General features: G+C 45.1%; 1 protein-coding gene across 1 annotated transcript; it reads right to left on the bottom strand.

Annotated features, from left to right (window-relative positions):
• Positions 1-68,610: 68,610 nt before the first annotated feature.
• Positions 68,611-274,031, bottom strand: ADGRB1 (adhesion G protein-coupled receptor B1; the record flags this gene model as incomplete). Its single annotated transcript, XM_080610861.1, has 32 exons — positions 68,611-68,808; positions 79,509-79,562; positions 81,038-81,142; positions 82,639-82,674; positions 83,618-84,300; positions 88,480-88,534; positions 91,161-91,256; positions 92,381-92,552; positions 100,148-100,246; positions 105,995-106,080; positions 111,342-111,408; positions 119,465-119,534; positions 123,587-123,737; positions 127,920-128,022; positions 135,648-135,751; positions 155,452-155,587; positions 186,971-187,014; positions 188,206-188,308; positions 192,621-192,696; positions 195,521-195,664; positions 196,537-196,645; positions 200,800-200,868; positions 201,849-202,043; positions 202,846-202,952; positions 204,427-204,528; positions 208,548-208,712; positions 210,941-211,105; positions 214,660-214,824; positions 216,623-216,787; positions 222,649-222,756; positions 230,568-230,726; positions 273,284-274,031. The coding sequence occupies 32 exons, from the start codon at positions 274,029-274,031 to the stop codon at positions 68,611-68,613; spliced, it is 4,839 nt and encodes a 1,612-aa protein (XP_080466987.1).
• Between the last annotated feature and the right edge of the window lie 14,327 nt (positions 274,032-288,358).

Genomic DNA, 288,358 nt, shown 5'->3' with positions numbered 1-288,358 from the left:
CCATAAAAAGCCTGCAGGATCTCAGTATAGGGTGCCTTAAAACTTTCATGGCTTTTCCTCCATCCTCAGTATGAAAATAGAAAAAAGTTGCTCCATTTCAATTATAGTTTTATTTGAAGAATGATCAGCAGGTTGCATGAAAAGCAGAGAGATTAAAAAGTGTGAATAAGATTCTCAGTTTATTTTACTGTGTCCCATAAACTTGGAAACTGGTTGAGAGTCCCTTTTCGTGCATTGTATGCCAGCTTAGCCTTTCTAATTAAACCCATACTTTAGGAAAATGCATTTTAACATTCTAGAGGTGCTCTTGTCTGTTGCCAGTGTACAGGCTTCGTGAATTAAAGCAATAATTCAGATGGTCATTGTCATCCTAAACCATTTATTTTCATATGCCTGTGCTTAGGAAAGGCTGATGTTGTGAATGGCTCCTCCAGTGTTAGAGAGTATCGATGGATTTGTATTTCGGAGGGTATCAGGAGTAAACAAGGTATAGATTCAGCTAATTGCCTTGTCAGGGAATCTCTATAGGAAGTGTCAAGGAAAACCTGAAAAGATTCCCCAGTTCTCCTGCTGATAACAAAACTGCTGTTTCTCCAACTTGAGAGAATAGCTAAAGAGGACTGCAGAAATGCCTTTCCCTTTTTGCTATCATCTGCTACATACTGAAGAGGATTCAACAAGACCTCATATGAATCCATCAACCGAGACAGACTGTGGAGTCTAATTAACAAACATGGAAATCTTATATGCACATATTGGTCATACTCCCTCCACTCCCACCCACTCTACATGGATTTAGGACACAGCCATGAGTTAAATAAAGGTTGATGATGGGAAAGTCCCCCTTGTGTTGTTCTAACATCAGGTCATGCCTAACAAGCTATGACACGAACAAAAAGGACCAAGTGTGTCCTGGTCCCTGTGACATTCATCCTCATCAGATCTCTGTATTACTGATAGATCTGCTTCAATGTGGCAGGTAACTGCCAGCTGGCCCAGGGCAGCAGCATCTTGCATTTGCAATTTAATGTCTCTAACAGTTGCAGTGCCTTTGTTCGCTAACACAGAACTAATTAACATGCCAGTTAAAGGGACCTGGGCTTTGACATGGGAGCAAGCAGAAGGTGCAGAAATTAAACCACCACAATTAATTATGTTTGCCTCTTCGAGTAAGGCACCAGTGTCCTGGGATTCCCTGTCTGTCTTCGTTCCCTTTGTTCATCTTCCTTCCTGGTAATAAAGCAACACTTGTAGAAATTAACTTGGTGGAAATTGATTAAAGGTGGACATTGTTTGCCCATGATAGTAATCGTCTACAATGCCTGGTGATGGGAAAATGTACACATACATATGTAGGAACATGCACGTTAATCTTCTCTCAAGCTGGAAGTGTTAGGAGGTGAGTCAAGGAGGTGAGCTCAGTCAGAAAGCATGGAAAGGAAGAGAAATAAAATGAAGGTTACATGGAAGGAAAGTGAGTTCAGCAGCAGCATCCAGTGAGACAGAGTATTCCACAAGTATTACACCCAACTGAGCTAACACAGTAAAAAAACCCTTATAGTGCATTACAGATTAAGGTCTGATGGCTGCGCTTTGAGGTTTCTTAGCATGAATTTTGACTTCAGCCTTCTTTCCTCCTCCAGTTTATGCAGGTAAAACAGTACTGCCCAAGGATTAGATCAAGCACATCCAGTTGAGATTCATCCTGTTATAACCTGGATGGGAACAGATCTTTATTTTTCCTTCTGATCTTACACTACTAGAAGATGAACATGAGGTGAAACTTTCTGGCCAGGTGGTTTCCCTGTTCCCTGATGATTCCCTGTCCCATCCTTGGTATACACCCTATAGGGGAAGGAGAGCTTCATCCTCCTCCATCCATCTTTCATCCAGTGAAAACGGAAGTAGGAGATGAGGGAGTCCAAGATTGCAGATGAAAGCAGGGATTATCCTTTGCAATTTGGCATCACACCCATGAGCTGTTGCTAATGGTTTTAGTCTGATAGCCAGTTGTTATCAGAGGCTGTTACAGATGACTACTCAAGAAAACAGGTAAGTAAGGAAAGCTGATTGTGGAAAAACACAGAGGGCAAAAAGCATGCAAAACCTAAGGCCTGAAATTAGTCAGGGAGTAAGCAGGCCCTGTTCTGATAGCTAAGATCCCTGTTGTCTAATAAAACTTCATAATTCTTTCCATTATTAGTAGAGTCTGAGGTCTTAAATGAGAAAGAAAGAGCAAAAAGCAGAAATAATTTCAGAATGCTGCAGCTCCATAAGGAATTTGAAAAAATGGTTTTATCTCTCTCTAAAGTCATTGTATCTCTCTATTCCTTTAATTTCGGTTCTATTCATCACCAACACAAACTAATCTGAAGTATTTTTAACACTTTTTCAGTGTATTTTTTAACACATTATTATGCATCTCTTTACATAATAATTTCCCCCAAGTCCTTATAAGGATTGTAATAATCCCTTCATGTTAACTTTTATTATTTGATTTCCAACTTCCTTATCTCCAAAGCAAGGGCATGGGGGAATATGTGTATTAACAAACAGAGCTGGCAGCAATTGCTACTGAAAATGATCATCAAAAAAGGATAAGTTTGAACTATCTCACCAGGGCAACAGTATTCATACAGGTATGTTTCTATCAGCCTGGGTTGCAGCCATGAGATCATAAGGGCAGAGGAATTGGTTGAGACCAAGCACAAGTAACCTGTCTCTGCCATCAGTCAAATCAGGATGTCAAGGAAAGAGTAAGAAAAGAGCAAGTAGAGGTGATACAAACCCAATTTTCTTCCATCTTCCAACCATTGGCAGTTCACACCTGAGCCTGTTGTAGCTTGTCTGTTTATTAATCTGCATCAGGAATCTTTTCTGAGTGTTCTTGCAGTTCAAAGGATGGCCTGAACCCAAACTGCAATTCTGCAAGAAAATAATCCCTTGAAGAAGCTCTTCAGATCTATTACTGCATTGATTTTGGCAGGATAGAGTTAATTTTCTTCATAGTAGCCAGGATGGGGCTGTGCTCTGGATTTGTGCTGGAAACAGTGTTGATAACACAGCGATGTTTCAGCTATTGCTGAGCAGTGCAAGGCAGTTAAGGCCTTTTCTGCTCTTCACCCCACCATCAAGTAGGTTGAGGGTGAACAAGGAGCTGGGAGGGACGCAACCAGGACAGTTGACCCTACCTGACCCAAGGGATGTTCCAGACCATATGATGTCATAATCAAACATATAAAGCTTGGGGAAGCAGATGGAGACACAGGGTGTAAAAGGTGATGGTGTTTGTCTTCCCAAGTCACCGTTACGTGTGATGGAGCCCTGCTGTCCTGAAGAAGGCTGAACCCCTGCCTGACCATGGGAAGTGGTGAATGAATTTCTTGGCTTACTTTGCTTGTGTGAGCGGCTTTTGCTTTAGCTATTAACCTGCCTTTATCTCAACACACAGGTTTTCATGCTTTTAGGCTTCTGATTCTCTTCTTCATCCCACTGACAGGGAGTGAGCAAGCGGCTATGTGGGGCTCAGCTGCATCTCATCTCTTATGGAAAAGACTAGAAAGATAAGATGTATGCAGCTGAAAAGTATAGACAAAGGTTGTCATATGTAATACTCAGAATGGTTCAGGCGGGCTGTACCATACATGTATCATGCAATGCCCTGTCTGAATGAGGACATTTGGAGTTACTACGGCATTCAAGGGGATGCATAGCAGAGTTAAGTCTTCTGTTCTTATTCTCTGTTTTGCATACCTTTCAAAAGAAAAACCCTCAATCACTTTCCAATGATTTCTTCCTCCTGTACAAAGGAAGAAAATCCTAAATATATGTCAGAGCTGTCCTGAGACCTCAAAATTTACCCACGGGTCACTATTACATCATTTGCCTCTGTCATACATGAAATAAAGAATGTGCCCAGTGTGCAACCTTGTTGGGTACCAAACACCCTGTGATACAGGTGTTTCCACACTTCAATAGCAGCACCTTTGAAGTTCACTTTCTAATATTGGTTAAAAGATTACATGAAGACTTTGCCTTTCAGATTCCTTTTCCTGTATATTATAAATTCGCCTGCTCTGCAGAAGAGCAGTACAAGGACTTTGTTCTTTTATTCTAACAGTGAGACAATGTCAATAGATAAGTCTGTGTTGAAACTTCAAGATCATATTATTTAGACTTAATTCAATTAAACTTTTTTGTGCTTTTGTTGGCAGTTTTCTATTAAGGTCATTCAGCCTAACTCATACTTAAAAAAGAAATAGCTGTGGAGTCTTGCCGCTTAATATATAGGAGTGCTTCAATTGCCAAAGTCCAAGGTGAACCCACGGAAATGACTGCTCAGGTAGATAGGAGGACATGCCAGCAAACAACCAATCTCAGCCAAGTCACTGCTGCCAACCCCAAAGAAAGATTCTTTTGTCAGTTGATTGTTTTATCTTCATCTTCTCTTCAGAGGTGCTCTAGCCCGTTGCAAAGAGTGAAACTACACTGAGGTCAAGATACCTCAGCAGTGTAACAAGGTCCCAAGAGCACTAAGAATTTTTCCAGGGATAAAATTAAGATAAAATTAAATTAATAAAAATTAAGATAAAAATTAAGATAAATTAAAATAAAAATTAGGATAAAATTTATCTTAAGTTTCAAGAACAGCAAGTATGTTATTGATTCAATGTAAAAACCTTCATAATACATGATGGGAGTGTCCCACACATGTCCCGAGACATACTAGTATAGGATCATAGAAAGAACCTTTAAAGGTCATCTAGTCCAAACCCCTGTAAGTAGCAGGGATGTCGTCAACTAGATCAGGTTGCTCAGAGCCCTGTCAAACCTGAATGTTTCCAGGGATGGGGCACGTACCACCTTTCTGGGCAACCTGTGACAGTGTTTCAACTATTCCCACCATAAAAAATTCTTCTTTATATAGCTATTCTACATCCACCCTCTTTTAGTTCAAAAACATTGCCCCTTACTGCAGGCCCTGCTAAAATGTTTGTCCTCATCTTTCTTATAAGCCTCGTTTAAGTACTGAAAGGCTTGTACTACTCTCAGAGCCTGCCTTCACATCAGATCTGAACAAGGCTAATGAGCTTTGTATTCTGAATGTGATCCAGCACCTTAAAGATACCACCTGGTCATGAGAAACAAGCAAAATGAGGGGATCAGGTGTGTCTGAGGCTTAAACAGATTCTGAAATGGATTGCAATTACCCAAGGCTCCAGCCTTAGTTTTCTGGACAGAAGAAAATAAACAAGCAGAAGCTGTTTGTGCAGCTCTGTTCAAGAACAAAGCTTGCTAACAGGGAATGCCAGCATCTTCTGATAGCTGTGTGGGCACTCTTCTCCATCCGAACCTACGCAGGCATTGTGGAAGCTGATACTGTCAATGAGAAGCCTCCCAGACCTATTGGCAGAATTTCTGCCACATTAAAATGAACTAGAACTTTCATGCTATTCACAAATCCAGAGAAGGCCATGGCGTAGAGGTGAACCTTTAAATTTAGATGGTGACGCAAAGGAGCATCTGTACATTATTATAGATGGTGGGTCATGCACTGGGGCTTAGAAAATCACTGAGGCATGGAATACATCGACTACAGCATGGAAAAGGTTCCAATGCAATATCAGCAAACCCAGAAATCCTTGGCTGTTAGCCCAAGTATATTAACACTATTGCCAAGTGCAGACCTGTCTGTAACAAAGACCTCTTGAGTCTGCCGCAAAATGTGGTTAATTGGATGGAATGATCTCCATTGATTTCAGTAGGATCTGCATCAGGAGTTTCAGTGTGAGGTACGACACGTGTTTGAAGTGACCTATCATGCCAAAGCAATGTCATACTCAAGCTTTGCTTTCGTTTGCTTCAGGTCTGAAACTGGAGCCAGCAAAAAATAACCTCAAGTATTAGTGAAAGTCTTCACCTAAGTGAATTTGGGATATTTCTGTCAATACACATTTGCAGTGGCTTGGCTGATGTCTCTGCAGAAGTATTTTCTGTTCACCTGTCTGCATTTCTGTTCCTGAAAAGATTATCTATAGTGATGTGGAAACAGTGATGTCTAAAAGCATGCCAAAGACCAAAGTTTACAGACTTTAAAGTGCAGACACTGAGGTGTTTCAGCCATCTTTTAGGCTCAATATGCTACTTCTTTTTTCTGGTTCTTGTTGAAAATAAGACATTCTGTGATCTACGTAGAAAGCAGAAACAATATTACTTAACCAGTAGGAGCTACGTACAGGCAAAGCTCATGATCAAGCACACAGTCTGGGCTGCATTTGCTGGCAATGGATGTGATGCAGGTAACACTGAGATCTCAGTATGTCAAAGCACTTTCAGCACATGTTCAACATGGCATTGCTGTCCCTTTGAGCTCCATGTGAGTCTTGCTTAATCTCAATGAGCTTAAAAATTATCAGAGAAGATGTTAGAATTGATGAAGATTTGATTCTATAAAGAGATATTTCAATATGAGTAAGAATAGACAAATACTAATGTGCAATGAGTGCCAGTTCTGATATGCACAAGATAGACTCTGAGAAATCTACTTGTCAACAAAAGCAGTATGCTTGTTCTCAAAACATGTGCTTCCTTGGAGGATGAATAGCACTAAACAGAGGATTGCCATTCAATCTCCTTATTTAAAGGAAAGTAAAGGGGGAAAAAAAAGAATGTAATGCAGAGTGTAAGAATCTTCCAAGAAAACTGTGATGGAAACATGGGCTTATACAGAAGCAGCTCAGGTAAATATCAAGGAACATATGCAAGGCTATAAACTCCATCATAAAGTTGGGCTAAAGAAATAGACTGGCTGGGAAAAGTAAGAGAGGCAGCTTTATGTTGCTCCTGGGTTTGGAATGCATGAAGTAGAAGTTTTTGTCTCTCCCACAGAGTAGGTTAACTCCATTTTGTAAATCTCTTTAATTTGATCATTTCCCTGTAAAGTGATTTATTGACACTCTTTTGCCCCTATGGGCAGACTAGTAAAATGTTAGACTGTAGTGATAGGACAAGGGGTGATGGGTTCAAGCTGAAACAGGGGAAGTTCGGGTTGCATATAAGGAAGAAGTTCTTTACTGTGAGGGTGCTGAGGCACTGGCACAGGGTGCTCAGAGAAGTGGTGAATGCTCCATGCCTGACAGTGTTCAAGGCCAGGTTGGACAGAGCCTTGGGTGCCATGGTTTAGTGTGAGGTGTCCCTGCCTGTGACAGTGGGTTGGAACTGGATGATCTTAAGGTCCTTTCCAACCCAAACCATCTATGATTCTATGATTCTATATTTGTGATGGTCCAGCACTACACTGCTGAAGACACTAGATCCCGGAGCTTACATGGATCAGAGTAGACTACAGATACCATGAGCCTAATTTTTGTGTATGAGATTGAACGATGTGAGAAAAGAGTAAAACTCTGTGTTTTATGAGCAAGATCTCTATTAGGTGTGCTTGCCAGTTCAATATCTTGAATGTCCCTAAAAGAATAATTGTGTACAGGTTTACATTTCCAAGTTCATCTGTGATATGCTATTAAACACAGAATGAAGTATAAGATGCAATTACTGTGGAACCAGGGAAAAATAATAGAATGGCTGTACCTGACCTGACTTTAAAGTGTTGCTAAAAGCAGTTAGGAACTAGAAGAAATAGGTTCCCTGATGCTCATTTCAGGGGTAAAAATTGAATCAGAGAGTATAACAGCAGAATATTCTCTTATTAGCAGAAATTATGCGAGGATTTAATGGAGATATTCAACAGGGATGTGAACTGCAATATCAAGTGATAAATCCAGGGCACCACAGTTTAAAATCCCGTTGTGAGCTCTTGAAATGCTGGTTTTTGCTTACATGCACTGAGCACTTCTGAAATTTAAGGATGGCAAAAGCACTCACTGCTATTATAAAGGAGTCCTCAATAACTGATTGATTGACTACGCTCACCTTTTTCCAAAGTCAACCTGCACTCTTCTTTCAGTCTCTGCTGCTCAAATCTAGTCACAGAAATGGAAAAGTGTGCTGCTTAAAACCATTTGCAATGGAAAAAACGCCTTATTTTATCACCTCTTTCTTTGATAAGCTCCAGTTTAGGCTCAATGGGATTCTTTTCAGGCATTTTACTAGATGGCCCTACCTTTGTGTAGACTTGGCTTTTCATTTCCAAATTTCAAAGAGCAGAAACAACCTGGATGCAGGAATCAGGTATTCTTGTAATTCAGTGTATTGGCAAAGTCTTTATTCTTGTAGTGGATCTTCCATCACTTTCATACCCATTGACCACATCGTGAACACTGGGCCTCTAATGACGAAACTTTGGTAATATTCCATCATACACTAACTTAGTGAGTGCATCCAGCTCTCCTCCATGGGGAAAACAAAACCAGAAAATATAATCAAGGGGCTTGGAACTGGATGATCTTCAGGTCCTTTCCAACCCAAACTATGCTATTCTATTCTCAAACCAAGGTAAGTTTTGCCATACTGAATCAGACCTGTGTTTTTCATCTCCCTGGATTAGAATAATTACCTTAGAGAAGGATTTAGCATGAATTCTTGTAGAGAAGCTCAGAAAGCAATCTCTTTATACACTGTCCTACCTTCATTTTTGCCACATGAGGAAGATGATGTGACTTGCCGAAGAGTCATGCATAACAGAGACCTAGAGGGAAATCCTACATCCCAGTGTAGATGATGGAGGCACTAGAACACACCTTTGGGTACCTTTGTTTTTTTCCCAGGAATCTTGAGCAAATAGTTCCCTTGCTGAGGAAGCCCAGCCATAGAAAAGAGTGTGTCTACCTCTGAAGTCCATACTAGAGGTAGCAGGTGTTGGAATAAGGACACATCATTTGTTTGAGGAAGAGTAACTCTGTCTGGAGAGCTTCCACATACAGTACAAGTAATGTTAAGGCAGCAGCCACAGCATCTAAAGAGCTACCTGCAGCTACCTTCATACTCAACAGAAGCTTCTGCTTTGCAGAAAAGGAAGTTCAGGCCATCAACAGACCCATCAAATCTATATAATTATGCATTTCTCGCCCTTTCCTGTGTTTTTTCCATCTCATCTCTAATTTATGAAAGAAAAATTGTCTGGCATGTCACTCAGGGAAGGTTGTTGACCTCTGTATAAGACCATGCTGCTTTGTACATGCTGTACACACCAGGAACATCTTTCCAACCCTAACTATTCTATGATTCTATGATTCTATGAATGGCAGCTAGCTGAGGGAAGCATATTACTGTTTGCATTGAGGGATGCACATATAATACAGAAATAGAATCCAAGACAATACAGGCTGAGGCTTCCCAGTATTGTCTTGTGGGTTTGCAAATCTTTGATAGGGAAAATGAAAAAATCTGAGAGGTTTAATTCAATATTTTCTCAATAGAAGCAAGCTGAGCTCTTGCCGCTTGGTTGGCAGAGCAAGGACTCAGTGATAGAACAAACAAAATCACTGAGGTGAGACTCACTTCCACTGCTCTTGCGAGTCAAGTCATGTATATAAATTGTCGCGCTGTGTTATTGTGTTTAAAGCCAGTGCTGTAGATCACACTTCTTATAATTGCTCTGCAATAAAGCAAGAGCAAAAGACTATTTGTCAGGTTTTTTCCTTTTTTAGTTGAAATATTTCCAACATCTCCCACTTCCCTCCATTTCTTCCAAGCAATCATGTGAATTTAAAGGATTTGATTGCAACTTGGAGACCATTTTATAACAGCAGAAGCCATAAAGCAAACCTTATCAGCCCTGGTGGATATGCTACAATCCTTACTACATGGTTTTGTGCCTTCATGAGTAGGTAGGCAAAATGATTTGGTTTGGAAGAAGTGAAAGAAAGAGAGACACAGAAAGCCAGGAAGGGCACTGTCAGTTACAGAATCAGTAGAGATTGATTAATCATCTTTCAGGAAAAGATCCTGAAGATCATCAAGTCCAATTATTGCACCCTGTAAAGATCCACAGACCATAGGAAGCTGCTCATCATGCAAATAACTTGCTCTATTTAATCTGAAGGGAGGGCAAAAAACCACCATATTACACACAATCAGTACAAAACAGGGACTCTTCATCAGGGACTGTAGTAATAGGGCAAGGGGTGATGGGTTCAAACTGAAACAGGGGAAGTTCAGGTTAGATATAAGGAAGAAATTCGTTACTGTGAGAGTGCTGAGGCGCTGGATCAGGCTACCCAAAAAAGTGGTAAATGCTCTATCCCTGGCAGTGTTCAAGAACAGGCTGGACAGAGTTTTGGGTGCCATGGTCTCATGTGAGGTGTCCCTGCCCATGGCACAGGGTTGGAATTGGATGATCTTAAGGTCCTTTCCAACCCAAATCATTCTATGATTCTATGATTTTTATATCAACCATCATGTGAGGAAGAGATATGCTGATGGCGAAAAGGGAAAGAGATGTTAGTTGAAAAAGGCAAGGGAAAGTAGTGTTAGTCCTATTGCTATAGAAAGGGAAACAGCAACTCTTTTTCTTACTATATGATGTTGAACATACCCAAGAGACACCCTACAGTCATGACAGTCAAAAGCTAAATTTCTCAGAAAAGATATGTCAAAACATATTCATCATGTGCATGTTTGCTTTCAAACATGAATATACTTCCTGCGGAAAAGGCGACTTTGAAGATATCTGTCTGAAAGGCCACTTTCTTAAGCAAACGGGAAAGGATCAGAAGAGGCCATTCTAGGATGGCAAGGCAGACAAAAGTGATATTACCCACATTCTGGCTGGGAATTAGTCTCTGAATTTCATTCCTTCCATCCTTTCTTGAGGTAGGAAAATCATTCAGAGGGGCAGCCACAAAACCTAGCAACAATGCAAGTATCTTTGCAGGTATTGCTGATATATCTACCCACAGGATCTTTTCACTGTTAGGGAATATAAATAGTACTATCACTTCCATGTATTCAGATCAAATTATGAGAGTTACAAATCTCTATTCTTCACAAACAATTCCTTTCATCTTTTGGGAATTGGAGTGCAACTTTATGGCAGACTGGAATATCTGGGAGTCAGAATAAGACCTGTCAAGGAATTACTCAATTACAGTGCAACCATTTACCTGTTCCTGCTCTGGAATATTAAAAGAAAATAAAGATGAAGGAAGGTGATGAATGAGAAGAGAAGAAATAAAAGACCTCAGTCGTATGAAAGAAAGCAAACAACTGCCCACAAAATATAATATAGAGGTTTGTTTTAATTTTGGGGGGATCAGGGAGTTTTGGTGAGGGACCATTGCTATTGAGATTGCATTTACCTAGAATGGACCACTCTTGATCAATAGTACCTTCATCTCAAAAAGACTAACAGTCAGCATATAAATCAAGGGGAATTTCGTACCTTATTTCTTCATGGGTTTCTTAAGTCTTTCCTTACTGGGTGATGAGTTCAGTTGCTGCACCATTATATTGTTTGGCTGCAGGACATTAAGCATGAAGCATCATGGTGGAGGGAACCATACATTTTGGTTGCATCTGAAGTTCTTAGACTCTCCCACAAGCATCTGATTTTAGTCTTACGAGCTACCAATATCCCATCCAACTGAGAACAGAGGGTTGTGGACGTCTTCTTCATAACAAGGACAGATTCTTTCCCCAGACCATGGGTGGATTGGTTTAGGTTACCCTCCCTGGCTGGGTTCTTCAAGGCAGCTTCACATTCAGTCCTTTGTTTTAGTAGAATTCACATGGTAAGTCCAGAGCTACATTCTGTTTTGTCTCTCTCAGAAAGAGGCATTAGGTATTACAGCAGGCCTGCTCCTTTATTTCCTTCATAGAAACAAGGTAGAACTATTTTGGACAGCCTAAGCAGAGCAGACAGGTTCATAAACTCAGTCATGATTGACTTGGCACTGAACAAGCTTGTCAGGAGATATAGTTTACTGTAATCAATACTTCCAGGTAGACTGCTGAGCTCTTCTCAAAATGATTGAAACTCCTTGTCCTGGGTTCAGCAGTCCCAGTCATTTTTCTCCTTCTTAGTAGCTGGTGCAGTGCTGTGGTTTTGACTTTCAGCCTGGGAACAGTGTTGATAACACCGACGTTTTCAGTTGTTGCTCAAATGTTTAGTCTGACCAGGGACTTTGTGAGTCTCATGCTCTGCCAGGGAGGAGGGGAAGCCAGGAGGAAGCAGAGACAGGACACCTGACTTAAACTAGCCAAAGAGGTATTCCATACCACAGCACATCATGCCCAGGATGAAAAACTGAGAGTTACCCAGAAGGATGAGTTCACTGCTCGGTTGGTCTGGGTATCAGTTGATGGGTGGTGAGGTATTGTATTCTCTTCCCTTGTTATTTTCTTTATCATTATTATTATTGGTGGTAGCAGTAGTGATTTGTGTTATACCTTAGTTACTAAACTGTTCTTATCTCAACCTGTGGGAGTTGCATTCTTTCAGTTCTCCTCCTCATCTCTCTGGGAGTGGTGAAAGGAAATGGGGGGGGAGTGAGAGAGTGACTGTGTGATTTACAGCTGAGCTTAAACTACGACACTCCTCTAATATCACTCATTTTGTGGTCTGGATGAGATAAGCAGAGTCTTTTGTGTATTCCCTTATTAAAACCACTCACCAAGTGAGCATACTGACCTCTGGGATTTTTCCCAACCATGTTTCAAACAGGGCATCACCTCCTTGCAGGTTTCCATAGGCAAAAAATGCAGTCTCTTGCATTGGTTTGTGGTTACAACCAAACAGATCATCATCTTCAAACAAGAAGATTAATTTTAAGGACAGAATTGTTAGTTCATGTGGGCAGTCAAGCCTTCCACATGAATGTATCAAACAGCTGCCAATCACATCCTAGTATCACAGGGTGCATTAACCCTCAGTTGTGTTCTTACAATACTAATGGAGATGGTCAGGTGCATCTTCATACCCTACTCCTTACAGATCCTTTGAGAACAGAACAGAACAGGACAGGACAGGACAGGCTAGGCTAGGCTAGGCTAGTGTAAGGTAGGATAGGATAGGATGGGATAGGATAGGATAGGATAGGATAGGATAGGATAGGATAGGATAGGATAGGATAGGATAGGATAGGATAAGATAGGATAGGATAGGATAGGATAGGTTAGAACAGGATAGGTTAGGACAGGATGGAAGAGGAGAGGAGAGAAGAGGAGAGGAGAGGAGAGGAGAGGAGAGGAGAGGAGAGGAGAGGAGAGGAGAGGAGAGGAGAGGAGAGAACCTCCCTCTCCACTTCTCCTTGTCAGGAAGCCGAGGTCACCCCTCGGCCTCCTTTTTTCCAAACTAGACAAACCCAGAGCCCTTAGCCATTCCTCACAGGACGTGCTGCTCACCATTTTCACCAGCTTTGTTGCCCTTTTCTGGGTGTATTCAAGTATCTTAACATCCTTCTTAAGTTATGGGGCCCAGATCTGCACACAATACTCAAGGTGAGGCCACACCAGTGCTGAATACGGGATAGTCACCTCTTTGGACCAGCTGGTTATGCTGGTTTTGATGCACCCCTCTTGCCTTCTTGGATGCCAGGGCACACTGCTGACTTCTATTTACTCTGCTGCCAGACATCACCTCCAGATCCCTTTCTGCAGCCACTCTCCAGCCACTCCTCTCCCAAAGTGTCTCCTGAGGTTATCTCCCCAAAGGCTATCAGGTTATCCCTGAGTGATATTTAATTGCATCCAGACTTTGAGAGCAAGACACAGAACCCTCTTATAGTTGAGCTGGGTATGGCATGGTACTTGACTAGACTGGAGTGTCCTATGGTGAAAGCATGAAGGAGATAAACTTGAGCATTTTCTTCATAGTCCTGCAGGCAGTAGGTTTGGAAAGGGAATTTGATGTAGGGGGAGGTATTCTCCTCCTGTTTGGATTTTATCCTAATCTTTACTTGGCTTCACGTAGAGGGTAGTGCAGAAAGGCACACTGACAAAACCCTACAACTTCAAAGCCATGCCCTGCTTCAGTTCTACCATGATTTTCTCAGGCTGTGTTTGAATTTACAGTCACATATTTGGCTTTTATCGCTATATATAACAGCACAAAGAAATTGTTCTAGAACTAATTTTCTACCATCTGATAGGTTCTAAGTATATCTTTGGAAAGCCCCAGAGAAGGTGTATGTCTAGTATGTCTATGTAGAGGCTTTAAATAATGCTGTATATATTGATAACATTTTATGAGCCTTCTTGGTATAAATTGCAGACATATTTGGGTGATTGGCCTGTCCATTCAGAGGTATGCACAGAGACAGAAACTGGCAGAGCATCTGTTTTCCCAGGACCTCAGTACACAGGCATTTTTTTGTGTAAGGAACTGACAGCAGTCAGGAAACATTGCCACAATAGCTGATTTCCTAAAATTTAGTTCGGAATCTCACAGATTTTAAGGCTAAATGAAGTAACAAACCTATCTCTTTAGACCTCAATTGAGAGCCATAAAGAAACGGAGTCCTAGAAATCAGTAGGCATCGAAATTACTGGTAATTATAAAGGATGATAAGGATGATCAGGGGCTGGAGTACCTCGCGTATGGAGGCAGGATGAGAACATTAGGGCTGTTCAGTCTGGAGAAGAGAAGCTGCATGGAGACCTCAGAGCATCTTCAGTGTCTGAAGGGGGCTACAAGGATGCTGGAGAGGGACTCTTCACCAGGGACTGGAGTGATAGGACAAGGGGTGATGGGTTCAAACTGAAACAGGGGAAGTTCAGGTTAGATATAAGGAAGAAGTTCTTTACTGTGAGGGTTCTGAGGTGCTGGCACAGGGTGCCCAGGGAAGTGGCGAATGCTCCATCCCTGGCAGTGTTCAAGGCCAGGTTGGACAGAGCCTTGGGAAACATGGTCTAGTGTGAGGTGTCCCTGCCCATGGCAGGGGTTTGGAACTGGATGATCCTAAGGTCCTTTCCAACCCAAACCATTCTATGACTCTGTGATTAAATTTTTATCCAGGGACCTCTGTCTTGACCAAGGAACTGCTTGGAGGATGTCTATACTGAACCCAGCTCCACAGGTTTTGGAGCTATAGAAGCAGACCATCCACAGGGCTGTGCAATTTCTCAGTCACTGTCAGTCAACTTCCTATTAGAATTCACTGCACGTTCCTAATATACAAAATGTTCTTGTTGGGAATTAACAACATTGGGCCCAATCCATCACAAGGCAAACACTGGGAGTGTGAAAAATCCAAAGCATCTGACATGTTTCAGCAGGTTACTGGGCTGCCCAGGCTCTTTGTCCTTAGTTCATTAGAAGAATATAAATAACTGGGTAAAAACAGAACATAGGGAAGGGCAAGGAAAGGCAGGGAAAAGAAAGGGAAAGGAAGGGGAAGGGGATGGGGAAGGAAGGGGAGGGAAGGGAAAGGAAGGGGAGGGAAGGGAAGGGAAGGGAAGGGAAAGGAAGGGAATGGAAGGGAAGGGAAGGGAAGGGAAGGGAAGGAAAGGGAAGGGAAGGGAAGGGAAAGGAAGGGAAGGGAAGGGAAGGGAAGGGAAGGGAAGGGAAGGGAAGGGAAGGGAAGGGAAGGGAAGGGAAGGGAAGGGAAGGGAAGGGAAGGGAAGGGAAGGAAAGGAAAGGAAAGGAAAGGAAAGGAAAGGAAAGGAAAGGAAAGGAAAGGAAAGGAAAGGAAAGGAAAGGAAAGGAAAGGAAAGGAAAGGAAAGGAAAGGAAAGGAAAGGAAAGGAAAGGAAAGGAAAGGAAAGGAAAGGAGGAATGCTGGAAATTCACTAGCCAATTGCCAGTTTTTATTTCAGTTCACTTCTGGAGGAGTTGCCTCAGGGTCATACATCAAACTATACAAAGACTCAAGAAAACATTTCAGTTCCCAAAATGTATCAGCGAGTAGCCAGAAGAGTGGTCCCTTGGAGCCAGCTCCAGGCTTCTTGGAAGCAGAATGAACCTCAGTATTTCTTCTCAAGAAGACGAGTTGACCTCAGAGCAGGTTTGCTCCCATCATGGGAAAAGGAGGTTCAGAAAGAAGGATTATCTGGAATAGCAAACACCCACATGAGCTCTACAAAGCTGGGAGCGTTTCCCCTCCTGCTTTCAAGGTAATCAGAGGGCTGGAGGAGAGGATCCAGCTAGGGAATTGCACTTCCCAGCAGTAGGCAGAGCTTCACAGATCTCTGCTCCTCTCTCAATAGCTGGCCAAGTGGTTTTCCATAGCTCTGCCCTAGGCAAAACTGCTGCACATCTTTGGCTGTTTTGATTCTTCTGGGATTTAGCCTTTGCTTGTGCTTCATTCCATTTGCAGCCTGTGCCACCTTCCCTCCTCTGCCCAGTCCCTCAAAGATCCCTTATTTGCTCTATGATGAAGGGGGGAATAGTTATTTCCATGTGTTCCAAACCTTGATGTATCTGCTGGGGTTTTTTATACTTGTTTGTCTGGAAGGAACCACACTGTGTTGGGTATGAGGAGCTCATAGAATTATAGAATGGTTTGGGTTGAAAAGGACCTTAAGATCATCCAGTTCCAACACCCTGCCATGGGCAGGGACACCTCGCAGTAGACCGCGCTGTCCAAGGCTCTGTCCCATCTGGCCTTGAACACTGCCAGGGATGGAGCATTCACCACTTCCCTGGGCAACCCATTCCAGTGCCTCACCACCCTCTCAGTAAAGAACTTCTTCCTTATGTCTAACCTGAACTTCCCCTTTTTGGGGAAGCTCTTGAAGGATCAGTTAACCTTGAGAAACAAGCAAGCAATTAACCTGCCAATATCCAGTTTTCTTCATTCCTCATTCATTAGATACCTTCCAACAATGCTGCGATCCCAGATCTCATCTTTCATTTTATGTCTAATTTCCTTCCTTCCTCAACCTCCTGTGTTCAAAACCAAGCAAGCCTAAATGAGATAGAACAATGCAATGGGAACTTACAAATCTTGCATCCACTACATGGGAATGTAATACAAATTATTTTTGTAATACATGAATATATTGCTATGGCTAAAAGAGCTGTCATGGTGTCAAGAGGATTGCTGGTCACTCTTATTCTTTATCTGCTAATTATAATGTAAGTCTTGGTTTTTGTTGCAGAACAAAACCTTACACAGTCTAACACATCTGGAGAACATAACCAGGTTTTGGTGAATGTGTGCTGCTTTTTCAGTCCACACAGGATATTAATTCTCTTTCCTGAGGATCTATAGCCCTTCAGCTCAAGTTATAACTTTTCACTCTATTTCTGTTACAGGTATTTCATTCAATCATGGCCTCTTGGCCCCGAAGACATCCATTACACAAAGGTAAAGAAATGGCTGGAGAAGGAATGAAATGCTTCAGTTTCTGAGCTTGGTTTTCAGGTTGTCACTTCTGAGTATAACAAAGTCCCTGGCACTGTCATTGTTTGACCATGTTGAAAAATTATTGTGTGTGTTTGTTGGATGTTTTCCCATTCGTTGAGTTTATTGGTTTTCTTCACCTGCTTTCTACCTGCTTCCAAAGAGATAAATGAGTCTAAAGGGCTGTATTTTAAAAAGAAGGAATAAAAGAAGAGAGAAGTAGAGTAGCCATCACTGACCTGCAAGCAACCCTGAGGCTCCTTCGCATGATGGAAGGACTGAAACAGAAACCAGAAGGATCCAGAATAGAAAAACAGAACTTTTTCTATTTTCAACTTGGCTGAAATGACAAAAATAAGTTAAAAAACTTAAAAAAAATGTCATTTCTGAAACTTTTTTTTTTAATTATTACTAAAAATGGGTCATTTACTAAGAATATAGAGTACTTCTATGTTTGGTATTTCCTACATACAGAGCACAACGCAGCCAAAGTGCACATGTTGGAGGAGACAGGCAGAGAAGAAAAAAGGCACCAGTGCTCGTGTTGTCTACCATAGAAGTGGCAACATAGAATCATAGAATCATGGAGTAGTTAGGGCTGGAAAGCACCTTAAGATCACCAAGTTCCAACCACCCTGCCATGGGCAGGGGCACCACATATGTCCATTGAATACCATCAAAAAGGGAAGGACAAGGGACTAACAAGCTCCACTAGATTCTCTTTTAAACTTACCTTCACTGATTTTGTAAAAATAATAGGGTCATAGAATAATCTTTGCAAAAGAAATTACTTTGGTTTTGTTTCTTAACTAAAAGAGAGAAAGAAATGAATTAAGCTACCTGCTCTGTTCAAGATCTGCTTCACCCATTGGAAATGGTTGCCCATTCCAGAGTCTGTCTCTAATAATTTCTCCCACCCTAAGGCTCGATCTCTTCTAAATGAACACCTGCACTCCAGGTTGGGTTTGTCCTGCACTCTTTCAGTGCAGTGTAGTTGACAGCAAGCCAAATACTATGTGCTAATAATGAACTATGACGCAGCAGGGTCCAGCTGCCCAGAAGCCCACATGTAATCATAGAATCAGAATGGTTTGGATTGGAAAGGACCTTAAGATCATCCAGTTCCAACCACTTGCCATGGGCAGGGACACCCCACACGAGACCATGTCACCCAAGTCTCTCTCCAGCCTGGCCTTGAGCACTGTCAAGGATGGAGCATTTACCACTTTTTTGGGCAGTCTATGCCAGTGCCTCAGCACCCTCACAGTAAAGAACTTCTTCCTTATATCTAACCTGAACTTCCCCTGTTTCAGTTTGAACCCATCATCCCTTGTCCTATCACTGCAGTCCCCGATAAAGAGGTCTGTCTTTTAGCATCACTCTCTCCTACTGCTGCCAATCTCCTGCTGTGTGCATTTCAGCCAGCTAACTACCTTGTCATGCACAAAGGATTCATGAAGAATTCGATCACCAGCAGAGCCACATGTTCATTTGATACTCTGCACCTTTAATGCCATTTTCAAGCATTTCTTGGTGTGCTTGTCCTTAACACAATCCCACAGATGCCTCACATAAGCTTTTGTTAGTCTTCGAAGGGCTCTGCAAATCATGCCTATTAGACCATTATCTTCTGCTTACCAGTCACGCTTTTGAGTCCCTCATTACTAGTTGCAGTGCTGCTATAATTGGACTTCACAATTTTCAGACCTTCAGAGCAGTGTTTGAGTTTACAAATCGAAGAGTTCCTTCATGACAAAACGTTTTCTTTCCTTATCAATTTCTCTCCTTTGTAGTTTTCATTTGTGCAGCGAACCAAAATATCAATTATTTGTAGAGCTCTAATTTGGGGAAGAAATTAAGAAATACGTTTGTAACACGTGCTATTAACTATTTAATCTGCTTAACTAATGCTGTGATGGATTCTCCATCCCTGTAACTCTTAAGTCAACAAGAACTTTGCCTTTTTTTCCTTGTTGTAGCAGAATTTTGCTTATTTAAAAGTTAAGCTTTAATAATGGCATGACTATTAGACTTGAAGCACAAATTAGCTCTGAAAATTCCTATTTCCTGTCTCAGCAGGCAATAAGCCAGGGCAGGTAATCACAGCACTCCGTAGAAAATAATCTGAAAGGTAGTTTATGATGGTTTTACATCTTGACCAAGTGTTCCCATGTGCTCCAGGTACCATCTGTGTATGACCACTGGTACTCAACACTCAGGTAATCCCTTCAGCTGCCCCTGGCACAAGCTGCCTTATGGGCAGGATAGGCAGAAATCAGCAGCATTTCAAGTGGAACAGGAGACTTGCATTGCTAAAGGCAGATCTCTTCTGCTGTGAGTTTCTATGAAGATCCTTTACTCTTGCTTTGTACACCTTTCTCCTAAATGAAGAACTCTAAGAAACCTTAATGCAGCTGCGAATCATCTGCTACAAATGATTTTTCAGATCTGCATCCCTTTTCAATCATGGCACCAGGACTGGTGGGGCTGCCAAATCATAAATCTTTGAATCATAGAATAATAGAATTGTTTGGGTTGGAAAGGACCTTAAGAACATCCAGTTCCAACCCGTTGCCATGGGCAGGGCCATCTCACACTAGTCCATGTCATAGAATCATAGAATCATAGAATATTTAGGGTTAGAAAGGACCTTAAGATCATCTAGTTCCAAACCCCCCTGCCATGGGCAGGGACACCCCACACTAAACCATGTCACCCAAGGCCTCATCCAACCTGGCCTTGAACACCGCCAAGGATGGAGCATTCACAACTTCCCTGGGCAACCCATTCCAGTACCTCACCACCCTCACAGTAAAGAACTTCTTCCTTAAATCCAATCTAAACTTCCCCTGTTTCAGTTTGAACCCATCACCCCTTGTCCTGTCACTACAGTCCCTCATGAAGAGTCCATCCCCAGCATCCTTGTAGGCCCCCTTCAGATACTGGAAGGCTGCTATGAGGTCTCCAGGCAGCCTTCTCTTCTCCAGGCTGAACAGCCCCAACTTTCTCAGCCTGTCTCCATACAGGAGGTGCTCCAGCCCCTGATCATCCTCGTGGCCTCCTCTGGACTTGTTCCAACAGTTCCATGTCCTTTTTATGTTGAGGACACCAGAACTGCACACAATGCTCCAAGTGAGGTCTCACGAGAGCAGAGTAGAAGGATGGACAGTGGGATTGACTGCGCCCTCAGCAAGTTTGCCGATGACACCAAGCTGTGTGGTTCAGTTGATACGCCGGAGGGAAGGGATGCCATCCAGAGGGACCTCGACACGCTTGTGAGGTGGGCTGATGCCAACCTGATGAAGTTTAACCATGCCGAGTGCAAGGTCCTACACCTGGGTCGGAGCAATCCCAGGCACAGCTACAGGTTGGGCAGAGAAGAGATTCAGAGCAGCCCTGCGGAGAAGGACTTGGGGGTGTTGGTCGATGAAAAAACGAACATGAGCCGCCCAAGGCTCTGTCAAACCTGGCCTTGAACACTACCACTTCTTTGGACAACCTGTTTCATTGCCTCATCACTCTCACAATAAAGAACTTCTTCCTTATATCCAACCTGAACCTCCCACATTTCAGTCTGAACCCATCACCCGTTGTCCTATCACTGCAATCCCTAATGAAGAGAACTGGAGGGAGATGTCTACTGTTACCCTTGACTGCTGGTTCTGACGCCTGGAGACTTGTTCTGTTCTAAACCATACCACAATTTTCAGATGGGATCAGAATCATGTCATGAACATAATCCCAGAAGCTGAAGGTTTCTGTCCTAAAGTCCTCACTTGTGAGTACAGTTCATCAAGCATTTTTCACAAATGTAGCTGCTAAGAGCTTCACATCTGATAGGAAACAAACCTTTCCTTCAGTCATCCTAAATCTGGGTTTGATCAGGCTCAGTTCCAAGTCAAATTCTGTGTTTGCAGCAGTGAAACACTCAAATAGGAGATTCCTGCTCTCACAGACTTCCAGCCACGTGGTATCTTGCTTACCTTCTATAAGGGACAGGTAGGAATTAACTACTAGATAGACATGGTCAAACTCATGTCCACCATCAATCCAAGCATCATAAGCAATGAAAAATGGAGCTTATCCAATGACTATGACTATGATTTACGGCTTGCAGCACAGCACACCTCAGTTGCATCACAAAGATGGACACTAAAAGCCCAAGTTTAAGAGAGTCAGCCCTTTAAAATTCCCACTTTTTCTTTTTCATTGAAGGAATATGGGACAAGGAGCAACTAAGATTTGATGAAAATAGTATTTCTTTCTGTTGACACTTTCTTCTTTGCTGAAAGTGTAATGGGACAGAGGAACCCTGAAGAAAAACTGTGATATATGTACAGTGCGGAGATGAAGGTGGCTTTGACCAAGACTCATGCACTAGGACACTGCTATCATGTGTTTAATGAATGTTACTAATATCGTATCCTTAAAAGCCAGAGAGAGTTGTCCCTTCATTTTAGCCTGAATATAGCTTAAATTGTCATCCTGAAGTAGTCAAAACTTGATCCAATTTTCATTGTAGGACTCAGAGCTCACTCTGAAGTTTCCATTTAGCAAGAGCTGAGTTCTAGGTGGGTAAGAAAACCTTTCAAATTGCATTAAGAAAATTTCCGATGTCTCCTCCTTCGCTATAACCTCACTTGCCTCTGAAATACTGGAATTCACTCATTGCCTGAGGCAAGATACAGGAACAAATGGACCACGGTCTAATTGAGTCTAATAAATCCTGTGTTCTTCAATAAAATATCATGCTTTTAGTTCCCCATTGTTTCTCTGAAACCATGCTGTTCTTTTAAGAGTGGAGAGCTTATCAGAAACTAGAAGTCCGAAGGGTTTGAATGCACAACAGAAATATCGTGTTTGCTGAAATACAACTTGGTGCTTTTCACTTACAAGCCTCAATGATCGACCTTATGTTCAATATTGAGCATAAAGTTATTACAAGGAATTCCAGTATATCGCACGATATAAGAATGACATTGTTTTCACTATGATTCAGAGCAATTCTTTTGTTGTGTTTTCTGTCTTAGCAGTGGGTTATGTGAAGAAGGTTGAATGTTATTCTCTCCAGGGGATTGGTTTTAATTATGTGCTTCCTCCACAGCAGCTTTGTAACAGCAAGTTTCACAGTGCTTCACAATCTTTTGATGTGTAGAACCTGCATGAGCCCAAGGTTTGGGATCTGCATCCACCTGCCTTGTTATCAGGATGACTTATGGTAAGACAATGGTAGCAACACAATTCATGGTAATTTGTCCACTGGGAAATTCACTCTATAAGGCTGCTGGTGAGAGAACCAGCTCAGACACTGGCTCTCACTAAGACCCAGAGAGGTTGAGTAAAACATTGGTGGTGACACTGAATTATGAGCATTCAGGTCTTTCCCAATCACTGCAAGGTCACTCTGGCATGAGAGTATTCATCACGTTTATGACTTAAGTTTGTTGGAGCAGCAACAAGGCATGTCTTGGGTGGATGTTAACAGCATTTTTACCTCTGCCAGAACAGACATTAGCAATAGTGATGGAGAAGAGGGAGCTAGATCAGCCTGAGGACTTGTTGCCCTGCATTTGTTTCCAGCACCCCTGCTGCCTTGCAATGAAAGAGCATCCCCACTCATTGCAGAGCAAAGCCAGCCAGCGCTCTAAAGCCCCTCTAGTCCTGACAGACTGCTGATAGAGGTCATACGAGTGGATGAAACATCTCACCAAGAGCACAAACATCTAGCAGTGGATTTTCTTCTCTCAGAGAAGCTGGCATTTATATTGTACTTCTCTGTTCTCCTCCACTGGAATGAAGCTCAAGAACAAGCACCCTTCCTTGCTGCTAGAAAAATGCCACAGGGTCTTTGTTCCTGATTGTAACCCGTCTACACGACAGCAGTGGAGCAGACTCTTTTGTTACATTCATTACAAAGGCAGGTAAAAAAAACATACGGCCTTGTATATGGGAATGGGAGACTAAATATGAACCAAGACATTAATGAGAAATGGAGATAGAGAGGCAAACAGCAGGAAACAGTACTGTTAATTCAGCCTCCAGGCTGTCTCTCTACCTTAGCTATCTTCAGAGGAGAAGCTGGATGCTGCACAGCAGTATACATCATCAGTATTCACTTGCTGTGAATCCCCCTAGGCTGGATTTCCAAGGTATACTTATCCATAAACGTCCCACAAATGTTATGCATTGTTATGTGTCTCCTGAATCACAACCAGGACATTTCTTTCAGCGCATCCAAGGAAGAAATCAGGGTTGCTGAAGTTATGGGAGTGGCTCACCTGATGAACCTCTATCCATCATCTCTGTCAACAATCACTGTGGGTTGCACTTAGTGCAATCTATACTAAAAACTTGCACAGGAGATGCTTTATTCTCTAGATGTCTCAAATTAGAATAATCATAGAATAATTAGGGTTGGAAAGGACCTTAAGGTCATCCAGTTCCAACACCCCTGCCGTAGGCAGGGGTGCCTCACACTAAACCATGCCACCTAAGGCTCTGTCCTACCTGGCCTTGAACACTGCCAAGGATGGAGCATTCACAACTTCCCTGGGCAACCCATTCCAGTGCCTCACCACCCTCACAGTAAAGAATTTCTTCCTTAGATCCAATCTAAACTTCCCCTGTTTCAGTTTGAACCCGTTACCCCTTGTCCTGTCACTACAGTCCCTGATGAAGAGTCCCTCCCCACCATCCTTATAGGCCCCCTTCAGATACTGGAAGGCTGCTATGAGGTCTCCATGCAGCCTTCTCTTCTCCAGGCTGAACAGCCCCAACTTTCTCAGCCTGTCTCCATACAGGAGGTGCTCCAATCCCCTGATCATCCTCGTGGCCTCCTCTGGACTTGTTCCAACAGTTCCATGTCCTTTTTATGTTGAGGACACCAGAACTGCACACAATGCTCCAAGTGAGGTCTCCCGAGAGCAGAGTAGAGGGGCAGGATCACCTCCTTGGACCTGCTGGTCACGCTCCTCTTGATGCAGCCCAGGATACGGTTGCTTTCTGGGCTGCGAGCGCACACTGCAGCCGGCTCATGTTCATTTTCTCATTGACCAACACCCCCAAGTCCTTCTCTGCTGAGAGACTGAGGGCTGCTCTGAATCTCTTCTCTAAATTCTAAATTCTCGAAATTCTAAATTTGTCTTCTCTAAACTCTAAATTCTTCAAGTCCTTGTAAAATGAAATGATATTTTCAAGCTTTGACAAATTACAGTGAAATCCAGGCTATCCATGTTAATTTTAAAAGTTAAGGAACAACTTAGGTGACAGGCACAGACCTTTTATCCATTGCAAAACCAACTCCGGTTCACTGTATCTTTTGTTGGAGATTCAACACAGAATCAGTGAGGCCAGGCCTCTCCTATACCCAGCTTTTAGCCAGAATGTGCATCTGTGGTGGTGGAAGGTCTTATACAATCACAGACAATTGCATAAACATGCAGAACTACTGTAGAACACACCATCAGGGCAAAAGGAGCTGCTTATGATGCCCAGTGCGGAGACATCCCACATAGCTCAGCAGAATCAGCTTGTGCTGGCCACCTTCATCAGTTTCTGTTCAGCTCCAGCCATTTCTTATCCAAACTCCAATTCTATCAAGCATGCTTTGCAAAAATGGTTCCCATTTATACTTATTAAATTTGACTGCACCCCTTAAAAGTCTTTACTTTTTCCTGTCATTGAAGGAAACTTCTGTGTTTGCTTTATAATGATGTGCCAAGAGATATAACTTTCCCAATGTCAGATTTTGCAGAAAGTAAGAAGAAAAACCTCTTTCTCCTGCACCACCTACTTTATAATTTCAGGAAGACTTTAAATACTAATAATGAGATTTTTGGAATCGGAGCTGCCAAAAACAGTGTGTTTATACACTGACAAGAGACAAGACGAAGTTAATGAACCCAAAGTGAAGTTTTGATCCATTACACTAATAACAACAGCATCATTCTTTACATTTGTCAAATGCCTCCATTACTGTAACATCTCGCAGTCATTAATGAGTTCAGCTCAGCTGCCTTAGGAAAAATATCCTGCATTTCATCTATTAATATTTGACAGACAAAGAAGTTAAAGAACTTGTCAAAAGCCACCCAGGGTTTTTGTGCTGTAGCTGGGAGCTAACTCCAGAAATCCCAGTTCTCAGGTTAGTACTTTAAGCATGTGGCAAAACCCTGTTAACATACAAAAAGAGCAATACGAACATATCAAGATACTGTGGTGGTCTTCTTTCTACCATATAGCTTGGGTACTAAGAAGACGAAGCTGGAAATACTTGTCTGTGGAAGCATGCCTGTGCTTGAGTATCCAAGAAGAGCTGAGGGACAGGAACAGAGGTGTTGCTTGACTGTTTTTCTATAACCTTTTGAAGGCTACAGAGGAAGAAATACTGATGGTACCATGTTCAGTGGGATTCAGTTCTAGGAGAGGCCGTGCTTATTTAGGCTTCTGTATGTTGCTATCAACATAGAGTCATAGAATCTTAGAATAGTCTGGGTTGGAAAGGACCTTAAGGTCATCCGGTTCCAACACCCTGCTATGGCCAGGGACACAGGGACACCTCACACTAGACCATGTCTCCCAAGGCTCTCTCCAACCTGGCCTTGAACACTGCCAGGGATGGAGCAGCATTTCTGGGCAGCCATGGAGCCACTTCTTGGGCACCCTGTGCCAGCTCCTTACCACCCTCACAGTAAAGAACTTCTTCCTTATATCTAACCTGAACTTCCCTTGTTTCAGTCTGAACCCATCACCCCTTGTCCTATCACTACAGTCCCTGATGAAGAGTCCCTCTCCAACATCCTTGTAGCCCCCTTCAGACACTGGAAGCTGCTCTGAGGTCTCCACGCAGCTTCTCTTCTCCAGGCTCAACAGCCCCAATGTTCTCAGCCTGTCTCCATACAGGAGGTGCTCCATACCCCGATCATCCTCGTGGCCTCCTCTGGACTTGCTTCAACAGCTCCATGTCCTTTTTATGTTGAGGACCTACATCGGAACATGCGTGTCAGGTATCCAAGCTCCGGTCGATACAGACCTGATCGACGTTGTCAAAGGATCCAGGACTGTAGTTCACTTCATCTTGTAACAGGCATCACAGATAAGATGCAGTTGCCTAAACATAGGTATCTGGTGGCATTTGTGACATCCTCAGATGTCTCTGATATACAAATCAAGCCTGCTGACTGCATTGATCAGCTCTTCACTCTATTGTGAGCTCAGATACCAATGCATATGTAGAAAGCTAACCATTACACCTGCATTTATGTATTTCTGCCTTGACCAGACCAACATTTTTTGGTGCACTTCACAGTACTTCAGAGACGAGTGCTACTTAGAAATAAGTTGTCAAGTAAGTGATCGTATTTCCCTCTTCTCAAAGAATTCTATTATGTTCCCTTGTCAGAAATATGTTGGCAATGTGGTTCATGGGGCTGCTCTGCCTCTTTACTATGACTTAAGCAAATACTTGCACAGGCAACAGCAAACAGCCCAAGAGTCCATCTGATGCCCAGATGGCTTCTTGCATTTACAGTGTGAAGGTGACCTATTTCAGCTCAATTTGCAATAGCAAATATATGGCCATTTTTTAATTTCCCATGTAGAGGTGATTATCTAATGGTCACCTTCAGAGCAAATTTGCAATGAAGCCTGAATTCATGCAGCTGGATCAACAGTAAGAGACATAAGTTAATGCTGTCATGAAGGCAGATGAATTGTATGTGTATTGTCCTTCACACTTCCAAGATGTGTCAGAAAATGGTAAGCATAACTTCTGACCCTAACTCATGGAATGGAATCAAAATAATGGCCCAAAGTTAGGTTTTTTTGGTTGAATTTTCAGTGGTATGTTAACAGGGTTCCCAATTATCTGTTGATGCATGCATTGAGTGACACAAGACCCAGTTGGGGTACTGTGTACAGTTCTGGTGCCTTCAGCGTAAGAAGGACATGGAGCTGTTGGAGCAAGTCCAGAGGAGGCCACAAGGATGATCTGGGGACTGGAGCACCTCCTGTATGGAGACAGGCTGGGAACATTGGTGCTGTTCAGCCTGGAGAAGAGAAGGCTGCGTTGAGACCTCAGAGCAGCTTCCAGTGTCTGAAGGGGGCTACAAGGATGCTGGAGAGGGACTCTTCATCAGGGACTGTAGCGACAAGACAAGAGGTAAAGGGTTTAAACTGAAACAGGGGAAGTTCAGGTTAGATATAAGGAAAACGTTCTTTACTGTGAGTGTGCTGAGGCACTGGCACAGGTTGTCCAGAGAAGCTGTAAATGCTCCATCCCTGGCAGTGTTCAAGGTCAGTTTGGAAGAGCCTTGGTTGACATGGTGTAGTGTGAGGCGTCCCTGCCCATGTCGGGGGGATAGCACTGAGTGATCTTCAGGTCTTTTCCAACCCAAACCATTCTATGATTCTGTGATAACTTACTTGCACAGCCTGGCCACCATAATCCTTTTGTAGCACTTTGCAACTGCTGTTCTCTTTACCTTCATCTTCCCCTGTCTTTTCCACTGGCTGCTGTCACTGAAGATGTAGAAAAGACTGAATGTGGGGTGGGTACCTGGAAACCTTTAAAAGACAGGTTTTCAAAAATATCTTTTCAGGAGAGCAGATTCATTTTTATGTGCTCTTTTTCTTCTGCCACTCAGAACTGTTGGCAGCTGCTTGAACTCCACTCATGAGGGCTAAATTTCTTGCTTATTCTCACTGCAAAACATGTTTTAATATCGCTCAAATCTAACTTCAAGGAAAAGACACTTCTTCCTTTCTCCATCCTGACAGGGTAAACTTAAAGGAGTAAAACTGAAGCGAAAGAGATCTATCCCCTCCCTTCAACATAATTTGGAACAATAACTGATAATGAGAGATATTTGCTGCTTGCCTTTCAGCCTTCTGATTGCAAAATAAGGGTGAGTACTTGGTCTCTGTCACTCAAGTTTTGTATCCAGCTGTTCACACGAGTGTTTGCTTCAAAAGGCCATTGCTGAAGAATGAGTACAAAGCCATTTCCCACTTAGACACTTTGAGTGCAAGCAAGAGATGTAGGCATGGAAATCATGAGCTTATCATTAGCTTCACTCCACATTTGATGTGTGAGTGCATGGGTAGAGAGGAAGAGGGAAAACAGATCACTGAGGCCTAAGAGACTTCGTACTTTATACATAACTTCTTCACGCCAGAGGATTTTGCTGGAGGTACCATGTAGAGTGGAGAAGTAGAGACCTCAGAGCAGCTTCCAGTATCTGAAGGGGGCTACAAGGATGCTGGAGAGGGATTCTTCATCAGGGACTGGAGCGACAGGACAAGAGGTACAGGGTTTAAACTGAAACAGGGGAAGTTCAGGTTAGATATAAGGAAGAAGTTCTTCCCTGTAAGGCTGGTAAGGCACTGGAACAGGCTGTCCAAAGAAGTAGTAAATGCTTCATCCCTGGTAGTGTTCAAAGCCAGGGTGGACAGAGCCTTGGATCTACTGTGAGGCGTCCCTGCCCATGGCAGGCAGTTAGAACTGGATGATCTTAAGGTGCTTTCCAACTCAAACCATTCTGTGATTCTATGATTCTGGTCAGTGCAGTATGGTCATAGAACTGCTTGGAAAGTAGATTTCCTGTTTATATATAGTTTTTTAATATTTCTTCCTTGCAAAACAACAACAATATTTCCTCTCTATTGCTTCTTCCAAACCATTCTGCCTCAAGCAGCACACAGGCATAGATGACAAACCTCTCAGCATTGCATTTCCTGAGGGCTCCTAGTAAGGTTAAATAGTATGTTCAATAATTATAGCTACAACTGATGAATCTAAGATACGTAGAAATGAACCCAGTGCCAATGTACTTCTGTAAGCTCACAGTATTGAATATAGGTGTCCTGGCTCTGCTTTTGGGAACACCAGAGTTTTCAGCTATGCAACTAAGACATCAGGGCAAGCTGAACACTCGTAGATAGGACAATATAGGACTTCTCAAATGCACTGCCACAGAGCTTAGTGCATCCAAGTCCTACCAGCAGAAGTCTTTCCTAAACAGGAGATCTTGTACAGACAAATGGATTAAGCTCTGCTGATATTGTCCAAGAACAAAAACCAACAGCCAAAGCATACTGAGCCAGGGACTAAGCAGAGTCAGCCAATTATATCTAAATATCAGCTCAATAGCTGCCCTTTCCAGATAAAGGATTATTTGCAAGGGCACATGTGTTTGCTGATTTCCTGGTTATTTGGCACCTAAGCTTATCAATCTGCATTATAAGATTGTTCTATTAGCTAGGGGGAGGTAGTCATCCTCCTTCATTTGCTGAGCTAGAACTGATTTCCTTACAGAAATAGGTAGGAATTGCTGGCATCTCCCTGTCTCAGTGGGATTCCCATAGCACCTAGGTGATCCAAGTGGCTTGTGCAGCAAAAAGGCACTGGATTGCATCCCAGAGGTGCTTGGCAGAACAAGTAGCAAAATGTCCTTAGCCTGACATAAGAGGGGGATTCTAAATAGAGATAAAACACATACTGATAGAAATAACAGCAGCTTCTAGCCAGTCCATAGCTCCTGGCTGTGTATGGGAGATCCCAGCTAAACTGGGCCTGAGGGATGATTTAACCTCCTAATGTAGTTGTGCAAGCAGGAGATGAAGTGTGAAATGTACAGCGCTTGAAATTTTTCAGTGTTAGACGAAACCCAACACTTCCATAGGATATAAAGCAATGATGCAATGGCCATTGGTTTTGCATTTCACAATGATGGGCTACATTAGGGCTGTGTTTTGGATAACAGAAGCGGTTATCTGTCTATGTCACTCTAGTTTCCTGCTGGGTCAGATACTGTCTGTCTTCCCAAAGCCAGCCTAAAGCCATAATCTCCATGCTACCATGTGTTGATCCAGATTGGATGTGTCCTGGAATGTGATACAAGAAGACATCAATCAAGAATTAACAATCACAGCTTGATACACCACTACCGAGTCCAATTCTGCTGTGAGCATCTTTAAACACAATGCTGGAAAAAACCTGATGTGTGCAGAGTATGTACAGAAAGAGCTACAGAAATTATTTAAGGGCTGGAAAATGCTGTTTAGGGAAGGGAGGGACATCATCTTGGGTGATATAGTCTAGTGTGAGACGTCCCTGCCCATGATAGGGGAGTTGGAACTGAATGATATTAAGGTCCTTTCCAACCCAATCCATTCTATGATTCTATGATTCTATGAATCACAGAATGGTTGAGGTTGGAAAGGTCCACTGGAGGTCATCTGGTCCAATCTCCCTGCTCAATCAGGGTCACCTAGGGAACACCACTCAGGGTGGTGAGGCCCTGGAATGAGTTGTCCAAGGAAGTTGTGAACACTTCATCCCTAGCAGTGTTCAAGGCCTGATTGGGCAGAGCCTTGGGTGACATGGTCTAGTGTGAGGTGTCTCTGCCCATGGCAGGGGGGTTGGAACTGGATGATCTTAAGGTCCTTTCCAACCCCAAATATTCTATAATTCTATGATTCTATGATTGTGTCCATACGTCACTTAAGTATCTCCAGGGAATAAGTCTTCACAACCCATCTGGGCAACCTATTTGATGACTTCTGTCTTCAGGACATTTGCAGGTCAGTTGTAGGACTAGGAAGAGCCCTTTTGATAACCACAAGGAGCATAAGAAAGGTGGCCATTGTGATGGTCTGCATCTTGGCACTTTCAGTGATCTGTTTTCATAGTTAAACCACGGTACATATCTATTTTTCACTCACTAATTACTCTGTGCCTTTCCAATTCCCCTGTCTCTAGCAGAACAAATGAAATTGGAAAAGACACAGAAAAAGGTGAAGGGGATTATCACAGAAGTGGAACAATCTCCTTGCAAAGAATGACTACATAAATTATGTTTCAGCATCCCAGAAAATGAGCCTGTTGGGAACTGACAGAGGTCGGCAAAGTCTTGAGTGGTCTCAGAAAGGAAGCAACTGTTTATTCATCATCTTATTCTTAAAAACCAGAAGAGAACAATTGTTAGTCTGAGTTTTGAAATGGAAATAGCAGGTAGCAGGCTAAAAATGAGCAAAAGAAGATACTTCACACAGCACAAAATGAAGCTACAGGACTTCTCAGCATAGGGCATAGTTGCTCAATATTGACACATCTTCAGAAATGGATTAGATAAATTAATGGAACAAAAGTCAATCAGCTGCAGACTTCTAAACACAATAGCATCACCTCCAACTCCAGAGATCTTTATAGGGTAGAGTGGCATGTTGCAGTGTACCTTTCTCTGTCTGTAAACTGTCCCCTTGGCAAAGAATCATAGAATAGAATCACAGAATGGTTTGGGATGGAAAGGACCTTAAGATCACCCACTTCCAACCCCCTGCCATGGGCAGGGACACCTCGCACTAAACCATGTCACCCAAGGCTCTGTCTAGCCTGGCCTTGAGCACTGACTGCCAGGGATGAGCATTCGCCACTTCCTTGGGCAACCCATTCCAGTGCCTCAGCACCCTCACAGTAAAGAATTTCTTCCTTATTTCTAACCTGAATTTCCCCTGTTTCAGTTTGAACCCATCACCCCTTGTCCTATCACTACAGTCCCTAATGAATAGTCCCTCCCCAGCACCCTCGTAGGCCCCTTCAGATGTCTTCCAGGACAGGCGCCTGAGTACATGGAGGACAACTGGTCTTTCTACTAAAGATGGAGGCAAAGAAGGCATTAAACACTTCAGCCTTTTCTCATCCTTTGTCACTCTGTTTCTCCTGCATCCAATAAAGGATGGAGATTCTCCTTAACCCTCCTTTTGCTGCTAATGTATTTACAGAAGCATAGTGCTTTTATGTACGAAGTTACTGCCAAAAAAATGAATTCAGAGATGGTTGATCACAGGAAACCTACATGTTTAGCTGCTTCTTACCCAAGACAATGGTGTCATTTTGCATTAATGTGAACACATTACAAAATTAACACCACCCAGGTTTGCTAATGCAATTCTGTCTAGAAACAGCTATAAAAGATGTTTGGACTCCGTGGTGACACCCACCACAGCAATACCTAGCAATTAATGAATGATCAAACTTGTCAGAAAATGGGAGACAATCTTCCTAGAGAAAGGCACCTGAGTTGCTTTATGTCTAAATATAAGGCATTATAAAAGATATTTATCTCCCTGTCTACTAGGAAAAAGAACCATAAAACTTACTCCATAAGTAAATGAAAGATATAAAGAAGTGAAAGGAAGGATAAAAAGTAAGCATCCATTTATAAAATATAGGCATATTCTCATCAACAGAAGTATAAAACCTTTTCAGTCAAAAGCTTAAATATCACAAGGCATCACCCCCCTCTAATTATAATCACATCCTTTTGTCTTCTTAACCAACAATTTGATCTATCTATTAAGTTTAGATTACAGGCTGCCCCACATGGCTAAGGAGTGGCAAGCTGTATAACAGTTTGAAAATGAGCGTATAAATCAAGGTTCTCATTATTTTTAGAAACAAAAGGGTATATTACAACATTGTAATCCTGTGGTTTTGCATTAAACTGAACCACAGCTGACAGCTCTTAGAAATGAATGTATTTATAAGGATGCACTCCACAAAGATCTGCTACATATACTACTACCCTCAAATAATTGTAAATCACAACTCTTTCTTTCCAGCTAATGTATCTTGCTTCCCATTATCAATGACTTATTAAAGAGTTGTTTGTGTCATTTATATTCTCACAGAGTGTATTATGGATGGTTTATTAAACAGTTATAGAAGTCATCAATGTCAGGTTATGGTTATGCATTATTTTCTTTGCTCAGTTCATTAGAACTAAGCAGCTTCCCTTAAGGAAGATATTTATAATGTAAAAGTGAAGCCCGCATCTGAAATGTGCATCAATTAATGATCCTCAGAAGCTACTTAATATATAGTGGTTGCAAACCCTCCATAATCTATTATTCCAGTAATCCTCACCTAAAAGCAAGAAGAACCTCTGGGATAAGGCAGAATGATACTTCCACATCTTTAACACCTGCCTAAGGTGGATATGGGGTGTGTTACACTGTACAGCAGACATGTATCATGACAGGAAAAGAGGATGACATGCTCATGTCTCTACTGGTGTCTGGAGAAGTTTTTCTTCAGCATGTTTTCCTAGCCCTTGAAAGCATAAAACACCTCCTGGAAATGCCCTGGTGCATAATGCTGTAGAATTAATCCAGGCTAGATATTAATAGAAGAAGATTAAAGCAACTGGATGTCTACCCATTTTACCTCTGTAAAACGCCTTCTGAATGTGAAGTTAGAGTTAAGTTCTTCTCCCTGAGGACATCCGTATGAGATGCTGACAGGTCTGGGTCTCTGGTGGCTGTCAGAAGATGACTCCGGGATTCCTCTGAGGGGTTGTTTTAGCAGAAAAGATCCATTTGTGAGACTCCCAGCTTCTTACAAGTCTCGGCTGATCCATTAAGAATTGTCTGCTATAAATCCTGTCTCCAGGCACTCACTCAGCAAAGTGCTCGCAGCCAGAGGGGTACCTCTAAAAGTCCAGTGTCTGAGTCATTACTGAGGTGGTGATGGTCACGTAGGGATGCTCTTTTCTGCAAAGTATCTATGTGACACCAGCCTTTCATGCAGAGAAAAGCCATGAAGTATTGCCCTTGTGGGCAATGACAAATTACCTCACCTGTAAAGAACATGATTTTTTTCCCTGCAAATTGCTGGTTAGCACTTGCTATATAGTTAGAAACCTGCCGAGTTATTTCCATTCCAAATAGTGAGTTTTAATTAACCTCATTCACTTCCAACATTGCATTAGAGGATCCTGAAGGCTCTTTGCACCCTGCTGTAATGCGTATTCAAATTACTAGCCAGAAAGCTGTATTATGAATAGCAGCGATGCACCTTAATGATTTGGTTTGTCAGAGCACATCTACAAACACAAAATGCCCTTGGTTTCTGCTGGGACCCCTGTACCCTGTCTTCCTTTCCAACTGCCCAGTAGCAGATTTCTGCTGATTCTTTAAAGCCAGAGAGGAAGCTGTGGCAAGAACTATCTTCAATAATGAGACCTGCAGGAAGAGGGGGGTTTTGTGCTGTTTAAATACAGGTTGCTCATAACATACTAAACATCAAATTAAGTGGCATGTGTGTTGGGAGTCAGCGGAAAACCAAAACCCCAGTTTTGCACCTTCTGTCCACAGCTTTTATGTTATACTCACAGAGGCACAAAGTTCCCTCCTCTCACTGGGAGAAAAGAGGAAGAAAAGCCATAAATTGACCCACGTTCTCACTTTGGTCTGCCAGGTATGGAGTAAATATACAGAGAGGCAAGGGAAAACGTATGCACACAGCACCTAGAGGGCTGACTCTGCATTTCCTGAAGTCTTGGGTTAAAATATGTTTCTCTGCTGGGCTGTTGATTCTCTTATTGCCATCCAAACTGCAGCTCAGGAGCACTAGGTGGAAAGGGACGACCTAGATTGTGATCTCTGGTCTCCTGGGACACCAGATACCACGTCATATGAGCTCAGGTTTTTAAACTCATCGCATTTTGCCTTCCAAGCATTAGATTTTAGTTCTGCTGGAAGTATATTCCAGCATTTATCTCCTCTGATAGCCAGGAATCATCCTTCAGTTTAGAGATAAAGTTTATTTCTGGCCTATGTGAGCCTTTTTCTTCTGTCTGTATTGACTCTTCTATCAAGCAGCTCTTCTCCCTCTATCTTCAATGCTCCTGCTGTTCTCCTATGTGATCACCATAGACCCCATTTTAGTGATCTAAGCAGGGTTATATCTCCTTTTTTTCTTCAAGAATTGAGCTTTTCATCCCGTGAAAGACCTTGAATCCCATTTTGCTTGTCCTCAAGTTTATATTATTTGTTTCTTGCTCTTGGGTACTGAGATGTGCACATAGCATTTCTTGTATATATTTACCAGGAACAAGGCTGTGTACTACAAATGTATCATCATAGAGAATGATTTCCACTAAAAAAACACTCTTAATACATCCTCACCCCCAATGGACCACTGTAACTAGGACCCTGCATGCTTTGAATCACTGCCACTGTTATAGCTTGAATATAAATTGCAATGGATAGGACTGGACTAGGGTCTTCCTGGAAACAACACTTAGGAGCAGCTAAAGCAGCATTCAGAAACTGCCCTGTCTCTAGTTTTTAGCCATCTAATCAAAGACAACTTTCTCCTTGCCTGCTACATGTAAAAGCACAGCCACAGATAATGGACCAAAGCTTTAGAAATCAAAGAGGGTCCAGAACCACAGGAGTATTTTAATTCCTGCTGAATCAAGTGGGAGTTGGGCATTTAAATGACTAAACAGATTGAATCATAGAATCGTTCATAGAGCATTCACAACTTCCTTGGGCAACCCATTCCAGTGCCTCGCCACCCTCACATTAAAGAACTTCTTCCTTATATCTAACCTGAACTTCTCCTATTTGAGTTTGAACCCATCATCCCTTGTCCTATTGCTACAGTCCCTGATGAAGCGTCCCTCCCCAGCATCCTTGTAGGCCTCCTTCAGATACTGGAAGGCTGCTCTTTACACTTTGAAAGATTACTTTCAAAGACATTTGTTCACATTAGAATCATAGAATTACAGAACGGTTTGTGTTGGAAAGGATCTGAAGATCATTCAGTTCCAGCCCCCTACCATGGGCAGGGGCACATCACACTAGACCATGTCACCCAAGGCTCTGTCCAGCCTGGTCTTGAACACTACCAGGGATGGAACATTTACCACTTCATTGGGCACCCTGTGCCAGTGCCTCACCACCCATTTTTGAAAGCTGTGTTGAAAGTCTACCAATCTGAGCACTCCCACAGGAAACATCCTCCAAATCACTAGCTTTTATTTGGAATTATCAGTCCTCTCTAGGATGGCCATGCTGACATTACTCACTGGGTATCTTTGCTGTGAGAAAGAAATCAAAATCGAATATAACTAATTTAGTTAATGGTAGGTGTTTAAAAAGTTTCAAAGAAGGAAAAGTTACCTAAAAGAGTGCATCAGTTTAATGTAAAAATATAACAGCAGTGTCTGGAGCCCTTGAATCCCACTAAGAACCTAATAATCTTGAGATTCCTTAGAATTTGGAGACAGGATGTTAAACATTCAAAGTCCTGCTTTGAAATTCTGCAGGAGATTTGATGGCACTGCCTCAGTCTTTTTCATAGTCAATAAGCAATAATCAATGCCACCATTCTCAGTGATGAAGTTCTGCCTGCTCTCTCCCTACTTGACATCCATAGATAGACTCTTTCCTCCACGCTTTATTGTTTGACATAGTTACAAAAAAATTAGGCTCCATCTGCAGCTTGTGAGGCTGTGAAAGGCAAACAATTCCCCCCAGATTGAGAGCAATAATAGGTTGTTCTCCATGCAAATTGGGCAAAGCAAATGCTGGGTAATTGGCTAAAAATGAGACTCTGATAATCTCTGTTCCAAACTGTCATTTAAGACAAACAAATGTATTTGCATAGAAGGAATACTGCCAGTGTACAGCTGGAGGAGTCTTAATAGTTGGGCTATCATGTATTGATTCAGGCTAGACTCCACCATGCAGATGTAGGGTGACTGGTGTGTTTGTGATCAAATTGAATTTGCTCCTTATTTGTAGGGGAATTGGGGAAGGGGAATTTGGGAATAATGGGACAGCACAGTCCCCAGGCAGCCCTTGAGAACCAGAAAGCTTTTGTGCTTATGGATTCCTTCAGCAGAAAAACAATATCTGTCCCGGATAAGACTAAAAGTATGTCTAGTGATATAACCTGTCTGCTTTCAGTACCTAAAGGGGGCCGACAAGAAAGCTATTACAAGGGCAGGTATGGATAGGACAAGGGGGAATGGCTTTAAACTGACAGAGTGGTGATTTAGATTAGCTATTAGGAAGAAATCATTTACTGTGAAGGATGAGACACTAGCACAGGGTGCTCAGAGAAGCTGTGGCTGCCCCATCCCTGGCAGTGTTCAAGGCCAGGTTGGATGGGGTTTGGAGCAAGCTGCTCTAGTGGAAGGTGTCCCTGCCTGTGTCAGGGGGTTGGAACTGGATGAGCTTTAAGGTCCCTTCCAACCCAAACCATTCTATGAGTCTATGAATCTGTGATGACAGTCTAAGCAAACACTTCAGAAGGTTATAGAGTCATATTTCTCTGGATATTCCCTTTGAGACACTGATTTAGGGACTTTTTTGCTGTTGGGTTATGCGTGCTCCAGACAGACTGATCAAACCCACGTGCTGAGGCCAAGGTAATAAATCTGCTAAGCAGTAAAATTCATATTTTCTGTCTTTATTTTAGTGTGTTCACGTATTTTTTGGATTAGATCTTGGTTGCAGATCACAAACAAGAAGACCTTACATCTGCCCTCATTGAACCTTCTAGGTACACCCTGAGGATAACACAATCCTCTTTCCAGCTCCCTGACTGCTGTTTGATCACAAACAGGGATGCAGAACACTTTGGAGATGTGAAGAAGTTGCTACCCCCAAACCCTAGGGAAAAACCTCAGATAGAGCTCTGAGAGGTTGCTTTCTACCAGTTATTGAATAATCAATGACCAAACAATGGTCGTTGTTCATCAGCTACTGATAGCAACAGAGACCAAACAGAGTCTGACAATCTAGTCTAGTAAAGCACCCACTTTCCATTGCATTCAACCCTTCCCAGTTGAGAGCCATTTGAGGACAAAGCCTAATGACAAGCAAAGAGCATCAGATATGAACCAAGTCCACTCAGGAATGTATATCCTAACAGTTTCCAGGGAGATGGTGCTATAAGCACATCAGGACATTTATCATGCAGGCTGACCCTGATCTTAATTGGATCTAGGCTGACTAACCCCCTAGCAGCTCCTTTGAAACAATAGTGTAATGACTGGGGAACATGAATTGAATGTGCTGCTTTGTCATCAGCAGGCAGCTGTTGAGCTGTGATTCACTCCTCATCAGATGAGGAGGAGACACAGAAGGGACTGGTTTGGTCAGTTCAGTTATCAGGCACCTGCTTATGGTCAGGGATGGGGGAGTTGCAATCACAGAAGTGTAGTGCTGCCGATAGGGCAAGTTGTATGTAATACAAAGGGTCTGTTTTCAAAGGTGTACAACTTCGTTGCATTCATTCTTCAGTGGTTTGACTAGAAAGATTGTTTAAGCAGAAGGAAAGCTTTCAGCTAATAAGTTAGTTAGAAGTTAGTTCTTTTTCTGCCAGAGACCCAGGTTCAAATCTTAAAACTCTGTGTGATCTTCTCCAAACAGGCAAAGTGCTGTGTGTTTACATAGCACAAGCGGGGCTAAAATATCCAGGGAAATATCACTGCTACAGCAGTGCAAAGGGAAGAGATTTCTGTTAGTCCTAGGACTGAAAAGCAAAGGGTTTCAAATTAAAAGCAAGGAATAAAGCTCCACTGAGAGGAGTTAGATTCTATTTTCCTAAGCCATATGGTAGAGATGATTTCAACAAACAGTTAATGGAGATGCATATACAGAAGCATATAGATGACAACAAACACTATAGAAGATTGATCAGCTCTTCTGCTCAGTGATACCTTTTTTAATTCACATTCTTCCTATACCTATCTGCCATCTGACTGTTCTCAACCACTTCTCCCAGTGTTTACTGACAGCACCGACCTTTCTTAGCAACTCAAGTGGTGGACCTTACACGTGCAAAGATAGAAGCAGGATTAGATTTAAGTGTTGGATTTAATTCCTGAAATACAGACATGTTCTGGGTGTTGTGCAATTAGACAGAATAAAAAGATAAAGGTAACATGAAATAAATAAACAAATGAATCGTAGAATCATAGAATGGTTTGGGTTGGAAAGGACCTTAAGATCATCCAGTTCCAAACCCCTGCCATGTGTAGAGACATCCCACACTAAACCATGGCACCCAAGGCCTCATCCAACCTGGCCTTGAACACTGCCAGGGATGGAGCATTCACAACCTCCTTGGGCAACCCATTCCAGTGCCTCACCACCCTCACAGTAAAGAATTTCTTCCTTATAGCCAATCTAAACTTCCCCTGTTTAAGTTTTAACCCATTACTCCATCCCTGGCAATGCTCATGGCTAGGTTGGACAGAGCCTTGGGTAACATGGTCTAGCGTGAAGCGTCCCTGCCCATGGCAGAGAGGTTGGAACTACGCGAGCTTAAGGTCCTTTCCAGCTGAATCTATTCTATGATTCTATGTGGGGGCATTTCATTGCTAGGTCTCAGTGTCAAAGCTTCACAGAGGCTTCACCCAAAACAGTAGCAGGAGCTTTAAAGAGAAGATGTATATTAAAGTCTGAGTCTACTCCAAAATCCAAACCTGTCTACCATCCAAACCATAATAATTGACACAATTTCTAAGGGATCCAGGAACTGGGATCTTGAAATTGGAGTTATAGGATTTACTGAGTATTATCCCTTTCAGGACCCGAGATCTCATTCATGCAGCATGCGCCATAGGATCAGCGAATGTATTCCAGTCTGTTCCATCAGCAGTTATTACTGCTTTAGCCTCAGCTACAACATGGCTTAAAATTGTGTGGTCGTGGCTTGCAGCTGGCTTAGGCCTGCTTTCAAATTCAGCCCTTGCCACGAACAAGTAATTTGGCAATAGAGCAAGCTAACACATCATAGCAACATCCCTATTCCTCCTTGAAAGCTGTCGACTACAGCAAGACTTGAAACTGAAATGACATTCCTGAAGGTCTCAGCCATTCCCTTGGTCCAAGATCCTGTCTAAAATGTATCTGATCAGCAAAGACAAAGCTACCTTAAGGGAATCATGGATGTTTTGGGCAAACTCCTTCGACCGAAGTCTGCTGCCTTCTGAGAAGCCTGATGGAAATATTTCTGGGGAAATGTAGCCATAAAGAAACACTTGTTTCCAGGCAATCAGATACGAGGAAAAACATCAGTATAAAGCTATTTGTTATGCCTGGGTAAAATGAGAAGTAAGTCACAACTGTGGGACACTCTTTCAGACAAGAGGCCAAAGAATAGCATAAGAATAGTGTCACTTCTCATGCACAGAAAATAAGCTGAATTCAACCTCTCGTTGTGTTTAAATCACAACATTTCCATGCAAGGGCAATGATTAACTGTTCCCTTAAAGATCTTCAGTACAGCAATCATGTAATCCCTCCATATTAAAGATCTTTTCTATAACTGAGGGTCAACAGTTTAATTAAATAGACTTGCCAGATTATTGTTGTTTTATTTATGGGAGAAGCTGTAGTACTTAAGCTCTAGATGTAACTGCTGTAGCACATAGTTGCAGTCATATCTAACAGGGATGTAGCCCTCTTTGCTGCTCTATCTACAAGGATGGAGACAAAAGTACAGGTAGGGCAAGCAGCACCTCTGGAATGTATATTGCAGTGTTACACATATAAATCAAGCCTATTCTTGAGGCTGGATTTATCATTCACATTAAAAACATATAAGCCAATGCTATAGGCACAAAAACTGGATCTCCATAAGTGAGTAACGCATGAGCATGCTAAGGCTATTGTAGCAGTCCAAATTCATGCAGAACTGAGCAGACCCAGGAGTAGGGGATTCAGGATAAAAAATATTCCCATAGTTTCAAAGGCTTTCTTCAACAAATTTATTTAATGCTATCTACAGAGGTAAGAAGTTGTGGTTACTGCAATGATCAGTGCTGCCCTATCAATGATGAAAGTCTGCTCTGCATATATAGGTGGAGGAGGATATCCCGAGAAACATAACTTTATCTTCTGAATGCATCACAGCACAGTGATGTAGCTTGCCTTCTGCTTTCTCTGATCTTCCTACACTTTCTGAGGCAATAGAAGTACTGAAGTGACGTGGTGTTATCCCAGCCATGAACTAAGCCCCACACAGCCACTTCCTTCCTCCCTCCCTCCCAATGGTATGAGGGAGAGAATCAGAAGGGTAAAAGTGAGAAAACTTGTGTGTTGAGATAAAGGCAGTTTAGCAAGTACAGCAGAAGCTGCACACACAAGCAAAGAAAAGCAAGGAATTCATTCACCACTTTCCATGGGCAGGCAGAGGTTCAGTCATCTCCAGGCCGGTAGGACTCCATCACACATAATGGTGACTTGGGAAGACGACCACCATCACTCCAAATGTCCCTCTTTTTCCTTCTTCTTCCCCCAGCTTTATAGGCAGAGCATGACATCATAAGGCATGGAACATCCTTTGGGTCATTTGGGGTCAGCTCCCAATTCCTTGTGCACCCTATTGCTCACTGGTGGGGTGGTGTGAGGAGCAAAAGAGGCCTTGACTCAGGTAAATGGGCAAAATGGACAATGTCTCTGTAGACTTTTTAAAACTAAAGGACATAAAATTGTGGAATGGTTTGGGTTGGAAAGGACCTGAAGATCATCCAGTTCCAACCCCCTGCCATGGGCAGAGACACCTCACACTAGACCATGTCGCCCAAGATTCTGTCCAACCTGGCCTTAAACACTGCCAGAGATGGGGCATTTACCACTTCTCTGGGCAACCTGTGCCAGTGCCTCATGACAACCCTCACAGTAAAGAACTTCTTCCTTATATCCAACCTGAACTTCCCTGTTTCAGTTTAAACCCATCATCCGTTGTCCTATCACTTCAATCCTGATGAAGAGTCCTTCTCCAGCACTCTTGTAGGCCCCCTTCTTTATGAACAACAGTTTATTGAACCAGGCTGTGAACTTAATATCCATGAGCTGTGAGACCTATAGCAACCAAATCTGAAGAATCACAACATTGCTGCATACTGTAGGAATAATATGAATTATCCTTGCCTGTTTAATAGGATTTAATGTATTAAGAAATCTGTCACATCTTAAATTCCGTGTAAAATCTAAAAGAGCATCACAGACTATGACGGACTTTCTGGAGCAGCTTAGATGTCCACTTCATAGGGGTAAACACTTCATAAAGTACCCGTGTACTTGGTTTTATAAATGTAGACCTTTTAGCTCCAAGGGAGACACAGTGAAGTGGAGTCCCTTTCCTTTACTGAAGAATAAATTTACCAGCTTGCCTTGGGGTTTTGCATCAATGTGCAATACACACAAATGGTTTGTATCGGGCAGAGGTCATGGTCATCAATTCAACAGTGAATGAGGTTTCAGATCAAAAGCCCTTCTTTAAATGTCTCAGCCTTCCCGGTGACAAGGCACACTGAAGGAGGTGGTATACGTCTTGAGGACTCAAGAAAGCACTGTTCCCAGCCTAATTTGAATGAAGCAGCTCAACAGAAGGAGAGCATCACCCTGCTGAACCTTGTCTTATAGGGTAGCACAGACCAAACTCAGAGAGGTGTTTTATACATGGGGTCTTATCTGAACAAGAACTTCTCAAATTGACCCATTTTGAGCTCCTAACAAAGTTGTCCTCTCCACTTTCATGGCTGCCTCGGAGTTATTTCAGGGTTTTTTCTGTAAGACGTGTCACTGCATGGGAATGATGTCTCTTCTTCTAGCTCTAGGAGGGCCATTAATTTAGAGGCCAATTGAATCTCTGAGATTCCTGCTGCTTTTAACAGCTGCTCATTCAAATGTTAAGGTCCTGAGGGTAAAAAGGCAACTGAAAGCTTTCTCTTCTCACCTTGTTTCAGCAGCTAGCAAAATAATGGAGGCACAAGTGAACAGAAATCCATAAATACCAGGAATGAGAGCCAACCATTGTTGCATCAAAGGCCACTGCTTTTAATTCACCGGTTCCCAGAGGATTATTCCAACTACTTCTTCTATGACCCAGCTTCTCTTTGGGCAGATGACTCAGCCCAAGAGGACATTTTAGATGACTAGTATTATTTACATTTCTATATCCCTTTGGAGATTCCTTCCCTTTCCACTGTGCTCTCACATCTTCCTTTTAATTTCTGTCCCAGTTTTCTCACTGTGCTGTATCATCATGGTTGGGAGAGTCAGAGCTGAGGAATAGACCCAAGACCTGTGTTTTGAGTACTGCAGGAGAAAAACTATTTAATGGAATAGCTCATCTGTCGAAATTTAGCTATAACAAAGTGTACTAAAGTCTGCTTAGTGTTTGTCAGTAAAGCAGCTTGTATTTTCATGTAGCATTTCTTCCCCAAGGGCTTTGTAGTGAAGATGATTTAACAGGCAGCACTCTTCCCTTATTCAGCCACAATGAAATAACATCTTGCAGGACATAGTGTTTTCATGATAACATAAGACCACACTATTCCTTGCATGCAGCCACGGTTTGCCTTTATTGTCATGCATCTCACAGTTCCTTTTCCTTTCCTACAGGTATGAATAGCAGTGTTAATTTTAGCTCAGAGGTGGCTGTTTCTAGGGGTAAGCATAGGATGAGAAAGAGCATAGAGTTATCTATGGGTAACTCCAATTACAACTGAATGCAAAGTGGCTTTCTTTTGCTATGAAGCATGTTAATAGTCTATGTCTAAATCTACTTTCCAGGAGTAACCCATGTATTTCACTCTTCTTGAGTGAGAAAAAAGAACCCTTTTTCTTTGCCTGAGAAGCGGGGAAGGCCCTGGGAAGGTGGGAGAAGCAGCCTGAAGTCTTTGACTCAAAGGAGGAATTTTGGTCAAGGGAAACAGCCTTCCCTGGGTCACTCTGAAGGACCAAGTTGACCTTTCTTCCCTTCTTGTCTTGCTTACTGTTACATAGTGATGCTAGGTGCTCCTACAGAGCATACCCGGCTATCCAAAGAGACATTCAGGCTCTTACATCTTCCATGTGAACCTTCCTTAATACTCATGAAGAGCAACTGCTGAAATACCTTAACTCATACTGGTAAAGATGAGTTTAAATTTTGCTGAAGTGACCTAAATACAGGTTTTGCTCTCGCTGATGGATGAGGTAACTCTACATATTTGATACTTTAATAGAAAGTCCTCAGGAAATTGCTTCTTTATGCAAGTTCCTCATCCACTAGAGAACAGGATATGCTATTTATAATGTGTTGATGTCTGAACTGATCATTTGTTCTACACTCTTATTTCAAGAAACAGTGTGTATCTTTGCTAATCTGTATTCCTGGTTAGTTTATTTTGTCCATCCCTTTGTGGCAGACATGAAGATATTTGGGGACGGGTTGTCACTCATGCACTTTGTTACCCTTGCAGTGCAAGTTAGGACAGCAAGAGAGAAAAGTTTCCATATCCAGTTGCAAAAGAAAAGGGAAAAGAAAGAGGTGGAGAATTTGTGGCAAACAGGTTTGGCATTTCAGCACAAAAACCATTCCAGAGAGGTTTTTCCACAGCCAAGGACAGGATCCAGTGGGGAAGGACTGGCTCCTTGACATCAGTAGGGACTGTGCTATTGATTTTCATGTGAGTTTGAATAGACTGCTCCAGTTCTGAGCAAAACCACTCTTCTTCCCCTTCAAATGAGTCCCCTGTCCTTGCACTTCCAAACCATGTGCTCAGCTGTGCATCTCCACTCCCTGCTAAGATCAGGGCAGGACTGGCACAGAGGCTACAGAAGGTGCTGTTCAATGTCTTGGGTTTGTAGTTGGTTCATAACCACTAATCGTTCTGAGCAACAGCCTTTGCTCACAGAGTAGGGCAGGAATCTAGGGATGAAACATCTGTGGTGTGAGAAATGGGCTGGCTTCATGCGCTTTTCTCCTTTGCCTATGCATGAACGGACGTTGCAGTATGCAAGATAACTCAAGTTCCCACAGCAGGTGTTCTGTGCAACTTCAGACACGTTCAACATCTTCCCCTAAGTCATAGTTAACTCCTAGAATGAACAAATATGCTTTGGAGAGACCTGAAGGATGAGAGAGGTGTCTCCTTGTCATTGAGGTGCATTTTAAGCCTGTAGGTCTGAACTGATAGTGAGCACTGTCTATCCCAGCAGGGAGGCAGCTGTGGGAAGCAGCATGTGCATGTTCCTGCTAGACCACAGCATGAAAAACTGTTTGTGGCTTCACTGTTGCTTGCTTTAAAAGGAATAGTTTTGTTGTTGATTGGAATGAAACCAAAAAACAAGTCAAATCCAAAGGAAATGTTTCAAGTCACTCAGAGCTTTGAACTTTGGAGATGTTTTAATGAAGCTTTATTTCTTTTTGCAAAATGAGGAAGGTTTAGAAATGAGAGTCTGTTTCAAATGCTAAATATCCATTTCATACAGGGAAAAATTAGATTTTTATCCTGCATTTTCAGTTCCCTCTGCTATTCTTCTCTATTGAAATCTCAAACACCCTTCAAGCTTTTTGTGAATTCATAAACCCCAGGAAATTGTCATTAGTTTAAGAAGCAAACTCATCAAGGAAACTTAAGAGGACCTGTGCTGGTTTTGGCTGGGGTAGAGTTAATTTTCCCCATAGCAGCTGGTATGGGGCTGTGATTTGGATTTGTGCTGGAAACAGTGTTGGTAATTCAAGAATGTTTTCATTGTCATTGAGCAGAGCTTACACAGAATCAAGGCCTTTTCTGCTCCTCATCCTACCCCACAAGCAAGGAAGCACAAGGAGTTGGGAGGGAACATGGCCAGGACAGCTGGCCCCAACTGACCCAAGGGATGCTCCATACCTCACGGTGTCATGCTCAGTAAATAAAGCTGAGGGAAGAAGAAGGAAGGGAGGGATGCTCAGAGCGGTGATGTTTGCCTTTCCAAGTCACCATTATGTGTGATGGAACCTGCTGTCCTGGAGATGGCTGAACCCCAGGTTGCTCATGGAAAGTGGTAAATGAATTCCTTGTTTTGCTTTGCTTATGTGCACAGCTTTTGCTTTACCTGTTAAACCTTTATCCCAACACATGAGTTTTCTCACTTATGTCATTTTCTTCCCCATCCATGTATGAGGGGTGTGAGCAAGCAGCTGTGTGGCACTTAGTTGCTGTCTGGAGTTTGAGAACCCAACAACTCAGAGTCTATTCTCATTTACCAAGGGACTATTCTAGTTTACCAGTATCATTGGGGGAAGCCCAATCCAACACAGAAGACTTATTAAATATGATTCAGTAACTATCCATCCTGGGATGGGATGGAAACACACATCCCTTCACCTTCAGCACTATCACCAAGTACCACTGCTGTTTTGATACCACAGCCTCACATGAAGACACTGATAGAAATGCAGTACTTGCACTTTGAAAATGCTAAGTGGCACATTAAACTGTGCTCCGGCTCCTTAGCTCCCAGTGATAAAAAGCATTCACCAACAAATATTAGTTATAAAGGTGCACACAGCATATGCCAGGAAATCATAGACAGAAAAATCAATCACCTCAAATGAGGTGAATGCAGCACTAAGCCGAGCTTTGAAAGCCAAAGTTTCTGGTTTTGTGCCTGAAATATCCTGGCAGAAGATAAAGATTTTATCACTTGCTGAAATGAAAAGTGTATCTTTTTAAGAACTTATTTCTGAACCCATGGAAGAAATGCCAGAGTTCATTTTTGGATGAAGGAATTCAGTATTCCCTCTTCTGCCTCTAAAAACTTACGGAAGATGGAGGTACCGTGTGTTAAAGGAGATGCAGTGATTCACTGGTTTCTGAATTCAGAGTATCGCTCCTATTGGTAATGTTTGTAGAGCTTATACTTAATACAAGATGAATAAAGGAATGTTTTCAAGCCTTCCTGGAGTCTACTGAATGGCTCAATGACCTTCATGTGAATGTATAATTTGCTCTTGCTTTTCAAAATGCCATACACAAGAGAGAGGGAGAAAGACTCGGAGAGGCAGATAGCAAGTGGAATGGGTTATTGGGGAAGATGATTGAAGAATCGCATTGTGCTGAAGTTTTCCTGACATTTCCTTTCTACGGAAGGCAGCCTGCCATCTCAGCATTTCTCCTCTTCTTGAAGTGTCTTATCTTCTCAGCCATGTGTTCATATGCTGTGTTAATGAGCACGATATATAATACATTTCACACAGAGCCAATGCAAGCCTGATTTACAAAGCGTGGGGTGAAAACCTGCCTTAGCAATGGGATATGAATCCTAATGTAGCAGAGTTTTCTGCAAATGCTATACAGTTGTAAATAATGGAAGAAAGATAAGAATAGACAAGTCAAACCAACACCTGAGAAGCATCTTAATTGCTTCTCTTGGTACAAACAAGTAGCAACACATGTTGCATCTAACAAGCTCAGCTGGGCAGTGTCAGAGTTTCCGATTATAAAGACAGAAATGGAAGAGATTAAATAAGTTGGGATGTGGTTTCTAACGGCAGCGTGGCAGTTCCAACCTGGGGAGGTAATAACATGGGTGATTCAAGAGAGGCACACAACAGAAGGGAAGGGTGTTAGATAAAGTCACATTCTAGCAGCCTTCCAGCGTCTGAAGGGGGCCTACAAGGATGCTGGAGAGAGACTCTGCATTAGAGACTGTAGTGATAAGAAAAGGGATGATGGGTTCAAACTGAAACAGGGGAAGTTCAGGTTAGATCTAAGGAAGAAGTTCTTCCCTGTGAGAGTGGTGAGGCACTGGCACAGGGTGCCCAAGAAGTGGTAAATGCCGCATCCCTAGCAGTGTTCAAGGCCAGGTTGGACAGAGCCTTGGGTGACATGATCTAGTGTGAAGTGTCCATGGCAGGGGCTTGGAACTGAATGATCTTAAGGTCCTTTCCAACCCAAACCATTCTGTGATTCTATGATTCCAGGGGGCCTCATCGACGAGTTTCTGCAATTAGTCACAGGACTGCTCTAGTCACAGCATCCAAGCAGGTCTTGCGTGGGGCAACTTGGCTTGAAAATCCCCTTTAGTCAATGTATTTGGCCTGGCTAGGACATAATTTTCTTCACAGCAGCTTATAATTTAGATTTTTGACCAAAGCAGTACTGATAACACACTTTTCTGGTTTTTGCTGAGCAGTTTTTGCGCAGCATCAAACCTTCTCTGCTACTCACTTTGCCCTCCCATTGAACAGGGTGTGCAGTAGGCTGGCAGGTAGGCTGGCAGGGGACAAAACCAAGCTAACCAAAGAGGTTTTCCATATAATTGTCACAAGAGAAATACAAGGCTGAGGAAAAAAAAAAGAAGGGGGAAAACTCAGAGTTGTCTGGTGTTTGTCTTCTCAAGTAACTGTTATATTTGATGAAGCTCTGCTTTCCTGGAGATGGTTTAACATGTTCCTGCTAATGGGATGTAATGAATGAATTCTTTAATTTCCTTTGCTTGAGCAGGCAGCTTTTCCTTTACCTATTAAACTGTCTGTATCTTGAACCACAAGTTTTCTAACTTTTGCCTTTCACATTCCTTCCCCCATCCCATTGCAAGGCGAGTGAGTGAGTAGCTGTGTAGGTCTTCGATATCTACTGGGTTTAAACCACAACCAACCATTAAAAACCATATCATCAGATTCCAGCTAAAGGCTGTGGTTTAGGGAAGTATTATTTTTAAAAGGGAAGCCACAGAACAGAAAAGACATTCTTAAGTTGTGGTGAATTCAGTGGAGGACCACTGAGGTAGCTGGGTCTGTGCTACTTGCCCTGTGCAGAGAGTCCGTAGGACTGGGACTTGTTCAGCATGGAGATGGGACAGATTTGGAGGGCACCTAAAAGCAGTTTTGTGTACCTACAGGTAGGTTATCAAGGAGACAACTGGACTCTTCACAGGCATTAGTCACCAGTGGAAACAAGAGAGATTCAAAGTAGATATAAGGATAAACTCATTGTGGGATGAGTTTTAATTATAGGCTGCCTGAAGAGGGCTGTGCAGTCTGCATCCTTGGAGGTTATCAAGACCTGACTGGATAAAGAACTAGACAGCCTGGTATGACCTTGTAACTAAGTCTGTTTTGAGAAGGAGATTGAGCTAAAGCCATCCTGGATCCCTTCCAACCTCAATTAACCTGTGATCCTCTCATGTACAGACACTAGGGTCTCCCACCTACCCTTCATAGTGCAGGAAAGGGTATTTTCTCTGAGCAACAAAGGGTTTGAAATCTAATTCAAAACACCATACCAAAGGCAAGTTTTCAGGACTTCAAGTCTTTGCTGCTATTTCTTCATAGTGGATATTCCTTGTTTAGGAATAAGGTTTTCAGTTTTGATAGGGTTCAGTGAAACAGAGATGAAAACAAATGATGGCCATTAAAAGCTGAAATGCTCCTGCTTGCTACGATTCAGTCAATTGCTCCTATGACAAAGTACCTTCTAGGTATTCAGTCAATAACCAGGACTTCATTTTTCTGACAATTGTCTTTAGAAACACACAGGCCAAGTTTTTCATCACCGTAAGCCTAAGCTCTTCATATAAGACTCATCCCTGCTGCAGGATGGGATGGCACTCCGAGAGGTAAAGGGTATTTCATTCAAGGTTGCAATACAAGATCCCTAAATGAATAGATGTGCCTTCGCACTGATGTTTACTAAGCATTCACTGTCTCAGTGGTAGCTTTTCTAGGAAGCAAAACCTTAGAATAATGCAGAGTCAGAGTTCAGTATCTGAATAAAACTAAAGAGGTGGGTGTTTTTCAGCTGGATTGGTACAAACTTGAAAGTTAATTTGGTTCAGTTTGGGATTTACTTTCATGTTTTCTTCACTTGTCATAGAATGTTTTGCTTCACTTTCAGGTTGTTAAGAAAAGGCTTTTCAGCTACAGGCCAACTGCAAAAACCCCTGATTTATCTTAGAAAGGAGAAGTCAAAGCAATCTTCTTCCACAGGAATTAGATAGATAATTCCAAAATGTTTTGAATTTATACCATACAGTGCACAACTTCTTCACTGATTGAAAAGAATGACCTAATTCAACTCAATTTGAACCATTTGAAGAGCAATTTTGATCCCTTTGGAGGCCCATTTTTTCTTTATTTTTTGTTTGATTTTTTTTTTTTTTTAATTTACTTTAAGAAAAAGAAACCAAACCCGAACAAAAGTTGGGGCTGTTCAGCCTGAAGAAGAGAAGCTGCTTGGAGGCCTCAGAGCAGCTTCCAGTGTCTGAGGGGGACTACAGGGATGCTGGAGAGAGACTCTTCATTAGTGATAGGACAAGGGGTGATGGGTTCAAACTGAAACAGGGGAAGTTCAGGTTCGATATAGGGAAGAAGCTCTTTACTGTGAGGGTGCTGAGGCGCTGGCACAGGTTGCCCAAAGAAGTGGTAAATGCTCCATCCCTGGCAGTGTTCAAGGTCAGGCTGGATGGAGCCTTGGGTGACATGGTGTAGCGTGAGGTGTCCCTGCCCATGGCAGGGGGTGTTGGAACTGGATGATCTTCAGGTCTTTTCCAACCCAAACCATTCTATGATTTTATAAAACCCCCAAACCTCCATTCAGATAGACCCAGAAAGAGTTTAAAGAAAGAGATGTGATGAAAGCTCGGTTGTAAAGACTTTGCCCAATCATCTCATCACTAACCAAAAAAAGCTAAATACAAATGACCCAAACTCCCCAAAGCACCTCCAAGACATTGCCTTTGTAGACACGCTAACACTGATCCTTTGCGACACGTTAGTGGGGTTGGAGCTAGACGATCTTTAAGGTCCCTTCCAACCTAAACCACTCTATGATTCTATGATTATGGAGCCCTTATATAGGAACAACTTCTGTCTCAGTGTAATGAGGCAGAAGATTTGATAGAAAAGAAGAAAAGCTCTTTTAAGCTCTTAGGTGTATGAACTTCCTTCCTACACTTACCAGGAAGGGAATTGCCATCTTTTATGTGACACTTTCAACAGAGAAAACAGGTATTAGAAGTAAGTGTCTTGAACATATGAGAGCCACTAGAGCTCGCTGGTTTATATACTGCCTCCTTATATAAGGTTTTTATGCAACTTTAAGAATATTTAGAGGCACATTCAACTTTTCTTAGGATTTAGGGAAGTTTCTTTTAATGCTCTTTCTTGCCACTTCATCATCAGAGCCCTTTACTAGTAATCACTTGTTAAAGCAATCTTCTCCCACATGTAAACCAGCAATAAACTGCTACAGAATGAGATGGTAAATCTTACTGTGTTCAGAAAGAAATGGCGTCCTTGTAGGATGAGAGGAATTAAAACAAAAAAAAAAAAAAAAAGGAGAAAAACATAATAAAAGATTTTTCAGATTGATTTTTTATCAGAACATTTACACTGTAATTCAGAAAATGAGGATTTTTGTTTTAATCTTCATGTGCTACTGCAATTTTTTGGGAGGGGGGTGATGGGAAAAGGGGACAGGGAAGGGAGTGATAAATTACAGGGAAGCAACGGGAGCATTTCACTAAAATGACAGATTTCAAAGTGCTGCTTGGAAAGAACTTGTACGCTAATGTACAGGAGTGGGTTATGTGGGATGAAGAAACCACTTTTTCCATTTGCCTAGCATGAACCTCTACTACCGAAAACACACATCATTATACCTTGAAATAAGGATCAAGCTATGGACAAGAGGTAGCAGAAGAAATTTCTTCTGATTTAAGGGACCATTCATCTCAGTGTAAAATGCAACTCTTCTTTGTAGATGGAACACGGTTTGTGACCTGAAATACAGGATTTCCAGTCAAGTTTGTACTTGCATCATTGGAAAGATACAGAGCAACATATCTGTTCCATGAACAAGGATACAGAGCTTGGATTTACCAAAGAGGAAACAAATCAAGCACAGATCATACTTTCCACTACCAAAATGCCATGACCTCATGGGTTGATTGCTTGCTGGCACTGATTTTTAAGCATGAAAGTGTGGACCTGGCAGATCTGTCTTTAAGTATCAGAGCCAGCTGAAATGCCTTCATTCATCCCTGGGAACTGTGTATTTGACAAGAAGCACAGAGAAAGAGATCAGCTTCAGTAAACTGACTGGTGCATCTTCCTCAGCCTTCTAAAAGTTGTGATGAATATTTCTTCTTTCACAATTTTAATTTAGAAAACCAGGGGAATGAGTAAAATCTATCGTGTGTTTAGGTTCTTCTCCATTGTCTCTCTTTCTGGACACACCATTTTCAAGTACCTACTGACTAAACCTGAAAGACATAGAACCAGTCCGAGTTACAACAGAAAATCAAACTGAGTAAACTGCTACAAGTCTCTTTCTTTCCTTCCTCTGATTTGAAGAATCCGTCCAAGTAACATTACATCTGGGGAACTGGCAAGAATTAGTACTATCATGTGTTATCTTGTAAAACTGGTTCTTAGTAAGAGAGCAAATATTGACTCCTTGAGGGAAAAATAGAATCACAGAGTCACAGGATGGTTTGGGTTGGAAAGGACCTTGAGATCATTTAGTTCCAACCCCATGCTATGGGCAAGGACACGTTCCACTAGAGCAGGTTGCTCTGAGCCCCGTCCAACCTGGCCTTGAACAGTGCCAGGGATGGGGCAGCCACAGTTTCTCTGGGCACCCGGTCGCAGTGTCTCACCACCCGCACAGGGAAGAACTCCTTCCTAATATCAAACATAAATCTCTCTTCTTTCAGTTTAAAGCCATTTTACCTTGTCTTGTCCCTACATTACCCTTGGTAATCTGTAATAAGAACATTTTTCTAGAAGAGTTGGACATTTCAAGGCAAAACCTTTCTTTATTCCAGCACCCTGTTTCTTCTTCAATCATCTGCAGTCTTCTGAACCAACCAACCTGATCAATACATAACTGCTGAAAAGAACAAATAGTTGATCATGGAAGAACTAGAAGGCAGGGTTAGACTAATTTCATCTACTTTTAAGGAACTGCAGTTTGTGTACCTACCACCTGGTTGCCCCTTTTAGAGAAAAAGGTGCTTGTGGTGAATACAGTGGCATATTTTGAGTGGCTATGTTAGGATGCTCCAAACTCCATTGCAAAGGTTGACTAGCTCTCCATGGACTACCAAGGGAGTTTGGAGTCATCAGCTTATGTGCCACTGACTGCACTGAATCCCATAACAAATGATTTGCCCAAAGCCTTGGGGTTGGGATTACAGAACCACTACAAAAGGGCAAGTTGCCCAAAACTCCTGCTCCAAGGACCCATGTGCTAGCCCAGAATCCTGTCCCAGTGCCTGGGTCCTGATCTTGAAACTCTAACAAGAGGCTTTCCATTGCTCTGGAAAATGCCAGCTGGTTGCATTTGTATTTACAACTTACTTGCCTTTGAATGCTCAGAGGAAACCTTGCTGCCAGTTTTTCTTTCACATCAATATTTACAGCTCAGTTGTTTGGGGCTGAGGTGGTTTATTTCAGGGTGAGAAATTATACCAGGGAAATCATGCATTGAAAATTAATGAAAGGAGAAACTGATTCATTTGCTTGATCTTCATGTGGAGGTAGAAAAGAAAAAAACCCACCTTCTCTACTAGAGACAAAAAAGAATCTTGTTTAAAGCTTGTACTCATGTTGTGAAGGTAATGCCTTAATCAAGGGCAGCTCTAATTCAACATTATATGAACAGTTTTGTTCCTTGTTTTTCTGCAGCACCTTCCCATTCAGCTCTCTCTGATGGATTCACCCATTCTCACATCACGTACAGGTGTTGTCCTCTCCACTGTGCATATACACACACCATAGCAAACTAAAACCACACATGGAATTGGACAGAGCTCCCATCGATGTCATCCCATAGAGCCCAGGAGCTCGGTTCATCTCCCTGGCTTCAGCAACTTGACTGCACCTCATTTTTTTGATGAGGACTTATTTAATAAGACTCTTTAATTGGTTTTCTCTGGGTTTTGCATAGACCAAATTAAACCCGTAATGTGTGCAGATAAATGTACTGCTACCCCAGGGCTGGTATATCATGCAGTGAGATGCTCTTTATTAAACCAATCTTTCTTTTTAAATCATCTTCCTCAGAAGAGAGCTAGGAGAGAAGGAAGATGCTCTTGTGGCCCATAAGGCAGCCTGGAGACATGCTCTCTGCTCTGTGCTACTGCCCACAGTGGCTGAATCTGAATGCACATGAATGCAAGGGGAGCTGCATGTTTCTTCACCTAAGCTCATCTTTGATCAGCATGTATAAAGATAAAACTCCTGGAGCAAAACACATCTTCTAGGGCAGTGTACAAAGGCCAACAGTCAAACTCCTCTTGCAAAACCCAAGTATGGCTTGGGGGCTTAAGTGCATTAATGACTATATCTGTATTTTTTAAGGGAAAACCCAAATTATGTCATTTTGATTGAGCCAGAACAGAAATGTTTGTGAGCCCAAGGACATTTACATTGTCTGTACCTTTAGTGAGCTAGAAAAGAAGTTGCTTTGGTAACTTCTTGGAGTCACTGCTGTCAACAGCTTCTTTGTGTTTTCCATGATAAACTGGTTCCTAAAGAAATAGGGCCTGATCCTTTTCCTCATAAGACCCATGCAGGCACCATTTGGGTTTTAAGAGCAAAGGTTCCTCTTTCAGGAATCAGGACCACAAATAGTGGGATCCATTTGACAAAGGAAAGGATGGCTTAATCCTAGGCGTTTCAGAGGATGGCTGTAATAGCTGACAGTTAACTGAGGGAATGGGAGGGTGGTAAGTACCTAGGGCAAGGCGATGGGTGAAAGAAAGACCCAAGAAAGGATGAAAACAGGTCAGAAAATTACCTTCTTTTCATGGTTGTGCACAAATGCCTGGCAAACAAGCAGAGGAGGCAGAGATATGCTGCACAGACCCCTCTGCAGCATAACAGCATCCCTGAAGTAACAGAGACATGGTAGGACAGCTTGCAAGTCTCAGTCCTGCAATGGACTACAATGGACGCTATGGACTCCTCAGGAAAAGCAGATAGGTTAGACCAAAGGTCCCCTCCAACCTGCATGTTTAGGAATCTGCATTTCTACCCAGAAAATTGCTGGTAGCCAATGTCATTTAAGGGAGGTGAACTGTGGAGGACTGCAGTGTTCCGCACTGAACAGCATACACAAAAGCTTCTTGAGCTGTGACTTAAGAAGATGCAAAAAGATGTGCACAGCTGGTTTTGAATGGGATGTGGCTGCTACCCCTCACAAACATGCTTGGCAATATAAGAATGTGCCTACCTCCCTGATGGTCACTTAGGCAGAGGGATAAATCCCTGCAAAAAGCAGCTAGGAATATGAACCAGAGCCAAGGTCAGGATGAAGGGATTTCCCTTCCTGCTCGGATGACCTGCTAGGGAGGATTTTTCTTGCCCCCCTTTGCTGAGTCAAAGGCAACATTAGAAGAGCTTGTTTCAAGGGAAAGAGGGTAAGGAAAGGGTGACAATGGAGAAAGCCTGGAGCAGGACAGGACCAAGATAAAGTGATTCCCCAATTGCACCAGCTTTGTGTCCTGATGGGTTAACCTACAGCATGTCTGCAAAGGGCCAGTAGAAGCAGCTGGGCAATGACAGAAGCAATGGCCCACCACTACTGCATCCTGTACCATGTCTGTCTTTCTGTCCAAGGGATACACTGTGCCACCACTAAGTGCCTAACTTTTACAGCATGTATCCTCCAGAGCTCAGAAAGCAAGAGGTGTGTTTTTAGACCCATTTCCAAGCACATAGAGAGGAATGTGTCTGGAACAGCACAGGGAAACCACCCATCCCAGCTGTTACTGTCATTTTACACCAGGAGTTTTGCTTGGGTTTCTCATGAGAGAGAGTAAAAGGAAGAGAGAATAAGACATGCGGCAGGAAAACAAAGAGAATCATAGAATCATTGAATCATAGAATGGGTTGGGTTGGAAAGGACCTTAAGATCATCCAGTTTCAACCCCCTGCCATGGGCAGGGACACCTCACACCAGACCATGTCACCCAAGGCTCTGTCCGACCTAGCCTTGAACACTGCCAGGGATGGAGCATTCGCCACTTCACTGGGCAACCTGAGCCAGTGCCTCAGCACCCTAAGAATAATGATGCTCTCTGAAATAAAAGACACACTGTGAAAAGAGAAGAGGTCGAAAGAAAAGGATAAAAGGGGATGGGACACGAAGATAAAACATTCAGGAAAAAGAAAGAAGGAAGACATGCACTGGCTTTACTAATGAATGTTACATGAGAAATAGCCAGGATCTGCAGTGCTGGCCAGATGTGTAGGATTCCATCCGAGAGCAAGTGACTGAAAAAGGGAGAGAAGAGTGACGGAAGAAGAAAGGAGGAGGGAGAAATTAAAGCAGCAGCAAGTGAAAAATAATCAAAGATAAATAAAATCGACGCAAAAACCGACTTTCATTTTCTCTTGCAGCCACACTGAAGTGAGCCGAGACTTTAATTTGCCTCCTTCCCACAGTCTCAGCCCTGCTGATTCATTCAACTCGGCAAGGCTACGCTGCTCACTAACCTATAGTACCAATTTATATGCTAATCACTTTCGTTTGTAAATCAAGGCAGTCTTCTCCAATGCCTCCCACCACCCTATATTCACTGGTGTGAAATGCTGTCCATCTCTGTGCACAGGGCTGGGAATTGCTGACTCTGAGACACAAAAGACGTCAAATCTGAAATAATTGGATCATTGATGAAGTTCATCCCCGTGGATTGAGTTGGTGTTTCATCTCGGCCCCTTACCTGCTCAGCAGGAATCTTTCTAGAGTTTTATAATTAGTCAAGCTTGACAAAGGAAAAAAGTACAGAAATCACCCCCTTTTCCTCTCCATCCTTCAGCATTCCCTAATTTTCTTCTTTGAAGGATAAGCTGGAACAAGGGTTTGGCACTGTTTTTTTCTCACAATGGTTTGATTTAGAAGGGACCTTAAAGATCATCTGGTGATTCTTAGATCCCTTTTACACTTTTGAAAGAGCAATAGAGCAAATGTGGGAGGATTCTGGCCATATCCAGAGGACAGGTTGGGAATCAAATGGAACTATCAAGGTCCTGTCTTGTTTCCAGTCTCCTGATGGAGGATTGTCAAGGGACCAAAGAAAACAATATCCTGATCCCCTAAAGGAAAGATCTTTTTGGAAAGCTTTGAAAGAACAAGTAGTTTGTTTTCTTAATAGAGGTTAGGACTGTGCTTAATTCATCACCAGGTTAAAAAGAGATCTTTTGATTCCTTCCATTCCCTTCGAGAGAATTCCCTCTCACTAGAGAGTGCTGCTCCAAGCACCCACTGGGATTATGAATTAAGCTAAGCAGAAACGGATGTGAGTGGGTCTCCTGCTACACCACCTGATATTCTGCAGTAGACCCATATGCTCAGTTACTTTGAATAGAAAGTCTGTCCTCCTCTTGACAAATAATCTTTCACAGGCCAGTGAAAACAGCATAGTTTGGTATGCAAAAGTTGCTACTGGAGTCATTAATACTAGTCCTTAACACCTAGCCAAGTTTCTGGCAATCAATACCAAGAAAAAGAAGAACATTACAGAGCAATCATGCATTTTAAACTACAAATGCAGCCCCATCCCTTCTGGAAAACTCTTCTTTCAATGTATTTTCTACCAGGATGATTTCTTGCTGTCAGCTTCTGTGTTTTAGAGCACCCAAAGGGATCCCCAGCATGAGCTACTCCTGTACAGACAAGGGGAAACCCACTGCTGAGTGTCTAGAGTGGACCCATGGGTTTTGAAGATGTCCTTTGGCTAAATTCTGATCATTTTCCTCCTATGAACACAGTAACTTTGAACACGGAAACATCATTAACAGCAATGGAAGTAAATACTTAATGAATAGCAAAGGCAATACAGTGATATTGACAACTCCCACGCTGCAGGTCAGGTTGTAATGGTCCAGCCCTGCACCTTATGACCAGAGTGTCCTGTGTCTTTATTAGATGTTGTTTCTAATGATTTTCTCTGCTGGTTTGCTCTGTTATTTCTATCTTGAGCTGTGTGTGAATGCAGTGAGCTGCAAGCCAGAATGACTGTGGGCACCGTAATGGGAATTGAAGCTGTCTGCTATACTGGGGCCACCAGCCTCAGGAGCTGAAGGGTCCTGGTGCCAGACACAGGGACGACTGAGACCCAGGGGCCAAATGCTTAACAAACTAGACCCATGCTGGGTTTATGAATAATATCCTTAGTTTTAGTTCTGTGCCACTGGAGAAGAGGAAGAGAATGGAGCCATCCATGCTTTTCATGTCTCTGTGTTATGTGTATTCACGCAGTGCTAGTGAAGGCACTGCTCTCCATGCTGAGCTGTGTGTCTGGCTGTGTCCATATGCTCTGTGTGCTTGTGCCTGCTGAGAAGACATGCTCAGCCACATAGGCATTTGGATTTGGGGACACAGCTTTAGTGCCAGGGCAGGAGGAGCACCCTGTCCTTTGGAACACTTCCTGTGGCTGTCTCTAACATACTTCTCTTCTGTTGTGTCTCTCTCTTGAACCAACGATGTTATTACTTCTCCAGCTCTCCTCCAGGTTGAAATTACCACATAGAAACATAGAATCGTAGTCATAGAACAGTTTGGGTTGGAAGGGACCTTCACAAATCATCTAATCCAACCCCCTGCAATGAGCAGGGACATCTTCAACTAGATCACATTGCCCAGAACCACATCCTAACCATCACCCTTATTTTTTATACAAAAAGTTGTTCTATCATTCTAATCAGGGACTTGTCCACAGTCAGCATCCTTAAAGTTAAGGAATACTTATTATCTCTTTCTATTCTCTCCCTCCCTTCAATAGTCAGCAGCAACAGTCTTGAAACTCTTGCCATGGTTTAAACAGACTAAAGGAGCCAGTCTCTCTCAGCCTGATCGTGTGGTCTACCGTGAGGTGTCCCTGTCTATGGCAGGAGGTTGGAACCGGATAACCCTAAGGTTCTTTCCAACCCAAACCATTCTATGATTCGATGATTCTATGTAGGCTCAGTTCCTCTGAGCTTTTGGATCACCCTTCCCAGTTTGAATACTTCTTCTCTGTCTGTGCATGACTGGTTACACTGGTCTCAACACCAAGAAGACACCAGGCAGCCCCAGGACACTTCAACGCCTGGATGCACACAATGCTCCAAAGGAATCTCACCAGGTTCTTCCTTTCTTTACTGCTACTGGAAGAGTCTTTCCTGGTACCCTCTAAGCTTGGCATTTGATTTTTATCTGACTGATGATTGTCTCAAATGTATCAAAACTTTTCCCCCTTGATGCTCCCATGTGTTGAGCCTCCCAGGTTGCCGCATCAGCTCTGCACATAGCTTGACCATGCATGCTGTAGTACGAAATGTTACTCTGTTCCTCTCCCTGTTTTCAGCAAGCACCTAGTTCTCCTCAGAGGATGTCTCAATCCCTCTTTGTATTGACAACATCACTCAAAGTTTTGCCTCCAGATCTTTTATTGGTGAACACAACTTGTTTGTTCCAAGGCTTCAGGAAAATATGTTAAATAAGACAAAATCTTTAGTTTAAATAAGGAACAGGGTTACTGACTTCTGCCCTACTCCCGTCATAGTTTTTTACCCACCAGCACCTTCCTTATCCACTATTTACATTAATTCTCATTTTCTCCACCAATACCACAGTATGAGACACTTTGCTCAGAATAGACAAATTATTCTGGTTACAGATCTAAGCACAGTGAAATCAGCTGTTTTATTTAAGGAAGGTGATAAATTACTATGGAAAAGCACTCTTCAGTTGACTATCTATGCGATGTGATCCATTTTGTATTCATTTTGTCTTTACTGATTCTTCTAATGAGTCCAAAATCCTGCCTGACACTGAATGGGGGTGATTTGCACTGTTTTGCCTTAGCTGGACTAAAAGCATCAACAAGGCCAAGACTGAAACCACGTTCTTCCATTACCACACAGTAGGTGTCACACCTGAAATGCCTGACCCAGCTCAGGTCAGTAGAGAGCTTGTTTGATGAGCAGCAACTGGGACCCAGCAATTCCTTTGACATCTTCCAGAAGATTCAGCAAAGCTGAGTGAGAGGATTTTATACATTGAATGGTACAAAGGGCATCTGTGGAGGAGCTAAATGCTCAGCATTTATCCCTTCCCTCTGCTGCTGGATTTTCTGTGTTCACATAAAGCTTTTCTGCCTTTCCTCTGGGCTCCTGTATTTCAAGCAGGTTGCCAGCCATTTGAAGGGTGCCTCTTATTTCACATGTAAATGCAAATCATTCATAAGTGATGAAAGCCTGCGTTGGCCAAGACCTCAAAGCTTCAATTACAACATTAATAATAGGTCCAAACATGAGATAACATGAAGAAGCTGCCAATTATTCCAGCCAACAATTGATCAAAGCCAAGAAACCCCTCATATACATTAAGCGATGCTTTGATTGTCCATTCCCTGAAAAATCTGACCCCACACAGACCAGGAGATGAGGATTTGCCTTTTCATGTAATGATTTCTCCTGAACAGAAACTCCCCTGCGCTCCTCTTGCTTCCTGCAGAATTTGCCTCTTTCTTTCTCTCCTGCTTTCAAATCTCTCTCAACATTTGTATAGCTTCCTTTGGTTAATGCTTCACCTCTGCAGAGGTCACTTGTCAAAGTGCTGCCTTGAAGCGTTGTATTTTAATTCTGAATTTCCAAAGCTTTGAAGCTGACATTTTCCATTAGAGAGAAGAAAAGAGAAGTTTCCATCCTGTTTTATACTGCATAAAGCACATCTACGTGCCAGCAACAGCAGCAGGTTGCCAGACATGTCGGGAAATGTGGCTATGCTGGATACCATCACTGGTGCCCAATGAACTGAGAAAGCCAAGACCATGTCTGGCAGCATTCAAGGCCAGGTTGGATGTGGCTCTGAGGACCCTGGTCTAGTGTGAGGTGTTCCTGCTCATGGCAGGGGGTTGGAACTGGATGAGCTTTAAGGTCCTTTCCAACTCAAACCATTCTACGATTTTATGATTCTATGGGAAGATTAAGGCATTAATGAGGAAGTGATGCAGGGAAGCCTGTGACAAGAAACTGAGTCTCCATCTCAGGAGTCTGTGCTCAGTATCTGCTCTATAGATACTCCATATATCCAGGAGACAACAATGCGTGTTGTCTCCTGCGCTGCTACCCCCAGACAGGAACCCATGATCATTTTCACCTCCATGCCCTGAGCTCTGTGTTTTTTGTGTTTGATATCATATCTGCAACAGGGCAGAAACCTGATGGATTTAGAATTAAAGAGTTCATTCTCAGCTGGTCACCTATGGGAGACAAAAATGAGCCAGTCCCATAAGGTCAGGTGAGAAATGTTCTTCTGCTTTGCTTTTCCTTTGCTGAAGCCGGACATCATTGCCAGTCTGCTTGGTTGAAAGAATATCTGTTTCCTTGGAATAGAAACAAAGAAAATGAAAGGAAAGAAAAGAGCAAAAAAGAAAAAATCCCAACCAAATAAAATCCATCAAAAAAACCCACTGCAGATGTGCAGATCAGACAAATACTGCATCTTGCTGCATTCATGCCATCTTTCTGGAGTCCACTGAGCACATTTCTTGCATAAATCTTAAATGTTGTCTGAGTGCTTTTTTCCAGTCAGTTTGGCATCAGAAACAGGCTGTATCTGTTTCATTGGGACTTACCTGCCCCAGTGCATTTTAATGGTTTTGTCCATTCATAGTTGTTTACCTGTGTGTTCATTGGAGTAGTGGGTGCATGCATGGGTGTATGAATACACAGGTCTTTGTGTGCATGCATATGCATATGCATTTGTCAGAGATTTAGGGTCAGAGTTCTGTTTCGCATCACATATGACATTTTGCCCCATGAGGACTGTGTAGAAGATGGTAGTGGGTCTCAGCACAGCATTATATATACACATTGAGTAATCCCTGAGCATGTGAAAATGCTAAAGCACTCATAGCCCCATCAGAAAAATACCTGCCACTACTGACTGTGCTTAGGACATGATGATTTTAATGTTCAAGCAGGTATTTACTTTCCTGTAGAAATATGGCTTAACTGAAGCAATACCTTGGTGGCATCCTGTTTTCTGTATGATGCTCTACTCCTTTACATTTTCACCTCCTCCAATGAACAAGTGTTTAACACCTGCCCAGATGCTGCTGCTAATGGAGCTGCAGGCATTTACATGACAGAATATTCCATGGCACTGACTTGTTCTTGCCTCAAATTTGGCCTTTTACCTAAAGAGCTAAAGTCAATAGGAAGTGGTGGTAGTGAGGACTCAGCCCTGGTGTGTCTCTGTAGTCATGGACTCATCTAGCACAAGTCAGGATGCAGCAGCTGAGAGCAGGACACTTGTGCTTGGTTATTTCTTACAGGAAATCTGCAAGAGGAAGAAGCAAACAAAGCCACCCAAAGCTTACATAGAATTCGCCCCCAAAGGCTGAGAGTCCTGCTTGTCCTCTGAATACAACATCTGTCCTTTCTTTCCCTATTTAGAAGCTCAAGGAGCTCTTGTAAACTCTTCAGGAGTCAAGAGATGTTGCTTTCCAAAAGAAGCAAACAGCTGTGAAGCTACTGGGGATGTGATGCAGAAGGATGATTTGGGACTTCATCTCTCAAGATGACACAGCTCTTACGGCTGTCATGATGCTCTCTTCAGAAGCCATTTGTCCTCACTAACATGACAAAGCTACAATTTCTGTGGGACACAGAAGGAGATGAGCAAGGCCCACCTCCATGTGGTGGGGCTTCACAGAGAGTTGTTAGGGTGAAAGGACGGCAGTTCAGATTGCATGGTTGACTTCTCTTGAGATGATCAGCAAAGAGCCTGGAGCGGCTGAAATCTGAGTACCTCACTCCCCTGGGCCTCCTTTTTGGGTTACTGCCATAACAGCTACTCCACTTGCTAATGAACCAGTGTAATGAGTGATGTTCATTACTCAAACATAATGCACATACAATCAGCAGTGAGTCTCTCAGTTGGCACTATTCAGCATCATATCCTAACAGGATTATCAGGTTTTTAAGGCCAGGAAGGAATGATTTTTTCCATTCAACATAAAGTCCTGTGTGGGCCTAGCTTTGGAACTGTGCTTGTCTTCCAAACTGTCATCTGTAAGGCTTCATAGATAATTGGCCTACCAAAGGGGCTTGCCAGCATGAGGGAGCTTATAGGCTCAGATACATAAAAGTTGTTTTGGAATATCCTGAATGAACATTGGTCTGAGTAAGTAAACACCTGGGGAGGTCATCCACATGGATCCCCTGAGGACTCAGAAGGCTGATGAAAGCTGCTTTGAAGGTGTTTTCTATTTGCTTGCAAGCTGATAGACAAACACTTCCCTGGGGAAGAACTCACCTCTTCCTGGGAGGAGCAGGTTGGGGAAAATAAGAAGAAAAAATCACAACAATAATATTTTCTTTTCTTTTCTTTTCTTTTCTTTTCTTTTCTTTTCTTTTCTTTTCTTTTCTTTTCTTTTCTTTCCTTTCCTTTCCTTTCCTTTCTTTCCTTTTCTTTTCTGATCTTGTCACAACAGAGGCTCAGGAACAAATATTCACATCAGATCTGGGTTCATCCTACCTCATCTTGGCCACCTCAGATAGTAACGTAGTGAGCCCAAGCAACCCCTTCAGCCACAAAATAGACTACAGAAAGTAACTTCCTGCCTTGATCCCAAAACTTCCAAGAACAATGTCATTCTCCATATAGACCTTTTCCTATAAGCACAGTTGCTATGAATGGTGATTTAGATTGCTGAAAGGACCAAAGGTATTAGCAAACAGGGTTTTAATATGATGTTATAGAAGTGCAACAAAGTTTGATGGCAAGGTTCATTCTATTAGTTACCACATGTAAGAAACATACAAAGGAAAATCAAGTTAGAATCAAGATAGAATAATTTACACAGACACCAGAGATGCAAAAGGGTAAGGGAAACCGTCCCATTGAGTCACAAGGTTCAGAATGGAACACTAGGCACAGGGAGGTCCAATCTCAGTCTCAGACTTGGACAACAGTTTAAGTCTAATGGAATTATCTATACAAAGTTTATGATGTTAATATTGGGTAGCTCCATGGATTAATAATGTTTCATTAATATTAATTCAACATGTTGTCAGTCACTTACCAAAGATCTGTTGAGAATAAGGGGTATCTCCATCTCGGGGAAGAAAGGATCTCTAAGTCTCAGGTTAGGAATTTCAAGCCTAGAGAAGTGTCTCTGCTCAAGAGGAGAGTTACCTGGCATTCGGTTCAGTTGCAATTCAGGAAGAACTCAAATTAGGCTCATCCAAAGATCTGTTGTAAGTAAAAGGCCTCTCTGGCAACTTTGAGAGGCATCCCAGAACAAGGGGAAATCAATTCCATGTATCCGTGCTGCCTAGCAGGGAGAGCTTAATGAAAGCTCACTTAAGCTGTCATATTTATGGGATGAAGTCACTGGCTCATAGTCAAATTGTATATGGTAGGAAAGGTAGGCATGAGACTCTTTGTACCCACAACTTTCTTCTTTGATAAATGAGTCTTGGAAAACCCACCCACTATTCATGTGTTAATTGCATGATTGGTGTTCCAAGCTCATAAACATTGATGCTCACTGGGTCACTCTGCTTCTTTGTGGGTTTCCTAGGGGAGTTCTGCTATAGCTCACATCTTTAGCTCCTTTGGAGCCTGTACTACTCTTTGTTTGGTTAAAGGGTCGAGTGCATCCAACACAGCAGCCCAGGGGAAATGCTTTGAATTTTCTTCCATTTTCAGATTCTTCCCAGTTTTCCAGCATAGCAGACAAAAAGTATGGCATCTTACGTGTGCAATGTGCCATATTATCCACTGCTATAAAGTGGCTGCGCTTCCTCCATGCAAGTTCACAGTGTATGTACAAGTGTTCTCTGTTTGCTTCATGGATATTACAGGGTCATAGGACAATTCAGGGGGACCTCAGGAGGTCCTTTCCAAGCTGAGAAATCCACTGTCCAGCCCCTTGCAGCCACACCACGTTATGATCACAGTGCAAACCAAAACTACCTGTGCATACACTGAACTCCTGCACCCACCACCTCTTGACAGAGCTGTTATTTACAGTCCCATGAATACAGCAGAGACAAGTGCTCCCTCCTTCCCGCTCCCTTTGATGAGAAGCAGCAGGACCTACTTCCTGACCCACCTCTAGGGCTGTGACCCAATGTTTGGGGTCTCCTGCCGTCCCAGCCCATCACCTCATCTGGAGCCTGGTGGCTAGTATTTCCCTTCCGCCTATTAATGCTATAGGATCATGGTATGGGAGATGTAGAAACACCCCTGTAGGAAGAATAGAGAAGCTCTGGGACTCACCATTAGGTGCTGCTGATTGAAGAAGTGTTGGATCATGGCTCAGAGATGGGGGCTCTGGGTTAGGAGCCTCCAGGCAGCCCCACACCTCTGGAATCATTTCAGCTGTTTCAGGATATCCAATTCATTTCAGTCAGGCAAAGAGAAGTCATTACAATTTGGAGACCTACTGGGCTCTAGAGAGCAGCAGCCTTCGATCTGATTTGCCAGACCCCTAAGCCTCCTGCATCCTGCCTATGAACCTAAAAGCTGTCAGTGAAGTGATGAAGCAGAGACAGGGAGATAAGGACACATTTTCTTGCTGGAGGATTTCATCTATTCGAGGGTAAACACCAAGGAAATGAATAATCTCCACCTCAGTTCATTTCTTGTCATCTTTCATGAGTGATATCCTTCACCCCCTCATCCACTGAGCCATGCTCCTGCTTGCAGCCTGCCTGGTAATACAGGAGGTGGCAGGGAAATCCAGCTGAGGTTAACATTGTGTTTGCAGGTGTGCAGGCAGGGTGGCATCAGCGTTATCCTGGCTCCATTGGAAACTGTAACCCAGCATCACTGCCTTCAGCCACTAATACTGCCAGATCTGCCCCTCACATCGTATCATATTAGGAAGGATGCATCAAGGTTTGGGTTAGAGATAACGGCAGAAAAGTAGGCTGTGCTGCATAAAGAAGGGAATTCCTCATGCCCTGGAAATGTGCATTATAAAGGGAAGTATTTTTGGGGGTGTCAAGAAGCTAAAAGGAAAAGATGCACTCATGGGACAAGTTTGGCCCTGGGCTATGGATATGCCAGAGTAGAGAGCCAGGGCATCAACTTGTGGGTCCAGGAGAGGTGTTTCTCAGCACCCGGGCGCGATGCAAAGCACACATGGGGCGCGGGCAGGGGCGCTTGTAAAAAGCAGACATGGCCGGAGTTTGCACCTCTTTTATTAGAAATAAGACACATTCATTTTGTGCTCTGAAAACTGTACAGAAAAAATAACTGACGAACACGGAGAGGAGGAAGGGGAAGGCATGGCATGGGGCAGGGCATGGGAGAACAGAATTAACCGGAGGAGCTGAGCAGAGAAAGTCGAAGAGCAACAGTTATTAAACAAACATTGATCTCTGTAATTACATATCAGCGTTAATGTCCTGCGAATCGGATGGAGTGAATGGGTGAATGGGGAAGGCTGGAGAGAAGAGGCTTGGTTGGGTAAGGGGAAAGGAGAGGGGGAAAAAATAGAGAAAAGAATTAAAACACAGTAGAAAGATATCTGTATGCTAAAATTCATAATGTGTAATTATAATAATTACAATATCATACAACCCGGCATCTGAGGGAGGCCTTTGTGCTTTCCTGTTTCATAGAATAATCTAAAATTGAACAATAATATCACAGTTTTTTATAAGTAATCACTTTCCCTATTCCAAACTATTTGGATTGTTTTTCCTTTCCATCCTTCATATTCTACAGTTAATGGCAAGGTAAACGCCATTAAAGATCACCCAGGTGGCCCAAAGGAGAGCTTAAACAGAGATGTTGTCAAGCCAAGCAACACCTTTTAGTGGGGGAAGCACAACTGGGGGCAGTGATTGTTTTGCATTTTGAATCCATTGCTAGTTTTTCCCTAAAAATATTTTGGTTTTGTATTAATTTCTATCAAAAAGAGACCCAAACGCACAGTAAGAACTCAGACCCTGATCAAGCTTTGCTGTCTGGCACAGTCTGGCTGCTTACAACCAGAGCTTTGCCACCACACATATCCAAAGCTGGGAGAGTTGTTCCAAACATCAGACAGACAGTGCTGGGAATGATGAGAAAAATGAAGTCTGCTTGTAATGTTACTGGTATATTTATTAAATGATATAAGTATTGCACAACATTTTTTTTGGAGGGGTGAAATGTAGATACGTTGTTTTATGTAAATAGCCTTGAGAAATGTTTAATGACCAAAAAGAAATTGAAATCATTATTATTTCTTTTCATGGTGAAATAAAAAGACAGTATTTTTATGATGAGGAATGTCCTGCTTTCCTGATCAGCTCCACCTCTTCCTTCTGGTAGGACCACAAACCTGCTTGCTGGCTCTGGGCAGTGGGGAGGGAGGAGAAGAGCCAGTCAGGGGTTAATAACCAAAGCCTGAACTGAATGAAACAAAGCCAGCAGCGAAAAGGCTGTGTGTTCCCACCATCCCAAGCTTTCCGTGGAGCAACTTTGCCTTCCACCTTCAGCAGGTGGCATGCTCACCCCATGCCTGCGCAGTCCTACGGCACATAAAAGGCATTCGAAATGACAAGAGCCAAAGAAAAGAAAGGTCTCGGGTTTCAAGTTCTCTTTTTATTGAAGAAAAGAAAAGAAGAAGGAAAAAAATAGATTATTTTGTTTGTCTGTTCGTTTGTTTCCAAGTGGACGTTATTCGTGTTGTCAGTTTGTCTCAATGTCCTAAGGCAACATCTCTGTATACCAAATGTCTCCAGGTACATCGGCAGGTCTGTCTTTCCCTCTTTCTCTCTCTGCCTTCCAGGGAGGGGCAGCTTGGAATCAATCTGAGTCCGAAAGCAAGGAAAAATAACAGGAAAAACAAAATAAAAAGGATGAGGCCAAGAGGACCTTCGCAAGGCCCGTGCTGAATTTATCTATTTAACAGTCAATGAAACGACCTACATTCTTCTTGTTGGTCTGGTTTTCTAACACCTTCCACCCTGTCCTTGGAGACGGGGCGAGCAGGTTTGGGAGGTGGTCCTTTCCTCCTGTGCCTGTCCCACTCCTTGGGGCACACAGAAACTCTGCTGTGGAGGGATGAGAGGAGGAAGCTTCACCTTATCTCTCCACCTAAGCCATGGATGATGCCACCACTTCGCCGTCCAGGACCCGCTGTGGGAGTGCCACGACGCCAGGTCACGGTGCGGCACATCGGAGTGGGAACGTCTTCTTGGCCACCGCTTGGCGCATCCCATCTCTTTCCTTCTCGAGTGAGCTGGTGAGGGAGAGGTGGGGGGCGAGGATCATCGAGGGATGCCACAGACCCTCAAGACTGGGTCTCCCCAGGGGATCTACAGTCAGATCACATCGCAGCGAGTCTCCCGTGGGTGTCCCCTCTTTATGGTCTCCAAACAACCCCAATCTTCTTGGCTCTTCGCTGGGCATCCTTCCACACCTCCCTGTGGCAGAGCAGGAAGGCTCTCGGTGTGCAGCAGCAGCCCGAAAGCATCTCTGATGAGGGCTCATCCCCTGCAGCCCCTTCCCACCCTCTGCTTCCTCCTCGCTCTCTTCCAGGCTCACTTCTTTTCCAGTCCTACCTGGGAAAGCTCGTGTTGTCCTGAACCTACAGCTACTATACTCTATAAAGTAATATTCCCCCTCTCTGCTGAGAACGATACAAAAGTTACTCCAACCTTACCAAAGGTTTCAAAAGAAACCAAACATTTTTCTCGCTCGGTTCCGATTTAATTTAATCATTTCTTTAAAACGTGGTTGTGTTTTGTTTGTTTCGTTTGTTTTCCAGAAAATAAGAGAGTCCCTTTCTTCCCTTTCCGCTCAGACCTCTGTCTGAAGGTCAATAATGTCTTGTCCCACCAGGGGAATGGTGGCCCCTGTTTTCTCCCACTCTACAGTTTTGAGTTCTAGGGGAGACTGTGCCACAGGTTCGATGTCCTTTTTAACCCATGATGGTGGGGACTGGACTTTCCTGATTCCTTCCCAGGGTCTCTTGTTTGGTGTCTGCTGTTTTTCTTGCTGCAAGAGGAGGGAAGTGACAGAAAGGAGAAAGAGAAAGAAAGAGGGGTTAGTACCCATGTAACAAATATCATTTTTCACTTCTTTCTTATATTATAAGCATTCTTTTCTGTGAAACTTCTGATCCAAAAGCAGTGTTTCAGTTGTACTTGGTGTGTAAACTGCCTATTTTCAAGAAGAAAATACAGACTTTTCCTTCCTCACTGCTGTCTCTATCTATCACCTAATGCCTCTGCATTTTAGATTTCACCTGAGGGTTTTGCGACTTGGATTTCCACTGAGGAACTGAAGATGGTTTTGAGAATTCAAGATCCTTTTCTACTTCTACCCAAAATCTCTACATAGAAATCCAGATTATAATGAGATCTTTCTGAACATACATTGACTGCGTCGAATGCAAATACATTTCTTATGTGGCAGAGCTATTTATAGGCTGTTTAATTGCAGCAAAACATGCTAACTATTTTGCCAGTGAACCCATGCTGTTTGACGGGCTGGATTGTCAGCTCTGGAACTGAAAGCATTTCCATCAACTCCACACCAAACCTTCAAGGCTTTATCAATCACCATTAGCCCTGTCTCCCACCAGCATCCCACCATGGATAGCGATCCGTAGTGACACTGTTTCAGCCAATACACACCAAGACAAGACTCCGACTCTGGGGAGAGCTGAGGTTCTGTAATACGGGTGATCTCTTCAGTGTATACATAAGTGGGAGTTCATGCAAAGACCTTAAATCAGTTGTTCCACTAAGCTTCTCCCCGCTCCAAAAGTGATGCTGTTCACGGTTAATTATCCTCACAAAACACTCCAGCACTGGACAAGAAAAGACTTCCTCACACATGAGAAGAACACAGAGCCCTTTTGAGCTATCTGCCAAAAGTAGTGGCTAGCGGAAAGGAAGGGAGGAAAGGCAACTGCATAGAGATGACAACAAGGAGATAAGAAGTGTGTGAAGATAGTGAAGAGACAGACATGCAAGTGACATGCAGTCCAGGACGTCTCAAAGCTTGATGCTGTCACCAAAATGTATTTATTGAGGGGAGATGAAGCCACACGTAGGCTGCATTGGTATGACTGTACTCCAGGACACTGCAGAGATTGCTGTTGCCCCATAGGAAACCTAAATGCCCATCTGCTACCTGCTAATCCACATGCCTTGAGTTCTGATTTTGGTCTCCTAAGAGACTTCTGTAAGTCTATCCCACCTCCATACTGTAACACTGATTGATAGAAAAAGGTGCTGTAGCATTATTCTCAGTACAAGAAAGACAAGGAAGTGCTGGAAAGGGTCCAGCAAAGATGGTTAAGGGTATGGAGATATCTCATGTGGGAAGACTGTGGGAGCTGGGCTTGTTAAGTCTACAGAAGAGCAGACTGAGAGGGGATCCCATAAATGCCCTGCAGGGACAGTGTCCATCACATCATCCAAGCCACAAACCTTACTTTTCCAAACTTCCACCTTTAATATAAAAGTACGTTTGAAGTTTCTCCTGTATCCCTGCAGTTGCTCACAGGGAGAAGGCTCTGGATGAGATTATTTGGTGTCTAGAGAGTAGCAAATGTATCATAGGATCATAGAATCACAGTATGGTTTGTGCTGGAAAGGACCAAATGTACAAACCAGACAAACCTGGTCTTCTCAGTGTGAAATGAAATCATTGTTAAATTATCTTTATTTTGATTTAAAAGGAAAAAAGAACTTTTTAAAAGTTATTTGAAAGAAAACAGAACTGTTTTTTAAGTAAATCAGTTGCCATTATTCTGCCGTGATAAGATGCAGCAAGAACTTGCACAAAAAGACAAAAGCACAACGAGGACAAAACATGGAATGAAATTAAGAGTTTCTTAACAGATGAAGAAAAAAAACCTTGGTCTGAAAAGTTCTTTTCAATGGAAAAACATTTTTTTTTCTTCCACACTTGCTGTTATGCCACAAGTTTTTGGAGTTATCAGTGTCCATAGCTGTATTACTTAAAAGAAACCATCACAAATGATCATATGCATGAAGTTCATTAATAATTCCATCTTTCCCCTCCAAGGAAAGCCCTTCTTTGATGGCACTATCCTCCTCCCAGACAAGGTCACAAAGATGCTCAGAGGGGGTGGAGCAGCTCTCCTATAAGACAGGCTGAGAGAGCTGGGCTGGGGCAGCCTGGAGAAGAGAAGGCTCCTTAAGGGGAGACCTGAGAGCAGCTCCAGTGCCTAAAGGGGCTGCAGGAAACCTGGAGAGGGGCTTTGGACAAGGGCCTGTAGGGACAGGCCAAGGGGAATGGCTTTAACCTGCCAGAGGGGAGACTGAGATGAGCTCTTAGGCAGAAGCTCTTCCCTGTGAAGGTGCTGAGGCGCTGGCACAGGGTGCCCAGAGAAGCTGTGGCTGCCCCATCCCTGGCAGTGTTCAAGGCCAGGTTGGACACAGGGGCTTGGAGCACCCTGCTCCAGTGGAAGGTGTCCCTGCCCGTGGCAGGGGATGGAGCTGGATGAGCTTCAGGTCCCTTCTAACCCAAACTGTTCTAGAATTCTTTATGGCCACTCTCAGCATCATGTTCCTTTATTCCCAACCAATCTCTATTTTAACGGTCCCTTTGTCTACCACACTCCTGACCTTCAGCCTCTCCTTCATGCTCCGAGGATGCACCCAGATCTTATCATGTACACTGAACGTGCTCAGCAGACCTCAGAGCTATTCTTGTCATGGGCTCCTTTTGTGCTATTGAGGGAAAGCAGCTGAAAATCCATGTAGGGAACAGAAAGTGGGAGTGAGGGGAGAAATGCACAAAGAATTAGCTCACATCTACAGCAATGGCCAGTGGTCAGGCCTGTCACTTGGGAACAAGACTTAGAGGTTACAATAATTATTCAGTGGTGATAAATCTGAGATATTAGATGTTGTGAAGAGTGGATAAATAAAGAAAGGAATCATAGAGAATGAAACAGAAAACATCACTATGCCAATGTCTAACTCCACTCTGCATCTGCATCTGAAATATTACGTGCGCTTTGTGGTGTTCTTGATAGAAGGATATAGGGGAAGCGATGCGGGTAGCATGGTTTACAGCCATGAAAAAGTTATGGGCATGTTCCGTAGAAGGAAAGATTACACAGACTATGTCCTTTCAATCTTGAAAAGAGATTAGAGATGGATGCGAAAGTGTTCTATGAAACTCTTAGGGGCTTGCTGATAGTAGGAATGGGCTACTGATGGTAGGGACCATCTCTTCCAATACAAGAACTACAGAGCACAATGAGGCATCAAACATTGCCTGGCCCAGAGTGAACCTAAGGAACCAGTCCTGCACAATCAGCATACAGCACCCAGCCAAACTGCAGACCACCTTTCTGCAGCTCTCTATTGATGCTGAAAGTTTCCAAAGCTATAAAAGTACATGAAACATTCACAAAAGTAGCATCCAGTCAGTACCATGAAGTAAAGTGATACCATTCTTCATCACAAGGAATTTTTGAAGATACACTACCACATGCTCATCCTGTTCTTCCATTTTTCCAAGCTCAAAAGGAGAGAAGTCAGGGCCAGACCGGCCTTGGGTCTAACCCCATATGGTTGTTTCTATCTAGATTATCACTGTGATGCGTTACCTAGCTATAACTGTGGTGGGTTTAATGATTCCAAAGATGTCTATTTACAGTTAGAAAATGAAAACGAGCCTCAAGAGATCAGCAAATGGAGAGGGAAGGCTTGTTTTTAGTTTCAGACTCTCAGAAAGGAATCAGATTTCTCTAGTGATGATGTGAGTGGAGATGCTACTCAAGGGTGGGATGCACTGGCTGTCCACCACAGAGCTCACAGAGCTGCATGTAAGGCCATGATCAGAGCATGGGTGCAGAAGGATTCAGTGCTCTGAGCAGGTTAAATGCAATCAGCCAGGCTGAGCTCTGGCAAGGATGCTGGGAGAGAAAAGCAGATCTCCTCTTGGCAACAGGTACCCTGGGAATTGGTAGCAGGCCTCTGGGAACAGCTCCCTTTTTCTTTCCCCCCATATGGAAAAGGTTTTTATTGGGTCTTGGCCATTCGAACAGCATATAGAAACAGCCACTGGGCACATGCTTCCAGCCTGGCATTTTCCTCCAGCCCCACTGTGGGGTCTGAGCAATCCTTGCAGACAGGAGGGAAAACCGAGCTATGCATTGAAAAAGAAGAGAAAACCTGGAGAGAGGGATGTGTAATCCGGCTGTAAAAGGCTCCAGTGCTGGCCCAGGGCCTGGAGCCTCAGAGACAGCCAGGAATGGCCTGAGACAGGAGCTGAAAGCAGCAGAGGCTGCTCTGCCAGTAACTCACAGAGACAGAGCCATTACTCTTGCCTGACACAGCCCATGAGCTTCTGGCTGTTAGAGAGGGTGTAAATGTGCCTGCTTGGTGCCAGGATGGCTGAGCTCTGTCAGAGGGCTGGGAAAGGAAACCCAAGGCTGGTGTAAAACATGCTGCACACTAAACTGGAGGTCTTCATCACCCTGATGGCGTTTGGAGTCTCCTTCATTCAGCTGTGGCTTTTGTTTCGGCTGCACATCTTTAAGGGAGAAGGATTAGGGATAAAAGGCATTTCAGATGTGGTGCCAACAACACCCCCTGAAATCCCTAATAACAAAGAGAGAGGCAAAGAGTGTTGGGGTAATCCACACAGCTCTCTCTTTCTAAAGCTAGCCCTGGTAGACTGCAACAAGTCATCTGCGCTGGACTCTGGTTATGGAAAGGTAATGGTGGTGATGACACCTCCCTACCTTTATGCATTGGCTCTGTGCTGGCTTCATCCACAGTATCTGGATCCTAGTGCAACTCTTGCTTAGGATCAGCATCAGTGTATTTCATTAGCAGGGCATGGAAGACTGCCTATTCTAAGACACAGCTTTCGTTTCACACTTCAGTCAGAAAGGACGAAATGTGCAAGCTGCATCTCCTTGTGTTTGTTTTGTGGGGTTTTGTTTGCTTGTTCACTTTTGTGCTTGTTTTTAATACCCAACTTTTATAGTTACCCTGAATAACCTGAAGAGGAATTCAGTGCTTTTTACAGAGCACTCTGGGATAACTCCCCTAGAACCAGCTACTCCCATGCTGTTTTCATTGCCTCCAGTGTCAACTTGAAGGATATTTCATGACCTAAATGGTCTCTCCCCATGACATCGATGACTCTAGGACCAAAATGAAGTTATTCAGAGCGTATAGCAGTGAATCTGAAAGATAAATGTGGCTCATGCTGTCTAATTCATCTTTGGATCAATGTCGATGAAAAGTGATTAGAAAATGCGAAAGATGTCCTGGGTTTTTATGGAATGACACATTTTCCTTTCCTCGTTTGAAACAAGTAGATGCAGTTCCTTCATTTTATGCTACTGAACGACAAGGATAACATTTTGGTTTTTCATTTAGGAGAAAGGCAAAATGAAAGGAAGTGGATAACTTTGTCCAGAATCCCATTTATGTTGGAAACAAAAGGTTTTATCTTGCACTGATGGAAATGAGTTAGGAAACTTGAAATACCTAACATTTACTGGATTATAAAGTTATGTTTTCTCCTTCTGTATTGTTTGAAGATCAGATGGTCTAACCTGTAGGGGTTGCTGTTTAAAGTCTGGTGCATGGCCTCTATGCACAGCTGAAGGCAAACAGGCCTTGAATCAAGTTAGTCCTTCATAGACCTTTAGCAGCAAATTGCATTGACAATATAGAGTAACTGATGCCTGATATCTGGGACGCAAGGTATCAGATGATCTACAGGAGAAGGTGAACTCATGATTGATGGTGTATTTGGACACAGGGTAGCTGACAGACAGTTTATGGCTGAATGAATTAAACTTTGATGTCATTTTCATAACAGACTTTATTGCAGTAATTATTATTATACTTTATGTAGCATTCCTCCCCATAAACATTACTCTAATGGGTCTTTTAAAAGCTGACAGTTACTAAAACCTTTAAGAAGTGCAAAGAAGATTAAACAAGTGGCACAAAGGAGATACCCTACCTGTAAGAGGAGCTTCCTTTGTAGGACACTCAGCCAGAAGCAGAAGCACAGACTCAAAGAGGAACGAACCTGAGTTTGACACAACCATCACTATATGGGCTCCACCACCCCCAGCCTCAGTCTACGCAAAGTGATTCCCATGAACAGGAGCCAAATTTCCTACTTAGGAGCAGGAGCTCCGTAGTGATCTGATGAAAGGACAGGTAGACAGCAAGCAAGGGAATTAATTCTGTCATGCAGAAAACAGAATCACAGCTAGAAATGAGTTTGAATATTGATCAATAAGTCCTTTTTTCTTCCTAGTCTTAGATGTCAAAGCAAGTGCTGGTGGAATTCATATATCCTGCAGGTGTCTGAAGACAAAAATCAACTTAAGATGAGAAAAATAAACATTCAAAATAGAAACACTGTCTAAGATACAAATATGAAGAAATCATAGAAAGGCAGAAAAACATGTATCTTTTTCCACTGGATTTTGGAGCATGGGCTTTTTCAGGAGCAACAGAGATGGAGGAGGTGATCCAGCCCCTCTGTTCTGCTCTGGTGAGACCCCACTTGCAGCACTGTGTGCAGTTCTGGTGTCCTCAACATAAGAAGGACATGGAACTGTTGGAGCAAGTCCAGAGGAGGCCACGAGGATGATCAGGGGCTGGAGCAGCTCCTGTATGGAGACAGGCTGAGAAAGTTGGGGCTGTTCAGCCTGGAGAAGAGAAGCTGCGTGGAGACCTCAGAGCAGCTTCTAGTGTCTGAACTGGGTTACAAGGATGTTAGAGAGGAACTCTTCACCAGAAACTGTGGTGATAGTACAAGGGGTGATGGGTTCAAACTGAAACAGGGGAAGTTCAGGTTGGATATAAGGAAGAAGTTCTTTACTGTGAGGGTGGTGAGGCACTGACACAGGGTTCCCCGGCAAGTGGTGAATGTTCCACCCCTGGCAGTGTTCAAGGCCAGGTTGGACAGAGCCTTGGGTGACATGGTCTAGTGTGAGGTGCCCTTGCCCATGGCAGAGGGTTTGGAACTGGATGATCCTAAGGTCCTTTCCAACCCAAACCATTCTGTGATTCTATGATTCTATGGGAGTGGATCTGAGAGCTGAATTACAGTGTTCAGATCCTGTGTGTGAGCTCCAGAACACGGCTCCAGCCAAAGCAAAAGCCATTCCAGTTGCAGAGAGCTGAACATAGCAAAGAGCTAATAAGCAAGAATGAGCAAATGTGAGGAATGTGCAGAGCTCTGCTCAGCGCGGCTTTCGCTGACCTGGGCACAAGTAAAGAGCTACTGTTTAAAATGAATGCAAAGCTAAATGCTGGCAAGGAGAGAGGCATATGTGTGATTCAAACTTCTCTAATGGAGCTGGATCAAAGGACTCCTGCGAGGGGAAGGCAGGAGTGTCACTTCCATTGCTTTCAAAGCCAAGAAGAAGCAAAACCTTTGTTTCCTTTAAAGCCTGCAAAACCTCCATGTTCATCCCATGCAGTTGCAGAGCATGTGAACGCCTCCTGATGTCCAGCACTGGAATTTCTTTAGCCATTAACCCACAGGGAGGAGACGTTTTACCCTGACAATACAGGAAAATACTACCCATGTGGTACAAAGTAGCTTGGAAATAGCCCTTACCCTGCTCTAATGTGAGGAGCTCTCAGCTACAAGAATTTAGACCCTGGGAACTGTGTGAGTTTAGGAGGAAGCAGGGAAAAACCCTACATTTAGAAGCCTACAGTCTGCCAGGCAAAGGGCAGACTTTTAAATGGAGAGTGAGGTTTCCAACAATAGGACTTCTTTTTGGTAGCAATTGGGTAGATAAAGAGTAACTCAAAGTGATGGGAATGATTAGGAAGGCAGAACCCTGTCGTCTGAGTCAGTACCAACCTAACATGTCACTATACATCCATTTGGGCAGCAAACTGTGCCTTAAAGGTGTTCTGAGGAGATACCTACAACCCAGGTGGAAACCTCTCACTAGTTAATGTAATCTCAGAAATGAAGGTTTGGTGGATCCCAGGCACCACAAAAGTTTTGATTTGAATCACTGAGGATGTGGTGTGAATGCCTGGGGTTTTCTGATGCAAATTGCCCTTGGCTTTCCCCAAGCCTTTGGTTCCTTTCGTGCTTCCTGGCTGCAAATAAGCTGTCTAGGGGATAAATATTCAACACACACAACTCACTGGGTTTTCTGCTCAGGGTCTACACCAGCTTCCAGTTTGGTCTGGGATAAAATGGAAGGGTAACTGTACAAACTCCACTGCAAGTCATTTGGGAGGAGGGAACCCATCTGTTCTTGAGATACTTGGTTTAGATTCAAAGACTCTTTAGGTGGACAGACACAATCTGTCCCAATTTCCCAAAACTTTGTAACTTCCTTTAGAGTAAGGGCTTTTTTTTCATGAGTCATCTCCATCTTCCTTGCTTCATCTGAAGACTGCAAGAGACACAATTTACCATAGCCCATGGTAAGATCATACAGAGAGCTATTAGTGCATTAAGAAAATGACTTTTCAACTTGCAGTCACCAGGTCTTGCTTAGTGACATGGTTTAGTGGTGGACTTGGCAGTTCTGGGGTAAAGGTTGGACTTGATGATCTTAAAGGTCTTTTCTAACCTAGCTGATTCTATGATTCTGTGTGAGTTTGTTAGTATCTTCATTCCTTAGCATTGAAAAGTTAGCTAAGGAGTTATTAGGATGCTCATAAAAGTTATTAGGATAATAGTGTCTACATCCTGTATTAGTTCATAAAGCCACAAAAGACTGAGACCTGTATCCTGCTCACAATGTGAGTTTTATCAGTGATATCTGAATGTGTCTCCAATAGAAGCGTTTTATGTTTGAGGTACATATATAAGAAAGAGCCTTCACATAAGCAAATCTGCCAGCAGACTTCAGAGATGATCTCTTGCAGAGGAGGAGCTGAGCTGAGCAAGCAGGTTAATGGGCAGTATTAGCATACACTGGGATAGCTGTTTGCATAACTCAGACGTGCTCTGATTCAAAATTAAGGGGTTCTTGTTTGTGTCTTTAAGGAAATTAAAGCCAGGTTCGATGGGGCTTTGAACAACATGCTCTAGTGGAAGGTGAACCTGCCTGTGGCAGGGAGTTGGAATTAGATGATCTTTAAGATCCCTTGCAACCCAACGCATTCTATGATTCTATGAAAGTCCATGTCACATGGAATAGATTTCATGGGAAAAAAAGGAAAAATCCAAGTTTGTTGCCCAAGAAAGGGCAATTTTTTTATTATTGTACTCTGAAGCTCAAGGTAGTTCAGTATTAGCCATGTGTTTTGCTTTGTAGCAAAATACCTGCAGCAAACACTGGTGCCAGAGTCATTCCTGGAAATGCATTGAATGTGGACAAGATTCAGACTTTGTTGGCATTCCAGACAGTATTCTGGTTCTCCTAATTGCCTACCTCTTACATATCATCCTGGCAACATTGCCCATTAGTAAACTGATGACAGGCCAACTGATGGCAGTGCGGACACCTTAATCCCAGCAGGATGTGAATTAGGGTGCATATCTCTGTAGTAGCTGTTCTGATTTGAAGATTGATGTATGATGGCCAGCAGCCATGTATACTTCCACCCTGTGCCCTCCAGTGCAAGAGAGTAAAGAGGTCTCAGGGAAGAAATCCTCAGCTGCTGGGTGAAGGGAAAGCAGAATTCATCCCCAAACCTGTCTCCATGTCTGCAGGATAAGAACAAGCCAAGCAGTGTTGTTCAAGGCTGCCTTTGGTAGGGACTGGGTCATCCTCACATCAGAAATGCCCTTCAGAAACAGACCTTGTAAAGGAAGCAAGCTGATCAGCTCAAACATGCAGGAGTCCCTGATTATGTTTCCAGCTCTGCCAGGACCTACTCTGGGGCAGTGGGTAAAGGGCAGTCTTCTTTGTCTTTCAAGTGTACAGTGCAGTAATCCAAAGTTTAAATGTGTCAGGATAGTTAGAGAGGAGGAGTATGTGTGCTGGTACAAACCTTTGGGTCTTGTCTGAAGACTGCTTAGAAATCATGTTGTACCACTAAAGGTGGAGAAAGTCTCAACAGTAAACACAAGTGATGGCTGAATTTTCAACCCTTCTTCCTAAAAGAGACTAAAGATCTGCTTCATTCTCCTATTCTTCTGTTGATGCTTCCTTCAAATCTGACAACGTAGCAGTTCAACTGATAAGAATTATGTGACTAGTGTGATAAGGTTTTGGCCACTGCACTGAGGTACAGAGAGAACTAGCACGTAGTTCAAAACTCAAACCAATCCCTAAAGTACCAGCACCATTCCTAGGAGCTCCCAAAGGAGTTTTGTCCTGTGCATTCAATTCAAGTGTCAGAAGCACCTTCCTGACCTTGGAGTTGAAGAAAAGAGGTATTGCAAGATTAGGAAAATAATCATATCCTGGAAAAGACTAAGGACAATGGGACAGGATGCGAGGAGAGGCTGGGAAACTGCTAGGGCTGGAGGGAGACATGGGAGTTTGACTTTGTGGTTGCTTATTTAAAGGGGAAATCAAAGATACAGCAGTGCAGACAGACGGATTAGACCCGGTAAACTTCTGCTCTGTGATGCTAGGTGTGAAAGGGTTCAAGGGAATTCCAGGATCCTCATGACCTTGTTCATGCTCACAAGGCAAAGAGTTTCCTGTTGCTAAAGGAATGTGTTTGGATTCGTACATCACGGAAGGGTTTGGGACAGGTCTACAACACTCTTCAAGGCAAAACAAAAGTCAGACTTACTCTAACATTAGTTTTATCACTTCCACCAGAAGAAATACTCCATTGTTTTACAACCTAAACATACATAAAAGAGAAAAAAAGAATCTTTTGTTGTTACTTCAATCCCTCGTATCCTCAATTTGCCTTCTTAGGGCAACCTGAAGATGAGGCATCATTTCCAGTGGGGTCCTCAACAGTAGATGGTAGAAAAAGGAGTGAAGAAAGCTATTTATTTTTCTTTGCACTACTTTGGATGTTTTTAAACCAATACCCGCTACTGACTTGCCAATGGTGATCTTCACAACCTCCCCCTTTCGGGTTACATCCAAGGGAAAATCAGAACTTGAAAAGGATTCAATCAATGCTCAAAGGCCACCTTCACAGCTTCTTGCCAGCAGTTCAAAGCTCTTTGATGATGACACCGGCAACTTTAATTCTACACAGATGCATCTCTGAAATGCTCAAAATATCTCAATCTGTAAAACCCTCCTGCCAACATATCACAGATTACCTTTTACATGGTATTTAGGCATTTTTTGATTTTACAGCTGTGTCATACCTAAATAATAGAGAAAAGGCAGAGAGATGACATTCAGTGAAACTGTATTGGGATTCTGGGCCAGCACGGGCTTTTTTGATCTGAATCTGCCTGCTAGGTTCACTGTCCCTCTCATTCTGTAACACCGGGCATCCCATAATAACACCTTGCCACACACAAGCTGAACTTGCTGGGACCACATTTCTGGAGCTCAGCACAGCAAAGGCAAGACCATAAGGGCTGAGACACAGGGGAGATGCAATCAAGTCGCCCTTCCTTACTTGTGCAATCCACATCAACTACTACACAGGCTCTTGATATCTGTTTCTAGTCCCAAATCTTTGCCCCTCTGAAAGGCTATAAGGTCTTGCCCCCAGTCTGCCTCCCTCAAAGTCTCTTCTTGCCCTGGAAGTTTACTTCTGTTGAGAAAAGCCATGTATATGGTGATCAGCTCCATAAATAACCTTATGCTACATGTAATTATGCAGTCTCCAAGAAGTGCTCCCACCACAGCTTAAATCCCATTGCTATGGCTTTCCTAAATAGCTGTGCCCATCACCACTGCCTTGGCCTCCAACTTAGCCTCTGTAGGTGGGGTAGATGATTCCTGATGTCCCCTCCTTCTGTCCTCTCTCCTTTCCACCTAGATTTCCTCAAGGCGGTTCTAGTTTCCAGTTCCTAGCTATGAATGGATGAATAGATCACTGAAAGGGAATGCAAAGAACAGATACAAACACAGGGAAAAAGCAGACAATACAGACTCTAATCACCATGAACATACATGAAGGCAAACATACCCCTTTTGGGCTGCTGACTACTCGATAGATAAGCTAGTGGTACCTCTGTGACCCTCCATATCCCTTGTGGTGTGCACGTACTTGTTGCTACAATCATGGGTAGAAAATCAAGGCAAAGTATTCAGTGAGAGCTCCAAACTTTCCTGTCTCTTCCCATGCTTCTGCTGGCACTAGAGGGCTCTAAAACATGATGGTTCTGGAAGTGTCTGACTAACCTTGCTGTCCGTTGTTGGAGACTCCTTCTCCTTCTCTGCATGCTGGAGTTTTCTGTTCAGGTCTTGGAACATGTCTTGGTGACGTTTTCTTGTGTGCATGATTTTCTGAAGCGAACACAAGGGCCACAGGTCAGCAAACCTTATTCAGCTGTACAGAAAGAACATGTCTCTCCCCCAAAGTTACATATATTATTAAAACCTAGCTCTGTCTCCCTGCGGGTACAATCTGATGTGCCTAAACTGCCTTCAAAGTTTACTGAGGGACCGGTGTAGCACTGCCTTTGTTTTCAGGATGAGATGTGGGAGAAAGTGGAAAAGACTATTTTTTGAGCTTATGGTTATCCTAAACCTGCAACTTCCAACTATTGATGCTGCAGAGTTTGCGCAGTGTTGTACTAACTAGACCTAGGAAACTTTGCTGGCCTTCTTTAACTGACGCTCGACCCCATGCCCGTTCTGTTCTCAGTGTGTCTCCTTTGAGCTTACCCAAACATGCAGAGTTTGGATACAAGAAGTTCCATCAAAGACTACTCCACAATTCCCTTTTCTTTGTATTTTGATTCTTCTGCATTTCACTTCTATGTCCTCTTGCCCAGAAGGAGAGGAAGAACCAGGTTTTATATGGACTTCTCTTCGCATGTAAGAGCATGTTGAATATGGCTTCCCTGTGCTCTGCTAAGTGCTATATAATTGGATATATTATATATTTTTTTATATATATATATATAATATATTATATATTAAGATAGCTTAAATATTTTGGGACCAGTTTGAAGTATCAGCTGAGATGTACCTGACTTGACTCAATTTCAGACCAAGCTCCCAGCCTGGAGCTCTGAAGTGATTCTAGCATTAAAGCAACTCTTCCTGAGCCTGTAATGTGACTCTGTTTTGGAGTAAGCTGGCAGCTTTGAAAGGAAAAGTTAGCTTTGCTGCAAGGAAGCCATGACTGAACTCAAGATAGCTGCACTAGCTCTCAGTAGCCCCAAGAGACCCTCTGTAGAGGATCGGCTTCCAAAGCATTCCACTCTGAGCCTCAGGTGTGAACACAGACATCTCCCTATGTACAATATAGACTTCTTCCACCCAAGCTGATTCCGTGAGGTTCATTAATAGGTTTGAAACACCAAGGCTGACTATTGGTTGTGGCAGTGGAGACACATCAGCTTCTTTTCTGTTAAGCAACAGATCTTGTGCATGAAAAGGAGGCATTTTAAGCCACCAACCCAATGTACATGCGCTTCCCAAACAGGTATGTGGTACAGTCACCTACTCCTCCACCAGCTCCCCAAGAGCATTTTGAGAGAGAAGTTGCAGGTCTTCGGCAAGCCAGTGCAGGATCTTGATTTACAGATGTTTACACAGGAGCTACTACTCCATAAATTCATCATGTAGCAACATAAGTTACCCATTACTTTAGCTACACAGGGTAAACCTTACTAGGCACCCACCAAACCTCTTTGAACCCACTGTTTTTAAACCCTTAAAGAAGCTCTTTGGCAAAGGCAGCAGTCCTGTGAAGGTGCAGGAAGAAAAGCAAGTAGCATTTCTTTCTCTCATCCTATCCCTTGAAAAGCACATTCAGAAAGGGATGTACTCACCTCAAAATCTAGCTCTGCGTACCGCGATTTCCGCCTCTGGGTAGTCGAAAGAAAAAGAGATGGGTGAAGGTTAGTACAGGGTTGATGCTGGTGAGTGGGCACAAACTCTATCACACAGCAGATAAAATAGAAACACCTTCGCTTTTCCTTCTTCCTACACCTTTCATGTGTTTCTCTGGCTCTTTCTGATGGAAAATGCCATCCATTTAGAGGGGTCTCTACCAAAAATGGGGGCTGAACATGGGATTTTGGCCAATTCGGTCTCTGTCTTAGTTATGAGCTTGCAGGTCATTCACAAAATGGGAAGCAGAGAGGAAGCAACAGACCAGCCAACTGATCTACTGGGCTTTTGATCACCAGTCAGCTAAGACTGAAGTTTGGACAACAATGGTCAAGACTTACTGAAAACAGCCAAAAAAAAAAGGGTGAGATGCACTAGGGCAGATCTCAGCATAAGATCTAAGGTCTAGGAAGAACTGCTAATACATGTAATGAGTTATTGCAGGTTAGAAGGAGAGGGCTGCATTTATGAAAAACCTCTGATGCTAAGAGCATTCTGGGGGATTCCTTTGGGACATTTTATATCTGCAGTCAGTAGGATTTTCTCATCTGTATCATGACTGAAGTCATCAAAATGAGAAACAGCAATAGAGGATAGGAGAAAAGATCATGTAAACAATAGGCCTTGCATTAAATGGATCAGGTTTTGACAAACTAATGTTTTTATTGGACTTTGCATTGCCTGTAGGGCTAAAGACAGTTCATCCAGCAACGGAATATGTTTATGGAAATCATGAGAGACTTTTAGCATTACAAAATGGTATCACATGCCACTGATCCCTCATGACAATGCAATACTGGCATTACATGGTGGGCTGCATTTGGCCTTAGGTGCTTCTCCTGAAACACCAGATGTGGCCAGCACTGAGAGCAAGGCATTATTCTGGGTGAGAACAACACGATAATACACATTGCTCACCTCCAAGGAGCTCATGGAGAGGGTGGAGACGGTCTCACTCTTGGACACCACACCTGAGTTCCCTGAGTCCCCTGTATCACACAGGCTGTTGGGAATCTGTGACTCATTGGAGATGTTCTGTGGAGCCAGCTGCTGCTGCTGTTGTTGTACCATGGAGGAACCTTGAACCTCACTGCATGTCATGGTTACAGGCTCCCGGGGAGGACTCTTGACAACAAAGCCTGGGTCGGTAGCCATACTGAGGTGGATGAGCCGTGTCTGGGGCATCTGGTCAATATTGATGCTATATTTGCTCTCATCTTTGGGTGGTTTGGCCCGTAAGGTAGACGTGTTGGTAGGCAGAATGACATAGCTGGTGTCCAGTGTTTGCTCTTGTGCCCGGGAGAGTTCTGAGTCCAACTTCTTGAAGATGTCCCCATCACAGATGTAGATGGATTTAGGTGGCTGGTTCTTGTCCTTCTTCAGAGTGAGAGAGTGATTGCTGAACTCATTCAGGTTGATGGCCCCCAGGTAGTGTGGGGAGCCTTGAAGATGCATCTTGGAGACATTGGCTGGAAGACTGTTAAAGTTTGATGACCCCTTCTGGTGATTGAGTTTCAACTTCTCTTCATCTGGCAGTGACGGACGCTTCAGTGTTCCTGTGATGGTTGAGGTCCTGCAGGCAGTGATGTCTTTATTCAGCACTAGGGAGACAGATAAGTGTCCTTAGCACATCACTTAGGTTTTTGTTAACACACCAATACACCTTCCACAGTCACACCATGCTAGCATGTTCCCTTGGCCCTCTCAGGAGGCTGTGGTGGCAGAACAGTGTTTTATACTGGTTTGGGGTTTTTTAATTCCAAGAATTTGCTTAAGGCAAAGCTAAAGTTAAGGAGGAAAAAACTTCCTCAATTTGAGATGCTCTTTATGAACCTGCCCATGGCAGGGGGTTGGAATTGGATGATCTTAAAGTCCTTTCCAACCCAAAACATTCTATGGTTCTATGATTCCAACAGAACCATGGCCAAAGCTCTCAAGTTGGCCAACGCGTATTGTCATATTGATAACAATATCTTGAAAAGCAAATACATATACAGATTTAGTAGATGTAGTATATGCATATACATAATATATATATTACTACCCTATGAAAGAATAGAATTCTTTAAAAGAAAAGGTTGCTTTCACCTCAAAAATCATTTTGATTCAGAAAATAGCTGAAATGCAATATTGTCTATGATTTAAAGTGTAAATATTAATTTCTTAAATTAATATTTAAGTATTTAAATAAATATTTAAAGCACTGAACTGCTTCAGGTTGACCTTTTCCCTTGGACAATTTCACTGTCAATAATATGATACTTTAAAATATACCACATTTTGTTATAAGTTTCTAACTGCTTTCCTCAAAGCTAAGCTTCCTGTAACCATGGCAAGCCTTGGCGAGAGGCAATTATTAGTGTTCTTCATTTTCCCTTGAGGATAGAAAGGAGTGCCATGAATATTGCTTAATGGGAGAGGAAAACCTTAAACTGAGGACAAGGTGAACATGCCAAATAGGAGGTATATAAAGGACAACAGACGTTCATTCCAACACAACACTGTCCACAACAAAACATCTGCTCTTTTTCTAGGAATAAGAATCTATTGCTCAGCTGATTTCAAGCTGCAACACAGACTTTAGGAAGATGGTAATGTCAACCTTAATGTCTCGAGGGGATGGAAAACACAGACAGTGGGGCTGGGTCGAAGTGGTACAGGACTGAAGGCTACTTACCCAGTATTTCAGCACAGGAAAGGAGAAATAAACGCATGTTTCCCTTTCACCCATCTCAGAAGGATAAGAAAAGGTCCTTCTACCTATTCACATCTACCTGTTTTTTTCTCAATGGACCAGCAACAATGATTTTTGGGGTTCAAACTTAGACAAGGGAAGTTCAGGTTAGATATAAGGAAGAAGTTCTTTACTGTGAGGGTGGTGAGGCACTGGAATGGGTTGCCCAGGGAAGCTATGAATGCTCCATCCCCGGCAGTGTTCAAGGCCAGGTTGGACAGAGCCTTGGGTGACATGGTCTAGTGTGAGGCCTCCTTGCCCATGGCAGGGGGGTTGTAACTGTATGATCTTAAGGTCCTTTCCAACCCAAACCATTCTATGATTCTATGTAACCTGACATATTCATCTGATCCTCCTGGGACAGCGGTTGGATACGACATAGGCATCCCATGGGACTGAGGACACACTGATTTTTCTGCCAACTCATACTGGGTTCAGTGGGCGCTGGAAGAGCCCTTTTTAAGGCTACAGAGCAGGATCAGGAGGATACGAAGTAAAATAAAAGACCGTTCAAAAAGCTTTTAAAGCTAATAACATTGAGTGGAACTAAGGCAATCACAGTCATCTTGACGTTGCTAGAGGACACGCTAGGATAAATCAGAGCATTACAGTGTGTTCATGGCATACACTGTGGGAAGATGCTACTGAAGTCAAACCTTTCACTTGGGAGTGTCAGTGAGGTTTATTGGTTCAGGCTCTTCTCCAAGCTCATATCAGCTGCTGAAAGTATGTTTAGAGTGGTTTGCACTTGGCAATCTCTAAGCATGTAGCAAGTCAGCTTTCAACACTAAGCCATGGACCCAGTCTTACTAGTGAATCTAAGTGAGGAGGTTATGGGAGGTATCAGGTATATCTCCAATCCATCATAACATGACAGCTAGTGCCTCCAGGAGAAATGATGGCCAGAAACCAACAGTCAGGTTTCTGCTTTTTGTTATTCAATAAGCAGAATGCATAGGATGATGCACCATATAGAAATGCCTCTGAAATAGGGATTATTATTAACTACTTAGCTTGGCACAGACCAACAGCACTTTATCAGAGGAGGAATATCTTTTCAGGCAGACATCAACAATCAAATTGTACAGCTGTATGCTGGCAAAGGAAGGGAAACCTAGGCTGTTAGTAAGCTGCTGATCCAGGGTCTTCTGCCCCGAAGAAGACCAATCAGATCCTTTCTTTCCTCTGGGAAGTTTGATTTGGGAGCCAGCAACTCAGTAGCAGATTCAGAAAGCTCCCTTTATTGCAGGAGTCCAGGGGGTCTGCCTTGTTTTCCAGCACAAAATGGGCTGGAAAATATGTTTGTTGAGCATGTGTTGGAATCAGACATGGTCTCACACGCATGTTTTCACACATGGCTTTTATGGAACTGAGATCTTTGGTGTCAGAAAGGGAAAAGGAAGACAAATGAGAAGAGAGAGACAGCCAGAAATTAGATTAGAGAGAGCAAGACAGAGAAATAGAAGGAAAAAATGGACAGACCCTGAAAAGAGATAAATGGACAGAAAGGGACCATGAAATAAGATATCACAGGGATAAGTGAGATAAATATACTGTGGCTGTGATAAGCATAGGGAGAAGGAGTGCGGAAGAGAGGAGGACAGGAAAAGATAAATAAGATGTGGATAGATATTAGATAAATGATAGTGACATTGATAGACAGTACACAGAAATACACTGGCAGAGATAGATGTTGACAGAGGTAGAAACACATAAATAACAGGTACAGAGAGAAAGACAGCTGAGAACAGAGATAAATAAGTGATTGCAAGATAGAGAGATGAATTATAGATAAATACATTAGAAGTGGATAAATAAATGATAGATAAAGGAAAAGATAAATGAAAGGGACAGGTAAATGTGTACAGAAACAGAGAGAAGGAGAGAAACAAAGAAAGGGAAAAGGAAGAGAAAGAATGAAGGAAGAGGAGGAAGAGGAGGAAGAGGAGGAAGAGGAAGGAGGAACAGGAGGGAGGGAGGGAGGGAGGGAGGGAGGGAGGGAGGAAGGGAGGAAGGAAGGAAGAAAGGAAGGAAGGAAGGAAGGAAGGAAGGAAGGAAGGAAGGAAGGAAGGAAGGAAGGAAGGAAGGAAGGAAGGAAGGAAGGAAGGAAGGAAGGAAGGAAGGAAGGAAGGAAGGAAGGATGGATGGGGGGAAGGGGGGAATCATAACAAAGAGAGAGAGAATGATGGTAACTGAACACACAGTATGTACAGTCCTTGACCTGGTTTGGAAGATATGAATTATATGCAAGGGCCAAGCAAGGGGCATTTCTGTTACTTGGGAGAAGGGGTAAATCTAGCAGGGTAGATGAAAGTCTAAATATCTACAGGAGGTAAGGAAAAGCCCAGGTCAGGCATGCCAGTGCCAGGGAAGAATGAAGCCTGCATAGACGGACAGGTAGAAAGGAGAATCCAGACAACATAGACACCCCCAGGGGAACAAGAGAAAAAGGAGTTATTAGGGAGAAGTGCTCATGCAGATCATCAGCATCAAAACGGATGTGTGTGACTGCACACACAGCAGAAAGGTGCAGGCAGAGGACAGACCTGACCCACCTCCATATGTACAACCTACATCTGCACTAGAAGTGTGCATGGAGCCAGGTGGAATCGTGGGAAGGCTGTCCAGACTCCAGACCTTCTCAAAGATACCTTTCCTGAGCACAGAGCTGCCTGAGGTTGGTGTGACTCCCTTGGGCAGGGGTTGCTAAAGCAAAGAAGGATCACAGTAGGAAGAGATGGATCCAATCTCTTCTTCCTTGATACTCTTCTCCACCACCATGTTACATGGGCCATAAGTAAGGAATAAGGCCTTGGAGGAAAGGCTTACTCTTAGTTACAAGGCCAAGAGAGCTACAGCGAAATAGGATAGGATAAGCAATACATAAGGCAGAATTAGGGGTGTTGCTTTCTTTCTGCCAGGGTTGAGTGTAAGGACAGCCCACACAAGTACATGCAAGGCACAAAGACACACACAAATAAAACAGAAAGGGGAAAAAAATATGGCCTAGTTCAATCCCCAAACCAGGTCACTTGTTGATTCTCACCTGTGATGTGCTCACCTGATCTACAAGCCATATCCACATCCTTCTCAAAATCGGTCTGAAAGACAGAGAACACAGAGGACATGGTCAAAAGCAGGTGGAGGGGGAAAGAAAGCCATTTGGAAGATGCAAACCCCCACTTTAGTCAGTGAGGCAGACACAACCATTGCCAGAAGAGTAAAAGAGAGATGTTTTGCTTGGGCTTTGAAACATGGCAAACAGACCACTCCTCCTGTGGCTTTTGAACCTCAGTGGTAAAGTTGTAACATCACTTTTCAGCTGGATTCGTCTGCTCATCCTGCTCATTCCTGGGCTGCCAGACTAAAGTATCTCCAAGGAACACATTTATACGCATTTCTAAAACCAGGGGGCAGGTTCCTGGCATGATCTGCCTTGGATATATCACCCCATACTTAGTCTCTGGATTACCCTCCACTCACTAAACAGATGTGGAGATGCTGCTGAGAGCGCTCCATACCCACTGGGCTTCTATCACCAAGTCACATGAAGTGGAAACACATCTCTGTTTCTAAAGCTTTTGGTGTATAAAATCAATGGTCCTAGGAGGCACAAAAGCTGAGTAACCTTTTCAAGCGGTCTGTACAGCCAAATGAAACTCCTTTTTCCTCCCAATAGGAGTTAATCCTTTTTGTAAAGCTTTCAGCAGATAACATTTCAAAGAACTGGATAAACTGAGTCACAGTGGGCCATGAGTTGTCATGGAGTAATGGAAAGGCTGCAGACTAGCAGAAAGTAGAGAAGTTCACTGGTTATTTCTAGTATCATTTCAGACACTTAATGTAACTGTAGTGATGCGATTAAATGCATTCCAGTTTAATACTAAGAGTATGAAAAAGAGTTTATTGCCATGCCCTTGGGATAAACACTTTAATATCAGTAGTTTGAGACCAAATACTTTTTGAAGAGCTGGTTGAGGAATTATCTCAACTTTCGTGATGTTAATTTCAGAGTAAATTATTTGGGATATCAAATAAATCTGGAAAGAATAGAAGAGAAATAAGACTGAACTGATGTTTAAATGGGCAAAAGGGATGACTCAGGAAAAAATAATCTCATTTTCATGATAGGAGTTCCAGAGAAATGGAACCAAACAGCCTATATTAGTTCTACTGATAAATAAATTGAAGATAGGCTTATATTTAATAGCAGTGAACAAGATTTTGTGGAGAACAGTTCTACTCAGCTAAGCTTCTTTCACTTGTGCTGATTTGGAGATTATTAGAAAAGGTAAAAGCAAAAATTCCATCCTGCAGAGCTTTAGATTCCTTTGGTTATTTTACAATTCAGTCGCCAGAAAGTAACATTGTGCCCCTCTAAAAATATCACATCTAGATTGTGGAGGGGTTTTTGTGCCTGAGTGTGAAGAAACTGATTGTAAGCTCTTCACTCAATACATCCATCAACCTTGCAGATGTAAATGTAATCTCACTGCTGAAAAATGTGTAGCTGACACAGAATTTTGCAAGTGGTTGGTAATGAATGAAAACAGGAAGTTATATGGGGAGACACAAATGTGAAACTTCAGGATATAGCCTTGGGATGGTGACAATAGAATAACAAATCCAGCATCCATGGGTTTAAAGGATGGCGAGAAGCTGAAGGGCATATGGAAGGGGTTATATACATAATTTGAAGGCAAATGTCTTACAGGGGGAGAATAAAAAAGCTCAGTATGTTAACTTATTGGAAAGAAGATTGAGATTGAATATGATTATGGTGTCTATTATTGAAGGAGAGAAAGTAGTAGGCACGCAAGGGGCATTCTAATTACACATAAATTGATATAGCAAGAGCCTGTCTGAAAATCAGAAGACTACACATTTAAATTAGAAATGAAGGTAGCTGTTTTTAGCAATCACCTATGAGGTGTGGTAGAATTACATATCTCTTGATGTCTTGACTTGAAGATTGTGCTGTTTGAAACAAGACCTTGTCCCCAAGCACAAACTACTTAACTTACCAAAAGAGTGACTGGAAAAAAACACCATTGGTTATCATATAGGTCTAATATTAACTAGACATCTTTGGAAATTGTCCAAATGTTGTGATTGTCCCGATGTCTTTACTCCAAAAGCCTCAGAAACCAAATGTCTCTTACGTCATCTAAACAGTGAAGCAGATGCAAGATGATTCCCCATAGTCTATTCTTCTGTGACTTTATCTGGTTTGTTTGCAAAGGACTTACACAGCAGAACCAAGGCTTACAGTGCTTAAACTATATTCCCAGTGAAGCAATGTATAAGTAAGTGTGCTTTTGAGAGAAACAAATCCCTTTGAGACAGCATCTTTATAATAATGACGCTGTGATTAAACCAGTATTAAACTACTGCCTCCTACTTCCAGCTAGGACAAGGCAGCGTGATGGAGATGAAAAGGTCTGGAAGACCTGGGAGGTATATTTTGGCTTTGTATTTTTCGGGAAAGAAAGGATCTCACAAAGATGTCTGAAAAAGCCGGTGTGTAAGTTTGAGCCCCTTAATGATATAATGAAAAGAAACTGGATTTTTGTTATAGAGCCTATGCTAAGTGCCACGTTTGTTCAGGTACAGGTTTAAAGTTAAAAAGAATGATGATTGCAAATACTGTGATGGGCAGAGCCCTTTATTTATCAGTTTTGACTTAAAAATGTCCTTAATAATAGACTAGGTGGTAGTTTTCCCTACCATTAGCTGAGCGTGTCCATTCTGAAATGACCCCCCTGAGTCTCCATTGCCCTCTTCCTGACGATCTACTACTCGGCACTTCACAGCATCCTGGACCTGTAGGAACAAGTGGATTTGCAAAAGTCAGAGTCAGAAAGGAATACCAAATCATATTAAATTCTGATTCTTTGGTAGATCAAAAGAACATGGATCCTACTTCAGTAGCATTCAGGTATTCTTTTCAAACGGTTTATGTGTTGCATGTTCCACATAGCAACAGAGCAACTCGAAGGTTTTATAGGTATCCTGGGTCATTGTGCTGGTCACTTCTAGGTTGATTTATATAGCCAAGAATAAAAATGTCTTCTGTTTTGCAGCTTGCAATATGTTTACAGTGGATGCTGTTGCATAAATCCTAATATTGGGGTTTAAAATGCCTGATTATGATCCTGTGTCAGCAGTAATATATATCTGATCCTAACCTTACTGAAATCAATGACAGTGACTGCAATGGGAGGCAAATGCAGGCCCATATTCATAATGCAATTAGTTGAAGGAGTCTCAGCCAAGCCAGTGGTGTAATTCCATTGATTTCATTGGCCTGACATAAGAAATTAATCTGTTTTACCTAATTTAAAGGAGCTGTAAGAAGATAAAATGAATATTGAGAAAAACCACCCTTCCTGTCTCAGTTATTAATAGCCTATCCACTCAGTAGGATGAAAAGAATTAAAGAAACATAAAAGATGCGTCCTTTTCTTCCCTGATATAATTTACCATTTTAAATCTCCATGGGGAGGCTGGAGAGAATTTACTCAATTTCCTTGCTTGATTATTGCTAGCTTTCCTTTCTAGCTTCAACATCTAGGTGCCAATGCCAATGCAGTGCTTCCATAAATCTCAGTGAAAGCTGTCCCTCTTGAAATGAAACAAATTGTTTTCCTTAATATTTTATTTTTTCAGAGGTGGGGTGTAGATATTCTGGAAACATTAATTTTGGTGTTAAACAGGCAAAGTCTGACATGTTAGATAAGAAAGTCCCCCGAATTCCACTCTGCAGTACACTCAGCATGACAGCCATTGAGTCATCCCTCTGACCAACACTGTCATGGTCATTTTTGTGGTCACAAAGACAATACTTGATAGGATTAGAGAAGCTACCAAGCTGACTGGACTTTTTCCAGATCTTTTCTGTGGGAAGTGCATTGGTTATATAAAAGAGAAGGACTCATTGGTCTTACCTCCCGCCTCAGGATACAATGGACCATAACGATGACGAAGCCCTCCAATGAGTCAAAGACAGCAAAAAGGATCTGGAAGAGTGCTGACCTCCGATCCGTGATTGCCAGAACTGCAGACATCCAGGTGAGAGCCAGGAGAGGTAGGACCACACAGGAGCTCCAAAGGGATGCCCTGTCAAGGGAGAGGAAAAGAGAATTCAGCTCCACTTCAGCCTCACCCACTTCCATGTGGGATGTTCATTCAGCATCCTGATCCCATGGGGCTTCAGAAGACTTCTTCAGCAACGTATACTTGTGCTAGATGTCTTCTGAGCCCCTGTCACAGGGAAGCAGGAAGATGCTTTGCACACTCAGGCTACCAAAACAAGTGACACGTATCTACAGGAGGGACTACTTTTCAATGGTGCAGTCATGCATAAAACTTGAGGTGGGGAGGAAGGATGCAGATACCTCACTCCCCCTTTCACACCCTTCTCACTCTATGTCACTAGTCCACAAGGATGACATTTCCAAAGGAGGGGAGACAAAATACAATCACTTGAGGTTGCCAAAGGGAAGGGGAACAGTTGCAGCAGAGACTGGTTTGTCACGATGGCTGTTGATACTTGGGTTACAGACAGCTGGACTTCCACAGCACATGGAAGACACCAAGACTAGGAACATGTGTCACAGTTTCAAGTGACTAAAATGGACAAGCATAGAGCTGATGTGGAGACTGATGTTCTGCTGTTGCTCCCTTACTCTATAGCTGATGATCCCCTACAACATTACATCAATGAACATCAGAACTGATATCTGACCCAATTTCTCTGTGAACAGAAATTTTCCTGCTTTTTTTGTATGATCTCTTGAAATAAAAATAGAAGCTTCTATATCCAGCGATTACTGCAAATAAGTCTATGCTTGGGTGAAAATTCTGGGTTAAAAGAACTTAAGATTCAAGCCGCTTTGCAATTCACAAGACAGAAAACCGGACAAACCCGTTTCTGTAAATCTAAGTAGTGCCCTATGAACCTCCACTTTATCTATGAATGATGGCTCTAAGAAATAGGAAAGCAGCTCTGTTCCCATGGACTATTTAGTCATTCATCTCTCTGAACCAAAAAGGGTCCCAGGCAATATTAACAGCTTACCAGGGAGATTTTAAGCCGTCAGTCATCCTATATGTATGGCAGCACTGGTGCACCAAGAGCACCAGGAGAATTTCTCTGTGGGCTTTTATCTATTAAATCAGAGTAGACCTATGAACAGGCTGAATAACAAGTTGAGCTTCCTGCATAGAAAACCTCAACCTATATACTAACAAAAGAATACAGGCAACACAAGAAATTACAGGACAGATATCATGACACATTTTGCGGTACTTACATGGGACATGCTTACCATTTTCTGCTATATGCTCAAGGTTTTAATAATATTTACTTGCTGGTTATCCAGGTACCACCCTCACAGACCTCAGTGAGAGTTTTACCTGAACAAAGCTGGAGCTTGGACACGGGTATGGACATCAGGATAGAACGCCCTGGCTTCAGTTACGAGTTTTTCAAGGACTGTTACATCAGTTTTGCTGCAATGACCATATACTAAAGCGACAGGTTATTTCCATAGTCATAATGATATTTTGATACAACCTGTCCAGACTAAGATGTGTTTCTTAGTGATGATATTAAGCAATGTAATTTACTTAGGGGAAGAGGGAAATGGAAAATACTTCTTTTTCCCAATTAAAACAAGAATTATGAGACTTCTATGTAAGGTAAAGGCCATGATATAAGCTGATACCTCGTAATTTTACAGAGGATGACATAATGTGTGGTTTTTCATGTCCAATATGAACTATAATTTCAAAGTACTGTTAAATAAAAGCAGCAACCAAACAACTCCTAAACACAAGTTTTTATTCCAATTCTCCACTGAAATCTGCTTCATTATACTGAAATCTCTCTTTGCTATCTGTTGCAGTGGTGCATTAATAAAAATGGGTAAGCAGTAAGTGCAGTAAAAAAACAGAGGCAGAAAAGCTGAATGGAAAGATATGGTTTGCTCCATAACATGCCACTGTAGATGTATGCTCCATGGAAGTGTCAGCAAACACAACACGCCTGATGCATGGCTTGGTAGATGAAGCCATTCCAGTTGCAACACGTAATTGCGATTGCTGGAAACCAGCAAAGCCAATGGAAGCTGCTCAATAAGGTCTGTACCAGACAAGTCTGCTTCCTGGAATTATCTGGTCTTCCAGAATGTTCTTTACACACACCTATGTGTATGTTACTACCACCAACATGCAAACAAAAAACCTGATAACCACATCTGAGAATGGAATTGACATGTAAGTATGGGTCTGAACAAGCTATCTACATTTGCATGGGTTTCCATTCTTGAAAAGAACTGCAGTATCAGATTGACAATGATTTGGATGTGGATCCAAGATTTAGATGTGGATTTGGGTTTTCAGGAGATGCTGCTGTGGAGGGAAATTATGTTTCTCTTCAGCAAATTGTAAGATATCAATTCACTGGCTTTAAAATCTGTTTAAAAACTCCTATTAAAACACACCTGCTTTAACAAGGCAGAAGATAGACGTAAGTCTACCTTTTATGCAGAGCACAGATACAATGATCCATGACAATGGGCGCCCTTCAGAGCTCTTGCTGTCTTCACAATGGACTCAGTGAGTCCTTCCCAGCCCTTTGTTCTGAAACTTGCAATGGCCTCCATACAGGCAAACTATTCAACTTTCTTCTGAGTCGAGATGTCCTGATGGACTTCACTATTGCTCTCAACATAAGCAACTTTAAATCATCACTTAAATCTCTACACCTTCCAACTCAGGTGATGAAAACAGTATTACTCTAGGTGCTCAGCTGGAGAAACTTTCCCAACTGAGTCATGCTGACTTACATTGGCCTTTCTGCCCTCTTTGTGATTCACCTTGCAGATGCCTTCTCAACAATATTCATCCCTTACAAATGTTATGGAAATGTTGCTTGACATTTAGTGCATAATCTTTATTCTCAGGCAGCAGATGGCAACAGGTCATAGGGATGTAACTTACTCTAATTTCACTTGCAGAGCTCTGCTTAACTTTTGAAATATTAAATTCAAAGTTCCATTTAAAAAAAGAAATCATATCAAGACGATTTCAGAAGAAAACTCAGCGGAAGATAAGTGGGTTTCCAGTGACATTGCCCTTAATTCTACTTGCTGTGAGCTGAATTCATAGCAGAACTCATACTCCTGCCAACCTTCCATCTATGCCTTTCTTAGGAGGTACTGTGCATCCTTAGAAGGTTCCAGAATAACTTTGGGGACCTAAGAAACTTTATGGCTTAGTGCCACATGATATGGAATGAAATAATGATTTGTTATATGATGACTTTATGACTACCTAATGACTATTATGAATTATATATGATCAGTGAATCCAGGATGTCTATTGCTTGAGACAAAGGAATTAGCTGGCAGATCCTCTTCCATGTCCCATACATGACGGCACTCATGATGAGTGACAGCAGTATCAAGGGAGGATCATTACACTGCATTGTGGAAGTATGATGCTGGTTTATTGCGTGATGACCATGATGTGACAATGTTACTCAGCAGTACAGTTGTAGTGTCACATTGTTCCTCCCCACCACACCACACAGCAGACCCAGCTCTGGCAACAAGCAGACTATGGCCTTTGGTCAAAATATCAAGAACTAGCCCTGGTCTTGTTCTTTAGTTAGTTGGCAGTCTTGAGAGTCTTCATTTTGCAAAAGAAGCAGGATAAAGTGATGGCACTTAGAGAACAACAATGGAAAAGAAAATGGGTTTGGAAACATAGATCTGCATGGAGAAAGATTAAGAGGCCTGCACCCTGACAAAGGGTAAGTGCAGGGGACACACAGTACATGCCAACAAAGATGTAAAGGGCCATTATAAAGAAGTAAGCGATCAATTCTTCTCAGTACTCAACACTGACAGGGCAGCCAGTACCATAAGCTAAAGAAGCAGCAGAAGGAAAAATTACTTTAATATTCAGAAAGCAGCTTCTGGAGAGGAGCTCTGAAGAGGGAGGTGGTAGCTGGACTCAAGACAAAAGGCAATAGATGGCTCCTTGCATGCATGGAGTGGTATGTGCTGCTCCACTATTCTGATGGCTGCGCTATTCCTGCATCACAGCAGTTCTCCTACAGGAAAATCACAGTACAGGCATTTACTTTATTCATTCTCTCATGCTTAATCACTTCTCTAACTTGTATTCTTTCTAAAAGCAAGACCATTCCTTCAATTTTAGGGACAGTTTCAGAGCAACTCCCTTTAACTCTATGCCCATACAACCTATATAGGAAATCAGTAACTAGAAAAGAGGGGGCACTGTGCATGCTCTTCCCTTGCACGGGAAACCCAGAAACACAAGATATGATTTTGATTTTCTCCCAAAAGATGACTCTTCTCTCAGTTGCCACAATCCGAACCATATAACTAGGTGAACAGGAAATCAAATGCTTCTAAGTCAGACAGGCAGGTAAAGAAGTTGGCATGGACAGCTTCATTATTCATAAGGGGAGCTCTCCTTTGACAGTCCAAGGAAGGACCTGCAGGACCCAAGTATTACCCCCAGGTATGGATAAAATTTCAGGTTTCTTGAACTATGAGAACAACACTCTCCTGAGGAACAGTCTCTTTCATAAAACCTGCTGTGCATGTAAATGTTGATTCACATTACTGCTAGAACTACAATACTGACTGAAAATGTGACATCTAAGACTTCCTGATAGAACTTTGAGCCAAGAAAAAGAGTGAATCCTTCAGATGAGAGATCTGACTTGAGCTTCTGATGAAGAAAGAGGGATTTAACATGAAAAGGGTCATGAGGACTCCCTGACATCAACTCTAAGGTGGGTTGTGTGAAAGAAGAATATACAGTACCAGGGCCTTAGTCTTGGGCCAGTCTTTTCTATATGGTTAGAACTTAAAAGTCCATATTTGCAGTGCACTGCCTGGCAGGAATTCCATCCATCCATCCATCCATCCATCCATCCATCCATCCATCCATCCACCCATCCATCCATCCATCCATCCATCCACCCATCCATCCATCCATCCATCCATCCACCCACCTCTCCATCCACAGTCCCTGGTATCAACAGTGGATGTCCTCATTTGCAGTAAGTACAAAGAAATGGGATGCCCCTGAGATATTTTTTTCCCTGCCTTAAATAAAACTTTTTCCAGGTAGCAAAGACAAATTAATTATAGTTCAGTATTTCACAGTCTGAGGCTACCTTCCAGGCAGCAATGAAAAGAAGGAAATGTGGGAATAGAGGTCTTCCAATTGCAAGAGATACCCAGCGTTGTCTCCAGAACAACTTAAAGAGAAGCGTGTTTTTAACCCGTGTCTATCAAGTCTAGCTAACCCTTAACATAAACCTTAAAAGATCATATCCATCTAAAGCTTTCCTTTTTATCATTTTCCAAGTCAAAACCTTGCGCAATTTCCAGTACATATTTGTTCATTTCTGTCATGATTACACCCTGCTCTCCCATCACTGGTTTACCACGCTTTCCTTCAGCTACGCATCCCCTTTTCTGACCCCTTCTCTCTTAAACACAGATATTACCACAGTTGCTCAAAAACTGCTATGATTTCCAAAAGCCAAGAAAAATGGACAAAAGCATCTATCCCTTTATACCAAGAAACTAATATCCCCAAAAGAAGTCTCCAAAACCTGTGGGAGTTAAGCTGGTGACAGCATGAGCAACCCCAGCAGAAACAAGGCAGGAACATCCTTGCTGTGCTCTCTACCAAACAACTATGGCTAATTCCAGGTCATGGAGGAACAAGGAATCCTCATGGCATCTGATTTACATTATAAGACTCCAAAAATGAATAAAGTTGTTCCAAGGCCTGGGATGAAGGCCAGCAGAATGGTGGCAGTGGCACGAAACACAATCAGGGCTTTGGCATATTGATAACCTCATTTACAATAGATTTGGAGGAAGAAAAACAGAAACGGTTCAGCTGCAGAACGAGTAGACAAGGGTAGATGAGGGCTGAGTAAACTGATTCACGTATTACTCAGTGGTCCCTTTGCAAGGACAACAGCATAGGGCACTTCTGGATCAATAACAAAACCAGTACTGGCATTTGTTATCTAAGGTATTCTATCTGCTGGGAAACAAAAGACAGATCCTTTTACAAGAGCCCTCCAATTCTATCAAATCACTTAAATTAGAAAAGCAGGACAAGTAGATCTGGATTTCATATCCCTTCTTTTCTGGTTTGAAGATGAATCAGAACAGGTGATTCATGACAGATCAGTGTCAGACAATATGGGAGAAGGATTTGAGATCATTTTGCTTTTCAAATTAATTCACTATGAACAGAAATCCTCTCCTATTTAACACTCTAATCTGTTAATTAAATATTCTGCTGGTTTAGTATTCCTCTACAGTCACAGGAAACTGAAATGCAGCGACCTGTTAACTCCAGACTGGTGGTACGTGTGTCTGGACCAATGTTTTCTCACCATCTCAGCTGGGTAAGGTTGCAAAAGGTAAGTAAACAACTTCAACAGTGGAAGTAAATGAGATTGTGTTTAGGTTTTGCATTCTATAGAAACATCTGGCTCTTAATAGAGATGATTCATGTTCTTTTTTTCCAAGAACAATTGGTTGTTTTTCAGAATTGTACATTTTTCCTTAAATTCTTTTTGATTTTATGTAAGTGGCTTAGTTTATAGAAATAACAAAGAAGAAACCTTGTGTTTTGATTTTCTTCAATACTGAGATTTGGCATTCAGCTGCCTGGTTTTGTTTAGTTTAATTGAAGGTAGGAGTTTTCAGATTGCAAATGTCTAGCTCTGAGACTGTTTCTTTCACACATTTTAGCATCACTTGGAAATGATGTAGATAATAACATTTCCAAAAGGGGAAGAAGAAAGATAAACCTTCTCTCATCTCTTTCCCTCCTATCTTAACCTTTGGGGAAAAGCCAACAATATAAATAGCAACAATTTCTCCAGCAGAACAAAGCTCTGGCATTTTCATATTTAGTTTGGGGGTTTTTCTAACTAAATCCAGCAGCATCTAAGAAGAGATTTAACAGCATTTGACTTCTGTAACTGTGAAACACTTGGAAGATTTTGAGAACTAATTCAAAGTGCTTTTAGTGGTCCAAAAGAGTCAGTCAACACTTATCAAATCAGAACTGCAGCCCTATGAGGAATTAAACTCAACTTCAGCCTTTTATAAGACAAAAAATCCCTACTTGGAAGTGATTCACCAATTCACTTAAATCATACTCTGCTCTGCAGCCTCAGGAGTAAGAAACTCAAGCACGCACTGAAGTGTTTGACAAAGCTGGATGTTGAGGCCTCCATCTACCATCAAAATTAATGGGAACCACTTCTTTAAGTCTGTAACTCCAAGACTAAATTAAATTGGGGTATTAAACACATACCCAGCTTCTAACAAAGAGTGCCTTTGTCTTCCATGGGCTGCTCACATGCTCCAATCTAGGCATGTCATAAAGTGCTTGTCAGGATCCAGCCCATCAGCTTTTGCTTCAGGGGAGCCCTATACTACTTATGGCCCACAGAATGAGGTCAGGGAGTGTTGGGGATGTGGGGAGGTGGGCAGGGATATGGGGAGACAAAACAAACAAGGGCTGGTGAGTGCAGGGAAATGAAAGAGGGAAACAAAATCAATCAAAAAAGGAACAAATAAAAAGAAAGTGGAAAGAAAGAAAGAAAAGAAGTTGAAATTAGAGGAACTAACATGGCGTTACTGGTGGCTGTGGCCGAAACTTCAGCAGAAGAAACTACTCCACACTTGGAACATTTGAGCGTCATGCCGTAAAGGGGCACTGCCATCTGACTGCAATTAAAACCAAAAGACTGAAACAAAACAAAACACTTTGCTTATGAACACAAACGTCGAAAGGAAAGGGACAGAGAAGCCAAAAGAAACAACGAAAAGGAAGGAAGAAAGAAGAAAGGGAACCAACCAACCATACCCAGTTTGGAAAGAGAAATGAAAGACAGGCAGGAATAAAACTCTCTCATCTGTACCACTCCAGATGTGGGGAATGGGAAAAATGTACAATTCAGAGACGTGTTGGTGCCGCTGGAGAGGGTGGAACTGTGTTGGTGAATGTCTGGCCAGATTCAGGGTGTTTTTCTCTGGCACCCATGGAAGAGAAGCCAGTACTGCTCTCCCAGTCTCCACCTCTTTATTTTGCTTTGATTTTGAATAATTGCTCTTTTTCCTTCTGGCCTTTTTGCTCCAAAACAAAAAAGGTGGCAGGGTTGTACAGTAGAAGGCAAGAAGTAGGGCTGTGGGGACTGTGTCTGCTTATCTTCTTCCCTAAAACAATGCAAGGGATAAGTCACATACTCTCTCCGCTGGCCCTTGCATGGGGATATCTGCAGGGCAGCTGACAATACCAGGAGATAGGCCACTCTATGCTTCCTTAATCGGTGATGAAGGACATGCAAATGGAACTGGTTATGTCCTGCAAGCTAAATAGAAGCTTGGGTGCCTTGTAAGACCACTAACCTGCCCTGAAGGGAACCAGACTGGCTGGCTACTTCCGAGATGTTTCTTCTCTCACATCATGTTTTGGAGCTGAAAACACCATTGGGATGAACCCTGAGACTTACATCAGATGTTCCCACTTTTTCTGGATGGGATCAACCACAGAACCATCCCCTTGTGGGTTGCAGGGATCTGCTAAAAGGCATGTCCTCATAACTCTTAGAAGCTGATATGTGTGAACCCACCTAACTGGCAAGCCAGCTCTTACTCAAAAGCCCAGAAGCCACATTAGCTTGGCACTGGCCCTGTTTCTTCCCAGAATTTACTAGTTTATGTGCAGAGATAGATATCCACATCAGATCTGGCTTGGAAAATGGGCAGTAATCTGCAAAACGTCCTACAAGCAATACCTAACATCAGGCATGAACATCACTGTCAACGGACAGTAGGGCTGTCATTCTTGATTGATGGCAATGCAGCTGGGGAGGGGTGATGTTTGCAGGTACCAAACATCAGAGGGGGGATTTACAGCCCTGCCCTGCCAGGGAGAGAGATTAGGAAACTTGACAGATTGTTTCTTAACTTTTAGGGCTTTGCATTCAGTCTCACTGCAAAAAGAACATCCCCATGAACACCAACACAGCGTTATCAGTGGTCCCAGTGGCCCACTTCAAAGTGACTATTGATTGGTCTTTTACAGTGACATAAACCATTACTGCTTTACAGAATAATGGCCAAGGTATCCCACAGAAACTTTTCAGCCTTCAAACACAGGGACAATTAGTTCCTGTGTCCATAGATACATATTTTCCAGGGAGGATGGTGTAAATCCAGTGAGGACACTGGCTGAACCAAAGATAAAGTAGGTCTTGAGAGGCATTAAGTGCACGACCCTTAGAAAAAGACAGCTTATCCCCAGATCTATAGGCCACAAAGAACAGATAAGCAGAGAGACAGAGAGAGGCAGAGATAGGCAGCAAAAAGAAAGCAGATTGACTTGAGGAATTTGATGGAAAACTATACCAGAAAAAACATGAATGACACTGAATCACAAAGGGTTGGCCAAAAGACCACTGCAACACACAACTGTAGCTGCTGTTGGGTGCATTTATGCAGAAGGTTGTAAGCAGTCGGCACAGATGTGGATACATTTATACTCTAATGTGTTATTGTTGGGGCATGAGGTTGTTAATAGATTGAATTTCCACAGCAGGTTTATATTGGTGCCTGTATGTATGAAAGGGAAGCTAATGAAATAATCACAGTGAATAATGTATTCATTTCATTTAGCTTTTTCTGCTTCCTAAATATCCACAACCAGCTCACGGACTCATCTGGTGTGTTCACTCAAGCCTGGACTTTGCTACCTTTAGTTCAATAGTGCTTTACACCACTCATGGCCCAAAGAACGGGAGCTGCTTCAAACATGAAACATTCTGAGATGAAAGGCAATCTGAAACTGTTCCTATTTTAATGGAGTTATTATCTTTCCAATTACTTTCTTCTCTATGCACTGACAATCCAGCTCCATTACACTCTGCCAGGACAGTCACACAGAGAGTATTTCACACAAGGTATTGGGGCAAACTTTCTCAAGTTCTCTCTATAATCAATGGAGAGATAAAAGAAGTAAAGGTCTTCTAAGGGGCAAATTGGAACAACTAAACAAGACTCCTGCCTCTCTAGTAGTTACAGAGGAAGCCTATGGAGATTAAACTCAGCAGGCTAAAATTAGCCTTTGAGAATATACCCTATAGTCTCATTCTTCTTCCCTGGCTGCATGAGCACACAAACGCTTCTGGAATAAACACTGGCTGAATAGATATAACATTAATTTTAAAGGCTCCTGCCTCTTACATTAAAACATTTCGTATTAGTAGCCCTCCTGCCAACAGAGCTCAAACATGGTCAGTGCAGTGAACCTTGAATAGAGACTGTTCTGCTGGGAGACACTTGCTGTGTCCCAGGAAGGAGCTGGGGCAGTTGTGCGCAGTTCTCCAGCTAATCATAGTTCTCTAGCTAATCACAGTTCTCTACAGCCTGGTTTTGTGCTATATCTATAAAGTCATTGCCACTGGAAAGTCAACGTTTTCTGACAGATATGACAACGGTAATCACAGCAATTTCCTCTGCTAAGTATAGGGCAAAACCTATTATGTCTCAGATATTATTTCATGAGAACTGTTAGCACTGACTTATTTGTGCCAACCGATCTGCTGTATGTGTACTGGCTCTTCTTAGTGTTCAATTGGTCTTTTATTCCCCCTTTATGGGGTTCTTTCCCCCATTTTTTTTGCTTTTGCAACACTGAACCATACTTCTTGCCTCTGCGAAAGGAAACACAACGTTTCTTTATCCCATCTCCTCAGATCCAAACATCATTCTGATTATCTTCAGATCTCCCTTCCAACACGGTTCCCAAGCCCAGGCCAGAAGCGGCTAGCTAAGGGGAAAGGGGCACCAGAACACTCAAAAGTGCCTCCGCGCTCTCAGCGGGTGGCACTTCGAAAGGAGAACAAAATCATTGAGCACAGAGAAGGCTTAAAAGTGCTGCACACACACACACGGACACGAAAGGGGGGAAAAAGAGAAAAGAAAGAAAAAAACCAAAGAACATCAGAAAAATAACTTTTTCTTTTTCTTTTGCTTTGTAGGTTTCGTTTTCAGAGTAGAACTATGAATGTGATCAATAACCAGTGGTCTGGATTGAATAGGGTCATGCTGTATGCAGTTTAGATTAGAGAGGGAGAGACTGAGAGACAGTAACTCGCTGCTCTGCTAATCCAATATACCATTTATTTCAGTTCTACCTACAAGCACAATTACATTGCTACAGACTCTGCCAGCAGCTCAGGTATGTTCTCAAGTTCTCTCTTTGTAAAGAAGGCATCATCCAGAACCAAACACTTCCTTGTTAGCAGCTGCTTTAAGCAATGCACCAAGGTAACTTCTTTGTGTGCCTTTACACCCAACAGCAACTGATACCTCTGATCATCCAAATGTGCTTAAGTCTCCTCTTACTATCATAACCATGGCACTGCTCAGGCATTGAGATTCCCCGCTTTGCTGCACCAAGAGACCATGCTGCTTGGCCGTGTCAGCTCTGCTGATAAAGCATAGTATCATAGAATGGTTTGGGTTGGAAAGGACCTTAAGATCATCCAGTTCCAACCCCCTGCCATGCGCAGGGACACCTCACACTAGTCCGTGCCACTCAAGGCTCTGTCCAACCTGGCCTTGAACACCACCAGGGATGGAGCATTCACCACTTCCCTGGGCAACCCATTCCAGTGCCTCACCACCTCACAGTAAAGAACTTCTTCCTCACCTCCAACCTGAACTTCCCCTGTTTCAGTTTGAACCCATCACCCCTTGTCCTATCACTCCAGTCCCTGATGAAGAGTCCCTCTCCAGCATTCTTATAAGCTCCTTTGAGATACTGGAAGCTGCTATAAACTTTAACATGTCCCTGTGTTTCTCCTCTGGCTGGGTAAGAGCTTGCTTCTACCTTTAGTTTTGCTACCATCACTCAAATAAAAACCACTTCCACCTGAACTAACCAACAGTGCAATGACGTTATTATAGAACCTTGTCTGTACTTTATGCCTATACCCTCTGAGACTCAGTTTTTGAGGCAAAGGCTTTTGCTAGCACCACAGTGAATAAAGCGGCTTATCTTCTCTGAGAAGCCTAGGACTGCAGCAAACAAGGCAACAGGTACCCATACTCCATCCACTTTCACAGATGGGGTGTAACCTTTATCTTCTCCACCAGCCTCCTAAGGTTTTAGGTTCTGCCTGTAGCTGTGATGCAGAAGCATCAGAACACCTCTTGCTCTCCTTGTCTCTTTGCAAACAACTTCTCTCAATGCTGGACACTTAAGATTCAGCTGGACAGGCTGCTGGGGCATGCAGTCTAGGTCATGATTTGCCAAGAAAGGTTGGACCTGATGATCCTTGACGTCAATTCTAACCTGGTATTTTATGATTCAAGGATACAATTGTCATCCACAGTGATAAATCAAATTCCATCAATGGACAAATAAGAGTACGCAACCCTCTAGCAGCAGGTAAGGAGATAAATTCTCTGACTGCAGCAGCAAGTCAAGTGAGGCAGTGGAAAATAACATATTATCAGCAGCAGCCAGGCTGACCTGTGCTTTTGATTTGACTCACAGTGTCAGCATGCCATTTGGAATAGCTCAGGGGTAAAGTCTGAGCAGGCTACAGACTTGTTTCCAGACACAAAGGTGAATTGGGGTCTCATCCTGCTGGAACTAATGACAGAACGGCCAATGTCAACAGTGTTTGGAAGTAACCCAGCACAGAGCCCTGCATGGTAGCTGCTGCCAGTCAACCCCTAGTGAGACCAGGGTGGCAGGAACTGTGGAGTCAGCTCTTCAGTTTATACTACAAAGAAAACCAGGTAACAGAGGCCCAGGCCTCAGGGATGGAGACTGGGGTGATGGCTGTGGAATCATGGAATCATAGAGGAGAAGATAAACAACCTCAGGTGGCGTCAGAATCTTTTCTTGCAGAAGAGGTTTCTTTATAGTCCTCCTCTTTACACACTCATCTGTCTCCTAAGCTGTTCACTGCTGGACCTCCAAAGACTCCTTTCTTACAAGTATCACAAACCTTTGCTGTCTCTCAGCCATCTGCCAGCATTAAACAGGACTTCTCTGTCACACAGCCCATACCACATTCCACACTCAGCAGTGATTGAGTCCCTCTCTGATCCAGCTGCTGTCTCCAGGAGCTAGAGAGAAGAGCCACTTTGCTTTCTCTAATCTTTGAAAGGATTCATCAGCCTGGGCTGAAGCCACTTTAACAAAGAGATAAACTTCTACCCTTCCTCCATAGCAACTCAGTGCTGCTTCTTGGAGCTTTTGTCTCTGCTGCATCGAATAAAAGGCAGAGATTAAATCAACTGTGTTGTTGGTTTCTTTCATTCTGTTGAGATCTGCTTTTGCTTTGTGTTTGCATCTCCAATCTCTCTTTGCATTCTTTGCCTGGTTATTGATCACAGCCTTGGGTGGGGTGTCTTTTGTCATTTCATTCTTTACGTAGATGTATTGATAAGGCATACCCTGCCCGTTCCTTCAGTTTCTTATCTGTTATTCCATCTTTGGATACAAGTTTGTTAAAAACCAGAATGCCAATAACCATGTTCACCTGTCGAAAGAGAAACAACACACACAATTTTGTTCTCAAGTAGGTCAAGCTTGCGAGCACAGAAGGAAAAGCCCAACATTTGGCAACACAAGTCCTTCCCATTTCTCCCTAAGGACACTCTTCCAGAGGCCACCTCCCCTTCTGTCCCCTCGCCACCTTGTCCCACCTCCCCTGGCCATGCATCAGCGAGCTCAGGAGAGCAGAATGCAGCTGGCAGCAGATTGAGGAGGTTTCCATGAAGCAGAGCAAGGCTGTGAAGTGCAGAGGTTGCTGCAGGGCTATTTGAAGCCCAATTCAGGTCCAACAAGGCAAATTCCAGGCACAAGAACAGTTTTGCTGGGTAATACAAACAGAAAGCGATCAATACAGGGGAGAGCAGTGGGTTGACACTAGCTACTTTCAAATGTGCCTTCTGCAGTCTGTGCTACAAAAGCAGCAGCATGAAGAGAATGGGGCAGTGCTTGTCATACCTCTTGCTCGAGAAACAAACACCACTGCTCTCAAAATAAGAGGTGGAGGAGCACTAGAGCAAGTAGAACCATCAGTTGCTACAACTGAATGCTTTGGGAAACACTGCACAGCACATAAATCAACCATCTAGTCATTGCCAAAATAAATCAGTGGGCAGGACAACTGCATGTGGTCCTTTGGTCTGCTTTGTTAGGGCGAGAACATTGGATGTCTGTATCAAACAGCTATAAATATTCATGGTGAAATACAGGCTGTACAGAGCTGAGGTCTTACAAAGTGATCCTAAACCCCTTGCTCTGACAGTATTCACTGCTGCCAGCTGCATCTGTTATACAAACCTCATTCAAACCTCAGCAACCCCTGTATGCGAACTCACTGGTGACAAATGAGCACCACCCTCTTCATGGAGGTGCAGTGCTGATGGTGGAAAAGAGTGACACTCTCCTGGTTCTGCTGTCAGTGAAACATCTGGTGTTGGTAGAACGATGTGTGAGATGTTCTTCTGCATGTGGGGCTTGCAAGGAAATGTTTAAGGCCAGATTCAGAGACGTGCGGCATTACATGTTAGCTGAGAGCCCTGGTGAGTTTAATAGATCCTTGAGAGTGGTCCTAGGAGACACCTAGTACAACACCTAGCACAAAGGAAGGGAGATGTCTGCTCACATAAAGCCTCCATCTAATTGCCTAAATAATCATAGAATGGTTTGGGTTGGAAAGGACCTTAAGATCATCCAGTTCCAACCCCCTGCCATGGGCAGGGACACCTCACACTAGACCATGGCACCCAAGACTCTGTCCAACCTGGCCTTGAACACTGTCAGGGATGAGGCAGCCACAGCTTCTCTGGGCATCCTATGCCAGTGCCTCAGCACGCTCACAGTAAAGAACTTCTTCCTTATCTCCAACCTGAACTTCCCCTGTTTCAGTTTGAACCCGTCATCCCTTGTCCTGTCACTGCAGTCCCTGATGAAGAGTCCATCCCCAGCATCCTTGTAGCCCCCTTCAGACACTGGAAGCTGCTCTGAGGTCTCCACGCAGCTTCTCTTCTCCAGGCTGAACAGCCCCAACTTTCTCAGCCTGTCTCCATACAGGAGGTGCTCCAGCCCCTGAGCATCCTCATGGCCTCCTCTGGACTTGCTCCAACAGCTCCTCAAGAATGATCAATCTCTCTGAGTCTGGATTGCTGGTTTCAGAAGGACATGACCCAGCTCACTGGTGTGGAGTCTGCAGCTGGGAATAAATGGCAGATCTCACAAATAGCAGTTCTTTTCTCTTCCATCAACTGGTGCGGCAGTGGACGACTTCCCTTTCTAGAGCTCACCATGGTATTGTTTTAGAGGAACAACACTGGCGCATCAGATGTATTTACTCAGCCAACGATCAGCACGACATCAAACCCTGCTAATGTGCTTGGAGAGAGAACAAGCACTTTCAAGTCACTTGTCCTTCTTCACTGTACTGGAGGCTGGTGAGTGCAAGAGAGGTGCACCAAGGCAGTAGGAAAGATTGGGTGGAAGCACGGCAAGATGGATCACTCCTGGAGCTGGCCACAACACAGTGTGTATCCTCCTTCATGTATTGCAGGAGAGATGACAAAGTGCAGCTCTGCACTTGTTATGATAAATAAAAGCTATTTCATCAAGTCCATTGATCATCATGATCAACATCCTCATCTGATCCCGGCTCCTTTTCTTTACAAAGTCAGGGGTATAAGCATGGACATGCTTCTATACACAGCTACTCTTAATGACATGAGGTGTATCTCTGCTTCCTTGGCTCAGAGATGCTATCTGGTAGCAAAGACATAAGTCTGAGATTCAGCCCTTGAGATAAGCAGCACCCGATGACTGATGACTCTCTGTCTTGACTTCATCATGCCTACAGTAACCCATTGCCTTCAGCCTGCACAGAATTATCACCAGGCTGCTCCACAGGAGCTAGATGAGTAAAATTGCTTGCAACATCTCTGTATTTAAAGTTGTTAGGACTTTCTTCAAAGACTAAAGCTCAAACCTTTGCCGCCGTTCTGTGTTAGTGAACTGACTGCAAGCTGCAAATATTGCTGAAGCTGCAGACATCTTAAGAGTATTATTTTTGGTAAAGATATTCTCCAAGCAAAAAGCTTTTTTTTTCCAACGTGGAGATTAGTAAGTGAGGGTTGGAGGAAGAAAGTTACTACAGGTAACAGAAAAATCATATTGGTAGGAGAACTGCAGTAGAGAGATGCTTGAATGGCTTGGGAGGAGTGGGCACAAGTCTAGTTTGGCCAAGCAGGGCTAAGGCAGAGGTAACAGGCCTAGCTGTAGCCAAGTCAGCTGTGTGCAAAGCCATTTGTTCATCTATATATCATATTCATAGGAGGTTTGGGTGAGAAGAAGCTCAGGCACAGAGTCAAGTCCCACCTTGATCTGTGCACCCCTGCACAGCAGCTGCTATATTGTTTCTGGAGCAAACATGTCTTGCATGTCCCTTATAGAGCCCTGCAAGAGCCTGACAGTCCTTATGTTAAACCAGGCAGATTGTCCCTCCATTGCTGCCATGGTCAACCTGAAATGAGGATAAAGGACCTGGAGAACAGGGAGCTGTCCCATCTTGTGGACAGAGCACTCTTGAGAACTGTGTGTTCAACTTGTTGCTCTGCTAAAAGTCACAGTGTGAATTTGGGCGACTTATTGAGCTTATCTGTTTTCAGGATCCTGTTTATAAAAAGGCTTCCAGTGCTTATTCTTCTCCAACTTGGGCAGCATTCGCTTCTCACTTCAGCCAGCAATGACTCAGGTAGTCTAAGCTAGGTTTGTGGGCTTATCTCTAGGTACTAAAGAGCAAAACACCCCCAGAGATGATTCACCACTTCCTAAGATCAGCTGTATGAACCATCATTTGCAGGTGGTGACCTCTCTGTAACAACATCTCCATTTCTAGCTTTGATGGAAGTGAAAACTGAGATGCCAAATGGAAGCAGGCTCATGTGTCTTTTCTCACACTAAATATGCTATGAAAGCCAAAGGATTACTTCCCTTGTTTTTGGCACAACAAACGCAAGATGGCTTGAGGCAGCGTATTGACTTCCTCTTGTCTGGGGCTACCGAAGAGCCTTCTCTCCTAATCACTGCTGTCTATTGAGTGTTCAAGCAGCTGAGCCAGAGCTGTTATGTTGTTGGGGCGAAGAACTAGCTCATCTGAAAGCACTAAGCCACTTAATGCTGCTGTCAATTATCCTCTCTATAAAGAAGACCCTGACTCCCATCAGCTGCATTACTGAGGGAAATCCAACTATCACGTGCCTACAGAGATCTAATGACTGGCTGGCATGAACATCTGCTTATCACGACTCTTTGCTACCTGCTATCTGAAAGCCCAACAGTGTGTTGCAGCTCTGAGCTAAAGACCCTAACTGATATAAGCTTTTCTTTATTATAGAGGAGAGGTAACTGCTGGCTTGTCTCCTTGTCATCATGATGAAATGATGGCGACAAGGTGGCTTGAAGTGCAATAACAGCAGTGGGGATGGAGGTAACAAAAGCTTCTGTGTATATATTATGCTGTAAACCTGCCGTGGGCAGTTAACCCCACAGGCCCTACATGAAACAAAAGCCTGATCCAAAGAAGAAATCGCAAGTGTCAGCAACTCCATTCATAGAATCATAGAATGGTTTGGGTTGGAAAGGACCTTAAGATCATCCAGTTCCAACCCCCTGCCATGGGCAGGGACACCTCACACTAAACCATGGCACCCAAGGCTCTGTCCAACCTGGCCTTAAACACTGCCAGGGATGGGGCATTCACCACTTCTCTGGGCACCCTGTGCCAGTGCCTCACCACCCTCACAGTAAAGAATTTCTTCCTTATCTCCAACCTGAACTTCCCCTGTTTCAGTTTGAACTCATTGGCCCTTTTCCTATCACTACAATCCCTGTGGAACCTTCCAGGGCACTTGAGCCTTAGAGGACATACAGCTCTTTCACTGGCTAAAACATGCTTGGAGAGAAACTGAAGACTGTCACTTACATGTGGGCACTCAAAGGCGGCATTAAACTCATCTGAAATTGCTGCAGGAGTGATTTCCTAGAGGACCAGCAGTTCTCAAGTTCTTTGAACCCTGAAAGTCAAGGATTCTCCTGGCCAGCGAGGCTTCAACAACAGGGAAGCTTGATGCAAGTTATGTCATCTCGAGTGACACCTTCAACTCAAGCAGTGACTGGCCAAGGCTGGCTTTGGTGCTGTGTTGGAGCCAAGGGTGAAGGGGCAGTAGAACAGACTCCCACCGCTCATGAACAGGTGGGATGGAGTTTAGGAATGTTCACTTTAACCATACCATCTCCTTGAATTAGAAGCAAACATGACATTTTTAAGGTTCTCAGCACTGAAGACCTACATTTCACCTGTAAAAAAGGATGCTGCTCACATGCAGCTGTGAGACAGACAGGAATAAATGCTGGCTGTGGAGGCACAGTCTGGTCTGAAAGCAGTCAGTAACAGCAGACGCTGAAGGAGCTAATGTCAGATTTTTCCACCATCATCCTGCACGTCCATGCAGATAGGGCAAAACCAAGGTTTAAAAAGCATTAATCAGATGTCAAGGGGACTCCAGAGAGATCAGAGGCAGAAGGCTGAGAGCTGAAGCTTATTATATTACATATCAAACCCATTCCAGATTACTGGCTCTACACTTTGCTCTATTCCTGAAGGAGAAAGCCATTCAAAACACAAGTAGAAATAGAGGGACATTCTGGGGTTGAAAGAACAAGGGAAGTGTTATAAAGGAAAAGCTTTCACCCAAGCTTAAATACCAAAACAACAGCAGCCGCTGGTCCCACGAAGGCGTAGAGAAGACCTCCTTCTAACGACAGCCAGCAGCTGGAAAGTAAAGAGAGAAAAGCAAGTTACCCAGTGGCCAACATCATTGACAGGCACAGGTTTGCTTCTGTTCTTTGCCTACAGTGTTCATCTTGGGAGGTGATACCCCATGGCAAAAAGGTCTCAAACCTTAAAACAAGGAGGTGATGTTTCCTTTCTCTCCTAACCTTTCAGAAAGGCTGCTTTGCCTGGGGGTCTGCCTGCAGAATGGCATCGTATTATCAACAAAGGGATGCATGCAACATTAATGACAGCGCTGTCTTGCAGACCAGGTCCTGGAAACAGCTGCATCAGTTTGCTGGAAAGATGATGCTCTTTGTCCTACACACTCAGCCAAAAGAGTAGTAACAGTGGAAATTGTCCCTTCCTCATTTGCTAATCACTATGCCTGCTGCAGGCTCAAGTCCAAGAGTACCGTATGTTTCTTTTCCTGGATTCCCTCTTTGAGCTTGCTGTCAACAAGCTTGTTCCTTCTCCCTCACATCATGTAAGCTGAGGGCTTCTCCTTTCTCCACTGACCATGTGTGCAATTTAGGCTCCTAAACTGCCCGGTGCCTACACAAACTGAGAGGGCTCTTCTGTCTGAAGTGCTGATGTCAGCCCTATTAGTGCCTGCCACAGAATCACTCTTGATGACAATTCTAGTCAAGAAAGATCCAACCAAAAGAGTCCATGATGACCTGATTCAATCAGTTTAATCAGATCCTGAGCTCCACTGACTGCCTTGGCCAGATCTTCACTATCCAAGTAAGAAGTGCATTTAACCCAGGGAGATCATAGAATCATAAAATCATAGAATGGTTTGTGTTGGAAGGCACCTTAAAGCTCACCCAGTTCCAACCCCCTGCCATGGGGAGACACACCTTCCACTGGAGCAGCTTGCTCCAAGCCCCTGTGTCCAACCTGGCCTTGAACACTGCCAGGGATGGGGCAGCCACAGCTTCTCTGGGTACCTTGTGCCAGTGCCTCAGCACCCTCACAGGGAAGAAGTTCTTAATCTCTAATCTAAATCTCCCTTCTTTCATTTTAAAGCCATGCCCCTCTTGTCCTGTCACTACAGGTCCTTGTCCTGGGCAGCCAACCCTGATGACCCAGCAGGGTGGTAGGACGCGATGGCCTCCAGAGATCCCTTCCACATCAACAAGTCTGTAACTACAACAGCCATGAACAGTTGCAGCAGCACAGGAGCTGAACTATCCATTTAGTGGGGAATCCAGCAGTTCAGAGCGTGGACACACAAAGTAGGTATTCATGGCAATAGAGGATGCAAATATACAGCTTGTCTGCAACCTCATGGAAAGTTTCCATGCTTTGACATTGCAGTACCCTGGAGAAAATGTGTGATGAAGTAATCCGATTTCAGCAGTGCACTTACCACAGGAGAAGAGCAGGCAACCACAATGGAGTGAGGACTTTCTCCAAGCTCCTAACCCAGCCAACTCTGCAGTAACTTAGTTACATGCCTGTGCTCTCAGCAGTATGGGTTCATTCTGCATCAGCAGCAAAACCAAGGCTGCCTTTCAGAGTCTCCCAGGAAACAAAGCCTTCCTGGAAACACTTTGATTTTGTTTTGTAGCTCTTCTGACTTGCAAAAAACATTATTTGTTGCCCCAAAACACAGAATATTTTGGGGAAAAAAGGAGTATGTAAAATTGAAAATGAAAAGCAGGACATTCTGGTTCTTATTCTGAGACCTGTATCTTGTTTATTCCTATATTAAACCTGTAATGTGTTAATTTAATCAATTCTGATTCCTTCCTGATAGCGTGTTGCTCCATCATAAACCACCTGAGCAGCTGTAATAAAAGGAGTAATCAGATGGGGATGGAGGGAATAAGAATGAAGCTTTGGAGGGCAGCAAGAACTGCAAGGAGAGGGCAGAGGGAAGCAGGAAGCCTCCCAAATCCCAGCCATTTCCCAGCCCTTTTTCTCCAAGGCTCCATCCTGATTTTGAGACCATTTTTCCCAGGGTCTATTCCAACTGAGAGATGAAGAAAGGAGCTGACTGTCCCGCGCTCCAATTAGTGATGAGGACTTGGTGCAATGAGGACTCTCTCTGATGTCAGATCACTGCAGCCCCTTCCTTCCCCTTTGAGCATCAGGCTTTCTGAAGGCGAATTCACACATCACCAGGCACTGGTCCTTATCCCTTTTGACTGCCTGACCTCTCTGCACCAGTGCTTAATTGAAGCATTTTCAAGGCTGTCAGAGGTTGTGGCTGACAGCAATGGAAGGGAAAGGGTCAAGTGATAGAAGAGAGGGGGAACCGACAGCAAACTCCAGCAATAATCTGGTGGAGATGCTTTTAGCATCTGTGCCTACAAGGCACACAAATATTTGCATTTCACTAAGAGGTTCCCCAGTACTTGCCAATGGATCTCAGCACAGATCTCTTAAAGGGAGATAGTGAATGGTTTAATAATGTTCAGCAGCTCCAGACTACTATTTCTAAGCAGTGCTTTCCCTATTGACAGCAGCTTGTATTCAACACAATAGAGCTCTTTGCAAAACATCTGATGCTTTTGTGAATCTGCCACAGCAAATATGAAAGATGGATGGGTTTTTTTCTCGGTTCTGCAAAGAGCTGACTTCATAGAATCACAGAATGGTTTGGGTTGGAAAAGACCTTAAGATCATCCAGTCCCAGCCCCCTCCCATGGGCAGGGACACCTCACACTAGACCATGTCAGCCAAGGCTCTGTCCAACCTGACCTTGAACACTGCCAGGAATGGAGCATTCACCACTTCTCTGGGCAACCTTTTCCAGGGCCTCACCACCCTCACAGTAAAGAACTTCTTCCTTATATTCAGCCTGAACTTCCCCTGTTTACACCCTGGACCTGTTGCTTGGTATGTGATTGAGGTCATGACTGGTGATTCTGAGCCAGGGAACCTTAAGATCATTCAACTCCAATCCACTGCCATGAGCAGGGACACTTCACACTAGACCATGTCACCCAAGGCTCTGTCCAACCTGGCCTTGAATACAGTAATGGAGCATTCACCACTTCTCTGGCAAACCCATTCCAGTGCCTCACCACCCTCACAGTAAAGAACTTCTTCCTTATATCTAACCTGAACTTCCCCTGTTTCAGTTTGAACCCATCACCCCTTGTCCTGTCACTACAGTCCCTGATGAAGAGTCCCTCCCCAGCATCCTTGTAGCTCCCTTCAGATACTGGGAGCTGCTCTGAGGTCTTCACACAGCTTCTCTTCTGCAGGCTGAACAGCACCAATGTTCCCAGCCTGTCTCCATAAGGGGGATGCTCCAGCCCCTGATCATCCTCATGGCCTCCTCTGGACTTGCTCCAACAGCTCCATGTCCTTCTTACGCTGAGGACACCAGCACAGTGCTCCAAGACTTCCACTGAGACTTTCTTGACTACATCATACAGCTCTGCCAGCAACAGATCTCACCTCCATCATGTACAAAACTAAGCAGCTCCAATGCAACAGACAAGATGTTTGTATAACTGAGACTACCACTGGGAATCAGGGCTGTCCCACCACTATTACTTTAGAGGTTAATATAGAAGCTGCTGAGGTACCTGTGGGTGACAGAAGCCCTGATGCAATGACACACAAAGACCCTGGAAATTTGCTGTGTCTTGGCACTGCTCTCACAAAACCTTTTGTAGGCTCTCTTGTGGGGGAGGATATGAATTCCCAGCTACCAGTAGCATAAACCCAATTATTCAGTTCAAGCTTTAAGAGGCAGCTTGTCAGGTTTTAGAGGTCCAGAGTCAGTCCTTTGAGTACAGGCTAAAAAGAGTTATTATTCAAGCAGTCAGCCTAATACAAGGAGGTGAACAGTGTCAGATCCTTTAGACCTCCATTATATCTAAGACTCTCTTTGAGACTGGAAGTACAGCCTGTACCCTACCCCAGCAACTCTCCAAACAACTGCAAAATCTCCTTTCAAAATAGTGTTAAGGTAAGAAAAAGGAGAAAGTTCCCTCTTGTCCTCCTCCCCTCATTGTAGATGGAGAGTTCAAAGCATTCCAGAAGAAGCGTACTGGGCAATAAGGACCTCTGGGCAAATGGCTGCTAGAAAAATCACAACTCAGAAAACAAGAGACACAGCCCAAATCCAGTAGGACATACACAGCTTTTAACTTGAATCTTTCTCTCTCTTCTCATCTTACAATCATAGAATCACAGAATGGTTTGGGTTGGAAAGGACCTTAAGATCATCCAGTTCCAACCCCCTGACATGGGCAGGGACACCTCACACTAGGACCATATCACCCAAGGCTCTGTCCAACGTGACCTTGAACACTGCCAGGGATGAAACATCCAAGACTGCTTCGGGCAATCTGTGCCAGTGCCTCACCACCCTCACAGTAAAGAATTTCTTCCTTAGATCCAATCTAAACTTCCCCTGTTTCATTTTGAACCCGTTACCCCTTGTCCTGTCACTACAGTCCCTGATGAAGAGTCCATCCCCAGCATCCTTGTAGGCCCTCTTCAGACACTGGAAGCTGCTCTGAGGTCTCCACGCAGCTTCTCTTCTCCAGGCTGAACAGCCCCAATGTTCTCAGCCCTTTTTCATACAGGAGGTGCTCCAGCCCCTGATCATCCTCGTGGCCTCATCTGGACTTACTCCAAAAGCTCCACGTCACCATTACCACTCAGTGGCCCAATCTGGCCAACCAAAGGGTAAATATTAAACATTATCTATATAACCTTCTCACATTATCTCTGATCTAGCTGTGTTACAGCTTGGAGACATGGCCAATTCTTTGACTGCAACCATGTCTTGATGAGACAGGCCTCCATACAGCTACCCAGTTGTGTTTTTTTCATTAAAGAACAGCTTCATCCCATGTACAAACAAAATGACGGGACAAAGTGGAGTGAGATGTTGCTTAGTGCTCAGGTAGACAATCGTATTGGAGGTTCCTCTCTTAACTTGCTCCGCTGCAGTTGGCCACCTTGGCGTACTCTTTAGATGAATAGTTTCAGTCATCGTGACATAGAGACAGGTTATTAATTTCACACCAGCTTTGTCCTGAGTCTGTAACACCAAGATTGTTGCTGCAATGCCTTCAACAGTTGCAGTTGTCCCTAGAATGCTCTCATGTGCCATAGATGGTTGTCAGAGTTATTGTCACTGTGACTGGGATGAGAAGAAGTTGATAGAATAGAATCACAGAATCATAGAATGGTTTGGGTTGGAAAGGACCTTAAGATCATCCAGTCCCAACCCCCTGCCATGGGCAGGGACACCTCACACTAGACCATGTCACCCAAGGCTCTGTCCAACCTGGCCTTGAACACTGCCAGGGATGGAGCAGTCACCACTTCCTTGGGCAACCCATTCCAGTGCCTCACCACCCTTACAGTAAAGAATTTCTTCCTTATATCCAATCTAAACTTCCACTGTTTAAGTTTTAATCCATTACCACTTGTCCCATCACTACAGTCCCTAATGAAAAGTCCCTCCCCAGCATCCTGATAGGCCCCCTATGTGGATGTTGAGTATCAGCTTCTGTGCTCAGCTAAATACCAGAGCCCTCCTTTGGCCTAATGCCCATCTCCACAAGAAAGCCAACAAGTGCTAATGCACTGCTCTTAAAACCAGAAATTGCATGGTTGGAGGAAGCTTTAAAACCACTTTGAAGTCCCTTGTGGTTTGTCAAGTCAGCTCTTGTCCCCTGGTTCACAGGGAGGGACGTGTTGTGGCTAATGTCTTTCCTTCCTTTTGCAAGATGGAAACATCATGCTTTGAAAGACAGACACTGGCCATTTGAAATGACCTATGCATGCCCGGTACTAACCAGAGACAAAGCTAAGATAGCTCCTGAATTCTGGCTCTGAGCTTTGCAACTACATCACACCTTGCTGTAATGGCCAGAAACCAACAGATGAGCTTCTATCCAGGTCTATATTGTGTTTATATGCCTTCAGCATTAGACAGTGTTAAATCTCAAGTTTTGGAGCTCAGCTCTGCAATTTCTGCTATGTGATGCTGACTTTGCTCTAAAGGAGAGGTAAAGCCAAGAGAACACATAAATGTAAGATAGCTTTTATGCCTTTTGAGCAGGAAAACAGGGAGAAGCATGTTCTTCTGTCTGTCAGAGCACCCTGCATAGCTTAATCCACATGAATATTTGTCAGGTATTAAATTGCTGGGACTCACCAGCTTTATCCCATACTGAGCTGCAGCATGGAGTGGAAACCAAAGGAGGACCAAACTGGAATTGCCAAGGTACAAAGGCTAGTATGGTGATGAGCACCCTGAAAGCAGAGCTAGTAAATGGTGTCACTGAGCTGCAGCTCCTGCTGAGAGCACAGGATTCCCTGCCATCCCCTTGGGAAGCCAGCCAGCCTGATGGGCAGGGAGGCCAGCAGCATCCAGCCCTTGGATGCATGGAGCGACAGAGTCTTTAGGGCTGAAAGGAGTCAGAGGATTAGCAGCAAAAGGAAGAGAGCTGCAGTGGTTAACCATCCCCTGGGAACGATGGGAAGTCAGTGCAGCCTGCTGGCCGCCTCACTTGTGTGTCAATCCGAGAGCAAAGCAGGAGACCAGCAGGTTTTGTCACGCATTGACACCCTTTTGGATGCAGCTTGGGAGGGCATTGCTCTGGGTTGGGGAGATGTTGGCACTCAGTGGTCCAGGGCAGTGAAATGGGGTGTGCTTTCCTGCACGTTCCTCCCTTCTCTGCCCACATTCTTTTGTGTGGTCAATGTTGACCACAAAACTCTGGGATGGCCCTGAAATATTAATGGGGAAGGAGCTATAGAGCTTTTTGCAGCAATTCCCACCAGTCTGCAAATAGGAAATGAAGCAGAAATACTTAGGACCTTCCTCCCATTCCCCTGATGCTTGTTCATTATGAATTGTTCTCATGGACTTGCATGAAATGCCAGAACCAGCAGACCCACAGGAAAGCTAAAGGGAATTTGGGATCTCAGCAGCACTTCTGAGAACCAGGCCATGCATTCCTCTTCTGAGTCATACAACAAGCACCAGATCCCTCTCCACGAGGGCACCCTGAGCTGGGGCAAGCAAGTCAGGACAGGTACATTCAATGCATCCTGATGCCAGGACACACATTTGACGAGCCCACCTTCCCGAGCACTCTGTATCATGCAGTGATTTAGACTGCAGTAATCCAGACTGCAAAGCAGAGAATACCGCTGTTCTGGTTTAATACTCCCCTGCAATCAAAATGCAAACCCTGGACCATTTGGTTGTGGGTGTGCAGAACGTGGTTGGAACGGAGAAAGAGCAGGGATTACACATGCCATTTTCTCAGTGGACTTCTCGAACCCTCATCTGTTGCTGGTCACTTTTCTGTCTTAAACGCTGTACATGCAGGCCTGATTCATGGCTACATAAAATATTATCCATTGGCTGCCACTATGCATATAATTTCTAAGCTATCTTTTCCACAACATAGTGAAAAAATAACACTTTTTCTGTTGTACTTATGCTCAGTTCTGAGTAATTCCAGCTTTCCCTTAATGTATTTTTCACCTCTGCACAGTCTTCCTCTGGCACTTCCACCCCTCATTACTTCCCCTATTACATGCAAATAAAAGTTTCCCAAAGGCAAACCCTGTGGAATTCAGAAAACAGGCTTATTCAGATTGTTTTCCAAGCCTTGGTTTGAAAACCTCGTGCTTGTTCTGGTGCCTAAACCAGAGCTGAGCTATTTTGAAAACCTGGGACCAATCAAGCAAAGCATTAAATAGATAAACACCAAAGCTATTTTTAACTTTGAAACATCTGAAACTTTAAAAATACCACATTTTCCTCTAAATATATATATATTTAAATAAATCTCTAAGTACGATGCAGTTAGATCGAAGTGCTGTCGTGGATGCAGCGGCTGAATCTAACTAGTCCCTATGAACTGGTGTTTAAAGGAATACACAATCCAGCTTGGCCACGGCTTGAAGAGGCGGGGAAGGAGGATGGCTCCTTCCTCTCTCATCATCTTACACCAGAATTTAACTCCTACCCTGGATCTTGGGAGTCAGGGACTGGATTATAACAAAAAGGATTGAGGGTGATGCAGGGAGGAAAAGGAAGAATTCCTTTACTCACTAGTTCACGGTGCCATATCCCTTGGCTTTAGTAAATCCCACAGAAATGGCAACGACCAAGGCAGGGAGCCCTACAGGAATGAAACAAGATAAAATTGGTCATTTAAGCATATGTGCAGCTCTTCTCCCACTCAACAGCGTAATACACCCCATTCTTCCCAGTGCTGTTCCAGCATCACCTGCCCCAGTCTGGGTCTTTGACAGAGACTGAATTCAGGACCTTCAGAGCCAAAAGCATGAACCCTTGTTACCTCTGCTAATGAAGTAAATGCCGTCAGCTGTAATCAGCTCATATCCTGCTGTGGTCTCAGCAGTTGTGTGAGGACTCACAGTACATGTGGATGCATAAAATAGATTTAATTTAGTCTTAGGTACAAAGGCTGGCCAGGAATATATAAAGATGTCTCTTGAAGATGGAATGTTCAGCCATGATTCAACTCAAAGAAGCTAGCAAGGAGACTAAGGGCAATGTTCACTCTTAACATACTGTACGATGAACGAGCCAGGTTCAAATCTCACCCCAAATGAAACAAAGAAAGAAATGGAAATTGAGCTTCCCCTATCCCAAAGAGGTCCCCTAAGTTTTGGTCCCTAATCTATAGTAGAGCAGGTCCATCTGAACAGCAATGGAACAGAGCATCAGAACATCAGGTCTTACTAAAAACCAGGATGCTTCTTGTCTTGCCAGAGACCTGCTTCCTTTTTGTGCCCAAAAGAGGAATAAACTAAGAGAAAACAGCTGTCCTCAAGTAGACACACTTCATTCTAAGTGTCGCAAAGGATGAGCAAGTTGGTCTGTGGCTGGAATGCCACAATGTACATAGTATAATTTATCTTTTCAGAGCATCATGAGGTAATGGTGCCAGCACAGGATGTTATCTCAGGTGCATAAAGGGGTGAAGCTATTATCCTGCTAGAAGCTCCCATAACTTTAGAATAAGGAGCATGAACAAAACCTGCTGGTTATTGGCCTAAAACTCATTAAAAGGTTGTGAAATCACTGTGTCCTAGAATGACTGGGCACAATCACCACTAGCAAAAGACACTATATCTTGCTAATAGTCTTCTGATCCTTCTTATCCTTGCCATGATAAACTGCTCAGGATCTACTGAGGAGATTGGGTACTTTTCTGGTTCACTAACTCCAGCCCAGCTTTCCCCTTTCCCTATAGAAATGCCTGGATATCAGCTAGTAACATCTGGTTGTTCATCTATGGAGGCCTCCATGTGGCTTTTTATAGCCCTGCTCCATGTGACATGATGAATTAAGCTGTCTCAATGTTAAAGACGGGCAAATCCCATTAAGAATTAGCAGGATCAGTAGCCAGCTAGGATTAGTGCTTCTTGACAAGCCCCTAATGCTTGTGCCGTAGAGGTCATGGCAGGTGGCTGCAGAAGACACTGTAGATCGAAGCGATATGCAGACACAGCACCTAAACAACAACCCTGCTGGTAAGGTGGTCACTCAGCAATACAAATCATCACCAAATTGATTAATAGTGAGGGTCTGCAGCCAGCTGGGAGGTAGAAGCCAAGTTGGCTAGAACACACAGCATTTGGGAGTTATCATAAAGGGAAGCGTTTTTCCTCCCACATGAGATTTCCAAGTACAGCTCGTGCTTGATGAGTCCAAAACCAAGAGGCAGCGGCTTTAAAAGATGTCTCTTTTTTCTTTCTTTCTTTTTTTCTTCTTCCTCCTTTTTTCCTCCTCTTGCTAACCCTCCTTCACACCTCATCTGGGTATATCCTGGGCGCTGTATTCACTGTGATGCCATCAATATGGCATCCCATTGCAAGCACACCAAGGAACCACATGTGAAAGGACTTTTTTCAGGAGTAGAGCTTGATGCAAGAGGCCCTGTGAAAGAGGAAAAGTTGGCAAAGACTCCACCAAAAATAGCAACTTGTTCTTTGCGAAGTGCTTCTCTTAGACGTGATAATTATGCAGAAACAGAGACTCAGGCTGTGAACTCATCAGCTTACAGGGACTGGCAAAGGACCAAGCCTGGGTAGAAGCCCCAGCTTTTGCTGAAAATGGAGCTGTACAAGCAGCATTAACTGAAGGTGGTAGCTATGCCATGGTAGCTAAGCCAGAGAGCATCATAATGAGGGGTGCTGTATTCCTCTGCCTTGGGAGACCTGTTAATGGTCAAATCACAGTTAGATGTGATTAGATTGGGAAAAGAATAATAACTTTCAGTCTGGTTTTTGATTATTTGAAAGAAAGTTATTCCTAACTGGTCTGTTCCTTACACTGTGGGTGGTTTGTATTAGCCTTCTAGGTAGTCACTCATATAGTCATGAGCAAGGTTTTGGGGGCTTTCTGCACAAAGTGGATTGTACATTCACAATTCCAAATAAGCATACTAGAAACCTGTTTCGAAGAGTTTTGCTGTGAATCTTACATTCACAACTCCAAATAAATATGTTAGAAACCCGTTTCAAAGAGTTTTATATTGCCAGGTCAGAGAAGAAATAAACTGCGTGTTCCTCATGTCCAATAAGTACCAGGAACCATAAGTGTTATCAACTGAAGACCCACTCAGAGCCTGAGTTTCTGTGGAAACCGTGGTTGTAAAAAGACTGACAAAATTATGTCTTCTTTACTGGGGCTAAATATGATGAATGAATTGTTTCTAAGGAACACTTTGTCTGTCTGTTCTAAATAATAATATGAAAAAAAAAGAAAATCTAATTGCTGAAATCTCTTTTCTGGAAAGGCAAAGTCGCATACCCAAGAGGAGAACAAAAAAACAGGGAACAAACCTCACTGCTGATGAAAACCATTGTGGCTTCAATGAGCTACAGCTGACAGCAGCTGAGAACTTGGCAAAGATGGCTCGAACAAGGGCTTAGAGAAATGCCAATACACAAAAGGGGGAAAAGGGGGAGAATCATCCTATGACAAAATGAATTGTGTTAATTATTTCAGATTATGCTCTTTAAAACATCTTTTTGGCCTCTTTCCTCTGAGAAGTGCCATTATTCCGAACTCTACAACAAGATGCTAAATATCAGAAATTCCCTTGCTGCCTCCATAGGCAAGAGTGCTCTTTATTTCTTGTCCTAACCTATTTCAAATGGTTATTATGCATCATTTATCAGCCAGCGCATCCTAGCTCAGAGATGACTACATTTTACTAGCAGTGAAAATTATGCTTCTACACATGTAGAGCGTTGGGGTGGTTTTAATCTGTACAGACTACAAATGTGAATGCTGCTCATCCAAAATTCCCTTGGCTAACACACCCATCTGTCCCAGCAATTCCAAACTAGGAAAAAAACCTTTTTATTACCTAGAAAAGCTATTAGTCTGCATTCAATATCCCTGATGTTCCTTGAGTTGCAGTTTGTGTATAATCACATTCATGGACACACGCATACTTTGCATGTACGTAGCTGTGCTCCTGCTACACACAAACAATATATTTCAACAAGACAATTTGTTTTCTGGCTATAAGCAAAAGCTAAGAGTGCAAACTTAAAGGGATGCAGGTGCTGGAAGGAGGACGGCTCTTGATGTGCCAGAATAAATCACATCAGGGCTCTTCATAAGCATCAGAAATACTTTGCCTGGGGTGAAGTGACAGACTTCAGTAGTAAAACCAGACACTAATACAGCTCAGATGCACAACGCTTTCTCTCTCCCTTTCTCCTTTTCATCTGCTTGCTTTTGAGCAACTTTTTGTTCAGTTCCTTCTTTCAAACACATGCTTGTTATTGCTTTGAAAGGCCAGGTTATGGGTTTGTGTTTGTTTTCGACTACAGAATGCATCATTTAAGGGTAATAAATTAAACATATGGAAAAGGGAGAAAAATTAGCTACAAGCATCTGCACCAGTCTCGGTTTATTTGTCTATGAAAGGCCCTGCTGCCATGGAGACAGGATTTCAGAACTTGCTTAACTCTGGGTTGCACATAGAAGGAGACAGAGAAAGCAAGAAAGAGACCCAAACACAGGAGAAACCACCCCAGCACTCCCTTTGGAAACTCAGCCACTCTTGACTCATCTCTTTTGTGTGACAGGACTTAATACTCTTGCTTATGCTATCTTTAACCATTTCAGCCCTGCTTGACACCCCTGAAAGCATTGAAAGCTTCTTCTCAGACCCAGCATCCTCACCCCATCCAAGACACAAGAAGCGCTTGCGGATGATGCGGTTCCGTAACCGGCCTGTCACGGCCATGTAGGACTGCCAAGCCTCGGTCAGCACCCAGCAGAAAGAGGAGAGGAAGAAGAAGTGCAAGAAAGCCGCCACCAGTGTGCATATCACCTGGAGAGAGGAGGAAAGGAGGACACGTGAGAGGAGCAGCAGGCGGAGAAAGCAGCGGGCAGGAAAGCAGAAGGTGCAGGGAGGTGCTTCCAAACCAGGCTCTGGAAGGCAAAGTCATGAAGATCAAGACACAAAAAGACATTTTAGGAAGAGGCAGCCTCCCCCACGAGGTCTGACCTAGGAAAGGACTAAAGTGTTTGCTTCACATTTAAGTACTGCTTGGAAATTGGCTGCATGAGCTCTATGATAAACCCAGGTTTAACACCTCTCCTGAAGTCTGATCCTGCATCCCACCCTGGTGCTCTCTTGGCTTCAACAACATATATTTATTCTCCAAATGATCAAATCCATTGCCACAAACCTTTCGGGAAGTTGGAGCAGTTACTAAGTCGTGCACCAATCTCAGCTCAAAAGGTTTCCAAAGCACCATGCTGTTGGCAGCTGAGCCATAAAATGAAATCAGAGGAGGGCAATTTAGATGGTGTCCCTGACAGAGAAGGATTGTTATGGGAAAGAGTTAAGCTGCGAGAGCCTGGTGAAAGCACGGCTGCCAGGGGCCGGTAAGGACCGCAAACATGAGCAGTGCATAGTTGTACAAGGGTATATAACTACTAACAGAAAGGGAAAAAAAGGAAAGGGAAAAACCCCCTACATTAGAAAGAATTTCATCATGGTGAGCTCTACAACTCATTGGGAAATCTCTCAAGGGAAGTGCAGGGAGCTTAAGCCATTTAAAATTAAAGTGGGGAAAGTACTAGCAAATGCATTATGAAGAACAATCCTGTAGTGCCAGGGAGATGGACTGGAAAGCTGACAAGCTCGCCTTTGTTTTTAACTCAGCAAGGCCAAATCTTTCACTGGTGCAAATTGGTGCCGCTCTGTTTAACTCTGCCGGTTTTCTACCATCTGCGTGTTGGAAACCATGAATCAATGTACACAATGATGGAAAGAAACTCCAAGTGGCTCCCAAGGAGAACGGAGAGCAAATAAGACTTTAAAAGTGACTCTGGATGGGAAACAAAATGGTTTAAGGCATTCAGGCCAAGGAGGTGGGGGGGTTTAGTGAAGAATTTCTCTGCTTTGAGTTCTATCAGGAAACATGGACTTTGGGTTTATGGTCAGTGAACCTTCCTCTTTTTTCATCCACCAGCATCTTTTAACAGTGAGCTCTCATGCATGGAGTGTCTTTTATCATGATTTTATTGGATTGCTCTCAATTCATACACTGGCAGAAAACGATGTTATCAGAGGCTGTGAATAAAAGGAAGACCGTGTGTCCTTTGAGACAGGAACTGTCTTTTTTTGTTCCGTATTTGTATTTGACACCAAAACCCTTGGTATTTTGCTTATAAATGGATTCTGGATAAGAGTTCAGCACAAATAACACAGCTCAATATGATAATTTCCATTTTTACATGTGAAAAGGTGTTTGCTATTCGTGAGCTTACAGCCCTACATAAAACAGTTCACACAGGATGCTTTCTGGAATGTATTTTAGGAGACTGCTATTTTAGAATATCAGATAAAACACTGTTCATTTTACCGTTCTGATTTTGTTCTGCCCAGTTTGTCAGCAGTTTGTAAAGAGGAGAAAAAACCCTTTGCTTTCTAATTTTGCACCAGAGAGATACATTTTCTGGCTATTTTAGTCTCAATTGGGTAGTTTTGATAGGCAAGGAGAAGAGGAGCACAACAGACATGTGCACATCTCAGCTGGGCCAGTATAAACCCATTTCCTGAAACCAGGCTGTGAACTTGGCCAGATGATGGGCAAGCACATATTTGCTTCTGCTATCTCTGCTTCGGGTTTTTCCTGCCTTGTAAGGATAAAAAACCCAACTCCATGAAGGCCAAGCACTGGGATATGATGTCCCAAGCTGCTGCTAAAAGATTGAGCAGAGCTTGTCAGCCTGTCAAGGCCATTAGCCCTTGTTTTCCTTTAAGAGGAGAAATCCGTTTCCTTGCAGCACGTAGCCATGCCTTTGAGATATGGCCAGTTCGTGCAGCATTCATTTCTTTTGCATCATGTTGTTGCTGACTGTAAGTTTTTAGCCTTTTCCCAGGCCTTTCATCTTCAAAAAGCTTAGTAAATCCCGGCATGGAATCTTGCCTTTGAGGTTACACGGATGAAAATTGAGGGAGAATTTGGCATTTCCAGGGCAACGAATATCATAGAAATTCTCCCCTATTAACTGTAATTATAAATCAATCACAAACATCTTAATATGTTCCATTATCAATAATTGAATGTGAATAAAATCCTCATTTACACTCTTTGGTCTCTTTTCTGTATAGTTTTCTTTCTCTGTTCCCTGCTAGAGACTGTTTACTAGATGGCTGAGAGGAAATCCAAGAATAACCTTTCTATTTATGGTGTTTCATGCATATGTATGTGCAAAGAGCTAATCTGCATCATGCAATCTCAGCCGGGAGCTTTGAATCCCCACTGACGGTGAACACCCAGAATCATGTAAGAAAAAGCACGAGGGAGGACCTGGGCTCACAACCGTGCTCTGAAGGAGGTGGGAGAGCATGAAGATATCTGCCTCTTGTCCTGGGGTGAAGCAGAATAACCAAAGAGGGGGTCCAGCAATGCTTTGCCATGTTGAGCATCCCTCTGTATGTCTTCCTATGGAAAGAAGCTCATAGCACACACTTGGGGTTGGAGACAACACACCCTGGTAATCAAGGGTTTAGCTTATTCTTTCTCCACTTCTTTCCAACCATGTTTGCCATGAAAGACAGATCTGCTTTGCAAAGTTAGCTTCTGAAGGGCATGTTTAATAGAAGCATGGCTGTCTGGCTGCATGTCTCTGCACTTCTCTCTACACATACGACTCAAGCAGCTGTAAAATTTTTCCTAAAACAACGTACCCTTAACCTGAAGGGCCCTCCATAGAAATGAATCCCTGTGATTCATTAAACCTTAGGGCTTCTCTGCAGAAACACTTCCAGAAGTGACAACATGTTCTGGCTGCCAAAGCAGAGGCTGGAAAAAATTGGCTGGTCACTGGTTACTGTTAATTAAAACCTACATTTTGACTTCTGAGTGAGATTTTGGCAGCAGGAATAGTGAAGGACACTTCTTGCTTCATTTTTCTACTTAGTGGAGTTAGGAAGGTTGGAGCACTTGGGGAGATGGGAAAATGTACAACAGGAAAATATTGGTCATAGAATCATAGAATCATAGAATGGTTTGGGTTGGAAAGGACCTTAAGGTCATCCAGTTCCAGCACCCCTGCCATAGACAGGGACACCTCACAGTAGACCATATCACCCAAGGCTCTGTCCAACCTGGCCTTGAACACTGCCAGGGATGGGGCATTTACCACTTCTCTGGGCATCCTGCGCCAGTGCCTCAGCACCTTCACAGTAAAGAACTTCTTCCTTATCTCCAACCTGAACTTCCCTTGTTTCGGTTTGCACCCATCATCCCTTGTCCTATCGCTACTGATGGAGAGTCCCTCTGCAGCGTTAATGATAAGCAGTGATTTGTTATGCCAGATACTAACGAGGAAACTGAAAGTGCTTTGGCTGGAGGAAAGTCATACAGGCAGCACACGCCTCTCCAGCTGGGTCTGTAATGTGGGAAGGCATGTACATGCAACTGCTTCATGTGGCTTGACAATCCATGCTATGCCTCTACTACTGAAGTTACACCGATCTGCAGCCAGGCCCTTACTGTCCCCAGCTCTGCAGCATGTACAATGCATCTGGCAATGCTTCCTACCCCAAAAATGTGGGTTTTGTAGCCGTGTGCATTAACATCTGCCAAGTGCTTTAAGATTTGAGTATAAAAGTTGGTGGAGAAATAAAAGTAAAGCTGAGAGATGTTGTTTGTTTGGGGTGGTTTTTTTTCAGCCTTTTCTCAATCTTCCTCTGTAATTTTTTGAACATAAAACAGTTAAAGCCTTAGCAAATAACCATGTTTCTTTCCTGTGCCATGTGCCAGCTACTCTAGGCAGATAGTCAAAAATATCACATTGGTTTGAATCAAAGCCCCGAGGATGCTGACAAATTCTCCACAAGAAAATTGAAATGTGCCATTTAATCGTAGCTTTGACATGTTGCTAATGAACAGATGGAGGAAAATGAGGAAGTGCTGCCTGAATGGATTATTTCAGTGCTAAATCAGGGGGAAAAGCAAACAAACAAACAAGCAAAGCTCAACTGATCTCCTACCTTGTTCCGGGTCTGGGTCTGGCCGATCAGGATGAGGGCGTTGGAGGAGATGATGGATAGGCAGAAGTTGATAAGAATGACAGAGCGCTCTGAGCGAATATACCTGCAGCAAGAGAAGACGAGGAGGGGGATCCACCTTGTTACAGCTTGCATTAAGTTACCTCTGGGAAGCATCAACCAGGCTCTACAGAAAGGCCATGGTAAGAAATTGCCCATTTCCTGCAGATCTTGCATGTTAAACAGACAAGAACAAGGGGAAAGGGGAAAGGGAGAGCTGGGGTGCTCAGCCCATAGATCTCTTTATTCTCCCCCATCAATGCTTGGAGTTATGAGCATGAGTCAACAAACTAGTGGCCAGTCTGGTCCTTAGTCTGAGCCACTCCTAAACCAGTAGAGTTCTGCAAGTCTTCTTCAGCTTTGCTCACTTGAAAGGGGGCTTGAAAAGGAGCTTAAAAGAAAACATACAGGCAACACATGGAAAGATTCCCAAATAAGAAGAGCCACAGGCATGCTGGCGATGAAAGCAGATTACAAATGCATGCACCTCCACAACAAAGTGCTTGTGATTCAGCATTCCCCTTTGTTTAACCTAACAACCCATCCTGAAGTGATAAGTACTTGTGGCTTTTTTTCTCCCCTCCCACAGATAGAGAGGTTTAACACTTCTCAAAACTAGGCCAAATACATAACTGCAGCTGTGGGTCTGTGGCACTGGGGATCCAAGTTAGGAAGCTGTTGCCTTCAGCACCTTGCAGGAACAAGCTATTTGTCACTTCTGATTTGCGGTGTGCAGCACAGCACCAACGTGCTGCTGGGGTACGTGCACACCGATTAACTCAAAGCACCGGCTGAGGAGGGAAATTCCTTTGAAGGCACTTTTATGTCTCTAATAAAATTAAAAGTGAATTGCAAAAGTGCAAGTGCTGGAGGATTGAATTCAGGACCTGGCCATAGCAACGCTTATACACGTGAATCAGCTCAGGGATTTGGCCTGAATACCAGATGAGTGAAGAGTAGATGCTGATGCTTGGAAGAATTAGAAACAGATCTATTAATCAAGCAACTCATGCCTGGAGGCTAATGCAGGATTATTTCCTATATTCCAGCACATCAACTATTTATATTGGGAATTTAATTTCATTAACTAATTTAAGCAAGAGTGAGTTGGTCGTGCTTTGGCTGCAGAGTTTTGAGCTTCTCATTAGGTGGGCAGGATGAGTTAGTGCACGTGTGCTCTGCCAAGGGTAAATCTGTGCTTTAGACCTACGAAAGGCTGCAAAAGTTTGATTTTCATTTCCCTCTGAGTTTTACCTTCAAACAAACATGAAACTTGAGGATTTGCTTTCCTGGTCACTGATGCGGAGTAACCAGAATTTACACTTAGTCTGTTGTAAACCTGATTTACAGATAGCTCTCCCTTAAACTCACCCAACTCCAGATCAGACTAGGCTTCCAGCTCAGCTAGAAACTGAGTTTGCTGCCTGCAAAACAAGCCTCTGTCTCCTTTCATGGCCGATCTGATCCCAAATTCTTCCATTTCATTGGACTCAATACTATGCTGCATATCACCTCGATCCTATTCCATTTGTGGCTGGAGAGTACCAAGCCATCAATCTATGATTTGATGGTGTGAAGTAAAACAGCAAGTCTCCAGTCAGCAGCTTCTAGGGGATATAAAAGGAGATTTGGACTCTCTCCTGGTGGCAATGAGATCTAATAAATCTGTGTAGCAACACTATGATCTAACTGGCATTAGCGTGAACTTCGAAAGTCTTCTTTGGTCAAAAAATGTAAGAAATCAGTTGATCATAACTATAGACTGTATGTAAATATGAGGGAAGACAATCCAGGTGTCTGTAGATGTTTTCCCCCATTAAACAAGCCTTTCCTTTCTCCATGCTTTCCATGGAAAGTCCACCCTGTTCCCCACATCCCTGAACCTCCAAAGAACAAGATGTGGGCTGGCAACAAGTGGAATCACAGAATCAGAATAATTTAGGTTGGTGAAGAAACTCTCGAGTTCCCAGTGCAATGTCTGCCCAAAAAAGGGCTAATTTCAAAGTCAGAGCAGCTTCCTCAGGGTCTTGTCCTACCAAGTTTTGAAAATCACCAAGAACAGAAGTGCCACCACCTCTCCTGGATGACTTTTTACAGTGCTGAACTGCTCTCATGGTGAAAGATTACTTTTCTTTACAGCCAGTTGTGTTTTCTTCCTGCTGCAGCTGGTGCCCGTAGACCTTTCACTGTACACCTCTGTGATTTGTTTGACTTCTCTGTAACTCCTTCTTAACAGCCTCCTCTTCTTCATGTCTTGTTTTCCTTGCTTCCATTTACATCATGCCCTCCAGCTCCCTAAGCATCCACCGGACTTGCTCCAATGTGGTGATATCCAGATGGGGGCTCAAGGGTGTCAGATGTGGGTGTCAAGTAGAGAAGAATATTCAGTTCTCTTGACCTCTTGGCTATATTCTTGCTTATATAGCCCACTAATGCTGGCCTTCACTGTTGTATGGGTGCATTGCTGATTCATTTCCACATCATTGCCCACTAGAACCTGCAGACCCTCGCTGTAGAGACATTTCCATGCCAGTCAGTCCCAGATCATCCTTCTCCATGCAGTTATTCTGTCCCAGGTGCAGAACTGTGCATTTCTTTGTGTTGTAACATTTCTCCAGCCCGTATCTCCTGTTAGCTGAGGTCCTTCTGAATGGTAGTGCTGTTTTGCAGCATGTCAGTCATTCTTCCAATTTGATGTCACCCACAAACCTGCTGAAGGTGCAATTTGCCCCATCAACCAGGTTGCTAAAGACATTAAACAATATTTGCGATAGTATCAACCCCTGTCAGATGCAACTACTAAGCAGCTCCTGATTAGACTTCAAACCATCGACCATTACCCTTTTAAGCCTGGATGAACTATATCCACCTATTAAGGCACTTTGGAAGCCACTAATGCAGCGCAGTTTCCTGGTCTGGATACAAAGGCATTATGGGAGACTGTGTTAATGGCCTTTGTAAAGCCAAAATGTACAACACTTACTTCTCCCCACGGTCCATGCAACCAGACATCCTATCACAAAAAGGAAACTGATCAGTCAGGCACAACCTGCCCTCAATAAATCTGCACTGTCTATTCCGAATTGCTTTCTTGTCCATCATTTTGCCTGGAAATAACCTTTATAACTACTTGTTCCTTAATCTTCCCAGGGGCTGTGATTATGCTGACCAGCCAGTTGTTCTCTGGATCCTCCTCCTTGCCCTTTTTAAGGATGGGTTTAACATTTGCCTTCTTCTATCCATCAACAGCCTCCCCAGATGATAAATAGTGGCTCCACAGTAACATCAGCCAGCTCCCTCAACACCCTTTACGCATTCCATTTGGTCCCATGGACTTGCAAATATCCAGCTTGCTTGAATCATAGAAGCATAGAATACCAGGTCAGAAGGTGATCCTAAGAATTATCTGATCCAACCTCTCTTGGCAGAAAAGGTCCCCAGCTCTCTTCCTTGGCAGTGGGTTGTATTTTCTTGCCCAGATTCTGCCACTAGGTACAGGAACTCGGGTGCCTGGGAGCAAACCTTGACAGCAGAACAAGGCAACAAAGGCACCGAATACCTTCACCCTTTCTACTTCCTTCTCCATCAGGCTACTTGCTCCAGTCAACACTGGGCCAACACTTTCCTGAGTAATCCTTTGGTGCTGACATACTTACAGAAGCCCTTCTTGATGCCTTTCACAACCTGCACCAGTTTGAAATGCAGCTGAGGTCTGACCTTCCTAATTCAACCCTGCATTCCATAGTCCTCCTTGGTAACCTGACATGGGTGCCAAATATTTCCTTGCTATGTTTCATCTCAATCAGAAGTCTCCCGTTAAGCTAGGACAGCTTCTTTCCATCTCTTTCCATTCTCCAGCACAGGATGCTCCACAAAAAGAAATCACCATTACTATCCATATCCTCTGGCCAAGGAAGTGAGGAAATCATATCAGATAGGGAAAACCCACATAACTTGATGCATTTTGCCAATGGAAAGATCTCTATCAAAGGCAGAGCTACTCCAGGGTGCTGTCTTGCTACTTCTTGGTTGATTCATGCTTACGTATCAAAATATGTTGGAAGCCATCAAAGCAGGGGAGAACTCACTGCACATTTAGGGAACTTCTGCTGTGGCCTGTGTCCTGCAAGACGTGGGGAAGCTGCTGCGCAAACTGAGACAGATGGAGGTGGGGAAACCCCACAGTCTGTCTCTTTGTCCCCATTATGCTCCCTTCCTCTCCATAAACACTGAGTCACCTCTTGCTCCCTCACGCTGTGTACACACATCCTTCTCTGCCCAGTCACTTCCTGTTGTCTCCCACCAGGGCCACTGAGTAACTCAGTATCTCCGGCAAAGGCAGAGCTCCTGGCTTTAAAGCAAGTGTTAAAAGTCCCTTGAGAGCTCATTGACAAGCACTAAATCAATCCTCAGGCTTCCATGGGCAGGGAGTGAGAAAAGCTCTCGCTGATATCTTTCAGTGATGCGGCATTCACTGGAAAAGGTCTGCCGTGCTCCACATGCTGATGGGCTGGTGGAAGAGCTATTCAATAGCAAGCATTGATCTCCATGCTACAGAAAGGTCACTGACTCCAGAGGCTGTTGAGCTGCAATGAGTTCCAGGATGGAAAACACATTGAGACACTCCTGAAATACCAACGTTTCAAGGAGCTGTTTGAAAGCAGTGTTACAACCCAGAACTTAAAGAAACTAAACTATTTCAACTGTTCTGACCCTTGAATAGTTCATTTTCTCCCCTGTTTTTCATTTTCATGTCGGTTTTCAAGAGGGAAGATATTTTTCTCTCAATTCCCCCTCTTTTTCTGCGTGAGTGGTGCAGCACGTGGCTCGCAATGCAGACCCTGTCTCCAGCTGTGACTCAGGACAGCCACCACCGACAGATAACAAGGTCACTCCACTTCTATGGCCCAGTGTGTCACTGACCTCTCTGTTGAGACTGCTAATCAGGCTAGCGATGCACCATCTGCAGCAGAGATTTTGCAGCCATCTGTCTACTGGGAACTGGAGTAAGTCCACCAACAGGCCACCAACAGCCGTCAAACAGAAACAACTTCCAGTTTTCAACCAGGCTGTGCCAAGTTGGCTGTGTCTGAAGTGATCGTTTGCATCAGAAAGCTCATGCCATTCATGCCGATGGCTGAGTAGGTGCCACTGAGAAGCAACCATTATTTGGGGGGTTTGAATGGGAAGGGGAGGGTAAATTCATTTCCTCTCTGATATGCAGCCCAAAGCTGGGATCACCTCTCTTTTGCTCTGCCCCCTTTTCTTTACCATGTTCCTTTCCCTCTTTCTTCCCGCATCCTTTCTTTCTGCTTCTCCATGTATAAACAAACCCTAGCTGGGCAAAAATCTGGGAATGTTTCCAGATTGTCAGCCTCAGTGAGCTTATTCATCAGAAGTGCTCCATACTCAAGCTGAGTCTATGTATGCATGCTCCAAATGCCTTTGTCTAGAGGTCTGAATGAGAAAATTCCCAGCCAAAGCTCCCTGAAACAGCTGAGCTCTGGTGAGTGCTCTCCACAGAAGACCAGGCAGTTAGGGCATAAGGAGTTTCTTCCCTAGCAAAAAAGAATGACTTTATACTCTTTTAGCAACAACAGCTGGAACAATACTGCTGATCCCACTTCTAAGCTGGTCCTCCAGCCGTTGTCTATCATGCTATATAACACCTAGGGCAAAACAAAGTGGGAGCCAGGAGGTAATGTTGACTTGAATATGATGTTCCTGAGACCATTAATAGGACAGCACATTCATGTCCAGAAGCTATGCCTAAAATAAAAAGGACACACAGAGCGCTCAGGGCTCAGCCACGGGAATGCTGTGAAGTTTAGGAAACATGGAAACATGATCTACAGAGAAGGGATGGAACAAACTCAGCGCACCAAAGAGAAATTCTGGAGATCACTTGATCATGCTTTACAGATATTTACACAGAGAGACTTAGGATAGAGAGCCCTTTAACCAAGATATAGCTGGTCTCAGGATCACTTGGAAATGCATGTCCATCCTTGGCTAGCTCAGAAATGCCCATTCAAGCCTCCTATAAACATGTCCCCCCCGTTCATGCTGATCATTTTGGGCATAGGCATAACACAAAGGCTGGAATGTGAAATTAAAGAGAGTGTATTTTAAACAAGGCAGGCAATTAACTTTACTGTCCTCAATAAGAGTTAATATTGAGGGGCACACTCCTGGAAGACAATACATCGTGTTGTTATTCCAAATGACTCTAGCATGCTCCAAACTTATTCAACCTCATGTCTGAACTTGGTTTTCAGATCCTGAACTTGTTTCTGATAAGAAAGAGAGGGTGAGGCTCGAACACTTGCTCTTTAGTCTTCTATCCTAACTTTCCACTTGATCCTGACACCAGTGACACCAGTAAGTCACCTACCAGCGCTGCCCAGTGTTGCCCAGCCTTAGGAAAAGCAGGAGAGGACAAGGACTTGAGCACATCCAATGATACCCCAGGCACGGAAAAACCTGAGTTCTAGATAAATGTTATTATGATCAGTCTTCAGCTCGTAGCACTTGCTGTAATTAACTAACCACTATGCACTGTCACAGTATCAACAAAAAAGATGCATTTTTGCTCATTTTTTACTCTCTTGTTTCTTTCCTACATCAAAAGGTAGAAAAAAGTTAGCTCAAATCATAACTCTCAACTGTATTAACCCTTTCCTTCCTATTAAGAAGAATCAATTGGTGAAATTAAAGCCTCAGACTGGTCCCTTCTCTCAAAAGGGTCACCAAGAATATCTAAACAGTATATTCTCTGTAGCTACTCCATTTCAAATTCACAGTCATGCACTTGGTTCTGATTTTCTTGGGTTTATTTAGATTAGAGTTCTGAAGCTCTCAACACTTTTGCCATGGATTTAGGAAAGGTGTGAGTCTCGTAAATAAACTCAGAGCTTGTTCAGTGCAGTATAGGGTGACCTTTGCACACCTTGATTCCTCCAGCTTATACAGTCCACCAAAACATGTCTAACAGGGGCATGGACCAATGTGCGCCTTTGTTCAATAAAACTTTGATACTAAATCAGTCCAGCCTCTATAAATCATGCAACTTAAGGTTATACCTGACCTGCTTATAGGTGTACAGGAGCTCTCTGCAATGGGATGTACTGAGGAATCCCATATGCATCAGAAGCTAAAGGCAGAATGTGGCTAAGAGGTTATTTAGTTAGAGCTAGTTAGAGAGTTATTTAGACCATGTGGTTTATCATCCTTAAAGCTCCTGAAAAGTGCTGGCATTTCTTCAGGCCAGATGTTTTCATAACGGGTCACAGCTGTTTTAATGTTATCAAAGACCCAGCTGGGAATACCTTGGAGCAATACCAGGAGGCAGTGTGTGTCCACTTCTCCACGAACAAGGTTTCCTGGGGTATACAAAGGCATCTAAACCAGCATGCGGCTTTTGAAAATGGAACAATGCAACTACATGGGGTCATGGCTGTAATTGCACTGTACTAATTTCTTTGGCATTAGAAGGGAAGAATAATGCCAACTAAGCCACCATAAAGACTTATTGCAGGACCCACTCATTACCAAACGGTTCTTCCTCAGGCACCAGGCACCCAAAAACAGAGAGGAAAACCTTCAGGATCCATGTGGGTCAAACGACAAGTTACTTTCCCCAACAAAAAGAGAAGAGAATGAAAGCCATACCTCCAAACAGAGACATAAATGATAATCAACAGCAAAAGTGTCAGCGAAGATACTCCACAGCCTACAATTAATGTGACAGAAGGGACCAGCACCTTTTCCATGTTCTGAAAGAGAAAAAGTAAGGCATTAAAAAAAAGGAAAGAAGAAGAACCCACAAAACCAAGAAGATGCTCAGGACCAGCTCAATTTCATGGCAATAACTTTCTTCCTAATTTTCTGTGTATCAACTCACCTGATTTTCACATGCACAGTATGTACAAATACCAGGATTTATTTCTGGTTGACCCATCCTTATTGAGGACCTTATTCTGGTCCCACACACACCAGTGTTAAGCCTGGGTGACAACCCTCATACCCATATCGAGGAAGGTGAGTAAAAGACGTGGGTTGCAAAAGAAGGATCAGGCCCTTCAAGTCCAGTGTGAAAGTATGAAGATGACAAATGAGGCAACAGCAAAAGGCAGTGCCCACACTAGGCCCATTACAAGTGAGCTCATCTGGGAATGGTGGTGATGAAGGTTGGAGGATGAAAACATGGTAAAAATCTTTCACCAACTACAAATATCCACCTAGAAAAGGAGGAGATGAAGCAAGCAAAGGAAAACCAAGATATATATCCTCCCCAGGGACCCAGCGTCAGTTTATACCATCCATCACTTCACTACTCTTACACTACTACACAAGGTTTTTTTTCATATGCAGGGCTCCTTACTGGAAAATCTGGTTCTCATTTCACAGAATCATAGAATCACAGAATGATGTGGGTCATAAAGGACCTTAAGATCATCCAGTTCCAACCCCCTGCCATGGGCAGGGACACCTCACACTTGACCATGTTGCCCATGGCTCTGCCCAGCCTGGCCTTGAACACTGCCAGGGATGGAGCATTTACCACTTCTTTGGGCACCCTGTGCCAACGCCTCAGCACCCTCACAGTAAAGAACTTCTTCCTTATATCCAATCTGAACTTCTCCTGTTTAAGTTTGAACCCACCACCCCTTGTCCTATTGCTAGAGTCCCTGAGGAAGAGTCCCTATCTAGCATCCCTGTAGGCCTCCTTCAGATTTCTCATCTTTCAGAAGGCTGATTTCTCATCTAAACACAAGGATCTGCTGATCATCAGCTCTTGCAACATCAAGAACAAACACACACGCTATATAACCTCACCTGATCTAGTTCTCTGCATCACCGGGACTGTGTAACTAGCTAATATCTGCCAGACTAACATCACTAAACTCCCCGAGTTCTCAGCTTAGAAATGAGGATCTGGATCCCAGTTGGTTTGCTCTGCTGCAGGCTTTTTTCCTGGCATGTTTCTCGTTTCCACATCACTGATCTCTGCTGGCATGAAGGCAGAGAAGCAGAGACCCACAGTCCAACAGACACATGAGAACCCTCTATTTAGACTGATTAGGCAGTATGCAGAGGTGTGGGAGCACAGTCAGGGTTGTCATTAGACTGGCACAGTACCAACACTTATCACTACAGCCATGAAGATAAGATGGTTTCTGACATAGCAAGGGCTTAGCATAGGGAAAGAGAAAGCAAAAAGCAATTACACATGGATTTGGGAATGGAACAGGCAGTTCTCTAAGGATTTGTCTACACTGTTTTGTTGGCAGGTATGAGGCTGCTCAACCTGAACCTCCAATCAGTGAGATGCCATGAAGCTGAGGCAATTGCAGCTCTGTTCCAGGCTACTGAGCCTTCTGCAAAGCAAAGTGCCATGTTTATATGGAGTTTGGACAGCTCAACACATGGGCAAAGCAAATATGTGTCCAGTGCCCACAGTCAGTAGAGGTTTAGTCCACAGAGCCCACCATGAAGAACAGAAACAACCCCGATATAAAGGGATCTGAGGTGAATAGTCCCTGAAGTCCAAAGGGCTTGGGAAGATCCTATTTACTTGCTCATTTTGACCAACGGCACCTCTCACATTTTGAATCTCATTGCCGGGGGGAATTAAGGAGCAAAACTTTCACCACTCTGCTGCAGCAAACCCCACAGGAGATATTGGGAAGGCTGGCACAAGAGCTTTAGGCATTTTTAGTTCTAAAAAGACCTTTCAGTTCCCAAGAGGGGCCTATAGGAAACATGGGGAAAGACTTTTTACCAGGGCCTGTTGCAGCAGGACAAGGGGTGGTGATTCTATGATCATAGGCAAAATTCAGCAACACATTCACTGGATTGAATGCCCAACTGGCATAGATACCCAAAGGAGTACAGGTGGATTGAGGGATCTTTACTGGATGCAAACCAGCTACAGACTGGACCTCAAACTGCACTAGAGTGTGGTGCTACCTCTCTGCAATGTCCCCTTGCTTCTGACCACATCAGCTCTGACACATCACTACATGCATGCCAGTGCATCTTCCTTGAGTTTGCTTTGTGAAACAGGAGGCTAAAGACTCTCCAGAACTACACCATAGATACACACAAAGGGTTTGGATGCCAATCCCAAATCAACTTGCTGAAGCTATGGAACTTGATATATACGAAGTTATAGAACTGGAAAGCGATATCTTAGTCCTTTTAATTACCAGTAATCGTGCAAAAGCTCCAAGAATAATATGGTGCTGAACCTCACCAATCCATCCAGCAAAGTTGCCCCAACCTAGACTTCCCAAAATGCCCATGGAAAATGTTTCGGTTCCCACGTGGATTCTTCCTTTGAACTTCTATGGAGATTTGGATCACTAACTGTGGACCTATTGGAGCAAGTCCAGAGGAAGGACATGAACATGTTCAGAGGGCCAAAGCAGCTCTGCTCTGGAGCCTGGCTGAGAGAGCTGGGCTGGTTCAGGCTGGAGAAGAGAAGGCTCCTGAAGGGGAGACCTTAGAGCAGCTCCAGTGCCTAAAGGGGCTGCAGGAAACCTGGAGAGGGGCTTGGGACAAGGGCCTGTAGGGACAGGCCAAGGGGAATGGCTTGAACCTGCCAGAGGGGAGACTGAGATGAGCTCTTAGGCAGAAGCTCTTCCCTGTGAGGGTGCTGAGGCGCTGGCACAGGGTGCCCAGAGAAGCTGTGGCTGCCCCATCCCTGGCAGTGTTCAAGGCCAGGCTGGACACAGGGGCTTGGAGCGACCTGCTCTGGTGGAAGGGGTCCCTGCCCGTGGCAGGGGCATTGGAAATAGATGGTCTTTAAGGTCCTTTCCAACTAAAACCATTCCATGATTCTATGATCACAGAGATTTTTAACATCAACTCATACGACTGCATTCCCATCCTGAGAATTCACTCCTGCCAAATATTTGTGGAAGGTTAGAAGCAGGTTTTTGGAGAACTAGGTAAACATAAAGAAATTTCAATGAAAACTTCAATATTTTCATTTGTCTTCCATCAAATAAAAATTGAAATTGGACATATTCCAGGCACTGCTATTGCTGAAACATCATATTCTGCTCCTCATAAATTGAAATGTGGAAGGTACATTCTTTTGGGAACAGAAGCCTCTGATTTAGTCAGGCACTGGGATACGGCATGAGGGAGAGATGCAGACTCCAGTATGAAGCCACATCTCCATTTGACACCTTGTTTTCCCCTCCTGAAGAACCCAAGTGAGCAGCAGCCCTATCCCACCCCAGAGATGCATGGTCCTGATAGATGTACTGCGAAGCACAAACTTGTCAGACATGGATTTCTCCTTTCTCACTCATTCCACGTTCACTCACAACCCTTTTTATCTCCCTGCACCCCCCTTAAGGCAAAATGAGTTCACGTCTCACAAATGGTGGCCTGGGATGAGCATAGATTGTGACATTTGATTTAAGTAGGTCTCATTTCACTGACTTTTCATGGGTAACTGGATAAAAGTGGGGGAAGAGCTCCATTAAAGTAAAAAATGCCTGACATATAACTCATTCCTAAACCATCCGAGAGTCACCAAAGAAGCGGAGTTTGGATTTGAAGAGAGGAGCTGACTACATCCCTGTATCTCCAATACAACAACATGAACATCCCTCTCTTCCATATCCTCTCCGACACCCCCCTGCCCCCAAAAATACTCAGGTTCTTTCACTCCTTTCCCTATCCCATTTCCCACATCACCAATAACCTAGATCCTACATCAGCTAAGTAAGAGGTTGCATGTACTGGTCCATGCCTAGGTCAGATGTTTGCTCACTGGCAAGGCAATACACTGGCCAAGAGGAAGCCAGACTTGTGGGCAATACCTGGTGTCTATCTGCAGCCCTTTGCACAGGAAAGATCCTGATCTTAACTTTCTTCTTTATCCTTCAACCCAGCTTTCACAAAACCCTTGCCCACTGGAAGGACTTTTGCTGAAGAGATGCTATGAAGCGTATCCCTTCTCCCTATAGAGACGGCATGGTTGGTCCAGCCCTGATTGGATTTCTGTTGTCGTCATGCGGGTGGATAATCATAAAAAACACTGGCTGCAAAGAACAGGAGTACAGTACTTTAGAAATAAGAAGTCTTAAAAGCCTAGGCCCATGTAGCTTAGGACTCTGCTTTCTTTCTTCATTATTAAGATTTCTCTGTCCTCCCCATCTTCTCTCCCTCCCCCAAACACACATTTCTTCCCTTTGGCAACCAAAGCACTGTTTATTTTCTTTCTTCTGACTAATTAAAACCCCTGACAGAAGGTGTTTGAATGCTGCAGGATCTGAGCCTTGCAAGGGAAATTTCCTTGGAGGAGAAAGAGGGGGGAAAACAAGCTTGGTTTAAAAAGAGGTAATGCTACCACCAGAAAAGCAGTAAGGCATTCTCAAGATAAGAGAGAAAGTAGTTCTTTGGGAGCTTCCCAGTGCCACAGGTGAAGCTTTAGGTGACACGGTCTAGTGTAAGGCATCCCTGTCCATGACAGGTGGTTGGAACTGGATGATCTTAAGGTCCTTTCCAACCCAAACCATTCTACGCTTCTATGAGGAGTGAATTGATTGTCTGCAAAACACAGGACAGGAATTCAGTTTCTTCCTTTAGGGACCGCAAGTGGTCCCAAGCAACCTGTCCATCACCACCTCCCCATATCTGCTGATGGGTGCCATGCAGAAGCAACCTGATGAAGCCTTGCCTTTTTGGAGCTGGAAAGAAAACATTTCCCTGGGCCAAGCAGGTCATTATGAGTTGCAAGTCCCCCAGTTCTGTCACCAAACATGACAAGGGAGGAGAGAAGCAATCAATGACATCAGCTGAGATGGAAATAACGAGTGCTACTGCCTGGGGCTGCTTGCTGTCCTATCACCTCATTGCTCTGCCTAGCAGGGCAGAAGGACGCTCCTCCTTTTCTTTACAATTTCACTTTGCTTCCCTCTTCCTCTTTTCTATTTCCTTCTCTTCCTTCCTCCCTAATTTTTTTCTTTTCTTTCTCTTTCTTCATCCCTTCCTATGGCCATTTTCCAAGACTTATTCTGCCTTTTCTTTTTCGTCATGCATCACTCTGGCTCTCCCCCCATTATATTCTCTGCATCTCTTTCCTTCTCTTGCTTTCTGCAGAACACTGTGAAAAGTGACTTCATTTGAGTTGTGCTTCTTCCATTACCCTGCTCTGGCTCCAGGGTCAAACAGGCTCCAATTAGAACACAGTATTTCTTCATGCCATGCAGTTTGCCTGAGACCTTACAAGCAAGCTGTTCTTTCTGCTTTTTCCATCCTTGATACCAAGGAAGGCTGAACAAAGTCGTTATAGGTACAACAGCATCATACTGAAAAACTAAACCATTTCTTTCGCTTCCAAATTAAACACGGGCATGTGAATTTGGAATCTGGGATGATGGGCTTCTTTTGGTTTGCCATTGGGAAGAGTTGCCTTGAGCCTGACTTCCATTTGAAATTAAAGACTCATGAAGTCAGAGAATTACAGCAGCACTGGTTGCAAGGGGCTTTAAAGCTTTCTAATCCAATTTACTGCTTGGAGCAAGGCTAGCACTGACATCGGGGGGAGGTTGGCCACGGTTTTGCTTGGATAAGTCTTGGGAATTCTCAAAGGTAGAGAGCTCCCATCCCTCTGGCGTCCATTCCAGGGCACATCACTCTCCTGGTGACAGGATTTTTCCTAAGGTCACACATTAACCCCAAAAGCTACAGTTCGTGGCTTTTCCCTTTGTTAAAACATCAGGCACAAGCGAGATGAGTTTGGTTTTGTAACTTTGGTAATTGCCCCTCTGATACCTTTAGGCTGTGATTAGATTGCCTCTTATATTCTTCTATGTAGGACTAAGCAGGTTCAGATCCCAATACCTCTCCTCACAGGTAATGAGCACAAAGCAATGAGGCTCATTTCACTCTTCACAAAGAACTGGACTGGATGGGTGTGATTTACTCCACGAATTGCTCAGGAACCATTTTACTGTGCCACTGGCCTCAAGGCTTTTCATGCTTTTTGTGAAGGTTTTTGAAAGCTATATTGTATTGATTTTGTTACTGGTTGGACAACTCTCGTCAAAGCAGAGAGCTGGTTGTTAAAATTGCTGGAAAATAATGCTTTTAACAGCACTCACAGAAGGGAGCAGCTGTCTAAACAAAGGGGTGTAATGTCAGTGCTGAAAGAAAACTACTGAGAACGGTTGAATGACCAAGAGGTGAACGCGGTATTGCCATCTGCCAAAGAGATCACCATTCAGTTAAATTCTGTGTTTCATTTTCGGGCTCAGGCCCTTTGTATATCCGCATATATACTGCAGTGGTGCTGTAAAGCACCAGCCATGTATTTTACTACAATACAACCACTGGACAAAAACAACAGCAGCCACCCCAAATAGCAGCAACCTGCAGTATCTTTTTGACTTTGGTAATGAGTGATGCTATGACACCTTCAACTGTCTGAGAACCAGGCTCTTGACACGTGCTGCCATTGAAGTATGTTGCCACCTCTAGCGCTCTGCAGAGCCAAGAGAAGCAAAGCATTGCACCTGCCTGCAGAAGGAGAAGGTATGAGGGACACAAGGAGCAAACTCACTGAATAAGCAGTTCTTGAGCAGTGCCAGGGATGGGGCAGCCGCAGCTTTTCTGGGCAGCCTGTGCCAGTGTCTCACCACCCTCATAGTGAAGAATTTCTTCCTTACATCCAATTTCAATCTACCCCCTTTCATTTGAAAATCATTGCCCCTTGACACTATGGGCCCTGGTGCTGTGGACAAGACCCTGGCCAGCAGCTAAGCACCACACAGCTGCTTGCTCACTCTCCCTGAAACAGGATGGGTGGTGAGAATCAGAATGGGAAAAGTGCAAAAGTTTGTGGGTTGAGATAAAGACAGCTTGATAACTAAAAGAAAAGAAAAATGAGACAGAGGGGAAAAAAAACCCTCAAGGTGATGTAAAATAGAACAATTGCTCACCACAGAGCAACAAATGCAGTCCCCAAGCAATGGCAACCCCCAAAACCTCCAACCCTCCAGCTTTATATTGCGAGCATGACACCATACAGTATGGGATATCCCTTGAGTCAGCTGGGATCAGCTATCGTGGCTGTGTCCCCTCCTAACCTCTTGTGCATCCTTAGCCTGCTCACTGGTGGGGTAAGGAGCAGAAAAGGCCTTGACTCTGTTTGAGCTCTGCTCAGTGATAACAAAAACACCCCTGTGTGATCCACAGTTGCCAACACAAATTCAAAACATAGCCCCATACCAGGTACTATGGAGGAATTTAACTCTATCCCAAACAAAACCTGGTTAAAAGGTCTTTATCAATTTTTCTTATATATTTTATGTATTATTATATATACTTTATATATTGAGAGGCCACAATAATGTCTCCCAAGAGCCTTCTCTTCTCCACCTTCTAACCTTTGAGGAGGGCTTTGAGACCCCTGCATGAAGATCACTTTGTGGCATCATTAATAAATAATCTTTTTACAACCTCTTTCACAACATCCTCCCCAGCTCTGCCCATGTCATTGCAAATCAGATCCAGACAATTACTACCTTGTTTTGCTTCCTTCTGATCATAACTACAGGCTTCTCATGTCAAAGCTAATAGTCACCCATTATTTGGAACGCATTTGTGTAGCTGAGGGCCCCTTTTATGTAATTTGGCCAGTCTAACAGGCAATTCTGTGTAATTACAGTACACAAAAATCACCCGGCAAGACATCTTAACGTGCTACTATTTATTAACAACCACTAACTCTTCACTCGGCATCGAGTCCACTCTCAAGATACAGCATGGCAATCTGCATTTAGTAAACAGCCTCGATGAAGCTTGCAGGGCAGAGGAGTAGTCACACAGCCCATTGTTAATAGGAACTGTCAGGATCATTTCCTTCAGGCTGGTAGGGAATTAGAGGAGTTAACAGTGCCCATTGTCTACCTGCCACTCCTCAATGCCATGGTCAGCTTGCTGCCGCTTTTGGAACTACCAGACTGCACTCTCAGCGCTTCAGTTTCCTGTCCTCATGTCAAGGAGGGCTGGATCAGGCTCAGAGCTGCTCTAAGGACCACTCTCCTCCTGCCCAGCTGCTCTCAGACATTTTCATTGTCATTATTTAAAATTCATTCATAGAATCATAAAATGGTTTGGGTTGGAAAGGGCCTTAAAGATCATCCAGTTCCAAACCCCCTGCCATGGGCAGTGAATTTTCGCTTTCTGTCTCTTTCCCATTACACTTTGCTTGGTCAAGCTGCTGAAAACAATTTTAAACAGGGCTCTGAAAAGTAGCTCTGAGCCACTTTGCATCCCTCTGAGAGATGTGGTTTAGGAACCAGCGTGCTGCGCAAAGGGACCGCAAGCAAGCAAAGCAGGGCTCTATTCCCAGCTTGCCTGCAGGTCAACTGCGTACATGGCTCCATCATTTAAGCCAATCTTTTCAAAGCCCTCTCAGCCGACCTGCTTTAGATTGCAAACACTGGCCTTAACTTCTCAGGTGCCTATTTTAACCCCCTGGAAATGGAAGAGAATAATACTGCCCTCCATCTCTCTTTCAAAGCTTAATTCAGCTTAGATTTCTGATACATGTAAATGCGTTAGGGGATTCCTAGGGCTACATCGGGACAATCAAGCACCAGCATCCCATTTTCTGCTGCAAATTATTAACATGGGGAGGTATGGAGCTGCAATATTAACATGGGGAGGTATGGAGGAGAGAGAGGAGAGAGCTTTTGGTTTAACCGTTTGTGAGCTGACCAGGTGGAGCATTTGGTTTTTGCTTTCATGCATATGGGAAGCTTTGCTCTGTTCCAGCCTTTCCCTTTAAAGCATGTTAAAGGGAAAATAAAAATATTTTCCACAATAAAGGTGGTAGGAATCACAATGTCCTGTTCCTCTAAGGTTATGTGCTCCTTCCTTCTAAAGCAACTAGGCAGAAGTGAACTTTAACCAGTACCACTGTCACAGGCACTGCAGTAAGCAACACACCTCTATCTCACCATGTTAGTCCTAGAAAATATAATGGTCCAGTACTCACTCCACTACCCTGAGTGATCCTGTATAGATAATACTCATAGAAAATCACTGTTCAAGAGAGAGGAGTCTTGTCCATCCATGGACCATGCCAACCCCTGGACCACAGTTGGATGAACCATGATAGAGCAGGGAGCTTTATAACCATTAAACAGTAGGGACAATTACAGGACAGTGCTAGAGACACTTCTACCAGGGAATTTATCATCATCATCATTATTATTACTATTACTAGCATTATATTATAGTATGAACATATGCTCCAAATACATTAAAAATGAACTGCCTTTACTGCTCCCTTCTGCTTGAGATTGCCCCTTTGGTGCACTACACAAAGGATAATCAATTCAAAGTCTGTAACTGATTTGCAAGCCTATTCTTGCATTACCCATCTTGCCCTAGTTTCAGAAGTGTGCCCTCATCTCTAGTAACTTCCCATCATCAGCGCTGAGCACCTTGCAGGGAAATGTGGTGAGATTTACACACAGTTGAAATAAAATAACTCCACAGCAGACTGGGAGAGGAAAATGAGGGAAGAATCCAGACTGTGTTTATCCTGATTTAAGCAGTGTTTTGGTTCCGTGCCAGGTGACAGCATTTCACCAAATCACTCCAAAACAGCCCGCTGTTTGTTTTACTCGATCATTGTTGTACTGGTGAGTGATGCCAGGCTGGTAGCTCTCCCCACAGCATGGGCAGCACACTCCTTCCCCTTGCTCATGCATCCTGTCCTTAGGAGAGACTGGCTGAGGAGCAGGGAGAACACCCAAAGCCCCAGTGGAGGAAGATATGAGCCAAAGATGCTCACATCACCACACTGAGAACAGACATCTGCCTTCCCTTTGCCCTCCTCCCATCCTTGCCCAGTCCTTAAACAAAACTTTCATCCAAAGCACAAGCCGTAAATACTTGTGGAAAGCCTGCACAAGCCATCACTTAAACATCTTTTAAGCCCTGCCTTCATTTAGTCCCTTTAATTATTACTTGCAGATGTGATTCCCCTCCTGTAGAACTCAAGCAAACGTTTCCATCTCTCACTGTTCAGTCACTGAAGACGTCTGCATGGGCAACAGTTCCTGACCTGAACAAGGTCAGGAACCAGATGTCTCCAGCTCATTATCAATCCTCAGAGGCTTTCAGGGGCTCCTTGGCTAGAGCTCACCTATGAGGAGATGAAGGGATCTCAACCGTTTGGCAGATCATCAGTACACTCTTATGATGATAATATTCCCATTGCAATCTGAAAAGCCCATGGGATCCAGCATGTTTCCACCTACCCAGTGCAATACACAGCTGGTTACTGTGGACTCACTGGTGCTAATTCCCTCTACATGGAATGGTGATCTCAAATCAGCACACAGGGAACCAGCTTCTGGCCCTGATGCCCATCTCATCCACAGCAGAGTGATTGGAGAGTAAAACTGTAACAGCCGCTGGATTTACAACTGTACTGAGTTGATATAAACAAGATCAAAACTGGCCCCAGCAGTAGGATATTCCCCATGTGGGGAATGGCTGACATGATTGCCATATTTAAAAGAGCAAAAAGAACAATTCGTCATGAAAAATGAAAGCCTTGTCGTGCTTGTGGGAAAAGAACAGTGTTGTTTTGCTTTCACATATCTATTGAGTGTGTTCTGTGTATCCTGCTGGTTAGTAGGGCAGGTAGCTAGTGAGCACTGAGCTGCAGGCTTAGTTTTGACTAACCACATGCAGCATAATCCCACTTTCCTGATTAGGCAGTCCTGACATTTAGAGGGAACTTTCAAGCTCAGATACTCATAACTGCAAGTCTGACATTTGTTTTCCACAGGTATTACCCATTTTTGCTTAAGGATTGCCATTGCTGCCAAAATCTTGCGAGTAGATTAGTACACTCAGTTATTCATAGATAGCAAAAGTATGAAGGGCACAAGCCTTTCAGAAATTGATTCGGTTTTGGTTTAAATGAGTAGACATTTGTTGTAAAACAAGAATAAGGACTCAATTTCCATGTCTCGCTGCATGGCAACTCAAGGGCAACTTCAGCCTTTAGGCAGGGCTCAACAGGGTTGAGCGGCGAGCAGCTTGCCAAAATTACCCAAAAAAGGGATTTTCTAGATCGAAGTACTATGAAGATGGGTGCGGAATGATAGGAGAAAGACAAACACCACTCAACAGCTCGACACAATGCACTTACTTAGTCCTTGCAGTGCTTCGAAAAGAAAGATAATCTCATTTAGCACTAATGCGCTGACTCCCACCCCTGATGAGCCCATGAAACCCAGCCTCCATCACCCACTTGTTACCATTTTCAAGCGAGCACCTTTTGTGATGTCTCCCACGCCGTCCTCTGACTTGGGAGATGCTCCCCCCCCCCCGCCAAACACCTAAAAAGCTACCCAGTGCTCTTGCTTCAAACCTCCTCTGTAAAACCCTGCTCGGCTCAATGTCTACAAGACAACCCTGACAACGGCAGATGTGCCACGACTTACTGCGGCTCGCGATGACTAATGCCCTCGCGCTGTTTACATGTGCCCCCACACCCGCCTGTATCCAAGCATCCTTCTATTTCAGTTGGAAATTTCAGCTATATTTTGTCTATTTTGGGTCTGGGTCATTTTGTGGCTCATTCTGCATTGAACAGATTGAAGTCGTCATTCTCAGGTGATGAGGAGGTTGAAATAGCACATTATAAATACAAAGATAAAATAAAGATGGATCATCAGCTACAGTGGGATATGGAAAGCAGGCAAGGTGCTCTCTTCAGCTGGGATTTTCCCAGATATGTGCCCTAACCTACCAGAGCTTCCCCATCTGCCTCCATCCCTCTCCTCCACCTCCCATCAGCATGCTACATCTCTGGCACACTTCTCTCCTCTACATAGCAAGAAGCAGACACAAAGGGGATCTAGTTCACAGAATTACAGGCAAGAGGGTGGGAAAAGACCTGACAAGCTCATCTCACCCATTTGCCTGCCTTAAAGCTATCTGAACCGTCCCCAGCCTTCAATAAAACCCTCACTGGTGGAGGGTAGGCTCTCAGTGCTTGCCTATCCCTGCAGACAGAAGGTTTTCCCTTGTGCCTAAATTAAATCTCTCACACTGCAGTTTGATTCCAATCCCCAGCAGACACAGACAGCAGATTTCTCCCTTTCCACAGCTACTTCTACCCTTTTCAAGACTATTATCCTCTTCCCCTTCAGTCTTTCCTCCTTGAGAAAGAGAGTCAAACCATCTCACAGAGCTCACCTTCACTCACCATCAGCGTGGAGGCACCACACCAAACATCTTTGTCACATCATCCTCTCCCACACATATGCTCACACACTCCCACACTCACGTACTGTATCAGTCATCCTGTTTGAACACAGAGCAGAGCATCCCGGACATGTACCACTCACTCCCTTTGTTCACATTTCTGCTCCTTAATGGCTCAAATCATGCACTGAGCCTCAGAGCTGCTTTCCCAGCACTTAAGAAAGGGGAAAGTAGGAACTGGGAAGACCCTGGTGTCCTGGCTTAAATCTACATGTCCTTTAACAGAGCAATAAGCAGTAGATGGGTAATAGGGCAGCTGTCACACTTGCTAAGCTGCCTTCATGGCAACAAGCCATTAAGCACTGCAGCTCAAAATAAGCACCAAACCCCTCAGGAACGCCTGGACACGCAGTATCTCAGACATGCACAGTGAGGGTTTAATTTCAGCTGAAGACAAGCGACTAACCTCAGCCCTGGTCTGCTCCTGGGGTCACTTGGTTAATGCCAGCGCAGCTCTTGCCTTTACACCGAAGGGTGAACGTGGCTCGGTATTACTCACGCTGAAGCACTGAATCCCACAACGGTTTTAAGCTCCCAGCCACTTGATCATGTTCCTCTCCCACGTCCCCTTCAGATGAAGAGATACAGGGTGATGCAGCATTTGCCTGCAGAAGAGTCACTGCCAGGGCTGTGCAGAGCTCGCTGGCTTCAGCTCGCGGGGGAAGAGCTGCAGACCCACGCTGCTGCAATCCCACTGCCTGGAGTTTTGTCGTGAGTTAAAGACCTGAGCGAATCCACAAGCACGGAGCAGGAACTCGGCGGAGGGAAGCTGTCAGCTCTGAATATCTACCCAACTACCCGCTGGATCGACAGACAGCTGAAGCCGCAGACAGCCGCCAAGGAGGTGGGATGCTGGATGACTGCTTATTATGCTGAGCCAAATCCTCCTATTACTACCTCGTGTGCTACCTGTCTTCTTTTGATACATTCGAGTGTTGTCTCTCCTCGAAGCACGGAGCAGAAAGGGATTTCCTATCCCACTCGTCTCCGATTCCTTTCCTGTGTAATTGTTTAAACACTCATCGCTTATTTGCTGGCAGGATCCCTTCTTAGGTATCTGTGTACAGCACACAGCAATGGTGAACTCCATCACATCTCCCACCAATTTAACAAACCCTCTGCTCCCTGGCACCTGGAGCACGCCACAAGCTCTATCAGTAATCCCCATCCCCAGCGTAAATCATCTGTACGTTGACACTGGGTCCTCTCCAAATTCAAATGCGGTTTAGCCCAAATTCACCCTGTGATGCATAATGACCTCAGGTCAGTGATAAAACCCCACATGTTTTAAAGCGGGTGGCTTCCAGCAAAGCAATGATGGAGAAGCACAATTCAGCCACCTCTGCTAAGAGGCCACATTTGAAATGTAATGCAATCCTTTTAAGAGGGAGCTGGACTGTGGGTTGGCCCATTTGGGTACCTAAGGGCAACACACATCCTCTCTACTTCCTAATCGTATTATGAGAGAGAGTGGGAAGGGAAAACTGTCAGCCCAGCTGGTTCATATCCTGTCTTCTCCAGGCTATCAAAGCTTGCTGAAACTCAAGGGGACTCTATGGGGTTTAGTGAAAAGAGCATCCCTGCTGAGCAAAGGAAAGCCCAGCTTGTGGTTTACACAAGCCTATGGGCTGCCACAGACCTCAGGGAAAGGCACCCCTGAGAAAACACAGCATCTGCTCCTGCTGTGGAGATGTGTGAATCCCAAACAGCCCCAGCAGCATTTACACCATAACCGTCCTCAATCTCAGCACAAAGCTCTCCTGAGAGGAGCAGTAGTCCAGCTGGAGAGTCCCTTCCTCACTCCTACTTTCATCTCTCCATATCTGGGGAGATTCCAGTGAGAACAGCACAAATCCCTAGGAAATCTTAGGAAATATTCCCAGTTCAAGGGGCACAATCAGATCCTGAGAGACATTCTACTCGCAGCAGCATCCCGGGGAGGATAGGGTGATGCAGGAAGAGGTGCCAACGGCACAAGGGCAGGAAGCTCGGGGAGGATTTGGACCTCAAAAGCCCAAATGTTTGCAGCTCAGCAATGTTCACCCTGGCACAGCTCTTGCATTAGGAGCAAGCGGAGGCTCCTAATGCTCTGTCAGGGAAATGACAGCACTTGGTGCTTTCTGTAGCACCCTTCAGGCTTGGGGCGCTGTGCAAAGATGAATGTGCGCAGCCTGCAAGGGTGCTGCAGCTGGAGAAAAGGAAGCAGCAAACAATGAAGTGATTGGCCCAAGGTCACAATTTTACTCACAGGCAGAGAAACAGCCCTGGCTGTACAATCATAGGATGGTTTGGGTTGGAAAGGACCTTAAGATCATCCAGTTCCAACCCCTTGTCATGGGCAGGGACACCTCATCGCAGACCATGGCACTCAAGGCTCTGTCCAACCTGGCCTTGAACACTGCTAGGGATGGAGCATTCACCACTTCTTTAGGCAACCTGTTCCAGTGCCTCAGCACCCTCACAGTACAGAACTTCTTCCTTATATCCAACCTGAACTTCCCCTAGCAAATACACCCAGATACACCTAAACTCTTCCCTAGACCCTTATAAAACTGGCAGACTTTGAGCTGGGCAAAACCAAGTACTTCCTTTCAGCAGAAAAGTCCAGTTTTTGAATCCAGGAGTTAATACTGCAGGAGAAGCAGCATTAATGAAACCCGAAAACTATTGTAAACCTGAGAACTGACTGTTCTCAAGATATGCAAAAGGCTTTGTTCTTATCCAGACTCCAAATCTCACGTGGTAAACCATGGTAGAATATAAATGTTAAAGCGTTCATCTCCAAATAAAGTGCTCTGGTCTTATCTAAGTGAAACGCTGCTATAATTTCCATTAAAACGTTGTCAGAACTGCTACACCTTTACAAAATATTTTAATTCATTAACATTTTTCCAAGGGAAAAGCCTGCTGCTGGAAAACCTGGATCTGTTCCCTGTGCACACAAGGCCCTACCGAGGTTTAGGACCTTAAAATAACCTACATTGTCTCTGCACGCACTCTATGAAGTACACAGACCTCCCATAGCACAGGGCAATCTTTTCAGGAGGAAGATCTTCAAGATCACACCAGACCTGCATGTTGATTCCCTTCCCACAGCCTGCTCAAGACATAACACTGGAAGTCTACTTTCCACACGTTATTTCCTTAAGGTAAAAGGGGTTCCTTCCCCTCTGCTGCACACACAATGCTGGGATGTTTCCAGGTAAAACAGGTATGTTGTGAGTTGATATTGGAGCTCAGAAGCTGTTGTTTCTTTGGGAAGGAAGCATGCCATGAAAGGTGCGTTGTATTCTTAACAATGAGATACCAATGATCAAAGCCTCTTGCAACATCCTGGGGCATCATATGGTCCAGGACTGCTCACTGCGTACACTCAGTGAGTGTATAAGCCAGTTCTATAGTCTACTGCAATGCAGCCCATGAAAGCATACAGGTGCTGTACAACCCCTCCAGCTAAAGGTTTGCTTGTCACTAAACACACCATGGCATGGACATAAACTCAGCATCCATACAAGTTCTTGCCACCAGCACCTTTCAGCCTTTGCTAACACTAGGAAACAGAGCAGAGCTTAGATGCTTAATTCCAGTCAATCAGCCCTGTCTCTGCAGATGAGGCTAGTAAGGAGAGGGCGGAGAGAGCAGAGATATATTCACACAGTCTTACTGTGGTCCTAAGTGCTGTGAGAACTGAGCTTTAAAGCTTGATTGACTTTACAAAGGCCAATCATGAGCTGGTAGGCAGAAGAGGCAACACGAGCCAAACTCAAACAGGACAAAGAGTGAAAGGCTGTCCTGTGCATCCTCAAGCTCCTGCTCTTTCCTTCCCACCTCTAAAACATTGCCAAGACTGCTGAGAAACACCACCATAAGGCTCTTTATTCAGCCTGACTATGGTTTGCAATGTATAGTTTGAACATGTGTCTCTGCAGTTTCCTTTTGTGCTTATTCTCTGTTAGCTATTATGCAGGTGTAGCCTTCCAGCAAGCCAACACTATCACACTACCAAGCTAGGCATGGTAAAACCCCCAAAAAACTTACCTAAATTCCTTAACTTAAAAAGTTTTAATCTTTTATGATGGTCAAACAGCAATCGTGCCAAATCAGTGCAAGAGGCTGCCTTTGCCTAGCTGAATTTGCAGGGTCCAAAGGAAATGGGATGCAGAGAAAGGGTCACATTTGAACTCCACCTGTTAAGCTGGACCTGAACAGCTCTGTCATGGTTTAGGCATGTCCATCTCCAAAACTGAGTCAAAACACAGCACTTTCAGCCCCTAAATTCATTGAAATCAAGGACAACTCCTTCCTTTCCCACTACATGAACAGCTCTTAGGACCCAGCCAAGGGAAATTCTGTCCTTGGCAAACCCAGATCAGCTGCCTGAGCAGCAACGCTCATCCTCCACAAGCCTTTCGTGGTCCTTTTTCACTGCTAAGAAGCTGTGCCCGAACCAGGGTTACAAATATTTCAAACTGCCAGGGCCAAAGACTCCAGAAAGGAGATTTATAGCAATAAATAATATTAATGACACAGGCGGATGGAGCTTCTTGTCCTGAGAGCTCCAAAGGTACATGAAAAACTGCACTATAAATGTCACCACCGCAGACACCAACGATGATGAGATGCCACCTCTGGGGAAGGGAGGCAGCTTTGGCTTGCTCAGAATGACACTCGGTCAGGAAACTGAGGGTGGTACAACAAGGATATGGATGAGCAATGCTCCACAGCATCACCAGACCCTAGGCTCTGCTTAGTGGGGGGACTCAGGAGGTATCCAGGCCCCAGCTTTCCTCCCAGCATGGCCAAAGGACTCCTATTGATGCCCACGAGTTGACTCCAGGCTGGGAAATAAGCTGAGTTGTGCAAATGCAACCTGACCAGCAGCCAGCAGAGTTGGAAAGAGGACAAAGGAAGCAATTTTAGGCCTAACCCCAAAGGACCAGCTGAGAGGTTAGCTGCAGATATAATAAAACATGCCTGGGGGAAGGAAGCTGCATCCTCCTGCAGCCAAGCCCACTCTCAGACGCACGGATGATAAAGGGCTTACATGAACCCTGTGTTACCCAGATAACACTCCAAACACCTAGAGCTGAGGGAACAGCAGTATCTGGCTATGTCAAGTTAACCATTTTTCCCCCTAGCTGCTTAGTTAAATAATGCCAAGCACTGTGTGAACATGAAGTCTCTGTTAGAGAAACTTCCGCTTTCGCCAAACCAAAGGCTCCCATCTCTCTTCCCATACTGCCTACTTCCAGAAGAAGGATCACCAAAGGACCTTCACCAGCAGCACTTCAGACTTTGCTTTAGAAGTATTCCTGCAGCAGAAATCACTCTTTATTTTCTCCAACCACACAATCTCCCCAAACTTTGTCAGGGTTGCTTGCAACAACAGCACTGAGTGCTTCCTGCGCAGAACAAAGCTCACTCATCAACCATTGTGGTGGTCCTCACAGCCTCTGGAGCCAGACATTTGGGTGTCACCCTTGGGCTGAAGGGAGAAACCTTGCTGCTGGCAGGATGCAGCGCTGCAGGCTCAATGGGCAGGTGCAGAGCAGCAAGTTATAGAGATGCAGGAGATGGATCCCAGCTGCATCACCTCAACACACCTCGAGAAGGCTGGCTACCACTCCTGGGCAACACTAGCCCATCAAGCAACCTCCCTTCCAGCCTGGTTTCAAGCAAATCCCAACTTCCCTAGTGGGAAGACAAGGAAGCAAAGACCCATGGAGGAAGATGGGTGCAGGGACATCAGCATCAACACAACCAGCTGCTTCCAAGCGGGAACCCAAGTCCCACTTCTGCCTTTGAGCATCCTTCAACCAGCGCATGTCTACCAAGACCATAAGCTCATTGCCTCTCCCAAGAGCACCTCAAGAGCAGTTGTACCTGACACGAGCCCGTTTCACATCACTGGAGCAGCTGGGCCTGCATGGGGCCGGGCAAACACAACCAACACTGTGTCTTTAAAACCACTTCAGTGCAGATGTTGTTTCCATGGTAACTAGTGGACCAAATACATTAGTGTTTCTAATAATAAACCAAACCTTCATCTTGGAAAATGTGATCCCCCCTCTCCCTTTTACCATCGTCACCCTTCCTTTCATCCTTTCCCCTCCCCTTTCGCTGAATTAAGCCAGCATTTAACAAGCAAGGCATAATTAGTAAATAATTACAAGGGCCCAGTAACTCCCAGTGCCCAGGCAGATGGAGAAGCATTGGGTGGAGAAGGGGGGGTGGCTTTGCTCTATGAACCTGGGAACTGTCCAAAAAGGGATGAACTACTTAAAAAAAAGGGGGAAAAATACATAGTAAAGCACAAGGTGGAAGAAAAGAGCCGGAAAAGCCCCTTTTGACCACCCTGGTGTCGCCTTTGGCACCTTCCCCACTCTCTGAGCCCGGGTGCAGCCGCCCGGTTATAATTTCTAGGAATCTCGCACTTTTCTTTCCCTCCATCCCAGACGCGGCTCCGTATTCACCAACAGCAGCCAAAACTTCACAACTCCTCCCTTCCACGCTCCCTTATTCCGGAGTGGGGACACCCCACGCACCCCCATCACCCAGGAAGTGTGGGGTAACGAGCAGGACCCAGAGGCACGGAGCGGGACACGAGTGGGATGCGGTGGGGATGGAAGCGGTGCGGGATGATTCCCCCCCTTCTCGAGATAAGACACGTGTGAGGATTTAGTGCGTGGGGAGCCCACGGAAGGGAACACGCCAGGCGGGGGCTGCTCGCCCCACACGTTTAGCGGTATCCTCATCCAAAGCATAGGGAAAGAGGGATGGAGGAAAAGGGGGAAGCAGCGCAGCAGCAAGATGCGTGTCCCGTCGTGTACCCCCCCATCCCAAAAGGCATAAACTGCGGGCAGGTCGGGGAAGGGGAGAGGAAGGGCGGCGGTGGAGGGTGATGCAAAGCTTCACGGTGTGTGTCGCCACGGTCCCGGCGACACCGGGCTGCAGCAGGGCTCGGGGCTGTCCCCAGCGTCCGCGGTCCCCGCAAGCAGCCCGCCCAGGATGCTCCGCTGCATCCCGGTGGTGTTCCCTTCCCTTCCTCGTTATTTTCCCCGGTCCCCCCGCAACCCCATGTGTGTGTATGTGTGTCTATGTCCCCATCCCTCCCTCCTCTCCCCTCTGCTCCTCCCTCCGCGGCGGGACTCACCATGTCGGGGTTGAGCTGGGCTAAGATGGCGAAGGCGGAGAGCCGGTCACACAGGCACTTGGTCCGGGAGGCGTCGAGCGGGACCGTTCGGCAGCCGCGCCAGGACCAGGCGCCGGGTGGAGAGGCGGAGGCTCTGCTGGAGGAGGGAGGGAGGGAGGGATGGAGGGATGGATGGATGGATGGATGCAAGGAGGGAGGGATGGAGCGAGGGAGGGACGGGGCGGCGGAGCGGGGAGAGAGGGAAAGCGGCCGTCAGGGCGGGCGGGGAGCGGGCACGGAGCCGCAGGGGAGACCGCGCCCCCCCCGCCCCCCCAAATACCACCCCCCCGGGAGCTGGGTCTTCTAGTCCCCGCCCCGCTCTGACCCCTCCATCGCTTTCCACCCACTTAAACGCTCCCCTCCATCCCCCCGGGCTGCCCATAGCACCTCCCCATCCCTGTAGCCCACATAGCCCATGCAGGCACGCATAACTGCACAGCCTTGTCCCACACACCCACTGTGTGGATGCACAACCTTATAGCCTTGTGATATACACCCAACGTAAGGATGCATAATCCTATAACCCTGTCCCGCACGTTATACACACCTCCTTAACCCTATAGCGCTGTCCTACATATGTTATAGATACCTCTTTAACCCTATAATCCCATCCTGCATATGTTATACACACACACCTCCTTAAGCCTATAGTGCTGTGACATGCTCCATCCCTGGCAGTGGCCAAGGCAAGGCTGGAAGGTGTCCCTGTCCGTAGCAAGGGGTTGGAACTGGATGAGCTTTCAGGTCCCTTCCAACCCAAATCATTTCATGTTTCTATGATGGCATACACCCCACATAAGGATGCACAATCCTATAGCTCTGTCCCACATATATTATATGCACCTCCTTAATCCTATAACCTTGCCCCACTTATTCCATATATGGATGCATAACCTTATGGACTTGTCTCACACACCCGCTATGTGGATGCATAACCCTATATCCCTGTGACATGCACCCCATGCATGGATAAATAATCCTATAGCTGTCCTACACAATCCAAATATACACCTCTCATCATATAGCCTTGTCCTGTATATCCTAAATATGGGTGCATAGCCCTACAGAGCTGTCCCACACACAACACACACCTTACTCTCTCCATAACCCCATCCCTCATCCTATATACACCATAGCCCTGCCCCACACCCCATATAGAACTGTCCCACCCAACTTGTCCGCTATATAGACCTCCCCCAGCCACAAGAGCCCCACATGGGAGTGCACCCTTTCCCCACACCAACTGACCCAATATATGACTCCACCTCTCACCCACACCTTCCTCACTTCCCATAACCTCCCCCAATTACTCCCCCTTCCCTTGCTCCCTCCCTGAGAAGGTCTCTGGGACTAGGATCCCCATATAGGCCATGACAGGAACCCCCTCAGATGTCCCCTGCACCCCAAGAACTCTGGGCATGGCAGGAATGCGCCTGCTTCATAGCATGATGCTTCAAGACATCAAAGGGACAGGGTCCCTGCTTTCTTATGGCATCTTTTCAGCCTGACAAAGAGCAGCAGAGTGGGGAAGGAGTCCTAGGTGGGAAAGGCTCCATGTGAAGCTGGCCCTCATCCCAGAGATGGGATTACTCCATCAGGAAAGTTACTGCAGCTCCATCTCCATGCAAGCAGTGAGGGCTAAGCCAGAAACAGGGAATCTTACGTTCTGGCTCGCATGACAAGGTACAGTCATCACCTAAAAAGTACAGTCATTTTCCACCCATTGCTTCTGTCTCTTGTCCAAATCACTCTCTTGAAATGTAGTCACACAGAGGGTGGAAATGAAGAGAGCAAGTGCAGAAATGCAGTGGATGGGGAGAAGGTCGGGATCTATATGGATAACCTGGGCTTCACTGGAGCCTGGGATGTGGAAGCAGAGCCAGAGGGCCATACGACTTCACTGGAGGAACACGGGTGTAACATGTTCTCTCCACATCTGACTGTCCTCCGAGGAGCAACCAAAGCAGGAATGCCAGCAGCAAGCTCAAGGCAGCTCCAGATGGAGCCAAGCTGCTCAGCAGCCTTAGGTACATCACAGATGGCTTGAACTTCTCTGTACTGCTGACTCCGATAGACCTGCCTTGAATTGCAGAGAAGGCTTTTGCAGGTCTCGACTCCATGCGCACACTGACACATTCCTCACACAATGAGACAGAGCATCCCTCCACCTCCACCATGCCAGAACGCTCTGGGTACCAACAGGGTAACAGAGTGTCAACACGTGCTGTTGATTCTGTTGTAATTATCTATTCATCCAGTTTAATACGTGACACTGAGCCTTCCCAAATTAGCTCTGTTTCAGATTAAAGCACTTTCCATAGCTAAATAAATAAAGCCAAACTATTTTTACTGTAGAAGTTGTCAGCAACGCACAGAACAGTTTTTCTTTCTTCCTAAATGTCTGGATCCTGCTGCATGTGCATGCAGCAGATGATGGGACATAAATCTGTCTTCCCAGGATAGACAGCTCTGCACATGCTCCTCTACTGAGCTAAGTCACATCATCCTGGGTTCAAACAGAAACAGGGGAAGTTCAGGTTGGATATAAGGAAGAAGTTCTTTACTGTGAGGGTGGTGAGGCACTGGAAAAAGTTGCACAGAGAAGTAGTAAATGCCCCATCACATGCAGTGTTCAAGGCCAGGTTGGACAGAGCCTTGGGTGACATGGTCTAGTGTGAGGTGTCCCTGCCCATGGCAGGGGGTTGGAACTGGATGATCTTAAGGTCCTTTCCAACCCAAACCATTCTATGATTCTCTGATTCTGTCTCATGGAGAACCTCAGGTTCAGGCATCATTCTCTGGCCTCTTCCACTCACCCATTCACCAACACCCTTCTTGGAAGGGACTAAGAGATCCAAGGCCAATCTCAGAGGGAATATGAATTCCCTGTTCTCCCCTATATGTATTGCCTGTACTTCCAAGAACTACATTAGCCAGTTCTGTTTATTCACTGTCACCAAGACAAATCCCTTATTTACACTGTGTGCAAATAAAGACAAATGTTCACACTCTACCAACCAGTTCTGTGTTCTCCTAGAAAATATTCATTTAGCCTGACAAGATCTATTTTGCGTAAGCTGATTGCTATTAATTTCTCTGTTTTAATGAGCATGCTATTATTCAATTACAATCATAATATTACCCACAATCCCTTCATCTTTGGATTGTGCGTTACTGTGCCTAGGACAGATGTGAGGCAGGCAGCTCTGGAATGAAGCTGTGGTGCTTACAGACACACTCTTCTCTGCAGACTTTGGGAACACTTCCACCCTTCCTTTACGAAAGAGTAATGATCCCCAATCAGCCTTAACCTGTTCTTTTAACACTCCTGCATGCAAAATTTCTATGTCTTGTTTCTCTTCAGAAGATTCCACTTTATTGGATGATGGATAACATGTTTTCCAGCTGCTGGGGTAATGAAAAGTATTTCATTAGCCTGCGATGGGGATTAAGTAACTAAGCTCTCTTCCAACTACAGAATACAGGCATTTATTGCAATTTCTGCATTATTATGAATAAATCTGTCATTTCTAGTTAGTAACAACAACCCAATGCAATTAGATTTATTTGGGGTTTACTATACTCTAAATTTAACTTTTGATTTATTTTAACCACAATGAAATCCTTACTTTTATTTTTTCCTGTCTTTTTCAAGCTTTTCCTTTATATTGCTTGCCATCAAGTTACCCTTCATCTGTATCTCTACAACAGCTTTTACTTTGCCTCTAAAGCAGACTGCTGTTGGGTTTTGCAGATAGAATCATAGAATGGTTTAGGTTGGAAAGGACCTTAAGATCACTCAATTCCAACCCCCTGCCATGGACAGGGACACCTCACACTAGGCCATGTCACCCAAGGCTCTGTCCAACCTGGCCTTGAACACAGTAATGGAGCATTCACCACTTCTTTGGGCAACCTGTTCCAGTGCCTCAGCACCCTCACAGTAAAGAACTTCTTCCTTATATCTAACCTGAACTTCCCCTGTTTCAGTTTGAACCCATCACCCCCTCTCCTATCACTGCAGTCCCTGATGAAGAGTCCCTCTCTGGCATCCTTGTAGCCCCCTTCAGACACTGGAAGCTGCTCTGAGGTCTCCACGCAGCTTCTCTTCTCCAGGCTGAACGACCCCAATGTTCTCAGCCTGTCTCCATACAGGAGGTGCTCCAGTCCCTGTTCATCCTTGTGACCTCCTCTGGACTTGCTCCAGCAGGTCCACATCCTTCTTATGCTGAGAACACCAGCACTGTGCACAGTGCTGAAAGTGGGGTCTCAGAACAGCAGAGTAGAGGTTTATTTGTCATTTCGTCTTCTTCTTCTTATTATTATTATTATTACTATTACTACTATCGCTATAACTAATACTATTACTATTTCACTGAGTTTTTTTTAGTGCTCTACTTATCTTTTTCATATATGGCTGTGTGAATATCTGGAGAAGTGTTCTTAAAATGTCTCACAATTATCCTTAACCTTTTCTTCCTCAGGAGGCTTTTGCAACAAGCAGACATGCTGAAAGCCCTCATTCTTAAAGCATCAAATACATGCACGTTGACACACACGTACACCCCCTGCCCCCAAGCAATTTGAACTTTCTTGAAATGTGTGAATAGAATTGCCTTAACATCGCTTTCAATGCTGAAACCCAGCTTTGTTCATTTCCCAGCTTTCAGAGTAGATGAGGACAGATCTGGGCCATGCATCAACAGCGGTAACCTCATCAAAAAGAAGGAATCTGAAAGTCTACCAAACCAGGAAAAGCCCAGGGGAGGTATCAGCAAACAAATAACACTCCCTAGGTACTGTGCTTGGCCTCACACTCTCGTGGTAGAGATGCTGACAATACAGCAGTGAATGCAATAATCAGAACAAAGTCTATCCAGGGCCAAAGCCATACTTGGCACAGTCTGATATCCGTTTCTAGATGCACATACAGGAAAAGGACATAGAAGAGCAAAGTTTTCTCTTTCGCTTTCCACCTAGACATCACTAAGACCCAGTCTGATGCCTGCTTATCTATCCCATTGGATTCAAAGAAATCAAATGAATTAAAGCCATCCACTTTTTACTTGAAAAACTGCTATAAATCCTATGAAGGATGGGTGCTGTGGGACGTGCTGAGCCAGAAACGTCGTATAAATCACCTCAGAATAAGTCCAAGTATGCCATTTAATAGAAAATGGAAATCTGGCCCTCATTACTAACAGTGATTATTAATTGATGATTATCAGTTATTAAACTACTCAGAATAATCAGATGCTCTAAAAAGCATGTCCATTCCTCTGGTTTTAAGCTCCTCAGATGAATAACTCTTCTCTCAACCTTTCATTTCTCTCTACAAATCTATTTAATTACCTATTCTCGTTGCCTTGCAACCTTTTTTATACGAACATCTCTGCACCCTTTTGGGATGTAGGTTGGAGATGGGTTGGGGAAATGTGATAGGACAAGGGGGAATAGGTTTGAACTAGAATAGGGTAGATTTAGGTTAGATGTTAGGCAGAAGTTCTTCCCTGTGAGGGTGCTGAGGCACTGGCACAGGGTGCCCAGAGAAGCTGTGGCTGCCCCATCCCTAGCAGTGTTCACGGCCAGGTTGGATGGGGCTTGGAGCACCCTGCTCTAGTGGAAGGTGTCCTTGCCCATGGCAGGGGGTTGGAACCGGATGAGCTTTAAGGCCCCTTCCAACCCAAACCATTCCATGATTCCTTGATTTGTGAATAGGAGGACATGACAGGGGATCCACCAGCCCCCTTTCACTCTCCACGTGCTACCACGTGGCAAGAAGCAGGGAAACCTCAGTCTTCAGAGATCTGTTTGAAAGGTTTCTTGTGTATTGCTCCATCACAAGGGCTAACCAATGCATCATCTATAGGTTTGCACATTGCTTCACTCAGGCAAAGTGCCAGCGTTGCCTTATTCCCAGTGTGGATATGCTATTATGAACCCTTCTTCAAGTCTAACTTCCGGATTCAGCCTGTGTTTCTTTGGTTTAAAATTAATCTTGAGTCCATATGGTTGCTGAGAAACTCCTAAAAATGCACAATCCATTTGAAATTGGAAAGCTTCAAAATCACAGCTGTACTGAGGTGAATTCACATGAAAAATGCCAATCTTGTGATTTTAGGTGGTCCCATTCATAGTTTCAGTTTTGAGCCTGTCCAGCTTTAACTGCTGCAGATGATATATTCAATACCACCGAAAGATATCTAATGGAATCTCTCCGTGGTCCAGGGAATCACATCTGAAGGGGTTTTGTTCATGTTGGATGCAGACAGCATTCTGCGCACCGGTGTGTAGGTTCAGCAAGCAAGTATTACCAACAGCCTCATAGTTCAGGACACACTTGAAATCCTAAAAGATTCAAATCACTGAATTTTGTAATATAAAGTTGGCTCCACTGGGATCTGTTCAAGCTACAAAACAGGGATATTACGACATGGGCATATTGTGTATTTGAATGTAAAATACTTTAATCACGGACCTGATTAAAAGCTGTAGAATTAAATGGGATATTAATGAACAGGTCCATAAGGGAAGGCGCATGTGTGTGTTGGCGTGTGCATCTGTAGTTCAATCCTGCGCCTTTGTATGCTCAGCAAAAGCTTTAATTCTGCAGAAAAATACACTGGGTTTGTAATGGAAAACCTGGGCTCAGAGCTCAGTGGAGAAGAAAAAGAGCAGAATTTGAGTTATTCACAAATATTGAATCCAGGTACACTAATAAGGAAGCAGAATTATTTCCATGCGGTCTCAAGAGGGGAGGGAAGATGGAAGAACTTTACTAAAGGGAAAACGTGGGCAGAATATTAGAGAACAGTGCAGTGAGACTGATTGCAAACCAGTCAAAGAGGAATTGTAGAAATCCCCCAAGCAGACTGGTGTAAAGAGCATTGTACTGGGAAGGGTACAAGGAAACCGAACAAATTCTTTCTGTCTCTAATGTCTATGGTAAGATTTATCTCCAGTGTGATTCCAGTGATGTTCCACAAGAAAATGTTTCAGCATTTCATGTTTCACAACATGAGCATGAACATTGAGCACTTGATGGGGAAAAGCAATTAAGCGCTGTCTTGTAGATTTAAATAGGAGCTAAGCACATGCTTAAGGACTTTCTCAAACAGAAATGCTATTCTGAATAGGAATTTGCACAAATGGAGAGCGTTTGTTGTGGGAAGAGGCAGGGATAACAGAGTCATAGAATGGTTTGGGTTGGAAAGGACCTTAAGATCATCCAGTTCCAGCCCCCTGCCATGGGCAGGGACACCTCACACTACACCATGCCACCCAAGGCTCTGTCCAACCTGGCCTTGAACACTGCCAGGGATGGAGCATTCACAACTTCCCTGGGCAACCCATTCCAGTGCCTCACCATCCTCTCAGTAAAGAATTTCTTCCTTATATCTAACCTGAACTACTCCTGTTTCAATTTGAACCCATCACCCCTTGTCCTATCGCTACAGTCCCTGATGAAGAGTCCCCTCTCCAGCATCCTCGTAGCCCCCTTCAGATCAAAAAGAGGTTGTAAAAAATGGGGTATTATATTTGAGACTTAAACAATACAAAGGACCTCCAGAGGTTTCTTCCACCCTCAGTGATTCTGTGAGTCGCTGCTGCTTGCTTCACATGGGCCATTCCCCCCCTTACTAACCAAGCAGGTCATGCAAGTGCTTGGCGTGGCTCCAGCTGGCAGATTGATTATTAATTTGGAGAACGAACCAGAGATGAAGTCAAAGTTAATCCTTTTTGTGGGATTCCCAAAAGCAATTTTCATTTCCAGCCAAAGGCTGCCCCAGAGCGTCTCTCAAACTCTTTGGCTCTGCACAATAGCTCGGCATGAAAAAGAAACATACAATCATTTTTCTGCAGCAAGTGTGTGAGAGTCATCATTACTGCAGGACCTCAGGGCTGGATTAAAAAGGGGATGGTGCCTGGGAAAAAGGGACATGAAAAGGTTTGCACCTTTTTGAATAACATTAAAAAATGCTTTAACGTTATATTTATCTGCATAGACTATAAATAGAATTGATATAATATTTAAATAATAACAAAATTGTTGATTTGCTGCTAAAACAGCCATAAAGGATCTCATGCCAGAGAGGTTAATGCTGAAACAAATTGAACACGACACTAAATATGGGCTAAAATCAATCTTTAACACTCTAGCTGCTTGGGAAGTTTTGGGTGCTGTCAGTGCCAAAGGAGTAATTGTGCTCTGGTTAGTTTAGACCTTCCTAAGAAGTGAATAAAAGTCACAAAACTCTATCACAAGGGTTATTTGTTATTATCCAAGAGATTATTTGAGAGAGAGCTATTATCAAGAGCTATTATCCAAGAGATAATTCATTCTTTTTGTGATCAATGCACTGATTCAAAGCCAGGCTGAGCTCTTGGTTATACTACTGAACACCCCGTGAGACATCTCACACATCCAGGAAGATAGTCCAGGCTTACTGGAGCAAAACCTATCCTCCAAAACCCCTTTGCACTCCCGTGTCCCTGAATTTGAAGTGTAGCACCAGTTTGGAGACATCCATGTAACCTAATCTGAAAACTGAAGCCCCAGTGCAACAACTGTTTCTTACTACATCTGATCGTAGTGTACAACAAGTGTAGGAAAGAAGTTGTGCATCATCAACCTCATTTAGCTCACAGCCCAGAAAGCCAGCCATATCCTGGCTGCATCATTTGAATTGTGGCCAGCAAGTCAAGGCAGGGGATTCTCCCCCTCTACTCCATTCTCATAGAATCATAGAATCATAGAATAGTTAGGGTTGGAAAGGACCTTAAGATCATCCAGTTCCAACCCCCCTGCCATGGGCAGGGACACCCCCTTCAGTTCTGTATCCAGCTCCGAGGCAACAACACCAGAGGGATGTGGAGCTGTTGGAGCGAGCCCAGAGGAGGCCAAGGAGATGCAACAAGGGCTGGAGCAGCTCTGCTCTGGAGCCAGGCTGAGAGAGCTGGGCTGGTTCAGCATGGAGAAGAGAAGGCTCCTTAAAGGGAGACCTTTTTGCAGCCTTTCAATGATAAAAGGTGAGTTATGAGAAAGTCGAGGACAGACATTTTAGTAGAGCAACAGAACAAGGGGTGGTGGTTTTAAACTAAAAGAGGGTAGATTCAGACCATATTTAAGGAAGAAATTCTTTACAATGAGGGTGGTAAAATACTGGCACAGGTTGCCCAGAGAGGTGGTTGATGTCCCTTCCCTGGAAATACTCAAGACCAGGCTGGACAGGGCTCTGAGCAACCTGATCTAGTTGAAGATGTCCCTGCTCATTGCTGAGGGTTTGGACTAGATGACCTTTAAAGGTCTCTTCCAACCTGAACCATTCTATAGTTCTATGATAAGGAAACTGAGTCACACAAAGGAGATGCGAATAGATACAGTCCTGTAAGAGGGCACTACTAGAGCTCTGGGTTTGGAGCAAGCAGTCAGTTCTGAAGTGACTGAGCAATATTGCCAACAGTCACTAAATGCACCCATGCATCCTTTGTATTCTCCACAGGAAGAAGGCAAACCCCATGATCTCTGGAGCCACTCTGAAACTTTATGCTCAGCTGCTGGGATTGTTCTGTCTCCTAATGCGTTCTGTTTGGCACTGATGCCCTTTTTCTTACCCTACCCCAGCAGCACACTGCTGGCACTGAACAAAGCAGTTTTCTGCCGGTAGGAAGGAATCAATAATCATATTAGCAAGTATTATTAAATTAGCTCTTTAGAAAAAGCAATGAAAATGGAAAAAAGGGGGGGGGGGGAAGTCTAATATTGATCCAGTTGCATCGTGTAAGGAAAACGAAACCAGAGCAGGAATATTAATTCTTTCAGAGGCCCCTTATTCAAGGTGTTTTCAGCTGATTTGCTTCAAAACTGACTTAAGAAAAATCAAGACAATGGTGATTTAAGAAAAGATTCATAATCTATGGGATATAGGGATATTTGGGATGTTCTCCAGGTTCTTTTTGTGTATGGGGGAGGGAGGGACAGGAAGAGAAAGTTATAAGGAGGTTAAAAGCAAGGTCTTTCCCAGCTGTGAATTCATAATCACAGCTAACTGGATTGGAGCATTTTGCAGGGGGCAAGGTTACTTACTATCTGCAAATTAGCCCCAGAAAGAGACAGAAACAGCCCATATGTGGCATCCAGTCTGAAGCCGTAATTACCATAAACAATGTTAAAATGCAAAAAGAAATACATATCACCATTGAAATAAAGCATATGGCTGGCTAAATACCCTTAAGATTATCTGGAGATAATCTTTTCAGGCACCATAACTGCAGCTGACGCTGAGCTATAATGACTGTCATCAGAAGGCCACGCCATCCCACCGGAGAGGAAGCTCAGCACTTCCCAACATCGTCAGCCTCCTAGGCTTTGGACTCTGCTGTTTGAAATCCAGAGCATGTGGTTGATAATAAACGAGCTCTTTCCCCCTGTACATCCCTGCTCCACAGCTCCAGCAGAAGGCCTGAAATGCAGACATAGAATCATAGAATGGTTTGGGTTGGAAAGGACCTTGAGATCATTCAGTTCCAAACTCCTGCTATGGGCAGGGACACCTCACACCAGACCATGTCACCCAAGGCTCTGTCCAACCTGGCCTTGAACACTGCCAGGGATGGAGCATTTACCACTTCTTTGGGCACCCTGTGCCAGCGCCTCAGCACCCTCACAGTAAAGAACTTCTTCCTTATATCCAGCCTGAACTTCCTCTGTTTCAGTTTGAACCCATCACCTTTTGTTCTATTGTTACATCATCTCTTGCAGATGAAGCTTGCACCATGCCTTGGTCTCCGAAGAACTGCCTCTGTACAAGGAAGGGTGGGGTGGGAGAGAACGTCGTCACTGGGTCCATACCTGTGATTGCATTGTTCTTCTAATTCCCTGCCAGATTTCCTTTCCAAAGGCAGCCACAGAATACGTGTTTCATTGGGATGGACCCTCAGAAAGATCACTCTGCTTTTATATCCTACCCAGTAAACCACTGAATAATCCTTACTATGGAAGCCAAAGTTTTGATACAAAAGACCTGATACCATATAGAGAAGAGAAATACATATAGAGAAGAAATAGCAAAACTAAAGACACTGCTTATGTCCTTGGTCTTCAAACAAGAAACAAATGTGAAAATCCCTGTGAGGTGTCACAATATTCGTGTTGCAGAAGAAACCAGTTCAACAGCTCCTGCATATCGAACCCGGGGAAATATTCCTTCCCGACCCGCAGTTAATATACAGATCTGATCTCTTCCACAGCATTACAGCCCAACTTACACACGTCAGGAATTTGGCTTGAAATATCACGAGAATTTCTTTTCTTTTCATATCTGAGATCTTTTTGTCTTGTGGATTTTCACCTTTAAAAGGATGACATTTTCAAGGTCCTCTACAGAACCCTGTGAAATAGAAACAGAAAAACCTACACCTCCCTGTAATCCCATGACTTCATGGCTTTGCAAAAAGAGAAAAATCATCCTCAGATGTAGCTACACTGCAAACACTGGTATCATCAGGTCTGCTCACCGGTCAGTGACTGCAGAAGATGACCTTGGACTACCTTCCACAATAAATCAGAGTTTTCTCTGTCCAATTCTTTATCCTCTGCTCTTAAACTTGCTATTGCTAAAAGCTCCATTACAGCATTTCTGGTATCTCTCCAATGCAAGATGTTCTGGCCATAACTTCTAATCTTATTTTGGGGCAAAGCTGCCTCATTGGAGCTTTTCTGCTACACCAGAATATCAGAGCAATAAATAGCTCATTAGGTATCAGGATTGTTTAGGGATGAAGGTGAAAAGAGGAGCTATTGTAAACAGAGGTTGGGACTTGCTGAAGCTGACTTTCCAGAGCGAAGTGTACCACTGGGACAAGTGGGGAATAGAAAGATGAACAGTGAGATGGCTGGTCTCATTAACATATAGGGCTCCTTTCCAACAAAGGACAAGGTGAAATCAGTGAGTGATGTATCTGTCTCCCTCCCACCCCTACATGACATTCACAGCTGCTTATCCAGGCTTTGCAGGACTTCTCTCCAGGAGCAGCTCCTCGGGTGTCCTTGACTAGAGACAGCTTGCATGGAAGTGCTTTGGCAGGTCTTGCAAAGCAAAATTGGGCGCCAGAACTGTGCTGTCACCCACTTGTGCCACCCTGAACACCCTCCTGAAGCTGCCTGCTTTAACAAACGTGTAGAGTGTGTGCTGCAGCTAGACATGCAAATGTCTCAGTTTCTGTGTCAGCTTTCCAGCTGCAATTTCTCAATTACCATGAGATGCCTGACACGTTATAAGCTTGTGGCTTGTAATGCACTTGGTCCTTCTCATGCTAGGAAGACTCAAACTGGATCATGAGCCAAAAGACAGGATGGGCTCAGCTTTTCTCTTTCAAAAAGGATGCGGCTCTTCCTCAGGGACTGTAGCGACAGGACAAGGGGTGATGGGTTTAAAGTGAAACTGGGTAAGTTTAGGTTAGATATAAGGAAGAAGTTCTTTACTGTGAGGGTGCTGAGGTGCTGGAACAGGGTGCCCAAAGATGTTGTGAATGCTCCATCACTGGAAGCGTTCAAGGCCAGGCTGGACAGAGCCTTGGGTGACATGGTCTTGGTTGACACCTTGGGTGTGAGGTGTCCCTGCGCATGGCAGGGGGTTGGAGCTGAATGAGCTTAAGATCCTTTCCAACCCTAACTATTCTATGGTTCCAAGATTCTATGATTTTAAGCCAGGCTTTAACTTATCAGTGCTGCAGGCAATCCTATCTGTCTGCTTTCTCCAACAACCAGCATTGCTATGATCATTTCGGAGAAACTGGGAGTTTCCTGGTTACACAGAAAATAGTATTCAATGCCCAGAAGGGGTAAGCAGCAGCCTTATCACATGTACTGGAAACACTTCAGGGAAGAGCCTCAGAGGAACCGAGTGCATTAGCAGAGAACACTCTTTTTCACGCCTGGACCTCATGGCCCCATGCTTAAATCTCATGGGAAAGGAGGCTTGGGAAGTGTGGCGAAACAAGGTAGTGAATGTACCAGATGCCAGAATGAATGTAAGACACTGCAGCCAACAGTTAACAAGCTGGAACCGCTCCCTTTGTCTAGTCAAGGATGCACAAATGCACTTGGTTTGAAGGCAGGGAGAGCAATATAGACATCTGGTAGGAGATATCTCAGATCCTCTTTAGGGTATGGTTAGGATGCCTTAGGTATGGAAGCATCCATGTCCTGTTTGCCATTCAGCACTTCCACCTTCTTAGATGACCCCAAAAGAGCCTAAAATGACTCAGAGCTTCACAAAGCCATAACCCAGAGATTAGGAGAGCAGAAGGCTGGTTATCTGGCATGGGGAGATGACCACAACCATCATCCCATGGTTGCTCACACCAAAACCTGGCAATGACAGGGCACTAGGCTTGTCCAGCTGGAGAATTTGAACATTATAGAAGCATAGAACCAACCAGGTTGGAAAAGACCTTTAAGATTATCAAGTCCAACCATTACCCCAGCACTGTCAAGGCCTCAACTAAACCATGTCACTGAGGGCATCATCCACACTGGTTTTGATCACTTCCAGGGATGGTGATTCCACCACTGTTCCAATCCCTGAATCCCCTTTTCAGCCTTATTCTCTGAAACGGCCCTGGCAATCCCTATGCTCTTCCAACTTTTCATGGCAAAGTCAGGGATGCAAAGATACAGACTGCCTCTTGTCTGCCTATAAACAGCACTTCATAAAACAGCAAACAAACACTGCTCTCAATGTCCCAGCCCTGTCTGGAAGAGTACAGGAGGCTCCAGGGCCAGGTTGGGAAGAAGGATGGCTCTCTTGCTACCAAAACACTAGCTCCAGGGTACAGTGCTTCTCAGAAGCCTAAATCAGAGAATGTTAATGGCTGAGTGCAGGGCTAGCGGATAAAGAGACAAAGAAGAATAAATCAGGCAGATGACAGAGGGGCTGGGAATAGGAGGAGGTAGCAGACGGTAAAATAAATTAAATCAAGAAGGCAAATTAAGGTGCTGCAGGCAAAGATGAAGATGCTGGATTAAAGATTAACCGTAACCAAGTGGGAGATGCAATCCTTTAAAGATACAGATTACTTCAATGCAGTTAGCAAAACCCCACACAAATCTCCAAAGAATAAAGTCCTCACAGATGCAAGTGGATCATAGGAACACAGAGCTGGTAACTCTGGATAACTTCACGCTGCAGTGTCTCCAGATGAAAACAAGCATTAAAAGCAGAGCAAGGGCAATCACCTTAGCAAATGGAAAGTCCTGTGCTGGCTGAGGCCAAGGGAGCAAAAAGTCCTTTGGGAAGGTCTTGGCACTGTACAAACACATTCTGTGGGTATTTTGAAATCATTCTAGATCCATGGGAGCTGCTGAGCCCTTTGGGGCCGCTTGTTCAATGAGCATTTCCTAATTCATGTCTTGCCAAATAGCTCCAAAGGAATGGTAGGTGAGATTCAAGCTCACCTCTCACATCTCGGCACTCATCCTCATCAAACTGCAAGCAGGTAAAGCTGGTCACCTTCCAGCTCAGCCACTGGGCACAGAAGACACTTGTCCCATTATGGCACATTGTGTGTTTGTACCATTTCACAGCATCACTGTGGGATCGCTGGGATGAAGGTTGCTTATGCATTGCCACCTCTTTTTAACACAAGCGGCTCACTTTTTGCAGTGGTGCATCTAAGACGTTGTTTCTCTTTGTCAGGGATTGTAGTGGTAGGACAAGGAGTGATGGGTTCAAACCTAAACAGGGGAAGTTCAGGTTAGATATAAGGAGGAAGTTCTTTACTGTGAGGGTGGTGAGGCACTGGAATGGGTTGCCCAAGGAAGTTGTGAATGCTCCATTCCTGGCAGTGTTCAAGGCCAGCTTGGACAGAGCCTTGGGTGGCATGGTCTAGTGTGAGGTGTCCCTGCCCATGGCAGGGGGTTGGAACTGTGTGATCTTCAGGTCCTTTCCAACCCAAACCATTCCATGGTTCTATGATTCTATAGAGTAAGGAGGGGCCGTGGAAGAACTCGATGGGGGTCATGGGATTCAATGTTTTAAAACCCTGAGGCATTTTTATCATTTCTTTCAAACACACTAACGAAGTTCTCCTGAGCAACACAGACTTGTAATGACAATAACAGCAGGTTACTTTGGGCTGTGTTAGCCTGTCTGTTGTGGTCCAACCCTGCTCTTTGGACAGGCAGAGCTTTGAGCCTCGATGTTATCAACACAACTGCCCCATGATCAGAAACATCAAAACCAAAACCCACTTCAGGCCTCAAGCTGGGTGTCAGTGGGCTCTGAATCAGGGTCTGAGGAGCAATTAGAATGTCAGAGAAGCAGGAGAGAGTATCAAAAGGCACACACACAGGGATGCTGGTCTGTAGATGAGAAGGTTTAGTCATTGTGAGTTCATCTCACTGCACTCTGCCTGTGCTTTCCTTTGCTCCTTCCTCTCTCTTTGGCCTCCTTTTCCTCTGCACGCTGCAAAATGAGTGTTTCATGGAAGCAGAGCAGCCAAGAGCAGCAGAGCTCAGAGCCCTTTGAATGTGTGGAATGCCTCCCTTGCTCCCAGCTCCAGTTTTGGAAAGCAACATCTGCCCGTTCCTGAAGGTCATTTTGATCCTGGTTCAGGGATGCTGCATCGCTGCTCGCCACCTCCTCATTGTTATTCTCTGCCTATAGCCACTATAGACATCCTGTCACATTATAGGCTAGTTTGTTACAGGGTTTGGAAGGGAGGGGGTATATAAAGTGGAAAGCAAACCACAAAAGCCCACGCTGGTATGACCAGTGTGATTTCTGACTTGCCTTATGTGGGTGCATAAAGGGATCTACAAGAGAGTTTGCTTTGGATTTACATTAGCAGAAGAGGAGGAAACCACTGCGAAATCAAGATGATGCTAATGCAGTGAGGGGGCTGCTGCACTAGGGGCTAAATAAATGCTAATAAATAATGCTGATGTTTAAAATCCTACTCCCTCCCCTAGAACAACCTGTCCCAGCCCTCCTGGGTGCTGATCAGATGGTTTCCCACCAGGGGATCCATGTAAACAGCTCCCAGGTGGGCAGGATTGGGATCAATCAGAGGGAGAGGGTGAGATCCCTCTGTGGGGCTGTGCTGCTCAGCTGGGATCAGAGCAGCAAGCACAGAGGAGGCTGGATTCTGCCCCAAGCCACGCTGCTGGGAATGGTACCTTGTCCCGCTTTGACATGCATGACAGCAGTGAGGATGCAGGGATGCGGAAAGCCACGGAAATCAAAGCCCATGGAAATCAGGGAGCAATGGAGCAAGCTTCCCTCTTCCAGCCTGCTGAAAGCCTGGGTGTACTGGCAGGAGGCTGAAACACAAATCAAACTCCAGACCTGCAAAGCTGGCAGCGGTTTTCCTGCTGGAGTGTTTCCCTGCTGTGCAAGCCCAGTGTGGACAGCATCACTGCTGTCAGGTCTGCTCTAATTCCCACTTTCCCGATGGATGTGGCTGGGAGAAAAGGCACGGCTGACCTGCAGACATGGCATCCCTGCATTGTGCAAAGAGCAGGAACAAGGAGCGGAATGACACAGATCTGCCTGTGCTTTCCTTAGGAAAGCAGGTCACGGGGGAAGGGGGGGGAGTCATTTCCCAGCTTTGCTGCTGCAAATGTATTTAACTGAAGCTCTGCTGGTAATCAAACACTCTGCCAGCCCCTGGAATGCAGGCAAAGAGAGATTGCTATCAAAGTCTTTTAAACCCACTTTCTGCTAATGAAAATGGCTTTCAGAGCTGGTGGAAGCCTCTCTCCTCCCAGCAACACTTCTTCATTAAGCTTTATCCTCCTTCCTCCCCCGTCCTGCCTTACCTCTACATCTGGGCAACGCAAAGGACAGAGTGTTCCCTAAGGAACGCAGAGAGCGGACTTGATCTAGCGCTTCCATCAGCATCCTTACCCTCAGCCAAACTGCTTGTCCAAATTGGACAGATGTTGCAGCATCTGTGCAAGCTTGCACTTGACTGTCTGCTGTGTTTTATGTGCTGAAGTTCAGCTGAGCTGCAGTGACAGGCTTTGGAGGGGCTCAAAGAGTATTCATTCAATGGGGAGTTTCTGGCTTAATAGGAAGAGGTGGAAATACTCCTCAGCTAATTAAATACTTGGTAATTAGAAGCGGCACAAATGATGACTGTGCTGGATAAAGTAATTTATACTGAAATATGTCTGTGCTGTCCTGTCTCTGGTTTGCAGCTCCATCCCTGGCAGTGTTCAAGGCCAGGTTGGACAGAGTCTTGGGTGCCATGGTTTAGTGTGAGGTGTCCCTGCCCATGGCAGGGAGTTGGAACTGGATGATTTTGAGGTCCATTCCACCCAAACTATTGTATGATTCTGCTAGTCAAAGGCACTGAGTTGTGATTCAGCCTTCCACAGAGCCTGGAGGGAGCAGGATTAGGTCTATAGCTCCCAAGCTGGGAAACTCTGAAACACCACTGAGACTCACTGAGATCATGGTTATTAAGCTGATAACAACAAAATACACTCACAATCCTCCTGAAACTCTTTTCTAAGGCCCAGGGGAGGCAAGGGACATGGGAATAAGCCAGCTTGTATCACCATCACAGACGAAATGCAGACTCTCAGAAGGAAGCTTTCACCCTCTGGCTCAGCAGAGCTGCACAATGCCGGGGTGTTGTCTCCAAAAGCCAAGCTGGGAGCTGAAGCCAAGAGTCATAAAAAGCCTGGGCTGGCAGAGGGTGAATAACGGGGATTCCTACTCCTGCAGCTCTCTCCATCCTATCTGGGAAGCGGGGGAGAGAGGAACGTCCAGAAGATTGAAGCAAATGGGCATCTGCAATTGAAATTTCAGGGACTGTAGTGATAAAACAAGCGGTGATGCATTTAAACTTAGACAGGGGAAGTTCAGGTTGGATATAAGGAAGAAGTTCTTTACTGTGAGGGTGCTGAGGTGCTGGCACAGGGTGCCCAGAGAAGCTGTGGCTGCCCCATCCCTGGCAGTGTTCAAGGCCAGGTTGGACACAGGGGCTTGGAGCAAGCTGCTCCAGTGGAAGGTGTCCCTGCTTGGGACAGGGGTTGGAGCTGGATGAGCTTTAAGATCCCTTCCAACACAAACCATTCTGTGATTCTATTAAATGAGAGTTTTCCAGATTTTCTCTAAGGAATAAACAGCACAGATTTTGCAGAGAAGGAAATTTCTGGAGCCATCAGGGAAAGGAGAACAGTTGGGGAGAGACCAAAGGGGGTCCAAGTGTGTGTGAGGGGGTGAAGTTTATGAGGACATTTAGTTTGATACTCAGAGGACCTAAAAGGACACAGGTTTGGAAACCACAGCACTAAGACGTGTGCTTCCACAGGCTCGCTGCATTCTCCCCAGCCTATCCAAATGCTCCTGCCAACACTGCTGGCTTGTGAATCAAGGTCTTACACGTACACTGAGCAGTGAGTAGACAGGTAGGTTAAGACCAAAGTGATGAAGCTGCTGGTCCCAGCCTTCACCCGCCCAAGGGTAACAGAAAAAGTAGAGTGGATGTGACAGCTCCCTCTCCATCCTCCTGTTATGATCAGTCTTCCTTTCCTGAGATGACAAGTGCTGTCAGAGTGAAGGAGCACTGTTCACAGGCTTCCTGGCCACCTCTTGTGATTGCTTTCTTAGGAGGGAGGCCAAGAGAACAAAGGTTCTCCTTGCAAGTCCCGTGTTCAGGGGACCGGAGAGCAGGTCCCCACGTGGCTACAGCTTCAGAGCAGCAAAAACATCCTGAGAGTTACTGTCAGGTTTGCTGCATTTTGAAACCACTTTAACCACGAAAGCCCTAAAAGTAAAGTGATGCTGATAATTTGCCTTTTCTGCGCACCAAAATTCTCCTGAAACACTAATCTGGGCAAAGGCAAATGTTAAAGGAACTTCAGAGCTGTAAGTGACCTAGAAACGCAGGGCTTTGTTCAGCTCCAGTTGCAATAACAGCACACTGAAGGCTGTGAAATACTCCGGCACGACAGTAATAGGAGTCATGTAAGTCCTGTTTCAGACTGCGGCAACAGCTCTTTACTGCTGCTGAAGATGTAACAGGCAGGACAATCACAGCTGCTTCCCAGGTCCCAGGAGGAGCCGGCAGCGCTGGCAATTAGCAAAAGCATCTTTAGCACTTGTAAACTGACTGAATTGGGTGGCAATGAACTGGGAAGCGGGGAAATGTCCAATGCCGTGATGCTGGTTCTAACAATACAGCTGAGATGCTGATTGCCGAGTGGAGAGAAATGCAGCAGCCTCCAAGAAGTGAAGGATTTCTTAATCAAGACAAGTTCTGTCCCACAAACGTGATACACTGGGATGGAATGCACCTTCCTGTCATTTCAGACGTGACATTAAGAAGTATTTCTTTATCACGAGGGTGGTCAAACACTGGAACAGAGTTTCCAGAGAGGTGGTCAATGCCCCGAGCCTGTCAGTGCTTAAGAGGCATTTGGACAATGACCTTAATAACAGTTGGACAGCTCTGAAGTGCTCGGGCAGTTGGACTAGATGATCGTTGTAGGTCCTTTTTAACTGAAAATATTCTATTCTGTTCTGCCCTATTTTATTCTAATTATATAATCATAGAATCATAGAATATGATTGGAATATGGGTTGGAAGGGACCTTAAGATCATCTAATTCCAATCCCCCTGCCATGGGCAGGGATACCTCACACGACCAAGTCACCCAAAGCTCTGTCCAACCTGGTCTTGAACACTGACACAGATGGAGCATTCTAATTCTATTCTGATTCTAAATCTATTCTATTCCACTCCATCCTATCCTATCCTATTCTATTCTATCCTATCCTGATTTGTCCTCTCCATACCGTTCCTTTTGTAGGCACAGCAGTGTCCTTTGTGTCTGCTCCATTGCACCGAGCCAATGCCAGTTCTGAGCTGCAAGTTGTTTCCTCACCTGCCCTATTAGAGGAGCTTCAGTCAAAGCATATCTGACCTTCCCCCTCACTTTAAGCTGTTTCTCTTGGGGCTGAACAGCAGATTCTCTGCTGGGACTAATCAGTACAACTTTAATGACTGCCAAGATGCTTGGGCTGCAATACAGCCGCAGCGGTGTGTGTGCTCCAGCCCTTCCTATCACTGCACTCACACTGGCTCCCCATGTGCTGGCATGTGTAAATTACACCTTAGGCATCAAAAATCCCTTCCCTCCAGGTAGCTTTGCAGCTGAAGGATGATTTTCCCAGCCAGGACCCAGATCCTGCGGTCATATTAAACACAGGGATCTCCCTTTCCATCGCCACATGTGCAGGGCCTCTGGAGACACTTCATGAAGCTGAAGGTGTTTGCATTGCAGTGCTCTACCTCGCTCATCACTACCAGTAACTAAACAGTCCCTTGGCATGTGCTGTTAAACATCAGCAAACCCTCCTTGCATGGGATATGTGGACTGGAAAGGGCCTTCCTGGTAACAACAAACTTCCAAGAGCAGCAATACAACTATTGCAGCTTTCACTTGAGCCCATATGGAAGATCAAGGGAAAAAATGCCCCAACTGACAGCCCGAAGACCTGCATACAGTACTTTGATGCACTTGTGCCCCAAGGATGAAATCAGATAAATAATCACCTTCATGTTGATAATCCCCAGGCCAAATCCTGTGGAGTGCCCTTGAAGCTGTCGGGAGCCTTGCTGAGGTTTGAAGGATGCTCAGTATTCCTTAAGATTTGACGTATGAGTTCAAACCACCATTAAATAAATAATAACCACAGCTAAAAGAAGAGCAGCATTCTCCTGGCTCCTCACCTCCTCTGGGCTCTTGTTCTCCTAATACAGGACAAAGCCAGCTTTTACTCCGAGCCACCAGCACATCCATAAGAGAGGACAGCAGATCTGAGCCATGGCTCAGCTCTGCTCCTCCTTGATGACAGGGAATAAATCACTCCCTCTCTTTCTCCTTCCCCACCTGCAAACGACAGCAGTGAGGTTTTTGAGCCCATAACTCATCAATGCAATTATGAGCCTTTCCAATTTGGTTTTAGCCAGTGGTAGGGTGAATAAATCAGCAGAAGCTGAGGGAAACTGAAGTACTTCCCACCCACTTTGCTGCCTGCACCTGAAGGAAACACTGTCCTGAAGCCTGCAGAATTCACCCCAGGAAGGCTTTTGCTGGGTCAGGCTTAGGGCTACCAAGCCAAGCACCAGCATTTGACAGAGGGTGAATTCATTCTATGGATCTCCATCAGAGACATGCAGCAACTCGTTGCCTGACTTACCATCCCATGAACATTGCACATCAAACCACCCTGAGAGGCAGCTCTGGAAGATTCATGCACATCTTCCAAAGGCTCATTATTGTAATCGAATCAAAGTGTTTGCAAAGCCCTGGAAAGGGCCTTGACAAGTCTGAAAATCACTATATGCCATATAATGGGGCTTTCTGACTTTGCTGTGTCAGTTATTTTTCTTCCTACAGTTCCAAACTGAGGGTTAAAGTGGATCCCAATAAATCTAATGGTCAGGGCAAAGAGGATGTGTCCTCTTCAGGAGGAAAGCTTTGCCCATTGCCTTCCAGGAGAGCTCAGCACTGTCTGCCCTATGGATCTGCCTTCCCCTACTCTCCCCATTCAGGCAGTAGGTTGGTCGCAAGACATTAATTGTCCCTGCAGTGGGAGAAGATGCTGTGCTCTACATAGAGACAGCTACAGAGTGGGCTGGATGCTGTGTGCATTTGCTAAGCTGCTTTACCACGCAGCTGAGAGGCCACCGTTAGCTCAGGCAGTGGGATGCACAGGCTGGTGTCTCGTGCCATCACGCGCTCAGCCTTGCAGTGATTGCCCTGAGCATCCCTGGTCCTGTTCTGCATTGTGAAGGCTAATTCACGTTGTGGTACTTGCTGCTGCTCACACAACCGAGGCATGATGGGCAGAAAAGGATGCGACGTGAGCTCATCTTACATGGATGACCAGTTCAATCCTAACGCTCATGTTTTGATCATCAGTTCTCAGTGATAAATAATAATACTTAGTTTTCCTATTTACTCTCACTTAATGCAGCTCCCGGCTCCAAGATTTCATGACATTTAGGAGAGCTGTCTGATGCTGTTAGCACAGCAGGCTCAGGGAAAACTGAGGCACAAAGCTTACGCTGATTTACCCGGACACATAGAAAGTTCATCATTAGATGAAGGCTGTAGCCCGGGCACTGTGTCCTCTTTTTACTGCTGTGTTTGAGCAGAACATTTCATCTCCCAGTGCAGTGCATGAGCAGTCAGGTGAAATAAAAACATGCCCTTTTCTCCCCTTTAAAAATAGGGCCAAACTTCCCCCATCCTTATTCACAGCATGCCAGTTCTCTGCAATTTTCCCCCACATCCATCAGTCCTACCCACCCGTGAGCAATGCCACAGATTCATAAACCTGTCTCTGCACCCTGACCATTTCCCATAGGCATCCATCATGAAAATGAGAGCTCTGCAAGGTACCTGGGACTGGAAGAGGCAATATTCCCTATTCTTCCGCACCCCAGTTGGGTTCCTCACTGTGGGGCAACTCATTGCCTGGGCTATGGAATAAGTGCTGGTGGCTTTTTGTGACTGATTCACGCAGCAGACAAGAGACACACTAAGAGTACCAACTCAAGAGGGTTTTCTTCAGCCCAGTCAATAAAGAACAAACTCTTACATGGATACCAAGCCCCTCAAATTTAAGCAGCCTAAAATTATGATCATGGTGGGTGTTTCTGGCTTACATACCAGTGTAGTTCATGGATTCACTTAAAAATGAGACATTTTAAGATGCTGCTGAACTTCTTTTTAAGTTTAAGAAGATCTGAAATTGCTTCAGTCTTGCAAAAAGGGAAGTTGGGAAAAGAAGCCTGATTTGGAAACTTTTTCTTGTCTTCTTAACAGAGACACACAAGATGTAACCTGCTTGAGCATCTACTTGTGCTTTGGATAACCCAAACCCTGAGATACTTGTGGTTATAACACACGTCCTTCCTCACATCATGCACAGGCTGTTCTGCAGCCTCCAGCTTCCAGCAAAGCCAAATGCTCCAGAGGACACAGACTTGGTATCCTCAGGATCTGCAGGTTCAGAGGCAGAACAATCTGGGAATTCCTGCTCTGGATCCAGACAGGCTTTCTTGTTCTCATGAATGGAGAATAAAATCAGTCCATCAGAGAAATACATGGTGGTACAGTGACTGCTCTGAGTTTTACACACAGAGGGTGCTGAGCATCCTGGTAGTGCCTGTGTTTCCTCCATGCACCTGAGCTTGCCTTGAAGTTGCTTCAAAGATGCACCCTGTTGGCTATTGAGTCATTGGAGTTAGAGCACACCAAGGACAGGCTTCAAGCTACCTTAGCCTCCTTTTTTAACCCCACGCTAAAAGGCCTGGAGCTGTGAATCACAGCTCTCCACCAGCACATACAGAGGCCTGTGGTGTGTTGTTACGTTCTCAGCACATATGAGGTATGACATGGACAAGCACCAAGTGAAATGCAGCAGAAATGCACCAAAGGGATGGACATGAAGTCCCTTCATGCGACCTGAGAAGTCAAGATGCATGTTCACCACATGCCCCTGAAAGCCATCAGTAGCCTATGGGCAATGGTTACTGAAGGGCATGTGGCTGCTAAACTTGTCCCTTCCTATCTGCAAAGGGAACATGAGTAAAGAGCATCTTGGCTTCAGAGCAAATAGCTGTAAATAAAGAGAGCAGGCAGGATGCAGGCAAAACATGCAGCCCCAGGATGGCATGCACAGAATGCAGTGCCGAGGTTTGTGTGTGCACATCCCCCTGCACACACACATACACACACATACATACATTCTATAGCTCCTGCATGCATTTAGACATGCATTGTGCACAGGACTTATTGCACAGATAAAGGATGGTTTGGGTTAACAGCTTTATTCTGGTACTGGTGTACATGTACACATGCCCATGCACTTTTGTGTTGTCCACACACAAACACTTATATACGAATACTTGCACTTGCAGATACCTTCATGCCTCATGTGTGACACACACCAACAACACCCCTGATTGTGCACAGAAACACACGTGTGTGTGTTTGTCCTCACATGCAGGCACCAGCACTTGTTCCCACACATTCATCCTTTTATATCCTTGCACTTATGCCTTTATACAGATACGTAGCACATACATGCATGGACACACAAACCACCCTGAACCCCACGGTTGTCTGGTTCACAGTGCACACTCAGCACTGAACTGAGGTTAGGAATCACACCACTGAACTCAACGGCCCTTCCCATCCTCCAGGTCTGCCTTCTGCCAGTCCTATAAAGGGAGTTAATTTATTCCACCCGTATTCCTGACCCCTTTACCAGGGAAGCAAGTGAAAAGCTGGAGCATTTGATTCAAAGCCTCTGAATTCTCTCTCCTCTTCCCCTTTCCCTTCTGTCGAAAGCCATTAAACCATGCTCTGTTGGCAGGCAGCAGAAGCCCTGTATCGTGTTGCTCAGCTTCTCCTGCATCCTGTGCTGTGAAAGGGGCTGGAGAAGAAGCCAGCTCCTGCTTTGCCAATCCCACAGGCAGTGTGCTGACTGCTGGGCAGCAGCTCAGTAAAGGCCAGAGGGTGACTCCTCTTCTAAATGGGGATGTAATCTGCTGGTACCTTGTGCCAGCTCCTTTGTGTTAGCAGAGAACTGGACCACCTCTTTCCTGCAATACCTTAAGTCCAAACGACAAGGTGTTCCCAGGAAAAGATGGCCACAGGGTAAAGCAGATGCCTAGGAAAATAGTGCTCTAGAATAGTTCTGCCTGATGATTCCAGCATTCCTACAGCCCAGGTCAAGCAGGGAAGCTAAATCCTAAGGCTCTGGAGGTGTGACTGGGTTTCACTGCATTAGGCCTGTTTTGTCTGCTCTCATCCGAGGCTGAAATGGGGCTCCTGGGACCATAATTCATCTGCCAATGGTTTCGCACTGCCAGTGCAGCCAGACAGGCTGAATTAGGGAGTACTTTTAACTGGATTTAACACAGGGGAACTAATGGGAATATTCAGATTAACTTCCCTACATGCTCCTGTGTAGACAGGCTTTGCAAGCACAGTGTTGCCTTCTTTCACAGATATCCCCTCAATACCACTGCAGTTAGGTATATATATATATGTGGGAAATATGCGTGTGTATATATATGTATGTATGCATGTGGGAAAGGCAGATTTGGAGCTGGAATTAAACCTGAAGGTGTTGGTTAAAGGCAATGGAGCTGGAATGGGGGTACTGGCCAACCCCAGCATGGACACCCTGCATGGAATCACATGAAGGGCATGTCACTGGCAATGCTGATCCCCCAAAGCCATCTAGACTGTTGCAGCAGAAAGCAGAAAACATAGAGTATGTCATACAAGGGTCCAAAGAGGAGGAAAGTGCACTGATTTCTCATGGGGCTTTGAAGCTGCAGCAGGCTTCCCTTCCTGTCTCTATCTTGGGGACTCATCTATCTTTGTCAGCAGAGACAAGCTGTGTTACTTGTGTGCTTGATCTACAGTTCTAGCCGGGCCATTAATGCAGTAGGTGATGGACAGCAGAGGAGGGACTTCAGAAAGGTTTCCTTTAGAAGACAGGCACTGGGAGATGGATCAACTTGTGATGAGCAAAAAGTGCCCATGGGATGTTAGAGATACGAGCCCTCCTCTGTGACACTTTTCTGGACCTATTGTACATTTCCTCCAAAGGAAAGCAGTGAGCAACCACCAAGACTGGGTCTGCAGCCCCAGAAAGCACAGAAAACTTCCTTTCTCTTTACACAGTGTATTAGGTGCTTTCCACAAGTAGGGCAAAGCTCATGGAGCCTACATCATGTCCTGCTCCTCATTGCCTTGCACCATGCATCAGTGCCTGACTTTCTTGTAATGCAACATGAGCATGGAATCAGGAATTCGGACAGTTTGGATCTCTGGAGATTAGACACTGGACATTCCACCCTGGAAACAGGAACTGAAGGCAAAGCAGCTGCACTGCAAAGCTCATGGGATGATTGGACCATAAACACCCCAAAGAACATAGACAATTGTACTGACAATACCTCTTTCCAGGTTGTTTTTGGGGCTCCTCTGAGTTGTTCCAGACAAAACAAGCTGCAGAGCTCTCCCTGTTGATAGCAATTCTTTATGAGCACCTCCAGTTCTGCCAGCCCTTGGTCCATGCAGCAATATCAACCATCCCCTTGAAGAACCGATACACACCCTACAGCTCAAGTGGTTACTGTCAGACAAGCAGGGTTGTCCTCAGCACCTAGGAGCTCTGTTTTAGGGTCCTGTACAAGGACAGATTGATGGTCTACTTTGGCAGCACCAGACACTGCTCCATGAAGTTATGAACCCTTGTAGGAGATTTCTGCCTGACCTTGGCTGGGCATCAGGTCCAGCCCGGAGCCAGGAGGATGTGATTTAGCCTTGCCTCACTAGCTCAGGCACTGTTCATCTTGTTCTCCATGCCTAACCTTGCTGTGCATGGGTCACCTTCCTAAACAGTGAGATCTGCATTTCCTAAGTTAGAGGGGTTAAAGGTTTTAATTACTGGGACAAATGACTTTCCCAGGGGAAAGTGAGATGGCCTTGAATCAAAGCCACAGACTCCCAAGACACTTCCTCTTCCAAGAGCAAAAAGCTTTTATGCAAATATTTTGGAAGGCCTCTTTAATATCAGTTATTATAATGTCCAGCTATAATCATGCTCCTCTTGGAAATGGAGAAGCTGCGAATAGATGGTGGCTGGAGCATGGAGACTGTTTAAGAGCAAGCATTCCCTGTGGGATGAGAAATCCCTTGGCTGGGACCTGCTGGGTGTCACCCTCTGCATGTGTAGGATTGGATTTCATACATGCATTGATGGTCACCACGAACTAAAACACAAGACACAGCTGGCTGGCTTGGTCCCTGAAGTCAGCAAAGCAGGGAAGACTGGAGAGGACAACTGGCATTCACCTGTGGCTCTGGGTCTATCTATCAGGCAGCCTAAGCTCATGTTATCTCTCTAGGCACTTGACAGCTTCTGATTGTTCCTTTCCATCTCACTACAGTCCTCAGCATTTGATTTGATCCCACTCTCAAAGAACACCAAAACCCAGCTTTGGAGATCTGAGCACACAGATTCATCAGCCCCATGGGGCAGCAGTACTACTCTGTAACACTAACTAGCCCCTGCATCTTCCATTGCAGCCATGAAGCAATGATGCCACCACTAGCAACAAACTTTGGCAACTGTCCCTCTGTTCCCATTGCCATGTTGCATTCTTCTTGTGGACCAGAGCAAGTCAGGTAAGCAACACAAATCTGGTCACGCACGAGAGCATAAGCACATCAGATGGAGAGGGACTTTTTACAAGGGCATGTGCGGATAGGACAAGGGGGGATGGCTTTAAACTGATGGAGGAGGGACTGAGATGAGCTCTTAGGCAGAAGCTCTTCCCTGTGAGGGTGCTGAGGCGCTGGCCCAGGGTGCCCAGAGAAGCTGTGGCTGCCCCATCCCTGGCAGTGCTCAAGGCCAGGTTGGACACAGGGGCTTGGAGCAAGCTGCTCCAGTGGAAGGGGTTCCTGCCCGTGGCAGGGGGTTGGAACTGGAGGAGCTTTAAGGTCCGTTCCGACACAACCCATTGTATGATTCTATGACTGAATCTATCTGCTTCCTCCTTCCTGTACCAGCATTAGAAAGAGGGAGTAGGAGGCCAGGTCCTGCCTGGGTTTTAACTTCAGCAGAGCTAAGCAGCTAATAAATACTCCAGCTGAATACCCTTGGAGGAGAGCCAGAGAATCCCAAATCATTCTCCCATTTCAACTTTCCATTTACCCAGCCGGCGCTATGCTCATTAATCACACTTGCATCACCCAACACAACAGAAATTAGTCCCTGATCTTCTCCCCTCTTCTATCATGACATGAGGAGTTGGGGGCAAGAGGAAGAGAAAAGAGATGGAGAGGAGCCACCCACGAATCTAAGTCACTGAGAGGGGCTGGGATTAATAAATCAAAACTCCATTGTTAATATTACAAGCTTAAATATCTATCTAAATGCAAATGAATGAACACTCAGGGGTTCTTCCTCCTTTTTAAGTGCTCTGTTCAGCAGCTCTGTCTTGGAGGAAGCACATGGGCACATGGTAATTGTCTGCTCTAATTGCAATTTTACAGTTCAACCTTTCAAAGCCTGTGGAATTTAAGTGGCTTTTAAAGGGCTGGGGCATGTGTGGGATGGGATTGAAAGCTCAGGTGGCGGCAGGAACAGGCTGGAGCTCTCATGTTGGAATTGCTTTGAGTTTCCTGCCTTTGAAGCTGTTCGGCCACATCGGCTGCAAGGGGTTAAATCCAGAGGCTGATTCACTGGAATCAGGAGGAGGTTGGATCTGCAGCCTCAGATGATGACTGTGAACATAGGGAAGGAATCCCTGGCCAGCCAGCCTTGGAGCAGGAGCATGGAAAGCCTACAAAAGAGCAAGCTTAAGAGACAGCTTTGTCTTCCTAACAGGCAACACCATGGTAGGCTGGCTTGGGCTGTACAGGAAATATAGACAGGAAATGGGGCTATAAAGCCATTACATTGGTCAGAGCTGGGAAATGGGATTTCCTGAGATTCACCCATTTGCACAATCATCTTATGAGACTGATCAGTGGGAAAACCTCCAACCCAGTGAGAGGGGTGGCAGGAAGGAGATGATGGAAGCAAAAAGGGGAACCACAGAAGTGAGGTTGAACCTCAGGGTTCCCTGGCTCAGAATCACCAGTCATGACCTCTACCACATACCAGGCAACAGATCCAGGGTGTAAACAAGGGAAGTTCAGGTTGGATATAAGGAAGAAGTTCTTTACTGTGCAAGTGCTGAGGCTCTGGCATAGGGTGCCCATACAAGTGGTAAATGCTCCATCCCTGGCAGTGTTCAAAGCCAGGTTGAACAGAGCCTTGGGTGACATGGTCTGGTGTGAGGTGTCCCTGCCCATGGCAGGGGGTTGGAACTGGATGATATTGAGGTCCTTTCCAGCCCAAACCATTCTATGGCTCTATGATTCTGTGAAAACCGTGATGCAAAACCCTTGACAGCTCCAGTGTTCAAGCTCAAGGTGACCATTCAAGCTTGGAGAAGAGGGTTTGCATAGTTTGCCTTTCATTAGCCTTTCCCAGGAGGTGATATTAGTAGCAAATAAGCTTTAAGATGTTGCACAAACATCTTGGCAGCTCCCATTGCCAGAGCGGATCAGTTCTAGCTTTGAAACATCCCCTAGTAAAATCCACTGACTTCAGCATTCTGGATGGTTCAACTGCTTGAGATTGCAAATGTTGGTTGAAAGCACTTGCAGGCATGCACACACACACACCCATCAACACACGCAGAAAGCAGAGTGTTAACAGCAACATTTGCACAACCAATCTGCTGGGGTTTGGAAACCATTCTCAAGAACTGAACCACGGCATCAGTGCCAAGAAATTGTCTTCTCAACCCTTAGTGATGAGCCCACCCTTCCGTGCCATGATGATGCAAGGATTAAAGACAACACATTCCTAACACCCTGCACTCCCACAGAGAAGCTGAACAAGCTGCCAAACCTTGGAAGTAAATATACGGAGAAGCCAGACCTCCCAGGGCAAGGCAGATGTGGCTACACTGAACTGGGCACTGTTTTGCCTCCAGATCAGCAATGGCATTCAAGCCTCTCAAGCCACGTTCTGCACTGGGAAACCCTTCATCTTTCTCATACCAGGCACTTCTTGGTGCCAGCTCTGACAGATATGTACTCAGCCTGAATGCAATCATTCTCCCTTCAGATCCAACCATGTACAAACTGGGTTTTGCTCTTTTCTTGCTCAGACCACAGCTAATTAAATCCAGCTCTGTGCATGGCAGGGAAACCCCTCCATCCTTCTGGACATAACCCTCTCTCTAGGATGTAGAAAGCCAAAACCAATGAGATGGTGTGCAGAGCAGAAGAGGTGTTGGTTCCAACTTCTGCCTTGACTTGCCAAAAATGCATTTGTATACAAGTGTTTTAATCACATTCCAGCATGAAGAGACAACAGATTTAGCAGAGAAGGCCAGGTCCTATCCATGCCACCTCCCGAGTCTGCCCATCTATACACAAACCTCTATGCTGGGCTCACCTATGGGCTCAGAGTGCTCTCTGGCACATAGGTAATGCAATAGAACCCTATTTAAGTGATTTTATGAAGGTGTATCTACATGCTGCCCTACGAGACCATCACATCACATCCTCCTGCATCCCAACCATCTTCTCATGCTGGAGAAATATTCACTACAACAGACAGAGGGACCGATTCTGCTACAAGACGGGTGTGATTTCACAAGTAGAATTCCCTCTGGGTTCTTCAGCTTTGCTTTGGATCCACTCATACATGGGAAATTAATGATAGACCAACAAGAACAGTAAGCTGACTGTAAATATGTTGCCCGCCTCTTTGTTTATATGCTACTTAATGGAGCATAAAAGAATAGATTCATTTTTCAGATGCTGCAGATAATAATAATAAATAATAATAATGAATGCAGAGGTATGTGCCAAATGCATTAGATCCCAAGGAGAGAAACTGACTGTAAGCAGAGAAGAACTCAGGTCGGTCCTCCAACTGAGATACAAAAGTCAATGAAGTAAAACCACCATTAAATCAAACACTTCATATCCTTGTCAAGCTCATTCAGGATTTAAGACCACGCTTTCAGAGTGTACACTCTCTGACAGCTACATCCCACATGGGATTTATGATCCTGACTCTTTGTGGTAACTTGGGATTTCTTTTTCCCTTGCTGACCATAATCACATCACCCAAAACCTCCTGAACAGCACCAGTCATTGCAGAAATCCTGTCAGAAATCATTGTACTATATCACATACATATATCATATACTCATCGGTACAATACATACTTCGTCACTGCAGGCCATGTTTGCAACAGCAGGCTCTGATTTTGCATTACTCTCCTTATGGTGCACGGTTTGGGGTGAGCACTAAAGAGAGAGCCAAGCTTTGCTACGTCAAGCTCTATTTAGGGCAATCTACGGATGACTCCACAGTCCTGGCTCTCATTTCATGTATTCCTCATGTGGGGAAATCCAAAATCAGAAGAGTCAAAATAAGAGGCCCCTTTTGCAAAATATAGACCGGGGTCCAAAGCATCAAAGGCAAATGCAAACACTCCTCCCTGTGAGCAGAAACACACATGAACATCTCTGCTCGGGCACTGAGAGATGTTTCCCTGGTGCAAGCAAATGATGCTCCCAGCATACAGGGCCCTTCATGAACTGTTCTAACAACATCTTTAAACGTAAGACCCAGCTCAACTTGCACTAGAAGACACACTAAGAAGGGATGCATCAGTGTGAAGGAATATGCATTCCCTACCAAGGAAAGGACTTTGCCAGCCCTGAAAGTGGACGCAAGGAAAAACCACGAGTAGATACAGCAAGGGCTGAGACAGACTGACACATCAGTGTTAAAATTGTGATGTTTTCACCCAAAATGCAAAAGTAAAAGTAAAGAGAAACCCACAGAACTCACCCATCATTTTCATCCCACAGGATGCAGGTCTGGTTGGTGGTTCCCTGCCAGGAGACAAGAAAGGGAAAATGAAGCAAATCAGTGTCATGCTGTTGATGTCTGGGAAGACTACAGTTAAATATGGAGGTCCTGTAGAAGCAGCTTCCACTAGTCTAAGCACGGTGTGCCTATGATATACCAGATAGGCAATCACAGATCTCAGCCCTTGGAATAGTTTCTTTCACCCTTGGCTTGAAAGGCAAGAATAAAACAAGCCTCAATTTATTCTGCATCAACACAACATATAGAAGGATTTGACTCTTTATCTTTCCTGATTTAACTTACTGACTTGCTTCCTTTTTTCTCCTCTCACACGGAATCCTTTTGCTGCTCCCTTCTGGAAACTGGATCAAATACAGCATGTGCTTTTGTGGGACATGGTGCTCGGAACAGCCATATCTCTTCAGGACATGGTCAGGTGTCTTTAAAGCCCCCTAGAAGAGGTTTACCACTGACTCCAGTTGTGGTTGTCTTAGACCACCTTGGAAAGTCATTCAAGGAAAGTCCAAAGCAAAGACACAACGGATCTAATGTTCATGTTGCCGAGCCTCAGGAGGGCATCTGAAATCCACAACAAGAACAGGCCTTGGGGTATGTAAATGTCCATCACATACAGCATGTATGATGTATCTGTTTAGGGTTGAGCAGGGCAACCTAGAGGGGATATTCCATTGCCTTTCAAAGCACTGATCACAACAATAATATTCATGTCTCCAGCTGTATCTGAAGACTGCAAAGAACATTGCAAGTACTAATAGAAACAACCTTTCCCTTCCTAAGGAAGGGACATAGCTCATGTTTTAATTAGCACACAGGTTTTCTCCCTTGATTATGCCCACAATGAAATAGTGTGAATTTGGAACAAGCGCTCCCATGTTCCCTGTGCAAGCAGTGCTGTCACCCTCCTCCTGCATTGGCAATGCCTGAGCAAAGAGCACAGAGTAAGGAAGGTTTTCATGGCTGACCCATACAATGCATCCTTGGCAGTGATCAACAAGAAGACACCAACAACAGCCTAATCTCGGAGCAAATCCGAGTGCCTCATCAGCCTGTGTTAAGGGAGACTGAAGGGTCTTCTATTGGCAAAAAGGTCTCAGAAGCCCATCGAAACCTCCTCCTTCCTTGCAGCAACACATTCCTGCTATGCAGAAGCAAAGATATCTATGGGATGCTGCGGGTTCCCAGGAAACACTTACGTTGTAGAGGTGAGAGAATTCAATTTCCAAGGGGGTGAGGAGAGACCGGGGAAATGGTTTCACAGTCACGGAGATGACTTTGGAGTTCAGAACAGTGCCATTCCTAAGAGGAAGAGGGGAAAGAAATGCTTTAAAGGAGACTGAAGGACTTCTGCAGAGCAGTGAATCCTAATGCATTTGTCACTGGTGGTACAAATTTTAGTGTAGACAGTGCAAGAGTTGGCCCCATTACTTTAAAATATCATCAGAGACACTTGCTGCTAATGAACCCCATCCTGTGCCCTTTGAGCTCCCCTCATACCCACCCTACATCTATTACTCCATTAATCAGATCGTTCTATGAACCACACAGCCACTGGACTTATAGGTTATATCTATCCCAGGAATAAAACGGTCCTGGACCCATTTTCAGCTCCTGACATGAGGAATCAGAACTCATGTGTTTCCAAAAGACCTCTCTGTTTTCCCTGTTAAAGGCTGTGCTGCAATAAATGCCAGGCAGGGCATGGTTACCTCTAACAGCATATCCATGGGGCACCATGGTCTACTTCACTACTAGAGGCACTGGTGTGTATCTCCACTCTCTGAAGATTAAAAACAAGCAGAAAGAGGCCAAACCTTTCCCGCTGATGTCTTAAATGTCTGTGTCCAGACAAATACTCTGATAAATCTGGCAGCCCTGGGATATTTGGCTGTCAGGAGAAGCAATAAGGGAGGAGATATCTCCCATTACTGAGGCCAAAGCCTTTATAGGCACTTCTCTGGCCACTGAACATTTAAATATATAAGGGTTCCTGGTGTTTCTGCAGCAGGAAAAGACTTGGGTGTTAAATAAGCAAAAGGTCCCCACAAAAAGCATTGAAAATGTCCTTCTAAGCTAACCATGAGGAAGTCAGCTGTAGAGCGGTACCCAGCATCAGACAGCTCTCAGCCCATCTGGCACCTATGAACGAAGGAAACTTTTCCCTATCCCAATCTCCACCAAATCTAAAGGCATTAGAAAAATTTCACCTTTCTTTCAGGGTCTTATCATCCTTTTATAGAAGAATTAGGTGGAAAAGATTTGCACTTGCTTAACAGCAACAGTAGATGTTTAGAAGTCACTATTCCTCCAGCACCAGAGGGAACAATAACATTTTTAGCAGGGTTAATAAAAAAAACAAAACACATTTTCCTTAGAAAACAACAGAAAAAAAGAAAAAAGAAGAAAAGAAAGAAGCAATAAAGCACAAATATCAGTCTACAAAGCAAAGGGGGAAGTCAGTGGGAGTAAATATCAGCTCTAGGCTTTGAAATGTAGGCAGCTGCAGAGATAGGCTAAAAATGGGAGCTGCTGAAAAGTAAACACCACTGCATGTCTTCATTAGTATCTGTTGTCTCTACGGCTCAGTTCATGGTTCAGTGGTATTGAATACTTGCAAGAGCAGCCTAGATGGCACAGAAACATCCTCTTGAAGCATGTGGACCAGGTGAGAATTGATGGGATAAACAAAAGCAGCAGCATCATTTGATCTTTCAGTATGGTAGGTCATTAGCACACAGAATCATAGAATGGTTAGGGTTGGAAAGAACCTTAACATCATCCAGTTCCAACCCCCTGCCATGGGCAGGGACACCTCACACCAGACCATGTCACCCAAGGCTCTGTCCAACCTGGCCTTGAACACTGCCAGGGATGGAGCAATCACCACTTCTGTGGGCAACCTGTGCGAGCATCTCAGCACCCTCACAGTAAAGAACTTCTTCCTTATCTCCAACGTGAACTCCCCCCCTTTCAGTCTGAACCCATCACCCCTTGTCCTGTCACTCCAGTCCCTGATGAAGAGTCCATCCCCAGCATCCTTGTAGGCCCCCTTCAGATACTGGAAGGCTGCTCTGAGGTCTCCACGCAGCTTCTCTTCTCCAGGCTGAACAGCCCCAACTTTCTCAGCCTGTCTCCATACAGGAGGTGCTCCAGCCCCTGCTCATCCTCGTGGCCTCCTCTGGACTTGTTCCAACAGTTCCATGTCCTTCTTATGTTGAGGACACCAGAACTGCACACAGTGCTGCAAGCGGAGTCTCATGAGAGCAGAGTAGAGGGGCAGGATCACCTCCTTCAACCTGTTGGTTGATGCAGCCCAGGATATGGGTGGTTTCTGGGCTGTGAGTGCAGACTGCGAAGGTTTCTTAACGGCCAGGTAGTCACAGCACAACCAGAAAATACCCCGGTGCATCCAAGAGCCAGGAAGTGCATCTGAGCTTGGAGAGTGCAAAGTCTGCATGCAGAGCATGGCTCTGCTCTGGGGAGCCATGGCCTGGAATGAACCTAGGGAGACTGACTTCAGGGTAAAGAGCTGTGACAGAAAGGACCAAAGGGATCCTGCATGGGAACAAGATGAAGCAAACATCTCTATACACCCCTTCTTCTCAGGATGCCGCTGTTCTGCTGGGTTCAATTCCACTTTGAGATGGGGAAACAGTTCAAAGGAGAGACACAAAATTGATCCAGGTGCTAGGAAACCAGACAAAAGGTTTATGCTGAGAGGCATGTCTGATGGTTTGCAGCATGTGGGAGAGTTTTCAGTTGCCCACCCGAAGGCTCAGTGCCTGGAAGTGAAATTCAGACAAACTCAGCCTTAAAATAAGAGATGATCTCCTAGAAGAGAAGGCAATAAAGCAGCTGAGCAGCTTGCTGGGGGAGGCAAGAGACTCAGCATCACGGGGAATCTTTCAGGAAGATGAGTTGTCCTTCCTAACAGCACGTTGCAACCCAGCTTCTGGGAGCAAAGCAAAACACATCAAGATGCGGCTTGGACTGGAGTTCAGTTGAGCTCAGAGGGCTCATAAACAGCTGTAAACATGCTGTTTGGTACATGGGGCTGTCAGGTACCGAGCTGTTGATTCTCCAGCTGCTGCCAGCATCCTCTGCATCAATGTCCATATGGGACCGAGCATCACTCACCTCCCTGGCTTGACAAAGCAGGTATTGTGCGTATCCCATCCCAGTTGTCACAGCTGCAAAAACCACAGGGCTCTCTGCATCCAAGAGGACAGAGTAATGTGTGGATCAGATAAGGACTTGCTGCTTGGGGGAGGTAAATGGGGACAATCAGGAACGGCTCAGCTGGTGCTGTTTGCTGGGTTAAATTAACTTCACTCTGAATTGAATCAACATGGTCAAACCCAGGAACTGGGTTCTTCTTGCTCATATATACCCAGGAATAGCTACTCTCCTTTGTGGCTGGAAGTATTTTCACCCTATAAGCAGGTGCTATACAGTTATATGGTTATTTTTAATGCTGTGTCCATTTGTATGGTGGTGGAGTAAGAGGTACAATTCTGCTGCTGCTGCTTCTTGTATTTCTGTATTTCTTTTCCTTTTACTCTCCACAGGTGATACAGGACTCCGTATTTCTTTTAAAGAGGGACTGCCCTTTAATTAAGGAATGTCTTAAATCAGATCTCCTGCGGGAATAGTGTTCGGAAGCTGTGGCTGCTGCTTATCAGAGCTCATTCACTGCCTGGCCAGAGGAAGCTGAAGTACCACTGGATCATTTGAGCCAATGATGTTTATTGCCCTTCTGATCTAATTCCCACTGCTGTAATGGAAGGTATTACACAATGCAGTTGGCTGGCTTGCTAATTCCTCTCTGCACTCACTCGCAGCTCTTTTGCCACTGTCAGTGCTAAATCTGTAGGTATTTAAATGATTATGCGCGAGGAGAGATGCCCTGGTGTTTATGGCAAATGGGCTCACGCTAATCAGTGCAGAACAGATTTAGAAGGTGCCTTAGGATGCTTAATTTACTGCCTCAGTACCAGCCTTAAGGAAAAGAGAAGGAGATAACAAGAAAGGGAGAGGAGAGAAGAAAAGAGAGAGCTGAGCACAAAAGCTTTGGTGCCTGAGGCAGTTTGCAGGCCTGGAACATGGTAGACATGTGCAGCCAGGCGTGCTGCTGCTCTTCTCTCTTCTGCCCAAGCCTATCTTCTGCTGTGATGCTCTCAGAGGGCTCAGCATGGCTGGCACCTCCCCAGCAGCTTGGGAGGATCGGGGCAGCTGAGCATTCCCCATCTGTCAAGCATCCCCTGAACCCCTTGGGATGAGGAGAACAGCGTGGGAATCCATTCCTGGAGTGCAAAGGGATGCAGGGAAAGATGTGGCAGTGGCAACAGCGCTGTGCCTCCCCTCATATCTGGGGTGCACGGTGCTGCATGCGGATGGAGGATACCTTCCAGTGAGTGATGTCTGTGATGAATGAGCCTGTCCCCACCGGAACACACAGCATCAGTCAATGTGGTCAATGTGTTTGCACTACAAGTCAAAGTTTGTCTTGTCATGCCCTGCCTTTTCCCTGGAACACCAGGGCTCTGCAGCCAAAGGGATCATCAGGAAAGCTGATCCTCAGCTTCTCACCCTCCCCAGCAGCCCATCTTACCTCTGGAGGGAGAGGATGTTGCCCACGTTGCGGTACAGCACGGTCCCCACGACGAAGACGGAGGAATCATCCGTTGCTGCAGGACACCAAAGGAAAGGGAAGATAACAGCACTGAGACAATTGGGATGCCACTGGTCCCCATGGGACACCCAGCTGAAGGATCAGGCTTTGCACAAAGGGGTCTCTGTTGTGGCATGGCCAACGCCAGCATGATGATGGTAGGATGCAGTGCCTGTTGCCACCACATCGGGTCTCCACTGGCACCAAGGAAGGGCTCAGCGCCTTTGGGGTGACCCAGCACCCCCGGCATCTGCCCTTACATAAGCCTCACTCATCCCGAATGATCGCCCTGATGCTCCCCTATTAAGAAATCCCACTAATTCCTCCGACAGCACCACAGCAGATGAATCTGCAGGGCGGAAAGGTCTCTTGCAGCCACCCAGAGGCATTCGGACCCATCCGTAGCTATCAAGCCATCAGAGAGAAGAGCTGCACTTGGGCCGACAAGGGCAGCCGAGAAGGGGAGATGTCCCACTGCACCTGGTGTGACCCCACAACTCATGCACCACCTTGGCAGGCCGTGGTCCATATAAAGCACAAGCAGCAGAGGCAGCCCTGAAGCCAAATTTGAAGAGGGAGAAAAACCAAATGACTGGGTGGAAACCAAGGTAGAAGAAGGGGAATCGCCCTGAGGAGGGGCTTCTCTGATGTCTCGTACTGTGGTTGAATTTATACAGCTCCCTTTGCATCAGTGCAGAGCAAACACAACTCTGCATGTCTACCTTCCTCTTTGTCAAACTGGGCTCAAGTTTGGGATAGCTGGTGAAAGCATAACTAGGAGATACTAACAGATAGGCTTGCAGAGCAATAGCATAAGCCTTAGTTCTTTAGGAAAGCTTGGACAGACTTTTGGCCTTTCCCATGAATCCCTGTGCAAACAAGGATCCTGCTGCTTTCAAAGGGTTTTCCCTCTTTATGCTCAGAAGATGCAGTAGGGCATTTACAGAAGCAATGTGCACTCCCATGAGACTGTGAGCATGAAAATCCCTGGGTTATCACAGCACCCTCCCAAGAAGGCAAAGGATCCTGGTTGTAACAGAGGTGGATAATTGCCCCTATTCCCTGAAGCCAAAGAAAGGTGAGGATCACAACTAATAGAGATGCATCTCTAGTGTTAAACACTGAGTAAACCCTCAAAATGACATTACCAGTGTAGGATACTGAACAAAGCAGAGACAACACAGCCATGGATGGTATGCAGGAAACCATGGAGAAGTGAAGACCAGTGGGAAGCTGGGTCTTCAGTGTAGATGTTACCTTTGGTTTCCACAGTGACTACTGCTCAGGGCCCCTACAACAGCTCTGTGTGAGGATGCTTCTAAGAGAAATCTGGATAACAGCACCATGGGGCAGCAGATGAGGCCAGTCCTCAGCCACTCAGGATCAGCCCTGCCTATGTCTGGTGCCAGCAGTTTTCCAACAAGTGATTAGAGGTCTTCAAGGGTGAAGGCTCCACAACATCCTCAGACAAGCTATAATAACCAACATGCCCCAACTTCTCCCAGGGAGTTAACACTGTCTTCAAGGCACAATCAAACACAAGGAGTGCTTGACATGGTCCTTTCTCTGCCACTGTTTACCCTTGGGGGTGTTACTTTGCTGTTCTTAGCCTCAGGTTCCCCAAGTAGAAATGACGGCTGCGTTGTTTCCATCCCTAATAAGGAAGCCCATGACAAGAGGTCCTGATATAAAAAGAAAAGACCACAGGTCTTCTGACAGTAACAACTCACAGTCTCTGGTGCAGCAGCCAGGACCTTGCTCTATCAAGCCACTAGGACCACAAACAGCAAGCACCAAGGCATCTAAAAGGAAAACCTACCATTTCCCAGCAATAGGCCCACCATAACGGTCCTGTTTTTGAAAACTCAGGGCTCAATCCTGTCTAACACTAAAGTTCTTTGCCACAAGATGAGCACTGTAAGTGTGTTGGTTCCTGCTACTCCCATCCAAGTAAAGGCTCCAGCAGAACATCCCAGAGCCCTTCAAGTCAGCTTGACTGATGCGCCCAGCACTTCCACTCCACGCTCTACCTCTTTCTTCTGTGGAGTCAGTGACCTCAGTGATAAATGCCCATGCATTTCATTTCTGAGGGCAGTAATCTGCTGTAAACCCACAATCTAGCAAAGCTTGTCCATTCAGAAGACCCAGACCCATTGGTTGCTCAGCTTGGAGCTCTTACCCCTCACTGCTTACTGTTAGATGGCCTTATCAGAGCTAGATCCAGTCTTGGAGTCCATCTACAGCATTGTTTGCCTACATGGCTATGGTGATAGGTGGCAGAACCATGGCCCTATAGCACTTTCCTTTCTTGCACTGGTTTATCATTCTTATATGGTACCCACTGAGGCAACCACTGTTCACTACCACTAATTGTAACCCAGCATATTCAGGGAGGTATGAGAGACTCCGTTCAGCACCCAAGGTGGCCCACAGAGGATTACTGACTCAGCTCAGCACCCACATGCATCAGTGACAGAGTGACCCAGCAACACAGGGATGTTTCCATTTCTTCCCAGGTTCAGAGGCCTTGGAAGAAGAAATCATCAATGCAGTGTTGCCCTGATTTTTTGTGTCAGCTCCTGCTCTTTCCTAAATATGCTGCTTATTTAGAAGATACACATCCACATCCAGGTCCTAAACCTGCTCCTGAACTTTTGCAAGGAGTTTAGGTTTGATTCTTGGTCAGGTCATATCTGAAAGCCTTATTTGCAAAGCAATGCTTTTGGTGATCAAGCTTTTGTGGGCAAATCCAGCCCACAGAAAAAAGGGCAATTTGAAGACCAACCAAATGGAAGGAAAGAAGACATTTTCTTCTGAAGTGCCCGGGTTGTGCTGCCTACCTGTCAGCCCTGAAGACAGGATGCTCTTGGAGACAGTGACCTTGTCCTCCGAGTTCTTGGCCCAGTCCACCATGCCCCTCCAGCCTTTCATGGGGAAGGTGATGTCAGTTGCTGCATTAGCAGGCATTTTGTGAATGCCGAGGACTAGAGGGAAGCAAGGAACAAAAGCAGTAAGTATAACCAGCCTCAATGCATTCCCATGTGCTGAAAACCCCATTGGAAACAATAGCGAGAAATCAGAGAGCAGAACAAGCGAGGCTTGATCTTGATAGCGATAGCAGTAATGCTATTTCAGGTAATGTCTATGCATGAAAGAAGATGACACAAGCTATTAGGGCTCATGCCTCTGTTCACTGAAAAGGATCTGCCTGCACCAAACCTGGTCAGTCTACTCCAGCTCTTGTCTCCAGTAGTGGCCAGTAGCTGCTATCAAGGTATGAGGAAGAACAGAGCAAGGCAACTCTTGGTTTGTCCTCCCAGCTTCCAATAATCAGCAGGACTTCCTCAGCCAGTGGCTGTATCCAGATCATCAACTTTAACAGCCACCAATGGACCTCTCCTTTGTGCATTTTTCTAAGCCCATCATGAACCCATCTGTACTTTTTGGCTTCTTCAACATCCTCTGGCAACAAGTCGCATGCTGTGATTGTGCACAGAGCATAAATCAAATACTGCCTGCTGTTTGCTTGCTGCCTGATCAGCTCATTGGCTGCTCTGCAGTTGTGTTAAAGAAATAAGAGGAAGCAGCTAATTCTGCTCAGTTAATCATCTGTTCTCCATTCATGCTTCTATAGATATCTCTCAGATCCCTCTGTGGACATCTTGCTGAAGTCCTGACATACTTGGAGAAAAGCCACCCCATCTTTATGATCATCCATGTATTCTGCAGATCTTTAAATGTTCCACTGCCTTCTGCCTTCCCTCCTTCCCTTCCCACAGCTCAGGTTATACATATTGCACTGTAATTACAGCTTCCTGGGGTCTCTGCCCAACATGGGGAGTGCAAATCCACTCACCGAGATTGTCCGTCACTTGGTAGGAATCCCGGAAATCCTTCATGCGAAAACCAATGACATCAATGAAATCCTCCATGAGCCTGAACAGCTCCTTGGCATTTGGTCCTATCTGCAGAGAGACAGAGAATATTTAGTAGCATAGATACTAATGAGCACAGCAGGAGTTTCTCTGAGGGCAATGGTTTCTGTCCTCACACATGTACTGGAAGCATACTCTGGTTATAAGGGAGTGTTGTGGTGCTGTGAAGAATGAGGATTGAGAAATCCTAAAAGGAAGCCTAGGAAAAATAGAACAGGGCAAGAAATGATAATATTTCTTTCTATTGATAAAAGGGTGGAGGGCAATATCTCAAAGCAAAGCAAAGGGAAATATCTGAGACTTTCTGGAGCAGAAGATAACCTACCCATCTCCTTTCCTTCCTTAGGATTACCTCTACTAGCAGAAACCCCATCCAGAGCAGATAAGATACTGTTCATCATAAGGTACACATTCATTATGGTCCTGTTCCTGTTCAAGAAGAGAAACATGCTAGGCCAGACTCTTAGCAGCCATGCTTTAATGCATGCTCCACCTGCTTTCTGAGTCCATTGACCGGAGTATTTGGCCCAACCTAGTTGTCAGCAAGGCAGAGGCATTTGCAATTGCACATCCAGACATATCATGCCAGAGAGTGAAGATTTGTCCATGTTGATATATTGAAGGTTTGCCCTTTGTCAAAAGCTTTTCCCAAGCCTTAGACTTCACTGACAGTTAGGTGTTGTGATACTTGGTTTTGGAGACATATTTGGGCTACTTCTGATAGTAAGGTAGGATGTCACCTACTGAGAGGGAGCCCAAAAAACATTACCTTCCACCAGGACAGTTAAAAAGCAACCACACCAAAGGACCTCCACGGTCTAATGTTGAATCCTAGGCACCAGATCACATAATCCTGTCCACAAAAAAAGTCCGTTTTTGTGCTTTCCTCTTTTGCTGTCAGGATCTCACTCTCCAAATATCCAAGTTGCTTCATCTTGGGCCCAGGCTGTCTTGGAGCTTCTCTGTCTCTTTTGTCTTTCCTTGTGTTTCCCCAGTGACGAAGATATTGCCAACACCTCTTCTTTGCCTGCATTTTGCCAGACTAACACAAAGCTGTTAAACAGTAACTAGTTTTGCAGTGACATGTTTAATAAACGATAATCCACTTGAAACAAGCTGTGCTGGCTGCTTATCTGTTCCTTAAAACACATTTGGCTCCAGGGGCTTAGCAAATACCATGGGAGGCTGAAGAAAAGCAGTTCAGCTCCTTATATCTCTTCTTTTCCACCACTTTCACAGTGTTTTCAGTTCCTCACCATAATCCAGACCTGTCGCGGAATGGACTCAGTCGGAGATCAATGTGATCAGACAAAAGCCATTTATTATAGAAAAGTAACTCTTTATATACTATTGCTTAAAGTTGCTTACACTAACTTGGCCCATTGTGATTGGATACATATCTTTAAGGCCCTTAACAACTAACATATAATTGGTTAAGCACAGGTATGAGAACCTGACCTTCAAAGCTTGCCCACAGTCCACAATTTAGCAACCCAGTAAATTCCAGCTTCTTCTTATCTTGCCAGGGTTGTTACTCCCAGTGCCTTGCTCCCATCCTCCTTCACGTTTAGTTGTCCCTTGGTTCATGTCGAACTCCACGTAGGCACTTGCTGATCTGGGTATGTGGCCGTTCTTTGCCAGAAAATCATCCACACAGACCTTCTGAGGTGTCAGAGCAGAGCCAAAGGGACAGTTGAGGACAAGCAGAACAGCAGGATGGGATGGAAGCAGAAGGAAGGCTGAGCCATTGACTGTATAGGCAAGGAGCACAAGGGTAGCCATGCATGTCTCTCTCTTTGTCTAAAGAAAGCTAGGTAAGGCTAAAACTGTATGAGGATCAGATCAGAAAGCGCTGCCAGTACTGCAGGTGTACACAGAAGGAGGAGAAGTGACTGAGGAAGCTATTTTTAACAGTAGACTTTCATATTCTATTACAGTTTGAAATCACAAGGTCAAACCAGCTCCACGCTACACTAGCCATTGTCCTTGACGATTTTATCATATAATGACCAACCAAATCTCCTCAAAACCCATGTTAGCCCTTCTCTGAATGCTTTTTTCTGGGTTCTTTGGGGTTCATTTTCCTTGAACCACATTTCTGCCCAGGGGGACACAGGATTTTGAGATGCGTCTCTGCAATGAAGCTGGGTTTACTTTTAACGAGCAAATTGTGAGCCAAAGACCTTGTTTCTTATGAAACATGGAGAGTTAGTTTGGTCCCACAGCTTTTAGGAAGGACAGAGATTGCCAAAACCTGTGTTGCCATCCAGTTCATGAAGTTTTCTGTGTCTTAAAGTCATGGTGTTGAGCTTTCATGTTGGTTCCCACTGAAATACATGCCAGGCAAACATTGTCCCCATGATGGTTCCACTCCTTGTGCAGGTGATACTGGCAGAAGGCTGGGCTGTATCTGTCTATAGGTGCAAAGAGGAGGTTGCACAGGGAAAGCCGGCGGGAATGAATTACAACAGAGAGTAAGAAGCAGTTGTTTTTAAGGGGATCAACAGGGTTTCCCTGTTGTCATGACAACTTGACAGTATCTTCTGCTCTGTGCTGAAATATGTACACCCACCTTTAGGCTTGAAACTGAGGATTTGGTCACAGACTCGTGGGGTAACAGGCTGATTCATTTTGGTCATCTGATCCAACCTGCCTGCTCAAGCAGGACCACCTACAGCCACTTGCCCAGGACCATGTCCATATGGTCCTCTGTCCCACCTGGAGACAGGCCATGTCATCCTCTTCCAAATGCAATGGGAAAACAACAGATCTCAAGGAAAAAAGAGAAGGACACTTTCAAAAAGCTCAGCTCCTGGTGGAGTTTGTGTTGCGTGAAGGAAATGTATTCAAGTCCTTGTCTCATGTTCTGGACTGCCAATGATTATGCCAAAACCTGCTGTTTACAGTTTTTCCCAGAGGCTTTCCTGGCTGGTGTGGATGTAACAGGATTCTGGGGTTTACTTTTTGTGCTGGGTGCTTTTTTCTTCATTGTTGGGTATTTCCAGACCTCCCAGAAGAATTCTGCAGCAACAAGAAGTGGTTAAAAAGGAGTTTTCCATGTTCTGACCCATACCTCTGTGCACCTTCCACAGTACTGTGATCTCTCACAAAGGCTGAATTATATTCCTTGTCCAGGTTGTTCTGCATGTTGAGCTGGTGTTTGTGTCCAAGGTGCAATACTGAGGAATGGATGTGGAAGGAATGAGCTTAATCATGGGCCCATTCTCCTGACCCGAGGGTCTAAGTCAGAACTATTTCACTCTGATGCAATGCCCAAAAGCTATAGTGAAATGACAACATCGAGTAGCACAAGAGGTCACCAAGGGAATGCAAAAGGGATAAGGAAAGGTCTGTCACAAGCCCAAGCAGAGAGTTCAGCTGTGGTTGAAGAGTAAGGGCCAAATACAACACAGATAGAATACCAAAGAACACCTTCCCCAATACATGAGAGTTTAGCTACAGAATTATTCAGCAGGATCCCCAACACAGAGAAAATAACAGAATCATAGAATAGTTAGGGTTGAGAAAGGACCTTAAGATCATCTAGTTCCAAACTAAAACATAATACAACCCTTGCTCACCTCATGCTGAGCAGAATCAGAATCTCAGCTGAGCAAAGCCCAGTTCCAAACTATGAAAACCCTTCCTATCCTGCATCTTTTTAGCCAGGAACTCAAACCCACGTAATCCCACACCTTCATCTTTTCAAGAAGAAAGAGTGGAATTAAGCGAGCCAGCAGGGTTAGCAACCCCAAACCAAGCCTGACCTCTGCAAGCTACCCAGAATTTGGTTTTTACCACCAGTTTTACACTGTTCTTCATGCAGAAGCTCTGACTTAGTTCTGAAATCCTGTGGCTCACTGAATAACTCCATAAGTATGACTCAGCCTGGCACTAAGCTCACCCGCATGATCAGTTGCATGAATCAGCTGATTGGCAGTCAACTCTGAAGCTGGCTACAGCTGACTGTGCCTGAATTGTCTCTTTCATCATAAGATTTTATCCAAGAACATCCATTGGTGTGTGGAGAAGGTATTTTGGGGTCGAAACAGATGTGTGTTGCACATATCACATTGTGGGCAAGAGCTAGAAGGTCATGTAAACACTTGGAAGTTCCCCTTGTCATGGCTTAAGCCTATGCTGAAAGCTTGTTTTGTTTCTGGGAAAGTGCTGAAAGTCCATACCAGCTGAGCTTCCTCCCATTTTTCCCGGTTTTCCTCCATTAAAAGATTGCTGATGATCTGGACAAAGTTCTGGAGAAAGGAGACAAAAGAGGTGAAAAAAAGTGGTTAGGCAATGGAGCCCAGGCTGAGAAGGACACAGGGATTCATGAAGAACATGTGAGAATCATCTGTTCCCGTATTCCCATTCCCAAAGGGTCCCACAACGTTTCACAAGCCTCTGACCTTGAGGATGTTAATGGCATAACAGGTTTTAATAAGACCTTTCACTATGACTGCTATATCTGCTAAGGCATCAAACTGGAAATATGTCTTGTCTCCATTACTGAAGGTTTTTAAGAACAGATTAGGGAGATGTGTGATAGAAACTTATTAAAAACAGATTATCTTGCCCTGTATAAATCCCTTCCTATACTATTTTTTACTATTTCTGTTATTTCCAGCATAAGGAAACTTTATGATCCTCTTTAGTCCGTGATCAGGCAAGAGAAGCAGTGATTGATCAAGAGGGTAGTATCTTTACAGCGCACTATGAGAAGGAAAGAGATAAGATATTTCAAGATCATTGATTTTCTTTCTCTGTTTTTACCACCCTTTGCAGATCCTGTAGGATCAGTTTAATGTTTCAAGCCATAGGGTGATGACCTGTCCCAGGAGTATATCTTGTAATCACTCTGCATGGAACTGCTGAAAGTAAAAACCTGGGATGCGAAGCCATCAAGGCATTCTCCTATATCAGCATCCAGGCACCTAATACTATAGGGTCATCTTACCTCTAGTCATTAGACTGAAATCCCTTTCAAATAATGTTCTCATATCAATTAGACTCTACATTAAAGGGCTATCAGGTTGCGATAGTTCAGAGTGACTTTGGTGTTCAAGTTCTTAACTTATAAGCAAGGGAGAGCCACCTCAAAAGGAGAGTTTGTTAAGGCACAAAGACACTTGGGCAGCAAATACTCTGGCTTTTCATCAGCACTTTAATCAAACTCTGAGCATGCACACACATCTGCAATCTGGCCTTGGTCTCCAGCATATGCATCTCAGCTCACCTGCACATCCCCAGAAGTTGGGCTATAATAAGCCCTACGGAAGATCTCTGTCACGTTCCTGAGTATGTCAATGGTGGACAATAGGTCCCCGCTGTAGCTGGTCCCATCCTGTGAGATTTCTACAAGGTTTTGGAGCACGTCTGACAGCCCATCTCCCATAAACCCACGCTGAGCTTTGGAAAGATGCTCCCTGGTCTGAGAAAGAGAATGAAAGATGAAAAACTTGAAGGACCAAGCCAAGTTAATGAGCTCAGTGAAGGAATTGCTGGGGGAAGGTTCTTGACCTTCCCTGTAATTCAATGTGCAGATTAGATGAATCTGACAATCTTGGCTGGCCTGAAAGTCTGTGGTATTTTCAAATGTAAGAGAGCAGAAGTGAAATTTGCTGCATGCCCATAAAGGAAAGGTTGTGCATAGGACCAGAAGAGATTATTCTACTACACAGACTCTATTCTGTTCATAACCTTAAGCCAGCTAACAGAATCATGTTTTCTTATAACCAATTTGGTACTGTTTGTAGCTTGTCCTGAATAGGAGAGAGTGGTTCTTGTAAAGGCAATGCTGTCTAAAGGCAAGCCACAGGAGACCAGCAGGAATTCATTACAAAGCTGAATTTCAGACTAACAAAAAATAAGTGGCTCATTTAAAAGTGATACAGTTACAGTGATTATCATACTGATAATGTGGTATGAAAGGCCTGGTAGAACTTGTATTCTGCCAAGCTAGATAATCAAATACACAATGAGGAACCATTCTTTGTCCATATGGTGCCCATGTTTCGTAAGTTAAACAGACAAAAACAGTAAGAGAAAAGAGATGACATCTCCCTTTCACATGGAAATCAATCATAGAATCATGGAATACCAGGTTGGAAAGGACCTCAAGGATCATGTGGTTCAACCTTATGCTACTTTCCTTTCTTTCTGTAAGTGTAGCAGCATAACAAGCATCTGGGGAGATCCCAAACCTGCTGAACTGAGAAGCTGGTCTGCCTTACCATCATCTGTATGTTCCTGTAATCAATAGAAACACACTTGATGTATGTTGGAGGGTCCCAATAAGCTATCCCTTCTTCATCTAAAATGCATCTTCGAAGGATCAGCCCTGGAAGTGGAAACAAACAGGGTGAGAAGCAGGGTGAGAAGCCAGTCATCTTCACGGAGCTCATTCAGAATTGGTCAGTGCATCCATGTAGGGATACCTATAAGCATAAAGGGCATCTGAAGATGCCTGAACAACACGTGCAAGCGTATAGGAGAGTATTTTTATTTCCTTCTGCATTTTCTTATTGAGGGGCAGGAGAGCAAAAGGAGAAGGGAACAAACCCCAGACCTAACAAACTGGACATTGGTTAGTGAAGGTGAAAGGTTTCTTCTGTTCTAGAGGGCAGCTTTGGTCCTGGTTAAGGAAGTCCCACGAGCCTCCCCAGGTGGCATGCTCTGGTACTTGCAACTGAACCAGTCACAGTGGCTTGTGATGCCTACACAGTCTTGGGGAAAATAAACACCCAACAGCAGCATCTTTGCATCAGCTGAAGAGCTCTACAAGCTGCTTGCAGTCCTCCCCCAGGTCTTTCCATGGCTTCAGACTACAGTGGGTTTTGCAGTGGTAATCACATGCTTTTGCGATGCAGAGCAACAGACTTAGCAGCAAAGAGGAAGGGAAGAGTAATCACCTTTCCCAAGCAATTATGCTGCCATTCGGAGAGTCTCTGAGGAGCAACTTTTCTGGGTCCACAATCCCATGACTACCGCTAAATGATCTTTGGTGATCTTTCTATGGCTACAGCCCTTCTTCTAGGCTAGCATTTGGGGTGACGCTGACTGTCCCAAGCTATGTGATTCAGACCTGCAGGGTTTTTGTCTCTATCTGACAACCTCACTCAAACAAAGTAAAACCTTTATGCTCATTATTGACCCTGCTGCCCCGTTTCTGTTCCTTCACGGAAGTGAGAAACATCCGAGGACAAGCTCCATCAGCATGTCTCCTGGAGCTTTCTTTGCACTGGTTTCCACTCCTTATGGGAACACATGGCTACAGTCACAACAGATAGCACAACAAATATAACACATCTGGATGCCCAATTCCTACCACTTCACACCACCATGATCAGACTGTCAACTTGAGCACCTGAAGAAGTGTTTAGAGAGTTGCTATGGTTCCTAAGGAGAGGAAGACACCTAAGTGTCAAGGAACAGTGCAATTCAGATTTGCTGCTTTCAGATATTAGCTTCTTTTAAGAGCAGTGGAGACAAATACAACACCCAATTTTAGGGGACTTTAGTAAAGCTCTACCTGCTTTTGCAGAGCTATTTGTAGATAATGGGGAGAACATACCACAGTAACACTCAATTGCAAAGCTGTCCCAGGGTTAGGCAGTAGGTTTATGGGACACCACATCACATTCTCCAGTATGAAGCAAGAAGGACCACGGAAACCCAGCTCTGTGTGAAGGAAGGGAAGTCCATTTGCTTGTCCTGTCCTCCCACATCCAGGATCTCCTCATCCAGGAGGCAAAGGATAAAAGATACGCCAAGGGTGGTCCAGCTCCATGGCAAAGGCATGGAGTCATCCTTACCGGTGGCATTGCGAGGACACCGGACAGCAGCAGCATCCCCAGCGGGCGTCTCTTTCCAAACCACAGGGCCAAGGCTTTCCTCGTCACAGATTTCATGGGGCTCTGCAAGGAAGGAAAAACTCCATTGGCAAAAACTCCTCCTAAGGGGATGTGGAGAAGGGAATGGGAGGAGGAAACAAAGGAGTGTAGTCTGGAGGGAACAGCACTGAGGAGGTGAACTCCCAGCTAGAAGCTGCTTTGTGCATGGCCTCTGGCAAAAACATCTGATCTCACTGAATTTGCTCTGCCTGTCTGTACTAGGAATCCATCCATTCTGAAGGTAACAACCTGGGAAAGTCCATTAGCACGCTTGTGGCAGCTCTTTGCAAGAAAGCTGTTGTTGCTACACCCCACTAAAGAACCGGGTGTTTCTTTACATGAGCACCCTTTCTGCATGAACTGCATGGGTCTAGATTCCCTCCACCCTTCAGGATCTCCACCTTCAAGGCTGGATGTGTCTAAAATGAGGCTTGGCATAGATAAATTAGAGTAATAATCAAGGAAAGAGACAACAAGTAGATGAACAGACATATCCCCTGGGTGGACTTCATTCAGGTCTCTGTCTTATGCAAGGACACAGGGAGAAGGTCTGAGCACCAACAGGCTGGATTTGTATCAGCAAAGCATTTCCAATCACTGCTGCAGAGTCCAGGAGGCTGCAGAAACGTGTGTTTTGAGACATCACATGAAAAACCCTTTGGAAGGAGGTTTTTGGATGCTTCCATCTGTGGGAGGAGCTGAGTTGTCCCTAGAGTTGGTGGGACCTGGGAAAAGAACATTCACCACAAGAGAGCTTTGTGTTGAGAAACTCATCACTTACAACATGTGAAATGGAGGGAACCGTGAGGATGGTGTTAAAGCTTTTTATCACTCCTGAGGGTGAGGGTCAGGAGGAGAAACACCTTCATTTAATGGTTTTTGATATAAATTTTATTTGCTGTGCAGGTGAAACTACCAATAACAAAGAGGCTGAGTGTGTGCCTGCAACTGGTCAGCAAAGACAGCCACAAAGCCAAAGCCAGGCTGTGGAGCCTGGCAGGTACCTGCTGAGCTTCCTTGCCATACAGGAAAGCACTGCCCATACCAGGGTCTGGTGGTTCCAGTACAGACATGTCAAGATTGTAGAGAAAATGTTCATAGAATCATAGAATGGTTTGAGTTGGAAAGGACCTTAAGATCATCCAGTTCCAACCCCCCTGCCATGGGCAGGGACACCCCACACTAAACCATGGCACCCAAGGCCTCATCCAAACTGGCCTTGAACACTGCCAGGGATGGGCCATTCACAACCTCCCTGGGCAACCCATTCCAGTGCCTCACCACCCTCACAGTAAAGAATTTCTTCCTTAGATCCAATCTAAACTTCCCCTGTTTCAGTTTGAACCCGTTACCCCTTGTCCTATCACTACAGTTCCTAATGAAGAGTCCATCCCCAGCATCCTTACAGGCCCCCTTCATCTTCCATAAAGAAGGGGGAGCCCTTGAGTTTTCATGTTGCTCCCAAGAAAGCTGCTGGGCAGCGATGACCTGAAGGCTTCCTTCTAAAAGGGACTGTGCAATGGATGTTTTTACATAGGTCATCTGAGGACCTTCACAGTGTAAATGCCTTGGATGGAGCATTCACTGCTTTGGGCAACCTGTGCCAGTGCCTCACCACCCTCACAGTAAAGAACTTCTTCCTTATATCCAGCCTGAACTTCACCTGCTTCAGTTTGAACGCATCACCCCTTGTCCTATCACTGCAATCCCTGATGAAGAATCCTGCATCTTTGAAGGATTCATTCAAGACCCAAAAGCTGCCTAAACTTCCCTGCTACTGAAGTCAAGCTCCAAGACTCTCTGGCTCCAGCCCCAGCTGCAGATTCCTCCCCAGTAGACACTGTAATGAACAAGTTACCATCTCTGCTTGGAGACAGATGCTCCTTCCCCTGTTTTTAAATTCCCTTTCGAGTGATCACTACTGCAATGAAATCCTGAAGGAGAAGCAGAGCCCCTCCTGCGCTCTGCACATTTGCAGGACTATTCCCTATGCCAACAGCTTCAGTGGAGAAGGCAGAACATGAGTGAAAAAGAAGCAGTTTCATTTCCAACCTGTTGACGTGAAGCTGTGGGACAGATACATTAAGTCATTCAATTGTGACTGGCACATGGTCACCCAGAGAGCCTGTGGCAGAGGGGGAGATCAATGCAAAACTGCCTCCTGGATCAGTGATCACAGATTCTCCGCATCAGACGGTGGTTCAAATGAGGGCTTGGGGCATGGGAAGCTTCTACCACCTTCAGCAATAAGACAAAAAAGCACATCAAAAAGCAGAGAGGGCTGTGTTCACATCCAACCTCCCCTTTCGCCTCCTCTGACCTCTCAAACCTTCCTGGTCTCCTCACCCCTGAAGTCTCCCTGGGGACCGCTGAGGGATGCTGTGGATCAGAGATGCTCTTTAGAGGTACACTGATTGGCGTTGTCTTGTCAGCAAGGGCAGAAGCAATTCCCAGGCCAGGAGAAAATCACTTCATCCTCTTTCTCTTATTTCTACTTTTTCTTTCTGATGTTGCTTCATAACAAAACCCTTTTTACCAGAGTAACAGGGAGATGTTAATAACTAACCCAATTAAGCTCAATTCTTCTGTTCTAATCAAATCATGTCGGCATTTGATACTTTCCCGAGAACAAATTGAGTGGGAATCTGATGATTCCCCACACTTCCCTTCCATTGCAAGCTAATGACTGCAGTGAGACCCTTCTGGTGTTGAACCCTAGCAGGGCTCAGTCCCTGAGACATGCCTTTTCCTTTTGAGCACTGTGTAGGCATCAGCCCCTGCAGAAAGAGAAGAAAAGATTGGACTTGTTCTGCCAGGGCCCCAGCTGGCACACACTGAAGCTGAACTAAATCTGCATCACTCCATAGACACCACCAGACAACCCCGTGCTAAGCTTTTCTATGGCGAGGAAGAGCTTTGTGGCTGAGTTAGAAGAGATTCTCACACGCCACTGCTAATTGAAAGGCACAGCTTGTAAGGAGAGGTGATGCCTTTCATTGGAGTTTGGCTGGGAAGAGTGAATATGCTGTCACACAGGCTCTTTTCCTGTTATCTTTGAGCTGAACGTGCTGAAACTTCCACGCTGGAGTGCTTTGGCTTTCATCTCTGGCTTCAGCAGTTTGCAAGGGAGTCTGGGGGTCAGCTGCCTTCAACATCCAGATCCACCCTCAGCACCAAAACTACTCCCTCTTTGCCGAGATCCAGCCTGGCCTTTAGGGAGATGCTTCTTCTCACCAGGATACCGCTGTGAGAATCCCTCCTGTTTCTCACTGAGCTGCTCTTGACAATTAATTACCCTTTCGCTCAAACATCAGGGCCTGTTATGATCAATGCAATCTGACTGCCAACACCACACAGGCCATTGATTCCCCACCAGCAATTCCAACTCAGACTGAGAAAGAAAACAGAAATGGTGCACAGACCTTTCTCCTGGCTTCTGAGCACTGTGTGAGAGGCAGACAGAAACATTCCCATTTCCAAGTATTTGTTCCTGCTTATTTTTCACATTAAATCCTATGTTTTCCCTTGTTCTACAGCTCACTTGCCCTCTATTAAGGCTTTTCTACCCTTTTTCTCAAATGGATGCTACAGCTGAAGGAGGGTAAGGTTCGGTAAGGCTCTGACAGATGTAGACACATCTGTCTGTTCTTTAAATTGCCATTGGTGTGTAGGCCTTCCAGAGGCTAAGTAAAGGGTGAGAAACCACTGCAGCATCCTCAGTACTCAACTGTTTAGTGGGCTTCAGACTCTGATACCAGTTTTTGCTATCAAACAGTGTCTTTCTTTTATCTTATGACTCCACAGGAATGAAAAGATGGAAAATATCAATGCTAGACTGGTGGGACTTAACCAAACATTCACTGAAATCAGCATTGTTACACTGGCTTCTGCAATGATTAAATGAAGCCCTTGGCATGTGGCTGGGTTTTGGGTAGAGTCTGACTTGATCACAACTTGTTGCATTCAGCTGAGACAATACATGGAATCCCTTCCCAAAGTCCTCTTCATGCAAAGGAAAGAATGAGAGGTCTGAGGTTACATACCAGGACACCTTCTGTCATTGCACTGCTTATACTCCTCCTTGGGGCCCTGGCAAGTCTGTCCACCGAAGAAGGGGCCATAGCACACACGGTCACGTCTCTGAGTCCCACCTCCACACGTTGCAGTGCAGCTGCCCCACACTCCCCAAGCCTGCCACTTCCCATCCACTGGAGACAAAAGAGAGGAGAGAAACAGCCTGTCATGTCCCAAACATAATCTGCAACAGAAGGAGGCAAGGTCACAAAGTGAGCAGTGGAACACAGGGTGAGTAGAGCATGACTTGGTGTGAAGGGAGGTTTCCTACTTGGATCCTCAACAGATATGAAATCACTGTGTGCTCTTTCCCACTGCAGCAGCCCTATAACAGTTGTGGGTGTTCTTGTGTTTCCCCTCAGTATCCTCACTCCCTGCAAAACCAACCCTATCTGTTTCCTTGGGCTCAGATTTGGGGCTATGCTCACGAACACTCTACAGGTAAGCAGGGATTCAACCAGCCTGGCAGCCAAAGTCCGTAGCTTGAGATGTGTTGGGATGTGCAATGTATGGGTGAACATACACCTTCCCAGAGAAGGTCTGGCTCTGGGATTTAGACCAGCAGAGCCCTTGGGTGAGAAAACCATGAGGAAACATCAAATAAATGTCCCTCCATCCTTTTCCATTTCACTGTTGTTTCATGTGCATAAGAAAGAGGTTTGGGATGTTGCCTTATTCCACTGTATCTTCTCCCAACATTTTACACGTTCAGTGGAAATGCTACCTCTTTTGCATTCACAATGGCATTTATCAAAATGCTGCTTCTTTTACATTAACAATGGCATTTATCGAAGCACTATAAAATGTTAATTAGCCTTCATAATAAGCCTGCAAGGTAGGAAAACAACAACTCAGTGACAGAACTAGAGCAAGAACCTAAGTTTGCTGATTACTCTTTGGGTTTTAATTAGGAGTTAACACATTATTATGGGTCAAATAAATCCTTCTGGGAGGGTGGGAGATCCCTCCTTTCTCCAAAAACAGGGACAGCTCCAATCTCGGGTGTTTTCTTTAGTGACACTGTATGCAGTTCAGTACGTGATGAACATTGCTTTGATAGATAACTCAGAAATCAGTGTCTAAAAACAAGTGAGGCCCTTTGTCTCTGAAGATCTCCATAAGTCACAAAGAAGGACTGAGATACTTAAACACCAAAACCTACTAGAGACAATGTGGAAAGTCCAATACCTGTGTTAAATACTGCTTATGCTCTGCTGCAGATGGTGATGCTACCAGAGAAGATAGGGATTCCCTGGGGAAACAGGTATACAAGGCTGAAGATCTACTGGCTTGTGGATAGAGAGAACAATACTCACTTACCTGAGCAAGGTATAAGAAGTGCCTCAAAGATCTGAACTGTTTCTGGCTGTCCCTATTTGCTGGGAAAGGGGAGAAAGACCCTTTCCATCTTAGAAGTCCTCTCCTTCTCAGTCCCCTGATCTAACAGGGACCAAGCACCCAGAGAGAGGCAGGGAATCAGCCACAAAAAGCATGGCAAGAAAAATCAGTTGCTGACCAGTCTTGAAGGCTTCTTGTTGGTCAAGCCTTCTCTCCAGCTGACCCAATCTGTCCCATTGCAATGACCTTCCCCGTGCGTAAAAAAGGCAGCAAACTGAAACTCTATTGTGCTGGTGTCAGTGTAAGAAATTCAGGTTTATCTGTTAGGTGTGTTGTAGTATCTGCTCCAGTTTTCATTGCTTCTTCTGCATGAAATGACTCTTTTGGAGCCCATGGTCCAAGTTATGAAGACGAGGTGATTATTCTGAATGTAAGGTGCTGGCTACAATAGCTGGGACAGCAAGAATGATTATTAATATTATTATTGCTGTTATTATTGCTACTATTTTAAGACACAGCTAGATGACTAAAGTAAGTGATAAGTTTTAGATATATAGGTATGAATCAATGCTTCATTGTGCCAGACCTTGTCATATATAAGGTTCAAAGCCATGATACAATGGAGGTTGCTTCCCTGTTCGCTTCAACTATAACTAGGAGTGGTGAATTGGTAGGAGAAGAGGAACAAAAAGGAAGAAAAGGGGGAAAGTTGAAACATTATGGAGTGAAGCAAAGAGATTAATTGATATTTTGTTGGGGGTTTTTAAGCACATGCTGAAAACTGGTATCTAAGGTTAGAAAGACACATCCCCTGTGGGTAATCACACACCTCCCTGGGGTCCCCTGGAACATTTGCCAGCTATGGATTCTGACTGGTATGGTTCACTGGTATGATCCACAACCTCCTTTTTACTGCATTACTGCTGAAAACTGCAATTCTTCACCAAAGAAAGATTCTACAATGCCTGCCTGGGACTGCAGAGAAAGATGAGCCAAGAGAAAGGAGAAGTCGTTGGTCACTGACCTGGGCATTGGCGTAGGAAGCAGTCCCTGGTTTCCACCCAGTGTCCCTGGCATTCCGCTCCCCCATAGGAAGGTCCATTGCATTCCCTCGTCCGCTGCTGGGTACCGTTGGAGCAGGAGGCCGAGCAGGAGCTCCAGCTCGACCATTCATTCCAGTTGCCGTCCACTGAGTGGCCCAAAGAGAGAAAACAGAGCGGAATGTGAAAATCGCTCCCTCTGGAAGGGGGAATGTGCAAGAAAGAGTCTCTGGCCTTTGCCTACAAGGGACCAAGGCAGGGGAGGAGGACAAATCAGAGTCACAGAGTATGAGAAAGCGCAAAGATCACTGAGAAAACACAGACAACTGTGGCAAAGGCCATTTGTTAGGACATTCTGCAATCTCTGTGGGTTTGTTATGGCCCATCACGATGCAAGTGCCCGAACACTTCAATTTTTATGCCCACACTCTACATAAGCATATGAAAGTTGAAATTATTGATATTATACATTCCATCCTTAAAGTCAGAATTAATAATATTGCCAGTCACAACACAGCATCAAAATAGAGAGCATGGATCATGTTTGCACTGAAAATTGTGAAGGAACCAATACATTACTATGACATTTCCTATTTCGGGCAATCAGCACTTTTTTGAGGGAACCCATTTTTCACCAAAGCAGTGCTCGAGACTGAAGGGACAGAACTTTCACAAGAACTCAGATGCTCTGCTTTCCATTAAGGCACATGCAGAAACCTGAATCACAGTGTTCTTCACAGGAATTCACTCTGGTAGCCGGGAAATGCTTGGAGCAAAGGTGTGCTTCAACAGAAGACCACGAGCAGTGTGTGTGTGTGGTCAATGTACTTCTCTCATGGCTGAATTAACACTGACAGGCTTGATATGTCTCTACACAGCAGTGCCTTTGATAATTAAATAGAGGAAGGAGGGACAAGACAGGCACAGGGACGTGGTTGGAGAGAAACATGAATACATCTTATTAGCCTGGTACAGTGCGAGGCATTCCCTAGTGTGACAGCTACACCCTAATTGGTCCCTGATCAACAGATCCATCACCCAGGCTGCTATTCCTCAAGTTCTTCTTTCTCGTTAGCAGCGGTCATCATGCTCTGTTTAGCTCTCATTAGCTGCCAGCTCTCACTCAGGAAAACAACCTGAATCCATCCCTGAAAAGCCTGAATTCTGGCTCTGATCACATTGCTGTAGATTGCAGCTCATTTTCTTTGACTTTGTTTGTCAGCCCATGCAAAATATATGAAACCTGGCCTCCTATGTGATGTGCGAGGACTCAAACAGCCCTGAATGATCCTCATTGCAATGGAGCAGCTTTTTGTTTGCAAGCACGTAAAAAAACCCCATCAAATAGATCCATATAAGCAACTGTTTAACTCAGAGCGGCTCACATGAGCTCAGAAAGTGTGAAAAATCAGGTAGGCATAAAGGTACTTGCAAAAGGTGGGGTTTTTTAGCAATCCAAGCTCGATGTCTTCATCATGCATGAATTCAAGGCATCATATCAGTGTCTATCAATCCTAAAGAGGGGAAATGCAAGAAGTGACTGACAGGTGATTCCTCACTGGAAATGATTCAAAGCCCCACAAAGGAGATCCTACCAGGTATAAATAAGCATGTTTTCTCTGACTGAAAGTAGAATGGATTGATAGCATCTGCCCATCATTATCATTCCCCTTTGTTGCATTTAACAAAGTAGATGTTGCATTTAACAAAAGAGCTGTGTTCCAAAAAATAGATGAATTTAGCAAAATCCTACCTGCTGTGGTCATTGGCAGTGGTCATTGGCAGCTTACCACAAGCATGAGCATTGAGAGGTGGGGAAATGAAAGAGAGCCACATCCATAAACTGATCATTCAGTTGGGGATAGGGAACAAGGTAATTTCCTTTGAGATGAGAGATTATTTATTCATAGACTGTCATTTCAAAGCTGCTTGAAAGAATGGAGAAACAGAGGTGGTCGTATTGCACATCCAGCTGCTCGAACTGATGCAAAGATATCTTCTGGAGAAGATGCTGAGAAGTCTCCATCACGGTCATAGCAAAGACTCTGTCCCACCGCGGTGTGAGTCTGTCATTGGAGTCTGGCTGGTGTAGTCTATGCAGAGACTGGTATGGTCTTCCCCCTTTTCTTTCTCTCTAAAAAGGACTTGAGGCTCAGCCTGCATTATCTACTGCCCGGGAGGAACAAAAGCTCTGTTGTCCCTGCAGCAGAGCGGGTTGATCAGTTGTAGTAATAAATCCTCAGAGCAGGGCAGTAATAAGCAGTCTGAGTGTCTGGTGTGTCAAGTGCTGAGCAGGGCCCATTGTTGTGCATCAATGGTTCCCGCAGCGTTGCCCTCATTTGGCACAGCAAAGGCACCAAATTGTCTTTGTGGCATTCATTAGAAGTCTTGCAGTTGGGCTGGTTGTCTTTTCTGCCACTGTGTTTCCTTCGCTGCGGTGTATCCAAATGTTTATTTGTATTTAAATGAATTATGGATCAATGCTAACTCAGGATGTGCTTCATTGCCTAAGCAATGCTAGGTCTGACTTCTTGAATTTGTCTTTTTACGACAGAGACAATTTGGTGTGTCTGGGATGTTCTTATTCCCAATAGAGCCTTCTGGACAGCAGCCAGAAACCCAAGGAGAGTTATCTGAGGTGAAAGCTGGGTGGGAAATAGCAAGAAGCTTCTCACTAATGTTTTCACAAAGTTCCCATCACTCCCACAATCCCTCTCCTCCTCTGGGAACATAGTAATGTCTCATAACAATTCTCATTAGACTGGGGAAATGTCAATTGACTTTACCCTGGGAGAAGGAGGGAATGATGGGGAGCTCCCTCGTGTTCAGATGATGGTCAACGGGACACCTAAAGTTACATTTATACAGACTCTGTGGTAAAACCAGTCTAGGTCAGGGGCAGGAGCCCACAGGAACACAAATGGATTTCCAATGGATAAAAGCCATTTCATCTTGAGGTTTCTTTCTGGTGTTTCAAAGCAAAACTCAAGGAGAGGCATTTGGAAGTGAAATCCAGGGGTAGGGAAAAGGTCCTTCCATGCCATATTTTAATACTTTTAACACTTCAAAGCACTTTAAGTGTTTAATATTTAACACTTAAAAGTACTAAAATATGGCATGGAAGGCTCTCAGGAGTCTCTTAGTCTGTCTCACCATCCAAAGCAGGATCAGGCATAGAGAAAACGTGCATGTATAGTGAGTTAATGCATGGCAAGCTCCCAGGAGTCTCTTAGTCTGTCTCATCATCCAAAGCAGGATCAGGTACAGAGAAATCTTGCATACACAGTGAATTAATGCATGTGTATTGCTAGCAAGTAAAACTATTAATTCCAGCACAACGAGCCCAGTCAGGCAAAATAACTTTAAATCATTCACTGGAGATAACAAGTGGGAAGCTTAAGATAATTTTGGACATAGTAGTGATAGCTGAGCCAGATCAGATCCAAGCCGTATAACACGTCCTCTGAAAGTTATTACACAAGGCAAATCTGAACTGAAAACAACACTGAGATGAATAACCCCAGAAAGCATCTCTAGGTTGCTCCTTCAATGTGTCCTTATAGAGGATTCTCCCTGGGACAGTGCAGACTGCGTCCTCATCCAGCTGAGACAGCTACAGACCCTCTCCATGAGCCATGTGTGGGCATCTTCGGAGGTGGGGAGACCTGCCGGAGGGAAGGTCTCTAATCTCTAACTGCCTTACCTGGGCAAAGCGCGATGTTGCAGAACTTGGTTTGCTTCTCCGGGCCCTCACAGGGGTTCCCACCAAACTGAGGGGGTTTGCATGTGCGGGTCCGATCCCTGTATCCTCTCCCACATGTGGAAGAGCACAAGCTCCATGGAGACCACTCATCCCAGGTGCCGTGCACTGCAATCAAAGCAGAAGGAATGAGTTTTCCTTTCCAAAGGAGGCCTGAAGAAGTGCTTGAGTCCGTACAGAACATCATCTTTCCACCCAGAACAAGCAGCGTGGGAAAGCCAAGGGTAAACCAACCCAAAACGTACAAGAGGAACACTGTGTAATTTTTTATGCTTTGGCATTGACACAGAGTGTTACTTTCTGGACTACTTGAAATAAAACGTAATGCAATTGCAATTGACCCTATTTCTTTTCAGATCTTTGAGCCAAGAGAAAAGCGCCTTTTTTGAGCAAAAGATGCAATTAGCTAGAGAGGAACAATAAAAGAAACCCCAACACCACTCCTGGGGAAGCAGCATTACCATCACTTTGTCACTTCTTACCCTTGTTTTCTTCCCTCAACATGTTTTCTCATTATATCATCTAAGGCTACATCATTTTTAAGCTCTCAGAAAAGCTGTAGTCTGGCTACTAATTACTGTCAGTGACACTTAGGAGCAAAGCAAGAAGAACTTGGAAGAACAAAATGAGATGGGCAATACAATCCAGTAGTGCTCAGGCCATCACTGGCACCTCCTTAAATTAGACAGAGAAAGCCTTCTAATCTATATTAATCTCATCTTCTCCAATCTAATCTAATCTTATCTGGTCAGGTTATTTATGGAAGGTTTGTCAACGTAATCTCTAGAGGCCAAATGTTAGAAGAATGTACTGATCTCTCTTAAGGGACTTGATCCCTTCCAGCTTTGCTGGAGAAGCTAATGCAAAGTCAATAATGCGTCAGGGATAAAAACCCCACAAACAGGTACTTTTTCAGTCCTTCACCAGCTGCTGACAGTGACTGATCCACCAGATTCAGGAAAGGGTGTTCAAACTTAACGTGTCACAATTGTCTCCTGCACCTTGTGTGGTAAGAGATGACTAGAGGAGGAAATGCAGGAAAGAGCATGGAAAAACAGCTTTGTGGTTTCACCGTTGTAGGATTAGATCCAAGCAAAGATGTGGCCAGTTAGGAGTAACACACGTAGTTTAATAGCATAAGATTATGTCCTGGCTCCCCAGACTGTGCTTTTCTACCAAAATTGTGGAAGAAAGAATATGGAAACAGAGATGATGTCTGGTTCCATTCACCATACCAGCACCCTGAGTTTTTCAGGCTGATTTTGCAATGATAAGCCCAGTATCTGAGCAACTTTAAGTGTCAACTGGTGCTCCTCTTTTCCAGCCTGCTCCATGCTTGGAAATACCTCAAGGAGCGCATGCCTTTCAGATTTACTGTGTTCATTGACTTTAGATAGCATTGAATCATAGAATAAATCATAGAACAGTTTGGGTTGGAAGGGACCTTAAAGATCATAGGATCATAGAATTGTTTGGGTTGGAATGGACACCTTCCACTAGAGCAGGCTGCTCCAAGCCCTGTCCAACCTGGCCTTGAACACTGCCAGGGATGGGGCAGACACAGCTTCTCTGGGCAACATGGTCCAGTGACTCACCACCTCATAGTAAAGAAATTCCTCTGAATATCTAATCTAGATCTCCCCTTTTTTAAGTTAAAGCCATTCCCCCTTGTCCTGTCATCACATGCCTTCTCCAGCTTCCTTGTAGGGTCATCCATACCACACAAAACTGGTGCCCATTTAATAGCGCTAGGTCTAGCAAGGTCTGGATGAGGTAACAAAAGAAGGAAAAGGAAACAAAGCCATCTCCCTCCAAGACCATATCACAGCGGAGATATCACAGGCAGCCAATCCTTTGGGCATCTCCATTCCCCTCTTGACCACCATCCATGGAGTGCTCAGCCCACCTGGGCACACGGCGGAGTTGTTGCACTGTCTCTGCTCCCGGAGAGGGCCGCTGCACTGAGTGCTGTAGGAAGATGACACGCAGAACCTGGTCCTGGTCTGCCAGCCCTCCCCGCAGGTAGTCGAACACACGCTCCATGGGGACCACTCCTCAGCCGCAGGGTCGCCTGTTGGGGTTGGAACAGAAGGTGAGGATGTTGGCATCCTTCTTACCTGGATCTCCAGGGCAATGCTTTCTGAGTTACACTTCCCAAGTTGCTGGTGCGAAGCTATGCAGTGTGCCCCACATTTGGTGGGACAAGAAGGGTGCGAGGGCATTGGTGAGAAAATGTGAGGGCTGGCAATGGGATAAAAAGGTTTTACTCCATTTACTCCCATTTACTCCATAGAGGTGTAACACACAGGCAGAGAAACAGGGAAGGACATTGTGGAAGCATCAGGGCACTGGGCAGGGGAGGCTCCACCAGTGATGACAAGGGGTTGTAGCTACTGCAGAGCCATGTGGGTTGGGATGTGTAACATCTACTCATAGATAGTACTAATTAAGTAGCAGTTATTAGATATAGTAAATGTGGCCATGAACAGAACAGTTGTTGTAAGGATTCAACTCCTTTCCCTGCCTTCTCACAGCCCCTGCCAATGCAGATTGGCAGAGGAGGAGCAGGCAAAACAGGATGTATGAGAAGGACATTGGCTGGAGTAACCCCACAGAGTTTTCTCTTGTCATCTCCTGCACTTATGGAGAAGATCTGCTTCAAACTCGTAATACAGAACAAAATTGTCCCAGACCATCACACAGTCCCTATCTACTGCTTACCTGATGGGCAGTATTGAAAAGGCAACTAAAAGTATCCCACTGAACAAGAGATGGGAGTGGAAATCAATTAGACATATTCCCTTTGTCAATAATATCCTTGCAGACACATGGTCATGCCAGGGGTGTTTCAGTCACAGACTCCAGATAAGCCACCAGAACTGTGACATGGGCAGGGGAAGGACAGTTTTCCGTAGTTTTCCTACTTTTTTACCCTTGAGAAAATGCCTTTCTCCCCCACATGAAGACAAAACCTCGCTCTGTTCCTTTAAATTGAGCTCTGCATTGTTTGCGCTTTCAGCTTTTTCATGGATTACTTATAATTTCACATGACAAACCAAGAACACAACATTTGGTATGTATAGTACACAGGCATATGGCACAAACAAACATCTTTAAGTATGCATAACAGAGGGGCATACCCTTTTAACTAACAAGTTTTGCAAAGCATCAGACTGCACCATGTCACATCTCAACCAGATGCATTTGGAAGATGATGGCTGAGATAAGAAGCATCACAGCAGTGGGTGCAGCAAGACTTCAGGGGTTGTACAACATGGCACAGCCTGAGCTGCACACAGCACTTGGATTTGTTTTCCCACACAACCATCCCATTCCCAAAGAAAGCTGGACAGCAGATGCTGTGTTAGACTGGTCAGCTACAACACGGAGCATGAAAGAGACTCTGACAGTAGGCTGGTACAGCTTGAGATCTCAGCCTGCTTGTAGAGCAGTGACGGTTATAAACCAGCTACTTAAAAGTCAATGTCAGTATAGGAACTATGATAGGAATTGTAAGGCTTGGAGATCACCAAACTGCCCAATACTGCCTAATATATATATTTATTTATTAGTTTCTTAAGCGAAAATTGTGTGCGAAGGAATTCTATGCAGGATTTCAAGCTCCCGTGGCTCTCATCAATCTGCTCATTGGGAGTTTTGGAAGTTATCTATGTTATTTATTATGTGTCATGCTTTTCAGCACATCTACTTTGAACGCCTCCAGTCATACAGGCAGTTGGTAGTTACAAATATGCCCATTCATTGGAGGCTGGTCAATCAGTATGTGCAGGGCTGTTGAAGGGGGAAAGTGTAGAGGAAGATCTGTCCTTGATGTAAAATCAGCAGGTTTTCATCCCTTCATTTCGTGGCTGGACTTAGAAAGAGGAGGAGGTAAGGATGAGCCTTTCTTTACTCATCTATGCCATTGTAATGATTATCATGAGAAGTAACTGTTTTTGATCATTAAGCCAAAATTGCTCAATACTCTTTCCCTTTGCTTTTGCATTGTTTTGTTGATCTACACAGCTGGTTCCAGTTAGATAAATGTCATGGAATATTGGTCTTTCTCTGGGATGTGTAGGAGATGATAGTGTGTGCTTTGAAGCCTTAGTGCTCAAGTATTAGATAGGTTGGTATACACAGTTTTGCCTTTCCATGGTAATTTTGCTGCCTTTCCAATGAGGAACTTGACAGGCTCTGTCGGGCAGACAGTCCTGTGATAATCTCAGTTCACCACCAGCAAGTGACCTTTTTGGTACCATCATTTCAGTATTTGCCTTCTCGAGTGGCCCAGACCCCAGAAGATCCCTCCTTGACCCACAGATCCCAACCATTCCTGCTGCATAGCTTGCTTGGATGCTGTATAAAGAGATGATGCCTTTCCATTCCTCAGAGAACACCTCCCATTGACCTAGAGCAACCTCCCCAGTACTGCACCCAGAATCAAGTGCCTCAATGCCATTCTTTGAGGGTTAAATGCTACCAGTTTGGGCCCAAAGGCCCTTCTTAGAGGCCAGAAGTGGGACAAGGGAATCCTGCAGAGACACAGTGGCCTCCTCCATCACCAACTCATGGTTTGGAGACCCTGCCATCCATCACCTCCCTACTCAGACCTTTGCAATCTCCGTATTCAGACAAGAGTTGCTGTCTCACCAGATCAATGAATGGCATCTTTGAACCAAATTCCAACTCTTCTGACTCTTTCCTCTTCTTTATCATTTTTGGCCTTTGCTTTTTTACAATAGAAATATCTATGATTAGAGGCAATTCTTCTCAATGATCATCTTTCACATTGCACCAATCCCGGCTTTTAAATCCACAATAAAGTTGATTTTCCAAGTGCTGGTTCTGCTTTGGGTTTGGTGTCATTTTGAACTAAGGAATATATATCAGCCTACTGGGACACTGTATCCAGTCTATTCTCAAACCCTGAAGAAATTCAATTGATTTTCAAGCTATGTGAGACCCAGTTCTGAGATGCTCTCAGGCATCAGGTCAAGTTCTCATTCTCCATCCAAGAGAAACAGAATATTGGCCATTGTAAAAACTATGAATTTCTGCATTCCTGTGGGTCAGATTGCAGCAAATACAAAATGCTGGCTCAATATCTTCCCATTATTTATCCCAGAATTGGATCCTGGCTCTGTTTCATGATATAAGGGCAAGAAATCTACCATGCTTGTTGGGTTGGAAAGCTGCCTAGTATAGCTCAGTACTATCTTATAATTAGACCTGCCAGAGATGCACTCCCACAAATTGTTCTTCACCCTATAGAGGACAAGAGGCCATTCACTGCCTTTCATCATGGCTGATGCCTGTAGACATATGTGTCTGCAGGATTTGATTAGTCCTCTGATGCTCCAGGCTAGCTTAGAATCATAGAATGGTTTGGGTTGGAAAGGAATTTAAGATCATCCAGTTCCAACCCCCTGCCATGGGCAGGGACACCTCACACTAAACCATGGCACCCAAGGCTCTGTCCAAGCTGGCCTTGAACACTGCCAGGGATGGAGCATTCACCACTTCTTTGGGCAACCCATTTCAGTGCCTCAGCACCCTCACAGTAAAGAACTTCTTCCTTATCTCTAACCTGAACTTCCCCTGTTTCAGTTTGAACCCGTTACTACAGTCCCTGATGAAGAGTCCCTCTCCAGCCTGGGGATTAACAGGAGTTCTTAAGGGCAAGGACTCCACTTCAGGAGAGAAGATGTCCCTTTGCAGAGCTTTCTGCTCCCACAGAGCCAGCTGCAGCACCTCTCCTGCTGCTGAAGATGCCCCAGAAGGTTTAGCTCCAGGGTATCACTCCATGGGCAGGTAGCACTGCAATCCAGGACCATTTCCAGCTCTTGGCCAGCCCTGAGAGTAACTGAGCTGGCTGTACAGAGAGCTCAGCTCGCTGCAGGGTCCCCATCAGTGCCTGCAGCTTCTCGGTGATGCTTCTTCCCTTGGTACTAATGGAGCAGCACATCACTGTCAACCCTCTGCAGGATCCCTTGTCTTCCTGGTGCCTGTCAATGTGGCATCTCACTAAACACAAGCCACTTCCTCACTCTTATCCTCCTTCTAGCAAAGGCCTCCTGGAAGCTGCCTGTGGGCTGAGCCAGGAGTACCCATGCCAGCGACTTGCTGTGCCAGAGTCTATGGGCCAACAGGACCCAGGGCTGTAGAGGGCTGGCAGGATTTCACACCGGTATTCAACTGGGCAGGGCCATCTCTTCATCCCCAGTCTTTAAGGCTGGCATCAGCCATTTTCCATATTTCATATTTTTCCAGGTCATTGGTAGATGTGAAATGGCTCACCCCTTATAAAATGTGCTAATTGCTAAAGAAGATGTGGGCTTTGCTTTAACACCCCCAGCTAAAGACTCCTCTAAATCCCTTCCTGAGCTGTACCCGCTGCCTGGTCTTTACATCTCCTCCATCCTGATTTCTTTGAACCACTCAGCTGCAGTTGCTGCTCCTGGGACAGTGTCAGGAACATGGCACGCTTGCAGCAGGACAATGCACGTTTCCTAGCCCATGCTGCACTCAGGGGTACCACAGCCCAAGTCATCCATGCTGCAGGAGTGGCTGTGGTGACAGGGAGTTAACAGAGATGTCACTGAGCCCAGGTGCAGTATCCAGCTGCACAACAGGAAGAAATGCCAAGTTATAAGCCTGATGGCTGAGCTAAAGGCTGGAACAAAGCACCAGGAAGCATCTGGGATCAGGCAGAGTACGAATAACAAGGGACATCCTGGGTCCTGCCTTAGAGCCCCTTCTCTTTCTCCCCATATGGACATGTGCTACGGAGAGACTGAGCTCAGCATCACCAGGTTGCAGCAGTGCAAACACCCTCTATCTCCTGCAGCCTTTTTCTGGCCACCATTGATCTCCTCTTCTTCCACCTGAGGGAGCAGATTCAGTGCAGGGTAGCAAAGAAATTCAGGCCATCGCTTGCTTTAACTTGAAAGCCACAACCCCAGTCAATGCCTGATCACCCCTGGAACCTCCACACCACACAGCTTCCTGACTCTGTTCACTGCTGCGCATTGGCAAAGTCCTGCTGGGTTGGATGGAGCAAAGCAAATACACAACAAAATATTACCCGCTCCCTTTATAATCTGTTTCACAGCTCTTGGGCTTTGAATCGCTTGTCTGAAGCCTTTGTAGAGCACGAAGTGTTTGCAAGGTCACTGGGCAATGATTTTAACCCGTAGTTAGGTTCAGCACACCTTGTTTTGCCCAAGACCCATGATGTGTGAAGCTGCTGCTATGAAAGGCAGTGATGAAGACAGAGCACAAAACCTCTCCAGACTGGACGTGGCGTAGAACTAGGTCCAATTCATTCCCATCTTCCAAGATTACATTCTCTGATATTCCTACACACTACTCCCCTTCTGTTGCAGACGGGTGGAAGGTTCTTCTGTAGAATCTACCAGATACAAGTCCTCGCACAGCACTTAAAAACCCAGTGACAGAGGAAAGCAGTCCTGCTCTCTCCCCATCACAACCTTCCTACAGTCGATAGGAAGGTGTGACATGGACATCAGCAAAGAGGCTATATCACAGTAAGGTCAGTTTTGGCTTAATGAACCATGGCTGTTTAGATAGTTCAGACAAAGCAGTGGCTTAGAAGTAGGCAGGGTGATGAGAAGCAGTCTGTGAGATGCATGGTCTTGGTAGGGCTTTGCATCTAACCTTTTTTGCCTTCTCTGGCTAATGGCACCAACACAAAACCCTGTAGGTTAATGGGAGCAAACTGAGTGATGACCATTTGCTCAGTGTGTGACTTGTTGGACAAGCCCACACTAACCTGGGGGGGAAAGAGTTGGTTAGCTGGGTCATGGAAACAGCAAAGCAAGTCAACGCAGCCAGCCCAGCCCAGCCTGGAAGTGCAGTGACCAGGCAGTGTGCCATCTCCATAGGCTGTTGTGGTAGGTCAGAGCTTACCTATTTGAGGTGCAGGGTACCCGTAGTGCTGCAGTTCATCAGTGTCCTCTCGCTTTCTGTTATCTGTGGACCTCAGCGATTGGCTTCTGGAATTATAGCGTCCATTGGCTATGGCAAGGTAATGGGTCATGTAAATACACCTTGGTTCACTCTGCAAGATCTTTCACTACAAAGGTTACACGTATAAAACAACAGCGACCTGCAATGTTCGGTTGACACAACCACCGGCTTTCCAACCCCAGCACCCTTGACCATCAGCAGTCCTCGAGACTTCAGCACCAAGTCAGCCTGCAAGACTTGGTCTGGATGGCAGTTCAACCCCTTGTTTCTCAGTGAGGCTTGGGACCATGCAGAATATGATCCCTTATGTCTGGTCTTTAATCAGTTGCAATGATTTTTCTATGGTGTATGTCCTCTCTGGTGTACTTGTTAAGGAGGATTTAGCCTTTTCAAATGTGCTGACAATGAATCCCACCATCTTTAGCAGTGTTTTGAGGCCTATGGTGATGATCAACAGGATTTTTTTAGTGGAAAACTCTGCCTTGCAACCAACATCTACTTAGCAATGCTCTGTAGAGTAACCAGAAAATGTGAAGCTCATGAAAAGGAAAGGAATAGCTGAAAAGGATGTCTCATTCACAGAGTCTCCCCTTCCACCAGCAACAGAGATGAAGGTCTGTTATCGACAAAGTGACTTTTATACCAACAGAGCTATGGATGGGCGCCTTCCAACTCAGATGAAAGAAAGAAGATCTTTAACAGAAAATCTCCTACTGAAGATCATGGTGTTGAGACCAGAAGGTAAATAATGCATCCACGGTAAAGTAAAGGCATTTAACCCCCAACTGACAGCTAGCACCCATGTTCCTATCAAACTCATGCTCTGCCAGCTTTTCATTCGCCTCCCCTGTGGATTAGCCCTGACCTTGCTACAAGGGAGACTAAAAATCCCATTCTCCATGTTATTGGGCACATTTCAACCCTGACACATGCCCTGCCTGATAAACAACGGAGCAGTAACAACCAGATCCCAGCCACCAGCACTGCCTGTTGTAAACCAGGAGAGAGCTTCACCAGAGTCATGCAGATTAGCAGAGGGCAGAGTTGAGCCCAAATAATATGTGATCTGGCAACCACTTTGTTTCCAAACAGCAAGTTCCAGACAGAGGATCTTTCTCCCCCAAGGAGGTAAAACTGTCAAACATTTCTTTTTTCAATAAGTACCAAATGCCAAGAGATGAAATGGTGACAAATTTGATCCCGGAACCCTGAGAAAATTAATAAAGGTTAATGAAGCTTCAGTGTGGTGGCAGAAATCTTTATTGCTATCCAAAAACGGAAAGGCAGAGGAGGGAGAGGAATGATTCAGAGAGTCCCTGCCAGGAGCCAGACTTTATATTCAGCAGCTTGGTTCATGGAAGAGGACCATGGAGTTCACAAAGTTGTATTACTTCCCATTACTGTTGCCTGAAATGCTCTTAAGGGGTATAGGAACTGGTCAGGCCGCCTCCAAACCATCGCAGCATCAACTGGTTGCAGGCTGGAGGCTGCAGGGGATGGGATGGGGCGGTCACCTGTCTGCTATCAGCAAGGGGAAGGCGCTGATAGCAGAACATTAGGACTACAAACACCCTGATATTTGCATATACCTTTTGTCTGGGTCTTTACTGGACTGGAAAGGGCCCAGATCCTGTGTTTTTAATAGTTACTAAGTCATGGAACATTTCAATTTAAAATAAAGACCAACCTTTAACTAGCTCTCCAATATCCAGTGGCTTCAGTTTGCTTAGGACACAAGTCAAATTAGTCTCATATTTGCGACACATCACAAATGTGCTCCCAAATATGGGACCAATCCCAATATGCTCCATTCCCAAGACCCGTTGCTGGCTATGCCCATGCGCTTTCATCTGCTCTGATTTAAATCCTCTTCATGAAAGCATACAAGCCATAAGAACACACCAAATCTTCATCTGCAGTAAATCTCATAGGCTTCCCAGAGACCTGTTTAGGCTGCGAAGAGAAACAGGGGCTAGGCAGAAAGTGGTAAATGTGGAGCTTGAATGGCTTTGTCAGCTGCCCAGAGCAAGGAAGGTGACAAGGAAAACCTAGGACTGACAATCCCAGAATCAGCCAGTGAGCATGGATGGATGGATGGATGGATGGATGGACGGACAGACGGACGGATGGATGGATGGACAGAGAGATAGGAGGCAGGACAGAAAGAAGGAAAGATAAAAGAGCAAAATAAAAGCTTTAAATGCAACCCTGGCACCCTGAACCTCCTTTCATCAGTTATTTGGGCCCCATGGTACTGATATCTCCTAATGACCGATCCTAGCCTTGGAGGAGATGCGTTATTTCCTTTGTTCCCTGATGCATATGACAAGTCTTAGCTGTTATTGCTCATCCTAATTAACAGCAAGCAGGTCCTAGTGGCTGAATATGTGACTGTTCCAGCTTGACCCAAGTCTCCCCCAGCAAAGAATGTCTCCAGACCCATACCTGGGTTGTTCTGCTGCATGTCAGTCTCCATTTAACATGGAGCATGGCTTAGACTTAACCTGGACTTTGACTTGGATATATGCAAAAATCAACCATGGTTCTGAGTAAAGCAGGGAAAATCCTGGTCCCTTATGTACATGGCAAAGTTGATACGAGCAATACTTTGCTTCGGGTTTTAAGCACCTGAAATGTATGGGGTGAAGACTACACAATAAAGGCAGTGGGGAACTGGTTGGATTTAAACAGCTCACTTCCTACACTGGGGTTAGTGGAAAGGAGTAGTGCTAGTATCAAAGGAAGACCTAGACTTTATTTGCACCCCATGCTGTGAGGATGGCACGTTGTTGAAATACCCAGCACCTTGGAGGAGCTATCATGAGGATTACAGGAATAATACCCTTGGAGGGAGCACAGAGATGTTTGAAGCGACAGCAAGCATGTGAGACTTTGGAAAAACATCTTTCAAATGTGGATGGGGAGGATAATCTTGTAATTCTGGCAGTAGTGGGAAGAGGAAGCAGATGACCAACACTTCTAATGAGAACATGTAATGTGTCAGACAGCACCTTGCAGCACAACCAAGGGGGGAAAAACGAATGTAGAGACTTTGCAGTGTTGTGGGCCAAGGGTTTAACATCCAAGCATGTCTCACCAGAGCTGCACACTCTTCTCTCTATACTCATCCCCCAAACACGAGAGGTAAAGTAAATGGTAAATAAAGGGTCAGGGAAATTATTCAGGCAAGCTGAAGTGGTGGGAATGAAAGGATGGACCAGAGCAAAGAGTGGAAAGGGATGATTAAATGGAACATACATATATATATATATATTAGTGCAGTAAATCTGAAGGAAAAGGTTATGGAGTTGGCTATGGAGTTTCTGAGGCATCTAGAAGATGCTAAAAGAGTAAAACTAAGAGCAGAATCCTAACAATCCCTGGAAAGCAAGACTTCAGTGGATGTAGAGAGGGTCATTTTGGAGGTCACTGGATATATGGCAATTGCACCATCTAAGGAAGTGGCCCAAAGCATTTTGAACATCTGAGATTTGTGCAAATGTCACTGGGTGAGATGAGTGACCCCCAGATAGGAAATATCTGCACCACTATTAAAAGTAGGGTCAGGGTGAAGTCTCTACAAGCAGCAGCAAGTTCCTACAGGCAAGGAGTTCTTCCAGCTTGCAATGTATTTTAGCCTGTGGGGAATGAAGATGCTCCTACAGGATATTTCAGCTTGGTGTTTGCAGCAAAAAGTCTATTTTTAATGAAAATCAGGGGCGGCAGAGGAAGAGACTGAGGCTTCATGTTTTGAATGTCATGTGGAACACGTGTTTCTTCACACCACTAACACAGCTGAAGGGCTAGATCTTGAACAGGCTTGTTGCTGGAAATCCAGCATGGATTGACAGGGCTGCTCCGGTGTCACACTTCTGCACCTGATGGCAGGATGTGGCCTCCCCTTTCCCAGGCTAGGGGAGATGTATCTGCCCAATCTGCATATTCATAAGTGTCAGCGATGGGTTTGCTGGTGCCAGATGGGATGGCAGGGTTTCAGCTGGCTCTTCTGCTCATTTTCATTCCCCAGGAATAGATGCAGGCTGCCTGCATCTCTGTTCTTGCATTCCTGCAGCACTGCCCAATTCCAGCACCAGGGTCCAACCTATAACATCCTCCCTCTGGTCTGGATGTTGTCGTGCTACATCACCCATTCAGCCTTCCTTAGAGGACCCTCTGCATGCCAGGTTGTGAGCAATCACATCTTTAACACCACACAGCCAAGAGGGACCAGTGGAGAAGAGCAGGTGTCCTCATCCATCCAAAGAGGGTGAGCCTGGAAAGCTCCTCTGTAAGCACTTGCCACCACACCAGTTGGCTTTTTTCCCCTCCCTCTATAAAACAGAAGCTCATGGCCAAATCAAACAGATGGAGGAAATCTCCCCTGTCTGTGCTGGAGAGGAGGATATCACCAAGTCCTTTGCCTCTAGCAAGGAAAAATCAGTTATAACAAACACTGAATGTTGTCCTTCAGAATATGTCTCTTGAGCTGAAGAGCTGCCATGAAGGAAAGCTCTGCCTAAGCCAAGCTGCTCTTACCAGGCAGTTTCCTTTCCAGTTTGGGATGAGCCTTCATTAGTTTTTCTTCAGTGTTTTGCAGCTTTGGGTTTTGCCCAAGGAGATAACTTGCCTGCTGTTGGATTTGGGTATATATCCCTGAGGAAATTCAGCCAGATGAGGATCATCAAGCAAGGGACTGCACTACATGAAGCAGCAGAAATGGTGGCCCAAGTGAGTGGGAAACATAAAGACCACATACAAGTGGTATCTGTGGAGTATTCAGATGTCTCTGTGCAGTGATTTCAAACTACACTATGGCCTCCAGACAACATGTTTGGACTCATCTCTGGGAACCACCATGTGGCTATACCTAGATTTCAATGACCAAGCTGCCAGAGGTAACGCTGAGTACCACCATTCCCACTGCTGCATACTGAGACCTGCTGAAGGTCCACCTTGGGGCAAGAAAGGTTGAATCCCTCTAACACATTTACAATGGCCAGGCAAAATAAAACAACCAATGAAACCCTTACAAATCCTCCACAAAACTTCATCTTGGCAGCTCCCAAAGATGTTCCCATAGAGAACCTGCCCAAATGTGGTATCAGTCTAAGACCTCTCCCTGCTACTAAAGATCCAGCTAAAACATTCTTGCTAATCACCCACCAGCTAATGAGGCACTTTGGCAGAAGGAGGGAAAGAGAAGCTAAAGAGAAGGGAGGGTTTTACCCTTGCTTTGAAGGTGGTGGTGATTTTTGTGTTATTCTAACTTAACTTGGCCAGCTGATTTTACTTGTCAGTGGTGCTATCATTTTCCTTGGACACGTTTCAATTTACCCTCACAGCAAAGAGGAAAATAACAAGGTGCTCATCCCTGTTTTGGTTGACTGTTTTATCAGGATTAGTGATAGCCCTTTGGTCAAGGAAAAGAATGTATTTTCCTGTTTGTTTCCCATTAGAAAACAAAGGTATCTGCTACTCCACAATACTTGGAGAGAGAGTAAAGTGTTATTACAAGCTACTGAAATCCTACACAATCCAGGGTAAAGATGTTCTTTTGTCTGGTTCATATTTTCTCCTTTTTCCTCTTCTTTTATCTAATTAAAAACAATGAATTTGCATCTATTTAACCACAGTCTATAATGAACACTTAAGGAAATAACAGTTCAAGTGCAAGAATGAACTTTCTATTCATCCCTAACAAATCTATGAGCAAAAGTCAATATGAGGATAACAGTGGCACAGTTAAACTAGGATTCGTATTCTAGTTCTAAATCTGTTCAGGTTTTGGTACAGATCAGAATAAAGAGAAGGAAATGATATGTGCAAAAAACATTATAAGCCCTTCTTGAGTCAAAAGTGCACTTCTCTTGGGCACAGCTGCAAAGGCAACTGAGGAGTGAGTTCAGAACCAAACACAGAGCTTTGGTAGACAGGAAGAGATATAGGTTTATCTTGAGGTTGGACACAGAACTCCAGATGGGCATGGGTAAGTCTTCTTGATAGATTAATTGCTCACATCTTCCCTCAAATGCTTTCTAGCTTGTCAGCATGAAAGCATCACAACAGGGACCAGCAGTTTGTCTGCAAAGAGGCTCTGGGGAAAATTAATCAGCATTAACTTGTATATTTCAAAGGGATAAACCAGTTTGTGATGCCCCACTCTGTGGGTGTATTCTCTTTTCAAACTAGGGCCTTCCACAGCTAAAGATCCTTTTCCTGCCAAATAAGCCCAGCTGAACAAACTGCAATTTGGAACCAGAGTTGACTGGGTATGTAATGGAATGAGGACAGGAAGATAAGCGAAATCATTTATTGAGTAATAGCAGCCTACGTTACTATCAGGTTATTCTGCACTTAGGATGTGCTGCGAAGAGAGTTTGGAGGGCTGGGTCCTCCCATCTTTGTCCAACACAGGAGAGGTACCCTAAGCAGTATTTTGCCTGTTGTCCCATGTGCCCTGTGTTCAAAGAATGGCCACACTTACAAAGCCTCTTCTACCATCCAACACCATCTCCACCATCTCCTTAATAACATTGTCCACCATGTCCAGCGTAGCCCTTCCTCCAACTCCATTCGGACACAAGTCCCACAGTTGGACCTCCTTTCAGGTTCAGCTTCCAAGTCTTTGCACTGTTTCCCTCACTGACCCAAGCTGCAGTTGCAATATGACTACAAAGTCACAAGCAAGCATAGGGACATAGATTAAATATCTCTAGTGTGGGTGAGCCTCAGACGGAAATTAGCAACTGTGAGTCAAGGAGATGAAATTTAATATACTTGAAGGTTTCATTAAAAAAAAGAAAAAGAAAGAAAGGAAAAAGCCTAATTGCAACATGATTTAAATTTATAGATGTGGTAAAAAATGCATGAAATCATTTTAGCCCTTAGAGGAACATAGTTATGTCCCTCTGTTTGAACTTCCCCTTTATCAGGAGGTACTTCCCTGCCTTTGAAGACAGTTGAGCTTTCCCTAGTTATCTGGCTAGTTGGAGGAGTTATTTAAACATCCTCTACTACGAAATTGAAATAAAAAGAAGGGAATAATTACAACCAGCCATTCACTTGCATTTGCTGGGCTGAGCTTCTGCTGTTGTTTTTTGCCTCTTCATCCCTCTCTCAACTCAGCTGATGCAAAGTAAGAACTGGGGCTGAAAGTGCTGAGGTTCACTCGGTCAACCCATCAATATCTGACTGCTGACTGGCATTGATAATGTCTCTTGTGCTGTGGAGAAGAGGACCTGGAAAGAGGTTGTGCTGCAGGAAAGGAGTGGAGCATCTGCCAAAGACTTTGCCTTGCTCAGGCCTTGTGTTTTGTCTGTCTAATGGCCAGATCTTTCTCTTTTCTCCCATCTTAACATGTAAGCTTCATTTTGTAAAAGAATACAACACTGCTCTTGACTGGGAAGGTGAACTAAGCTAAAAAGAAATGAGTTTAGCATCTCTCTTAGCAGCATGCTATATTTATTCAGGAGAGAGGCTCCAACTGTCAAAGAAATATCTTTAAGGGTGCGTATTTTGCTATGGGTGGCAGATCGATCACCTGCATATGAATACCCAGTGTAAGCCTACTTATAGATTCTTATAGATTAACCCCTGTCCTTTAGCGTGAAGGTGTGTATCTGCAGGTGTAAGAAGTGTGGCAGCACGTGCATGTGTGCATGCGTGACCGCGAGACAGGCAGGGAAGAGCGGGGCCATGCACAGCCGAAGTCTCATGCTCCCTTGGGCTCGATGCTCCAACATGGCCCTTTGGCAGTATCACCAATGCCTCCAGAGCATCCTTCATCGCTCACGGCGATGAGGCCAAAGCTCCTCCTTGGGAAGAGCAACCCGCGTGCAAGGGAACATGCCTCCACTTACTATTGCATGCCTTCCTATTGCACAGCCGTCCTTCCTCCAGGACTCCCTCGCAGACAAGACCTTCGTTGGGAAGGGGCTTGCAGGTGCGCATGCGGGTCTGCAGGCCTCCGCCGCAGTCCTTGGTGCAGTCGCCCCAAGCCGACCACGGGTTCCAACCACCTGGGCAAAATCCAGAAAAGCCCCATCAGCTTCGGTGAGAGCCCAGCGCCCAGGATGCCGAGGCGATGCTGGCCTGGCAGACCCTGCAATGTACCCACTGCCGTACCCCCAGATTGGGATGTCTTTGAATGTGGTAGGACTATACTCAACAGGGTAGTGCAGAAAGTCAAATGGAAGGGAGAAGCATTGCCTCTTATTGACTCTTCTTCAACTATCAGAAACAGCATGGCCAGCAGGAATAGGGCAGTGATTATCCCCCCTGTACTCGGCACTGGTGAGGCTGCACCTCGAATCCTGTGTTCAGTTCTGGGCCCCTCACTACAAGAGAGACATTGAGGTGCTGGAGCGGGGCCAGAAAAGGGCAATGGAGCTGGTGCAGGGCCTGGAGCCCAAGTGTGATGGGGAAGGGCTGAGGGACCTGGGGGGTTCAGTCTGGAGAAGAGAAGGCTCAGGGGGGACCTGATCGCTGCCTACAACTGCCTGACAGGAGGATGGAGCCAGGAGGGGCTGGGCTCTGCTCCCAAGGAACAAGGGATGGGACAAGAGGAACCGGCCTCAAGCTGCACCAGGGCAGGTTTAGATGGAGCTGAGGAACAATTCCTTCTGAACAGGCTGCCCAGGGCAGTGCTGGAGTCACCGTCCCTGCAAGTATTCACACCTCGTGTAGATGAGGCCCTCAGTGCCATGGGTTAGTGGTGGCCTTAGCAGTGCTGGGGAGCAGTTGGACTGGATGAGCTTAAAGGGCTTTTCTAACAAGTTGCTTCTATGATTCTATTCCTTTTCTCTAAACTGGGACTTTGCCTTCCTGAAGCCCCATTTCTAACTAGTCCAGCTCTTCCTGTGCTTGCTGTGGCAAAGAAGTCCCCTCCTTTGAGCAAAACCTCTGTCCATTTTGTGACCTGTTGGCTCCTAGCCTCAGAAGTAACTTGCAAAAATCACTTCAAGATACACAAGGATGTCTTTCCCCCCAGTTTCCCAACGTGAACCCATGTGCCTATGTGCAGACAGCACAAGGGAGCTGGGATGGGGTAACGGTCCTACCACTCATTCCCCCCCCAAGAGGACACTCCTTTTCCCCTCACTGCAGATACCATCAGCCCCAGAGATGCGCTGTTCTAATGGCATCTTTGGTAGGAGGATGATATTCCCCTGCAGCATCCTTGCAGCACCCATGAGGAGCAATCTGTGAGCACCATAAGATGAAGGTGCCTTTTTGGCATCCCTACACAGCCACGCTGAGTCCCAGCATCAGCAACACGCAGCTTTCCCCCTTGTACCAACTACAGCAAGCTGATAGAACCAGCAAGCCCCTTGCCGCAGGGATGATCCAGCCACTTGCAGGAGGGAGATGTCGAACCTCTGCAGCCTTCTCCACCCTGCATCTTTCCATCTTGCTGCCAAGAACCACTGACCCTGGTGGGATGTCCATAAATGCTGATGGCAGGATGTACCGCAAGGACCATCAAAATCTGGCTTGCCTCCCACAGTCCAAAGCCTTACAGCAGGATGCCTGTGGGAAGCCCAGCAAAGCTGGGTTTCACGTTGTAGAAAGACAGCAGGGGATGAACCAGTCCCTTCAAGTGATGGATAAGCTGTCATATTCCCCAGTAGTCAGCTCACTCCTCACCGGCCATATGCAGCAAGCTAAAATCTGCTCACATAGGCCTCTGTTTCTAACAGCTGGTGGCTGCTTCTGCTCCATCGTTTGTCCACCTCATGAGGAGGAGCAGAAATGCCCCTTCATCTCCGAGGTGGCCGCTCTCAGATGGCTGCTTTCCCTGCTGTGTATTCTCTCATTACCCACAGCTACCCTTGGAGATGCTTCAGGTCCAAGGAATGCAGCTTATGTGCCGTGCTCAAGCACAGCCGAAGATAATGAGCTAAAAATGCGAGGCTTATTCAAGAGAGGAAACATTGGGAGAAAGACAAGTGCTGCTTTTTAAAATAAAAATGAAATAAAGCCCCTTTTCCTTTTCTCACCAACAGTCAGAGATTTCAGAGATGCAAATGATCCAGTTCAGCTCTCCCAGCCTCTCTGTATTGCTATTTATGAGGCAACGGAGATCACGGCTCTCCTCTGAGCTGTGAGCTCTGCTGCTCTTTACACACCATAGGCAGAATACAAACGCTGTCTGGAAAATATGAGGGTCCTCAACAACCAAGGTGTCACGTCAATATAGGGATGTTACCAGCAACCCCGTTGCACAGGGATGGGAGGACACTCATCACCTCCACAGCATAAAGCCATGAGGTCATACTTTCCTGCCAACCCCTAGCTCTGCACTACTTTTGCTCCTGAGACAGTGAAAATAAACACGTGCTCAGCAACATTCACCCCGCTGAACGCAGTGGAAGCTGCTTAGGTACTTAATACTGAGAATAACACGGGAAACTAGAGCAGGATGGGAATGCAGGTTAGTGAACCTGCCAGCAAGGTGCTCCGAGATCCTGGCAGCAGTGTGGAGGATGGGGCTGCTATTGGCACACAATGAATATTTGACCTTGAATATTGTCTTTCCCTTGAAAGTCACTTTCTCTGCTGGCAAAACGGAGCACGGGGAAACAGGCTTGTCCCTCCCATTTCCTGCTGGGAGACAGATTGTGTTTCTGTCACCAGAGAGGCCATTGGCATAATGACAGGTATTCTAATGCCTTGCTTGAGCTGATCGATAGGATATGTGTAACCAGATGTATTTAGAAGCTAATCAGCTCTTTGCTTGACCTTTTAAGTATGTCTTTCTCTACTCTTACTCCTTTGCAGCCCAGGAGTAGGGCTGGGGAAGGGAGAAATCAGCTCCACACAACCCTTTGCAAGGCTGAGATTTATTTGCTGGGGATGTTTTTTGAGTTCAAATGCATTATTGCTCCAGTGTCTTAAAGGCTGGTTTATATTGTGTTTGTAAACCAAATACAGACTGCTTACCTAGTCTGATTGCCTGTCATGGTGTCCCCAGTTTGATGATGGGTTATTAAAACAGCTCTGCATTTCAAGATATAACTATTTATGATGACAATAACCCCTAAAAATATATAGAAATAGGTGCTGCCTTTTCTTATTACAAAAAGAGTGGAGGACAGTATAGGTTCCAGTCTTTGATGACTTCTTATCCTCAGCAACAGGAGAACCAGTCAAATAACACAAAAACTATCACGGTCTCAAACCCTTAACTGGAATGAGATCTCTTTATGAGGTTGAGCACAGATAACTTCCTTCCCCCTGTTATTCCTCAGTTTCCATCCAATTTGTGAGTCCTAAAGAGAAGCTAGAGAAGTACCAGAATGCTTACTAAATCAACACAGGCATTTATAGCCAAGACAAAGGTATTCCCCACTTTATGGAGTAGTCCTTTTTTATCATCAGGTTGTCCCATGGTCCTGACAAATTAAATACTGTATGTTATTTATCTTGTTTATTAGCTGTCAGATAAACCTTTTGAAATCTTCCTTCTTTGCCTGGGTCTAGTCATTCACTGCTTCAGGTGATACGTCTACGTCTTTTTTAGTGGGGCTGTAAACAAGCGGTTAAGGGCCTATTATATGAAGTTATACCCATCCCATCCTTGAGGAAAGAATTGCTGTGCCATGAGGAAAACACTTGGCTCTTGTGCCCACTTCTTGGAAGCATCTGGAAAGGGGTGGCTGGGTAACAACTGAATGAGCAGCGGTGACTGACAGGTACTTTTAGCCCAGTGCAAGTGCTGCAGAAGAGACACAAGTGGGATTTGTCACTGCAGTGGCTGCTCTCAAGCCACGCCATCCAGTTCCTCAGGAGTGGCTTGCTGAGCTGCAACAACCCTCAAGAATCATAGAATGGTTTGGGTTGGAAAGGACCTTAACATCATCCGGTTCCAACTCCCTGCCATGGGCAGGGACACCTCACACTAAACCATGGCACCCAAGGCTCTGTCCAACCTGGCCTTGAACACTGCCACGGATGGAGCATTCACCACTTCTCTGGGCACCCTCTTCCAGTGCCTCAGCACCCTCACAGTAAAGAATTTCTTCCTTATCTCCAACCTGAACTTCCCCCCTTTCAGTCTGAACCCATCACCCCTTGTCCTATCGCTACAGTCCCTGATGAACAGTCCCTCTCCAGCATCCTTACAGGCCCCCTTCAGATACTGGAAGCTGCTCTGAGGTCTCCACGCAGCTTCTCTTCTCCAGGCTCAACAGCCCCAGTGTTCTCAGGCTGTCTCCATACAGGAGGTACTCCAGCCCCTGATCATCCTCATGGCCTCCTCTGGACTTGCTTCAACAACTCCATGTCCTTCTTATGTTGAGGACACCAAAACCATACACAGTGAACTCCCCATCTTCTAGGAAATGTCCTTTACCACCTTCCTGCTGCACAATTCCCTGTCCTGTCCCTTCTTACATTTCAAGCATGGGGTTGGAGGAGACCTTTCTAATGCTGGGAAATGAGTAAACCATGCAAAATACAATGCAGAATCCCACTGAAGTTAATGGGACCTATTTCAGATAGACCCTTTTCTCCCTGGAGCCCCGTTTCATCAGCTCTCAACAAACTGCTGCACCCTGCTGATCGAGGCGAGTTGAGTTGCCATCTGTCCTTAATCCAGAAATAATGAGTCTGCTGCAACTGCTTTATGAAGGAAGCTGTTTTTCAAAGGCACTGACTCCTGTGAAGGTCACACACCCAAACCATTCCATTTAGGAAAGTTCTGCTTAGCTACAGACTTGCAGAACCACAGGCCCTTCTCACTTGGCTATTTATTCCATTTCTCTGGAGTCGCTGTGGCTCAGGTCTCCAGCTCCGGAGGTTCCCACTGCATCCAGCAGCTGTAACCTCAATCATAGAGCAAAGTTTAGCTTATGTTCTTTGGCTTTTGAGAACAGTCCTAGCTCCTAGCATGAGAATTGCACAGGCTGAGAACACTGGGGCTGTTCAGAGAAGCTGTGTGGAGGCCTCAGAGCAGCTTCCAGTATCTGAAGGGGGCTACAAGGATGCTGGAGAGGGACTCTTCATCAGGGACTGTAGCGATAGAACAGGGGGTGATGGGTTCAGACTGAAACAGGGGAAGTTCAGGTTACATCTAAGGAAGAAGTTCTTTACTGTGAGGGTGCTGAGGTGCTGGCACAGGGTGCTCAGAGAAGTGATAAATGCTCCATCCGTGGCAGTGTTCAAGGTCAGGTTGGACAGAGCCTTGGGTGACATGGTCTAGTGTGAGATGTCCCTGCCCATGGCAGGGGGTTGGAACTGGATGATCTCAAGGTCCTTTCCAACCCAAACCATTCTATGGTTCTTTGAGTTTTGCCAAGGCGGCTGTTGCACAATGAGGTTGCTGCTCATGAGACTCTTTTGAGTCCCATGGAGACTGTTATTCAGGGAGGCCTTTAATTCGGTTTCTAAAGGGCTTTTTGATCCTCCTCAGTTGGTTCTTATCATGATCACATACTAAAACAAATTGTTTTTTATGCTAGGCTGACCCAATGCATTCTAATTCTCCACAGTTAAATGGAGAAGAATTCAAGATGGTCAGAACAGGCCGGTAAGTTGGTATTTGGCATTTCTTGGTCTGAATCTTAAGCAGAGATACCAAAAGAATAGGTCTTTCCTACTACAAATTAAATGAAAGAGCTCCACTAAGACTCTTCATTCCAACGCCCTTGATCTTTGGGGAGATTTGCATCCTGATTCTGAGTTTATCTCTGCAGCTGACAGCTGTGATGTGTCTCAGACGCCAGTCAGTCAATCATGCCTTTTAATTTAACAGCAATGCCTTAAATTAGATGACAACGTCAACAGCAGAAACTAAGGAATCAACACAAAACAATCAATAGAGCACAGCAAAAGGGGCTTTGCTGACACATCCATCTCCAATGTTGTTTTTCGTGGATTTAGCCTTCCACTGACCCCAGCTGCAGACACATCTTGTTGGCAGCTCCCTTAGAATTGGCAGGCCAGGACATCTTGTGTCTGAAAAACATGCCAAGAATGGATAAAGCCACCATAGTTCTATGTGCTGTCACTGGAAATATTCATAGTGGACCTCATGTCACAGTACCCGAGGGCCTGAGAGTCATCAGCGGTTCCCAAATTACTGAGAAAAAAACTGCTATTTCTTATGCAAATAGAAGGAAGGATGAAACATAATTCGAATGTCAACATAAGAAGGACATGGAGCTGTTGGAGCAAGTCCAGAGGAGGCCATGAGGATGATCAGGGGCTGAAGCACCTCCCATGTGAAGACAGGCTGAGAACATTGGGGCTGTTCAGCCTGGAGAAGAGAAGGCTGCATGGAGACCTCAGAGCAGCTTCCAGTGTCTGAAGGGGGCCTACAAGGATGCTGGGGATGGACTCTTCATCAGGGACTGTAGTGAAAGGACAAGGGGTGATGGGTTCAGACTGAAACAGGGGAAGTTTAGATTGGATCTAAGGAAGAAATTCTTTACTGAGAGGGTGGTGAGGCACTGGAATGGGTTGCCCAGAGAAGTGGTGAATGCTCCATCCCTGGCGGTGTTCAAGGCCAGGTTGGACAAAGCCTTGGGTGCCATGGTTTAGTGTGAGGTCTCCCTGCCCATGGCAGGAGGTTGGAACCGGATGATGTTAAGGTCCTTTCCAACCCAAACCATTCTGTGATTCTATGAAAAGAGATTAAACGTGAAATTGTCTTACACCATCTGAAAGTTCTATTTGTTATACAATGGGGAAAGCGAGAGAGCTGCTCCACAGGGGTTTATCACTCTCCTCTCTTGCTATATTGGGAAAGAACAAGTCCAGAAGGGACTATTTTGAAGACAACCTTCTATTACACAAAACAGTGATCTTTCCCTGGAGAGCCATGCATTCAGTTTGCTATTTCTGTGGAAGAAAGGAAAAACCTCTTTCAGGAAGGAACATATCCCCTCCTCACATCTCATGCGATGAAAGCCTATGGCAGCACAAGTGAGTTGCTCCAGTGCTTCGTTCTCTGCCTTTTCAGAAATAAACCCCATGTAACCCTTTGCTGTTTTGCAGATTGTACACACCAATATCAAAACTAACCCCAAAGTTCCCTAAAAAGCAAAATCATTCATTCCAGCCCTTCTCTACAGTCTTCCTCTTTTGAATGCTGGGGCTTTTGATGAATGATGCTACGAACATGACATCTCTATTAATGATCTCTTTATCAGGGATTGTAGTGACAAGTGGTGATGGGTTCAAACTGAAACAGGGGAAGTTCAGGTTGAATATAAGGAAGAAGTTCCTTACTGTCAGGGTGGTGAGGCACTGGCACAGGGTGCCCAAACAAGTGGTAAATGCCCCATCCCTGGCAGTGTTCAAGGCCAGGCTGGACAGAGTCTTGGGTGACATGGTCTAGTGTGAGGCATCCCTGCCCATGGCAGGGCACTGGAACCGGATGATCTTAAGGTCCTTTCCAACCCAAACCATTCTGTGATTCTATGATCTAGTGAGAAACAAAATGAAAAGGCGAGGAGGAAGTACCCTCTCCTCTCCATACTGTGTGTCATGAACTCTGTTAGGTTGTCTGGCTAATGCCAAATTTAATTAAACACAAAGACCCAAAGGTGATCAAAGAAACAAGACAGACAGAGGCATCTTGGTAACCTGCTGAGCGAAACAGGACTATGGACAAGGAATAACCTCTGTGGAGAGGGATCAATCCCTGGTGTGAAACCCATTATTCCATGCTAAAGGACATTCAGGAATGCCATACAGGCCAACAGGGTCCCATACCTGAAGGGCTATAGGACTTATTCTCCTACGGAAAACAGTGAATTCAGAGATGAGAGTTTGGGGATTGCAAAGCTTTTTATGGGATTCTCAGGGGTGGAGGGAAAGGGAAGGTTGATCCATGTGCAAACCATGAGTAAACTCCAAGCTAGGCTAGGCAGCAAGTAAGATGAGGGACACCCAGAACAGGGGCATTGATCTGAGCAGCCAGGCTCATCCTTTCTGTGCTGTGTGTGTTTCTCTCTGACAAACTCTATATTAACAGTCATAACCATATATTAGGACTCTCCTCTGTGGAAAGGAGATGAGTGGGAGTCAGAAAATGCTGAAGGTGCAATAAAAGGTCATGAGTGACAAGAGCAATGAACTGCCTTTCCCAATACTGGAATTGAGGGGTGTCAAATAAAACCAACAGGAGGTAGGTGCAAAACCAATGAAAGCCATAATTCACAGGCACAGAGCACTGTCAAACTGTGCAACGCTTCTCACAGCATGAAAAAGCACCAAAGTTTCTATGAATACAAAAAATAGATAGGGAAACATATAAAAGAGAAACCCACCAAATGCGACAGATGCAAAGCCAGCAGCTCTTGCTCAGACGGTCTCTGGGCTGCAAGATGCTGAAGGCTGGAAGGATGCTGTATGCTTGTTCTGCTGCTTTCTTTTTGTAGCCACTGCTATCGAGAGTGAAAAGACCCCTCATTTGGCCAACAAGACAGTTTCTGATGCTCTCCCATTTGGTTGGCCGCTTCTAACTTAACTTTATTCCTATGCTTCTCTGTAACAGAGATGTGCTAAGAGCAGAGACAGCTCAAGGTCAAGCCTTTATTCCCCATCACCGTTCAAAAAGCTGCTCACGTCACTCACTTCTGGGTACTCAAAATGTGATCTTTCAAAGCTGCTGAGTGGCCAAAGCTGTCACTGATTTCCTTAACATTCACAAACCTCTGCAAATGAAGGTAATGAGGCCCAATTTGGACAAACATTTAGGACCAGCTTCAATCTTCCCCCTGCTCTGCAAATCGCTTTTAAGGAGGATGGAAATGAGGCAACAGTGCTCATCTTTGAAGGAAACCTAACATAAAGCTGTGTTTATTACATGAATCCCTGCAAATGAAACACTAGGGATGAAAGAGAGATCATTTATGTGGAAAGAGTGTGGGAGGTGGGCAGGGAAGTGAGAAAGGAGTGTTTAGTCTGAAGCTGGAGATCAATGGAAAAGTCTTCCCCTAAGAAAGCCGTAGAGGCCTCATCACTTAACTTATTTCAAAGCAGAGCAGGCAAAATATCAGAGAAGAGACTTGTGAAGCAAAAATCAGCATGCACCACTGGGGAGGAATGAAATGCTTCCCCGCCCTGAACCCCTCTGATACTGTATAAATCACATCAGAGCTGAGTTCACACACTATTTGCATCTTCCAGTTATTGCAGACCTCGGTGCGAAGCACAGAGGGGACACATTAGCATAGATGCATGCCTCCATACAGGGATAAATATAGGAACACATTCAAATCCAACTGTGCAGCCCAGGCTGACTGAAACCTTTCCTGAAAGGAATGACACTATTTTCCTGAAAGCTTCCTCAGCTACAGGTTGGGCAGAGAAGAGATTCAGAGCAGCCCTGCAGAGAAGGACTTGGGGGTGTTGGTCCATGAGAAAATGAACATGAGCCGGCTGCAGTGTGCGCTCGCAGCCCAGAAAGCAACCGTATCCTGGGCTGCATCAAGAGGAGCGTGACCAGCAGGTCGAAGGAGGTGATCCTGCCCCTCTACTCTGCTCTCGGGAGACCTCACTTGGAGCATTGTGTGCAGTTCTGGTGTCCTCAACATAAGAAGGACATGGAACTGTTGGAACAAGTCCAGAGGATGCCACGAGGATGATCAGGGGCTGGAGCACCTCCCGTATGGAGACAGGCTGAGAAAGTTGGGGCTGTTCAGCCTGGAGAAGAGAAGCTGCGTGGAGACCTCAGAGCAGCTTCCAGTATCTGAAGGGGGCCTACAAGGATGCTGGGGATGGACTCTTCATCAGGGACTGTAGTGACAGGACAAGGGGTAACGGGTTCAAACTGAAACAGGGGAAGTTTAGATTGGATCTAAGGAAGAAATTCTTTACTGAGAGGGTGGTGAGGCACTGGAATGGGTTGCCCAGGGAGGTTGTGAATGCTCCATCCTTGGCAGTGTTCAAGGCCAGGTTGGACAGAGCCTTGGGTGCCATGGTTTAGTGTGAGTTGTCCCTGCCCATGGCAGGTGGGTTGGAACTGGATGATCTTAAGGTCCTTTCCAACCCTAACTATTCTATGATTCTATGAATCTGTAAAAAGGAAACCAAAGAAGAGTATTTGTGACATTTTCCTTTCATGTTCCATCTGCCCTGCCTTGAAGGGTCTCTGTTTCACCAAAGGTGTTTTCAGCTTTGAAAGGGTATAAAGTGCTTGCTGAACACTGCATAAACCCATAAATGCAGTGACATGTTGCAACACCCAGAGCTTTGCAAGCAATTTCAGCTTGTTTCCTCAACAGCATGTCCAGCTGAAGGATTTCTATGGTCCCCAAGACTTCAGTTTCTCAATCCTAGGCGAGCTACAACATATTTCTCTTCACAAGAGCCCTGCAAGGCAGGGCTGTGCTGTTACTGCCTCTGCAAGGTGAATCAGGGAGGGGCTGGAAAGACTTGCTCACAATACAGGGAGCCTTCTGTACAGCACAGAGATGCTTCAGGTAAGCATCTTATACGAGGACATAAACTAAACCCAGAAGGACAACCCAGGAGCCAAGTGTGTCCCCCTGCTCAGAGAGGTTTTGCCAAGGAGACGCTGCTCTGCAGACACTATTTGTGGCTGACAGCACTCCTGGCTCCGGTAACTGCTCCCAAGACAGAGCCAGGAATGCGAGCTCCGGTGCAATGCTGAGGCAGCTGCTTTGGCACTTATTAAACCAAATATTTAATGATGTTTTGATATGTGCAGCCAAGCCCTCTTCACACAGAGATGTCAGTAATAAGGGTTTTTGCCTGGAAGGGGAGCGGAGGCGGCTGAAAAGCCACATGAAAGCGCTCGATGTGTGTGCACCTCTGACAAAGGCTGGCGAACAAGCTAGTTGTCAGCAGGCATTTCTTCCTTCGGTGTCCTCTCCTTTGCAGAGCTGTCGGTTACACTCATCCTGCAGTGGGAAGATGCTAATCCTGCCTGCCTTGCTCATCCTTTGACACACCGTTATCCGGGTTTTCACTGCAGAAGGGAGCAGGCTTTAAGCTTGTATATGTGTGTAGTTTCTGCCTCTGGCCTTTATGAAGACCCCCCATCAGGAGGGGACAGACATGGTTGGGTCATGTACCATTTGGGCAAGGTGAGTGAAAAAAACTAGAGGAGTTAAATGCTGATGTGTGTGTAAGCGGATAGGATGGAGAGTGATACTGTATAAATCACATCAGAGCTGAGTTCACACACTGTTTGCATCTTCAGATTGTTGCAGACCTCAGTGCAAAGCACAGAGAGGACATATCAGCATAGACATGCATGCGCGTGGATCGGCAAGGCAAAGGTGGAGGTCAATCGGGACTGCATCCCAAGGGAGTTCAGGAGGTCACTTTGATGAGAAAAGATGCCCAGTGTGCTGAGCAGTTAAAATAGCCCTTGGGACAGATGCTGTCTGAAATAGAAAGCTGGGGACCAGGGACTGCGTTGTAAAAATGGGCATCTGAGATTCTTTATTGGGTTGACCACTCCCACTGGGATCAGGAATGACATTATGGCTTAATTCCCAGGACCAGTTTGAGCATGGTAAGACCCAGTCCCAGCATTGATCATGCTAGGAGGAAATAATGTAGAGCTATGCCTGCATGTGAGGTAGCCAGAGTAAGGTGATGGGGTTACTGAACCAGGATAGCTCATGAAGATAAGGAACAAATCTGTCTGCCTCTACCCTCCTCTTCCAGACCTTATGCTTTTGATGGAGCAAAACACAGCTACGAAATAGGCAGTGAGATGCACCATCTTCCTCTTCTTTCGGGGACTTGGGGTGTTTGATTGGACCATGGTCGCAATATGACAGGGGGTAATGGGTTTCAACTGAAACGGGGGAAGTTCAGGGTAGATATAAGGGAGATCTTTTTGAATCTGCAGGGTTTAAGGTAGGAAAGAGAAATTGGAGGAATGAGCAGATCCACCTTGGGAATCCTGGCTGCAGATGAATGAAGGGGATTTATTACATAGCAAACACCTGCAGTCAGTGCCAGCGGTTTCATCAGTGTGTCCCATGGGCAGCTGGGACCATCGCGTACAGTCCAAGAAGGCAGAGATATCTTCAAACCAGTGGAGGAACCCAAATTAAAAGCTGCCACTAGGTTGATTCATGATAGTATAAAGAGTCAGCAGTAGTTCTGCATCCAGCATGCCCTGGCATCAAGGGCAAGAAATCAATGCCATCAACCTTGATCAGCATTACAATTAAGAGGTTAATATTGATCTTTTGACATTGATGTTAAGGTGTGGTTTGTGCATTGAGTAGCTGCTGACAATCTGAAGTTGGGGCACTATAAACCAGACTGCAGGCAGAGCAATTCCCTCACAGATCCCTAAGAGACACTGGAATATAATGATTAAAGCAATTCTTAATCTGAGTTATAAACAACTGTTTCCAAAGTCATCACCTCTTCTATCAGTGGTGAGAGAGGGTTACTCACACGTCAGGTCCCTTCAAAGTCCCAGAGTGGCACAAGGAAATGTAACTCCGTTTGGTCCTGCAGGCAATAGACTTGTGGTCTCATCCTGTGTTTTTATCCCGAATACAACTTGAGCTCTTATTCTTCATAATGGTTTGGTGCAGAATGGCGTGTGTTGCCATATTACCTTGTTACAGGTGAGGTCTCCCTCTGGTTTCTCCTGTTCTGACTGCTATAAGGAAAGCCTTTCCTCTTAGGAACATCTGAAGCACCTCCATGAGGACTTTTTAACCTGCTGAGCAGCCCCTGCTACCCATAATCTTCAGCCAACAAAGCTCAAGGTCTGTCCTGCTTAAACCCAGTCTTTCCTACAGACAAATCTGACATGAAATTCCCTTAGTCTGAGGTCCAGCTTAGTAAAGAGAGGCTCAGTACTGAGAGATTAAATCGGCACAAATGATAAGGAGATGCTGTGAAAGCTCAACATTTACCCAGGCATTTGTAAATGATTTTTCCTGTTATTCATACTTGTCATTTATATTCCAGCAGTGTTAAGAGGTCTTGACTAAGATGAGAGCTGTCTTGGGATTGGCACCCTATGGGCAAAACAGTCACAGGCAGTCCTTGATCCTAAAAGCTTACAATAGGTAGTACCTAAATACTGCTGTGATTGGTACTATAGTGAGAGACGTGAATGTGCATGGAGAGTTAAGAGGAGAAGAGAGGATATATTAATAGATATACAGAGATTCAAGCTACTTTATGAATTATTGACTATACTTAAATGTTAATCATCATGTGCATTAGCTATATTTTCTATGAGAAAACACAGACAAACATTCCTGAGCTGTAAGATTTTCTGCACAAAAGTGTGGATTCTGAACAGATCAAGGATGTATTTCCCTCCCAGCACATTCCCCCAACCTGAATGGAAAAGAATCCATACAAGAATAAAGGATGGAGACTGACGGCGGAAGATTTCTCTGCATCATTTTTACCTTTGTCACTGTTGCTGCTTAGAGGAATCAGGAGGGGTTGAGATATCTATTCAGGATGGAGAGCCAATAACACTCCATGAAACTAGAAATATTGCTAAATGTCATCTGGCTAACAACATGAAAACAATACCAGGAGTTCATTCCTGCTCCCCATTCCTCTCTCCATGACTCCTATCCATCAGATACACATAGCACCGCTTCCACATGGCACAAAAGGATCATGGTGGGCAACTCCAAAAGGGAGCTACAGCCCTTGCAGCCCCCAGACCAATACCTGTTTGACTCCAACCTCTCTTAACATGGTTTAATCCCATCATTTCCCTCTTTGCAGATGCCCATGTTGGATTTCTGAGTACAATCCAACACCTCCCCTAGAAATATTGACTACTTGTTCACCAGTTCTTACTTTGCATAAAGCAAACCACAGATAATAATTACATCTATTAATTACAAATCACTGCTGCATTTAATCTTTCTCTGTGGTCAACTGTGATAGTCCATGATGGCCAAAAGCAGAAAGTTGTGTGAAGGACAATCTGCATTGCATGGCTTCAGAGTTCCCAAATGTATCATGTTGGATATATCTCTTTTGAGCACATTAGTATGAGCTAAGAGCAACATCTACTGGCCAAGCTGTTTAGTAAGGCCAAGTGTAGATCTGGCACAACCCATGGATTTTACAGACAACAACACATCTCTCTGAAGTTTTTAGTTAGTACCCAAACACAAGGGTTAGCATCAGCACTTCTCAGCTGTGGAAGTGGTCATCAAAGTCAACATTCAGTTGACTTCAAGATTCAGCCCTGCATTCCTGAATCTAGCTTATATCCATGTCTAATCTGAAATTTGCAGTTCAAGCCCACTTTGTCCTGAGTACTGCATCTTAGTACACAGTAAGTATCTGTGTATCTTTATTTCTTCATAGCACAGTGCTCCCTGTGCTTCCCATAAGGTGTTCCTGGGCTGAAGCAGTCTGAAGGTGAGCACCAGTCCATTTATGGCCACCAAAACTGCAAAAAAACTTAAAGTGGAGGGTATTCAAGTGGTCCAACTTTAGACATTGAAAATAAAAGGCCCAAATTTAGTTGTTGGTGTGTCTGCTGGCATGAGGTGTGAGACCTAACGTGTCTGTGTGTTTCATGATGGAAGCCTCATGATGGGAGACTTTACAAATTATGATGGTAAAACTGGATCATGAGGAAAGATGGGAAGAATGGGCTTCAACCACTCCAAAAGAGTCTGTCCAGGTGTGCTAATTCAGGGTTGTCTCTTCCCTTGTTTTCCCTCACACTCAGCCTCTCCCTTCACAACCCTTCTCAAAAGGGAGTGTGGGAATGTGTGGGAATGAGAGAGAGAAATTGGCAAAGCTACACCCAAGAAATGGAAGCAAAAAAAAGACTGAGTTCATCTTATTAGAAAGACTGGGTTTAGAAATCATTAATAACAGGAATAACTCATGCTTCCATCTCCGTGGCCTGAAGGACGGAGCCATTTGAGCATTGATGGGTGAACAGAGCTCTTAGGAACTCCAAATCAGTTACACATAAAATACAATTTCCTATGCTCAAAAGAGCCACTTCTCTCTGCAGAGCAAGACTTAAAGGGAAGTAAGAGCAAAGCAGCTTGATCTGTATTCTCAGCTCACTGCGAGATCACATACAACCTTCCAAAGCATTTACAGAGTGAGCAACATCTCAGTTTTAGAAGTCTACGGTACAGATGTGGCTATCAGAGCACTTCATAATTAAAGGAGGAAAATAAGAACCTTTAGCATGTAGGCTATGTATTTCACCATCTTGCTTCAGGGTGAGACGAATTTCACCCCAGAAATGCTTGTTTCTCTCTGTTTAGAGAGACCAAATGACCTCCTTAGACATTGAGGTTATCATTTGGTGAGAGGAATCCTTCTCTTGTAGCATACAGAAAGGAGAGATGGCAGAGAACTGTAAGTGGTTAAAACGAGCAGGAACCACAAGCAGAAACCTATACTTGATCCTGAAATGAGCAGGAAACACAAGCATAAAGTGAGAAGGAACAAGGCTGCCTGCTGCAGGCAGGTGGTGAACTTGCTCTACATAGGTGTTCTGCCCGTTGACTCACAGTCACATCCGACTGTCCATTTGGCAGTCTCCTTTCAGGACATGATCAGGTTGGAACTAGATGATCTTAAGGTCCTTTCCAACCGTAACTATTCTATGATTCTATGATTCCTTGTAGAGAAGACTGAAGCCAGGTTGACAAGGATCTATGCTCTTTGAAGGGAGAGGCACCAACAGCATCACAGGACTCAGGACTTCTAGTCAGGCTTGCTAGAAGCCTGGTGCATTATCTCAGAGAAGTCATCTTCCCTCTGTCTTTGCTTTCTAAGCTTGCAAGGGTCTCTGATCAATCTCTGATCATGATGGAGAATATGATGACAGGGTGCTGAAACTGGGAGAGGAAAGACAAATTTTGCTGTATATGATCTATAGACATAGATCTCAGATGGAAACAGTCGTGTGTATGTTTTACTAAGCCTGGTGCAACTCAAACCCCATCAGATCCCTCAGTCCCAAGCTTCACCCAGAAAGGGACCATAACCAAACCCACAACTCTGGACAGGTATGGTACCTGTCAACATAGCCCATAAGGCAGGTAAGGCAGTGTCGTAGTTTAACCCCATTCAGTGACTAAGTACCAAGCAGCCACTTGCTCACTAACTCCCACCCTCTGCAATGGGATGGGAAGGAGAATCATAAGAAGGCAAATCTCATGGGTTGAGATAAGAACATTTTAATTATTGAAACAAAGTAAAATACAATGATGATGATAATTAAAACAACAACAACAACATAAAGATTAAAAGGAAAAAGGGATAGAGGACTAAAACCCAAGAAAGACAAGTGATACTCAATACTCACCACCCATTGACCAGTGCCCAGCTCATCCCTGAGCAGTGATCTGATGCCTGTCATCCAGCTCCCCTCCAGTTTATATACTAAGAATGACATTCTATGGTATGGAATACCCCTCTAGCTAGTTTAAGTCAGCTGTCCTAGCTGTGCTCTCTTCTGGTTCCTTGTGCCCCTCTTCACTTGCAGAGCATAGGAAACCAAAAAGTCCTCGAGTGAGGGTAAGCACTACTTAGCAACCACTAGAACATCACTGTATTATCAACATCATTCTCATACTAAATCCAAAACACTGCACTGAACCAGATACTAGGGGAGAAAATTAACTCTACCCCAGCCACAACCAGGATAGGCAGGTAAGGCAGGTTTATCTTCTGCTCTATTCTGGTCCATAGATGATGACATAGCTAAGTCCATGTTGGACCCTTTTAGGATCCCAGCAACTCGTAAGGAGGGCAGGCAGGTTCTCAAAGGGAGGTGGATCACCCTGTTCCTCCAAACTGCCTCCAGGACCAGCATAGAGAAATGGTGGTGAGGACCCAAGGCCAACCATTGCTCAACAGGACCTGGAAGATCTGGATGCTCATTAATGCTCATTTTACCTTTTCCTGAGAATGCCCGGCATTATCCAATGCTTTGTGAGTATCACAGATCACAGTATCACAGTATGTTAGAGATTGGAAGGGACCTCAAAAGATCATCTAGTCCAATCCCCCTGCCAGAGCAGGAACACCTAGATAAGATTACACGGGAATGTGTCCAGGCGGGTTTTGAATGTCTCCAGAGAAGGAGACTCCACAACCTCCCTGGGCAGCCTGTTCCAGTGTTCTGAAATAGTACCATGATTTCCACCTGCTCTCATAGAAGTTTATAGAGTGACTTCAAAGCAGCATTTCTGGAAGAATAGGGAAAGCCACAGACAGTTTGGATCTTCCTTTACTCTCTGCCAGACTGTTACCTTCTGGTTACAGCAAATGGCACATGGAAGGTTTTAACTGAAAGTGCCTCCTTGTACACAGGAAGAAGGAGTCCTCTTATGTCTAATAAAAGAGATAACTCAAGGCTAAGAAGCACAGGGGCCTGATTTCAGCCCCATGCCTTCTGGCTGGCCTCTATTGCTAGATAATAGCTTGAATCAAAACGCTGCATCTAAGCAGATGGGATGTTTGAGGTTTCCTGATCCCTGGCTGAGCAGGCACACGAGGCTGCACACAGGTAATGCATTAGCAGAGGCCACATAAAGAACAAACCAGCAACCCAAGAAAGGAGGGGCATGAACCTAAAGGGGAAAGGTTGGGCTCTTGTGGCTCCTTGAATAATGCAAAGAGCAAAATATTCTGTTACCAGCCTGGGGAGCAGACAATTAAAACACTACTTGAAGCAAATGTCTCCTGACTCTGGCCCAGAATTTCAATTAGCCTGGAAAGTCTTAGTGCACTTAAGTGCAGGTTAGTGACATTTCAGGAAGGAGAGATTGATTGGGAGCTGGGTTACAGCTCTGCCGACAGGGATCATGCCTAGGGGCCTGTCCTTAAAAGCAATGGGGAATCTCGGCTTGGCATTTGCCTTGTTTTAGCTCTTTCATGTTCCCTATGAGAATGAAGGATCCCAGTAGCCAGAGCTGTGTCCCTTCCTTTCAAACACTGCATTTCTTTGTTTTTGCAATGTTCTTTAAGCATCCTTAAGCATCCGAACAGTGGCTTTTCTCTTCCTCCCAAAGTCGTTAACCTTTTCTTACCCCAAGAATTAGGCTCTGACTTCTAAGAAACTATTTTCATACTGGTTGACCAGCTTTGCGGTGACAGAGAAATCAGGACAATGTCTGATACCTTTTGTCGCTGGTGGGCAGTGAATTCTGGACTGCTGAATATGTCAAAGACTGCAAACAGGATGGGGGAACATACTGCAGCCGTACTGCAGCATTACTTGACAAATTACACCTGCAGGTACAGCTTCCCTACATCCACGTGGCAAAGCAAAGTAGGAAAATGCCCTCAACCAGCTCAAAAAACACTATTGGAAGACTCCAAGTGTGCATCAGGGAAAGCCCAAGCAGGACCAGGCACCAGGTCCTTTTGCATAGAAGATCCCTGCTGTGGTTAGATGGGACTAAGATAACTACTTTGGAAGGCATGCATGAGATAAAAGCCAAACAAGGCAATGGTTAACAAGCACACAGATATAATAGATTTAATTGCTGTAAGTCAAAGTAGGAGAGAGGATTTTTGCCACAAAACATCCCAAAATTCACCTCAGTGCCCCAACGAGATCTCTTTTTTCACAAGTTCTCATGCATCTGTACAACTGCACATACTATTACAAACACATAAAATAACTCCTTCCCAGAATAAAAGACTCTGATCTGGCACTTAAACTGCAGCATAACCAAAAGCCTTACACACACTGGAAGGGATGAGAAGCAATACAAAACCCCACATAGGATTATATTTTCTGCTACAAAAATATATAGGTAAATGAATCATTTAGACCCATGATGGGAACATTGATGGACAAGCCAAATGTTAGTATTGTGCTCTTAACAGTGTGTTCTGCTCAAAGGTGGTGACTTTATGTTTTAATCACCATAAATTGACCTTATTTTCCCCATACATCTGCTGAGTTGGTTTCTGGACCCATGGACTCTTCAGTGCTGAATCTGTCCACAGATTCCTGATGCACCACCTTGGCATGCTGGGCTCAGCTACCAGTCAAAAAAGCCCTGCTGAAAGCCAGGATTTACTAGCTCAGTTGTACATCTGGATGTGTTATGGATTCTGGAATGCCTGGAGACAGCCTGCAAAGACAATGCTTCTACAAAGACTATTTTAAACACATCCTTCCTTTAGCCACCATGGAGACTGTACCAACGTGTGCTGGATCTGCTGGGGCAGGAAGGCTGCAGCCTTAGGGGCTCTGCATGTCTCTGGGTGAGCAGAGGTAACTGCTGTCTGCGAACAAGCCCTATAGCAAAGAGATTCATGGGATCAATACTGACTCTCTTAGCTTTCTATGACCTTAACCAGCTCTACGGCCTCCAAAGATGCTTCTGCACTTAAATATCGGTATACAGAAAAATACAACTGACTGTGAAGGCATTTTTCTTCCTTCATTTTTTCTCTCATACATGGCCAAACTCTCCCAGGTACAAGTACCTTAGTCCAACCTCTTAGTATGGCCATCTTTGAGGTATGGACTTGCATCAGAAGAGAGGTGACAGCAGTAGGCAGCAGTTTTCCTTTCAAGAAGCAAACTGACTGTGGTGAAGCCAGTTCCCGTCCTGCCTTTTCCATTATGATCCCAAACATTGCTCAATGTGGTGTTTTCAGTGCCTTCCCACCCCTCATCCATGCAGGATGGAGCCACACGAGTACCTCTAACCTCAAACACAGACTGCAGACAGCAGACCTAGCAAAAAACTTCCCAATAAGTCAGCTTTTGCTTTGGGAATGCACTTGATTATGCTTCATGCAAATATTTGCCGAAGAAAGTCTTGCTGAGTACTTGGGAATCTCTTTACATAGAGGTTAAAGCACTGGGTGTGCTCTGCTTGGAAGTGCAGGAGTAAAACATGATTTTCTTTCCACCAAATGGTGTTTTCTTCTCCCTCGGTCACCTATGAGAAAGGTTTCATTATCAGAGGAAACCCAATTGCGTGTCATCACTCATCTTTTCCCACAGATTCATTCACGGCTCACATGAACCACCTCAGACCCTTCAAAGAGGTTTATCAAACACTCCTTCAACGGGTTGCTCCTCTTCGCATCTATGGAGTAAGACGGATCCACGTGGGACCCAGGAGGGTTTTTTCTGCCCATGACTTATTTACACCACTGGGTAATATTTCATTTTACACTGGCCTTGTTTTACACTTGTAAGTTTTAATTCTTCTCATTCCACCTCCAGCAAGCAGAGCCTCCTGAGAGCACTAGATTATATCCCGGCAGGCACACTCTTGAATGCATAAATAATCTCTCCTCTTCTAACAGCACATGGGAGATGGGCTGGGCATTCAATGAGGTTAAGTCCATCCCCTCCTCTTTCTCTCTTAAAGGAATCTTAATCTCTGTGCAGCTATTGCTCTGTTTGGTAGCAAAAGCACTATTTAAATGCAAATGTTGACTTTTTGCCAGGAACTGGCGGGGAAAATACTTGTCTAATGATGTCCTTCCAAAAGTACAACTGGTGCTGTTTTTAAAGGAACTGTATCAGGAGTTAGGACTTTGGTTCCTGGCACTCTTAGCTGCCTCTGCTAATGTTATCTTTTACCACTCAAAGTCAGGCCTATCTTTGCAAGTGAAAGGAAATACAGATATATATGGTAAATAGGTAAGTATGTAGGTAGATAGGTAGATAGATAGATAGATAGATAGATAGATAGATAGATAGATAGATGCAGGCTAAACAGTTTAAGCAAAGCAGTCTTCTGATCAGATTCCACCTTCCTCTCTCCAGCCTGTCCAAATCTAAAGATGGGGTCACTGCACACTCAATCCAGTGCAAGATGTTTGGAGTTTTTTCTCCGCTGTCTTGGGACAAATGTTCCAGATGTTAAATGTCTGTGTTAAAGTAAATGCTGGGCTGGGATCTGCTTGAAAGGGAATTGACTCTGCTGGAAGGAGAGGGAAGAGAAAGAAGAGATTAAGACTCAAGAGGTGGGTGAGAATGAAAGGAGACCTGGCGTGAATAGGAAAGGGAAAAGACACCTGGAGCAGGGTGATTTATTTTGTCTGAGGAAATCACTGTTTACTGCTCTGTAACATTTTCCTCTGTTGAAATACTGATTCTGACTTAAAGCCAAAATGAGGCAGACCTCCCAGACATGCTTGCAAAGGTAAATAGCCCAGTGATGCAGAAAGAAAACCAAAGCTAGGACAAACAGGGATAGGGTAAGAAAACCCACTCAACCAATATCCCCATAGAGATGCCTTTGCCCTTAGCCATAGGGCTTGCAACAAATACATCCCCTGGCTTTAACGCTGAGCCATGCTCACTTCTCCCCTTAACAAAGCAACTGGAGACAAGGTTTGTCCTCTCCCCAGATGTGCGGGCTTCATCTGGAATGAGTGGGTCAGAAGAAGCACATGGGGACACCACAGTTTTCCCCAAACAGAGCATTGAGAAGAGATGGATGTGCTGCAAGACCTCTCATATATGGGAGCCATAGCACAAGCCAGAAGCTGGGACAAAACACGTGGCTGTGGAGGCAGTAGCTCTGTCTGCATGGTACATCTCACTAGCCAGACCAATGCTTCCCACATCCTTCCCCCTCCTTCCCATCTCACTGCTTGGGCTCTGCAGGCTGATGGGTTTCAGTCTGTTTTTATCTATCTGATGTGGTTCAGTTACCAAGGAGACAGGGATCTGCAAGGGGGAACCTTCCTGGCATCCGGGGGAGGGAAATTAATACAGATCACTCAGGAGTTGAGGATGGCTCCAGGCACAGAGCTCAGGATAATGGAAGCGCTTGACCTGGCCCATGTGAGATGTCCCAGGCCGGCTGCAGTCCAGAGGACCCCCAAAGTACCATTTCCAATTGAATCAGTCTAAGTGTGGGATGAGGAGGAGTCAGTCTGTCCCTAACACCAGCTGGATATTCACATCCTTTGGGAAACGTAACTTGATAAAGGCAGAAATGCTTTGCCTGCTTTAGAGGCCTATGAAGTGTTAGAGATCAGGTCCAATGGTTCAAGCAAAGAAAGAGTCAGTCTGGGGCAACAGACCCATTGGTGGGACAGCACAACTGTGACATCAGGACTCATGTGCTGACTACCCTCAAGGACCTCGCACAATAATGAGACCCTCAGCAGCCTCAGCTCAACACCATTTAGACCATTCAAATAGTACACTAGAGAAGAGAAATGGTCACCTTGTCTAACATCACCCTATGTTGTGATGAACCTCCTGGAGAAATAAGGATCATGGAGTCTTCACTCCCACTAAAGCTCTTTCAACTGAGAAGTGACAGGCAAGCAAGGCTTCAAAGAAAATAATTCTCCTTAAATCAGAGATCTTTATTATTCTAATAATAGTTGGAATTTCGAATTATTAATAATTGGATCTCCAATTGCTTTATTATTTAAAACAGGGTAGACAGGATTGGCAACCCACTGCCAATGTCCTGGTCTTCTCTTTCCCTTACCCTCCATGGACCAAGTTACTATCATCCTGACCAGACATTTGTCCAAACTCAGGCAGAGCTGAGAGGTGCAGCAGGAAGGGGAAGCTGCATAGATTTGGAGGTCAGATAGAATCATAGAATCACAGAATGGTTTGAGTTGGAAAGGACCTTAAGATCATCCAGTTCCAACCCCACGCCACGGGCAGGGACACCTTTCACTGGAGCAGGCTGCTCCAAGCCCCTGTGTCCATCTTGGCCTTGAACATTGCCAGGGATGGGGCAGCCACAGCTTCTCTGGGCACCCTCTGCCAGCGCCTCAGCACCCTCACAGGGAAGAGCTTCTGCCTTATATCTAATCTGAAAATGAGACACAACCCCAAACACAAGGTTGGTGAAGGATAGAAAAGCCATCAGCTGGAGGACTGCAGCTCTTGTTATTCCTGACTTGCCTTTAGCAATCACTTGCCTCAAAGCATGGGAAAATACTAAGCCAGCACAATCCCTCTCCCTCCTTTGCTGCTGTAACACAGAGACTCCTTCCAATGGATGGGATATGTCTTCCCATGTCCCACCTGATGATCAAATCATGGCCACAAAAGATGAGCACCAAGGGACCTTGCTGCTACATGAGAGATTAAATGTCATGAGAGACTAAATGTCTGCAGAAATGGGTTAAACCCCAATAACTCAGGGGAAGGTCCTTCCTCCAGCAATCAGGGAAGAGGGAAAATACATCCCAGTTCCATACATTCTCCTCGCCTGGGAAGGCTCCTTAGCTGAGACGTCAGGTTTAATCTTTTAATCTCTTCCCAACATCTATTTTGCAAACAGTCCCTTTGTTCCTTTTGAAGTTTGGAAGAGCAGTGACAGTCTCCAGCTATGATCTAACAGAAGAGAAGGGAAGCTCCTCCTATGTCACCTTTCAGATGTACTCAGTATGAAGGAGGCTTCATTTAAAGGTGCACTCGAGATGTGGTGACCTCACCGTGGGCACCGGGGCTGCCAAAGCCATGGCTCTGCTATCTTTAGGCTCCTTGATGTAAGCAGAAAACAGGGCAGGGATGGAGCTGTTCTAGAAGCACATAGCTATCGACTACTTAGGAGAAACCAACATCCTTTTAAATCTAAATCATAGAATCGTAGAATAGAATCATAGAATAGTTAGGGTTGGAAAGGACCTTAAGATCATCCAGTTCCAACCCCCTGCCATGGGCAGGGACACCTCACACTAAACCATGCCACCCAAGGCTCTGTCCAACCTGGCCTTGAACACTGCCAGGGATGGAGCATTCACAACCTCCCTGGGCAACCCATTCCAGTGCCTCACCACCCTCACAGTAAAGAATTTCTTCCTTAGATCCAATCTAAACTTCCCCTGTTGAAGTTTGAACCCGTTACCCCTTGTCCTGTCACTACAGTCCCTAATGAAGAGTCCCTCCCCAGCATCCTTGTAGCCCCCTTCAGACACTGGAAGCTGCTCTGAGGTCTCCACGCAGCTTCTCTTCTCCAGGCTGAACAGTCCCAACTTTCTCAGCCTGTCTCCATACGGGAGGTGCTCCAGTCCCTGATCATCCTCGTGGCCTCCTCTGGACTTGTTCCAACAGTTCCATGTCCTTTTGATGTTGAGGACACCAGAACTGCACACAATGCTCCAAGTGAGGTCTCCCGAGAGCAGAGTAGAGGGGCAGGATCACCTCCTTCGACCTGCTGGTCACGCTCCTCTTGATGCAGCCCAGGATACGGTTGCTTTCTGGGCTGCGAGCGCACACTGCAGCCGGCTCATGTTCATTTTCTCATCAACCAGCACCCCCAAGCCCTTCTCTGCAGGGCTGCTCTGAATCTCTTCTCCTTGTTTTTATTAGATTTCAAAGGGAGAAGTGAGCCTTCAGAGTGCTGGTAGTATAGGAATGAGCCAGCACCGTGACAAATGTGGAATGAGTGGATTTTCTACTCTTTTTTGATAATCCCAAACACCCACAAGAAATGGTAATAGACCTCCTGGAAAAGACGCTTTGGCACCCTCACTAGTTTTGAAGAACAGATTAGTAGGATTGGACTGGGTAAGGATTAGGGATGGGTTGAGTAACTTCTGCCCTAGGGATGCGCTAGCCAATTCCAAGGTGGTTCTGAATCACTTCACCATAGAATCCCAGACTGGTTTGGGTTGGAAGGGACCTTAAAGCTCATCCAGTTCCAACCTCTGCCACGGGCAGGGACACCTTCCACTGGAGCAGCTTGCTCCAAGCCCCTGTGTCCAACCTGGCCTTGAACACTGCCAGGAATGGGGCCGCCACAGCTTCTCTGGGCACCCTGTGCCAGCGCCTCAGCACCCTCACAGGAAAGAATTCTTGAGTCTTGGTAGATAAAATAGGCTTGTCCCAGTGTTACAGCACATTTCAGGTTGGTCTGGAGATAGACTTGTTCTATCAAATCAGATTTCTGCATCCGCACCCTCTCTGGGTGACCATGGGAGCTGATATTGGAAGACAGGAAGAGAGAAGAACATAGAAAGCAGATTTGGAGTTGTCACAGCAGGAGATTGTAGCAGTGGAGCACATTTTCAGCAGTTATCAGTGCTATTCATATCAGTTTGCAGGAACATCACACAGTCTGGGGACAAGTGGGAAGAACAAGTCATCCTCTGTCTATCAAGCCCTCCAACTCACACAGCCTGAAACACCCACAGTCCATACCCAGGCTACCCCAGGCCCCATCTGGACTGTGCTTTTCAAGCAGAAGTTGTAAAGCATTTCCCAACTCTCCATCTAACCTGAAGCAATACCATAGGTGAGGATTAAAGATCTGTGTATACAGGAGCTACCAAGACCTTAAAGATGAACAGAAGGTTTGTAAATAACAGTAATAATGATATTATTATAAGACAGTTTTTGGGGGGGCTCTCAAAACTGCATCTATCCGTGGCTCACAGAGCAGCCACAGCTGTTCTGAAAGGAGGACTATAAAGCATATTGTACCCAGCACCAAAATGCAGCTGATTCTGATGTGGAACACACCAGCTGCCACAGTGATGTAAGGAATGTGATGTGTAGATGACACAGTGATGTAGGGAAAGCCCTGCTCCAGCAGTCATTGCCCCATAACATTGACACTCCAATGTTATTTGGATACTCCAAGGCAATCTGGATCTCAGTCTGAAGATGCTTATCCAGCATCTCTGTGCAAGGACCCTGCCGAGGACAAATAAAAGCCCAAACAACAAAATAACACCCCCAAGCCCCTCAAACACACCAAACCCCCTGAAAATTCCACTTCAGCTCAGACCAGAAGGACATGGAGTTGTTGGAGCAAGTCCAGAGGAGGCCACAAGGATGCTCAGGGACTGGAGCACCTCCTGTATGGAGACAGGCTGAGAACATTGGGGCTGTTCAGCCTGGAGAAGAGAAGCTGCGTGGAGACCTCAGAGCAGCTTCCAGTGTCTGAAGGGGGCTGCAATGATGCTGGGGAGGGACTCTGCATCAGGGACTGTAGTGACAGGACAAGGGGTAACGGGTTCAAACTGAAACAGGGGAAGTTTAGATTAGATCTAAGGAAGAAATTCTTTACTGAGAGGGTGGTGAGGCACTGGAATGGGTTGCCCAGGGAAGTTGTGAATGCTCCATTCCTGGCATCTTTGAAGGCCAGGTTGGACAGAGCCTTGGGTGACATGGTCTAGTGTGAGACATTCCTGCCCATGTCAGGGGGTTGGAACTGAATGGTCCTAAGGTCCTTTCCAACCAAAACCATTCTCTGGTCCTATGACACAGCAACTGGGAGCAGAGCTCTCAAGCCAGGGCCCTGCAAATGCAGCCGCACCAAATTCACTGCTGATGGGACCTGGTATCCATCCCCTGCCAAGCACTGCCTGGATTCCACTCCACAACAGGAAAAAGGTGCTTCATGTCTCTGGTCATGGATGCCCCATGTATCTTTGGGTAAGAAAGGTAATCTTTCTGTGCCTCAGTTTCCCCACTTGAGTAAAGAATTTCAACCTCCTGAACACTTTCAGATGGAGCTTAGTAGGAAAAAAGCAATTTCTTCTTTTTTTCTTGGTGCCTTTTTCTCTTTCTCTGTTTTTTTCCTTCTTTTCCCCTCGCAATAACCATCTATTCAGACATGTCCCTGCCCATGGCAGGGGATTGGACCTGGATGATCTTAAGGTCCCTTCCAACCCAAACCATTCTGTGATTCTAGGAGTCTATGCTCACTTCCATCCAAGGCTAGTGAAAGTGTCCTCCAAAGGATAAAAGGACTAGAGAAGTGATCTGCTGCCCCACTGTCTTGGAGGGTGCCATGAGCTGGGCTTCTTATTGAGTCATACCCAGGGCTCCAAGAATCTAAGGATATAAATGCTTCTTTCCCAATTCTCAGATGATTCACACAAGGAACTTTCATTCCCTTTTGAACCTTCTACCAGCTCTCAATTAGGCCTGGGGAGATATTTCCATGCACTTGGAAAGTTTTATCTAAAACTCCCTGCCTTTTTAGTTCTCTAAGCCCACTAAAAGTCTCCTCCAGCAATCACACGTTCCCAGTTCTTGTCTTCCTGCTCCCCCTCAAAATAGGTCTGGTGGGAATGTCCCACACAGAACATTGAGTTCTAACATTTCCCTCTTTCACTCAAAAATAAAGACAGAAAAATAGATGCTTCCATGGAAAATTTTCCTTTGGGTCAGAAAGCAATTTACTTGTTTTAATAAAAAGCGGTTTAGGGAATGTGTATGTTAAATGTCATCGAGTCATAGAATGGTTTGAGTTGGAAAGGACCTTAAGATCATCCAGTTCCACCCCCCTGCCACGGGCAGGGACACCTCACACTAGACCATGGCACCCAAGGCTCTGTCCAACCTGGCCTTGAACACTGCCAGGGATGGAGCATTCACCACTTGTTTGGGCACCCTGTGCCAGTGCCTCACCACCCTCACAGGGAAGAACTTCTTCCTTATCTCCAACCTGAACTTCCCCTGTTTCAGTTTGAACCCATCACCCCTTGTCCAGGTTCCTGATGTGTCCTAATGGAGTCCCCTGTGTCCCCCAGAGTAAGAGCAGGATCTGTTTAGACAAGCGCTGCACAGCCAAGCAGAAAAGGTCAACTTCTTCCCCTCTGTTACCCTCCATGTTGGAAGCAGGGATAACTCTCCCTATAACCATGCACCACAGATATTCCCTGGGTTCATCATCCCTCCTGACAATTACTCCATCAGTTTGTATGAAAACACAAAGGCAAAGACCCCTTTGGGCCAGGATGCAGTAGAAGAAAGCTAAGGGGAGGACAAGCTCCACGCTCCTGCTCATCCCATCTCCTGGAGAAAAAAAGAAATCCAATCAGCCAATCCCTTCTCCATGACCTGAGCTCACCCTCTGGTCCAGGAAACTTTATGGGCTGTGACACAGGACCAGGCTTGCAGAAAGGAGGTTGTGCTTTCTCAGGATGCTGAGAACCAAAGGGGACAGTGAATAGGTTCAATGTCGTTTCAGGGGACTGGGGTTTTTTTCCTGCTGTGTTGATTCAATGTGACAAACTCATTCCTTTGGAAACTCATTTCGCTGCATTTAACCAAACAGCAACCTCTGTCCTATGACATTTGACTGGCCAGAACTGTCTTTTTCAGTGAGACCCCCACAACCGCATTGACCTAAGCTGGTCATTAAGACCTTCAGTCCCTTCCTGCTGTCCCCATGCTTTATGGGGTGACCCCAAAGATGAACATACAGCCTCAGACCTGGCTTTGATCCTTTGGCCCAGTATCCCAGCCCCTTTTAATCTCCCTGGCTCAATGCACATACTGAAAAACACCCTTACCATGGTGTTTTTCACCTACCTACTACCTTCCATGATCTGCCTATACAGCGCTATCATATACATCACCTGCCTCTCCATGCTTTGGGGAGCCACACTTATTCTTTGGAGCCCTTGTAATGACAGAAAGTAAGGGTTCCATCTCTAAAGAATCTCCAAATCCCAGCTACTGACTGGTTACCAGGAGATGGTGACCTTCCAGATAGTCACAGACCACGTGGCCAGATGTCCAAGTAGGTTTGGGGCCAAATCATTGATGCTCATGCAGAACATCCGCTGAGCCCCGTCAAAGCATCCCATGTAAACCCTCCATGTCATCTACACCGCTGCAGCCCCAGCTACCCCACACAGATTAACTCACAGGAGATAAACCTCCCTTTTAATGTCCTATGGTGGCCTAAGAGTGGCGCACCAGGGCCGGCTTTGAGACCAGCAGGAAGGAAAACACCGCTTTACACCCGGAGTGAAGGGAGCTCTTTGCTTTCAGCAGAGCATATGCCATCTGTTCCCATCGCCCACAGATCCGGCCACGTCATTGCACTGCCAAGCACAAGGCAGCAATGACAGGCTCCAGCAAGGCAACGCTGAACCCTCCTTCATCCTGGGCAGGATGGTGTTGCCAGGGCAAAACCAGACAAAGGGATACCCTAAAGACCATCACACCTCACATGGTGTAATGTAGGGCTGGCAGCTCCAAGGAGGTGCATGAGGAAGTGGCTTGCATCCCAAGCATCCAAGCAGGGCAAACTGCAGGATTCAGGCAGAAGGGCTTGGGAACACATTAGCTTGCAAAGTCAAGGGAAGAGAGCCAGGTTTGGCTCACTGCTTCTGGCCCAGACCTATCCCGTTGTCAGGAGGAAATCCCTTGAACACCCACAGGAGGAGGCCTACAGCAGAAAAAGAGCAGGGAAGCTCCTTTGGGACTGAAACTGTCTCTAGCAGAGAAAGGAGAGACCTGCAGTAAAAGGAGCAGAGGAAAACCTGTTTCTTGTGCTTTCGCCTCCAGCTGAAACCTGCTTTGTTCAGAGCAGGCTCCTGTATCCCTGTTTAATGATGCACTTTTCATTTACATTTAATTAGAGAAATAAAGGAGCCAATTAACAAGATCTACACTAAATGCAAACAAAAGGGAATGCTGGTGGCTCAGATGCAGGGGGTAGAGCCAAGATGTAGGGCTTTGAAGACAGATTAACCAGACCTTAAGGCAACCTGTGGCCAGAAGGCACAATACCTTGTGTCTCCTTTCTGATAGTTGAGTGGTTACACTGTAATTTGGACCATTTCATGGATCCTTGGTACCCCATTTAATCCCAAAGACAATCAGTTAAAGCCAGTGACAAACCCGCACTTTAGCTGAGATGCCCCCTATAACCATTACTCAATCTCCAAACCAACTGCACAGTCCCATTGCTAAAGATGCTGACTCCTTCCCTCTGATGTCTATTTTGGGATAGGATGAAGCTGGCCCTCATACCCACCTCACACCTCAAGCAACAATTTGTTGACTAAGAAGGGAACTCGGGGTGACTTGCTGAGATGTGAATGTCTCCACTGAGGACAACTGGAGTTAGTCACTATAGCACACATGACACCAAGATCCTTTGCTGCTCAAAGCCAGAAAGACAACCAGATATGAGAGCCAGGTCTCCTGGCTTAAAGAGACCAGCATTTACTGCAGTGGATGTCCCAGATGTAATAATGAGGGGTCTGATCAATCTGAGCTTGCACATCTGTGTTGCAGTGGCACATCCTGAGACATATATGCTGGTAAATGAATTCCTGTTGTTACATGATCTGCCCATATCTGAGCTTTCCTTTCTCTCTCAGTGCTGTCAGTAAGGCTTTGAAAGTATTAAACAAGGATATTCACTTTGGACTCATTCATCTTCCTGGGCTCCCCAGATGCTTGGCTGCCTTTAGACTGCTAAACCACCTCCAGCTCTGCTGGTACATGACAGGAGTGTGGATGCTTAACTTGCTCACCCGTACCTCACTCCAAGAGAAGCAGCAGATGTCCCAGCTATTACTGGGCAGCAAACAAGCAGGAATAGCCCAACATTTTCAGCTCTATAAATGGAGCATCACAGAGGTGACAACACCTGCAGAAGGTAGAATGGAGGCGTCTCCACCAGACAATCTATTATTAAGACCAGTCTACCTGTGTGCTGGTTCATCCTGGTGTAAAACCAGAGCCCTTCAAGTCAACCCAGCAGACTGCCCCCATCTTTGCACCTTGGCAGATAATGGTGAACTCTGCCTCTTTCCTGATTTAGGATGAAAAAACCTCAGTAGTAGGCAGGTAGCAAATGGAGTAATCAACGTGATAGATAGAGACATCCTCAGGGCACCGTGGAGTTTATCACTATAGCACTGAAAACCTACATTGAGTGACTAAAGCTATTTTCTCTGCACCACCCACCTGCCTCCTTTAATGCTGGATGATCCCTCTTTTTTTAGCTGCCTCAATGCAAAGGTGCCACCCTGTAAGAGCGGATTCTACTCCTAAAAGAGAAGTAACTCAACAGCCCAACTTTAACCATAGCGACCACTGGAGTATTTATTAACCATTCTGGTTATTTATATCTAGTTTTACTAAGAGCTATCATCACAGCTGAGGGAGTTCTGGTGCTAGGCACTGTACATCTGTTTTCTAAGAAAGTGCCAATTGCCTTCAAGATTTGAGTCAGACTAAAGAAAGAAAAGGAGGATAAAAACAAGATTAAGTGCACCATGTGCACAAATGCTTTGACTTCTCCAAGGTCATGAGAAGATGCAGGAACAGAGCATAGGCCTCCCTATGAGGTTCTGGTCCAGCATCCTTAGGACCACCTCCAAGCACAAGACCACAGCTCAACTGGCTGCAAAGGCCCATGTCATACAGCACAGATGACATGCTCAGAATACAAAATGAATTTCAGCTTGCTGCACCATAAGAAAACACCCACATAGAATGAAAGTTTCAGCTAACATTATCTTTCTTCTCTCTTTGGCAAAAAAAAACATAACTGGCAATACCAGATGTTTCACAGATTCAAGCATTCAGTCGACTTGTTTGTCTTCAGTAAAAGCAAAATCCATTGCAGAAATGTACAGTCAATATTTGGGCTTTTCAACCCAGAAATATTGGGGAAGAGGACTGGTCCAAGACTTCCTTCTATTTTTTTTTGGTCAAAAACACTATCCAAACTAAACCCAACACATTCAGTTTCCAAGACACGAAAGGATGCATTCACCCCCAAACACAGCCCAGCTTCCATCTCTATCTGAGCATCGCAAATCACTGTCTTCCTCTCCCCATTACAGAGACTGGTGCTAGTCCAGAGGAACCAGTCTCTGCAAGAGGCACATGGATTTACACCGTGCTCCACACTGGAACAGGTTGCCCAGAGAAGTGGTAAATGCTCCATCCCTGGCAATGTTCAAGGCCAGGTTGGACAAAGCCTTGGGTTACATGGTCGAGTGTGAGGTGTCCCTGTCCATGGCAGGGGGTTGGAACTGGATGCTCTTAAGGTCCTTTCCAACCCAAACCATTCTATGATTCTATGGCACATTGCAAAGTGATACTCGGCAGCACGTGGGTTACGAAGAGCCCACTGGCTAAATGACCCATGGCTGTGATTTCTGTGTATCTTTCAAATGTCTGTTGAAGAAACATATTAAGCTTTCTACTTCTTAGTGCCCTTTTAAGAACAAACAACACAAAAAAATGTGTTGTGCCTCAGGCAGGCTTTTTATTATCTTATTTAGAGTCCATGCAATAAAGTCCATTAATTAAAACATGAATATTTAAAATGGCTTTCAGGAATTGCAGCGTTATCTCATCAGAGGGAAGAAGAAAGAAAAGGAGAAAAGAAAGGTGGGGGAAGGGGGAGGGAAGAGGTAAAACACAAGAAAAGCAGGAGATAGTTCATTTTGCCAAAGGAGCATTCAATTATTTAATTGCTGAATGAATGCATTTTCCCCTGCTGACGTTCAATGTTCACTCGCAGCGAGAGGGTCATGGTGGAGAAAGGTACAGAGGGAAGGAGCAAAGGTGAATAGACAGAGTTTTAATTGAAGTGTGAGGTAGGTGAAGCTGTTGGGTTTGTCAGCGCTGCCTTTTGAAGTGTAGACTTCATCAATGCAATGGTCCTGCAAAAGCAGAACAGCCACAGTAGCCCGTTGCACAGACACAGCAAACAGATCAGACAATGAGATGAATCCTAGAATAGCTTGGGTTGGAAAGGATCTTAAGATCATCAAGTTCCAACCCCCTTGCTGTGGGCAGGGATGCCTCACCCTAGACTGTGCCCATAGCAGAGAGCTTACCTTTCAGCTTTGAAGGTAAAATTAAATGAACGTGATCCAAGCAAAATCACAGAGAAAGAGCAACGCATTTCTGCCTCCCTTATCCCATAGAATCATAGAATGGTTTGGGTTGGAAAGGACCTTAAGATCATCCAGTTCCAACCCCCCACCATGGGCAGGGACATCTCACACTAGGCCATGTCACCCAGCTCAGATGTGGGTACCTATGCACAAGCCCTGTGCAGCACGTACAGGTGTCTCCAATTGCATCTTGGTTTGTACATGCAGAAAGAGAGGTCAGCCTAAGTGATCCCGCTCACCAAAAACATAGCTATTACAGCAGTTACCTGGTTTATTTCACACACCATGCAGGCCAGCAGTGCTTCAGATGTGTTACCTCCTGTCCAGAACATGACTAGGGGACACACAAGGGTGCTGGTAGCAGGACAAGCCCAGAGGCATTGGTGGAAGATGAGGGTCATCAAAGATTTGTGTATCGGCAGCAATGAGAGAAGCTGTGATTGTCACAGTAGGGGAATACAGGGCTTCACATAGTAGGAAATCAGGCTTCATCCTTTCCGCTATTCACAAAGCCCTATTTTGAATAGCAGAAATGACGGCATGGGACTCTTCCTTCCCTGATGGCAAGTTTGGGGCAATCCATCAGGCTCAGGAGTGAAGATGGGTCATTGTGTTTGAAGGCTTAGAAAAGCTTTTAACTACTCACTTCCTCTTCCTTACAGCAAGTAAAGGGTAGCCAACACAAAACTCCCACTGAGCTTGTCACCAGCTCTGATGACAACAGGCTCAAAGCATGGCACTGCCGTGTGGGGCAGGGACACCAGGGCTGGTAGGAGGGAAGGGACTGAGCAGTGGCACATTGCATGCAAAAGATACAACCTTGTTGTGATGCCAACCTGATGAAGTTTAACCATGCCAAGTGCAAGGTCCTACACCTGGGTCAGAGCAATCCCAGGCACAGCTACAGGTTGGGCAGAGAAGAGATTCAGAGCAGCCCTGCAGAGAAGGACTTGAGGGTGTTGGTCAATGAGAAAATGAACATGAGCCGGCTGCAGTGTGCGCTTGCAGCCCAGAAAGCAACCGTATCCTGGGCTGCATCAAGAGGAGCGTGACCAGCAGGTCGAAGGAGGTGATCCTGCCCCTCTGCTCTGCTCTCGGGAGACCTCACTTGGAGCATTGTGTGCAGTTCTGGTGTCCTCAACATAAAAAGGACATGGAACTGTTGGAACAAGTGCAGAGGAGGCCACGAGGATGATCAGGGGCTGGAGCACCTCCTGTATGGAGCCAGGCTGAGAAAGTTGGGGCTGTTCAGCCTGGAGAAGAGAAGCTGCGTGGAGACCTCAGAGCAGCTTCCAGTGTCTGAAGGGGGCCTACAAGGATGCTGGGGATGGACTCTTCATCAGGGACTGTAGTGACAGGACAAGGGGTAACGGGTTCAAACTGAAACAGGGGAAGTTTAGATTGGATCTAAGGAAGAAATTCTTTACTGTGAGGGTGGTGAGGCACTGGAATGGGTTGCCCAGGGAGGTTGTGAATGCTCCATCCTTGATAGTGTTCAAGGCCACGTTGGATGAGGCCTTGGGTGAAGTGGTTTAGTGTGGGGTGTCCCTGCCCATGGCAGAGGAGTTGGAACTGGATGATCTTAAGGTCCTTTCCAACCCAAAACATTCTATGATTCTGTGATTCTAAAGCTGCTGAGTGATAAAAGCCATCCTTGCCCTGGCAGCTGGTGGGATCCATCCTGGCTCTCCCCGTAGATCTGTTGTTCTCCTTGATGGGTCCTGAGCCACAGTGGCCCAAAAGCACAGAAGCATGAAAAGCAATCTCTTTAAATACCTCTCTAAAGTTACCTGGAGACTGACCTGATCCCTGAATCTTTTCCTCTTCAGGACAATTTTGCCTGTGGGTAGATACACATGCACAGCATCCCTGTCTTTTAGTTTGGTTGCCCTATATGGGCACTAACTTTAAAGCCAAGAAGCATTGTGAACAACAATAGAGCTGCTTCCTTCCCCATTTGGGCTATAGGCTGGGCCCATATAGCGGTCTCTGATGGCCATCCTGAACTGCAGTCTTCCCCATGGCACATATCCTGCAATGCCTTTCTTCTACACTTCTAGTTCTGACCACAGAACCAGTAGAAATGGGATTCTGTTCATAGTCTTGGTCAGCTAACAAATATAGTTGAAAATGGCTAATAGAATCAAGTTATGGGAAGGGGACACATATAGGCACATGGGACAGCACATAGGCCTGGATATGAAGTGCACACAAATCACTGAATAATGCCTTTTACATGGTTGGGTATAACCTGAGGGATAGGAAATGCAGGGACACATGATGAAGTCATTGTAGACCATGTTCTATCCCAGCCTCTAGATCTTGAAACAGCAACTCTGTCTAGGGACAGATTGATGTCAAAGATGCTTCTGCATCAGTTCCAGGGTCTCAGCAAGAGCCAAGGGGCCAATAACCTGCATCTTGGTCCTTCACTTCAGATTCAGAAGCAGGACCAATAAAACCAGGTAGAGAAAGCACCCATACTCTAAGCTGTTTCTTCTGCTTTCAACACCATACACTAAACTTGAGTCTTTCTTTGGTTCGGGCACCTTCAGCACAAAGATACCCAAACCTCTGCCCCCAAAAAGAGGACATAGGGAGGGATGCAACTCCCTTTTATTTGATAGTAACTTCATCCCTGTGCTTTAGGACCCTACCATACTTCTTGCAGGCCCATATCCATTACTGTATCATCTCTAAGCACATAAACTGCTACAGCACTCAACACCAGTGCCTGTCACCCGTTGCTGCTGGTGTTCATGTGGATCAAAACAGAGAGAAAACAGCTCAAACTGCCTCCAAAATAATGGGAAAACCCAACTGCCCTGCCAGGGCAGCCCAGTTTCCACAGGAGGCTTCCCTGTCCCTTCCTCACTGCTTCTAAACACTGGGAATATCCCAAGCCAGTAACTGTTTAATGGCATAGACCACTCAAGACCTATTGAGAGCATTCAGCTTAATGAGGTGTGTGGCAATTATTGCTCTATCAAAACTCCAGCAAGGGAACAAAAAGGAATCTATTTAAACACAACAGATCTGCAATTCTGATGATGCTCTAAAGGACGTCCTTTCCTAACCTGGTTGTTTCATCCTGATGGAAGGCTGAAGTGTAGAACATCAGTGTCAAATTGCTGTCTGCAGCGAGAGCAAGAAGAGAATGTGCTATATGGAGATTCAAGGACTGGAGGTGACATTGGCAGAGCCACCCCAGGGACATAGAGTTGCTGAATCCTCCCCAGGTTCAAATGCCACAGAGCCACACTAAATGATACCTGCTGAGAATCCCAAACCAGTTTTCCAACCTATTTAGCCCAAGCTGCTTCAGTACTGTCCTGGGGGAAGATGGGCTCACAGGAGGCAGAATCAGCACCTATAGAGGTGTAAAATGTCACTGGTTATCAGAATGGGGAAAGGAAAGTAAGGGAGAACAGATGAGTTCCAAAGGTGATAGTGATGCTCTGGAAGAGCTACTGCTCTGCTCAGCATGGAAAGAGATTGCTTAGAGAACCCCTGTTCACACTTAGTGTATTCATGGATAAGCTCTCAACCCTACTAAGCCTCTGTTCTCATCCTATTAGGCAAAGTCAGAGCCTTTCTCTCCTCCTGGATCTGTTGTCTGATAGATCTCTAAGACAGATGGCTTAAGCACCATCTTTGCTAAGTCCTGGCTTCACCCAAAATCTTTTGGAGCTGTATCTGGATAACAGATAACCAGCATTGGAAAAGGGAAAACTTCTTTACAAGGAAACCTGAAGAAACCCCAGAGCTGTATCCTCCATGAGAGACAGGATCCACCAAGGAAACCCGTGGATGTCATGCACCTCAAAGGCAACTCAGACACATGAAAAGCTCCATGGATCTAATCCCATTGGAAAGACAATGTTTTCCATTTTAGCCTGCTCCATTGCCTAAATACATCAGGTTTTCAGGGTGGGTGGTGAAAAGGGCCAGGATTGTCTCTGTCCACCCTCCCTTCTGGAACTACCATCCACATTCTCACATTCAGCACTTAAAGCTGTAAAATTACATTGCAGATGTGCCTATTTGGAATCTGGTGTCTGTGTTTGCCTGAATCTAAATTTCACCCTGTATTCCCATACAAAACTATTGCGTTCCCATACAAACCATTTTGCTATGGGTCCTGAATACGAGAGGATGTTAAACAATGGCAAATCAAACCAAACCAAAACGCATAACTGAAAAGCTGAGCCTTTCACTAGGCTGCCACTGGTGAAAGCCCCCTCATAACAGTAATGAGAGTAGTTGCCTGTGAAATTCCCTCAGCAACTGGATATTAATTCCACCTTTAGTCTCCCTGTTACCACGATAGCGCATTCAGATGGTAATTGCTGATGCTTCTGCATTGTGATCATGTCCACAAGCTGTTGGGTTCACAATGGAACTTTGCTCATTTTCCTCTCCCCCCTTCATCTTCCAAATGGGACATCTCCATGCAGACACACGCACAAGTGAAACTAGTTCTTAAACAGCACAGACCCAGGAAATCTCTGCTTTGCCACTAGGAGGACCATGGTACTCTTAGCTCATGCCCAATTCTCCCTGAGATCCAGTGACAGGATATGTGGGAATGGTTCAAAGCTGCACCAGGGAGGCGTAGACTGGACATTAAGAAGCATTTCTTTACTAAGAGGGTAACCAAACACTGGAACAGGCTTCCTAAGGAGGTGGTTGCTGACTTAAGCCTGACAGTGTTCAAGAAGCATTTGGATAATGCTCTTAACAAGATGCTTTAACTTCTGGTCAGCCCTGAACTGGTTAAGCAGTTGGACTAGGTGATCATTGTAGGTCCCTTCCAATGGAAAATATTCTATTCTATTTCTGTTATATTCTGATTCTGTTCTATTCTAATAAGGTCTTTAATAACTTCAGAGGAAAACTGCGAGGCAGGCAAGGCTTGTACTGATCACAGAGATCTGACTGTTAAAACTGAGTCAGAATCTCCCCTTTTCAGCACCCAGGAAGGAGTAACCCACACTTGTCCCATCCATAAAACACCCCACTGACTGCATGCAAGAAGGACACCCTCATATGGGTCCAGTGGGGATTCACTGCAGGAGACAAGGTGACCTGCTTGCCAAGTGCCAGGCTCTGTTCAACCTCCTCCTCTAGGAGCTGTGAACCGGTATCAGCTCTTGCTTACAGTTGATGAGGTGTGGACTTAGGCTGGGGAGATTCAAACAAAACCCACAATGCTTTTTGGGGTTAGAACAGGGAAATTTAACACATGAACAAAAACCAGTCCTTCCTCGCCCCATGTTTCGCTGGTGATCTCGCACCGTATCCAAGCTCTGCACTCAAGGATGTACAGACTAGACAGCAAGGGCAAACACAGATGGAGAAGCGAGGAGCTGGAAAGGAGCACACCTTCCCCAAGCACACTCAGTAAGTCCCTGCCAGGAGAAGGAGAGGCAATGAAAGTGCATCCATCCAAATCCCTTGGCCATTTGGCTGGCAAACCCAAAATGGAGGCAAATCCAAAACCAAACACCTTCCTCTGCAAGCTCAGCTGTTGTTTGGGCCTGGGGAGCTCTAGTTGGAAGAGTGAAGTGGTGTACACTGTGTTGTAAGAAGGAGCTGAAGGCTAAGAAGGAGCTGAAGATGTCAAAGACAGATTTGAGAGCCTGACCCTGGGCAATTACTAACAACTCTCTATCACTCTCTGAGCTTTGATGGTCACTAAACTCACCAGAAACATAGGAAATTACTTATCATGTTATTCCTGCCCTTGGGGAAGAGTCATGGGGAAGAGAGCTGTGCCGCAGAACGTGATTCCTGCAGCAGGGAGGGTGGCAATTCGTTCATTTATCCCTATGTTTCTGGTTGCTCTTCCACACCATAAACCCTCTTCAGCAGTCACTCAGCCATAGGGCCACGCAGAAGCTCAGCCCTGCTGAGAAGACATCATGTTCTGGGCAGCAGAACAGGCCAAGCATATGGCAAAGTTTCCCAACAACAGCTGAGGTTTGGAGGATGTGTGCTGCAGGGAGGGATTTATGGAGTTCAGACTACTTGATGCAGTAGAGGTTAAGCAGCAACTTGCTCGTGTGTCTATAAATGCTTCTTCAAACAGGAGAGAATGGGTGCTATATGACCTCTTAATCTAGCATACAGAGGTAGAAAAACATCTAAGGGCTGAAAGGTGAAACACCACTAACAAAATAGGAGTGAAGTGATGAGCACGTATGAGGAAGGAAGGTTTGTATTTGTTCAGAGCAATGAGGACAGCAAATGAATGGAAAAGTTTAGCAAAAGAGGCAGGAAATTCCCTGGCATTTCACACCAGCAATATCTTGATTCAGGCCTTTTTTGAGAACTAAGAAATTCCATTTAAATCCCAGTTTCAAGTTCTTTGCTGGAACAAATTCAGTAAATTCTCTGGCCAAGACAGGAAACCAGATTCCTTCAGCACAAAGATCCCTCCAGCTCTGAAGCCATCTACATCACCAAGGAGCAAATACATTCCAGGGGGACGCATATAACCCTGTTTTACAGTCAGCATGTTGGATCCTTCCGAGATGGGGTCACAAAGAGCAGAAGGACCAGAGAACTCCAGTTATCTCTTTGGGCCACCAACATGTAGCAGCACCTCAATGGCCTTCCAGGAACAGATTACATGGAGACAAGACTAATTAGACATTCATTAAGTGCCTAACTCAGCACAGTACTTAAGCAGACATTAACCTTCTCTCATTACAGTGTCACATCAGCATCCCTTTAAGGCTCCAGCTCCGATTACAATGAAGCCAGCTCACATTTCGGAGGGCCACCAGGATTTTCAGCCCATGAAGTCTCCATGTTTCAGGAAGCTTTCCCATTTCAACCCCCTGATCTCCTACCACAGCTCAGTGTGGGGGCCTATTCCAGGGATGTCAACTTGTATTCCTACAAGAGAGTTCACCTTTAAACATCAGAATCTACAACCAGTCTCTGCCTTCTTCCTATGTTGCCTGAGTCATCCAAGGGACAACTCATGCTGGTGAAAAATAGTTCCCCTGTTCAATTGTCTCTTCCTAGAAAAAAGATTCCCTGTTTGGGCCTTCCGGGAGTATCATGTGTTGGAAGCTGCAGCAAGGAAGGGAGATATGGGGAGATACGGCTGCTGTTGCCAATATGTTTCCAAGCACGTCTTGCTAATCACCAGGACAAGCTCCATGTGCAGCAAGGCACCGAAATATCTCCTGCCGCCTCTGCACCCTGACAGATTCTTCCCACCACCGTCCTATGTAACCTCTACAATGTCTGCGTGGGACAGCAAGTGCAAAAAGGGTGTCTCACTAAACCAGGAAGCAGTTTGGAGCGGTCTCTCCTACCTCCAGACATTGAAGAACAGATGCTGCAGACAAGGCAGGGTCACTTCAGCAGAGTTACTTTGTGAAGTCACTCGTAAACGACCACAAACATCCCTTATTTACCTGAACCAAGTCTAAACTTACTGGTTATGCACGAAATCAGGCTGTTTCTTGACAGTACCACAAGCTCCCACTTCCAGCCATGACCAAGATACAGTCTTGGGTGGTAGCATCTCTGCTCTTCAGCCACCAAAGCCAATGTCCAGCCCAACAGATCTATTTTCAGCCTGCTCTGGAGTGCCTTCAGACACCACCTAATCTAGCACACAGCCATATGCATGTATTCTCCATCCTTTGGTACACCAGCACCCAAGGATGGGGATTTAACCTTCTCAAAGGAATCTCACCCATAGACAGTGAGCCAAAGCGCAGCTGCTTCCGAGGCAGATCTGTAGATTTTCACCCATCTATATGGTATGGAAATATCCAAGACATAGAAAAGAGACATCAGGAAAAGTCAGGCGCCACATTTTGGGATGGTGTCTTGGTATTTGGCAATTCCTTATGTGCTTAAATTCATCAGGCTGGATTAGCATAACACACACATACACATTTGTTCAAAGATGAAAGTGTCAAGAAAGGCCCAGAAACAACAAATGACTCAGAAAGAAGCAAGGGGAGGAAAAAAAAGCTTTCAGGGGAGAAAAAAACATGCTACAAATACAATCAAGACAACAATGACAGCAACAACCAGCATCAGCACTTGGAAATTGGGAACCCTATCAAAATATTCCACCCACAAAATGCTGTTACGGGATTGCTGGCTCTCTGTCCAAATTGGATCTCGCCTCCATCTTCCTGATGAAGGCTTTGCAAGAATCAAAACAGACACAGTGACAGACAGAGCAGCACATGGAGAGGCTGGGCACCCTGCAAGCATCGTTTCTATGTGGATGGCATCCCACCAGTGAGGCTGATAATTCTGTATCTTCAATATGGAGCAGATGTGAGCAGCCAGCAAAAAAATGATCTACAAATATTTGAGACCCAAAAAGGATTTTGATTCAGCCACCACTGAGCCTCTTTCATATTCATGTTCTGGGAACATGCAAGCACTCGAGTTGGGTGAGGAAAGATCTCTACAAAAGCCAATATTAAGCTCGAATGCTTCAGGATTTGCCGAAAATCTCATTTCAAATTTCACTTTTGGTTGTGATGGGAAAGGTCACGCTGAAGAAATCACCCAATGAGCAAACCCAAGCCAAATGACTTCAGGAAGCTCGCATCATTGCGAGGAGGCAGCACCGTGCTCCTCACAAGCTGTTCACACAGGAGTAAAAGGCATTGCAAAAGGAATCTGGAGTGTGGAGAGGGAATATCACCGAGGATATTATGTGCAGGATTTATGGCTCAGCCCTGTGCCTGCATGTATTGATTCACAGATCAGTGAGAAGCAAAATCTCCCCCCAAATACACTGAGGAAAACACTAGTACCTGATCATAGATTAATCTCTTTGTTAATGCCAGGCTGCGGTTTGTAAGAAAACCATTCTGCACAGCTTGGAGCTGTGCCTGGTAACCTTCTTCTCACTGCAAGTAAATATAGCCTCCTTCTCCCTGCCTTGAGCAATTCCCCCTCTCTGGGGGTGACTGTAAAAGCCATGCAGGAACCCCAGAGTCCAGACCCAGATGGATACCAGCTTTCTCCTGGTGGCATAGAACATGTTGGTCCAGCCCTTGAAGAGGATGAGACTCTGGGATGAGGGTTAGATGAGATCCTGAACCTTGCCAAACTGGAGGCTCCCTTCCCTGCCTCCCAGATTCCTATTTAGCATCACAGCTCCGCTTTACATAACCTGCATGCCAGCAGGTGGGATGAGAGCTGAGAATAAATACATCAGAGCGGATCTGACACAGGCACTGTTATAAAGGGTTCACTTTTGGACCACCCGATTCCTTTCTGCTTTGCATCACTCTGTAGCACCGATGAAGAACACGTTGGATCTCTGGAATGACAATTTCATTCCCTGAACCAGTGCCCAGATCAGACCTCAGGAGCATCTCATCCTTATTCATAGCCCTTCTTTTCACCCCTCTTCCACCTCCCTAATCCCTTTCTAGCCTATAAAATACTCAAGATCACCATTAAAATATTGATGGAAACATCTGAGGAATGAGCCCCAAGTAACCCCATAGAAGCAGCATGGCAAATGCTCTGTCTGAAAGCCTCCAGAAGGAAAATAAGTTTGAGAACAAGCTGAGTGTTCCTTCTGTTGCTGTTCCCTCAATCCAGACCCAGGAATCAAGTTTTCCCCATGAATTAAAATGGTTTATAGGGCTGCTGAGTGCAGCCCGCCCCAGGAGGCAGCTTGGATCCTGCCTTTTCTAGGACATCTGTGATTACTTTGGAAGACTGCTCACCCTCAGGTAAGAAACTCCCCTCAGCATCTCTGAGGCAGTAGAAGTACAAGCAAGGCACAATGAATGAATGAAACTATTTGGGGTGTATTTAGGGGGAAGCTGCTTTGCAATTCCATGTAAAGGCTCATAAAGAGCCACCAAAGGTTACCAGACCTGCCTATCAGTGAGGAAATAAGGTTTTCATACCGGTCATCCACATACTCAGACACAGAGGTGATGGGGACAGTGTGATACCCAGGAGAGTAGAACCTAACCAGCCCTCACTCCTTCCCAAACTCCCCTTGTCGCCCTCCACTCACCCAGGAACTCCGCTCCGCTGCTGTCTTTAGGGCTGCTCATGCAGTTCTCCAAGTAAATTCCATCCTTATAACAATCTTCCTTCTTCCTCGTGATCCCAATGACCTCGCTGGCCTGATCCAGGACCTCCCCTCCTGAGCAAGAGCATGGGGTCTGCATAATGCCGCACGGATGGGAGCTGCTGCTGATGGCCAAGCACGCATCCAGCCACTTGCAGAGCATCTGGCAAGCGGCTTTGCTAGGGTTCCTGTTGCCCACCACGAGGTACTCCACTGAGAAGTCCCTCTCCTGAGCCTTTGTGGGCTTCCACCGCATGGGCCAAGTCTCCACGCCCGGTGGTGCTGTCTGCTTCATCTGGAGGAACTGCTTGTTGGACTGGAGGAAGGCAAAGCGGGTGGACCCATCGCAGAGCTTCAACACATCGTCAAAGCTCTCCATGCCCAGGTAGGTGCGGGTGGACTCCAGGAAGGAGTCGAACTGGTAGGTGCGGATGTGCTGGTGGTCACATATGCCGGCGGGTTTTAGGATCTTCATGTACAAAGTGTACCTCCGAGGGTCAGGGTTCTGGATAATCCAAGAGCAGAGAGAGGAGTTCAACGGGAAGACGGCAAAGGAGGAGAAATACCCAAAGAATTTCCCTTGGACCAAAGTGGTGCAGGGAGTTTGTGCCAGGTCCAGAGCGACCACGGTCCACACAAAGTAGAGTGGCGATACCAAAAGCAGGTTCAGGGCAGATCCAATGCTCCTCATCCTAGGTCTCTGGTCCTCTGGAACTCAAAGTAAATGTCAAGCAGGCGCCAGATCCTGGACATAACAGGGACCAGCTTAGAGGAAAAGTGAGAGTTTAAGAGGCTCTGGATCCGAAATCAAGCCAATACTCCCATGTCTGGATTTGAGCTCCCTCCTGTGGCCATAAGCAACACCTGGAAAATAAAGGGAAGGGAAGGAGAAGGGGAGAGAAAGAGAAGAAATTTGGGATTTGGTCTTTTTTTCCTCTTGGTGTTTATTTGATGTTTTTTTAACCCTTTGCGAGGCTGAGAATCCACACAGCATCCCCAGCCCCAGCCCATCTCAATGGGGGAAGATGCAGCCCCACATCCCCATCCCCACGTTAGGCTTGAGATTGTTCCCATCTCGGGGATGTCGTAACCCCCAGGAGGGACTAACAATGATGGACAACATAGTTGTGACCCTGCTTCCCCTGTGCCCTCCGCCATGCAGTACCTCTCTGCTAAGCAGAGCATCCGCAGTGATTTCTAACCACCTCCCCAAAGCAAACACCATGTATCTCTTTTTGAGGGAGATTCCACCTTCTCCATCCCAGTGGAGCCAGGATGAACCTGGATAGGATAGGATGGAAGCTGCTGGGCTCTGCCTCCTCTCTTCCTTCTGCCAGCCCCTGTTGTTTCAGTTCTTTCTGTCCTTCCTTTTCTCTCTTCCCTATTCTCTTCCACAAAACCAGTGCACGGGAAGGGAGTTGTTGTTCAGTATCCAAACCCTGGTCTAACCCTGGGCCCAGACAGGAGCCATGCAACCAGTACAGGACTTAAAAAGGGCGATAAAGGCAGACTTCACATCTTCCCACATCAGGCACCCACCTTTCCTTTCACCCCTGTGTGCAGGACACCCCAAAGCCAGCAGTACTGTAGCTAGGCATAGAACATCTCCAGAGTGAGAGTTTCCCTGCCAGCCCCAGGAACTCCTTCAAGCCTCCAAAGCCCCTTCAAGCAAAAGTAAGATCCATCCTGCATTGCCCTATGGGACCCATTCCTGCAATGCTTCATAGCCCAGATCCCCTCTCCAGTGCCCCTTCCATGCCAAAGACACCCCTGAGCCCTCGGCACTCTCACAAGCCTCCCTTTCTCTACCTCTCCAAGACCCTCCTGTTCTCACTTCCTTCCATCTCCCCTCTTTCCAGGGAAGGAGAAAGAAGGGGAAACACTGCCAATAGCAGGACTCTTTTCATTTTGGACCCCATCCCCATGCAGTGCACACCCCATGTTTGCGGAGGGGATGCAGGTTATCAGGCAGGAGGAGCAGACCCTCAGATCATGGGGCAGAGCTTCTCCCACATACACCCATGGCATCTTTTCCTTCTTACCTTCCCAGCCATCTCCTTCCCTGTTTATAGGCTCATCCCAGATAGAGGAAATAAGGAGTTTCCCCTTGGGTGAGGCTTGCCCTGGCCCTGCAGATTTGCTGCCTCCAAAACAGAGCTGCTGCCCTACTTCAGCAAGACAGATCAGAACCCTGGGAAGGTTTCCCCTATCAAGTCAGATTAGTGCCTTGATTTCAGGAGCTTCCATGGTCCTGGAAGTGAAGAGATTCTGCATTGAAGCCTGAGTGCAAGCAGCCCAACTCCTGAGACACTGACACTGACCTGGACTGCAACCCCAAAGCAATTTTGATCATATGAAATGTGTTTCTTCATGATTAGGGAGCACAGCAGCACCCAAATTAGGGTAAAGATCCATAAAGAGGGGCACCTGCTGCAAAGGAGGAGGGAAAACATCTTTATTGCAGCAATTCACCTTCAGCACAGCCCCATGGGGTCCACACCTCCCATCACCAGTCCTGCTATCTCCCACCTCAGCCAAGCTCTGCCTATGAAGACTGCAAACAGAGGAAGCTTTCACAGCAGCTGTATGAATAACCAGCAAATTCAGGCAGCTAAACCCAATCCCAGGAGAGACTGAAAACCAGGAGATGAAGACCATAGACCATGCTGTGCGTCTGGGAAACAACAAGTCAGGCACTTCACATTCACCCCTTAGTTTCTCTCCTCTCTCCATATCAAAGTTTGATCTCTGCATCTCCTTGTGTCTGCAAAAGCCTTTCTGTCCTGAGGAAGAAGGGGTTAGGCAACTCGAGAGCCACATCTGCTATTTGCAAACCCTGCTCCGTCCCAGCCTCAAATCACTGCAGCCTCCGCCAGCAGATCCCTGAGTGTCTGTTGGACCTGACACTAATCAGCACGGAGTCCAAATGCATCTGCACTTAAATTTTTCAGGAGTCAGGTTCCCCACTCCTGACAGTGGTTTGCAGCCTGCAAAGCTCTGCAGTGCACATGTTCCAATGCCAGATTCCTGCCTGCCTGCGGGGCCGGATTTCAGGAATACAGCCAGCTTTGGGGATGCATCAGGCATCGACCAAGCATCCTATGGATTTCCAGAGAAGTCATCCTGATTAGCGGGAGGGGTTTGCCTGTAAATGACTGTGGATGCCTTAAATATCTGCTTTGGTTAGTGAAATGTGCTTGCTTAGCTCTGAAAGAGACTACTGGTTTGCCTCTCTCTCACTGTAGGGTAGTGCTGGAGCAGCTCTGTGTTGTTTGTAAGCAGGCATAACCTTTGCAAAGCCCAAGTCTATCCAACCTTTCTATTGATAAGCCAGCCAGGGACCATCTTAACCTCTGGTCCAGCCCGTGAGGAAACCTGTCTTTCCCAGCTGGAAGCAGGAGCCAGCAGTGCCTCCATAGCAACGAGCTGGTTAGGAGACAGGCTTTACACTGAGATCCAGTCCCTAATGGTGACTTCAGCGCATGGGATTCAGCCCAAGCCTCCTGCTCTCCACAATCCCTGTTTTTCTCACGCCGGCCGCAGACCTGCTGTTGAATGAGGATGCAGCGAGCACAAAACATCTCCCTTCACTGCCCCTTTCCTGGGAAAAGCACTGTAAAAGCCAACAAACTTTAACTAAAGAGACCCGTTAATGGGACGCTGTGTTCTGGTTGTTAGGTCTCGGAATTGATTTCCCTTGAATGCAATCCCATCTGGAAGGTTTCACCATAAGGAACATAAACATATTTTTCCTCCTTCAACCCATTCTTGCTGAAGTGGGAATAGAGCAGAATACGCGAACAGGCAAAATCCCCTCTGCACCTGGATCTTGGGATTCACACGTGTTGGACCTGGCAAGGAAGGGAAGATGCAATGGGCAGTTGAGAGGCTGCTGCAGCTCAGCAGAGAGATCCATCTTCTACACTGTAATCCAGGAAAATCCCAAGGGGAATTTATACCACAGGCTGCAGCTTGCAGCTGGGGAAGCGATACTAAATGCATGAAAAGACAGATTATTCCATTGCGGGAGACCACATTCCTATGGCACACAGGCAAATTTGCCCATATGCCCATGGTGGTGTCTAGGGAGCAAGGCTATTCCTGTTAATTTGTGTGATGGGAGACATCACATCCCTTGGTTCCAACTTGGAGGACATGCCACAACCCTCCTGCCTTTCCTTCCAGTCCTACGCCTGGTCTGGCAGAGAAGCCTTTACTGGAGTAAAGCCTGGGGACAACAGGTAATCACAGATTACATTGAGCTGTCTCTTGCCTGCATTCCACAAGGACAAACCAAGGGCAAAAATGATCTTCTTTGTCTGTAGAAGGCATTTGTTCATCCCAAGCAACTAACAGAAAGGGGCTGACACGTTGGGTTCCAATGGCCCTTCCACCTTGGTTATGTTGTGCAGGAGTTAGAGATGAGGGAGCAGAGGGTTATGGAGATGTGAACCTGTGGCTTGACTCCTGCACCCTCACACCACTGAGAAGAGACCTGGCAATCTTTTCTACCTTCTTGCTGAGTATTTGCCATCCCACCCCAGCACCCATTGGTGCTCAGAAACACAACCCAAGTCAGACCTTCACAGCTTAAACAAACCCAAGCAGGGACTGAATCACATTACAACTGGTACCTGGGCTGCACAAGGGCTTTAGGCATCTGCTTTGCACTGGTTCCAGTGAACTTTGGATCCTGAAAGCCATAGTAAGCTGTTTGGTGCAGGGATCAGATGCTCCGATCCTTGCCTGCTCACACACATCCCATGATGCCTGCATCCCTAGGATGGGCATGAGGTGTGCATGGGGCATACAGATGCATGCAGAAAGCAAGCAGGAACATGAGGGTGGTGGAAAACTCCGGCCTCAGACCTAGGTCATCTTGGTTTACCATTACTGCAGGAAGATAGCTCCTGGCTGCCTACAGCTGCCTTCACCCTCTATCTGAATCGCTCCAGATGCAGATTCACCCCATCCCACCACCTTCCAGATGGATGTCTCCAAATTGCTGTGTCCAACATCACAGCACAGGGATTTCAGCTCTGCACAAGTAGGAGGAGCCCATGGAATGCAGGCAGTGCTGCAACGTGCCCTGCTTTGCAGATCCTGTGCATTGCAAAGAGTCCTCCCATGCGGGACGCGCATCCTTCCCGCTCGTGCATCCATCACCTTCCTCTGTTGTGCTGGTGACACAGGGATCTCGGTGCAGCAGCCTGGGTCTGGCCAATGGAGGGCACTCTTAGATATACACGCGCGCACACACGTCCTCCATCGCAAAAATAAGGGGGGAAAAGTCAAAACAGTGACTGCAGAAAGGGCATCATTCTTCACTGCTGCATCTAGGACCTCTCCCAGCTCCCTCCCCTTAATCTGCTCCTACTGTCTCTGCCATGCCCCAACTCCCCTTTGGCTGCCATCCACGATTTACCTCCCTCTGCTTTTCCTTCTCCTGACCTTGGTACACGGCTGACATCCCAGCAGGGTGAAAACCACTCTCATCAAGCTAATCCTCCTTTCCTGGGGCTTCCCATTGCCTTGTAAGAAGACCCCAGGTATCCAACCAAGTATCCCTTTTGCTGGAGGCAGAAAATCACCTGGCCCTGGAAAGCTTAAGCCCCTTGGAGCTGTGAGAAAACACTGGAAATGAGTATGCTCTGTTCTTATTCACTGGTAGCAGAGAAGCTGCAACTGCTTGGAAATCTCTCTTTTTGAGGAGATTCAGCAAAGCACAGTGGAAATGCCTGGAAAAACACAGTGGGATCTGCAAACTCACAGCACACAGAATAAAGAAGGGCTTGAACCTGGCTGTCCTGCGGCTGCAAGGAGAGGAGTTAGACCCAGATAGCACCTGGAGAGGAATGGAGCTTGGACAGGCTTTGGAGCAGTGCCTCTTCCATAAAATCAGTGCTCAGGATGAGGTTTTATGATCCATTACCTTTCGGTTCTGTTTTCTATGAGTGTTTGCTTGACTCTGGCCATTCCCAGCAGCAGTTTATCTGCAATGATTCATGCTTCTCTTCTGGCAAAGCAGAATCTAGCGGAAACTAAGACCTAAAGCACAAAAGGATGATTTGGTGGGTAGTGCAGGACTCCTTTAGGTCCCATCCTGACTTCAGTGTGCATTCACTCTCTGGAGAGGCATTTCAGATGCAGATCATATCCTGGAAAGGCTGCTAAAGCAGTTGGAGCTTCCCATGTCAGGATGTGGCCTTGATAGATCTACCTTTGGATCAAGTGCTGCGAGCTGAACTCAGACAGACAAAGTCCCTTTGGGAAGCAAAGGGAAGGAGGGAAGGGCCCTTCAACTAATGAAACGGACAAGAGTGCAGTCCTTCCCCTTTCCTGCTGTTTCCCTTGCCAAAACCAGGTATCTATATGGACCTCGCATATTTGCTCCACCACTGTAGAGACTGATGTATGTCAGAGAAAGTCTGATTTCCACCTGCCTGCTGTGTTAATAAATGATATTGATATAAACTAGCATCCTTCACCCCAAATTTCTCTCAGCTTCAACTTGGAAAGGCACCTGCTTTAGGGGTGGACTCCAGCAGACACATAATAGCCTGCAGGAACAGCATGAAAAGGGTGGGAAATGCTTGATCCTGTGATGGAAATTGGCTTTTGGGGACAGAATCTTGGTCCCATTTCAATTTCAAAGGCTGGAAGAGAGGATTTGGGTAAGGGAGGGCTGAGGGGTAATACATAAAAATGGATCATACTGATGATCATACTGATGATCATACTGAAAGCTCCAAGAGGCTTTCAACCACAATGAAGTAACTCCAGAGCCCGTAAGCCTCAGTTGAACCATCCCATCTCCATCTTCAACACTAGCCAGATGAGGAGACACTATCAGGGGCATCCAGAAGCCAGATTTGAATCCTGGCCCCAGGATTTGTGCATACTCTCAATTACGCATCTCTGCCAAACCATGCTTCTGTCTTCCCACCTGAAAAGATGGATGTAAGAAGCATCCTCGGCTTTTCTCTGGTGCTCTGTGATCTGAAATGCTCCAGCAAAATGCTGAAGATGGTGATTCATTTCCAGCCCACTAGGATTTCATCCCGAGATGAGATTAACTACCTTAAAGACTAAGCTCTCCCCTCCAGATCATATTAATTGAAGATGGGTCTGTAGCTAAAACTCTCAGGCAGGGGTGTAGGCAGGTTCTGGCTCAGTTCCTGGCTCTATGTGGAGCTCTTTATTGTGAATGGGATCAGGAAGCAGCTGAGCACAAAGACTGGACCCTAAAATCTAAGACCCAGTAAAACTGCTGTAAAGGAAAGCCTGGCGGACAAGGGGAACCAGATGTGCTCCATCTGGTCCCAGATGTGGCTGCCCGAGGGAAGTGGGCCCAGGGCTCTGCAGCACCTCCTGTTGGGTCCAACACAGCCTCAGACAGATGTTGTGTGTGTACTTGGTGTCTTTTAAACATCACCCCTGCCTAAGCTGCAGCTGTGTTTGTCCTTAGATTTCCTCTGTACAAGTATAATATGTACATGGCCTGATGGGGCTACTACCAGGACTGGGAGTATCTCAGGGACTGCATGACATAGGGATGGATTAGATGCCATTGCATAGCAAAGTCAAGGAGCCTATGGGGCAGAAGGCAGCTGATGGAGGTTGTCATGCTGTTACATCTCTCTCTGCCTCAGTTTCTCAATAGCAAATTAGACTTAAATCCCAGTTAAGAGAGGTGAAGTGCAGCCTGCTGTGATTGAAGGCTGGGCATTGCTCCACACCATTCCCAGGCATTTCCTTATCCCCAGGGGAATACACAACTCATCCCAGTAAGATCAGCCTTTCCTTCATACCAGCATCACCCATACCCTCTGACTGCCCCATCAGTGATTCCACCCATGGAACAATGCACATTGCCAGAAATTCCCTGGATTCTACACCAGCGAATCCTGGAAAACTCCCACTTCCCCTCTTGTCTTATTCTTACCCATTAGTTCTCCAGGGCCAACCCTTTGAGGTCTTTTCCCTTATGCTCCCACCCTGCTCTTGGGTGCGAGGGTTATACAAGAGGGCTTCTGAGGGCAAGGTCAACCTAACGAATGACAGAAATCAGGCAGGGACCAGTCCGCTTCCATCTCTGCTCATTCGTGCTGGGAACCGGGATGCAATTGATTGGAAGTACAGTTGGAGGTTAAAAGCAGTGGCATTTGCTGTGGAGCTAAGTGGGAGCCCGCAGGAAGAGGGGATGTTTGGAGGGGGAATGTGTGTTCATGCTGAGGTTCAGACTTTCACATGGGCACAGCCACAGTTGGCAAACCCAAACCTGGGCTTTGCAGTTCGCATGGCTGCACATGCACAAACCAGAGCTCAGTACACATCTCTCAGGTACTTGGCACATCAAGTGTCACATCAAGTCGCTGCTTCCCACATAATATATGCACCAGGGCTCATTTTCTGACCCCTGAGGCCAAAAGCGTTGACATAGCTCATGTCCATGTGGCTACATTGCCTATCCCCAAAACAGAACTGCCTTGCCACTGTGCTTAATGCTCTCTACTGAGCTGTGCCTGGGCACGGTCTGGGATGGTTCTTGTTGGCTGGGGCCAAAACCTTGCTAGGAAATGCCCTGTGATGTGCATGAAGTGATGGGACAGTGTTTGAGGCCGTATCCTGGCCCTCTGGAGTTACTGGTGAAGAGATGGCTACAGAGAATAAAGGGAAAGCTGTGCCTTGGCCAAGACACCTGGGTCTTTGCTCCTGACCAGTCTATCTAGACCCCCTGAGACTGCACACTAACTGGATTTGGCCCTTTGCTTACCCCATGGCAGCTTGTAGCTGGGCTGGTGAAAGGAAAGAAAAGGGGATGAATGCCCAAGTAGCTGTGTTTGCAACCAGCTCCAGACAAGGATCTGCATTAGCTCAAGTCCTAGTGCTCCTCCCAGCACCAGGAAAGTCTTTGCTGTCTTCCAATTCCTTACATGGCTGGGTATGATCAGCAACTGGGGGCAACCACAAACAGAAGCCTTTGGGCAGCCCTAGATACAAGTAAGTTTTGATGTGTCTCTTCTTGTGACTCCTTCCATGTCTTTGTGCTCTCTTGATGACTGTGTCTCAGTTTCCCCCTCTGACAAACAACACTGACATTACCCCAATGACAGCGATGGACTTCCTAGGCAGCAGCTAGGAAAAGAAACAGACATTGCATCAAGGCCCAATTTTACAGCAACCCTGAAGGTGCACTGTGCTCAGTTTGTGAATGCTGCAGTCTCAGCACAGTTAAAACTGGACTGCAAATGTTTCCCCTTCCGACAACAGGAATTCAACTCATAATTTTAGGCAATTTCCAATGCCCAGTAAGGGTGTCTTTAAATCGCACACAGAAGGACTATAAGATGGTTTTGCCCATATCTGCAATTCCCCTTTATCTCTCAGCAGGAGGAAGATGGAAGTTTAGGCTGTGGCTACAAAAGACACGCAAAATACAGGTCCTTTTAGTAAAACCAGACCTGCAACCATCCCTTGCCTTACCTTCAGTCTCTACAAAGTGAGCAGCACAAGAGAACTTGAACTACAGGACTGTGTTAGCTATGGGAGTGAGTCCATCTCCTTCTACACAGTTTGAAACGAGGGGCTTTGAAGTTTTCTGGTATCCCACTAATGTGTGCAAACACATTGACATGGGGAGGGTGGAAATATATGAGCTTGAGTAGAGTGGGGAACCTTTCTACCAAGTTAAGCACAGACTCTGAAGGTGAAGAGAATCAGAAGCACACCAAATCCCCTTTAAAGCCCCAAGTTTCAGTGAGTTTGGATCCAGCCATGACCTTGAAGCAGCAGAAGGCTGTAACCTGATCTTACAAAACCAGGGAATGATAAATACGTGCATTTCTACAGCACCTTTTTCTAAGGTCCTTGAGGGCCATAGGGAGCAGCAGTGAATTAAGCCTCATGACGCAGAAAACCATCCTTCCTGACCCCAAAGGCTGAACGCAAACAAAAGGAAGTACTTTTTCACACAGCTCCTAATTCAATTGGGGACCTCATTGCCACAGGATGCTGTGGAGGCTAAAGTTATAAACGAGTGCTGAAATGGATTAGAGAATGTGCAGAGGACAAGTCCATCAGTTGCTATTGAACATGATGGTCTGGATGCCACTGCCAGTCTCAGAAGTGTCTGCCCTTTGCCTTTCCTTCAGTGTTTCATTGTGCATCCAAATGGACTTGGATAGCCAGTTAGGGCAATCCCCAGTATCAATACAGTTTGGCAGGTGAACGGATCGAGAGCAATGCTGTGTAAAGGACATGGGGGTACTGGTGGATAAAAACTGAACATGACCAAGCAATGTGCACTCACAGCCCAGAAAGCCAGACATATCTTGGGATGAATCAAAAGAAGCTGGACCAGCAGGTCAAGGGAGGGGATTGTCCCCCTCTACTCTGGCCTGGTGATATCCCAACAGGAGCACTGCATCCAGCTCTGGGAACCCCTGCATAAGAAAGAGATGGACCTCTTGGAGCGGGTCCAGAGGAGGCCACTAAGACGATCAGAGGTATGATGAGGGCGGTGAGACAATGGAACAGGCTGCCCAGAGAAGCTGTGGATGCCCCATCCCTGAAGATGATTAAGGTCAGGTTGGACAAGACTCTAAGCAACCTGATCTAATGAGAGAAGTTACTGCCCATGGCACAAGAGAGTGGAATAGATGATCTTAAATAGATTGTAGTGTGAGGTGTCCCTGCCCATGGCAGGGGGATTGGAACTAGATGATCTTAAGGTCCTTTCCAACCCTAACTATTCTATGATCCTATTCTATTCTATGATCTTTAAAGGTCCCTTTCAAACCAAACCACCCTATGATTCTGTGAGTCTGTGAGTCTATGAGTCTATGACCTTTGCTCGTTCTCTAAATAACCATTCTTAGGTTTATTATAGAGAGGTGCAGGGATATTAGTAAGTACCTCTAAACCCCAAGACATATGTCCATACTTCTAAACAAGCCAAGGCCAGAGCCTGAACCTAAATGGAGTGTCAGAAGTCACATCCATGTTGCTAAGCTCCCTTACCAAAATGGGGTGTCTTGATTCACGTCCTCCTGTTCATACTGTTGTGTCCCGCATGGTGCCATTGCACTGCCTGGGAGAGCAGCCATTGGGGTGGTCATCTGCACAGACCTAAATCTTTCTGGAGTGTCATGCTGAGATCCATGGGGATTGGAATTGGATGATCTTAAGGTCTTTTCCAACCCAAACCATTCTATGATTCTATGATAACAAATCCGAAGATGCTCAAATATAGACAGGCTGGCAGAGGGTTGCAATCATAGCACAGGCACTAACGAGATGGATTATTCCTTGCATCTCATCTCTCAGCATCATGGCAAGCAGTTCAAAATTTGCATGAGACAGATGTACCCAGTTCTCCTCTTCATTCTTCTCTCCAGGAATCCTTGAGCACAATGACATGGGAGGGAAGACGGCTTAGTGGTGAGGGGCAAGCATAGGGGGTTATTGGGAAGCAAAGGACTCCTCTCTTTTCACTTTGTTCAATCACAGGAGATGATGGACGACTTTATGGAGTGATTTGTGCGCATTAAGAATGTTTGCGGCTGGGGTTTGTTAGCTGTCTGGGTGTAGCCTTGATGAAGATGAAGGATTGAAGGAGGATGGCTTACATTCATTCTGAGAAGGGTTTGGGTGATGTTTCATCACAGGGATGACAGCAGAGACCGTGATTTCCACATGATCCTTCATTTGTATGGGGTTTCACTTCTGGCTTGGAGGACAGGCAGGCAGGACTGGAGGGAAGAGTAAAAGACAAGCTGGAGGTCTGCATACAACAGGCAGACCAAGACCCAAGACCTAGGAAGGGATCTCAGCTACAAAGCCATGTGCAGGCAATTATTTCTCATTGCCTCCATAGAAAGGTTCTGAGCCTGTTCCTCCTGCTTCCAGCCCAGCACCGTTTAGAGAAACCTCACCATATGGTAGCACCATGCACAGACCCAAGTGTTCCCGGGCAACCCTGCAATCATAAACCCACATGTGCTGCCCAGGAATCAGCCTCAGTAAGCCAGGAAATGCAGAAGACATGAGCAGTCCTTCTAGGAAGGTGCTGGGAAATCAGCATCACTGCATTTCTTTGCCCAGATCCTTCACAATGGGGCACAGTGGGATGCCCTCAGTCTCCCAGAATAATACTTGGAGGGCCTGCAGCATCTTTACGTTAAGGCTGAAATCCAGCATAGGTTGGTTTCAAATGAAAGCTCCCATCTCATGCGAGACACAATGAGCAGATGGCCCTCCTTTTGTTCCTGAAGAACATGCCAACTAAATGTTAATTTGCCCTTTTGCTGTCTGTCTCCACAGGCGATGTCTATACTACTTGATGAAGCAGAGCAGGGGCTGTTCTTTGGCTCTGAGGCCAAGCATGGCACAGTTTGCAGCTGCACACCTCAGCTCTCCTCCCTCGTGAAAAGGGCTGGCCTCATCCCATAGACCTGTGGGAAAGAGTCCCTTGGCTCAGGCATCAACCACCCTATGTCCTGGCACAGGTTTGGGCCAAAACTGCACCAGAGAGCATGCAAATAATGAAACATTTTGGATGATCACAGGACCACACTCATGCCTACATTTAATCCCTCATTTATTTATGACAGTAGACATAGCCTCGGAGGGGTATGAACAGCAAAGGGTTTGTCCTTTTGGGTTCCACCGCTAGAACTGAGGGATGGTAGAGATCTCCCTATGGGGACTAAATCCGGGTACCACCTTTGCTGGTTCAGGTGGACCTTTGAGTTGGAGCCATATAGAATCGCAGAATTTGGGTTGGAAACGAGCTTAAAATCATTCAGTTCCAAACCCTTTAAAAGAGGGAGCTTTTCTAACCCAGATCTGCATGTAAATTGGGAGATTTGGCCTTGAGAGAGGACTGTGAGCCCTGCCACCCCCACCATGGTTGATTAGAGCACTCTGCCATCACTCAGCATCCTTATCCCAAACAAGACAAGAAGAAGCATTAACCCAGCTCCTTTCTGTCACGGATATCCACTGGCATCTCACAAAGGCACCGGTAAACATGGATATGATGGACTGATCCAAATTAAGCCAGCAGAAGCATAACGTTTGCTGCCAATGCTTTCCATGAGAACTGCATTGCTGCTTTTCCCCTCTCCCTCCTTCCCTTCTCCTTTGCCTTTGCAGAGTGCGACAGCGTGGGGATGAATTGCCTGATTGTGTGCTCCTCTTTCCCCTACCACGCCGCACCAGCAGCAGGGTTGGGGGATGGAAAAGGAGCCCAGCTGCTTCTTGTGGGCTGTTCTCTCTCCACCCACCAGGCACTTTAAATCAGACACAAATTAACACCAACTCCTGGCATCCTTTATTAATCCCATTGGCTCAGCCTTGGTTTGCTTTGCTTCGATCTTCTATTTTAATAGTTCAGGTTTTATTTTCTTTTAGCCCAAACCCACCTTCCTAAAGAGCATACCTAACAATAACTGCAATGCACTGGAGAGCAGGGGTGGGCCTTGAGCTGTTCCTGGTAGTGGTCATGCCTGGTTTCTCAAGCTTTAAAACATACACCGTGTCCCAGTAGGGGACAGCAATTCCTTGAACATGTATTTAAGCAATCTCTTCCATTCCTACTGCTTTCTAAGCATCATTCAAGAAGAAACCCCATGCAGACAGTCATGAACACGATGAGGTACAGCCACCTTTAGGGTACAGTGCATCTGTCATTTATCATCTGATGAGAAAGTTGTGTAGAATCATAGAAACACAGAATGGTTTCGGTTGGAAGAGACTTTAAGGCTCATCCAGTTCCAACCCCTGCCACAGGCAGGGACACCTTCCACTAGAGCAGCTTGCTCCAAGCCCCTGGGTCCAACCTGGCCTTGAACACTGCCAGGGATGGGGCAGCCACAGCTTCTCTGGGCACCCTGTGCCAGCGCCTCAGCACCCTCATAGCAAAGAACTTCCTAATGTCTAATCTAAATCTACCCTCTTTCAGTTTAAAGCCATTACCCTGAATCCACTGTTGACTCATCGTTGGAGATCCAAGTACTAAGAAAGGGCTGTCATGACTGAACCTCCAGGACTGTAGCCATTCACCATCCTCCTTTGCTGCTCCTAGCTTTGAGAGACAGGAACACTGGAATGTATGCCCTTCAAAGCCTGCTATACACTGAGTCTTCCCAGCTTTGCAAGTCACAGAATCATAGAATCATAGAATGGTTTGGGTTGGAAAGGACCTAAAGATCACCCAGTTCCAACCGCTGCTGTGGGCAAGGACGCCTCATCCTAGACCATGTCATCCAAGGCTCTGTCCAACCTGGCCTCTGGTCTTTGTGTGCTCTGCGCCTCTTGTCAGTCCCCATCAGCAATACACACAATGAAAGCAAGACATAAGGAGCAACTCATGGGTTTCCTGCTGGAAGTATAGAATCATAGAATAGTTAGGGTTGGAAAGGACCTTAAGATCATCCAGTTCCAACCCCTCTGCCATGGGCAGGGACACCTCACACTAAACCATGGCACCCAAGGCTCTGTCCAACCTGGCCTTGAACACCATCAAGGATGGAGCACTCACAACCTCCCTGGGCAACCCATTCCAGTGCCTCACCACCCTCTCAGTAAAGAATTTCTTCCTTAGATCCAATCTAAACTTTCCCTGTTTAAGTTTGAACCCGTTACCCCTTGTCCTGTCACTACAGTCCCTGATGAAGAGTCCCTCCCCAGCATCCTTGTAGGCCCCCTTCAGACACTGGAAGCTGCTCTGAGGTCTCCACGCAGCTTCTCTTCTCCAGGCTGAACAGCCCCAACTTTCTCAGCCTGTCTCCATACGGGAGGTGCTCCAGCCCCTGAACATCCTCATGGCCTCCTCTGGACTTGTTCCAACAGTTCCATGTCCTTTTGATGTTGAGGACACCAGAACTGCACACAATGCTCCAAGTGAGGTCTCCCGAGAGCAGAGTAGAGGGGCAGGATCACCTCCTTCGACCTGCTGGTCACACTCCTCTTGATGCAGCCCAGGATACGGTTGCTTTCTGGGCTGCGAGCGCA

The sequence above is a fragment of the Psittacula echo genome, assembly GCF_963264785.1.
Source record: "Psittacula echo genome assembly, chromosome: 2".
NCBI classification, from domain to species: domain Eukaryota; kingdom Metazoa; phylum Chordata; class Aves; order Psittaciformes; family Psittacidae; genus Psittacula; species Psittacula echo.
Note: the sequence above shows the minus strand (reverse complement) of the source record. Positions and strands in the feature narration are given on the sequence as shown.